The 239,773-nt window shown below is 38.6% G+C and overlaps 1 protein-coding gene and 1 long non-coding RNA gene across 2 annotated transcripts; one reads left to right on the top strand and one right to left on the bottom strand.

Moving 5' to 3' along the window:
- Positions 1-16,733: 16,733 nt before the first annotated feature.
- KCNB2 (potassium voltage-gated channel subfamily B member 2) lies at positions 16,734-211,160 on the bottom strand. Its single transcript, XM_084511015.1, has 3 exons — positions 210,926-211,160; positions 194,843-195,527; positions 16,734-19,164 (listed from the first exon to the last, which is right to left on the bottom strand). The coding sequence occupies exons 2-3, from the start codon at positions 195,419-195,421 to the stop codon at positions 17,005-17,007; spliced, it is 2,739 nt and encodes a 912-aa protein (XP_084367141.1). The 5' UTR covers positions 195,422-195,527; positions 210,926-211,160; the 3' UTR covers positions 16,734-17,004.
- Positions 69,999-78,314, top strand: LOC311432542. The gene is made up of 3 exons (XR_014690123.1): positions 69,999-70,095; positions 75,023-75,115; positions 77,663-78,314. It is a non-coding gene; the product is annotated as an uncharacterized lncRNA (long non-coding RNA).
- Positions 211,161-239,773: the final 28,613 nt, after the last annotated feature.

Here is a 239,773-nt window from a genome sequence, read left to right as displayed (position 1 = left end):
CCCAGAGATGCTGGTGAAATGTCCTGGGAAAAAGGCAGGAAGGGGGGCTGTAAGGGACGGATCTGGGTGTGCGAGTGCATTTATGTCTTTAAGAGCACTTTTATTGTTTTAAGGCATTTTTGCCATTATTTCCTGGATCTTAGGAGGAAATAAATATGCAGAAAGGGTATAGGATATAGGTAGCCTGAACTTGACTTTCTTTTATTATTATTATTATTATTTTATTTATTTTTTTTTTTTTTAAAGTGGGCCTGACAGACTTCTCTGACAGAATGCAGATGTCACCAGTTGGTCCAAGTTTATAAAGTTTATAAGTTTCAAGAGTGTTAGATTAAGCTTATTTTTTGTTGTTGTTGTTCTGTTTTGTTGTTGTGTATTTGTTTGTTTCTTGGAAAATACCTTGAGATCCAGCGGCAAACTATTGTTTTCATTGCTAATCAGTAATATATTCTGACACTTCTGACGTTTTAGAGTCCCTGAAAAATATTCTTTCCCCTCCCCCCCCCCCCCAAAAAAAAAAAAAAAAATAATTAGTGGTTTCCATGTTCTGAAGGCCTTCCTTTTGTAGATCTCTGTATAAATTGATCTTACATATATTTTACCTTACCTCAAGCAGACTCAAGAGTCCTAATCAAAAATAGCAGACAAGCTAGTGAGGTGAACAAAAAATAGGTTGCGCGCTGAAAACTCCAAGGTCCCCTTTGCCTACAGAAGTCTTTGTAGTGTTAATCCAGTTTATCCCCTTAGCTGTCTTTTCTTCCTAAAAGGTGCACTTTCAAAGGTGCTGAGCTTTTTCAGGAGTGTTGTAGTACAAGGTTTGATGGTGTGACAAAGCTGCTTCTTGGTTCACGCACCATAATTTCTCCTGGATGTTACCTCACGGTTTCTTGTTTTGTCTCACCAGTTGTGCTGAACCATGAGAGGAATTGAGTCAGTAGACTTTAGAATAATGCACATATAAATCCTCACGACCATGTACCATACCTTTAGTTATAATAGTGTTTATATAGTATTAAATGCTGTTATTTTGGAACAAAGGTGAAAGAGAAGGTTTTTATACTTGATAGACATTTAATCAACCCAAATGCTGCTCTATTGTAATATACCTCATTGAATTAGTTCAAAGGCAGTAGTTATTCAATATAGAGCAATGAAAAAATCAAAATAACAGAGCCTCAAAAGTTCACTTAAAAGAATATTACTGAAGTTATTCACTATATATAGAAAAAAAGGATCAGACCAGAGTTCTGATGTAATGCTGTCAAAAATAACAGAGGCTGGAAAATCACCTCTGCCTAGAAATTACTGGCAGTAACTTTCCATTCAGTGAAGGACTTTATGATTATGCTAAGACTATGAAAGGATAATGTCACAGAAATTTCGCAGATGAATTGATATCGTTGTTCAGGCAATTGTACAGAAGGAAGGAGATGCAGTGAATTTCTCAGAGGAGAAAAATACGATGGGTGAGGTCTGCGATACAAAATAGTTACAGCTCTGCAAATGTATTCTGTCTTTCCTTGGTCCTCTGGTTACATGTCCACAGTGCCTGCAAATGCTTTGGGCTTTGCAGACAAATATGGTTTAGTGGAGGACTTGTTAGTGTTAGGTCAGAGGTTGGACTTGACGATCTTGAGATCTCTTCCAACCTAGATAATTCTGTGATTCTGTGAAAAGTGACAAGGCTGAACCAATGACTAGCTTGTCTAGAGTCACAGGCTGAGTACTGGGAAATTCCTGGGGTGCCATCTAAAAGCAAGATTCCTGTATGAGTACCTATTTGGAAGATCTGGAAATCACTACAAAAGCAGCTTTGTGGCTCGATATTGTTGCTTCCAGGGGAACAGATTCCTTGTGTGACTCTAATCGGAGGGAGGGAAGAGCTTTCTGGTTAATAAAACAGAAGAAGTGTAAGAGAAAATGAGTGGAATCTTCCGGGACCTGATCAGGACAAGAGTATTGTTATCCAGTATACAGGTTCACATTTTGCCTTTCCTAACTTAGGTTACTTCATTCCAAATTACAGATTTCTCCTGCTTTATTTGTAAATAGGTGTATTCTATGGATAGAATGAAAGGGGAAATAAAAGTAAATGAGCGACTAGATTTCCTGTGTTGTGAGTACTATTAACACATGCTAACACATTTGATTTCTGAAGCTTAAGCTATAGATCTCACAGTATGCTTCAAATACTAAACATCTTAATGGCTCATTAAGCTAATATATGTATGAAATAAAAAAGGCTGCATTCTTCTCAGTTAATGTATTCTTCTCAGTTATTATGATGCAATTTTAGAGACAAATGTATTAAACTATTCAATATAATGAACTCAGCAGGGTCTCCTCCCCGTTGCTGAGATCCATTCAAAAGCAGAGAAGGCATCTCTAAGTATTTATTCTGCCCCAGCTGAAGGTCGATGTTAGATGGTCAAATGGGTTAAAGGCAAGGAAGCTGACTACACTGTCACCACCAACCATGTCCACTAGCACATTTGCCTCACTGAGTATCAAAACAAAACAACAACAATAAAAAAACACACAACCTTTTCATGCTGCAGGGCACTGACCAGTCTGTCTTGCTACCAGAAGCAAATACTTGCTACATTTTGGCTTTGCTATCTGTCATTTGTTTTAAGCAGGGGCATGTTTTCACAGCCCATATGCCAAACTCCTGATAAAGTTGTATGGAATTCTCCTTGACTGAGATTCAGGGCCAGGCACTTAAATCAATTAAACAAATTCATGGTGCTTAAATGCTTTAATGAATTTAAGTGATCTTTATAGATTATATTTTCTCTAAATGAAGACTGCCTGGTAAAGATATGCAGAATGAGGCCCTGCGTTACTGGTCAAGTACTGATCTCTGTGATGTACTGAGTAGTGGCTGACATTCTGCACTGTTTTCTTCACAGAAAACATTATCTCTGGGCTGCACAATTTGAGCTTAGGAAACTACATTTCCATGGAGTGATTGTTAGGAACCTTTTGGAAACTGCTTATTTATAAGTAATAATTTATTTATGTGTTTATTTATTTTGCTTACCATGCCAACCAGTAGGAACTAATAGCTTTGAAACTGTTCCCACTGTGAGAAAAAGGTCTTGGAAATGTGATTCTCTGGCTCTGCTGATTAGTTGAACATTGTTAAGTGTTTAGCAGACTTGGAGAACAGAGAATGGAGTTACAACATCATGATATTGAGAAAATATGAAAAAGAGACATAACATGTATCTGTAAAACTGACAGAGATGAGTTATAGATAATACCAGAAAAACAGAAAATCTGAGATTGAGCTGAATGAAACTGAATCTGGTGCTGTCATCAACCTAAGCTTCCAAATCAAATGGAACATTTACATTTCCAAATAAAAGTAAACAACATTTACTGTTGTTTAAAATGTAAAAGTGTGAGGTTGCAGACTTGTTCTGATTTTTAACAGTTTGTAGCTAAATGGCTATTGTGACGGGCAATGCTTCTGAACATGTACATGATAACAAAGTAGTTTGTAACAATGCACTCCTGAAATGACAATTTTATTCATTCAGGGCTCTGGATACATTCCCGACAATTTCTGTGATTCAGTTCTGCAGAAGTCATGATTAGAAACTAAGGAAAACAAGACACACTGATTATTCAAAGATCAGCGTGAACTGTGGGTATGTACTGAAGTGAAAGGAGGCAGAAGTAGCTGCAAGTGCATGTGATGGTGCCTCTTTTTCTTTTCCTTTTTTTCTTTTTTTTTCCTCCTGTGTGAGAATGAAGGTTCAGAGATATGAAAAAAAGTCCATATGTAGTTACTCTCTTCTGGTACTTTTTAGCTCTGTAGAATTCATGTTTGTATTTACTATGTTCTTTATTTGTTCTGATTATCGGGTATCTTATTCTGTAGAACGCTTTCACCAGTCCACGCTAAGGTAAACATACTGGTGGAATGTGTCTGAAGTGATCACAGAGGGCTTGCTCACGTGGTCCTGATGAGAAGAGGGTTCAGGTAAGCAAGAGCAGGGAAGAATTAAGGCAGTAGCTCCACTGCTGCTGCAATAAGGAACTTCTGACTTAGGAGGTGTAACGTTTCATGCCCGAATGAAAATATTCCATGTGTGCTTTCATTTACTACCCTACACATAAGCCTCAGAGCTTCTGTCATACAGCTTCTTTCAGTTCATTTATGAATTAGAGCTGTGAGAAGTGTGAGATCCTCTTATCTGCTGTGCCTTGGGGCATGCAAAATGCCTGTACGTTGTGGCCACAGTGTACCACAGGAGAGAGGTACTGAACAGCTCTGGCTTGCAGACCGCTGTGCTGATACTGTGCCAGGCTGTGTATGTGCCCTGTGTGGGTATGGGTATACATACATGGGAGGATATGGAGGCACTTGCTCCAGTTGTCATCAGACTTGCTGCTGGAAGATGAGTCACAAATATAAGATGTTTCTATCATGCAGCTTCCTGCTGAGGGACCGAAGAACTGGAGACAATGTACCTAAGAATGGTACGATTATGCTTGCTTTTCACTTGGCTTTAATAAATCATTAAACCGACAGCATTAAAACATTAAAAAGGAAAAGGTGGTAAATGCAAGTAGTTCCTTGAGTGGCTGAGCTAATGAATCCTACTTCTTTATGGGTCTGTGGTTTGTGCTTGGATTCCTTCGTGTTTAATAAGCTGCAAACGCTGAAACATTTCCTTCAGTTGGGGCATTCAGGATGGCTTCATTCATTGTGGACTTCTGGAGTCTAATCGGAGTGAAGTTCACTTTGAGCCCTTTTCCTTAATGAATGCACTAAGTTGGAACAATCTCTTAAGAGGCTTTTTAACTTTAATAGTGGGGACATAGATATTGTACTGATACTTCACAGTCTACAGCTCACATCATGCCACTGAGTAGAAACAAATGGACATGAAAAGAGAATATGAAGAATAACTTCACTTTTTATGTCATCTGAAAAAACATAACGTAAGAGAGCAAATTATAAAAATAAGTAGATTTCTTTTGTGAACAAACCCAATAATTTCATTGCTAGTTTAAATAGCTGCAAACATTAACATTACCCAACTTTTTAATATATGTATTTTTTATTTTTTTCTTTTCAGTAGGAATACTTAAATGGTAGTTTAATAGTGGTTAGCAATGAATTGTTGCTGTGCTGATTTCCAGCATGGGACGGATGAAAATCTGTAGAAAATATGAGGATGAAGAGTGAGAAATATTAAAGAAATCATGCTTTTTATTATAATTTTAAAAATTGTTCCTTTTGGCAGTATTCATGTTTGGCTTATCTTTACTTTCTGCAAGTAAGATGCATTTTAGAGTTGTAATAGTTCTAAATGATTAAATACTTTTTAGGATACAGATTAATGCATTTGAAGGCACATTGGTGATTAACAAATATTTTTGTCTCTCTGACCCTGCTTCTGGTGGTCTTGACTTCATTAAGGAGAAAAAAAAGTATGTGTTTAACTACATCTTGATTTACCTGTGGCAACTAATACCTGCTAAAATCCTCATTAAGACAAAGTCAGTCAGTAGTTTTAAACCATGTTAACAGCTTTCAGTAAACTCTTCTTCTTTTGGGGCCCTGTTATGTTGTCTAACAAAACCACAGACCATTTTCCTCTCCATCTGCTTAATTTCACTCTGTCAAGCATCAATAACTTTGGGTGTCTAAACAGCGAAAGTCCTCTGATGAATTAGTCACTATGAGTCAATAATGCATTTAGTTATTTATTTATGGTGGGGATTATGTGATCTTCTTGTTTGAGCAGTACTTTTTCAAACCAAGCTAAAAAGAAAGAATTTTGTAAATGATTCAACACTGAATCATTTAGGTACTTTTATAAAAAAAAAAACTTCCATTGAAGCAGGTTCTCAGGCTTCATTGGACTCATAGTGTTCAGCAGGGCCCTTGTTCAGCGGTAGGGTTTTGTTAACACAAAACAACAAAATATGAAGAATCCTAGGGTGGTAAGGCAGCGATAGTTTTCGTAGATGTTGACTTGTTTTGGTTGGATTTCAGGTCAGTCCTGTACAATGCTGAGTATCTATAGATGACGGATTTGGGAGAAGTGAGTAAAATTCAGTCTGGTTTTAAAAGCAAACATTAGAAGCTGCACAAATGTCTGTGCTTTATATGCTGGAGGTCAGGCTTTGCTTCCCTCTGGCTGAGGCCCCATGCTGCAGATATTTAGTTAATAGGACCCAGAGTCGCACATCCCCTACGTACTCCTTGCGGCTGAGGACATGGAATAAGTTCAGTCGCTTCCAACCCCAGCTGACCATCAGTTTAGCCCTGGAATGAGGGGCATTAATTGACGGAAGCCTTTGATTCCTGATCTATGGGCAGTGAAGGTAATGCCATGTCTAAGTTCCCATTTTCATTCTAGCAGAGAACAAAAATTTGAGTCAAAACCCCTGTGTTTCTTGCAAGATGCAGTTATGATTCTAATTTGTGTTTTCATTATGAACTAATGAAAAAAAAGCAAAGTTATGTTTTGTAATGCTGGTATCATTACACTGTGTGACTGAGGAGAAAATAATGCTGAAATACTGAAAGCTAGCTGCTTACTTATTTTAAATTGATTTAGAAATTTAATAGCTGTTTATGAAAATAATAACTTCAGGCATGGAATCTGTGGTGCCCATAGATGTCTGCTTGTATTTCAGTTTTTGGATGAAAACCTGTAAATAGTGACAAATGCTATTTGAGAAGTAATTTAAGTTATTTTACTGGGGGAGTTTATTGTCTGACAGTCTAAAAACGAGTCAGCTCTGTTAACAACCTGTCTTGGATACATCCATTAGAAGTAGGTTTTTCATTTGGAGAAAGCTACAATTTAGGCAGTTAAGAATCCTATATCTTTTCAGAAAAACAAAACGAAACAAAACATTTTTTTGTGTGTGTGTGTGGCCTGGAAAATGTCTTGCTGTCACCACAGACAGGTAATGAAGATCTTTGTAGACTCTTTCTCCATTTGCTTATGGAGGTAATTGGGACTTGTGATTCATGAGGTGCTGTGAAACCTTTAAAAACGTCCAACCTACTACATAATACAATATAGCCTTTTGTTTGTTTTTCCATTTCTATCATTCATAAAGATAGAAGAATGGACATGGGTTTGTAGAGACTAAAAACAGAAGGCCTGAACAGACGTTACTCAGTTTTTGATTCTTTTTTTTTTTCTTTTCTTTTTTTTCTACATTCAATGAAAATTTGCATTAATGGAGTCAGCAGAAACACGGTATAAGCCTCTACAGTAAATTAAGGTTTAATGTAATGATATCCTGAGTAGGTTGATTTCTTTCCTAATATTTATATTAGAATAGCTTGAAATTTGTCTCCTGAATACATCAGAGTGGTGTACTTTTACCCTAGCCTGCTGGCATCTTAGTACATTGTGAATGAGATCTCCACCACCTGCTCAATTACAAGTCTGCTAGTACTTCTTCCTTTAGGACCTAAGTCCTACTGCATGCTGCCTTTGCATCTTAGCATAAAATGGTTTGACTGCTTTCTCTCTGTGCTTGTGTTCAGCCACAGGTCAGACTGCACCAGTAGAATGGTGCATTTTCTGTACTTGTCTTTTTCTTGCTATGGAGTTGGAATGAGATGCTAGGGTGCTAGATATAAACTTATATATTATTATACATGTTTACATGAGCTCCATAAACAAGAAATGAGAGAGAGGAGGAAACAGGAAAAGGTAAATAACCTAGAATGTGAAAGATTGCATAATCTCACAGCATGACCGCTGAGATTTTTAGCTGTGTCTAAACTACCGTGGTGTATCCTGCTCCCTTGACTGCCCAGACTCAGTGACTATGGGAAAATGCACCCACTCCATTACTCCTGTATGGCTCAGTTTCCTTTCCATGCAGTCAAAATTTGGAGAGGAAGACTTGCGCAACCCTAAAGATGTGCTGTGGTGTGGGATTATAATGGAGCTGGAATGTGAACTTTTATCAGTTTTTTTGGTGATAACTTCATGTACTATGGATAGGGGTGTGGGCTGCAGAGAGCTTGTATATTGAATAATATATTGAATAATATACAAAAATCAAAGTCCTCTCCTTAAAATGCAATTATTCTGATCAATGGTAAGAAGGAGAGACTGGGAAAAGCAATTAGAAGGATGTGGGTTTTGTTTTTAAAGGAAAGAGGAAGCTAGGAATGTGTTTAAGGTAGAACAGGAAGATGGAACAAATTTAGATTTATGGGCAGTACTACACATTCGGAAAAAGAACCAGAGAAAGAATATTTGTAAATAAAAATTATAATCCTTACTTTTTGAACCATACAGATACTCTAAAAAAGTTGCATTTGCAGCAAAACTTTGCCTGTAAAAAAGATTACTTATTTCCATGATTCATTTTGAAGGAAAAATGAAATAAAACAAAACAAAAAATGCTTAATTCCCAATACAAATTATACTTTCTCACAGTTTTGGGGCTATAAAAAGGTGGTCCACTTGCAGGTCCAAGTTAGGCTTACTAACTTACTTTGTTGCTTACTAGCAAGGTGAACAAGATAGTGGTTTATCCACCACTTCCAAATGTTAGGCTGAGGTACCTTGGTTTGAATATCCAGAACAAGCTACTAGGTATTTCCACACTTATGCAGTAATGTTTACTCACCCTTGTAAAGCAATTTGAGGTCTTATATCTCTGACAGTGCAAGTAGTAATTAGCAGTAATGCTGAAGAGAGAGGAAAAAAAGGCTTAGAAGCACTGTATTTTTTTAATAAACAATGGATTCTGACTTTATTTGCATAGCCAAATGAGTTATTTCTGTACACATTGTCTGCCAGAGATCCCTGTATAATAAAGTCAAGTAATGAAATCTAAGGACACTATGGATTATTGTTTTGGTATATATGCAATGCTCAATGTAAAGTGGTTTCATGCAGAGAACTGAAATGAGACACAGATGATTCATTTACACATTTATTTACTATCCTGCTTATACTATCAGACTGAAATGGAGAACAATGCATTTATTTTACAGACATTTGACATAAATTAAACAGATATTTTGATGTTGAACAATTGTACAGACTACAACATGCATATTAATATGTAGATTGGTGCAGAAATATTTAGTTGATCAGCAAAACCTAGTATGACAAAAATAATAACCACATTTCCTTTTTTATGAAGTTAAAATGCAGCTGATATGAAGACATTGATACGAAAACCACTAAATGTGAGAAGTTATTATTCTAATGGAATCAGATGGTTAGCTGGAAAAATAACGCTATTGTCAAACAGTCTTAGCTACAAAAAGAAATTAAATCAAAATGTTTCTAACAAATACAACAATAATGAAAAAAGCATGTTTGATGCAATTACCATTGCAAAATGCCCTATTATTTCCCTGCCCCACCCCCAAATGCGAAGCAAAAGCAGCATATTCTCCCACAAAATGTCTGGGGCATTTTGTAAAGGCAGATGAATGAGATTAGACAAGACTTATCACATAAGCTTTTATCTCCTAGTGACAGTTCTTTGAAAGAAAGATATGTTGTTAATAGAGCAGTTTATGATGAAATGTTGCTAATTCTGTAAAATTGACCAATAGTGAAGACACTGCTATCGCGCCAAGAGAACTTGAAAAATACTGTTGTGCTTTTTTGTTTGCAGCATTCAGAGCATTCACAGAGGAATACAAAGTAAAGTTCATTAAATCAATAGAACTAATAGTAGTCATGCTACTGTACCTATGAAACTAACACAGTAATAACTTATAAACATGAATCAGTACATATTCTTAGTTGATATTTACAGTGATCTTAAAGCAATAGGCTATGTATTCAACTCTCAGGTTCTTTGTACTCTAATCCCTCCATGTTTCAGCTTATCAGCATGGCTCCTTTGACATTTGAGAGTTACATAGGTAAAACTCTGCATAACTCTGAAAATTTAGAGGTATAAATCCAGAACTCTGCATCCTAGCAGAAGTACCCATGATTGTCCCCAACTGTGTTTTTTCTTTTTTTTTTTTTCTTTCTTTTTTTTTTTTTTTCTTTTTGCAATGTGTGTTAGAAACTTTTCCTTTTGACTAAAGCTATAATATATTGCTCCATCCTTCAGTTTTATATAGGCAGAATTCCCATCGGCTTTCTGCTTAAGGACTTCAAGAACAGGCATAAATGTTTTGTATTTGTATCTCCACTGAGAGATGCTATCTGAGCAAAACTTAGAGCCAAAACATCAATATAGAACATATGTCCTTAACCTTGCAATCATTAAAAAAGTAAAAATAATAATAATAAAAAAAGAATAGGCTTTTTGTTTCTTGCATTCCCTTTTACAAGATATGCCCTAGAGATCAGAGCAACTAAGCACACCATCAAACCCCCCTAACCATGCAACATAAATCAATTCCAACTGATGACCCACATGGAAAGATACCTAGGCATAGTAGTTGGGCACAAAATAGTTCTGATCTTCCATCACTGCTTAGCCATTTGCACAGACATTCACTTTTATTCATACCAGTATAAAGAATTACTATTAAGTTAGAATTACTTGCAGTCAGTTTTATCATTCTGCTGATTTAACAGTTTTGGAGTGAGAGTCAAACTAGGGCTGTCAGTACTGCTTTAGTCAAACATAACACCAACTTTGGAGTAAATTGACTGTAGAAATATGCAATATTCAAGTGTGCAGCCCAAATTGCAAACCACAACTATTCCAATGTTCTGAAGAATATCAGACTGGTTGGTTGAATATTTCCACCTGGGATAAGTGGGAGAATAGACTGGGAACAATTTAATCTTTGGCTGTATATTACTGTTTTCATACATCACCATGGATGACAATAGCAAAATTTGCTTGAGTAAGAGATTTAGCCTGATTTCTGCAAAAATGTCAGTGTAAACATAACCACATAATTCTAGATTTAGAAACACACAGATACATATGCCTGAAGAATCCAGCCCCTTAATTAATGAATTACTTTTGCTGCACAAGTCATAGCCCCTCAATAGAAAATACTTAAAAAACAGTACTTCAACTTCATTTTGGTACAATAAATTTCTAAGATAATGTAATGCAAGACACAGCCTTTAGGTCTTTCTTATGTACCAAAATTTTTCTTTTGGTAAGTGTACTCTGTTACTCCTGCTGAAGTTAAGAATGAATTTATATATTTGAGATAAAAAAATTACTAATGAAAATAATAAAATGAAATTAATCACCCAGACTGCTCTTACATTCAGGATTTGCATTAAACACAGGACTACAATCAATGTCTAATGTAATGACATGTCACCATTCTGTTTGGTTCATGGGTATAATTAGGATAATCATATAGGGTAATAATATCTTTTGAATTAAATATTAGCTAATAGAATGTTCTTCACCTCCTCCTCATTAGAGGCACCAATAATATTTGTGTGCTACTTCCTTCTTCTATGATGGGATCCGTATGGGCTTGTGTTAGGTGTCATAAAAGAAAATTAAATGGCAATTAGTAGTAATATAGGACTATGATACCACTGCTGTTTTGAAAGAAATATCCATTATGGCTAAAAGGTAATACTTCTTAAATATTATAACACAATGTTTCCAAAATATATTATTTAACCCTGCAATGGAAGAAATACAAGGACAAGTATGTTACTCCATCTGTAATGTCACATGCTGTATGATTTCCGAACAAGAAACCATTGCATGGTTCAAACAATTTTGCATATGTCTGCCAGTCATCTAACCTTTCTTTGCTGATGGAACTGATATGGTGGCTGTGAAGGATTTTACTCCCAGAACACTCGATCTGCTTTACAATATGAAAACATTTCATACGGAGTTTAAACTGAGTACCATTATGCTGGACAACAGACAAATTTTCATATTGGTACTGATGGCTATCTTATTAGCATGTAGCAGTGAGTTAGAAACTGCAAAGCTCTTGCAAAAGCACTGAACAAATGCATTGAAACATCTTGCAGGATGAGGAAGATACCAGAGGAGACAGAGCATTTTAAAGCCAGAAAACTTATGAAGTTGTGTGATGGCATGGCTGCAACAATAACAGAAAGAAAGGTCACTCAGTACTTGTTCCTCAGTTCAAATGCAATAGAGCCCCAGAGTTAATATCTATCTGGCCATTTGCACCTGACTACAAAAATATTTTTCTGATAAATAAGACACATCTTATTTGTTGGGTTATCTTCTGACTAATCCCAAGCAGAGGAGAATGTTGGTGTTTGGAGGGAAAAGATCAACAATGATGAGAATGCAGACTATCTTCTTTTTCAGGAAAGTCTTTTGGAAAACAGTTACAGATCAGATGTCCATATTAGATAAGTATTATCTAACAACATTACTGAAAATCTCAGTAGAGATCTGTTGGTTCTTGGATAAAAATTAAGATGGGCTAGGACTGTAATTAATCTTTTGTTACTGACATTTTTGCCTCATTAAGTGTGACCAAGGGCTATGTAATATATGTTTTATTATATCTCTAGTTTATATAGTATATTAAAACATGCCTTGTCTACTTACGGTTTTCTGCCTTGTCCATTTGCAACAGGACTTGAAAAAGACAAGTGGTATTTGTACTGAACTGTGCCTCAGAAATGAGGTTGAAGTAGTTAATTAAACAAATTGAAGACAAAACTTGTTTCAAACAGATGTAAGGAAACAGAAACAAGCTCAGGCTACATGTAGGGGAAGAGATCTAGTTTTAAGTGAACAAGTTGTTTTTCACTTAGAGATGAGTATAAGACTCAAGAAGTCAATTGCCATTTTGATTTATGTATGTGTTATAGGCAAAAATACAGTTTTCTGCATGCACGTTTGGTTACATAATCTTGTGCTAAAAAGAAATGGCTCTTTAAGTCAGTTGCTCTAGTATTTGGATCAGATATCACCTCTTTTACATCGCTAATGGTTGAATTTTGAGACCAATTTTGAAGTGAGGACACAGTGCATTAGATTTCTGCATTAGCACAGAAGCTCCTATATTCTATACAATGAAGCATTAAAAGGCCTTTTGTGTTTTTGTTTAAAAAAGTGTATTTTATAGAAATTCTCTAGTGCAATAACTTCCTACACCATGTTACATTCTTATTTGCTTCCCCTGTAAACAACTTTCCTGCATGAACTTACTTTGCAGTTTGTGCGATATATTATTCCCCCCACCCTGGATTTGGATTAATGTGACTATTTACCCCAAAATTGTTCTGATTACTCTGTGAGCATCCTTTAAATGTGTACATTTGGTTTCATCATTGAAAATTAATTAAAACTTTGAATAAGGATTTTGCAGTTAGTACAAAATATAAAAAATAGGTTGATTGCAAAGCTATCTCCCTGAACAATCTTCATTTTCCAGCAATACAAAGATTCAGACTCCTTTCAGGTGCACAGGGGAGGAACTTAATCTCAAGACTCCTTAAGCTGTTTTGAAATTCCACAACTTTTGGAGACTGACTACAGAACTCCCCTTACTGTGGTGGATGGGCAATAGGTCTGAAATGGCTTTGAAATTTTAGAACAGCAGAAAATATACTCAGGTAGTTTTGCATAATTCGCTACATGGCAATTCAAATTCACGATGAATGAAGAGATCCTGGACTGCGTTTCTTATACATGCTGTGCTAAAATAAAAGCTAGGTCCAGCCCTGCAAGTACTCAAGTAAATACTTGGATCAGAAGTTAGCCATGAGCTAGGTATTCAGGAGTGGATCACATGCATGCGGCCAAGACTGGAAATACCAAATGTCTAAACCTGTGATTCTGGAAATAATATTCAGCATAGTCAAAAGCATATAACGAATCAATGAAATTTTAACAAAAGCACTTCTAAAGCTTGACCTTTTTCCCTTCAAAATTAGAAAAGAAAAACAACAAACCACATCTGTTAATAAAGAGAATTGCATTTCTTTTGCTTGTACAATTTCAAAATAACTTCTCTGAAAACATTTGAAATATGACAGTGAATAAAGGCCTGGTCTTTTCATCTGGCTTATACAGTTAAAGCTCCTGTTGATTTTACTCAAGAGTCTTGCTGTCCTCATTTACTTTCAGTCATTCCCTTTTTCTGGCAGACTTACATTGGTTTCAGGGGGAATTCATATGCACAAGGATTGAGGTTTTAATTTTACCACTATTGAATTTTTAGTGATTTTCATAGGGCAGAATCGGGTTTGCATCAAGTACTGTTTTAGCTCAGGAGAGCTTAGAGCTCAAATTTCTGCTCCTGCAAAAGAGTTCCCTATGGCTGGACTTCTCCCTTTCCAAAAAGTGGCACAGATCTGAGGGGGCTTTCTGAAAGTGTAAGGGTCAGCTGAGAGAAAAAGCACACAGTAGGAACAGGACACAGACCTCAGTCTTGCCAGAACACCATTATATTGAATGGGATTTTTCTGTGGATCCAGAGCATGGGATCAAGTCCTGTTTGGACTTAATTTGGTCTTCATTAGTCCGCTAGGATGTAAAGGCAGATAGAACAGGCCTGTGTGATTTCATTAAAACTGCACATAGAAAATACAAACCAACACTTTAGGCATATAAAAATTGACCGGCATTTAGTGTTTGTCACTGAAAATATCTAGCAAGAAAAAAAAAAAAAAAGATTAATGACTATAAAGTACTCGAGAGCTAAGTTTTGGAACAGTGAGACAATATGATCAAAATGTTAAGCAGGATGCCATATAAATAGGTAAAATTGAATGCAGCAACAAGTTGCAATGAACTGCAACTAAGGACAAAAACTAGTTATTATTATTATTATGTTTTTAATTTTGAGAATTAATGACCAGATATTGTTCTGAAGAAATAATATTATATTCCCAGTGTTTTGAATGACTGAAGATATACCTTGATGTTTACCTTGTTGTGGAAATCTACCCTTACATATATATATATATATATATATATATATATATTTTTTAATAAAGGAACTGTTCTGTGCTCATTATTTGGTCCAGCCACCAGAGTCCATGTTTCAGAACTTTTCAAACTTGCCTCTTTTCCGTGTGGCAGGCTTGAGTGATGTCTGTGGCATCAGCCCAGTTGTCTCAAGAAGAGGGCAATGTTGCAATAAAATGCTTGTTCTTTTACATTAAATGTACTAGGTGCTATTTTTTACACATTTAAATGACAGAAAATGACACATGAGTAAAAAGTAATCAAGTTCCACTATGGGAAATAGAAGCCTGTTGTTTTCAACCTGGATGAAAACAATCAAACCTCCTGACCTGGATTATCTCCCTTTTGTGCTTAGGGAAGTGAGAGGCTCAGTCTCAGGCAACAGGCCCATGGAGGGAACTCATGCTCATCAGACTTAACTGCTGGACCCTCTGACTGTGAGACTGGACTTACTGCTCTTACAAAACTTACAGCTTTGTAAGAAATTGGTTGAGGAAGCATCCAAATTCAGCAGAAATCAGAGGACAGAAAAAAAAAAAAGACATATTCTGTTTTCAAAAAAATAAAAATAAATAAATAAATAAAAAAGGACATTTCATAGGGCATGTATGTGTAGCTGCATAGTTTTGCTTATGATTAGGATTTTTTGATTTAGGAAATTCAAGCAATCTATAGTTATTTTATTATTATTATTATAGCACAGGAAGGTACTGGTGCTGGATAAATTAATAGCTTTTTTCAGACAGTGGTTAAGTTCATACTTTGTAATGAAGGCTTTGGTTCAACATCTTTTACAGAATGGATACATAGCTGAAGAATATCAGGGAAAACAAAGATGCTTTGGCAGGTGTCTATGGAACTACTGACATTTCCCTTTGTAAGGAAAAACCTATGCTCAGCTTTTGCAACAGCCATTGGAGTATGGGTTGAGGCAAAGCTGGTGAGTCAGGTGATACCTCCTGTCAGTTTAAGCTTGTCTCTTACGACCTTACCCCGTAATGACTTTAGTAGCACTGCCATTACTGAAGTGTGGGCGCTGATTTGGAGCTAGAAGGGAAGGAGAGCTGTCAAGAGTTCTCAAAGATCACATAGAAGCAAATATTTTTAAATCAAAGGAAAAAAAAGAACATGGGTTATATTTCTGTTAAGATCAAATATACTATGATTGAGAACTTTTGAATATGTCTATATAGCCTTTGGCACAATTTATTGCCACAGAAATAATTCTATGTTGTTTGTTTTTTATTTTATTAATTTTAAAATGGAACATTTTTTTTTTCTTAGTTATGAAATGTTGGCAGTATTCTATAAAAGTATCAAATGCTTCAAGTTCTGGTCATTAAATCTTTGCTTTTCCTCGCAGGATCATTAATTAAAATGACAAATGCAATAACAAAAATTATGCAAATTAAAAAAAAAAAAAAAAAAAAAAAAACAGCTACAATTTACAGCACAGGTAAACTAAAATACTGTAGTCCCTTAATTAACAGATATATCATGAGCTTTTTAACAGAAAGCAAGATATGTGAGATGCTTTAAGTAGAAGTTGCAATTTTGCAACATAAGTCTGTACAAAACCTCCAGGCAGCACGCTGTGAAGGAAGTACCTGTGTCCCAGGAAATTCTTTTTCCATAAATCCTTGTTAACAGTAGCTTTCCCCCCAACCCCAAACTATTTACATATATATGCATTTTGCAAGCTCGAAGCACCTTGTTTCACATCATTATGAATGCATGCATTGACATTTCATCCTTTCATGTGCAAATTCTAAAATTCGTTGTAACCAAGAAAACAAAAAAGTTAAAAGAGTTCAAAACCTGTCTACAATCATAAGTGAAAGGATCAAAAATGTCAGATGTTGCAGAACACTGGCTCCTAACAGAGCTCTCTTTATTTTATTCACTGTTCTTGAGTCAATTTTTTTCCTTTTTTTTTTTTTTTTTTTTTGTTTTCAATTTGTTACAAAAAGCAGTCTTATTTTTTTTAATTAAACAGTATTTAAACTAAACAATTCTTCATGCCATGCAAAAATAACATTTTATGCACTTTTTGAGGCTTTCCATGTTTTAGTTCATAGGCATTACTAACTGTGGCTTAAGAAACAGTATTTTTATTGCTCTTGTAACTAGTCACATGCTAGTTTCACGTGTGGGACAGTAACCAGTTTCTCCTGGACTTGAATGAATTTCTGGGGCAAATAAATGGTTTTCCATTTTGTGACCTTCTTGGTTACTGTCTTTCTTTACCTCACCCACAGCATGGTAAATGTCTTGAGTACAGTTGTGACTCATGCTTTTGGGTGAAGAGCTGACCTGTGGCTCCTCTCTTAAATGGTTGCCATCACCATGTTTATCCCCACAGCAATTTGTCTTGATATCCTGTTGTTTCTCATGTTTTATACCGTGTAACTCCATAAACTCTTCTTCTTCTCCAGTGTCTATTTCGGTGAAGCTTCTCCTTTCTTTTGAAGGGAAAGTGAAAATTTTTTGTTTGGGAAACAGAGGGGATGATTTTTTGGAAGATCCCTGACAAAGTCCTGGTGCGTCAGCACCAAGTAAAGGTCGTTCACCTTGGGGTGAATTTTCTTCCAGGAGAATGGTGCTGATGTGCTGAGGGGTAGCCTGGGTAAAGTCTGCTCCTGCCGTCACTGGCAGTGGCCTTGCAGTGCTAGGTGGCGTTTGTGGAGCACCACCTCTATTGTCTTTAAAATTAACCTTAAGGGATCTGGATTTTAATGGATTGCTACCTTTCAGAGAACTTTTGGGGCTTTCCATGGCAGTGTCAAAATGTAAGTGACCATGCAAAACAGCTTGGGATCCACTGCCATCACTAAGAGCTCTGTCAATTGGATTATAGTCAAAGGTGATATCTGTTGGAGAAAACATTCTGTCTTTTGTGAATGGTATAAACTGAGAACTCCTTACTCTTTGGTTGTCTTCTGGGTTAACAGAATCGGTTGGGAATCTCATTTGCAAGTGAGAGCTAGGAAACAAAGAAAGGGGAGACCTCTCCGTTTCTGTGAAGTCAGTGGCACAGCTGGCAAAGCTGTCAATACTGGATGTGCTTCTCATATCCGTTATGATGTCTGTAGGTCCGGGTGGCAACGGATCTCTCTGGCCTGTAACTTCTTCCATCTCTATTTCTTCTTCATACATGGGTGGCTTTGCTGACTGGTCTTGGTAACTGGCATTCAGATTAGGCTGAGACTGAGTTTTAGTAATTTCATTATATAGCATTTCCAATTTCTGGGCACTGAGGTGCTGTGGGCTGGAGGACGCTGCAGCATTGTTTAATTGCTCGTGGGAGTCTTGTTGACTAACTTCTTGGTATTTGTTGTCATAAGACTTGTTTGAACTTGTTTCAGACATTGTCCTTCTGGCCCATTTCCACCGGCTTGGGGAGAGGTGGTTGTCATCGACTGTCTCCTTCGGGTTAGCTGCTTCTCCAGGCTTACTTGGATCTACTGCTACATCTATCATTTCCATACTGCGAGCAAAGGCATCTTTCAGGTTCATGGAGACAATGCTGCCATTTCTTTTAGCTCGCTCAAGTGCTTCTCTCCTCTTAATTGCCTTCTCTTGTCTTTTCTGCTCCTTGTAAAACTCTGAGAAATTGTTCACAATAATTGGTATGGGCAGGGCTATGACCAGCACTCCAGCAATACAGCAAAGTCCTCCAACTATTTTACCTAACAAAGTCTTAGGATAAATGTCGCCGTATCCTACAGTAGTCATAGTAATTGTTGCCCACCAGAATGATGCAGGAATACTGGTAAATTTTGTAGCATCCTCATCCTTTTCAGCAAAGAATACAAGACTTGAAAATATCATTATTCCCATGGCTAAAAACAATATCAACAAGCCCAATTCATTGTAACTCCGCCTGAGAGTAAAACCTAAAGACTGAAGGCCTGTTGAATGTCTGGCAAGTTTAAGAATCCTTAAGATCCTCATAATACGAAATATCTGAACCACACGTCTGACGTTTTGGAACTGCAGTACACTTTTATTGGACTCTGTGAGGAAAATAGTGACATAGTATGGCAAGATAGCCAGTAAGTCAATGACATTTAATGGGCCTTTGAAGAATTTCCACTTATTTGGTGAGGACAGAAAACGCAAAAGGTACTCCATGGTAAACCAAGCAATACACACAGCTTCAACGTGTGCTAGCTGAGGGTTGTCATTTGGCTGCCCAAATTCATCTATTTCTTGAAGCTCTGGCAGTGTGTTAAGAGACAAAGCAATAGTGGACAGTACGATGAACAGAATGGACACAATGGCCAAAATCTGTAAAACAAAATAAACAATGTTTTGGTTAGACTGATGCAAGTGTATTTGTCAGGGTCTGTTTGTGTCAAATAAACTCAGAATGATGGAAGCTGTTTTGACTCTTGCATTCATTATTTGGTTTTAACGTTTTGATTTTTCCACAGAGAGAAAACATTAAAATCATCTAGACATGGTCAAAATCCTACTGTTTTACTGTCTGTGGTAAGCCAGTTCATTTCAGAAAGGCAAGCCATACCTCCTCTTACTATTTCTTAAATTACAAATGAAAGTAATATGTAGTGTTGCGAATTATCAAGTGAAGAATATAAAGTTCCTATCAATGTGCAGAACATTAATCTATTAGTTTTCTGCATGAAGTGTAATTATGTAAAACTGTATCCAATGCAGAGAAATGATTGGGTAATACAGTGTGTAAGCTGTCAGTTTAGTATGTGCATACCTTCCTAGTCATGCATTAATTTATGAGTCAAAAGCCAAAACTAAGAAAACAAGAGGTATTTTTCAGGGGACTAGGCCTGTCTAATTGCAATATCTGGACAAATTTTAGGTGTTACAAGAACTGAAGATATTGACTCTGAATTAGGTAGAGAGGATTAACACATTAGAAAGTACACAGTAGGAAGAGAGTAAACCCAGTTTCTCATAATCACTAAAATATGGAAGTAGATGAATATTTTATATTAATAATGCTTTGATTTCAGTCTCAGGAGATGGGTTCTATGAAATATGTTATCATTCATTTTGGTGAGTTTCAGGCATCTCATGCCTGATGCCCTGTCATGTTGCCCAGAATTGCTGGTCATCCTCATTTACAGAACCAATATTATGAAAACAAATAGATTTATCAGAGAACATAATGTTTTTATCACAAAGTTTGCTTATTCATATTCAAGGTAATATACATATAGACAACTTTGAGATGGTGTGCAAAGTGTTAAAGTGACGAGAAAACTATTATAACATTTTACTTGGATAAAAATACATTATTGCTTTGGTTAGGAGTCCTAAGTAAATCCAGGTTTTCATTAGAAATAATGAAATATTTTCTGTTTTAAAGCTCAGTTTAAGCTCATTCTTAAAAGCATTTGCTTTCATTTCTCAGAAATGATGCTGTTAAATCCATTTGGTGATGTTTTGTGTACTTCCAAGGACACACTAGGTCTGATAAAATTGCTGTGATACCCAACCAGAATGAGATGCAGCTGGGCAGACTGCAGGTGTCATTAGCATAAGGGAAGCGATTGGCCACAGCAGTGATAACAGTTCTAGAGATGGAAATGCCACCTCATTGTATCTGTGAGAAAAATAGCAGTAAGCCTGTTTCAGATGTGGGTTAATAAACACAAAGTTGGCTTTCTAAGCACAAACCAAAATTACTCATGAGGGTTCATATTTAGCGTCATGTACTTATGTGCTGTATTTATCCCTCTTCAGCTAAAAATAGTACAGAACAGGTAACACCTTTTATATTTTGAAGTGTTTCAGAAAGTTTTGCATTCCTCCCTTCCAGTGCTGCTTCTGCCATTTTTCTTTTGAGTCGTATTTATTAGGGGAATAAGATTCATTTATTCCTCCTGTCAGGTGAGGTGTGAACAAACTGTCTTCGTTCTTCAAACAGCCCATCCAGAAGACATATTCTGGTTCATCTGTGCTGTTTAGGGGGTCATACATCCTTTTAAAGCTTCTGCTACCCACAACAGAAAAAGAGGCCAATCTTAGTAAAGATTTTGTTAACATGATAAATAAAATGTGGGCAATAACACTGAACACATAGGCAAGGCTGAATAATGGAATTTGTGATGGCCTGTAGCCAGGGCAGAGGCAGACAAAAGGAAACACTATTGTGGAGCAACAACTGCCATCCAGACTGTGAAAGTTGGCTGTATCACATTTCACTGTGAAAAGGTTTGATGCTTAAATAAAGTATAGTAGGTTCTCCACTTCAATGAAATTACTGTGAAATAAATAGTGCATGCTTGAGTTCTCTAACCTACTCAATAATATAATTATGCTTTCAAAATTCAAAGAACAAATAAACACATACTAAGCATGGCACAGATCTGAATTGTTGAGCTTGCAGTTTCTGTCAGTCAAACTGATGGCTTCCTCATTTTGGCCTGCATCAGCATGTTAATAATAGTATGGAAAAAAAAAAGTTGTAGAATACAAGGACAATTATTTGACATGCATTGTTCTTAGAAAATAAAATCATGAGAACACAGCAATCTGATTGTCATCACATTGATTTTAATTAGGAAACACTGGTCTTTCAAAGTCTCTCATATGGAATTTATTTTATGCCTAAATATTCACCAGCATACAAAAGATCCTAGGAAAGAGGTGAGTCACTTTATAGCACCCCTTCTTTCACTGTGTGACAGTGTTAAAATTGCATACAAGACAGGTTATTGCATAGGTCTTGAATATATAATTTGCATGTCCAGAGTTGCTACCCAGAGTATTTCATTGACAATAACTAGCTATTTGTTCAAGCCATGCATTCAGATGGTGGCAGCATGCAAATCTGAACTCTGCCAGCTCTTCTAATAAAATATACACAATAACAAGCCTGAGATTTTTAGTGTTTTATATATATAGAAGCCCAGAATGGTTTGGGTTGGAATGAACCTTAAAAATCACCTAGTTCCAACTCCCTGCCATGGGCAGAGACACCTCCCACCAGACCAGGCTTCTCCAAGCCCCATCCAGCCTGGCCTTGAACACCTCCAGGGATGGGGTATCCACAGCTTCTCTGGGCAATCTGTTCCAGTGCCTCACCACCCTCTGAGTGATGAATTTCCTCCTAACATCTAATCTAAATCACCCCTCATTTAGTTTAAAGTCATTCCACTTTGTCCTATCACTACATTCCCTGATTCAGACTCCCTCCCCAGCTTTCCTGCAGGCCCCCTTTAGGTACTGGAAGACCACTGTAAGGTGAGCCTTCTCCAGAGCCTTCTCCAGGCTGAACAAACCTAACTCCCTCAGCCTGTCTTCGTAAGAGAGGTGCTCCAGCCCTCTGATCATCCTTGTGATCCTCCTCTGGACTTTCTCAAAAGATGTTGAAGTCTTTATACTTGGAGTGCCCAAACCTGAACACAAGGTGACTACAGCATGAGGTCTTACAAGAGTGGAGTAGAGGGAGAGAATCAGTCCCTTGATATTATCTGTAAGTATGATGTAAGTACCATTGGGGAAAACATACAGCAAAGGAAAGTGCATTGGTTTATTCTGCTTCTAGAATCTCAAACTTTCATTTGTCTGAGACTTTGTTCTGTAATTAAAGTTCTGCATGAATCACACACAGCATGTTTTAATTATTGCAATTGATTAAATTTTCTAAGTCATTAGACAAAGAGTGACAGAGAATCAGTACAAAGAACAATAGCAACTATGAGAAGAAGAGGAAGTGGTTCTCTTTTCTGAGTCTACACTGCAGATTGCATTTTCCTGGTAAATCCCCATTGAACAGATGTAGTTTATACCAACAGAAGCACTGAGTTTATAAGAAAGGTCTGTAGCAATCTGCTAGGCTAGCTATGCTGATACAGAATAATAATAATATAATAATAATAATAATATTAATAAAAACAATCCTCTGATTAGATCTTTGTTAGCAAAACTTCCTGTCTGCTAGGACATGTTTCTGGAACTGTATTCTGGACTGAAATGCCTTGAAAATTTTGTGCACTTCAGGTAATCAATCCATGATAACAGCTTAGCAATTCTTGACAAGTTATTTCTAATTTGCACTTCAGAAAATAAACAATATTCTGCTTAAGTAAGTTATTCTGGCATCTTATGTCATTTAGCTATGGTTCTACAAAAACACATTAAAAATTCAACTCTTATTAAACTTTAAAAATATTTCCTTATAAATTGCAAAAAGTTTCCAGAAGAATGGACATGCTGAAAGTCCTTCCTTATGAGCTGAGTATAAGGCATTTGAATCTACTGCTGATTAAATGAGTAAAACATCCCTTAACAGGCTTCTCCAGATAATGTTGTTTCTCTTTTTTGGGTGTCAGGGAGTGGTAACAGTCTTCTGAAAACTGAGTGGTTTTCCAATATTAAATTGTGACTAAAACTCAGCTTTTTTTTGTGTGCATCCAAGCAATATACTTTCTCATCTCATCACTCAGTATTGCAAGCACTGTGAGGACTTCTGCATAGAAAGAGCATACAAACTGAGGCAGAAGATAAAGATAATAATAGAACAGGCTTCAAATTGCTCCTTGCAGTTCCGCAACAACTAACACTATGAAAAGGCTTCTGACATAATCAAGACACCAGTGCAATTGTTATATAAAGCAGAGAAAAAGTATACATTAAGTTCACACTTGGGGAAAATTCACTTGAGCCATATCTAACAGCCAAGGCAGTATATTTGATTAATACAGGTTTCAAACTGTAATTAAGTTAAAACAGCATTAGCAATGTTTCCTAAATTTTTATTCCAGGGTAGGATCTAGACCATTTAAGTAACAGATGACAATAAAGTTTCATTACTTTTCAGATCTGAGTTTGCATAGGCACTGAAGTTTATCAAGCCATTACATATTCTTCTCCTTCTGCATCTAAATTTATGACATTATCTTCTTTTAAAGCATTCTGGCAGTATCTTTAGCTCTGGCTTTAGAAAAGCAGAAAAGACAAAGAGTCATTGTTCAGCTCCTTAAAGACTTATAAGCAAACTGTTATTTTTGGAGAACTAATCAAGTTTCCTGGGCACTTAGCTATAGTTGCCTATATATTCTCAGAAGTGTTTGCTCTTGGGATAAGTGTGTTTAGATCTCAATTTGGGCAGATAGATAGATGAAGCTGGTTTAGGTTCTTCAGAGAAACCCGTAGCCAGAAAACCATGCTGTATCTTGTACAAAATTGTCCTTAGCCAGTCACAGGGCTCCCAGCTTCCTTTGCAGTTCTGTTACAGTTATATTACAATTATGTTTGTAGTTATGCAAACCATCACTACAAATGGAAAATTTCCACTATTTATGCATATCTACCCTTTCGGAGTACACCTTTCATCTCTTTCTACTTCTATAGCATAACCTCTGGTTTCAGATGCCAGGAACAGGTCTAACAGTCCACATAGACTACAGTGTTTAATTCTTGAAAAATATGATGGAGGAGAGGGGAATAATTTAACAGAACAACATGAATTTAATTCATCTTACAGCTCAATCACAATTGCCCTTTCAAGAACATATCAGATAATGGCTCTGACAACATGTGTAATCACTGAACAGCTTCTCTCTGCTACTCTTGATCTCTTTCCTTGATGACATTATTTAGAATTCTGACCTTTCATTTCCTCTTTTCCATGGATCATTATTATTAATATTTTTAAGGACTCCATCTGAATGATCTGCATTGATCTTTCGGGGATATTCATTAAGCCTGACATTAGCTCTTCTTGTTGTACTCATCTGGGGACTAAGTGATGCGCAGTCTTTTCTTTTGTCTCTTTGCACTGGGATGAATGTCACCTTAAAAGCTTAGGGTAGAAATGCTCATCTGGGAGATTTTCACTGAAGATTTCTTGTCTAGCTCCATGTATACTCCCTATCATATCCTCAGCTATGAGAAGTGACTGCTATTTCACCAGTAGATGAGCCGCCACTCATCTGTCTTCAGCTCAGCCTGACAGAAGCAAGTTCTCAATAAGCTAGTGAATTCAAGTACTTCTAGACGCTTATTCATGGTTCGATGAAGTTCAATGGTGGCTCCACCTGAGTAGTCACTTCTTAAGTGGCATGTGTTCAGGGATGGGCTGTACTGCACAGACTAGGAACCAACACCTGTTGTAATGAAGATGAGGGCAGGTAGTCAACAGGACAGCCACTTCTGCAAAATGACCTGACCTTCAGGTCCCGCAGGTCTGAGGAGTAGCTGTTTGCTGCATACTAATTTCAGTATGTATGGGAGACTAATGATGATAAAACAATCATGATCTCAATGATGATAATAAGTCTAGCAGAAGAAAGAGTAATCAGTTTTAGGTGAGATTTTACCATTAGGTCATTGAAACCTCTTAGCACAGTTATATTTGAGCTAGGTATTTTAAAACCAGCTTATACTACTAGCTCAGGTCTACCTGAGCTGGAAGAATACTACTGCCTTGGCATAATTTTTCCTTCAGAATTTCAATCATGAAGCCTTTCTGTGTAACTGATATCCTTTCCTGCTTGAGAGCCCTGCATGAACTCATTTTTCTTTCCACAAAGTCTTACCATGTCTACTGGTCTTCCACGTTGTGTTGAACTTTCCATTCCATAGACTAGTATTTGCCTTAGAAGACCTAGATCCTCAGAGAGGATAAATCTGCTTAGGGAACGTTCCCATTTTACGTAGCCTGGTGTACTTCTGGTTTAAACTAACAGTAACAAAAATGCATTTCTCCTGCATTCTGTCACAGGTAAATTACTGCTTTTTGCATTAATGCTATTCAGATAACAGTAACAGAATATGTCTTTCCTGCACTCTGTGGTGGCCAAACTGAATTTACTTACAGACTTAATTATTCTTTTAAGGAAGAAAGACTTTAGGGTTTGCACCACCTAGAATTTCAGCATCAAGATTTAGTAAAATGTGGCTTTGTCCACTTGATTGTGGCTGAATACAGAGGTCGTTTGGTATAAGCCAATCTTCCCATGGATAACATGGGAAAATGAGGGCCCAGGGAGTATGAACTGAGCCTGTGTGCATCTGAATATGGAGACCATTAAAGTTCACTAGAACACTAGTGGCGTATTAGGTACATAGTAGAAAATCAAGTACATATCCTTAAAATTTACTGAATATATTTATGTGCTGGTTTTACTCAGCTGGACAGCCAAGCTCCACCACAATCAGTGGCAACACAGGCCTGAAGAAACCTGCTGTAAGTGATTATGAGCATGACATGAGGATGATACTTGAGGGACCTGTTTGGCAAATATCAGAGACCTTAAGTAGTCACAGATGAAGGCTCTCTACACAGCCTGGGAAGAAGCGTATTTATTCAGTTCAGCGTGAATGGAGACAACCCTGAGTACTGTTTATTTAACGCAATGCCACTCAGAATTTCTTGGATTTGCTAACAAAGATTAAGAGCCATATTGAGTCAGTTCTAATATTTTTTGTAGAATAGCAAAAGGCCATCTCAGCTGGATGCTTGAAATCAATTATGTCACGATAAATAGCATTTTTCCCACTACTTCTTAATGCTTCTTAATGTAGAAGAGCTAGCAGATCCAGAGCTGGTGGAAGTTAATGGGAATTGCTGCTACTGCTTTTCTTTTTTTCTTTTTTTATTTTTTTTTTGTAGGATTTGCATAAATCCATGAATTTTTCAGTCATTATTGAAAGCAGTGGAGCTAGTACTTGCTCATAATTATTATGCAACTATTTTAATCAATTCGTTGATTTTGTATAGGTGAAAATATAAAGTATATCTAGCAAAAGTTTTATTTGCTTTATAAGAGTGGGAGGGATTTAATTCCACATTACAGATAAACACACAAAAAATAACTTCAGGAGTCATGCTAAAGGCTTTATAAAATAATTTCATGTCTGCAGAGCTTTTTGCCAGTTTCATTTGACCTCCCTAAATTTCGTTTAGGGTTTCAAAACTTTTTCAAAAGCAAAGCAAAGCAAACCAAGCCAAACCTCCCCCCTCCCTCCCCTAACAAACTGAAGAGGCAGGATGCTCCGCGACTCTGCTCTCCATCCAGCAGCTGGGCTGACGGTCAGCTCCAGGGAAGCGAGGGGAGGTTGGAAGAGGAGCCGCGGGGCGCGGGCAGGGGCGGGGAGCTGTCCCCTGCCGCAGTGCTGAATGCGGGCAGAGGCAAGAATCATCGAATGGCTCAGGTTGGAAGGGACCTTAAAGGTCATCTAACTCCAACCCCCTGCCATAGACAGGGACCCGAACCACTAGATCAGGTTGCCCAAAGCCCCATCCAACCTGGCCTTGAACACCTCCAAGGATGGGACATCCACAGCTTCTCTGGGCAACCTGTTCCAGTGCCTCACCATCTTCTGAGTGAAGAATTCCAAGAGTGAGCTATTGTGATGCACCCACTTACACTGCAGAACCATTTTATGCTATCACCTCAAATAGAGGAAAGTATGGAAAATAAAACATTTACAAAGATGATACTGGAATAAAACAAACCAAACCAAAACAACAACAACAACCAAACAAAATAAAAAACAAACAGATAATGCTGGCACAATATTTCTCAGACAAAATACCGTTGAAGTAGGTTGTGAAATGTCTCCAGGGGTAAGAGATGTCTTTTTACTATGTGTTAATAAATAGGCTATTAATAAGCTGGCAAAACTGTAATTGTTTTGCTCCAAATGTGGTGGAGCTAAACAAACATGAGCAATGAAAAATAAAACAAAATGAATAGCTTAGCTCTAAGAACTTTTGGTTCAATCTCCATATTGGGAGGAATCCTCAGATCTGGTGTACTCAGATCTGCTTATTTTGATATTATTAATTTTGATGTTAACATATACCTTAAAACATAAAGTTGTATGTAACTGTTTTCAAAAAGAGATACTATGAAAACTGAAAATTCATTTTCTTGGTTGTCACTGTTTGTATTTATCATTTAGTTTTAATGAAATTTGTCTCCAGTTGAGACCTCATATTATTAACCTGGAGTGTACGCTCAAATCTAATTTGCTGACAACCATGTTATGATTATTGCTAAAATATCCTCCTTCTATTATCTTTCTACCATTGTCTGAAACTGTCTTTTAGCAATTTAATACAGTGAGCAGGGATGACCTCCCACCTGAAGACTGCTGTTATCTATCAAAGAGATTTGCTAGTCAGCCGTATTTGAAATTATGACAGGCACAGAAGCCAGACGTAATCTTTACTCACACTTTTAAAATAGTTTTTCTATCTTGGCTTCATGTCAACTTCTATATATATGTCAGAACTGCAGCTCTATATAAAATGTCTACATCAATCTATAGTTTTATATAAAGAGTATGCCAATATTTCCCCACGCTTGTGTTATCAGAGAAATTGTTAGGGAAATGAATATAGTGTGTTGCTGTCTCCTTTGCGATATAGTCATGTGTAGTTAAAGGCCTACAAATTTTATCTATCTTCTTCTACTTTTTTTTTTTTTTTTTTTCTCCTAACTGTAAGGTGCCTCTCCTTTCTTTCTCTCTTTTCCATACGAACATTTTAGACTTCTACACGAAATATACACTATATGATACATCTTCTCATTAGAATAGAATAGAATAGAACAGAACAGAACAGAACAGAACAGAACAGAACAGAACAGAATAGTTCAGTTGGAAGAGACCTTCAAAGATCATCTAGTCCAACTGCCTGACCTCTTCAGGGCTAAGCTCATTTTTATGATATTAAAAATATTAGCTATAGCTTCAACAGAAATATATTAATCTTTCATATAATATCATATGTTTGAGGATACCATCACATTCCAGCACATGTTGCTTTATTAGTTACATATATTTCATGCCTCTAAGACTTTGCCCATAACAATGGGGACTATGGACTTATAATAATTAAACAAACAAAATAAATAAATAAATAAAGTGGATGTTAATAAATAGATCTGTTTATTAGCCTTTCATTTTTGTATTTCCTGGAAAGAATAAATTCTATCCTACAGAGAGAAATTGCCATATATATATTTTCCACTCACAACCTAAAGGACTTAATTCACTGTGGGGTTTTCAGCTCTCTGAATTAATACAATTTGCAAATTGTAAATACAAATTTGCAAATACAAATATATCTAAAAGGAACTTTGATTTAACTTAAGAGTCAAGTCCTGATATATAATATTTTTGTTTTATGTCTATCTTTTTACAAATCTTTAAAGAATATTATACTGCAGGTAATTGATATCTTTTCAGTATATTTTATTAAAATATATTTAGTATGATTTAATTTGTTTTACAGTATGTTTCTAAGTATACAACAATCTTACCAAAGCATACTGATAGCACAGTCATCAAATAACGCGATTACTTGATAATTCCTTTCTAACTTCCCTATGATAGAAGGAACTTCTTAACCATTCAATCTCATGCTGACATTTTAAAGATTTTTTTTTCCTCCTGTCTCTGGTTCACTGCATTATGATTTTCATTAAGTTTTAAAGCCTAGAATCTCTTTTCTTAAATAAAACCCTAAAAGTTAAATACACTATTAAGGAAAATTAATTCTAAGAGATGAGAAAATATGCATCAGATTAAATAAGATTCTAGTCTTAATCCAACCATTAAAGAAACAAAATTGATTTAGTCATATGTAGATGTACTGTGAAAATTTCCTACCACATTCAGCACCAGAAAAATAAATTACTGCGAAGCAAAATTGACCACTTGGGAAACGAGAATAAACCAAGCAGTTAGTAAAGCCAAAGTATTATGTAAACATAAAACAAAAGGTAGCATTCAGAGCATTCTACATTGCACACTGAGGCAGAACATAAGCCTGTTTAGACTAGTTCTAAACAAACCATCAAGGACAGCAAAAACAATGAAGTTGTCACAGAACAGAATCTGTGTTTCTTGCATAAAATATTAAGCAGCTTAAGTATCAGCATCATCAAAAATCAGATGGCAAACTTGAGTAAGTGCTGTTGGAGTAACATTACAACACACAGCAGTCTGCTGAATACATTCATGGAACTCAATCTCTGATATTCCCTACCACAAATCATTTAAGGAACCTGAATGTTGGATCTTTTGTAACTGTTTGCATTATTCTTGTTGCTGTTTGAAAGGATGTAACTCAGGAAGCATGGGTTTTACCACTATTAAGTAAAATTGCACTCTGAAGCTTTAAGCACCTTAGTGGAAACAGGATACTTAAAATAAGGCCTAAGACAGCCATAGATTCAGAGAGCCTCTGAAGGTGTAGTAAATATTTGAGTACCCTATCAAATGATGTAAATGAGGTATAATCAGATCTAATTGCTGATAACTGGTAGTGAATTTAGTGTTAATCGTCTTCTAATCATTCAACTTCAGCAGCTATGGAATTCCAAACATTTAGGAAAAGATACAGTCAGAATCTTTATAAATTCATGCAGAGTTTAGCCAACCTTTATTCCAAATGAGGAGCTTGACATTGTTGTGCTGCTTTGGTCTTCTTTTTAACCACGGAGAAACAGTCCTGGTAGAGCTATCATGAAAAGACTCATGGGATGAATCTGGGAACAGTGCTAGGTATTTTGAGTAGAATTCCTTGCCTTCTTTTTCAAGTTTGTCATTGATGTGGTTAAGAATGTTAAAGCTGTGCTGCCAGGAGTTTCATCTCCCACTGTGGCTACGCAGACAAGATGTGCAAGGATAGGCATAGATTAAGAACAGTTCTTTGGCTGAGTTAGACATTAAGCAAAGGGCTAAGTATTTCAACCTCAGGAAAGATTTACAAAGCCATGCCAAGATAGCCATTACAGCAAACAGGATGACAGATAGGCATGGTAGAGACCGACACCCCAAGTGACATCTGATAGCACAAGAGGGACTGAATTATGCCCTAAACTGTTCAGATTCTTTCTCTATATAGTCAGAATTTAACTGAAGCTGCAGAAAGTTAGTATGAAGTCATAACTATGCATTTGTGATTCTTTTGTAGGGTATGTACAATCTTTATTGGATAATCATGCTCTATTCCTACATAAGCCAACATTCTGATTTTGTTCATTGTATGATCATGTTTTAAATTAGAAAATTTATTTAAGCCATTTGGAATATGGTATTTTGAAAATGCATAATAAACATTCCCCAGATAAAATGACCTAGAGGAGGTATAAAATGCAAATGTTGGTTCTACCGTTTCAAGCCTTTTTAAACCATTTTCAAGCCTTTATTATTTATTTATTTATTTATTTCAAGCCTTATGTATTCTGATGTATCCTGTAGCACGTTCACAGTGTACCAATGCTCTTTAAACAAATATATAGAAGTCCTCACATCACGTTTTGAAAGGTGAAGTGGTAATGTTATGAAGATCTGATTCACAAAATATATTATCTATTATTAAATTATTATTATAAGGTACTGCTCATGCTGCTGTGAGCTCAGACTAGCTACATACTAGATAGAAAAATGCCTACAAGTTACATGAACAAGTTTAGGGCCATAATTTAGACTCAGATTTTAGCAGGCATAATCTGGGCAGGTGCTGAATAGGGTGTTCTAGGAATGTCCATTTTTTCCTATGAGGTAGGCCAGAAACTGGCTGAATATTCACTGTTCTGCAGAGAAGGCAAGTTTTGTCTAGTTTCGTATAAATCTCTATTCAAACACTCATATATAATCTCTCTTCAAACACTCATATTCTACCTGTGCCATGGAGCCTGGTTTTGTTCTCAGGAAATCAAAGGAAATTTTGCTATTGCCTTCAACCAGAGTACTCAAATGGAATTTGGATACCTTGATAAGAGTTATTTGGAATGTGTTGATCCCCAAGGGAAGAAGGCTGCCTATTTAAAGGAAAACATATTTTGGACATCAGTAGTGGAGCGAGGAGGCAAAGGAAGTCTGACAAGCCTTAATCTAGCATTCCACAAAAGGTATTTTGGTGTTTTTCCTATTTTGTGTTTTAGCCAGTAGATGTCTCTGTTTTATCATGCAGCTATTGACAAGGACACAGTATTCCTGTTGTCACAACATATATTTAGTAAAAAACATTTTTTTTTTCCTATGGAATGAATATAGACGAATGTAAAAATACTTATTTAATGCTCTTGGCATAGCCTGCTGATTTTCTGACCGACCAAAGCCCCTGGAAGCTTAGGCAAGAGCTCTGTCTGCTAAGCAACTTTGAAAATCATCCTTATGGAAATGTCCCATAGGATTTTAAAAGGACAAAAGATGAATTGAAGGGATTATATGGACATTCATCTAAAAAATTAATAACTTTATTACAGCATTCTTTATCACATGGGAAGGCTCTCTCAAGCAGCGTATAGAACAGTATAGAGTATTCTATTTCTACTCAATGCCTCAGGAAAATTCCAAGATGTGATAGATGAATTATCTTCTCTGCTTCATGAATGTGTAAGATAATATTATTTCAGTATCTGTAACTATCAAGAATAATAATGTAGATGATTTGAAACATTCACACACAAATTGAATATCAGGGATGCAATTCTGTTCAGACATTTATGCTTTCCTCATCATTGAGAAACAATTAAGATATACATATATAGTCATTTTAAAGTCTTTACAGAAGGGATCACTAGTTTTAAAATTATATTTAATTTAATTTTAAGCATATATAAAAATTAGATATAATTTCAGAAAGTATTACTTCTTGAATTTCATGAATTTCAGCAAGCTGTTGGGATTTGTGATTGTGCCACTTACTAATTATATTGCATAAGTATATTACCCTGGAGGAGAAAAAACATTGCTTAGTTTAGGTGGTAGATGTGCCCTCATGAATCAAGACGTTCTCTCCAGCTGGAGGGAGCACTGCATCAAGGAAATACAATGCATTACAGAGTTCTCCCACATGTTCACACTTTCACACCCTGTGGCTGTTTCTTCACCTGTTAAGTGGAGCCTAAGGAGAGCTAGTTTTCAGTCTACATTTATACTCTGAATGCACTGTGATGAGAGCTGTGGAAAGCCAATCTCTAAATGCCATTAGTCCTGTGCTACTGGTTCGGCCTCCTCACAATGTGACCATTTCTGGGAGCCAAGCAGAATATGAAGTGGTAGAGAGAAATATAAGGTCTTAACCTGAAATGAGTTACTGTTAGAAACCAGTGTTCCCCAGATGTATGGACAATAAGGAGCTGATTGCAGAAGGGGAAATAAGTGTTGAATAGCAGCAAAAGGAGGTCCCAAATGTCTGCCGAATCTTCCTGATTGTCAAACTGACTTCCAGGCCACAGAAACCCCAGCAGTTTCCATGGCTGCATGTATACAGCAAAGTTTCTACAGTTCACTCAAACTTAAGAAATAAACCTGAAAATAAATTTGTCAGGTATTAACTGTTACAATACAGCTACTTGCAGCATGACTATGGACAATAAAAGTCATCCTCAAAGAACCCTTGAGCAGGGCACAAATACATAATACTCTAGGTGTTCCCAAGGAAATAACTTTCCTAGGTGACAATTTCATAATACACACATATTCTTTCTTTTAACTGCCAGCACCTGCCAATTTATGATAAAGACTTGGAATGGAGGCTTTGGAGTATTTACAACTGCTTGTATCTACACAGAAATTATGCAGAGGCCTATTTCCACTTCCTGAAAGCCATATAACAAAGACTACCACCAACAAAAAATCAAGAATTTACTGTAAGGGCAATGATACTCTACATTTTGCATGTCTTTATGATAAGGGGTAGCATTGCATGAGGAAGTTATAAAGACAAAAAATTGTGCTATTATTTCATCAGAAGTTCTAATTAAAACAGAGTAAATATTTTCTTATTTATTTATTTACGTATTTATTTATTGACTTCTAGTACTTTATAAAGTCAGTACTGTCAGTACTTGAAAAGGAAAGTATAATTCAGGTAGCAGTAAATTACACCTGGAATAAACAGGATCCACTGTGTATAAAGAATATATGTAATACACTGTACGTGGTGTTACATATGATATCTCTTAGATGCAAACATACACCTATGTTCTTTCAAAAGGATTATTTACTATCGATCTTGCAGATTGAAATTGCTTCTGCTTTACTCTGTGTCCTTCATGTCCAACTATTTTTTATAAAAAGTGTAATGAGAAACATATTTTTTTTAACAGGAAAATACCTTTTTTACTATACCTGTAAGCAAACAGACATTGATATATTTCACTGCTATTAATAGAAATGTGGCAACGGCACCATGGCTGTGGTTTGCTTTTTGCAAAATGATTTATCTTGTAGTCATGGAAGTACATACTCCTATAATTGTCCCATGCTTCTCTGAAGGTTTAGAATTGGGAAGGAGGTGATTTGTTGCCTTCAGTACAATGTTTGACATGACAGAAAAGTTGATGTTAGTCTGAAAGCAAGTAAGTGCCAATACTGCCTTTGCTGTCATATAAGATGCAGAAATTCATGTGATGGGGAGATTACAAACTCAAAGCATAGGAATAATGAGGTGCTCCTCAAAATTTGGGATCTTGAGTTGTGAAATTAATTTTTCAACATCTAAGAAAACATTCCTCATCTTTGAGCTCTTGCTTATCTCACCTCTAACAGATCCTACAATATCTCAACTTCTATCTTAATGGTAATATTTCAAAAGCAATCTCTTTTCAAAAACAATATGGGAATATGGGTTTTTATTAATTTACAGTGATTTGGGGAAATATACCTTCCTCCATTAGCCCCAACATCACAGTCTGAGGATACATACATGTATACGTTCAAATAACTACCTCTCTGTTTTGTTTAGAGGTCTTAGTTCACTTCAAGATTCTTTCTGGAGGCAGGTAATCACTTCCCTCTGAAATGAATCCAATTTTCTTGATAATATACTCAAAAAGAGCAATATGAACAAAACACTGAAGTCTAAAAGCAGGAACATGGACCTTTAGACTAAATTTGGTCATGACATCCATCCCTGCACAGAGCTCTTTTGCTGTAGATGCCCCTACTGGCACCACTAAAAATGACGTATTCTTTCAGGGGATGAGGTTGTCTATATGCTCATGCTGAGCCAAGACAGACATTTTCATCACTGTCAAAAACACATTTTCAAATGTACATGTTATAGCTAGAATCTGGCACTGTATCTGATTTATAAGAGAAAGTACTCATATAGTAACTGTGTGATGTTACTGTGCATATTTAATGCATCTGTTGGGGGAAGCATACTATATGTAACTCAACAAGATAAAAAGCAATTTCTATGGATTTTTATCAGCAGGAGGCTTGTTTCAGAGCAGCATGATTTGGGTAAGAAATTCCCCTAAAGGCATGAGAAATCGTAAAACAGGAATGCAGTTTCCAAATCTCTCTCCATGGAAATCAGAGATCCAAACAGTAAAATGGTGCCAAGCAGAGAAAGCGAGTAACAGATGCACTTCCATTTCCTCATCCTTCTACTTACAGTTAGTCTTGCAATATGATGAACATCAATGTTAACATGAAAACATGCAAAATAAATCACATTAAAAATGTTAAGCATAAACAACATCAGTAGGGTTGCTAGCTGCACACTGAATCTGAAAGCTGAGTTGAAAGAGATTAAGTCAACCATCACATCAAAGGAAAGCATGGCTCATCTAAAATACCCTATCAGCCAGAAAAAGACACAGTTCCCTCCCCAACAGAAAACATTGTTCTTTTATTAAAATTAATATAGTTTCTAACTCTGAGGCTGAAAAGAAAAGCAATATTTATTTTGGAGTTTCCAATTGCTTTTGAACTTGACAAATGAGTTAAATTATTTGCTTATCAGATTTAGTTTAAGAATGAATTGCATATTTTTTTCCAGATGGTGTTACTTTTGATAAACTGTTTCATCAATTTTCCATTAGTGTAAGTCAGTCTTGGTAGTAATTACTAAAGCAGTGGCATCATATTAACCTCCTTGTACTAGAAGTTGGGATTAACATATTATTACTTAAGCAACATGGTCCATTGTTGACAAGAGATTAACCTGTAGAATGCTGTGCCACCTGTGAATGAATCTACTGCATCTGGTCTTGTATATTTTAAGTAGTGCACAAATCCTTATCCAGATCCACAGAACAGAGCTGGCATTCGCTTGCTAACATCATGAGCCAAAGGCCCATGTAAACAAGGTGTCAGGGATCCAAAACACTACTGCAGTTTTCTGTATCTTAAACCAGCTCAAAAGGCTGAACTTTCAGCTGTTTCTTAAGTTTTCTATTTGTGCACTCTCTACAATAATTACTATATTTTTGTATGAGGTGGTAAATTTCAAGTTCTTTTGATTTGTTAAAGCATAGAAATTAGAGATAGATAAGACCTATTAAGACATGGAGATTAATGCTCTGATAACATCACAGAAATTAATTTGCCTTTTGCTGTCCAACAATGCTGGAATTGACAATATATCTAAAACAAGAATATATTTTTGTAGCTGAAACATTATCACTATAATATGTATATTTTTTGATCCATAATTTATGCACCAATATAAGCTTTGAAATCTGATCACCGCAGTAACCCCAGCTGTAATAGTCTCATTGCTTTAAGCTAAAATCTTCTAGAAAGGTTTAAAAAATGGCTTGGTAGAATTATGGTGGCAAGTAGTTCAATTTTAAATTCATTGACTGAAACAGTTTCTGTCTGGTTTAAATTGCTATCTTTTTATTTATTTATTTATTTTTAATTGAACTAGTAGTTAGACATTGCAAGGTAGAAAAGAAGCAGCAAGTATATAAGCATAGACAGCTTATAGAAAATACTGACTTTTCCTTCCTTCCTTCCTTCCTTCCTTCCTTCCTTCCTTCCTTCCTTCCTTCCTTCCTTCCTTCCTTCCTTCCTTCCTTCCTTCCTTCCTTCCTTCCTTCCTTCCTTCCTTCCTTCCTTCCTTCCTTCCTTCCTTCCTTCCTTCCTTCCTTTTAAAGGTAACATGTCAGGAGTATCATGGGAATAAATTCATGAAAATAATTTGTTCTGCATAATTATTGCCTTAAGCTTTGATGGCCCATGGGTTACCAGAATTTACAGTTAGGTTCTGAAATTGAAAACTAGATGTCAAGAGTTAGCCTTTCTAGGTACAAGCTGTTTAATTTTTGAGAGAATCAAATGCAAAGTGCTCCTGGTGGAGGGCCATGGAATATCACGTCTACTGCATCATTTTTCCTAGCTCTAAATTTCCAAATATAAAACTTCTACTTAAAACCTCATGTACAATAGCTCCCAACTTTGCATTGGTCTTATGAGGATCAATTAATTCTGTTTGGCATTCAGTAAACTTTCAGAGATCAATTCCCATTTAAATCAAAGAACCTACACACCATTTAGAACCTTATCCACTCTCTTTCGTACAAAAGAATAAAAGATGGGGTGTTACTGTTAATGTCCTACCATGCAAGCACTCAAATGTGTGTAGGCCACAGTCTAAGTCTCTGCATTGTTGCTATCAGTTTTTGAGTGGTTTGGGGAATGATACCACACTGGACCATTATCATTATCAACTATTATCATTAGCCACAACTCCACCATCTCTCTAAAGTAGTGGTTCACATGACATGATTTTGTAGCATTGGATAATCTCTTTTCTTTATAACTTATTATTTACTACTATTCACATTGCATTGCAGGGAGAATGTAATTCACTTTAAATTGGACTCTTTACAGACAATTGGCAGACTCCTGTCTGGGTCTAAATTAAGCCTGATACAAAATGAACAAAATTAAAAAAATAAAGAAAGATAGAAAGACGGGAACACTACCCTTACTGGTCAAAGCTTAATAACACATATTATATACTTTGTATGGTTTTTGTATGAGTGCCTTTAGATGGAATGAGTTCCTTTATGAGTTCTGAGCACTACGTAATGTTAAGCACTCATGGTTAAAAAATACAATTATTTTCTGTGATCATTATATTTACATATGATTTGTATATGCAAGGCCTGTTTGTAATCATAAGAAAGGTAAAAGTGCTCTTAGATTAAATGAGGTTATTACATTAATAAGAATTTTCTCTTTGTCACAATGAATTAGAGTCCTCAAATACAAGGAAAAGGCTTTAGATGGGTAAACACTGATCCAGAGTTTCCTAAGATCAGCCAGTGAGGGTGTGTTATGTTAATTCTCTTCACTTTCTCCCACACCTCTGACAAATAGCAGATAACATTTCCAACTACTGTTTGACTGTTCATTCCTTCCCTTTTGAAAGGCACTTGTTCGCAGAAGTTTTGCCGAAAACATGAAAACATGAATAATGTATTTATTTTAGGTATCTTTCATGGGAGAAGGGAGCTGTAAGTATCCCATCTGAAGAAAAGCCTCTTAACAAACTGTAAATCATCATTCTCCTCTGCTCCCCAGTAGCCTGCCAAGCTGGAAGACTTACAGTAATAGTTATTCTCACTGAACCATCTTTTCACTACATTTTGTTAGGTCTTTAAAGTTCCACTTTAAAATTGTATAAGCTTTCCCTTCAGAAATCTGTATGAAAAGACAATATTTATAGCATGCACTTGTGTGGGGGTATCTATCTTAACTACAGCATCTACAAAATCGGAAACTTTAATGACCTTAATGTAATCAGGAAAGCAACTTTTGAATCCTTTCAATACAAATGCCTTATTAATGGCTTCTACAGTTGATTTGCAGAAACATGTGAGAATCACTGATTTTATGCTGATAGACAAGAAGTGAAATATCTATAGGGGCACATACATGTATATTACTGCTGAAAGCTTAAGCAATTTCTTGCATGCATGATTACTTATAGTGTTGAACAGTGAAAAAAGGGTATTGGTATTGATCCATATCTCAGATACATAAAGAAAACTGAATGCGAAACAGATGTTCATGAAGCTTGTCTGGTTGACAGATGCCATTTGAATAAACTTTATTAAATATTAATGGCCACTTAAGCGGATTTCCTCTGCTTTTTTTTTTTTTTTTTTTTTTTTTTTTTTTTTCCCTGTGGAAAATTCATCAAATCCCAAGTGATCTGGGATGCACTGCGGTTCATGAAATATGCCTGTACTACTTCAAGGTCATGGCTAAGGCCCTTACACAAAGAACCTTCTTCTTTCTAAATCTCCACAGCTGTGGAAGTGAACCTATCACTTGGAGCAGGAAGACTCACAAGTAGCTGTGGAACAGGAAGTATTGGTTGTAAGAATCAAGACTTCATGTTCAACATAAAACCTGCTCCAGATCATTAGAGGTACCAGCTAGATCAGAAGTTTGAGTTCATGCATTATTGGGACTAGTTTCTCTTTACATACTTTTAGGGATGATTATTCTACTTTTAAAATGTTCTTGGATGCAAGGACATGCTGCATGGTTATGAATAAAACAACAATAAAAATGTTATGTGTAGTTTATGATTAGAAGTATGTAAAATAACTTTTGCTTAAAATGATCCAAGGGTTCTTAAAACTCAGAATGTTTAATTTCCATGAATGTTATGATGAATAAATAGTGCCTGGGAAGCCCACAACTTTCTTTTGAATAGATATATGACCAGGAACTGCTCCTGTTGCTCCTAGCATTACCATAGAAATGACACATGAAAAAAAATAAAGTTGGGGACTTCTGAAAACCTTTGTGTTTTGTAACACACAAAACAATGCAGTTCAGAACAAAGGGCAGCATCTTTTCAGGATACATGAAAAAGGCTAAGCAGTATAGAAGCAGGAACTTTAAATAGAATGAGCCACTTCTCATACCATGCTTTGTAGTAGCCTCTAGTAACAGTAAAATACATTCCCTCAGAGTGAGCTTAATTTTAAGACATCTTCTTAATAGTGTATTAATATTTTGCAGCAGTAGGGAGCATTTGAATCACAAGCAAGAGGTTGAGACTATCTGAATTACCATTTCAACTCTCTCTTACAAAGATTACACTCCAGATCTCCACAGCTGTTCATATATTCATATATTGTACAGATGAGGGGGACAAAGATACCCGCTCAGACTACTTACCTCTTGCTGTCTTTTAGATACTTAGAGTAATCTAAAATGTACAAAATGTAAATCTAAAACATCAGAACATTGTCAACATTGTCTCAAGATTACAAATTCTGCAGCAGTCACCAAATCTCAGATTTACTCTTACACAAAACTGCCATTTACAAATCCCTAGATTTCATGAGAGGAGCAGATGGTGAAAATACATTTCTCTGCTATGCAGTGGGATGAATTCTTTTTGCTCTCCTCATAAGTATCCTTCCAGTATAATTCTAATTTATCTTAAAAGCCGAAACTGGTTATGAGGTTGGTTTTTTTCCTCCATTTAAGGAAAGGAAATACCTGTCAGCATTCATGTACATATTAAAAAATACATGTAAACACACATACACATGGATATATACGTGTATGTATACTTCTACAGAGAGAAAGCCTTGTTAAAGATTTTCAAATCTAAACGGCAAAGGATTAATTTAGGAACAGAGTTTTGGGCTACATTGCTGGCATGGTGCTAAATGCAATTTACTAAGCCCTTTATGCAATGTTTTATTATACAAAAAAAATTGCAGATGTGCCAAAAGTAACAAAGCAGATTGGTTTGGAAGATTTAATGAATTTATGTCAGCTCTAAAAGCCTGAGTCAAACATATTCCTGGAGCTTAATTCAGATTGTTAGTGCTTTCTAAAGTAATTAAGAGCAGAAACTTAGCAGACATTCAAACTAGGCTGGAAATACTGTTGGAAAATACAGTTTTGTTATGTTTTTTTTTGTTGTTTTTTTTTTTTTTTTTCTTCATTGTGTTATGTTGGTTTCCTTTCTTTTTTACTGTATACTGATTTGCCAAAGTATATGCTAGTACTGCTCAGACTTGCACTTCCAGTTACATCAATGTTCTCATCCCCCACTGATTTCTGCAAGAATCTCACCTATGGGAGAACAGCAAGAAAGAATAGCTCAAAAATAACAATAAAAATGCATATGTTCCATGTCAAACATCCACAGACTCTAAGGATTTCATATAATAAATACATGCAATATGATTTTTTGTTCATTCGGTATGATAAAACACCTAGAATACTTCTTCCTGAAGTTCTGTTATGTTTTTCCAAAAAAAATCCAGTCACAATATTTCCTGATTTGGTTCACCAACCTGATTTCATTTCAGCAGTTCTCTTTGTGAGGAAGATGGAATAGACATCTTCTGACAGTCAGTTCAACTCTAAATTCAGTTATACAGAAATGTTTTTAATGTAATATCATACTTTGATTTATGCCCATTTAGAAAGGACAAGCAGTAATCAAATCAAGAGAAAAAAAAAAAAAAAAGAATGAAAATTATTACTAGGTCTCACCACATTCTTTTACAGGAAAAGCAAAATAAAGGGGTCTCAAGACTGACTGCTGCCCACTACAATAGTTATCCAGGTAATATTGATAAGTTAAAATTAGGAGTATCTACAGAATACTGAATGAAGCCTGGAGGTACTTAATTAGTGCTTTGCTATTCATATGTATCATAACCATTGATAACTAGAACACATGAGTAAGCAATTATTGAGGAAAATTTTGGATGAAATGAAATAAATATTTTCTCTATATATTTTCTTCTGTTTGAATGGTAATAGAGAAATATTTTTAGAAACCTTCTCAGCCATTGCAAATGTTAAGATGTTAAGATTTTTATTTAGAGGGAAAAGCTTTTTAAAATGAATTTCAAACAGTAAATTTCTAACTCAACTAGAAAATGAGAATTGAGCTCTGAGTACCCGCACAAAACAATAATATACTCTTGGTGTTACTGCATTACTTCATTGATTCTGGCAATCTGCATCACCAGTTGGAATGGTCAAATTCTATTTTCCCAATTTAGCTACCACTTTGCCTATATTCAGGTGGATGAATCTCAGCACAAATGTTTAACATGTCCATCACAAGGTGATGTGTTTCATTGAACAGCGAAATAATCTTTGAAAGCAAAGGTAGCTCAGTATGTCCTGTACGAGATCATGTTCCTGTCACTTGTACATGTGTAGCTCTGGAGATACCACCACAGGCACAATGGAAGAGTATCTGTCTTCCCTCTATACTGAATTTAAGAGGATACCGTTGTGACAACTCTTTTGAGTCCATAAAAATTAAGGGTGTTAAGTTTAAGTGGAATGAATCTGAATTCTGATATCCATGACATTTCCCGATAGTTCATATAATCATTACTTTGCATATAATCTCTCTCTCTCTCTCTCTCTCGCTCTCGCTCTCTAAAGGTAAGATTGAATAATTACAGTGTATTAACCTTCTCTTAGCTTGTAGATGATATATATGGGAAGAGTAAAATTCATTTATCTAATTGCAAGGGTTTTTGATATTATTCAGTGGGGTATCCTCATGGAAGGTATGTTCAATCACTTCCACCATATCCTTCACAAAACAAAGTAGAAAGCACAGTTCACCAAGCAATGTCATAAATGGGATTTTACAGAATCACTAAGGCTAGAAGGGACCTCTGGACATCACCTAGTCCAACTGTTCACTCAAAGCTGGCCATTGTCAACTAGAGCAAATTTCTCTGGGCTGTGTACAGTCAGATTTTTAGTCAGATTTTGCCTATCTTCAGGGACAGAGACTATACAACATCTCTACTGCTTGACCACTGTCATAGTAAAAAAGATTTTTTCTTTTATATAAATGGATATTTAGATAAAATGGAAATTCCTGTTGATTTATTTATTTTTATTTTTACTAACTTAAATAATCAACCAGCTTTCCTGGACAACTTTTCTCTTCAGGACTGTCTTCCATCCATCATATTTATCCTAACAGATATATGAACAGGGCTGGGTCTGTTTATATATTTATAAAATGTCTATCATGATATCCAGTGTTGTGGTCCCATTATTTACATTGTTCCTTCTTCTCAGGAGCCTGAAATATTCCCAAGTTACTGTGCCAAGGCTGCACCTGATCTTCATATCCCTGACCACTTATTACTTGTTCGTGAGCTTGAGGTCCATGAGAGCACATGCCATTGTTGACATCTTAATCATCTGTGTCAGGAAGTTGTCATGAATGTGCTCCAGAAATTTCCTGTACTGTTTAGGACTTCCCTTGTTTCTAGGGTCAGAGATTCCTGAGGGTTACTCTTAGCAGTGAAGAATGAAGCAAAGAAAGCATTCACTAATTCTGCCTTCTCTGTATCCTTTGTCACCAGGGCACCCACCTCATTAAGTAGTGGGCTCACATTTTCCTTAGTTTGCCATCTGCTATTGATATATTTGAAAAAGCCCTTCTTGTTGTCCTTGACACCCTTTGCCAGATTTAACTCCAAATATCTTCTACTTTTCAAAGTTCCCCCAATAAGCAGATAAAAGGAGAAGAGTAGGTCATAAATAAGTAATGGAACACATGGAAAGCAGTTACCATAATTTTTGTTTATATTAGTGCTGAAAATTTTCCACTCTAAAGAGCAGTTTTATGTTCCATGTAGAAGAACATTTTGTTACTATGAAGTACTGAAAGTCACATCTTATGACTTGTTAGATATGGCAGAAATTGATTTTAGCACAGAAAGTACAAAGCCACAACAAAATGATCATAACTATAAATTATAGCTGAAGACCACCTTTTTTTTTTTTTTTTTGTCAGGTGATTATATATAACACATTATAAATTCAAATGCACTTTTGAATGAAAGAATTTAACAGATAAGATGAATAACTATGGAAAGGATTTCCTGGAACTGAGAAAGGCCAAAGTGAAAATAAGAATGAAACATAATTATAATAAAGATGACTGCTCATGAACTATCTACTGTTTGAAATTTCCTGAGACTCTCTTCCAGCTTCTCTTATGCTGTAATAGGCTGATTTCTAACAAGTTGTTTCTTTGTCTTACTGATACCTTGCTCTCACCTCTGAAAAGTGATAAGAAGGATATATTATACCAGGTAATGAAAAGTGTCTTTACAAAAGAAATATTTTCCAAATATTTCTGATTCTTTCTAAGTTCAAACAGGAGAGAAAAAAAAAAAAAAGGCCTATGATAATAAAAAAAATTTTTGCATGCTCATCTTTTCATTAGTTTTGCTGATACGGTGCAAATAAATCAGTAATAGGCAAACTTCAAAAAGATTTAGAGGCCATAGTCAAAAGGACACTTAGAAGGTCACCACCTACGTGGAGACCAACTGAATGCAAAATTCTCCAGTACATGGAGATGAGACATGTGGCAAGGATCTTGGGGACAGTGCTCAAAGTGCCTGTGCAGTGGGTTGTCTGAGTGGGTAGGCATTAGGGGAAGGAATTGGGTTCACAGTCACACTTTTAGTCCCGCTGTCCAGCAACACTACTTAATGCCTGCAGATAAGAGTCATTTGCATAGCCTGGGATGTGCAGGGGGATTGACTGTATCTGCTGAAGGGTGTAGATGAGTATGAGATGCTGGGGCAGAGACATGGCGTATCTCAAAAAATATGCCATTTCGCCATTTTTCTTTGAGATTCAGGCATAGATAACCTGTTAGAGTACATGTAGTTTGGGGCTTAATTAAAGTACCCTGGGTGTGAAGTGGAACTAAAAGCTACTTACTTGCTTACCACTGTAGTCACAAAACAGCTCCTTTTTGAAACCTCTGGCTTGAAAAATAATTAAATGACATTTCTGAACTGTCATTGGTGGGTTATTGTATTTCCCCACGGACATATATATGAGCTTTCTTGCCTCTGGCCGGAGCATGCACTTCATTTTCTGAACCTTAGAATTTATTTAATATATTTACATTGTAGGACTGTCATTCTATAGCACATACCTAAAGCCTTGAGATCATTAATCATCTAATATGAAAGATATAAAGTTACTTGAATAGAATATTGTCACCAGACAAATTACAGTATATTTCTGACCTTGTACCTTAAATATTTATCATTTCTGTAAGTAGATTTGTGGGACTGCTATTTTTGTAAATATGAAGAAAGTTGCAGTGAAGGGAAGCTTGTCACTTTTTTCTATAGATAAATAGAGCACTTCAAGATCCTTCAATCTGATGCCTTCCCAAAACAATAAATGCATTTTCAAAAGGAAAACCTTACACCTTCATTTTCAGATTTAATCTGTCATCATTGTACATGTATGTTTGAATTGATGATTTAAGAGCAAATCTTAAAATTTGATACAATTTGGTAGTTAAAAACATTAAAAAAATATCTTCACAAGGTATAATGTTGAGCTCACTTTGAATTCTATGTCATTATGCTCAAATCCATTTCCAGACTTTTTTAAGGAGTGTGGTAGGGAAAACTCATTGAATCAATCAGAACTTCTGAAGATAGGTTTGTTACAGTTGTCATTCATACTTCCTGGTTCTGACATGCCCCAGAGAAAACACCCTCACCCTTCCCCTTTTGGTTGTGTCTTTCACAACCAGGAGATATCTCACACCTTCATTCCCTATAGTAAATGAATCTTAGACATGAAATGCAGATATGCCATGAGATAATGCACTGCAGAGTTCAGTTCCCATGGGAAGGGAGTAACAAAAAAAATAGAAAGGATATATATATGTGTATATATGTAAAACTTTTATTTTATATTTATTTTTTATTTTTACTTTTTCCCAAGAGATTGTCCTCAAGAAAGACAAGTCTAAGCTGAGGGAAGTGTCTCATGAATCTTGTGAGATTTTTCTTCCCTCCCTAAGCTGAACAGCAGACACTAATGAAACAGAAAGCTTCCTCATAGGCTTGGTGGCCATTTGGACTGACACTTGAACCACACTGTTAACATTTGGCAAAAGAGATGTTTAGAAAATCGTTATTGCTAGCATTAAAATTTTGAATACAGCTGCACAAGGATGTTATGACAGACACGCAGACAAAGGTTCTGCTCTCTGGAGGCTGCAGCGCAGAATTTATTGGTATTACCAGAAGCAAAACTTGGTGTCTCATAATAATATATACAATAATTTGTAGCTTTGGTTGAATGAGAACTGTACACAGCTCAACACCTATGAAAAATATATGTTCATAATATATGTCCATCAGCTGGAGGCCACAAATACTTGAAATTTTATTTATGTTGGAAGGCTAACAAACTAAAGTTAATTGCTTTTTATTTATTTATTCTTTAATTTTGTTGCCAGTTGTGATTATGAGACAAAATGAGCAGTCCTGATTGAGAATTTATCCTTAAGCTTATGCCTGATGATTGAGTCTCTGTGCATCAGCACTGTGCACGCGCAGCTTGCATCCCTGCAATGGCAGCTAGCTGTTCTGCAAGGAGACCTGTGCAGAGCAGCAGGTGGCACATAATGCCACACCTCACTCCTGTGAAAGTCTGGAACTAAAGCATGACAACACATAACAGAGAAACTGGAATAGCATATTGCTACAGACACCAACAGAGGCATTTTGTGATTTGCATGTAACCGATAGAAGCATATTCTATTATGGCAGGCCAGGCAAATCAAGTGTATCTTCTTATGTCATATAGTATGTGATTCAAAAGCAGATGTGAATAATGTAATATTAACAATACCGAAGTAGTGTTACCGAAAGGATAGACATGTACAGTCAATATAAGACTCTTAGTTTCACAGAATATTTTGCCCCTAAATGGAATGTACATTTGTGGAGATCAGACTTTGTTTCCTCCAGGCTTGCATCAAGCACAACTGCAGCAAGAAATTAGTTGATGAGTTGATAAACTATGTTTTTAACTTACAGAATAAAGTCACGGTCAATTCCCTTGGGAATCAGTTCATGAAACACAGGTCACTGACAAAATTCTTATTGATTTTTGGCCACCATCTCTTCAGCTGGGAGTCTCATTTCAGCAGGATCAGGGCCAGTTTCTTAGATGCCAAAGGGACAATTGTCTAAAATAGAGAGAGGACTCCATGTGTACTGTGGACTGCATTCTGCAAATACTGGCATAACACATTGGGTATTCATGATTTAGTAGACAGTAAGTCAAGGAAGGTGTTTCAGTTCTGGAAATATCATCCTGTATAATACAATACAATGAAAAACTCCCACCCCTAACCTTTTTTGAGTCCTCTTTTTGATGATTCCCTCCAATTCTGAGTATTATTTGCAAGTGTGTTAGTTGATTCAGTTTTGCATGTGTTTGTATTAAAAAACCAGCCAGTAAGTAAGCTATACATGTATATCCTGTGCACTGACATCAGTGAAACTCTTGTCCTCTCCTCTACTCTCATGTGATTGATGGCTTTCAGGTGCTACATTTCATTACAGTTTTAGCCATTTCAGATCAGCAGTTGACCTTTTCATTTGTTGTATAAAACTCCATACATATTCCTGGAGCTACACAAATGTTAAATTAAAAACACCTCGTCCTTAGCTGATGCACAGCAGAAACCCTCCATGCTAAATTTTCCAAAATCACAATCTGCCCCTAGGGGTTCATTATTGTTAACAGCCAATGATTAGGCCATGGCCTAGAAAAGCTTTTTAGAATGATGTATTTTAAGCAGTTGAGAGGAAATACATAAATAACTCAGTTTCCAAGTTTGGTTAATAGAAAAAATAATACATACAGAAATCTTGCTTTACAGCTCTAGCTCTAGTTCTGCCTCTATTCTTTTAGACTTCATTTCTTGAACTTCTTTAATTCATCCTCGTATCTGTGGTCTGTGTTTGTTTTAATGGCCTAGTATCTCATGCATGGCATTCAATTAAGTAATAATCTAATAATGCCTAAAAATGGTTCTCTTCTTGAAGAAATATCAGACAGTTTGTCACCCTGTACTAAGAAAGAATGAGTAAGTGCTAAAAGTGGCTTCACATCCTTACTATATATAGAAATCCTATTACAATTACCCTTAACTGTCCTTTGCCTTTCTGTAGTAGTTTCCTCTCTGTGTCCTCTGTATGTGCATAGGTAAATACTGTAAGATGACAAGGCTAACTTGTGTGTATAGAAAGCAGAGGAAATCCCAATCCATTTTTAGTGTATAGATAATTTCCAAGCAAACATGAACTATCCTCATCATTATCCTCACCTTTGTTTCACAGTAACTGTTCTTTATGCCGTATCTATTTCTACATTTTGTCAACTGAAGTATTCTTCAGAGTAATTTCCACTGACAGATCTCTTATTTGGAGTACAAAGGAATCAGAGTCAGAAAACATTAATATTGTCAGAAAGCAAATCCGTGAAGAATTCATGGTCTGTATAAGAAAAGAAAGTGGATTTTGTTGAGGGAATATTAGCACATGCCACAGATGGATAACAGTTGTAATGACCATCAGTGTATCTAATCACATTCTTAGCAGTTCTTTAAAAGCCTTCTTTGCTGCCAATTTTTTTCTTCCCCTTGCTGTAAGTGCATAGCCTGTTCCTTTGTTTCCAAAGATTAATGGTCAGTAAACTGTTCATGGCTGAGCAATGCTCATTAAAGCAATATTCTCTAATCATCCACAACATTGCCAGTCTCTCCTTATTCTAAGCATATAATTTCGTGGAAACAGGATCAGAGATTAATTCAGTCAATTAGCAGCTAGATTTACAGAGAGTTTGGGAGAACTGAGATTTCCCACTTACTGTATTGATTTGTGTGCAAAATGGCATCTAATTTTCTACACTTCTAGGACTGGCAGGCATCCAGTCTGTTCTCATTCTATTCTAATGGCTAAGAAAACGTCACATGATCTTTACTAATAAATTGCATATATATATATATATATTTTCAATCTTCAATCTGAATCCAGTTATTCCATTTAGGTATTTGGGGGTATTTAATAAATTTTTCAAAAATCAAGATATGTTGCTGAAATACATGCCTGGCCAAGCTTACTTCTAAGACATTAGCTGTAAATCAGCAAATTACATTGGTTTTCCAACTGACAATGGGCCAAATTCTGTACTAAGTGATAACATCTGAACTTCTAGTGAATCATTACTTTTCTCAGAAGAGGATTAGCCAACAGCAAATTCCCCAGAATGCATATATATTTTAAAAGTTCTGGCTTAAATACATCATCCCTTGAATAAAATATCCACTCTTCTCTCTCTTCCCAGATCTGGTCTCTGTTATTTTTTATCTCAAGACAGAGCTGACAAAATTGACAGACATCATTTGGCCATTAACAGGGATCAGGACTTGGGACTGGGTTTTGAGTCCAGAAAAAGAACTGCTACTATTTCCTAGTGTGCTAGACATATGTCAGAACAATTTCATGAAACTAAACACTGCTGCTCAAAGGGTGAAAACTGCATCAGAGAAAGTCCTTCCTATTTAGCCTTTTGTCTTCCATCCTAGTAGTGCTCAAGTACCTCCCAATCATTAACAGTAGAAAGCTCTTATTATGTCTTTACAGGATGTGACAGAAATCAACCATTCAATTTGTAGGCATGTTTGTTAAAATAAATGAGATTTCATGTGGCAGAGTACAGTTTTGTGGCTAGCTCTGAAAGCTGTAAGGCTCTGGCTTCTTTTACGGGGTTGATCCCCCTGGGTGGTGGGGCCTACACCCTCCCACACCTCTTCCTCCCAGCCATTGCTTCCACGGTTGAGTGTGGGCAGTCGCTGCAGGTGAAGGTCAGGGGTTCAGAAGCACAACTTGTCCTTGGTTCACATTAGAAACCAGGTTCTGAAAGTGTTGGTGAGCTGGCACAGCACACTGTTAAACTGCTCCTGCTGAAGTGTGTGGCTTCTTTTGTTGCCTCCTCCCTTTTCCTGCCATCTGAGATGCTCTGCTCTTCCCATCATGCCAGGCATACCCTGATATTTGCTCTCTCTCTGATGGGAATCTATTTTTTTTTTTTTTTTTTTTTTTTTCCTCTTCTGGGATCCTGCTTTTTCTGCTGGAACTTGGGAAATTCTATTCCACCTGACACATAAACCTTCTTAATTCTTACTTTTGGCCTCCACACTGCCCTGTTTTCTCTACTCTCCCATGTGCTTCATGAATGCCCACATTGCCTGTCACCTAATCAGTCACTGCAGGACGTCTGAAGGGCCTTCCTTCAGCTCTCTGTAATCAAACCCCATGCTGTCTCAGGGACCCTATTAATTCTGTTTTGCATAACCTACCAAAAGGCAAAGTGAGAAGACCCAGTCACTGCTGAGGACGACCATGCTGGCAGAACCATATTCTCCACCTGCACAAGTAGATGTATACTTACTGATGAATCTCTCTAGACTTGTTTGACCTGAAGCCTCAAAAATGGTTTTGAACACAACTTTTCCTGTCAGAAGTAGAATACTGTGAATACTGTGAAGAACGTGTGTGGAATACATACAGCTTGTTATGATAATGGGTAAAGAAGTAGGCATTCATATGTTTCTGTAAAGGACTGTAACACTAATCTTTTTATTTCTCTCTTAAAATAGAAGTTAGTGAGGCAAAAACAAAGGTAGGAGGAGAACAACTTCAAAGCCTGATCCAGACAGCATTTAAGTCATTGCGAAGTGTCTGAATTATTTGAGTGGGCTTTCACAAGGATGAAAGAACCTCCATTACAGAATTTAAACATTTTTAAGTTATGGATTGTGATCACCTACTACTCAAATAGGGCTATGCTTCATGAGACAATCAGGCTCCACTGTACCAGGTCACATTCTTTGCCCCCACTATTCCTACTGGCAGGATATTCCTGGTCATTACAGCTCTGATAGAAACATTCTTCTATTTTTCAGTTTACATTAATTGTTAACTAGTGTGTACTGGTTTGTTCTTGTGCCAATATAGTTAAGGTAGCTGTCTTCTGCCCTGGTATTTGCTTCTCTTATTTACCTACAGAAAGTCTTCAGTTTGGAAGGCTAAGCAAGCCTTTTTGAAGCTAGATAAGTCCTTAAGTCTCTTGCAGTAGAACAGGCTCTCTACTGCTCTGATTATAATAGTGACCCTTTCTTGCCCTTGCTTCAATTATCCTTGCTTGAGCAAGGAGTCAGAACTTCAGTGTCCAACATTTTCATCTAGAAGTTTTTTGCTATTCATGTATCTGGAGCCTAAAAAGAAATTCAGAGTTTTAATCTGCTTGTTTAATAAGGTCCTTAACAGCCTTATTATCCACCTCCACAGTTTTCTATTGGCAGGTACTACTACGCAACAGAGTGGAGAAAGAACAGACCTAACTGCCTGAAAGAAAGACAAGACAAATAATGCAAGATTACGTGAGCTGGTTCATTAGTGAGTTTCCTCTTCAAATCCAAAGGGAAATTCAATGCTCTGGGTTGGTTTTGCACATACTTTTTTATTCCTGAATATTATTCAGTGAAGTTGGCGAGAAATGTGTTATTATAAGAAAGCACAGCTTTCATTTGCTTAGTGGGTATAACAGACTCTCAGCTACTTTCTGTAATCAGATTTGCTTCTTTAGCTAAATCATGGTATCATCTTAGCTTTAAAAAGTATGTGAAACCTTGCTTTTAACCCCAGCAGTTTTCAGTCTTTTTCTCATCTGCTAGAAAACGTTACACGCTTGCCATTTTCTTTTCAGGATAGGGAAACAACTCTTGTGCCTTTTTCTTTGAAAGAAGCGTTTGTAACTGGCTTTTTTTTTTTTTTTTTTTTTTTTTTTTTTTTTTGACCCCCATTATCAAGTGCCCTTTTGCTCCATGGCAGGTAGATATTCTTCAAAGTGACAAAGCACTATAGGAGGAACACTGCAGAAATGAGAAACTTGCAGTTGGATGACAGACCCAGAGTCACATACAGCAGAAGTTCTGGTGAAAGTTGACCCCAGAATTTGCCATAGGACAGATAGCTGAGCAGGCAGTTATTAAAAATAGTGTGATTAGCCTCTGACTTCCCAAGAGAGAATCAACAATTGTGTGAAGAAGATACCTGAAGTCTTTACACCATACTGAAGAACAGCAAACCTCTCCAGAATTATGTATCTAGTACTGGAAACGAGTTTCCTACTCGCGGTATGCTGCCATGTCCCTGCTGTATTTTTCAGTACACAGCAAAGTTAAAACTTTTCTGTTCTGTGAAACTGACCATCTTGCACAAGTTTAAGGGCTCTAAGGATAAGGAATACTAAATTATATTTTTTATAATACTGGTGCCACAGTAGACATTCAATATTACAAGCAAAGAGGGGAGGATCCTTTAGGTAAATAGACCTCAATGTATGAATAAAAGTTCCAGACATAGTGCAAGTTCCCCTCTCAACCTTTTTAAGCTACTCAAACCCTACAAAGTTGTAGCAAAGACCATAAGCCTCAGGTTTGTAGCTATCTCTTAAAGCTATCTCTGATGTCTCCGATATCTAAGCTAACCTTTGCTATTGTGCTTCACTGTTAATGAGGCACCAATGCAGTAATACACTTGAGCATGAAGCTGCATAAGCTTCTCTGGAATTGATGGATTGAAAGCATTTTTCTGAAGTGAAATGCATTCAAGAACTTTACTCAGTTGTACTGTGTGTGACAGTGGATAATAATGGTGCTTTAGAGCACATGGCCAGAGCCAAAAAAAAGCATCTGCAACTGGATTTAGATAGACATTAGTCATGGAAGTCTAAAATAATTTTAAAAATACACTGCTTAAAAAACTACTTGGAGGTCTATAAACTCTCTTGGTGTCTTTCCACTTGAAAGTCTCCTTGGAGAGGCTGCACGTGGGCAGAATGACCCCATGTGAACTGCAACCCTAAGCTGTCTCTAAAGAAACTAGGCAGACCAAAGCTTATGAACAGCAAAGCCAGGTTTGAACTTCAGGATAAGAGTGTTGCAATGTGCCCTGCAGTCCTGTGTCTCTGCCAGCGATGACTGAGAGACTGACTGTAATTTTTCTTATGGTGGAAGCCAAAGCACAGGGGACCTGTGACACAGGGAGTGGGAAGGCTGTGGGCACCTCAGTCCCAACCTGATAAATACTCAGGATGTAGCTGGGATGCACAGCCAAGCCTGAGAGCAGGACAGTGCTTTTGCACCCCACAGCTGAGCTGTGGTCTGAGGTCCAGAACTGCCAGGCAGCTTTTCTTTTTTCTAACAAGAGTCATCTCTGATACACAAGCCATATAAAGCAGCAAATGTGTGTCCCCTGTTGAGATCTCTCTTTTTTAATGGTCTCCCATTTACAAGCTGGTGAAATGCACTGGGGTAGCTTTTCATAGCTCTGATTTTCTAAACTCAACCAACCTCTTAGTAACCCAAGGAAAGCAAAATTCAGCTGCATTTATTTGCCCATCTTAAAAAGCATGCTATTAAACACACTGTAATGCGAAGAGAGGACAAATTAGCACATCTGACCACAAACAGTCATTCTTCTAAGAGTGGTATGTTTAGAGAGAAATGATTACTCAGTAATGAAATAGCAGCAGCAGTGATGAACCTATTTCCTCAGTTCTAATTACACGGGCTCCAAAAAGGTGTAAGCTATGTTCTCCGAAAAGCTAATTATTGCAGCAAGAGCACTTTCTGCATTACAAATAACTTAATTCCTGCAGCAATAACTGAGCTGAAGTAAATCTGACAGTGTTTTTCCCACAGGGAAAAACATAGGGAAAACATTTCCCATAGGGAAAAACATTTGCTCCAGAATTGTTAATCTTTCAAATACTGGAAAAGCTTGTTCCACCCCAGCTCCCCACTCTATGCTCTATACCCTCCTCCTCCCCCCAAGTTTTTTTTTTTTTTTTTTTTTTTTTAAGGTTCTTGTCCTCTTTCTATTTAGTTATTCATTACGATGACCATTTTAATCCCTTTCAGATTTTTCAGAAGACATTACCTCTGATTTCCTGTCTAAAGTTAGTTACTCATTATCTTTAAAGCACCTTAATAAATGCTTTAATATGACTTATAAAAGGGATTAAAAAAGATAAAGTCAAATGTGCTAAAACCGCAACAAGTGCTGGACTGAAGAGAAGTTCTTCATATAACCTTAATGCGGTAATAAAAATTAATAAAATAAAAATGATCTAAAGTACATTGCTGCATTATAGCCTATTGCCTAGCAGTAAAGGAGATGCTTACTGAGAGCTCAAAGGCTCCCAGAAGTCAAGACATATAAAGGGGACTTTGGCACTTGTGTTCAAAGCCCTTTGTTTACAGACATACCGCACAAGCCTGGACAAAGCTGTAAGACTGCTGCTTTCCTAATGCTGCTAAAATGCAGGATGCTGCAGCAGAAAAGACTTGTCTGGGGTCATATAGGAGACACTGACAGACCAAAGGCTAGAGAAACTGAAGATGAAGGTTTTTCATCCCAGCTTGCTTCTTTGTTCAATTCTAAAATAAGATATAATTGATTTTATTTATAAAGATATACTCCCTCTTGCAGCTCATATACTCTAGCCCAGGCACTCAGGTGACTGGACAACATGTTATTATGTAAAGAGCCTGAGTACCCTTGGGCTGCATGCTGAGAAACAGCTCAGCAGCCTCTTTTCAACCCTGAGATGAGTTATACACCCCTCACCACCACAACCAAATTTCTTTCTCTTTCTACAAGAAGCGAAGCCTGTCAGGCTATGGAGTGAAGTTACCCATTATCACAGAAAGAAAGAAAAATGTTTTCTTGTGGTGCAGTCTCAGCATGAGAAAGAAAGTATGCTCATCTTTTACAGGAGCTGTCACCAAGCAAAGCGCTTAAGTGTTCTTCTGATCCCCCCTGGCTTTAGCTCTCTGAATTTTGGTAAACCACATAGCCTCTCTGTTCCCCAACCTGTAAAGCACAAAAATACATTCCTTTACCTATACCACAGAGATGATGAGAGGGCTAGTTAATAAAGCTGTTTACCAATCAAATATTTTTAAGGTGAAAAGAACAAGGGACCCTTATTCACCCTCAAAACTAGACATGCGTTTTAGTTGTCTGATCAGCTTATGTTGCAAAATATGAGTAGACAGTATTTAAAAATAAGCAAAATAATTCTTGTTTGCAGCTTTGAAATCTGGGGTACTTGTGACACATTCTTCCTCCTCCTCACCACTTCCTGAGACTAACAGCAACAGAGTTGGAAATTGAGGGAAAGAGCAAAGTCCATGTGGCTTGCAGCACCTCTAATTACTCCCTCCTCTTGCCCTGCTGCTGGGAAGATAAATGCAGTTCATCCCTATGTACCTAAATGCATTGGCCAATACACGCTAGTGGGGACAAAGAGAATTGTCACACTCAGTTCTAGCACCATTTGGGAACTTTTCCACTTTCTATTTCCTATTTATTTTGTTTGCCTGTTTTTTATTTTGAAGAAAACCACCAAATTGAAATAAAGTTTGACATTCACAGATATTTTTCTTGTATATTAAAGCACTAGCTTATCTTAAGCTAAACTTAAGAAATTTCTTGTGAAAAACACCCACTAACCCACCCTGCAGATAAGAAGAAGGGAGTGAGCAAGATGCATTTTTAGTTTGTTAAAGAACACATTCCCATGGAAAAGGAGAGCCATATAAAGTAACACTGTACGGTATTCAATACCCATGAAAAGTGCAATAATATATTTTAATCAGGTAAGTTATAGTATGATCAGAACAGTAACTGGCTTCAAATATTTAAGTTTCAACCAACAGATTGAGAAGGATAGTTTATATTCACTGAATGTTTTATAGTACCTAATTTAAGTACTTAACATTACAAAGAGGATTGATAGAACTAATCCAAAATCTTCATATACAATTAAAGAACATGAAAATGAGAGGACATACAGTTGTAAGCTATGAATAAGGTTAGAGCCTTATGCCTAGAGTAATAAGAATAAAAAGCACTTAATTTTGAACAAATATAACTAAAGGGTATGATGGACACAATAAAATAATAAAAATACTGGGGAAATTACCTCAGTGCTCCTTTGTTCCTCCAACAAATTGTCCTTATGGATCTACATGGGTAATTTGACATAACTGCCCACGATAAAGAAATGAAACAGCAGTTTGTTGAGGGGCTATAGTCTTGTTATAACATTGGGATGCCGCATTATGTTTTTAGTATGGCAATTACATTGAACTGAGATGGATGAGACTTTCATTTAGTTTTCTCTTTTACAATCTGATCCCCTTTATTTAACTGAAAAACAGTAAAAATAAAGAAAAACAGAACAAAGTAATTGCTTTGCAATCCATTAGATGAGGAAACATGTATGTCTTTGGCTAGGTAATAATTTTCTGGGAACTAATGAATACTTGAGATTCAGTCTGGTAATGATGCAGCATAGGAATACGGCAAGGGAAGGAAATACTAAATGCAACGTGGAAATCAAAGGCTTGAGGCAAAAGCAGAGGCAATTTAAAAAACAATGAATATGTTAGAAGAACGACAAATTCAGACCCGTGTAGAAACAAACTTTCACTGTTTAAATGTAAGAGTGTATTTTAAAATTGGTTTACTTAAACAGTGAAAATGTGTGAGTAAAAGTGTACTTTGATGTATTTCAGGCTCAATCCAGCAAGCTGATAAATTGAATCAATGCAAGTATTTGAACAGAACAGGCCTAACACCTGATACCTCCACAATAAGCTTTAGTACTGAAGGATGCCAGCTTGAACAGAGAGAGGAGACCTGTTTTCCTCAGCACTGCAAACTTGACAAGCCTGGCCGCTGTGCTTTACACTGTTCTCTGTACAATGCAGACTTAAGTGAAGGTCATAGTCTTCATTTTCAAGGCATCTCCTGGCTGAAATGGAGTATTTGTAATATTGACTGAAACAAAAGGATGTAGACAAATGACAACTCTTCTCATCTGGTGGAAAGGGATGATGAGGCTAAAGCTTATCTCTACAGAAAATGGGGCTGACACGTTCGAATGCTGAGCTAAAAGAGCATCAGAAACCTTCAGGTACAAACAGAAAGCACATTTCTTTCACCTTGTCTTCTTACATGGGTATTAACATCTCGTGGTTAATGTGTATGTGAGTTTTCAAAACCAAACTCTCAAGTACTCATTTCTATCTCTGTCAAAAGGATAGGAGAACAAACACTGCTTGCGAGATATTTTATACAGCACTTAATGCAAGATAGTAAGGTATTTCAATACAATTTCAAAGGTATTTCATACAATACAGAGAGCCAACAGAGAGGGGGTTAAGATGTAAAACTCTTGGAAGAAAATAATATACAGAGTTGTTAGAGTGTAGGAGGAAGAGGGCAGGGACAGAGGAAAAGAGTGAAGGAAGGGATTAAGACAAGCACTTTTAAATAGCTTCCCTGTCCTGCTCTGACTTTATGCTTTCTCCATTCATTAGCCTTTCTTTTAATTGATGCAAGAAGCATTTGACTTTTGGAATGGGAGGAATAAAGGGAAGTGCCCTTGAAACATACTCAGCTGCAGAAATCACCTATGTTTTTCTTCTGTTTTTCGGTATTAATATCCAAGAACAAGCAGGTATTTTATTTTATTATTATTATTTTTTTTTCAATTTCTCCTATTATAAAGGTCTTATTCCTTTCCTACTGTACAGTCCACTTTCTATAAGAAAGAACCAGATGGCTCTGAACAGTGATTCCATCTAATTCTTGATAGTATTTTGTTACCAGAGAGAGACAGATTGCTAGTCTAGCATTACAGGCAAACGCACCTTTGTTTGACAAAAGAAGTCACAATGACTGTACAACCTCATTTCCATGGCACTTGCAAGGGAACCAGCGTTGATAATTAAGGAGATGGCAACTATTCCCCCATAGAGCTACTGGCAGAATTTTGACAGAGACAAATTCCTTCATAAACCCTGTCTTCTGCATGGCCATCCAACAGCATGCCCTGGGGCTGAGACCTTCTGTGGAACTGAGCTTTTAGCAGATCATAATCTCGTGCTTTGGCACCTTTTGCAATGAGGGCATGTGAGGTGATCTCAGGCTTTAGCCACTGCAGAGTTAGAAACTGATTCTATTATTATCAATAGAGAAATGATAGCAAATGCATGTAAGATTTATTGCATGTCACTAATTCGCTTATATATGACTGTGTAGAAAGGTACTTAATGTTTTCTAGGAAAAGACCAGTATCTCCCCAGTTGGGGAGATCTATGGGATTAGGCTGCATCTCTGAAGATTGGGCAGATGATATCTAAAGTGATTAATATTCCACAACAAGAATTTATCATGTTAGAGCAATAGTTACTGAAGTATGAATGAAGAAAGAGAGGAAATTCTACTGAATCATGAAGCAACTTCTTTGGAGGAACTTGTGGTTCTTCAAAGGTTGAGATCAGTCAAATAACAGATCCTGTAATACCTATATTCCAAGTGCTTATTCTCACCAAATTGTGATAAAAATATGATAGGTAAGAGCTTTCCAGGATGGCCTTAATAGAACAGCCTCTCATCTGATGATCTCACATTTTAAATTCAAGTTCAACATTATACATGACAGAAAAATGCTTATTTCCCAGACTTCAATAAGCTTACATTATACTTTTAGGTTGCATGAGACAAGGGTCTAGTTGTGTCAGATATTGCTGTGGCAGATTTAAATCCATGCTAGCTAACTTTAGTCAGGTTTCCGAAACATTTCCATCCAAGGCTTTCCAGAAAGTAGCAGTACAACTGAGGGTAAACAGGCAGGAGAAATACTTCACTAGCATCACTTCTGAGTATTTTTTTTTTCTTGCATGAGATGCTGGAGATACATGGAAGCTATTTCTGGCATGTGAAAGAAAGGACTGTAGTATATATTGAAAGTTATTCTTTCTGACAACCAAATGTCTTATATTGCCCCCTGCAATTTTAGCACATACATGCCCTCTAATAGAGTAGCCAGTTCCTTGTTTTGATTAATGTCAGCAAAACCAAGGACTTGTCCTCAGATAGCTGAACTTACCATTTCAGAGTGGTATTCATCAGGGCATGTTCTGCTTTTTTTTTTTTTTTTTTTTTTTTTTCCTTCAGGACCAGAAGAGCCAACAAGCCACAGGAACACCAGGGAGCAGCTGCAGTGCAGATGCCCTCAGCCAAATTGCCTGGGCACATTTCTGCTCTGGAGGTGTTCTGGTTCCATCTCTGCTCATTCTGAGCCTCCTCACCAACACTGGAGTCTCCCCAAGAAATTCCCCAACTGTTCTTGCCAGAACCAGCTGCTGGGGAACTGAATATATTCAGGCAATCTGCTTTATTACCAGAGATATGATTCTTTTAAAAGCACAAGGGTGAAAGGTAATTAGTACTCGTGGTGAGACATTAAATTAAAATTCTTCTGGAGAGGGAACACTAGGAGAAAGAAACATTTTTGTCTGATGTTTTTCAGCTACCAAGACTATTTCTAGAAAAAAACTAATAAGTGATTCACTCAGCATTTTTGTCACTATTTATTTAAAAGGAATTATCATGGCTTGGCATTAGTTCTGAGGTATAATTCACAATGTTTATTATAATAAATCTGTAAGTTCTTTTTGGAAAACAGATCAATAGAAAGGGCAGGCAGATGGAGGTCTGCATACTGTTTTATGTCCAGCATTTCTTACATTTGGTAACCACTGAAACCCTTAAGCTTTAAATCTGCTCTTTCTCTTATAAAATACTGTGAGATTAAGAGGCCTGCACTAATCAAATGCCAACATTAAAAACAAGCAAGCAAACAAACAAACAAACAAACAAAAAACCCCCACACCACACACACAAAACACCCAGTGTGAAGCATCTTGTGAAGGCCAAGAGAAAGACTTGCCCCAAGTTCTCAAAGATAGATCTCAAGTATATTTTTCTCAGCTAATATGATTTGCTAAAATTTCAAGGTAAATGCTTATTTCTGTATCTCAGTAATTACTCCACAAGAGAATAATGCACTAGTTAACATAGCAAATAAATAAATAAATTAATTAATTAATTAATTTAAAAAGACCTGTTTCATTTGATCTCTTCAGAGCCTGTGGGATGCATACTGAGATTTTCTCCAATGCATTGTGAAAAGAAATATATATCGATATATTTAAGCTTCTTAATCTTATGGTTGGGGTAGACAAAGTGATCCTAGTGTAGATGCCGAAAGAAGTAGAAAATAGCAGAAGAATCACAAAGGAAATTTTCAAAGGTATCTACTACAGGTACAGCTGTGATTTGGAAACATAACTTGTTCACACATTTTTGTACACACCACAAGGCATTTATTCACACCCTTCTGTGCCTAAATACCTTTGTCTAGTTTCTTATTTGCCAGAAAATGCAGCAACGTGATTCTTTAAATATTCAGATAAGTTGTACTAATTTTGTTAATATTTTTGTAAAAAAAGTTCTGGAAAACTTTCCTTTCTGACATTTTTAAAGAAAATGCTTTAAATTTGAGGTTACATTTTAAAATAATAACAAATACACAAAAAAGAGAATCTTTTTAGGTCAAGCAAAATATCACTTTAATTAAAGATGATTTTTTTTTTCACTTTGCTGTGATATTTTCAAACACGAAACTGAAAAATCTACAGCTACTAAATGTATATCTATCAATCTTATCTAGATATATATATTTACAAAGTCCCAGAGACTGTATTGATATTTTGATTTCTATGTTGCTTGGCTTCATGGAAAATCTATATCCTCTTTCTAAGTTCTCCAGAGATAAAAGAGAATATTAGAGAAGTGCTAATATTAGTTCATTAGAGTCTTGTGATTGAGGGCTGTAAGCTGAATATGTGGCGTATTTTACTCTTGAAAAGATTCCCCCCATATTAATAGAATTTTCTAAACATCCTTTAAGGAATATTCCTTCTATCACTATTATCTTATCTCTTTATTGAAATCAAAGCCCAAGAGTATTTAAAATGAGGCCAATTTTGCTACATTAAGAATAACGATTATCAGCTATATTGAGGACAGGACTATGCTGCCTTATATTAGCTACTCAAGAAGGAATAATAGAATTAACTTAATTAACAAGGCTTCCTCTTCTTCCTTCTAAATTTGTCAATATAATTTGATTTAAAATTCCCACTTTTTTAATCTTATGAGCCAGGGGCTGGCTGAGTGACTGGAATTTGGAAGAAAAATTTTTAGCGTGATGTATGTGTCATAAAGGGGTTGCACTGAAGCCAATAGGAACTGTGTAACAGACTCAACCAAAAGATGCACTTCAACTGTGAAGTTCAAGGTTGTTCAGTGGCCTCTTAACTAGTAAATATGACCTATATTTTGTTGTGTAGCAGGGCTTAATATCAAGAATATTACAGAAATCAGCAAGGAAAAGACGTAAGGCACCAAATCATTAACAAAGTGTTCATTTCAGTTTTGGTTTAAGCATGAGAATGTTTATAATATAATGGTCAAAAAAAAAAAAAAAAAAAAAAGATCTCAATGCCTCTTAACCACTTCCTGCATTCCCCAAAATGTTCTGGGACTGAGGGTCAGCCATAAGCAAAAGTTACAAAACAAGAACTCTATTTTTTCTCCCCCATATGAATGATCATCAAAATATAATGGAAAAATCTCCACCCCTGTAAGACTCATTTCATCCGAATGCCAGAGGGTAATGGAACATGGAAGTGAATGAGTTGGCAAGCCCACTGTGGATTTTCTTCTGTCTTTTATAAAGGTTGAAATTGGACCAGATGATCTTTGATATCTTTTCAAACCTTAATGATTCTATAATCTGAAAGGCTGGCATTTTGATGGCAGGTGTATAGCATTTTAGAACCTGAAAGTATAAAAGCAGGTTCGCAGTCCTCCATATAATCCTCTGATTTTCAGAGGTACAAAACACTTCCATCTTGCCCTTGATCTTAAGAGACCTAAGCAGTTCTGAAACACAGAAGAGGGGACTTTGTCCTGGGCATTCAGAAGCTGAAACATACCAGAAGTGAACATTTGAAATGCATGTTCAGGAAAAAATCTTAGCAGGTCTGGATTTGAAATCTGCCCATTTTAAAACCTAATTCAGAAGCACATCTGTAAAACTGTTCTGTCATTAAAAACAAGGATTTAGAATCAACTGTATGATGTAGATATCATGGGAATAAATACAGAAAGCTTTCCAGAGAGGTCAGCTTTTGGTCATAGCAGTCTTAAAACTGTTACTTTGAACAGCAGGGACTATCAAACATCTCAAAATATTTGATGTAAAGCTGCAGCTCAGCTTTCACTGGCTTTTAACCTTCACAACTGTGAAGAACAGCTTGGAAATGTGACAGTCGGAGTATGATTCAGTGACCTAAACATAGGCATCTGGTGTCATTTTGGATGCCCTACAGGACCCTGACTAGCCTCCAGCTACTGCTCCAGAAGGGCACAGGTCTGCTGCTCCAGTGTCACATCTGCGAGAGTCATGCAGATGCCCAGTATAAGGCCCAGGGCATCTCAAATGATAACAGATGTCTATATTTAGGCAACTGAATGTAGTCCTCTGTGTGAAAAGAATGCAAGCAGTAGGATCCAAAAGAGATTCCTCAGATACATAATTATTTTAAAATTATTATAATTATGGAAAGCTCACCAGTGATTTCAGAATGCTTCAGCTGGCAATACTGGAGTATGCAAAGTAATTTTTTCAGATGTCTGCAATTAATTAGGCACTGGAAGTATTCAGCAAAGTCTTCTCTCTGATGAGCATTTACAGAGAGGATAGTATTTTGGTGCAATTCTTCCACTAACAGGCTGCTTGTGAAACTGCAGTGTTTTGTGAAAAATTTGGACTGACTGCTTCAAAACCTTGACAATATGTTTAGTCTGCATAAATGAGGGAAAACATATTTTGTTTTGTTCAGCATGCTCTGAACTTTCACAGTTACATAATTATCTGCTCAGATGGTCCCCACAGTCTTATTTTGACTGAAAGGGAAATTGGAAATGTTGATAAAATAAACCCAGGCTGGAAGCTTGGCAGCTCTACTATTTGATAGAGACAAAGACGCCCAGGTTCAGGACTTTTTTTAGCGTAAGATATTTATCACTGCAAGCCTTTCACAGACACAGTGAGAGCTAGCAACTGTAAGGAGACATGAAATTGCTGGATTATGCTTTTCTGGCCTTCTCTTGAAGACAGATATTGTGAGAGGGTTGATTTGCATCTTTTTTTTTTTTTTTTTTTTTTTTTTTTTTTTTTGATATACTGGCACTACATATTATCCAGAATCTGAATCAAAGTGACTGATCTGACTTTTGAAATGAAACATTCAAGGGTTTTGTTTCAAAACTTTAAACTCAGAAAGCTGTGTCTTCCCTTTCTGAGTACCACATACGTAAAATGATAATGACAATGGTGTCCTTTGCAAGGCACTTAGATGTTACTAACACTATGGGTTGCTTAAGAGACAGGTATGATAAATGAAAAGAGGCAGGTGTGATTTGAATAATAATAATAGTAAAAAAGGATAAAAATAAAACTGAACCAAAACATTGAGATACATTGCCATCAAATATTTTGACAAGCCCAGTGCATTCTCATGAAATGGATTTCAACAGTAGCCCTCTTTGGAATTTTCTGCTGGGAATTCTCCAAAAACTGTTATCATTTTGTTTCTTCTCAACAAGCACATGCATTCAGGTGCACTTGTATAGGAAAAGAAAGCTCTTGCTCTCCAGCTCTTTGTTTTAAGACTGGGTTACAGCAGAGGTGTCTAATTTCATATTAGCCAAAACAAATATGGCCTGAAAGTACAACTGACCGTATATCTAGTCTACCTTGGCAAAGAGTACAATTTGTCTCTGAAACTCTAGTTGTAAAAACATTAGCTTACATTCCTCATCCTCAGGTATAAACGCCATCACAGTGTTCAAGCCAGCTGAGGCTCACATCATTATTTTCAGTGTGTTCCCCAAATATCTATTCTTGCTTCTTATAATTTCAGTGGGCGTCTTATTTATGGAAAAATCCAAACCGCCTGCTACTGAACCAGCAGTAAATAGATAGTCTTTAGGCAAATCAGGAAGTTATGTCTGCTCAAGATTAATGGCTGCAGGAAGTGCATTTTGATAAAAAAATAAATAACTGCCATCTAGGATTGCTAAAGAAATGCATTGCTTTTGGCTATTTACTTTAGAAGTTTCACAGCAAAACTTTTCTGCTTACTTCAGATTCTGCTGTTTTCATGCTTTCTTTCTTTTCAAAGAAGTTGAATAAGTCTGTCAGGGACCCAAGGGCACCCCGAGCCCTGCCCATCCTGGGGCTCCTCTAACCCTGCCCAGGACCCCATCAGAAAGGCCTAAGCAAGGCCATGGCAGGGTTGGTCTTCAGCTCCCCGCAGCCCATCCCTGTCCTGGCTCATCCTGCCATGTGCCCCACCTAGCTGGGCCTGTCTGTGTGCCATGTCCTGGACTAGTCCCAAGCTGGGGCTGCCCTGGTGCCCCCCAGCTGCCCAGTTCCTGGTTTGGGGCAGTGGGCTGCCTGGCCCAACCCTGCTGCCTGGGGGACCTCCAGGAGCCTCTGGCCCTCACCATGCCCTGACAAAAGCCTCTCAATTTTTATAAATAACTCAACATTTCCATTAATAAACATGGCTATTATATGGGCAGATAGTGATAGAACAAGGGGGAATGGTTGTAAATGAAAAGAGGGGAGATTTAGACGAGATGTTAGGAGGAAATTCTTCACTCATAGGGTGGTTGAGACACGGGCACAGGTTGCTCAGAGAAACTGTGGATACCCCATTCGTGGAGGTGTTCAAGGCCAGGTTGGACGAGGCCCTGGGCAGCCTGATCTGGTGGATGGCATCCACTAGATGGGTGGGGGCTTGCAACAATAATCCTTTAGGTCCCTTCCAACCCAGGCCATTCTATGATACTATAGTTCTATGATTTTATGATTCTATGATTCTATAAAACCATACCAGAGTGGATCAATGCCTTTGGTAGTTATTTGGGAAGTCCTTACCCAGGAAGTGGTTTAACACTTAATTGACCCAGCAGATAACCACTGCAATCATATTACTGGAATACCAAGCTCTTGTACCATGCCTCCACACCAGTTAAATAGAGATCAGGAAATAAAGTTCACCTTCTCAAAAAATCCCGCGTGTGTCAGGACGACACAAAAACTTTGGTGAAAACTGCAAAACCTGACCTCTCCTCAGAGCAGGATAAAGTTAGTTGTAAAAATACAATCTGTTTTCATACTGTATAATGCTCTTGATTAAACATGAACTGCTCAAATTTTTTTGAGCCTAGGGCAGTCACCAAGCACCAGCTGATAAATGTTGCTTAAATGAAAAGACATTTTTGTTGTGCTCCTGGCTATTAAATAATGATGTGGACAAATCTCTGCCAGACCCTGCAGATTTTCAAATATATATATATATATTTTCAAACGGCAAGATAACAATAGAACAAATCACTAATTTTTGGCCCAGAATCAAATCCCACAAGTATAAAGTTAATTTCTTCATAACTCCTCCATGACCCTGAAAAAAATTTTGTTTGATTTTGAAAAAGGTACCAGAAACACACACAAATCCGTGAGCTGAAATACAGAATATATATATAAACCCTTATAAATGGCACAACAGATGAGACATTTTGTTTTCTGATAATGCCTGAGGGCCTCTGAAGGAACCAGGTCCTGTGGTGCTAGGTGCAATAAGCATGTAGTAGTATCATTGCAGAATCTTGAAGATTTTGCAGTCAGAAAAGGAGTTTGCAGCACAAAGCACAATATAATTGCTGTTCCAGGTCTTGAAGTTAGGCCTATAAAATGCCTCAGGTAAGGTAAGAGGGGAATAACTTACCTCATTTTGGTGTAGGCTCTAGTATTACAGTTATATTATAAATGCCATGTCATGACACAGGATGTTATGTAGGCAAGCTCTCTCATATATCCAGTTGCTGAAACTGGGAAAACTCTTCTTGATGAGTAAGTTAAATTCTTTAGCAGTTTAACTTTTAGTATTAATCATAATGTTAATGATAATAAAGTTCATGCTAATAGCAGCATTCTATAATTTAGGGATCTAAATATAGCAATTTATTGAGGCTCTTACAATGTGAGGTATTAGTCTTTCCTGACTGGTATACTGAATGGGACTCTCTGCTGGGAGCAGTATGAATCATGGATTTAATGTATGTAAATTCTTTAGTGTAAAATCTTTCCATGGTTTACAACCAGGCTGCTTAGACTCATAGTCCACATTTGATGTCACTATAAGAAGGAGTTATGCAATATTTTTTTATGGTGGCATACCATAAAGGAAAAGAGTAGTTACATGTTACAGGGGAAAGGTAGAAGTTACAAATTTCTCCTTGTAGTACAATATTAATGAGAATGAAAAAAAAAAATGCAATCTCTACAGCACTAGTGTTTTAAATTTCTGAGTCATTAGCTTTCTAGTACAATAAGCAATAAACATCTTTTAATAGGCAAAGCATAACAAAGAAATCTTGTTGATGCATTTTAAGTGATTAGACAGCAGTGATCAGCAGGTCTTAAAATTAGAAATAATTTAAAATACTAATTTAAATAAACAGAATTACTTCACTTATTAGCTTAAAAATTCCATTCCCAAGAAACTCTCACTTTGTAAAGAAGACACATTTTGAGAAGACCTACATGCTGTTTCTGCCACAGTGAGAAATGGGAAAAAGAAGATGTTCAATGCTCTGCCTTATGTTAAGGATATTGCCTATCCAAACAAGAACAGACTGCTTTTGTTACAGCTACAATATGCTGTTCCCAAGGAGGTGATGGGAACATGTTTGCAGAACATATAGCATGTCTGTGGAAAACAATAATCCCTTTTACTTCTTAGTCTTAGGGAAAAAGTCTAGAGCTAAGAAGTCAGATGTAAATTTAACTTGACTGGGGAATTTAATCAATTTTGGACAAGATTAGGTGTCCTTCCATGCAATCCAGCAGCTGGGTGGTGAGGCAGCAGTCTTATGAAAGAACATGAACCACTCAAGTACTGAGTTTGTGACCACTGCCTGACCTCAAATGCATTCTACACAGGCAACATTCACACTTGGCTGCTGGCTTCCGTAACATGGAGATGAATCCAACAAATCTCATCTCCTGTTGAACCTGCTGACTAATTGAGGCAAGCAGGGGGCTTCTCACCCTGTGGTCCTGGGAACAGGTGCATGTGCCATCAGGGTGCAGTCTACCTGCTGCCACCGAAATCACTCAGAGGCACCTCTGAGATCCATTGCGTGCAGTGAACATTGACTGGTTTCAGGTTCCCAATGAAAAAATCATGGCCATCAGCTCTTGAACTCATGGTCTCTTTCCCTTTCTTCCAAGTAGAGAAGAAGGTTCCATCCTGCTATATCCTTTTTTTCAATAACTTGACCCATCTTCACAGAGTATTTATGGTAGTAATAATAACAGGCCCTGAGAAGCTTTGCCTGGATTCTCTCTGAATAAGAAACAAAGTATGGGACTCCTGCTGGCAGGCTTTTTCATCTTACCTAAGGGAATTTTGTTCACAGTAGTCTGGAGAGAGCAAAGGCTCAACTTTCCTGCTCATAGTTCTAATGCTCACTGAGATTCTTTCAAATCACAGGCCCCACAGCCTGGTCAAGTAGTGGTATATTGGTACCCCCTGCATGAGGCATTAGGACAGAAGAGAGGGGAGAATGTCGCTCTCGTGAATGTATGGGTAAAATCTAGACAATGGTCCCTTATTTACAGGGGAAGGATAGACAATTAATACCAAGAATAACTTTATTACTGTATGCGTATACATGACTGTATCCCAGTGTTCCAGCTGTTTTCCAAGACTCCCAGGGTCTGTGGGGGAGATTACAGTACCCACAGCAGTGTGACCCTAACTACAGGTCCTGTAAATTATTCTGTTGCATAGGTATATTAATATTTCTTTATGTTTTATATATACTATATGTGAAATCATGCATAATATCTTATCTTATACCACCAATTTACTGGTACAAAGAGTAGGAAAAAAATCAACATCAAAAACTTTTTTTTTTCTCCTATTGCTTTTTCCATATTTACCTACTGCCCTACTTAATCTATTAGTTTTCAGTATTTTAACTCATTTGATACTTGAAATAATATAAGAGGGTATTTTTATTGTCAGGAAAACTTCATCTGTTTTATTTTTTTATTCATCTGATATAGTTTTCTCTCATCCATAGTTTAGCTTTCCTGGATAAGCACGTATACTGCACATGTGTACCTGCTCCTTTAGTTCTCTGAAAGTAAGATGACCTTAGCAATGAAATTCAAAATCATTTTTACTTCTGAATAGGGGTGGGCCAACTAAAAAGTTGAAACATTATTTTAGTCTGATCAGAAACTAAATCTAGAGCTGTATTTTTGAAAATGATCAAACCAGAAGAAGTATGATCTATCAAAAATCCTTGTCTAGAGCCTTGTCTTTTTTTTAGTTATGAGCCAATTTCTAGAATTTTCTATTTCTTACCACCATAAGTAAATTACAAATGTCCCCTTCTTTTATAAAGTTATTTTCTTGAGAGAGGGAAAGAAAGAATTGTCATGAAGTACTTTTATTCTTTGTTTCCCACATATTTACCAGAAATTACAGGAACTTTTTAGGTGGAACTATATTAGCATATGAAACTTTTTTTTATCATAATCATTATCCTCCCCAAAAAAATAGTGCTTTGTATCCTTCTAAGTAATGTTATGGGATGTTTGCAGGATGTAATAGTGCTACATCAGTCATAATTTCAACACAAATATAGGAACTCAGTTTGGTCTAAATTTTCTGCTCTAGTAACATAGCCAGTGGCATGTGAGCTACACCAGGAATATATGTTCTTTATGGTTCAATAAAAAACCCTTTTATATTCTCTTCTTTTGTCAGTGCTGGGCTGAAGTACTTGATAAATGGAATAGAAAGTAGTCTCTGAAGTACTTTTGTGATGGGTTTTGATGGATATAGCTGTGGAATAAAGTCAAGATCTAGTGAAGAGTCTATAAATCCAGAGGATTTCCAGCTTTGTATTAAAATCTGTCCATAGATGAGGAAGAAGTAGCACATGTTCAGAAACAGAGAGCCTTTGTGTATAGGCACAAAACATGTGAGAAGCCTGAGTAAGTGCCTGAGAATGTATTCTGGAGAAACAAAGCAAGGTGCAGAAGGTAGGAGGTTTGGGACAACAAAACAGGTGACTTCCTAATTCAGGAATGAACCTCAAAGTACAAATGTTCAGCTTGAAGTCAGTGTCCAAATGCAGCTTTCTGAATGGATTGAACTTTACTGTATTCATTGCTCTGGTTTATGAGAATCCTTGACAAAGTCTTCCGAGCAGCTGTGGGGATCTAAATTGATCAAATGGAGCCAATATTATTGCAATAAGAGTACACGTCTACACTGTGACATAACACATTTTTGAATATGTCACCCTTGACTTTTCCAATGTTGGTATTAAGTTATAACTTAATTCAGTGAGAAGAGTAAATGATGAGTAAACAGTGATTAAAGAAGAAAAAGAGTAAACAATCCTTCCTACAGAGTATCTATGTATCTATGCTATTTCAATCTCATTAATCACTTTTTTTGAGCATATGGGCTTTTATTTCTTGCACGGTGAAAAAATAATAGTTCTTACAGTGTGTTTTCTTATTTTAACTGATTTTTCAACATGTCTCTATATCAGAGCCATCTGACTGCTCAGTGCGTGCCATTAGCCAATGCCAGTATGGAACACTGATCAGTCTCCTTTATTTCAAGTCATGTGTGTGATTAAGAATGGGCTCTGACCATCTTAGGTCCAATGAAAAATCAGAAAATTGCAGGTACTTTTTCTAGTTTGCCTCATAAATACCCATAGGAGCACAAGAGTTTAGTCCACATAGTTGCTGTGAAAGCTACATTCTCTGAAAATATTTTAGGGAGCGTGAAATATGGGAATGCAATTCATACATTTGTTAATACACCTGCTCAATTTATTTATTTATTTATTTATTTATTTATTTTTTTTAAGAAAGCACTCTGCTACCAATGCATGAGCTGAAATGCACAGGAATGTTGGTTAAATGAGTTTTGGCTAGGTCAAAAAGTCTGTGATGTTTTCAGAAAAGACAGATTATTCCTACAGAATCTCCTTGAGTGCTGCCACTACAAGAAACGAGTTAACAAGTCACAGCCCTGCAAAGTAAAAGGCAAGCTTGGGAAGATGAGGCATCTTTGGGCAGGATGGCAGTGCATTTTGCATGCATCCCAGCACTCACAGCTTTTGAAAGGGGGCTTTAGGCTTCTATTAGAAACTTAACACCTGCTTCCTCCAAAGATCAAAAGACAAAACACCCCAATCCAGTGACCCCTTTGGTTCTAACAACAATAACTTTCTCACATTTCATTTAAGGCAAACAAAATGGAAGTTTCAGCTAATGAGCTGTGGCAGGAGCAGCACTGCCTGCTGAGCAGAGCAAATTCAGGGAGCAGTAAGTCCCTCCACCCATTAAATCCAGGTGGTCCTCTACCCAGTAAATGATTTGTGAATTGAATATTATTGCTACTATATTCCTGGTGAAAAAAAAGGACCTCCTGTCTCCAATTCCACACTGCTAAATCTTGGGACAGTTTATCCTGGGGTATTACAGGTATGAAATCATTAATGTATTACATGATGGAGCAGTGGTACTGTTTTAGCTGTAATGGTTTAAAGACACATGGCACAAGATTTGCATGGAGATATGATATATTTTACTAGATTAACCAGCACAGTGTGAAAGAAAGGATAAGCTATTGAGTGAAAAAAATCCTTTTTTTTTTTTTTTTTTTTTTTTTTCTTCTTTTCAATATCTAAGAGCTGCTATAATTGGCAACTATTTGACTAAGGATGATCACCATTTCTTGATATTTGATTATCCTGTCCTGTGGTCATATGATAGTTATTTCTACAGTCTATTTAGCAATTCATCATGTTATAATGACAATGATAAGAACAACCTTTGGATGAAACATTAAATATCAAGGGGAATTTTGCCATTTATTCTGCTATTTCCAAAGCCTGATCCAGTTTTCCACTGTTCTTATTACTTCCAAAGGATTTTTTCAATGTTTCATTATTTTCTTATCTCAGACTGTGGCTCATGATTGAAGGATCGTGAAGAGAATAAAAGAAAAAAAGTGGGAAGATTATCTTTTTTCTTTTTGGAAAAGGAGTCAATTATTTGGGTCAGCTGTCACAACAACTGATGTCATGTATATCTTACTTAGCAACATAATACAAATAATAAATATTGTTCCAGTGAGTTCAAAATACTGTAGATTGTGTAGATAACGAGTTTTTAATGGCCAAGTTCACTTGGTGCAGTCTTAGAGATGTTCCAGTAAATGTTGTTTACATCATGAAAAGTGCACATTAAGTACAGTACAGTTTACCACTCTGTACTCACTGCACTTACTGGAGCACCATTAGAAAAGAAATGTGAAGAGATTCAAATTCTGCTGCAATTACTTCACATGAAAGAGAAGACTTATATCAACAGCCAGTGAAAAGGGATATTTTAGTAACAATATAAAGTTAAAGTACCACAAAGGGGCCTAGAATTTCATAAGTATTTTGTCCTACACTTGAATATAATCGGCTACAATTTAATTCCAGGTTAAATCTAGAATTGTAGCTATACAAAACCCAAAATCTTCTATTTCACTTGACCTTCGATTTGCTATTATAGAGCTATTCGTGAACACTGTAGCTTTTCTTTAAGGAGAAAGGAACATGTATGCAGACATATGCATTTTGTTAAGAGAGAAAAATAATGAATAAAAGACAAATTTCGAACCTCCTCACTATTATAGTACCTTTTAGCTAGTAATGGTTCAGTTAATTACAAAAGTTATGACACCCTGGCTTCCCAGAGTACACACCTGCTTCCTTTGGATATCAGGAGCATTTTAATATGACTTCAAGTGTATTCATGATATCTTCCACCCTGAAAATGCTATGTGCATCCTGAATATGCTGTGCTTTGTATAACTTGAATATGTTGTTTCCAGAGTAGCTGCTGAGGAATTAATTTGAATGTAAAAATCTAGTAATTTCAGCAACAGCAGGGTCAAAGTTCTAATTATACCCTTGACTATTGTAAAGTGGCTTTATAATTGCATGTTGATAAATATAGCAGTATCATTGGAAATGTTTGATTTGGGTAGAATTAAACCATTTTGTTTTCATTTCTACTTAGCTTTACAATTTATTGTGTAAAATTTAAAAATTGAACACATTCACTATGAATAGAAAATGTTCCAAAAGGTTAAAAACAGTTAATTTTGGTTCTGTTCTTTTTTGTTAAATCTATATTTTTCAATGGAAAAATATTCTGTCTGAAATTTCCTAATTAGCTTCAGTGGTAGATGCAGTACATAAAAACTGCGTGGCAATTAGTACTCTTTATCTCAGGAAATTCTGCATGGCATGGCTACTTTGCAGTTCCTAGTATGTAGAAATAAAGCAGATCAAACATTTACTCATATTTCTATTTCTCCCAGTAAATTACCTGAGAATTTACAAATTTATTTGTTTTGGTTCATTATCACAACCTCCATCTTGTATAAATAGTTAAAATTATTTCCAATGTCTTGCCTTTTCTGATCCCGGTTTCCAAAATTTGCTGTTAGTTTATTTTCACATAACCTTGTTATCCAGTGATCACAGATTGCCTTTGCTGTGAGTTTTCTCCATTTCCTTGCCAAACATGCTTACCCTTTGACAACACTTCACCAGTGTTCATTGTCACTTTGTCAGAAATCTGCAAATGCCCATTCAAGCACTAAAAAGAAATCCAGAGATTCTAAAATTTTGTATGAATGTTTCTCGGGTAGCTTAAAATGAGGACTATGATGCCTACCCTGGCTACATACACAAAACTGAGAATTAACTCTTTATTGATCTCTAATTTGTTGATTAAATGTTTGCTAGCTGTCCTTTCACCTCTACTCCATCCTGTTGGCCATGGCTGGTTGCTTACTCATCAACCCTTTGAACCCAATCAGCCACCACAGTAATTATCAGCAGTGTTCATAAACCCCACTGACTTTGTAACAATGAGGTACTGCTGTTTATTATGGACTTCACAGTGATGAGGAATATAGACAGCAGTTTTACCCCACAATTGCGATGTCGCTATTTGGCTGCAGACAATCTGAGCCACAAAAGCAATTTTGCACACAAAATGTCTGTATCACCTCACTTGTGTGGAGAAACACAGCTGTGGCATGAATGTCATCTCTGCACCTCTGGCTGACTTGGAAATCACCACATTCCCGTAACAGCAGACTGAAATGTTGATCTATTTTTTACTGGATGCTATAAAGCCTAGTAGGTTGAGAAATAATAACTTTGTATTGATTTGCTATTCCTTTTAAAAGACTGTGCCAGAAGTATTAGGATTATACCATCTTTAAGTTAATGACATACTAGTTTTTATAGCTTGTTTCTATTGCCACCATAGAGAACAAGACCATAGAAATAGCAAGACAATTTGTTCTACATTACAGAAGAGACTGTAGTCAATATTTTGACTGGGCCTGTGAAGAATAGCACAAATAAGGTTATACGAAAAAAAAAAACCACAAAGATGTCACTTATTAAAAAGGTGGTTTTGTAAAACAATACACAATGGGTCAAACCTGTTAGGAAGAAAAAGAAGTATCAAGAATTGGCTGGGGTGAATGCTTAGCAGCATTCATAAATGAGCTGATGCTTAAAATATTACTTATTATGCTCTATTTATCAGCTTGCAAAGGCTCTCATTTTAATTTATAATAACACTCCTCCTCAGTCATCACCCTTCTGCCTCTTTTCATTAGATTAGAAAATTCAGTATTGCACACCCTCTTCTTCCACAGAGGAGCAGAAATTTGCTTTCCTGTTCAACTTTTGACTACAACATGCATTCTTGCCAAGATCCTCCTGACTTTTACTGGTCAGGAGTAATTTACTGGACAACTCCACAGGTCTCTTGGTGGGTCATCCAAGAATGTGCTCATGCGTAGCACACTGCATCTTGATTTTTCTTCCTGACAGAGTAGAATATTGAAATCAATTCCAAAGATAAAAATGCCATCCAGTTTGATTCATCAAGTGGAATAAAGACCTCTTGCTGAGAAAGCCATTTGAGCACGGGTTAACTGTGACCTGTGCTCCTCTACAGTCCTTGGAACATCTGGCCATATGGGCTGTAAGCAGATTAATCCAGTGCTTTGCACTCTCCTCCTTTAAACAGCTTAAAGGTTGCTGTTTAAATAGCACGGCATGCAATTTTTTTAAAAAAGATCAGCAAATATCTGAAATAACCGAGACCAGATGAATAACCCCTCTCCACAGGGTTTTTTTTCAGAGGACCTGAAGAAGCAAAATGTTTGAAAATTACTTGATTTTATTGTCTTTTTTGTTCTTCTATTTTAACTTGATATATCTAAATTTAATCTTTCCCAAAGTTGTCAAATCCTATCTAGCTTACATGATTGAATGAGACATACAACTTCCACTATCCCTGCTTCTGACAATTCTAATAGACAGTTTTAAGGTCTGGCTAACCAGGGAGCTGTGGGTAAGAAGGACCTGTAGTAGCACCAGCTTGTCTGGATGAAGGCTGTGTGCCCAGAATGCTGGTAGCAATGTACTTGTAACTTCAGCTGTAGCTCTGATAAGCTGTGAAGTACAGCCTCACAGCACTGACCACCCAGCTGGTGCGTGTTAGTGCCCAGGGCTATGTCAGCATCTCACTCCATATGTCCTCTATGGAGCAGGGAGCCCGGGCTCTGGCTATTCCTCGTGCTCGTTTCTGGCTGCAGGAGCAATCACAACTGGATCATACTGATGTGCCAGAGGTCATATGGAAGGCACTGACAGAGATTTTTATTATTTTTTTTTTTTTCTTTCCAACAGCAGTTGAAATACTGTAGCTGCTCAAATAGCTTGTATTTTTTTTTTTTTTCAACTTTCTATAAAGTTTTGTTTTCTTCTTTTTCAACTGAAAATGGCAAACTCCCCACAGATGGGAATTTGATTGTTTTTGAAAACAGAAAAAGAAAAAAAAAAAAAAAAACACAACTTAAAGTCTAAGGTTTTCTAGAGAAATAATTATTTTAAACATGAGTCAGGGTGAGGGCAAGTTCTGAAAAACATGAAGTCAATACCAGAACCCTCTAATCCCCATCACTGCTTCTGGGATTTTATCTAGTAAAAGCAAAAGCTAAACCTCCCGGCACCAAACCTTTGACTTGTTTGACATTGTGCTTTCAGGCTGTGAATTGCATCTGAATTCCTGTTTTGCTGTTGATTTCTTCCAAGAATTTCTTCTCTCAGCTGTTATACCCCATAGTCACTTCACTTTAGCCTCAGATGACTATGCTTTATGTGTGTATAAATGATGAAACCTGGCCAGAAACCCTGACCTTTTTCTATATTGTTTGAAAAAGTTTTCTTCTTCACAGGTGCTTGTGACCATTTCTGATCCAAAGACAGTCTGAAATTTTATTAATTTTGTGTAACTACTAATTTTAATGTTGCCTATCAAGGTTACTTCTGGAAGTAGATCCTGCCAGTTCCCAACCAGTGTGTGTTCAAGAGTGTCTCTCACAATTTTAAGAGGGGAACAACCTTGTATAATGGTAGGTACTGCGAGAAAACTTGGCTGCTAAGCTTTGAAGCAGTAGTGGAAAACAGCTTGTAAAGTTGGAAATCTTATTAACATGCAGAGCAGCACATTGCCTATTACTCTGCATTCCTAGTTAATGGGGAAATTATTAGGAGACAGCACTAAATTAAGAAAAGGAATGATATTTTGATTCAGTTATTGAACTGGCTCTATTAAAGAAGACTCCATCATTGAGCTGACAGTCCCTGGGCCTCATTCTGTTGTGCATCTTCTAGGAGGGGACCTGAATGAGAGCTGAGTGCCAAAGTCTCCACATAAAGCAGATTACGGGAGCATTACCACAGCTAAGGCACTTGTTTTAGGGACTAGATCTCACTTCTTGCTTAGGTTGTCTGCATTGTGCACCCCAAAGGGCCAGTTTGAAAGAGAAAACTGGCAGCAATCCACAAACTTTTGGCCTGATCCTGCCACTGGCAATACTCCATCAGCCAAGTTAGGTCAAAAGAGTGTGTGATACATAATCTTTGTTAGCAATTAACAAAGGACTTTGTGAAACACTGGAGCAGTGAGCAAATATCTCTTTCAACTAAAACACATGCAGCATTGACATAAGAATTCTCTCTTTCCTTGTAATTTCATTATGATTATTCCAAAAGCATGGTGGAAAATAATTTTTCAGTCCTCCAAATGTTTCCGATTTACATATTTCCCATCCCATCTAGGTTGAAAATAAGACCTCTCCAACAAAAGTCCAGATCTCAGGATAAAATAAGAGGTTAGGATTCTCTTCTACAGTGGAAGATAATCCCATCTGAATTTCCTTCAGCTCCCAATTTCTGCCAGACATTTCTATTTTAGCAGCTCAGTTGGGATTCCTGACTACTAGGTTACAGACTCGATATCTCTTGCTGTGCCCTGGTAACTACTCAATAATTTAAACATGGAATAGCTCCAACAGATGCTATTACAAGAAACATACTTCACGACAGAGCCATCAGAGCATTCATGTGGGACACTGGAAATCAAGGGTCAAGTCCTTATACTACAGAATTTTAAAATCTTCATACAAAGAATTAAATTTATGCTAGGAGAACAACAATATCACTAGGTCAGGATATATTGGGGAACATAAGTTCAAATGCTTGTTCTGGGCTATATCCTCTCCTAGCATGGAATTAACTCTGTCTTGTGTTATTGGGAAAATAATTCATCTATTGAATTTTGGAAGAAGTGAGCTGTTGCATCTTGTGTGACTGCATCCTTAGAAGCAACAGAAAACCTCTCAATTCCATAGAGCAAAGGTCTAATTGGCAGTGTTACAGATGCTCTGGTAACTATGGGGTATTTAAAAAAGCTATTTTGTGGAAGTACAGAAGTTTTCTTGAAATGATATGGTATTAAAGCAAAGGGCAAAGGGTCCTATGCAGCATTCAGGAGCTGCCATCCATTGGTTCAGCCCTGACTGCCCTGGCACAACCAGGCTGCACCATGTCTGGGGTTTCTGAAATCGGTATGGGGGGTGGAAAGCACTGGATTAACCTGTAAGAAAAGCAACGATTCACAGCAAACGGTCTTGATTTCTTGTTTCTGAAACTCAATGGTTTTATGCTATGAATAATTCTCTGACTCCTGTTATGATAATGTCTTTGTTCAAAGTGGTATCCTGCAATAATTTATATAAAGACTGTAAATTACATATTTGCACTGTATATCAATTTTACGTTTGTGCCCACTGGCGTCTCTCATAAAACAGACAAAATTTAACACACTTTTCAGATGCATCCCTGGCAGCTTGCCTGATGTCTTAAAAGCAAACAAAAACAGTGTAGGTGACAGTCGAGACCGGCCAACTCAGGCACTCCCAAAACATATTTACCTTTCATCACTGCCTTTTCTTTTCTGATTCATCTATAATGAATATCCTTCTCTTTTTAGTAGATTCAGTTACTGTATCTTTGTATACAGCAACATAATCCACATGGTTTAAAAACACAATTCACCTCCACATGCCTATTCCTTTCCTCTTACCATTAACATAATTATGATGAAACTTTGTGCATGAGACCTACAGATGGAGTTCCCAGTACTGAGAAAGAGGAGGCTAGAAGTGAGACCTTTAAGGATAAAAGAAACATACCACAGTATCTATTTAGTGAACAAGCCTGGGTTTCGTGATGATCTCAGCACCTGCTGCGTTACACAGAGTTACACATCAAGAACTAAATGTGATGCTCAAAGGCAGCATGAGTGTGTCTGACAAGGTGGGATGCTTTCCCCTTGCCATTTGCTTCCAGGCAGAGCAGGAGTGGAGCCAGGTCCTAAAGGCCACCTTGCAGCAGCTTCTCAGTCACTGCTGCTGCTGCCAACGATGTTCAGGAAAGCACCTGGAGGTCTCCTTACGGCTCTCCAAAATATCACTGGAAGGTAATGGGGTGTCACGAGAAAAAATGGAAATGATTTTGACAAGATGCAAATTACAAGACTTCTATACATTGGAAAATAAATCCCTCCCTCCTGCCCTTCCCCCACTAATTTATCTTTTCTGGGATTATTTTTGCAGCCATGGATTTCCCTCACTTCTTCACTAAGTGAATCTTCCAAAGTAAGACTTCAGTTCTAAGAAATATGTAAATCAAACAAATCAAGATGAATATAAGCTGATGTCCTTTGGATAACCTGTCATGTGTGGAAACTGACTTAATCCCCAGGTTTTGGAGCACATCCAGTCTACAGAAGCACGTGGACTCAGAGGAGTGGGCTGGGAATCCGGCAGAGCCATGGGAGGCAGCAGGTGCTGTAGCTGCTCAGCAGTACCCTCAAAAAGGCCCCATCAGAGCACACCCCACCTCCTCCCTGTCCCCCAAATCTGCAGGGGGGTGCTGCTTCTCAGGTGCTGCTTCTATTTGGTTCTACTTGTAATGGAGAATGCGTTGTGAGGTTAGGAGCTGCCACAGCCTATTGAACTGCCTTTAATTAGTGCTAAAGTGCAACCTTCAGGTCTCATCTCTTGACACTGAGGGTTAGAGTTAATGCTGCAGCACATGTGCTGGTATTTGTTTCTGCCAGAAGTGCTCTATTTCACATTGAGGGGGGAAAAGAGCAAGCTTCTAACTGGTGTTTATTTCAGTTCTCTTGCATTTCTAGAACAAAATCCAGCATGAACAGTGAGCATCATTTGGAAAGCATGCATTAGGAACGTTTTACAGTAAAGAACTGAAGTCTTCCCTTGGTGTAATGCTGCCTGCTCTCTGTTGGTGTTTTATAAGTTAGCGGCTGCCCCTGTTCTGCTGCTGCACATGTGCCTGTAACTTACCCTGCTTGCTGCAGATGGAGTGGATGGCACTGCCTCACTGTTAAACCACTGACTGCCAGAATGAACAAAAGTGCTTCAGTGAGCATAAGAGGACCATGCCAGAGATTTCCCAAAGAAATACGTTGTAAAATGGCAGTACGTGAGACTTCTGAATCCACCTTGTGCTGCATGCTGGCAGGGAGGCAGGGTGAGGATTAGTGTTCCCAACCCCAGTGGTGTAGCAGCACCATGCTAGTCCTGCCCGCCAGCTGAGCCCATCGGCACCACGAGTGAGTTTGCTCATTGAGCCATGCCACTGTCCAGTGGGTCTCTCCTAGCCCATGGGCCAGAAATGGGAAGCAGGTGGCAAACTCAGTGTGAGCCAGAGACATGAATCTAAGGGGCTGAAGGATGCACCGGTCCACAGACCAGAAAGGTGGGAAGAAGGAGGCAAGGCTCAGTACTCCTGTCCCCAGGAGGAGCCAGGGCAAGGATCAAGGAGCAGAAATGGGTGTGCTAGGGGAAGGATGAGGAACAAAGGCTCGGTAACAAGAGGGGTGCACAACTATAGCTGAGAGAGGTGGTGAACAGGCAGTGCCAGTCATGGGATTCTCCTCTACCAAACAAGCAGGGCACACATTTTACCTCATTTTAGCAGATTATCTTAGCTGAAGACTTGGGCTGCCAGGCTACTAGCTTGAGCAGAGCCTGACAAAGCCCAACCCAGAGCACATGCTGCATTAGCAGAGGGCCGAGGAGGTGCTGATGGAGGAGGAAAGCAGCTTGAATAACTTATTTCTCCTTGCTAAACCTACCTGTGCTTGTGGATAGCTGGAACTAGAAATGTTTTGGCAGAAAAATGGATTAGATCTATTTATTTATTTATTTATGAATGCTAAAGAATCTTTTCACAAAGAGTAATTGCCTTCTGATCTTAGGAACATGGTGAAAAAACTGGAAGGAGGCTGAAAGGAGAAGCACAAATGGCCGCAGTGTTCTGTAAACAGGCAGGGCTGGCTGGAGGTGGCTGGAGCAGGACAGCCCATGCCACCATGACCTCCTGCTCTGGTCCTCCTTGCTCCACAGCATGGTTAGCTCCACCAGTCCTAAACATTGCTACAGGGTCTTAAAGGAGGCCACAATGCAACAAACTTTCAGAAAAATGTACTGGTGTGCACAGCAGACTCACGGACATTTTTTGCCTCTTGATATTTAACAAAGTTTCCAGACTCCTTTAAGCCCTCATTTGTGGTCTCATAAATAATATTCTCTTGCAGGAGGAGCACAGGAAAGAAAAGGTTCCTTCTAAAGTTCATTACAGAAATACTGCATAAAGCAGTACACTTGAAATGGTCGTTAGGTAAGATATTAATGTAGCTGAAAATGGCTGAATTATATAAGCTCTAGTATAAGATTTTTCACATTTCATGGAAACACAGTACGAAACAGCACATTTGTTATTCATGACATGAATCTCCATAAAACCCCAGTCTTGTAAAATGTAATGTCAGGAAAAATCTGATTAAATGGTGCTGTCCTCCCTCAGGGAAAACCTACTTCAATTAGAAGAAATTGTGTTAAAGTCTGCATTTCCTGCTCCATTTCATCTTATTTATCATTTCAATAACTTTCTTTATGCTAGGCTAAAAAAAATACAAAAATCAGTGAGTGGCAGGTGAACATTAAAAAATATATGCATTTATTATACTTACTCCTTTATACTTAATGTTATTCAGTTTTCTAGTTCCAAAGCTTAAGTACTATCTTTGGGCTTAGTTTTGTCAGTTTGACATTTTTAATGATCTAAATACATAGCTATGTTATTCTCCAGCACAACCGGAGCTAACTGCTCTAACTGGGAGCAATAAACTTGGTCAAGAACAGCCCTTGAACTGGGGTCATCAAGGCTTTTCAAAACTACATTTAAGTTTTCTCAGGTATTAAGTGAAGCATCTAGCTTTTAATCAATTAAGATATTTGGTGGTTCTTTACATTAATTACATCTAACTTTGATTTAGGAAGCCAGTTGCTGTATTTTGAATGATTAGACAATTACTGAGGATATATTTCTGGAGATTATCAACTATAATAGACGTTTTGTCTTTTTCTGCCTCTGATTTGAGTTTATCTACTACACAGCTGTGAATTTCAGTGATTATGTTCTTTTTATTCAAGTGAATATGGTTGCTTCTCTGTTTTGTTAACACACAACCAACTTAAGAAACACTAGCTAAGTTTGTACCTTTGACTACCGATACATATGGCAGAGGTAACGAAAATGAAGCATGGTACATGGTTCCTAAAAAAATACTGATGTTCTTTGTGTATTTTCTATTGCATATGCTAGACTGCAAGAGAATATGTTGCCCTTGCGTGAAGTGCATGACATCTGCTTTGGCTAACAGATATTAATGAGCTTGCACATCTGTTCTCATTTGATTCATTGAGCTTGCTGTAAAACTGTGAAGGCTAATGCAAAGGCAGCTTTCATTGAGCACTTCCTACATGTTGAAGGCAGCTAGGGATAGCTACTAGAGAAGCTCAGGGAAAACTTGGGTGAATTGTCTTGTGATGCGATAGGGGACACTACTCAGACAGCTACCAGTTATCACGTCAGTGCAGCAGTCTCTGCCAGCCTGTCCTTGCCAATTGCATGCTCTCCTCTACTTCAAAGTTCATGCATGTTTTATTGGTGATAATTTTGGTTGCCTTCTACGCTGCCTAATGAATCAGATGTACAGGGACAAGGCCAAGTACTACTTGTGTCTGTGCAAGTAGGACCTGTTTTGCAGCATTAAGTGGTATTGAGAATATTCATTTCAGGACAGTGACTTTTTTAGTAGAAGAAACTTTAGAATTTATGAGCCTTTGGTAGTTTTTTCTTTTCTTTTCTTTTCTTTTCTTTTCTTTTCTTTTCTTTTCTTTTCGTTTCGTTTCGTTTCGTTTCGTTTCGTTTCGTTTCGTTTCGTTTCGTTTCGTTTCGTTTCGTTTCTTTTTTTTTTTTTTTTTTTTTTTTCTTTTCACTACCTTTTCCAGCAGTAGGGAAGGACCATCTGAACATGGACATTCATATAAAAGGCCAAGATGTGGATTATTCAAACTTTTCAACTGATTTTTCAACAGAGAAAAAAACCTACAAACAGAAAAAAGGGACTTACATGACACATCCACTTTTTCTGTCTGTGTATTGATAAACACAGGAGTTCAATAAGAAAGCAAAACAAATGTATCACTCCTCAGTTCTGATTTTTCAGAAATTAACTTTCATCAAGTACAGACCGCATGGTGTTTAGCAGGATATCACAATGCAAAGTGCACAATATTAATCCTTATGCTTTCAGTAAGATAGTTTGCTGATGTACTTGAGGGCAACAAGAACTTTGTCATTCTAATGTTGAGCACTAGGATGTGGCTTAACTGAAACCTTAAGGTTTAGAAAAGGATAATTTTGGCTGAAAGGATGCAGAAATTCAGTGTCAAACTGCAGGTAACACTTGGAATAGAACTTTTAAAAACAATAAACAAGGCAGAAAGGAAAACAAAAATAATCAGTACACCACAAATAGCAGGGACTTGATGGAAGAGTTTGTTATAATATATATATAAAATCTATATGTAAGTAATAAAAAATTATAAAAAAAAGAGGAACAGAATAAATTTAGGACTGTAATAGACTCAGTTGGACATAGATAATGTATAACGATGTGGCAAAGACAGAAGTTTTCACAAAACAGCAGAATGAAGTATTGTAAGAGAAAGATTAAGTACTTAAGGTCACTTTTACAAAGGATGTATCGCACTTTCAAACTGCATGTGCAGGGAATAAGTAATTTTCAAGATGCAGTCCTGAAATACTTGCATCAAGTAGTCCTTGTAGAAATGTTTGAGAGATATAAGCCTAACTGTTGCAATTTTAAAGATAGCCAATGACTGGAAAAAGACTAAATGTTATGCTGGTATTCATTCTAAAAAGGCAGTGGATCTTCTGAACAACAACACAGGTTGTTGGAAAAAATAATATGGACATCAACTGACGTGGAATTAAAAGATAGGGTATAATTCCAGTTAGTCATCATGGCTGTGTACCAGACAAATTGAGCACATGACTGGATGAATACTGAAGCACACTGTCATAGTAAGTAGCAACTAGTAGATGAAATGGTGTAAGAAATAGTTCTTCAGTGCAGAAAGACTTAATTCACTTCATATATAGGAGACAGGAAATACATCGTTCAGCTGTAGGAAAGCAGAACAATCACAAGGATAATGAAATTATTTGAATCTTTGTATTAGGCATCACTGAACAATGCAACCAAGTTATGAAACACTTTCCTGAGGACAGGTTTGCAATAGATCCTTATATCAAGGCCAAGTGCCGGGTCCTGCACCTGGGGCGCAATAACCCCAAGCAGAGCTACAGGCTGGGAGAGGAATGGTTGGAGAGCTGCCAGGCAGAGAAGGACCTGGGAGTGATGGTGGATAGTTGGCTGAATATGAGCCAGCAATGTGCTCAGGTGGCCAAGAAGGCCAACGGCATCCTGGCTTGTATCAGAAACAGTGTGACCAGCAGGGCTAGGGAGGTGATCGTCCCCCTGTACTCAGCTCAGGTGAGGCCGCACCTCGAGTACTGTGTTCAGTTTTGGGCCCCTTGCTACAAGAAGGACATCAAGGTGCTTGAGCGGGTACAGAGAAGGGCGACGAAGCTGGTGAGGGGCCTGGAGAACAAGTCCTACGAGGAGCGGCTGAGGGAGATGGGCTTGTTCAGCCTGGAGAAGAGGAGGCTCAGGGGCGACCTTATCGCTCTTTATAGGTACCTCAAGGGAGGCTGTAGCGAGGTGGGGGTTGGTCTGTTCTCCCACGTGCCTGGTGACAGGACGAGGGGGAACGGGCTTAAGTTGCGCCAGGGGAGTTTTACGTTAGATGTTAGGAAGAACTTCTTTACTGAAAGGGTTGTTAGGCATTGGAACAGGCTGCCCAGGGAAGTGGTGGAGTCACCATCCCTGGAAGTCTTCAAAAGACGTTTAGATGTAGAGCTTAGGGATATGGTTTAGTGGGGACTGCTAGCGTTAGGTCAGAGGTTGGACTAGGTGATCTTGAGGTCTCTTCCAACCTAGAAATTCTGTGATTCTGTGATTCTGTGTGATCTCTGGAACTCACTAGGGCTCTTGAACAGCAGAGAGCTCATGTACCTTTGATTAAAACCTGCATTCAGTTAATACTTAGTGACCTATAGTTTGCTTAAAATGCTAATTCTACAGCTTGTCAATACCTCAACTCCAAACAAACACGGTGTTTATAACTCATTAGCAAATAATTTGGCATGACAGGATATGACCAGTGGATCAAAAGACTCAGTGCTGAGGCTTCTACATAATTTCAGATATAGTTAAAGGATTTTACTTTGAAGTAGAGTTTGCCTGGTTCCTGAGGCTGAAGATCCCCACCTTGTTCCAACTCAAAGCTGCTCAAAGGCCAGTTGTTTTGGACTCTGCTCTCATGCATTAATGACCACCTGATAGGGTTTGTCCAACTTAGCTTCTTCCAAAATAAATTTAAAATTCAAAATTGTTTTGCTAACTAAACCGGAACATATTATACAGAGATGATAAGGGAATTTTCTGAAAACCAACAAAGCCCTGCTAAGCATTCATCTAAAGTAACAGAATAAGGGCAACGATTTCCTTACCCTCCATATCTCATCTGACTGATTCTGCCTAAAATCTTCCCTGTGTTTAAGAGGGATAATTCATAATACAACCAAAGTGTTGCAAGAAAAAAAATATCAAATTACATCACTGTGTGTCTTCTCTAAAGTTCTCTGGAGGATTAACTCTCATTTTGGCAGCTAGACAGTTCTAGTTAGCACCCTGTCAGCTGGTAGGCTGAATAAGCAGTTGTGCGGGTGTCATGTCGCATGTCTTCCTCAGGTAAGCTAGGTGAAGGGGAGAGCAAAAGCCATGAATCAATTTGTAAGGCAAAGACCTACAGCACCAGAATTATGACCACTGCTGGAAAGTTTTACTGCCTGAGGGGAATAAACAAACAAACAAACAAAAAAAAAAACAAAACAGCAGGGCATGAAAGAATGAAAAGCAGAAACTTACACAACTTCTTCAGGGCTAAAATGGTATCTCATATTTAGGAGCTCTTGGCATCAAGTATCCTTAGGTACCCATGGAAACTAGGCCTTGTGTGAGTCAAAAGCATACAGCTGAATAAAAATAAACACAACTGAAAATTTTCATTTGAGTTGATGCAGACAATCATATTTCAATGTGTTTTCTTCACTAAATAGAAAAGAATATCTGAAAACTGTAATAATTTGAGACCATTTACAATGAAACTAAGGAGAGTAAGGAAATTGTGAACTCCTTGCATAACAAGATTCAATTACCTTTCAAACACCAAGGAAGATGTAGCTATGCAACCTGTGCAGATACTATTATATTCTGTAACTCAAGTTAGCCAACAATGAGCAAGGCATTTCCCTGGCACGAGAACCTCCTGCTCAAATAGTCTGACTGATTCAGTGCAGTAACTGGAACTTTGTGGTGGTTTAACACCAGTGTGAGAGCTAGGCATCACCATGTTGCTCTCTCACTCCCCCTCAGAAGAACAGGGGGAGAAAATACGATGGGAAAAAAACTTGTGTATTGGGATAAGGACAGCAGAACCATTCACTAACTACCATTATGGGCAAAATAGACTCAGCATAAGGGAGATGTAAATAATTTATTGCCTATCACTAGCAGACTAGAAGAGTAAGAAACAAAAAGCAAACAACAAATACCTTTCCCCCATCTACCCTCTTCTACCTCCTCCAAGAAAGGGGCACAGGGGAAAGGGGGCTGTGGTCAGTCTCTGACACTTCATCTCCTCAGCCCCTTCACGAGCACTCTCTGCCCCTGCTACACGTGGGGTACTTCCCATGGGATGTCGTCCTTCCCAAACTGAGCCTGCGAGGGCTGCCCACAGGCAGCAGCTCTTCAAGAACTGCTCCCACATGGCTCCATACCACAGGGTCCATCCCCTAGGAGCAAACTGCTCCAGCACGGGGTCCCCCATGGGCAGCAGCTCCCCACAGACTCCCTGCTCCTGCGTGGGCTCCTCTCCATGGGCTGCAGCTCCAGCCTGGGGCCTACTCCACTGGGGGCTGCTCCATGGGCTGCAGTGTGGAGAGCTGCTCCATGTGGGACCCATGGACTGCAGGGGGACAGCCTGCTCCACCAGGGGCCTCTCCACAGGCCACAGGGGAACTGCTGCTGCCTGCCTGGAGCACCTCCTGCCCTCCTTCTGCACTGACCTTGGGGAATGCAGGGCTGGTTCTCTCACATTTCTCACTCCTCTTTCTCCCAGCTGTTTATTTGTTTGTTTGGTTGGTTTTCCTTTCTTCAATCTGCTCTCCCAGAGGCCCAACCAGCATTGCTCCCTGGCTCGGCTCTGGCCAGCAGCAGGTCCCTTTTGGGGCCGGAGCTGTCTCTGACATGTCTCTGTCTCATGGGGCAGCTGCTGGGCTCTGCTCACAGAGGCCAACACTGCAGCCCCCTCACTACCAAAACCTTGCTACATAAACCCAATACAAACTTATCTCTCTACTCTAAACACAGAACTGTAGCCATCAGACTGTATGTATGGTGTAGACAATGAGGAGTCTCCTTCAGTTCCTTATTTTGGCTGAACTACTGCAAATGAAGTTAGAGTCTCAGTTATGGAGAGAATGATGCTGAGCCTGTAGCTACTGCGCTAATAATGAGTGGTTACTACTTTTCAAATTAAAACTAGAAAGTTTTAATTCATTTTCCTGTCAGTTTTTAAAGAAAACATGCTTCCACTGACTATAAAGAAATATTTTTTCTAGAAAAAGTTCATGCTTTCTGCAACATCTTCAGTCTAGTCCATGGTGACATGGATGCTGACTTTTTCATTTGCAGCAGCAGCAAAGTCAGCATCAAGACCATTCTGTGAGTACAGTCATAAGATAGATGTGTACAAAGTAGAAAAGTAGAAGAGGTTACAAATTGAACATTTGGTAAAGATGGTTAGGCTTTTTTTTTTTTTTTTTAATACAAGACTTTTGTTTAACTATTCCGAGCTGCAGTAATTTATATAGAAATGGGCTTTTGAGTGTTAATGTATGTGTGCACATATAAATAGACATACACACACGTCATGGTCTTAGTTCAAACAATGTGAATATGCCAATCTTGTCTCATTATTCATAGTTATGTTAATAAAACCAGAATAAAGAAGCATATGTAATTCTTTGTCTTGCCTACATCTAAGCACAGCGTTTCTTTGAATCCTGGTTTGGAAGGAATACTCGTCCTCTTAAACTTCTACTTGACTTACTTCTTTTCAGGTGAATAACAAGATATGTGGGTTCCCAGAAATGATAAGCCTAGCAGACATTCCAAAATTGTTCAGGATTTGAAACCTCAGAGATGTGAGCAGGAAACCAAAGAAAAACTATCTTTCATATACTTTTGAAACTTCTCGATTCTAAACCTAGCCTTCTGCATATCTTAACTAGTACCAAAATTCAAATGACATTTCACAGCTACATTATTTGCTCCCCAGTGGGAGATACCCTTATGCCCTTCCACTTCAATAGCTCTTATTTCTCCTTCGCACATGACAATCACAATATAAGGGACAACGTGCCAGTCTGTGGGCAAAACATTCTTCTACAAACAAGTCTTCCAAAGGTCTGTTCTGTAATGTGAAGGAAGTTCTTTGGATCAGCAATGAAGATTTCTCGGCTTCTTTTGAATGTCACATTAATGGCTTGATTTGCTAATACGTTCCATTTTAGAGACTGAGAATTTGTTCTTGGTAAGTAGCAAGTCCTAAGTTTTTTTTTTTTTTAATAATTTTTATTTTTTAATTTTAGATATTTGACCTTGTGTATACTATATGTGAAAGAACAATCACCTCAGGTGCAGTGTAGCCTTCATATTTCACACTTAGTTTCATATTCTTTTTATACAGAATGGTCTGGCATATTTTTATTCAACTATATGAAGTTTCATGTTATGACTCCTGCCAAGTTATTTTAAAGAGATTTATAAAGACAGCTCATAACATCTTCAGAGGCTGAAAACCCGTTATGTCAGTAGGAGGGAAGGAAAGAGAATCTGAAAACCGTTTTCTGGAAGGGACTAATGGCTGAAAGCATGAGAAGAACCTGAGAACAATTTCAATGATATTTACAAGAATGCATTTTTCATTTAGCTCTTGGAAGAGGCTCTTACACAGGTCAAATGTGTCTTGGCAATTTGTCAGGAAAATGCAATTTGAGTTTGAGGCACTTTGAATTAAGGTTTCCAGAGTCTCATTTTTGGCTTGAAGAGGAAGGTTTCATTTCAGTAACTGGAAACCTGTTTTTCTACATCTTTCCTGAAACCACTAATGTCACTGACTCAGTGACTACATTCCCAAAGTGATATAAAAATCAGCTCCTGAATGTCAACACTAGGGCAGCTATCACCAGGACAGCATGCACTGGGTTATAAAGGTGGCTGGATTTCTGTCATGTAGATAAGGGAAAGGTCAAAGGCAGAAGTGGAGATAAGAGAAACAGATCTTAGCCACAAACCTTTTTACTCTGTGACCTGTCATTGTGGCCTAGGCCTTTTTTCAGATTAGTCTCTGAAACCAGATGAACTCTGAGGCTGAATAATCTATGCCAGCTGGTCAGAAGAGTTCCCCACTGAACAGGCTGTATGAAATAATGATGAGAAACAGCAACAAATGAAGCTAGTAGGCACCCGGGGTTGGATTAAATCCAGAAATCCAGAAGCATTTAAATGCTGACAGAAAGGAAAACCTTAAAAAAAACCCTACTCACAGAGATGATAAATTTCTTTACAAACTGCATGGCAATTGAGGGCAATCCACTACCCCTGTATACACATTCCTTGTGAAACAGCTGCTTCACAGTCATAGAGAAGTTGTGGTCCATGACCCTCCATACCTCACTTTCCACAGATTTCATATGGAAATTTTAATGTCTAAGTCTTGTTTCTGGTCAAATATAACTTCTATTGAGTTCTAATGCTCAGATACAAAGGAAAGAAATCATAGGAATTTGGGGGAACTCTCCTGAACAACACACCCTGTTGATGTACTTTTATGACAGTAGTTGTAGTTTTCTATTTAAACTCATGCCTGTATTTCACACGCATCCAACCAAACTACAGTGCCATTTTTTTTTCCTAAGTAAAAGGAAATAAAATTTAATCCTGGTTTGAAGAAAGAGCACCTAATAAAAATAAATAAAAATAATTTATCCTCAGAGAGAACAACATTTAATTTTTATTTTATTTTATTTTTGGTTCCAGTCACGAGAAAGAACAATGACACTTCATGAAAAATGTTTCAATTTCCACATAACAATCCTTATCAAATTGCAAATGATTTTGCGTTATCACTGGAAATGATAGTAGGATGCCTACACCTCAGATAGTCCTTTGAAAAAAACAACCAAAACCAAAAACATAACAATGCAGTGAGGAGGACATAGAGGTAAAATATCTGTAAGGATAACACATTAATCTAAAGTAGCAGTATTGTTTAGGATAAAAACTATCATTTTCCAAAAAAACAAAAACAAACAAACAAAAAAGGATGAAAAAATGCCTCTGTTTTTTATTATGCTACTACATAGACACTTGGTGAAGAAACATGCTATTACTCTAAGTCAAGCACCACTAGTAAATACATCGTTACATGGAACACTGCAATTACACAGAACAGTGACTTCCACAAAACTTATCTTAGACTCATCAATTCTAGTAATTTATGCCTTACATCACCATAAGCAAATGAGATGAAGAACTCATTTGTTTTATTGCTAGCTGAAAGAAGATACAAGAGTATAAGAAGTAATGGCCTGGATCAATATTTAATTTTATTTTTATTTTATTTTATTTTATTTTATTTTATTTTATTTTATTTTATTTTAATTTCCTCATTTAAAAAATGGGTCTGCTTGTCATCTGTAAAAACATAAAAAAGGCACAATGTTGTGCATTCACTACGACATTGGCAAATGCTGCATTATAAAAAGAATCTATAAGTGTATATGTATCTCCAAGTAGTTAACTAATGACAATAAGAATACAGAAAGAATAAGAAAACAGTAAGAATAGAAGTGGATTTTTTTGGATTTTGTAAAGTCAATAAAACTTTTGATTGCATACTGTAAATGGGTTCTTTTTTGTAGTCCTCAGTCTGGAACGTATCTCATGTTCTGTATAGAAATGAACGGCTTGTCCAACTCACCCATGATCACACTTAGAAAATAAATGCCTTCTATGGCGTCTTAAAAAATTATTAGCTCAATTTCTAATTGATTTGTGACTTAAAGCCAGGAAATCTTTATTAATTAATTAATAATTAATGTGTAAATATTATTTTTAAGGTTGCTTATAGAATAAAGGAGGATGAAGGCAAGACTCAGAAATATGCATATTTCTCTCTCTCTCTCTAATATATATGTATATTATTTGATAGTACTCCCACATGAGCATCACTTTCCCCAGAATTGAAATATTTCCAGGTCTAATGTAGATAAGGACACCTAGTTTGAACAAAATGACCAATACTGCAGAAATGGTTAGAGAGGAGGAAAGAAAAATATTTTTTCTTTTAGATAAACTCCAGAGGGAATTTCTTAGATAGAATGCATGAAAGCCAGTTAATTAATATCAGATAGTGTTTTCGACAAATTCTACAATATTTTTGAAAAAAAAAAATAAAATACTGTTATATACCCAGTTTAGAGATCTGGCTGAATCACTCACAAATACATTTTTGAATATGTTCTTTGACGTGTTCCATGACATTTTAAGAAAAATGTACAATGAATACATTTGCCCATTTCTCATATAATTCAAACAATTAACCAAAATTGGGATTTGTCCAGGACAAAGGGACTAGCAAACTTAGTCTTATAAAAAATGTCATGGGATTTTTTAATGACTCAAGAATTATAATACAGCTTCCATTGTGTTTTCTGGACTCTTTGGAGAAGGTTAATTAGGTGCAGGAACATGGTCTAGTGAATGAACAGAAATACTGTCTGTGGTTAATTACTGGTAACCTGTATCCAAGCTGCAGTACGACTACCTTAATGTGAGAGAACTAGTAGGGTCTCAGCATGAACCAAAAGCAAGGAATATGGGGCAGGATAGAAAATATGAAATGTAGAAGCTGGGGATGTCTTCACATTCAAAGACCCCATTTCAATTAAAGAATTTCATAAATGTAAAGATATTAAGCACGGGGAGTTTAGGAAATGCTAGAATTAAGAAATACTAGAACAGTTTGTACTCAACATTTGTCCTTAATTTACCCTTCCCCCTCAAGTATTATAATAGTTTTTAATGTGTTGAGCACATATGATTTTTTCCATATGTCTCCTATCTCATTCAGTGCCTGCATTAAATAGCGCATCATGTTCTGTTTTCTTCTTGCTCAACACATTGTGTACACTTCAGCAGAGAAGTTATCTCCTGAATATAATAGATATCCTCCTGGGCTGTTCTGCGGTATGCACATAACCACCATATATTTTGCAAATTAAATATATTTATTTTCTTTACCTGTAAAATGAGGGGAACCGAAGCAAAATTAAAATTAAAAGTATCTACTAGATTTAAGCTGTCATTTTGAGATGCTGTAGGATGGACTTTTTGGCACAGTTTATACAGTGGTTAACATATTCTGAGAACAGCTTGCAAGTTCACCTATGGCTGGCATTGCCCATGCCCCACCAATTAAAAACCATATTGCTCTCTGGATAGGCACAAATATACCAAGAAACAAGGCAGTAATATACCAAGAAATATACAGAGTGACTGCACAAAGTCTGGTTTATGTGACTTGCCCACTAAGGCAAAGGAAGCAGCAGGAACTAAGGAAAGAAGTTTATTTCTGCGGACCAAAATAACCTTAAATATGAAAATATACAATCTCCTCTGGTAGTCCCCTGTCTCATGCATTACACACCTCAGCTTTCACAGTGACAGAACAGCACTCTTCTTAATGATACTTAATGCTTTGACTGAGTAACTGGCAACATAAAGTAGCACTCCCTTATGACAGTGCAAGAGGATCCCCTTCCAAAGATAATGAAATTGTCAGGACTAGCTTGACAAAAATTACAGAAATGTTTTTAATTAAAAATATAAAATAAAAATAATTTGAACAAACTATTCTAATTCTTGTAATAAATACAATTAATACAGGACCTGATTGTATTATTTAGTTCACAGTCTACAGAGAAGGGGAACGGAGTGGCAGTCATCAGGAATGAGCAAGGGATGTGTGGTTTATTTATCTATTTTGACATGTATCTGTAACTTCCCAATATAATCTCCAATATATGCAGAAGCAAGCCTCATCTGAATGGATTCATTAGTTCAGAGAATCTGGACTGCCATATCCACCCCCACATTTATGATGACAGGAACCAGTTGCATTTTGCCACTTACTCCTAGAAATTTCATTATTTCAAATGGAAAATATTTTAACTTTCTAATATAAACTCATTATAATAATAGCTATTTCTTTCATTTTTAAATAACTTAGAGCAGTTGGGGACTGCTGCCAACCTGGTTCCCTGAGTCTCAGAAAGCATTAATAGAATTATTACCTTAGTGTCACCCTTCCCTAGTCTTAACAGCATAAATCAAATTATAAACTCAGGAATCACAATCCCAGTCTTGGTACTGCAGCCTAGCTACTTTTCTGCAATATCTTTCTGAGAACATTGTGTTTTCCTAAATACACCGGTAGCTTATTAGACCTATAAGGTAAATGAGGTTCTATTACCCTACGACATCAATATTGCTGTGGAAGTAAATCAATACAGAGCCTTGTATAGTCAACAGCAAAGACATTAGATGATCGCTCTTTTTCTGCTGCAGAAAAAGCAGAGAAAGAGCATTTTATTCTGAAATCAGTGCAACAGCTTTCCTAGCTAGTGGGCTGTGCTGGTGAGTACTGCTCTGTTGCTGCAAAGATCTGTGCTTAAGTCACTCCAGAGAGGGCTGATGAAAGGACCTCTCATCAGGTGAGGCTTGTCAAAGGTAGCTCATGTTTCAGCTGATATTGTATTCTGGTGCTGAAAGCTGAAGGTTAAAGTTCTGTTTAATCCAGTTTCCTTTCACCATAAACACTTTATTTTTTCCCTGAAGATTCATCAAATTTAGAAAACCAATGGTCCTTGGCAGCACTGGCTATTTTTCTGTAGCCACTAAATATGCAAGAGGGCTTTGACTTGTAACTTCTCTCCAGATTTTCAGATCTCTCTGGATTCTCCTGAATGAGCGAGCAAAAGAACATAGTTTCAGCAAAGCAATCGCTGACATATTTACAGCAATGGACAGTTCTCTCTGAAGTATTTTTTAGTCTCTGCACAGGCAAATAAAGAATTTAAGTGGGAGTTTTGCCTGTGTAATGAATTTAGAAAGGCTTCCAAAATAGGAATAGGATGTGTGGGTAGCGAGAGTGCAATAAATAGCCAACTTCCCCTCCCCCCTCCACCCCCCCAGTTATCTGCAGAGCAGGAATAGAGATAGGACTGAAGAACAGAATTTGTATCCATATTCATGTTTTAAACTACCAGTAAAATGATGGCATTCAGATATAAAATTTATTTCTGACCTATGTACCCCAAAAAAACAGACATGCACATTACGTATAGATACCAAGAGAAAGCTACCATTATTTCCTCTGAGTTTAGAAGCATTTTAAAAAGTATTTGATATTAATTTTAATTATTCACAGCAGGACACATGAAGATAGATTCCTGTTCTGCAAAGGACAGGCCTGTGTGGAGTTTGTAAAAGAAAATTCCAGATGTGCAGCTAAGTCTTCTCTGAGTTATAATCACATTATGTTAATATTTATCGTTTACCAGATTGCTTTTCTGGGTGTTGTTCACTTTGTTTTGCTGCAGAAAAAGAAATAATGTATGCAGTGAAACTGTTTATTAATCCTGAAGACATGTTCTTGAGGAGAATAAATTAGTGTAAATGCTGCTTATTAGATGGACAATCAAAAGTGACATAAATTGGGGCTTGAGACAGAGCAGGGGACAGAACTGTAGTCTTCTACATCCTTTGCAAGGAACATAATTACTGAGCTCTTGGGTAAAATCAGTACTTTTGTCTTGAGACTCCTGTGTCTCCAGCTCGTTTCCCATAGGCTTTTATGACAAGCACAAGAAAGCTCATACTCTGTTTTCTGTTGAAATAATTACTTTCTTCAGCTGGGAGTGAATGGAATTAAGAATTCCATCTGAGTAAGAAAATCTAAAATGTCTATCTGCCATATTGATCTGACTAATATTTGGTTTTGAAGTGGACTCTGAACAACAACAAGAAAAAAAATCTATCATTACATCCCTTTAGTGAAACAGAATTAGACCTAGCAGGAAATTTTTAGGTTGTTTAATGTAACAATATCCATGGTGGTATTGAAGAATTAGGGTAAGAAACCCTAATCAATGCTAACCCTGACCAGTCAGCATTCTCATGCAAATAAACAATGTTAAGATGCAGGGGAAAAGAGCCATGTTAGTACAGGTGGCTGATCCCAGGCCCTGAGTGAAGCTCCACTAAGACAAGTGCTACAAGCTGGATTCTGACACTCAAGTGCACATACCCTTCAGGTGGGCTTTCTTAGCTACCTTGATTTCTCTATAACAAACTTCAGAAGTTACTCCCCAACGTGTGCCAAGCCTGTGCATGCCAGCCTTTCATGAGATGTCTGCCTAAAGCAATAATTTGTTGTTTGGAACAAAGACTTTTGGCACAATATATATGACTCTGTCCATTTACATAATAAAATGTTATGTAAGTCTATTATCTTACCCATTGACCAGTCTTCTATGAAGTATATCATGAGCTAGTTGGTAATGTATTTGAAATAATGATGCTGAAAATAAAGTAGGCTTTAATTTTACACAGGCTGAGGCACAGCTGAAATCTCTCCAAAGTCAATGTGTTACACAAACAAATAATGATTTCAATGTGAATTACGGAAATATAACCTCATGTGAGCCCTTCTAACAGGCTGGAATATTTGGGATCTGAACAGTTGAGGTTTATCTGCCAAAATACAAGTGACAGTGAGAAGAATGGCAAGTGCTAACAAGGAGTTTAGGAAGCCAGAATCCTTTCATCTTTCTCATTTATGTATCCTTGGGCTGGCTGGGCATAGCACTAATGTGCTGTCTAGACATTTATATAGAAGCTGATTTGGTTTGTACAATGATGAATTATATAAATGACTAATTACCCTGTATCTTACATGAGTTGTCTTTGACTGCCATATATTTTATTGAGATGAGCATATTAAGAGGCATAAACTCTATATGGCAAATCTTGAAAAGTCCCATGTAACTTAATTTTCATAGATAAGAAATGCAAAATAGTCTTTCCAGTGTATAGTGATTTTCTTCAGGGAGTAAATCCATTAGAAAAATAAAGCTTCCTAATGCAATGGCAGGGAGCACAGTCTTGTCCTCTGCATATAGGTCTGGGACTCACAAATTATTGTACCAGCTGCCACCAGGCAACTGTCTTTACCAGATCTAATTTACCCATCTTTTATCAAGCTATGTAAGAGACATCTTAGTCAAGAAGGGAGGGATTCATCCTACCAAATGTCAGTTGTCTGAAGTTAGGCAGATGGTACCAGCTAGTCCTCAAGGCTATGCTTACAGTCAGAGGAGAGGGATATCTCTTTTAGATATGTTTGGTTGGAATCAGTGACCCTCTGGAGCGTGCTACCTTTTGCTGCAGACTATCAAAAGACCATAGACATCTGGCTTAGACATTGTTTTTAGCTTGCTGAAGCGAGGTGGGTAGAATCCCATATTTCTTTCACAGAACATTGTCAGAGGTGAACCAAGAGTTTAAAATTCAATTCTGAAGCCTAAGTTTTTCCCCAAATGCAATGCCTTTTATTTATTTATTTATTTATTTAGTTAGTTAGTTAGTTTTCCCCAATCTATTACAGAAAGAAGATCTCACAGGTGTTTAGACTGATACTGAGCTCAGTCAGGATAAACTAAAGGAAATGTCCCCATGAGACATAAAACACCCACCTGATATGACTGCTCGACCCTTAAGGCAGCTGAAGACACAAGAGAACAACACAATTGGTGACATTGCTGTTGCAATAGTTAGTATGTACAAAATGTGACACGAGAACAATGCAAATAACAGATTTTCCTTATTTTCAGCATGAGTATGAATGATAAATATGAGGCATTATGAATATGAATACTTCATGTGATGCTTTGTAGCACAATTCTGAATTTGAATAGACTGAAATAATAATAATATGAAGGTGTTGAGATAGTTGCCTAGATCATGCTGGATATCTCAGTCAGCAGAGATAATGAAGAAATGCTTAGATAAGAACATGAAAAAGATGTTTAATTTGAACATTAGATATGATTTTCCACAAGAACTTGTTGAAAACACATTCTCATCTGCACTTCCTTAAACAGTCTCACACTTGAACTTTGCTGTGCCCTTGAAACAAGCAGGTTGAAAGCTTCTTTAAAACACAAAAAAATCAATAGTGCTCAGAGATGCTGTGGTTAAGATGGAAAGCAGTGCAGGGTCCATAATGTTACATCACTAACCTGAACTGTTAAATCTTCATTAATACCTTAACAAAAACATAAGGTTATGTCCTGTAACACTGGTTAAGATAAATATACTGAGATCAGGTTTTATTATTACCAAATAGAAAACCTTATGTATTAAAATAAGAGTACATGCATACTTTTCACTAAAAAATAATAATAAAAAAAGAATTATACTGACCAGCTTCAGTAAAATTACAGAGATGAACCTTGATGTTAGTCAAGTAATTTCCACAAATATATTTCTTATATTTTCCCTTTTCCTTTCCTGCAAATGAAGTTAATCTATATATAAGCAGTGTAAAATAGAATGAATAACTGCTGTGAGGCCAGAAGTGGTTCAAAGATGGATAAAGACGAACTAATTTGAAGAACAAATACCATCGTATTTCAGATATTCAGGTTTAAAGGTGGAATAACTCTAGAAATCATTAATGCAGTTTGGCTGTTGGTGTGACTGACAACATATTCTGGCAGTCACATTCAGTTTGGTTCTATGGAGTCCACCTGTGTGCAAAACACCACTGAACTGAAAACATGACAAGCTATATGGGAATTGATTTACTGTCATTATCCACAAGAAACACATTAACTCATCCAATTTAATGAATTAGTTTGAATCAGATTCATTGATCTTCCTTAGTTTTCTGGGCTACGTAGTAGTCTCACTTCATTATAATATGCCAGAAAATTGAATCCAAATATCACATAGCTATACAAAGACTAGTGTAATCTAATATTGTTATCCTACTAAAAATGAAACACCTGCTTTTAGTACAGTGAGCATACACACAACTGCTTTTACACATATCAATATCAGGAATTTAATATAATTTAACTACAAAACATTGTCCTAGATACCTGCTGATGAAATACAGTAAAGATAAATTTCATTAGACATAGTCAGAAGTTAGAGATCTTTTTGAAAAAGTTATTGGAGCCCTGTCTACATGGGATAGATCTTCCTCTCAGATTGTTTTAATTTTCTTCCCATTTAGATATCCAGTCTCAGGCCAGCAATTGCAAATACAATGGAACTATAATACTGCTGGAACACTGCTTACGGGGGCGGTGAAGGGGACAAGCCACAGCAGGGTATTTTACTCTAAGCCAATTGGTGCAGATTGATCCTAAGAAAGAACATAAAAGGAAAACTTTAAAAGGCTAAAAATCCAATCTGACGCTCCAGTACACGTCCAAATATCTGTACTTTAATGACTTCAATTATGGAGGAAATGAGTGCATTAGAGATAATGCTGCCCTGGCTAATACAGCCCCTTCTTCCTCAAAAAGGCATTCAATTGACTTTCAGGGCTGTGAGATTTTTTACACTAGTTGATGTACTGTGCTTTACCTCACAAATCATTGTATTGGATAAAATCTTCTACTTCCTCTAATAAGCAGCCACCTTAAGTTTCATGACTATCACAGTAGAATTTCACAAATTTGTCTACTTTTCAATCTTCCTTTGGCATGAACAGCCTGAACTGCAGTCATATTTAAGGCCATATCTGGAGCAAGCAATTTCTTCTGCTTGATTTTAAACCCCTGAATTTAAACCCTTAACCATCTAACTAAAGTTATTGGTAATGGATGATGATAACTGGCTCTGAAAATTAGGCCTCAGATGAGTGGCTTTCAGTACACGTGTACCGTAACTTTATGTGACGGAAGGACTGCTTCAGAGCTGTGTCCTGACTTTATTCCTCAGCTGGCACAGTGCTTTCACACACCTCCAGAATCAGCTATCAGTCAAGAACACTCTTCCTTTTTGCAGCTGAGAATACCCTGTCCATCTGGAAGGTCCATCTAGCACTGAAGGCAAGTAGCCAAGAGTAAAGAATTAGGTGCCATTGTTTGTCCAGAAGGTGAAGACTCAGCATTTTTGTGGTAGAATATGTCCAACAGGGGAGATGCCAATCAGACCCTTCCCAGAGAAGTTTATTATCTTCCCAGCAAAGTTCTCTCAGGCACAACATTGTTCTAAACTGATTTCAGGCCTACTGCTGACTTCTTTCTAGACAGCATGGAGTATGACCTGCAATGTTTTGGTCCATCTGCTTCAATGTGAGTAGCCAGCTCAGTCTCAGCAGGAACAAAGATCACAGAATCATAGAATATTCTGAGTTGGAAGGGACCTACACGGATCATCATGTCCAACTTCTGGATCCTCTGTCCAAGCTGTGAGAAGAAGAAACCAGGATTTTATCAGCAATGTGACATGTTTCAGATTACTGAGCTTGATCCCCAGCTGGCAAAAATCAACATTAGCCAGCTCATATTTTTTGTTCAAATTTTACTAACAAATCCATTGTATTTTGCATCATTGGAATGTCTGAACTAAAATAATTACAGTGTTTACTGTCTTGGTGTTTCAGCAATGTGCTGCGGAGTTCTCACAAAGTTATAGAGAAACTTTTCTATGATCATTAGGTGAGAGAGATAAGAGCATTTTGAAGATGAAATACAAACTATGCAAACAGTTCTGAGAATTTATATAGTGCCACGGAACATTTCTCCTGAATTTTTGTTTAGGAACTAGATTTTGCTACCAGTAAGCAAGCCCAGGTGCACTGGCTGACATCCATTTGAATAATTTAGCTCATACAAAGTTCTCTTTTCAGAGTATTCCCTCTTCATCCTGACACATTGTACTGTGGTGGTGCTTATTTCAAAGCTGTGCCCAGCCTCAGAGACAGCTGCAGTTCAGTGATAGCTGAAACAATCCTTGTACTCGTAGTTTGTATTCTCTTTCAGACTGCCCTGTTTCACAGAACAGACTTCAATATTGCATGTCTTGTGTAAAGGTGCTTACCCTCTTTTGCAAAAAGCTTTGCTCACAGAAGAAGTGAGTCACCTGGATGATATCTAGTGCTGCCATGACTGTGTAAGGAGTGAGAAAACAATGGGGAGGAAAAGAGCTCAAGATCATAATGGCAGGTTCTGTGTTCACAGACATAGAATATATCCCTTTGTAAGCTCACCTCAAAAAGTAGAGAACAGCTCACATCTGCACAGAACATTCAAATATATTGTTTTTCCCAAAGGAAGAAAATTTCCCTCTGTCTTTTTTCATGTCCAGTATCCCACCTCAAGTGGGATGCTAGGGAGCATCCTTATGACTCTGCATTAGGCAAACTGTGTCAGGACGAAGTACTAACTAATGTGTGAGTACATGCAGCAACCGTACCTTTGACTGAAAGTCAAAGGACAAGACAAGTGTTTGGTAAAGAAAGGACCTTACCATTCATCACTATTCTCTTTTTTTCAATCTTCCTCTTTGATTTGCCAATTGCCCTCCCCTTTTCCTTTCCTCAGCTAGGGCTTTCTGTCACAGCGTTATCATTTCTTAATTAGGTTTCACTACCAAGGGAGGTTTGCTTCTAAATCTATTTAATGTCTTAAAATGTTTATCTGTAAGGCATGGAAAAAGACTCTTTGTTTCTCTATGGAAGTAGTAGCTCGGCAACCTGGTATCTGATGCAGTGCCATCTAAGACCATCCTGCCTCTTTCCTTCCTCTTCTTTAAATCAGTGTCTCCCACTTTTCAGTGTTTCCTTTCTCTCTTTTTTTTTTTTCCCTCTCTCTTTTTTTTTTTTTTTTTCTTTTTTCCTATCATCTTAATTCATATCTGAATGTGGTTCAACATCTTTGAAATGATACCAACACAGAGCCAAATGCTGTTCCAGTATGTAAGTGGCTGCTAGTAAATCATGACATACTCAATTTTTGTTACATTAGGAGTTTATTAGGCAAGCTATCATTAACCATGACAGCATCATGGAGCAACAAAGGTGTTTTATGAAGATAGTATACAGGGGAAGTTTTTCCTACACAAAAAGCATTAACAGATATATTTATTTTATTACCAGTCAACATATGGGAGGGAAAAATAAACTCAGTGTTGTACTTGCCAAATGGAAATGAACCAAGTTGGTTAGCAGGGAAAAAATTATTTTCAAACTTCTGAGAAGCTTTTTCATTTAACAGAGAAATGGGAAGTTAAATTAAACAAAATAATATAAAAAAATACATAACTGTGTTATTTATACCACCATTGTTTATTCCTCCTAATAGTCCTGTTTACTCCTTTCCTGCCTCTTTTGATCAGACTCAATTGAGTTGCCACCCCTTTCTCTGGTATTCATTGTAATCTCACACTTGGCCAAAGAACAGAGGAACTGAACAAAGCTGTTGATATGTAAATAACTGCTTTGAAGATAGTACCAGATTGTTCCCCCCCAAAAAAAAAAAATGTAGTCACTTTTTTTTTTTTTTTACCAGATTAAAAAAAAATATATAGCCTGCTGTATAATTCAAATGGTGCCTGAAATCAAAGATTCCATTATCTCTGAAGAATAATCATTTCAGTCAAGCAAGGCATTTCCAGAGAGCTATGGGAATTGTATTAAGAGTGCAAAAAGTTACATTCTAAATGTTGTTGACAAAATTGCTTATTTCAACCCTATTTCAGTTTCCATGTATCATTCAGTTTCATTACAAGTACCTTTCGATAGGACATTTTAAAAGATGGGATGATTTTCCCCTACATAAAAATGACTGAAGCAGGAGACCAGATTCTGATGTCTGGGCTCCCAGTAGGTGGTATTAGAATCCAGGCATAGTCACTGTGATCCTGAGCCTCCTCCCAGAGAACAGAATTTATGATGGACAGGCTCCAAAACTCACCAAAGTCAATGGCTATAAAATTCTAGCTTCTGGCTTTTGAATAGAACCCTGTATAACTAGAAAGATGAAATTATGTCCAACCTCCCGTGGCTGCAGCGTAGTCTAGTGTGCATTATTAAGGGCATAATTCTGTATGAAATCTGTCCATGGAGTCATTTACAGGGATGACAGCTTTCACTTCTCAAAGAGGTGCCTTAATACAAGCATACAGTTAGTGGCAAGCAGATGATATGCAGATTGAGTTGCACTTCCACAAATGCCACAGAATGAGCCTTAGTAATGAAAGGGGGCTTAATCCTAAACAGCTTCAAATGGCATTAATTGCTGCTGATGCATGCTGGCTCCAGATCTAGCCCCAGCAATTCCCAGCTTGCCTGTGAATGCCGTCACTTCTGATGGTGGAATATGTTTAAGGGTAAGAAGGGACCATTTGCAATTATCTCATCTCCAATGAACAAAGAGAACACTTGTGTCATTTCAACATCAGGACCACTTCAGTTTAATGGTAGTGCCTTGATACTGTGCGTTGGGGAGTATTTATGATGCCTAGCAACAGGAACCTGAATCTGGTCCAACACCATGGCTGCCAACCCTTCCTCTACAAAGGGGAGGTCACTGTTTTTGGTGATACTGACTGTTGGACATGGCAGACAGATTGCTGATGCAGATATATGGATCAACTGCAATAAGACTAGTCTTGGATGTATCAAAGTGGGTTCAAATACAGAAAAAATAGCACTTAACACTTTCAGACCAGCTTGTGTTGAGTAGTCATCTTGCATAGACAAGGGACAAAGGCAGGGCTGTCAAGAGGCCTCAAAGACTGGGACTGTACTTCCCACTGATGAAGAATGAGCTTTGGGTATCAAATTTAGCTGGGAATCTATCTATGTTAGGTTCCTTCTTTTTTTTTCTGGCATTGCAAGTATTCCCACACTCCTGTGTCTGGGGCTCCAAGGGTAAAAGTGAGCTCCTACTTTCTTATCTTAACTTGTCAGGTACAACCTGCCAGCGAGATATTTCCACACTAACCTGTGACCCTACTTTACCCTAACCATCTGTATTTGCTTTCTTGCTCATCTCTCATTCAGTGTTTCTTGCTTATGAGTCTTTCTATATTCACCACATATTCTTGAGAAAAACTGCATGCCTTTTCTTTCTGACCCTATATCTTCTTCATCTTTTTGTGCTGTAAGTCTTCAGAAATATCTTAATTATTTTTCTCCTAAGCACAACACTGGGGAAAAAAAAACATTTATTTTTGCTTTCCATGACTAATGTTATGTTTGCTTTCCAGTCTAATGTTACTAAGATAGTATCAAAGAGCAAACAAAAAAAGTAAAACTTTAAACAAAGTACAACTTGTCTTTTCTACATCTGTATCTTAGTAAGCAAATCTAGTTAAAAAGCCTACTTGCCAAGAAAATGTAATCTTATGTCCCTATTAATTCTGAATTGGTGCCAACTTCATCACATTATAAACTTTTTTTTTTTTTTTTTTTTTTTAAACCTTTTAGCTGTTTATCACCAGTGATATTCACCCATCATTTATCATCATACAGAACTATAACCCTTTGGACAGCAGAAGTCACCATCACTTCAACAGTTTTCAGAAAATGGACAGAATCAATAACAAACCAAAATGTCTCCATTAAAGGGTCAGAAGAGAGAAAATGCTCTTTAACAGAGACCAGAACATAATTTGTAGAATACCTGAACTTTGTTTGAGATCCTCCTAAGCTGCCCCATGTTTTTTTCTACAAAACATGAAAATTTAATGTGAAATTTTAATATTGTTCTACCAGAAGATATCAAGACTTTTTTCCTCCCTCTTCTACAAGAGTTCAATGTTTTCTGTCCGGCATACCCTCTAGAGCAGGCATTCTACTAGTAACTGACATCCATGACAGGTGTGCCTCCTTCAGGCAGTGCGAGATATGTAGACTACTGTGGACTTTTTTGTCCCTCTGTGCTCACCCACTGAAGCAGCTCAGATGGACACTCCATTCCAGTAAAGGGGACAAAAGCAAGGTGGAAACTACCATGTGAATATTCTGCAGGAGACTGTTTGGACCAGAGCTTCAGATTACAGTTCTGTCTGAAGCTGCTGCAAAACTACGTGCTCAAGTGCCAGGCTGAATCAGTGCCTGAAATAAATTCTCCATAAGAAGCAATTCAGCAGCTCTCTAGGGGTGTTGGGTTTTCTCATCTTGTCCTTGCACTATAGGAATGCCCTTGGTTATCAGCAAGCAGTTTAGAAAGGAGCAAATGACTTCTCACAGCGTTCATTTGACTGAAATCAGAATTAAATGCTATTCTTCTCATCTCCAAAACCCTCAGTGGTGTCCAAGTCCAGAGAAAGAATAAAGAGCCTGGAGTCCATGTTTTTCAGGATAGCTCATAGTATAAAAAAAAAAAAAAAAGGCAGGTTTGAGAAATTTTATCTTACTTTTTGAAGCATAAGCAGAGTTAGAATAGGTTTAAATCTCTGGACTTTAAACTCATACAGTCCTGGAATATATATATATGTATTTAATGGCATATAATAGTAGTAATCCCATTTACCTCTAAGCAAACTGGAAGATTAAAGCTTCTGCCAATCTACTGAGCAACCAGGCTTTAGCATCATACGTGTCCTCTGAATATTCCAAAGCAAATAGAGTGCACTTTTAAATAAAGCACAATTTGGACAAATATCTGACTGAGCCAGTTATTAGTCAAGTGTTAGGCTGCCCCCAGAAACCCCAGAAACTACAAAAAGTAACCCAGAAATTGTACATTAATTAAACAGAAGCTATAGAAACTCAAGCAGAACATTTTTTTTCTATGGCTGTGGATACATAACACAAAAGAATCTCAATCCTATTGTGACCTTTCATGCTGCTAAGAGGTAAACATTTACTACTACTATTGATATCATTTTATACCTATTTATTTTGACTCATCTCAAAGATATTTTTGTTATGTAGGCTGGAGTTTGGGTAATGAACTATTAGCACCATTGTGATGTTATCATGTAGAGAGTAGATGGTACTTTGCATCAAAAGATCTCAAAATACTTGAAATATATTCATCATAAAACTTTAAAAGTTTTTAACTCTTTTTCTGCAACTGCGCATCTGTAAGATCTTTATCATTGATTTGATGGATTTTCTAGTGTATCTATCAGTCCTAAATGAAAAAAAAAAATTATGCTGGGCATTATCCTAGTGCTTTGAACTTATTTTTTCACAAGGAATTCTTAGAAGGATCAAAAATGTGGTCTTTTCTTATTCATTTAATTTGATTCTAGTAAAATGTGTGCAAGTGCACTAACGCTACTTAACATTTGAAGAGAGCCTTTTGTGAACATTGCTATTAAAATAGCCATGATAGTAGGAAGCAACTATAATTTGGCTGTGAATCACAGAGCTATTCACAGGAAGGCTCTCACCAAAGACAAAGGCCCTACTGTCCATTATAAACCCTTGAATTGCCTTTAGATAAATGCAGCTTGTCCTTCAACATAAAGCTCCTCATCACAATCCACCCAGCAGCCTTCATTGTTCACCCTAATGAAAATGCACTCTTTAATGGAGAAGCTGTCTAATTCATTACAGCAGAGATGATTTTTTTTTTTTACCCAACTGCTTTGTACTGAAAACCATAAAAATCTCCAAAGCAAGTGACAACATATCTTTTTTTTTCTAAACAAAACTTAACTTTCATTTGCCAATGGCACAAACTTCTCTCTCTCTTTTTTTTTTTTTTTTTTAATAACAATTAAATAATAATGGTGTTCATTTTGTGCTTATTTAGCAGAAAGATAAATCTTGAAGAACTTTCCTCTACACCATCTATAAAAGGAATCTCTTCTTTTGGGGTTTTATGTATCTACAGAGACTTTGAACAACAGTTCAAAGACTGCATTTTCTTTCACCACATTAATCTTCCTTCTGTCTCTTTTCAGTTAATATTTATCTAACATTTGTTAATTACTGCTAAAGGTGCTGTATCAGGTAATGTATTTAATTTACCTACTGAGCCTGAAGCCACAGGACAGAAATTGTATCTGTGGATATGCCACTGTAGAGAAGCAACAGTAGCTTTGGGCTACAGATGCTAAAAATAACTTCCTCTGTGCTGCAAATCAGGTATGAGGGATTCAGACCATTCATAAGAACTGCAATTAAAAGCATAAGATGGGACAGAAATATCCTCTTCCATCACTCTAGCAATTCACTTTTGATGAGTCTGTGCAGTTTTTCTCATTTTACTTGTTTCAGTTTTCATGAAAGGCACAATATCTCTTTTGATTTCTTCTCAGCAAACCACTATTATTAAACAGAAGTAGGCATAATTTTAATTCCAGACAGACTGCACAGAAAAAGAAAAGATAATTTTTCTAGGCCAAACAATGCTAGACTGTTGGCATTTTATAACAAGGCAATCAAAACAGTACCCTTATAATAAATACATTCCCTTCAACATTTACATAAAATGTGGCCTCCAGTATACCTTTAATTAGCATATTTTTCTTTGTGTAGTCTCTAGGGCCAAGGTCGATCTGCTCGTACTGTTAGGAAAGTGTACGTGCTGGATAGGTAGTTCCACCGGAGCTGAAAAGATTGATCACACAAGTAAACCTCTTGTCAACTTGGCCTCTTAATAAATGCCACACAGTGACAGTCAGATGAATAGCTCAAGTCCTGCCTGTCGATCTGTCTGGTAAACCAGTCTTTAGGAAGCCATGCGAAGTCAAAAGCTGTAACTCGTGTCACACCATGCAGTGCTGGAGCCAGGGATAGTGGCTTTGAGCAGCACAGACATGGTGTCCCACACAGCGTCATGGTGTCCCAGCCCTGCTTTGCATGGGAACAAGTGGCCTCAGTCAGCCCTGACCTCTCACGAGCTGTTCCTCCAGGTGCTCAGTCTGTTCTTTACCTCTTATACGCATGGTTTGGCTCCATTTCTCTGACTCCTGTGCTGGAGACAGCATCAGCTTGTTGGTGGTGGCAGTCTTTCTACTGTTTTCCTTCTCAGGATATTCAGTGTCTGAAAGAAGAGATGCTCTGCTCCATGCTAAGCAGCAGCAGCACAGAGGCAGGCTCAGTGGTCCTATTAAAAGCGATGATATGAGTGCTGAGAAAAAAAGTATGTTTTTGCTTTCTTCCAGTTAGAACAAACTGAACAATATCTTTTTTTTTTTTTTTCTTTTTTTCTCCCCCCCCCCCCCCCCCCCGCCCTTTGTTCTGCTAAAGTAAAACAAGAAGATTTGCTTATCAGACTATTTTTGTGTCAGAACATCTCTTTAATCTGCCACAAAACATTTTGTTTTGTGTCAGGCTTACAAGAAACAAGAGGGAATGAAGAAATAGCTGCACCTCTATCTATGCATCCTTTTTGCAGAAGAGCCAGTGACCAGGACGCTCCTGGGAGCCGAACTCCAAGTTCAGGTCCCAGCTCTGCCTGAAGGGCTTTGAATTTGCATCTCCTGCAAAATGAGCTAGCCACTGCACAATGCCATTCTCTCACTTGACAGCTGGTGTTTCAGTATTTATAAAAATCAGTTTCAGAGCTGTAAATATTGAGGGAAGCACACACTGGGATTTTTATTTTACCCTGATGGTTAAGGCACTCTGCTGAGGTGAATTATAGTCTAAATCAGCACAGGCAGCAAAAGAATCTGAATGCAGCTTTCCCACATCTTCCTTGACTACATTAATCATGGGACTCTTAAACAGCAGAAAGGACATTATCTGTCCCTCTGTCAAGATATGTTTGCTCCTCGACAGCCTAAACATGTTTGCAGCTGAAACTACTTGGCAAATTTGATTCAAGTCCATGTATATTTTGAGCTGCATTGAGCTGCATTGAAACTATGTTTTGGCAAATTTTCCCTTCTATACTACTTGTAAATTTAAATCCTCTTCTGCTCTACTGTTGTGCAATAACTAACATGGAGTCATTCAAAAATAAACAGTATATTTATTCATACTTTTGAATGCGAAAACTGAGCACATTTTGCATGTGAAATATTTCCTGTGTTAAACACATTCTCACAGTGTTTTCTACCCAAGTTTCTCCATACTAATCAGTACCCACTATATTCAGCATATTCAGGCTGACATATACAGGATGATAGTGATTTAGTACAACTACTAAATTATTCATGCAAAAACATATGTTGCACTAACACTGCCAAAGTGTTTATAAGCAATATGTCTGGAAAGAAAAATAACAAGGGATGAGAGAAGGATGATCCCCAAATTTAAAAAAAAAAAAAAAAAGCTTGTAAAATTGTCATTAATAAATTCTGCACAAGACATAGTAGCGTGCTAATGAAAGCTGATGATTGCACCAAAATAGGACGTGATGTCCACTGGGTAAGGACCAAAACATCACACAGGAACAAAGAAACGAGTATAGTTATAAAAACAGGGACAAAGCAAAATGGTAAAGAGAAGGGTTGTGTATACTGGTTGTTTGTACTGCCAAATAAAAAAGGGGCAGGTACATGGATCTGGGCTTAAAGCCAAATGACAGCTACTTACTCAATCCACAATGCTTAATTCCTCTCTGAATTTGTCTCAGAAGGAGCTTGTGGGTATGGGCCGTACTGGAGGCAGTGAGCCAGGCAGCCACAAAACAATCACTTTACAGAGTGACTTCCTCCCACCCCTCAGCAAAACACAAAGTTTCTGTGGTTTTGTGTGTGATAAGCAACACAACCTAAATTATCTGTCAGTTGTAACACCTCGGTCTGAAATACCCTGGCTTTTTGTTTGTGTTGTAAATGGAGCCCAACGCTTCTGGGCATGATCTAGACAAATGCACAGAGACAGACCCTGTTCAGAAGAGCCTTTTCTGGTGCTCAGCTCACACTGCTATTACAGAGCAAACAGACTCTTGTAGATGGCATGATATAGTCAGGAGCTTCCTGCTCAGGAACTGCTCTCAGATGTGTATTTTCATTAACTTCAAGAGCGAAAGCATTGCTGGGGTCACCTGTTCTTCATACCTATCACGCAGGCAGGGGCCACCATTGAGAATATTTTGTGTCATTTCTAAATTCCTCTCTGATCCATCTTTTTCAAGAACTTTTAAGGTCAGCAAAGAGCAACACGTGCAGCACACAGATTTAGTGGGCAGATTAGCTAAGTGACCTCAGAAAGGGAACAAAGTGTGCTGCTCTTTCAATCAGCATCTTATTAAATCTCTGTTAACTAACATGGAGATATTTGCTTTGACACAAGAGTTTGCTGCAAGAGTTTCCATGGTAATTCTTGGCCTCTCCAAAAGGGGGGCAATTTCAGCTAGCTCCAGCAGGCATAGATGAGTTTAAAGATATCTTCCCCCTGACTCCCGTGGCACTATGTCAAAGATGAACATTTAATATAGAAATTCTCTCTTTGTGTTTAAGTGTCACTACATGGGGAAAGAATCTAGCCCCATGGCTTATGTTTTTTTTCCATCTCCACAGACTATTTGCTGCACATTCCCCGGGATGAGCTACAGCACAGAGGGAAGGGAAAGAGGATGCTCAGCAGAGCTGCAGGGTATAGCTACATGGTGCTCTGCAGTGCTAAAAGGAGGGGGAGCCAATGTCTTCTCCAGCTGGTGAATCTACTTTCAAATTGGATCAAAGGTGGGAGATGCAGGACCCTGGTGGTGGTGAGCTCCTTCTGCAGCCAGAGCACAGATCTCAGCTCAGCAGCTGGTGGCCAGTGCCCACTGTGTGCTTGCAGCCTGGTGTCTACAAGGACCCAGCAAAACCTCTCTTGTTTTTCTGCTCTTGGTCATCTTCTGCCTCAGACAGCACGAGGGTGCCCAGCCAGGTGACCATAAAGCTTTCTTCTCACCACTGACTGCCAGTTGCTCTTACAATGACAGTTTTTATTCACCTTTCTGAACCACATTTACTACTATTGTTCCTCGAAATGGCTCTCCTGTACAGCTCTGTACAAATAACACCTGGTCACTGGGCTGCGCAACCAACCCGATTATATTTTGTACATGTTTTTAGCATTGCAGTGTTTCACTTTGCTGTAATTGGGAAGAATTGTTAATACATAAACAACATGCCTATAAATGTATATAATAGTATTAGAATGTAAATATTTCATCTACTTTACAAAGTATTACTTATGTCATATATTATATGTCAGTAGGCATGCATCTATCTACACTTATAAAGACATATACATAAAAAGATTATGCAACAGGCTATGAATGCAAAACTTGTTGTTTGCTTTAGTTATGAAGCAAGCAAACATCTCCTATACCAACATCTATGATGCAGAGTGGCACAGGAATAAGGATCTTCTGTAATAAGTCTGCAAATTTTAATGATATGAACCATCTCTCTGCACCAAAGAGTGGTTTTGTAGTGATGTGTCATTGAGACATATAACACCTCCAAATTTCTATCAAGCATATTTCATACTGAACTTGCTTATACGTGCATTGGCTTTTGGTGTACAACACTTGCTCTTTCTCTTTTATTCTATTGTTTTGAATTCCATGAAAGAAACCCAGAACAAAAGGCCAGGGTCAATTTCGCACAAATATTGAATGTGTTCTGTGGAGAGCATTTCCATTTTGCTGTTGTCAAAGCTGCTGCCAGTTAGCACAAAAGTGTGCTGCAGGATGCATATAACACCCAGCCCAGGCAGGCTTCCCACGCATGGACTTATATCTCTTGTGCGTTCAAATGGCAGCGTGGTGCCATGGGATGGTTCCTCTGCTGGGTGACTTGAACTCCCCACCCTTCATCAGGTGGGATGCTGAGGAGTGCCACACAGTGGGCAACAGGCAGGAATTCTCACCTGACACCTCCACACCCCAAGGAAAATCTGCCCTGAAGAATTTAAAACATGAGCCGGACTGCAGTGTTGTCAAGCAGAAGATGCTAATTGCTGCAAGGCTAACAAAGCAAACTATATGGCTCCAACAACAAGAGGAGCAAGCATCCCAGCTTGGCTCCTCTGTTGGGCTGCCTGGTGTCAGTCTTCAGGGACACATGGCTCATCCCAGGGAAGGGCACCTGGGGTCTCCATAGGCCCCCATGGGCACCGGGAGCTATTAGGGAAAGGGCGCCGGCCCTGTTCAGGCACCTTCAAACATTTCAAACAAAGGCTATATTTTCTGTTATTTATCTCCAGCCATGAGCTACCATATATTAAACAAATATTCAATCTTAAAGTCTTTTCTGAGACAAATCTTCTGTAGGCTTCAGTACGAGCTTTGTGTAACTCCTACAGAGTCATTAATATACTTGGAGATTGAGTTTTAACCCTTTTTCTTGTCCCCCTATTTAATTTAACTATTTATATGAAATTAAAACAAAACTTGCAAAGATCTTCACCTGAAAGTTTGTAATCTTACCATCATGCCAAGACAGGTTTGTAATATAAAGCTGAAGCAAAAGGAGGAAAAAGGAAAATAAACAAGCCCAACATGCTCTTGAAGGATAATTATACTCATATATAAGGAACAGGATGCGAGGAAAATCAACATAGTTTTTCAGGAATTTATGCACCAAGGAGAGCTATTACAGACAAAATGAGTTGCTCTTGTTTTTATTTCTGCTCAGAAAGAGACAAGAATATTTCTAGTTTTGAGATGTATCAACCTTTCCTAAAAGGACTGTTTTGGCTAACGGCTTTTAAATGCAAATAATTCTTGTTCCTTGCTTTGGAAATATTTTAGTTTAGTTTTGCTTTGCTCTGTTTTATGGTTCTAAGACTACAAAAAAAATAGGACAATTAATTTAGTTAGCCTATCATGTATGGTTTTCTCCATCAATAAATAACAGGCACCAGGAATAAGCACACCAAATGCCATTAATCTCATTGCTTTTAATCCTTTTATTTTACTACTTATTTGCCACCTTTTTAGATTTTGCAAATGTTTAGGACAGAAATATATTTCTTCTTCTATATGTTAGCTTCGTTCTGATGGGCTCTCTGCAGCTGTCATACCAACAGTTATGTTTAATTAGAACTTTCGTATCAAAAGTGGATGATGGGACAGAAACTATTGGCTGGATTTTTCACATAACTTGTTCCTGGTGGAGAGAAGAGAGAATAACAATGAGAGCCTCAGCTCCCTGCTCTAATCATCTCTTCTGTTGTTTACCCCTGAGAAGGATCTCAATAACTAAGACAACCTGTGTCTGGGAGAACACCAGGGTAGCATCGATCTAAGGATGTGCTGAAGGGAGAAGAGGATTTAGACTCTTGTCTACCAGCTTCTCTGGGCTGCTGGTGTGGCTGGCATGTCCTGAGGAGGGGCAGCCATGTTGCAGTGTAGTCTGGGGTACAGAAAGCTGGGTATTCTTGAAGGTGCTAACTTTGTGTCCTCTGAGGGGCACACATCAAAACCAGGCCAAGTCTCTTTATACTGCATTCAATGACATGAATGTTTTTGTTCTTGTGTTGTACTGCATTCCAAAACTACACGATAACACTGGTAATATTGTTTGCTTGAACATATCTGGCACTGTATTGGAAAATCATTTTGCTCGTATTATTTACAGCCTTATGAAGATTGAAATTGATTTTGCATATATGTATTTGTAGCTCTGTGTATCCATGTAGGTTTATATACAGAAGTGATCTCTAATCATTCTATATAAAGAGATAAATAGGTATATGTGCAACTATGCATACAATTGAACATATTTATATTTGAATGTTACACAGTATATAATGTGTTCACAAATAGAAATGAAAGATAGAATTATTTCAAAAAGACAGTACTTGCACCAAATCTTGTCTTTCACCGATCATTTCCATTGTGTTTTATAACTGCTTATTGAGCAGTGAAGAATGGTCATGACACAGGGTGGAAAAATTGCATTTACTTTACAGTTATTTTAATCTGAAAAAGTATCTAATACTGCTGTGGAGGCATGGAACGACTGAGAGAAGGACCATATGGATAGAATAGTTAGAATATGAAACAGGAAAGACTGAGGGGAGGATAACATGAACAGAAAAAGAATCTCTCTTTCTCAGGATCTTTTGTGTTTCTCTGTAAGAAGAAGAGTTCACTGAAATCAGAGATAGCTCCCGGAGAATAAAGAGAAAAGAAAATAAGATGAAAAAGGCCTTGGCAGAAAATAACAAAAAAAGCTGTCGCTCTAAAATAGCCACCCTAAACAGTTCTATGTGTAAATATCATATGTGTACTATTTGTCCAAGATTATTTGAGTTTTCATGAGGGATTTCATCTCTAGGCTTGGTACACTTTTCTGTTCAGATCCCTGAAAGCTCAGTCAACATGGTTTATTAGATGGAGCTTGTTTTTGATTCAGGCACATCTTCCTGGAGATATAAATACTGGGTGTAAACTTTTCATAAAAAAAAAAAATAAATAGTGATAAAAGCAAGCCTTATTTTGATGAAAGTAGGCCTTGTTCAGTTGTGGATTATTTTGCATGCATGGTACCATAAGATACCAGGATACATTTTTTTTTTTTTTTTCCCAAATCTGTAATTTTGGGGCTCTGTTTTGTCTTGAACACAACACATGATTAATCTCTATGTAGGATTTACAAAATCCGCTTTTAGCCATAGGATATACTCAAAAAAGAGGAAGTAAGATGTGACTTGTGCTAAACTTAGCAGTTCTGGCAATTAATCAACTTTATTCATTGTTCTAGTCAAGTGAAATAGTTTGCCAGATAAATACAGGAATTGTTACTGCAATTTTGGATACTAATACATAGCCAGCCAAACCGGCTTTAGAGTAAAGAGGCCAGTGTGATTTATTTGTAATCCCTTTAGTTGCTTTTTTATTTGTTCTTTCACATTGTAGAGACTAAAATAATATGATAACCAAACCCTTGGATTTCTGTGCGGAAGGTTTGACTTTAATGTTCTGTCTGCATAAAATCAGATGGACTCTAGTGGTCCTGGTACAGTCATGCATTCTTATGCCCACTCTTCTCTGCCTGCACATGGTTGGGCCCATGTTAGCTTCTAATAAAGGAGGACATTATGGCAAACTCTGTTTATCCTGGGAGCATGATCAGGTGGAGAGTAAGCTGGTCAGGCTTTACTGACCAGGTCCCTTCACTGCTCTCTGTGTGTCTTAGCTAAGCTGTTATTTCAGCATCTGCCTCTAGACATATTTCAATTAAAATTAAATGAGGAAGGGACCTTAGAATCCCACATTGTATATTCTTCAGCAAGAAGGAACCCAAATTTTGAAATCCTATTGGGAACAGTCTCCAGCCCAATTCTAAGGCTAAATGAGCCTTTGTCTGTTCAGATCCCAACTTCAAGGGCCTTTCCTTTCTCCTGCCATCATTCTGACATTTTAGAGCTCTGAGCTGTAAACCTAAGGAAGAGATCTCTGATGAGACCACATTGAGGAAATGATCTCTCTCAGTAGTTATCAACACTGCTCTCATCTATTTGGTGTGTGTGGAAGGGACCAAGGGAGTATGTGGAGCTCTAAAATGAATTCCATGCAAAACAGCATCTGAGTCTTGAAAAGAAGACAGGGAACAGAAAACAGATGGTTGGAACTAACGTGGAAGGAATGCCATTTATTCTTATATAACATTAAGGATTAGAATTAACATACTATATGAACATGAATATGCACTGATGAGAGACCCTAATAAGATATTTGATTTTAAAACCAAAAAATCTGGTTTGAGTTTTTTTTTTTTTAAAGGATATAAAAAAAAGGAAAGACAGGTGTAACCTACCTGTCTTCTGCACTTGAGAAGCAGCTTTGTGCTGTAGAAACACTTCAATTGTAGAAGTGGTGTTATACAATTTAGAGAACTCTTGCCAGTGGATTTTCAACTGTTTTACAAAGCATGTCAACATCACGGCTCATGTTTCAAAGAGCATATGTGGGACCAGAAAATGAAAAGATTTGCTGAAAGTCACTTCAGGTGGGCCGTGACAAATCAGAACTTCAATGAAGGTCACTTCAGTCTCAGTCCAAGATGCAGTCTCAGTCCAAGATTAAGATAGAAATGAGTCAAATTTCAGCCACAGTCTTGTCGTGGGATGAACCTCTATCATGAGGTAAGTCCCAGTGTATCATTTTTGTCTCAGTTCACCATAGGTGTTTACTATGCAGCAAAGTGCAATACCAAATTACATCTTGAGACACCAGGTATGACCGTATCATAAGAAAACAGGACTGCTGAATACAAGAAGTCTTTCACAATATAAATTACTGCTGAATACACCTGTAATATCTCTGGTTTTTCTTTTAGCTTCATAGTCTGCCTACATCCATACACCAGCTATTCATAAGGACAACAAGGAATAGTAGCACTGCTTTGTTTTTGTACCATTAACTGAAAAATATTGAGATGATAAAGAGACAGAATGGCATACTGAATGGCCTGATCCAATCCATGTCGGAGTCTAGACCTCATGCCAGGACTTTACTGCGTCTCCTCCACTTGTGACATTATGTTAATAGTGACTGCCATTACATCCTGCTGCATGCTGCTGTTCTTGTCATCCTATAATTTAATATGCTGGGATATATGCGCTGAAAAATAAATGAATATATGTTTATATGTGCTGAAAAATAAATGAAATTCTTGGGATCACCTGGCCACAGGGTTGCGTAGCAGGTACTTCGGTGTGAGAATGAAATGAATGTCTATCTTGCAGTACACACAGACTATTCTAGCAGATTACCAGTTGCTCACATTTATTTCTGAATAAGGATATGTCAGAATACCCAGAACAGCTATGGATGCAGGAGCTAATCAAGGGTACCACTGATATCAGCTGCAAGATGAAGACTGTCAACATTTTCTCAAACATTGGAACAGAAATTAAGGAACAAAAATATCTGAAAGAAAACCAAGAAATAATAGGTAACTTTGGGTGAAGTCTTAAAGTCTCAATATACCCGAACAATTCCACCCTAAGTTACTAGATCTTTGCAGAAACATATGTATCACAGGTCTTTTGTTCAAACTTGAATCCTAAATCCTTTTGTTTTCCACTTTGAAATTAAAAGGAGACTTCAAGAGCAGTAATTAGCCAGAACTAAGAAACATGACACTTGAACTGCACTTCTGAAAAATTCCAAGTCAAATCTGAATGTAAGAGTTATACAAATTTATTCTTACTCTTATTCATGTTATATGTGCCTTTGTGTCTGTGCTTTTTTGAATTACACAGTTAAACAATTATACATAGCAATCCTGCACGTAGCACTTTTTTTTTTTTTTTTTTTTTCCACCTCTTGGGTTTGCATTTATATTTTCTTGTAAAGTACTACAGACCTGGATCCTGACTATGTACACTAGTGATGCTAGGGGCATACAGTTTTGTTGCAGATTCTATGCCTCAGATTAGTGCTGTCTTTGTTATAGATAACCCATAAACTCTTTCCAACATTATCTAAAAAGAAATCAGTGTGATCAGTAAGCAATATTTGCTTAGGTAGATAGAAGGAAAGATGCAGATGGACTCTGTAAGAATACAGAAATACCCCAAATTAAGCAGTGTATTCAATATTTTTTATACAGTCTTGAAGTTACCATTATTCTTGCATTTAATTATACATGAAACAGCTGCAGTTTAGATCACTATAAACCTAAGCAAATTGGCAGAGGTCATTTGAGATTAATGGTATAAATATTATTAAGACTTGATACATCAGCAGTACATGGTACTTGCTATTGCTTTAAAGGGGTGCCCTGTTATATTTTATTATCTTGGACTTAATGTTTTTCCAGTCAAGATCTGGGCATCTCCTACAGTTGCTCATTTGTTGTGTAGTACAGTAGTAAATGCACCATGTTAAATAATTCAGCAGTGATCATTTCGCACTGTCAGTTGCAGAGGGCTTTTGCTTGCCTTTTGTTTGTTTGTTTTGTTGTTGTTTTATTTGAATATTATATGATGTTACTGGCCACAGTGGTCAAAGCTAGTCTCAGCAATTTCCCTTAGAAATTGTCCTGGTGTGCCCCAAAGGACTATCAGAAAAATAAATCCAGTTTCCTTCTGTGCAAGTAGATACCCTGAGGTAACGTCACCTTGTTCTCTTCTGAGTGAGAGCAACATATCCTGGTCTGCTTAATCATTGCATGGAGGTGGGGACAGTCACTTTCTTAGACTCTTTTGGAGGTAGAATTGCCAGCCGAGACTCTTTTGAAGCATCACAAGTAAGAGCATAGTTTTTTGGTTTTGGTGCACTTACTGTTAAAATGAGTAAAAAAGTTCATTTTTCATGAAAATTTTCCCAAAATCTGTTATATGCTGTTGGAAGGTGATAACCACATGAGTACCCTAACTGCCTTTTGCTGTGCTGTTATAATTTTGGGATGGTGCCTTGCTGACACATGAGACCATGCAACATTTGTTGTATTGCTTTTGGCACATCTTTTGGATAAAACTCTGTCACACATAAAACTACACAGGCCACATTAGAAGAACTGGAAAACTCAAGGAAAAGGCTATTCATACTCAGCAGGAATATGTCCTCTCCAGCCAATGCTTATGCTAGTCTGTTGTATGAGGTGGTGCTTCACTACACAAATCTAACCTACATAGTTGATTAAAGTTTTTAAGTCATATAATTTTATGAGTTATTAGTTATTATCCAAGCCCCAGGCTTGGGAAAAGGAGGCAACTGTTTCTTCTGAGTTGAGCAGAGAAAACATTTTACTACCTGAAGACAGATCAACAGGTCTCACATAACATAACAAAACAAAACAAAACAGAAAAATCAAACAAACAAAATAAAAACAAACAAACAACAAAAAAATCAAACAACAACAACAAAAACCACCACCACCAACAACAATAAAAGTTACTTTATTGTTGAAGAAGGGCAGCTATTCATTACATGTTGTTAATGTTATTTTTAACAATTTTTATTTTTTAGTCATTATTCACAGAAATAAAGTAAACCTAGAAATTCCAGTATGTTAGTATTCAAATATTCTAAATAAAATTAGTCTGTTCTGTAACTTCACTGACCTCTTGGTGTTTCATCAGAGAATGAAATGGTCCACTGTAATCAATGAAATCTTCTATAATTCAATGGTTACCATCCTTCTTAAATTTTTCCCTAAAGCACCTACAACAAATTCAAGAGGTGAAATTGACCTAGAACAGAACTTCAGGCTATAAAAATAAATCTGCAGTATAATTATTTGGGGGAACAACTAGCAATTAGGAAAAATTACATTCAAGGACACAGTAAGGCATTTTATGACTTTGCTAAAAGTCAGAGGTATGATTTACTTTTTCTCTTTGATTAGGTCATCAGAAAAATAGCATAATTAAGAATAATAATAAAAGCCTTGAATTTCAGAAGAGACACCAGCCAGCTTCCTCTCCACAAAGAGTAAACATATGTGCCTTTGAGCAAGCTGTGATATAAAATATATTTCAGGTGTCATTGCTATCTTTCCTCTCTGAATCCATTGTTGAACCCATATCCTCTTAAAGCTTTTTTTACACCCATGACTGCTTTGCATCAGTCATAATCACACACTTTTACTTGTAAATTTGCATTTTGAACATCATTTCTTGTGAGACATGACAGGGTCATAAAATCAATTCCAATGAGCCATACAAAATTAACAGATGAAATGGTCCGTTAGGTTTGTTTTCACCACCATCATCATTAAGTACAAAGCTGGCTCATTATGGGGAGACAATGTTTAATCATCCTCCAAATTTTGCAGATGGATTTACGTCTGTGCGTATCCTCTTCTGTGATGCTCAATAGCCAGACACAGTCTGTTCCAACAGCCTGTAAACAGGACCCAGTTCAGCAGGCTGTTCTGATTTAGCAAAGCATTTCAGCATGTGTTTGCATCTTGTTGGTTTCAAAGGAGTTTAAACCCATGCTTAAAGATAATAAATCCACAATAAGGCCACATGCTAACAGAGACTGGGCTCATGCTTGTGCATTGATGTTTTTGGGAGCTGGAGTTTACCGCAAGCTGGAGAGGTGAGATAGGGAGGCTACATGTAGATGCATCAGTCCTGGCAACTGCACCTTGATTAGAGAGTGCTGCTACTGCAAAGAAAGGGTGCTATGATTGAAGACTAATCCCTGAGTATCAGAAAGCAGGAGCAAACAGCAAATAGTCATTTTCTTCATACGATTAGAAGAAATCCTAAACAGAATTAAAAGTATGTACCATTTCCTTGTCACATTGCTGGCAAAAACTTGGGGTTAAATTATACTTAAAGGAATCTTATTTTGGTCTAATTTCTCCGCATAATTATTTTCCTCTCAAAGGGATGACATATGTGGGTGGCAGTGCAGAGCTCTAAAGTTCCTCTCCTCAAATGAGATAAATGAGCAATGATACTCAGGATTTGCCGGCGGGACTCTACTCAGCCTTGCCCTTAACCTTATAGACTGAAGAGATCACGAAAAGCATAACCTGGCTCCTCCCAAAGAAGAGCATCTTTGGCATTAAGTCCAGCACTGAAGATAGTTTTCTAGGTTGTCACTTGCTGGTAGCAGATTTAAGTGGTGACTTTAGGAAAACATACATGACTCACTGCAATAAATTTTTGGCTAGTATACTTCTACTAATCCCATTGGGAGAATACCCAGAATGAGGCTAGTTTTCTACATTTGACCATGTTATTTTTTTTCAAATAAAAACATGTTTTTATTTTAATAATCCAGAAAAGTAGAGCATAAAGGTTAAGAAACCTGTACTTGGTATTGATGGGATCTACTGCACAGGTATGAAGGAGAGCACGTCAGTTGCTTAATGTCATGGCAGAAAGAGGACATCTGGTACATGGTTGCTAGAAAGAAGTAACCAGAAATACCAACCCGTCCAGAGAATGGAAGACAAACAATATCGATGAGACAGAAACTCATGTTCAGTCTCAGTCTTCACTGGGACAATTACTTTTCAGGTCAGTGAGGTCTAGACAAAGTTCATATGAGATTTGTGTAACACATCATGCAGCTGATTGCTCAAATGCTTTATTCTGAAGAAGCTATTTACTGAAAGTTAGTGTTTTCTTAAAAACATTAAGATAAGCGATTCTGCAGGTTCAGAAAAAAGAACTAATAAAAGTTGAGCTAATAACAGTGCATGATGATGGAAAAAATTCAAATAGGGAAATACGGCAACTAAAGTTTTCATCTTCTTTCTGAAGACTCACAAATAGCTATTGCAAGACACACAGTGAATCAGATGAAATTCTAAAAGGCCCCCTTTACTGGGGTGTCTACCAAGAGATAGAGATTGAAGTTTAATTTTTATCTGCAAACAGATGTTCACAAAGAGGGCTGCAATCTTTTTGGAGCTTGCTTGAAACCAAGGGTGTAGACCAGGCTGTCGCTAATGGCAGTAAACAGGAAAAATATGAAGAGGTGTGGATCAAAGAATGCAACTTTCTCTAAATGAAAAATGTATGAAAAACATTCAACAGAGAAGATCAAATAAATTATACACTATCACTATTATTTATATCCTCTGAGGATGGCAGATATGGACCATCCCAATGTAAACACAGAAATACTAGACAAATGTCAGTAAGATGATCCAGGTGACCCTGAATCTGGTACTGTTAATTAGCCTTCTTGCCCTCTAACCTTGCATAAATTACTGACAGAGGTATAAGACAAAACAACCTTTTCCTCAAATTTATATTATAACAAAACCAAGTTGTTATTCTTTTATTCCTCTCTCTTTCTCTCTCTCTCTCTTTTTTTTTTTTTTTTTATTATTATTATTATGAAATAAAGGAAACTTTTAATTGGATTATTTTTTAGCATTTCTCAAATTAGCAAGCTTTAGGGACTTTCAATGCTAAGATAAAATTGAATCCTATATTCTTTTGGAATGAACTAATGAACTAGACACATTTAATTCACATTCCAAAACTTAGCAAAATCTACACCTTTTCTTATTTTGCATTTAAGAAACTTGCAAATTCACAGTCATGCTCTAAATACAAATCTGCCAACACATAAATAATGATGCATTATTATTTTATTATCATTAATAAATAATAACAACAACAAGAAATTTTGCCTGAGTCAGAACTCCTCAGTTTGACTCCAAGACCAGAACTTGTTTTTGAGTGAGAAGAGAAAATATGGGATCATGATGGGATGATATGGGCCAGCATCCCAATGAAAAGTATGAGAGGCACCTATTTCATGTTGAAAAGCCCATTTTTCCTAGTGATGCAGTATGTGTAGTGATCTGATTCAGGAAAGGCATAGGCTTATGTGAGTATATCTGTGCTGTAGGTTGACTTTTGTCAACACACAGAAAAGCATGACTACAAGTTATATGGAATTAAACACACTTCTCTCTTTCCAGAAAAAAATAGATGTTCTTTTAAACAGACTTGAAAGAGAGGCTTTTTCATGCTAAGGCAGATTCACAGCAGTCAGAGACTAGTTAATAATGTGGCAGCTGCAAAAAAGGCCTTGTTATTCAGCTACAAATAAAATAGGGGATGGGCAACTTCTGTCTGGTTGTGAGTAAATAACAAAAGAGATTATTGGCCACAGTGCAAGCTAGGAGCTGAAAAGAGGATTAATGTGATGTTTTCCAGCAAGACAGCTTTTTTTTTTTTTTTTTTTTCCAAGCTCTAGAAAAGATACATTAAGAGCAATCTAAGCTTTTATTTCTAACAATGCCAGGAGAAGGTTTCACAGCCAAAAATTCATTTCTTACATCCTAGAGCGTGCCTAAGGAGTTCACTTTGCTTCCATATACAGCACTGCCTGCTGCTTTGAAAAACAAGTACCAGGTTATCAGCTAGGGACAATAACTGGAGTTATTTCTGAACAACCACCATAATTAATCATGGGATTTGGAGGCGTACCTACTGTTGTATCAGGGCAGGAAAGCCCTGCCAAGCCTATGACTACTCCAGCTGGCAGTGGTGCCGTTCAGGGGCGGCACAGGCAGAACTTGCTGTGCATCATGCACTGAGGTACTGTTGAGTTTTGCATACAAACCCCAATGTGAGGTGCTGCTTTGGACTTAGATGGTGATGGTCAGAAGTCAGATGCAGCTGCATCACTGTTTGCCAAGGCAAATGACAAGTGTTTCGAGACAAAACCCTCTCATTCAATTTTGCTTTCTAAAAAGCTATCCTGCATGCTTTGTGTGGGGAGCTTAGATTTCACTCAGGGTGCTTCTTTATCACTAACATTAACAGCTAAGTGGCACATATGGGACAGTCAGCAGGACTGCCAACAAAAGTCAGGCTTCCACCTCAGACCTCTCTCAGCACCGCATGGCTCATCTGGAAAACACCCAATATAAGATGAGCATCAAGAAAGAGGAACCTGTTTCTTCCTGGATGGATGTTTCCTTCCCCGAATCCACCCCAATTTGGTCAGCTTCCATATACAAAATGACCTCTGAAGACCACTGTTTCTTACCCCTAAGCCACACTGCATGGTGTTGAGGCTATTACTAGGGCTGACAGCCCTGATGAAAATGTGCCATGCATACAGGACTCAACAGCGTAAGACTGTGTATCAGGCACCTTCCATGCATGTGCACAGTAAAATGCTTAGAAATGAACAAAATGGAAAAGGACTTAAAATAACACAATTGGGGAAGTCTGAGCTCTGGGAGTTTTGAGCTGATTACAAATTGTCTGAGTTGGGATGTGTTGGTGCAGGGCCATTGTTTGCTGACAAGTAGAGACAATGTACTTGCAGAGAACAAATTTGTTCCCTGCATACAGAGAGCTTTTTCAACAAAAAGAAAGAAAATGGAACACAGTAGGGAGCTTAGGGGGAGCTTAGAGAGGTTTCAGACATCATGTTTGCATTATTATCTCTGTGTAAGTTTATATTAAAGAAATCAAAATAGTTACATCCCATCAGAGCAGTAGAGAAAATCGATGTAGGAAGGAAAGGGAGAGGTAAAGGAGTTCTTATAAAGTTGCATAGTTTCTAAAACTGTACACTAGTTTTGGCGATTACCCACATAATAAGCATGGGTTTCAGGTAATGACATATACTGCAGTAATTTCATGTTGTCCATACAGATCAAAATTTAAGATGCAGATCCAACTCAATGACCAGACTGCTAGTGACATAAAACATAAGTAATAACTTTGTCAACATTAGATGACATGATTTAGCAAAATCAGGTACAAAATTTAATGTAGACCAGTCCTGAAATGTTGATGGGCAACTGAAAAATAGAGCATGGAATCACTTAATTGTACATTTTGTAAGGTTAAATTTCAGTGAATTGTCAATACTTTAAAAACCAACAGCATGGTCTGACCAGAAGTAGAACCCAATTGACAACTGCTGGGCTGCTGTCCTGTAACAGTTTATATAAGCAGATATGCCACCTGTATCCCAAAGGTGCAGATGGGCTTTATTTCACAGTGACAAACAACAACTTTCTTCTGACAGCTTTTTCAATGCTTCCTTGGAGGAAATGGCAGGTCAAGCTTGAAACTGTTCTAAATATAGCAGTACAGAAAAAAAAAAAAAGAAAAAAAAAAAAAGAGGGGGAATAAAAATGTATGTTGGGATGGTCTGCTTTCTATTACATTTTTTGCAGGGTTAGTACCAGCATTAGAGCATTAAGTGGTCCCCAGTGATCTACCTTGGAAGAAACCCTCCTGCACTCTGTGGCTCTGGTACTGTCATGACAACCTGCCACCAAAATGCTGAGGGATGTGTAAGGGAAGGTTTCCTTTCAACCAGCCTTCATGGTTGAACCTTCCTACGCTGTTCTGAATTGTCACCAGAGATGCTCAGATCTGCATCGTTGCACTCATCCAATTTGAAACAGACATTGATAATTAATTTCCACCAAGGGTTATAAAGCCTTTCAAACCTATTTTTAGCCTCTTCATCATAATGTTTTGATAGCCCACATGATCTTTAGGCAGCTGAAATAGCCACGACTCTTCCAACTCAGCTGAACAGTACTCATTTGCCCTGATGAGCAATGCAGCAGGGCAGCTTCCTCCGTGTGCCTTTTACTGCCTCGTGTGTGACTGATGCTGTCAGGCACAGGAATGTTCCTCATGCACTTCAAGTAAAATTAAAGGGCTTTTACAGAGGGTTTCAGCTAACCTCCCACACGAAGCTGAGAATTCTGAAATAAGCTCAACTTCCACAAATTGAGAGAAATCCAGATGGGGAGCTTGTTAAATAAGCACAATCTGAATCTGAGGTGGGTTTGCAGTTTGGAGGTTTTTTTTTTTTTTTTTTTTTTTTTTTTTTTTTTTTGGTAAACAACTTCTATTGGCTATGCAAATAAATTATCACAATAACAGATTAAGTTCTTCTATGAGGAGCAAGCTAGATGTTTGAGGAGTAGACCGATTATTTGTGCATACTGCATTCTGCAACATTCCTTCTGTTTATGAGTTATTAACCTAGTACTTTGAGAGATTTGTCATCCTCTCCTAGAAAAACATTAAAAGATGTTACAAGTAATAACACATTATGCTAACAATTCCAGGGTGGCTGCTTTTCGAGAACAATTTCCTTCTCTAAACATGAACTGAATTTTATAAATGCAGACATTTTCTTCTTTAAAATGCAAAGATCCTGCTGTTTTCAAAGAATATATATTCTAAGTCTCTCAAAGCTTAATGCCACAATTATTCCACCAGGGTTCTATAGTGACTTAACATTACTTAATCATTTCCTGTAGGTTCTGACTTGTCCTTAGCCCAGTTAAAAAAAAAAATAAATAAAAAATCAGGAAATCTCTGAAGTCTCTCTCTCTTTATTTATTTATTTATTTATTTATTTATTTATTTATTTATTTTAATGTGATTTATTTAAAAATTATTGAAGATGGAGGATTAGAAGTACAGGAACAAAATATGCAGGGCCAGATTCTGATCTTTTTGCTATTTAGGAGGGATTCCGTTGATATGAAAGTAACTAACATGGCAAAGTGAATGTTAGATCAGAACCTGGACTGCAATGCTCAGAAAATCTGTGACAGCATCCAGCACTCCCTGTCTCCATTGGACCTTCTCATATTTTGCCTTCCAACATATCTATGAGGTGGTTTTGGCTTACTGAGGCTGTAGGTCTGTACATTTGAAACATAAAATAATTCACATAATTCACTTGTTATTGTCAAAGTGCTAATTTACAACAAGGCTCCAATTACTGATTCTTTGGTGCTGTGGATTTCTGTTTCTCTTTTTGACCCCTGACAGTGTCTAATGGGGCTTCAAACTTTCCTTATACCTTCATCCCTAGAAAGTTCTGTATCATGAGGTCTGTGTGAAAGACTTGCCCTAGATCCTTTAGCTCACATATACTCCTGCTCACATACCTTGGAGCTTGTGTTAGTTCCAACAGCGGTCCAACACATTGCCATTTGATGGATGTCAATACAGGCAAAACATTAATAAGTAGTCAGGAAATGGGAAGCAGGCCCTTATAAATACAGAGCAGAGTTCAAAATTAGCTTCCATCCAGTCTAACCCTTACTTCTTCCACACTCGTCTTCCAAATCCTAGTATGAAGCCTTTCTGCTCAGAGCTCCCAACAGTTTAGTTAAAGAATGAAAAGATCCTTTTTCTGAAATCAGAAATGTCATTCTAAGTCCAACAGTCAGAAATGGTCACCCTGCTTGGACTTCTTTCATATAAAATATATACTTCTGTACATACTGGGTACATGGTCTCCTTAGAGAAGCAGGAGATCATTTTGAGGCTTCTTTTAAAAGGGGACTGCCAACACCTTCCCATGTTTACTGAAATGCTTGGAGGCTTTCCAGTGTGGGTGGCAGCTCGATTGTGCTAACTAGCAAGTCTTTTACAGAACTTGGCAGTGCTGCTACTAACATGCAGTGGTATGGAAGAAACATCAGTTAAATGTAATTCAGAGGCACTGTAAATACTGTGCCAAGTTGTTTGTAAACAAGCCTCAACAGGTAGAAAGTTTGGACTGGGTGTGTGCCACTGGACTGACTGCTCCAGCAAGCCTGAGGAGATTGCTCTGGGAAATTGGTCACCAGTGAGAAGGCCTGGGGAGATAAAATCCCAACTTTCTGAGGGCTTCTTCTCTGCGAATGTGCTTTCCCTTTCAACCTGCAACTCCTCTTGCTCTTGCACCAACCCCCCGATGATTTCCAGTTTGCCAGAATTAACAGGTTTTTTTTCAGCTGTCCTCCATTCTTTCTTCACGTTCTCTCCCTGTTTTTATTCCCTGCTTTCCTCCAGTTCCAGCCTTTTTGATCCCTTTTTCCACCACAAGGATACCTGTCTGCCTTACCACCGTCTGCTCCCCCTGCTCCTGCTCTGCTCCCTCATCTTTGTGGGAGCCCCAGCTGCTTCATCTCACCTGGCCTCTGCTGAGAGATAGGCATCTGACCCAAGCAAGTCCTTCACACATTCTCTGCAAGCAATGTGGGAAACAGGCATTTCCAGAGCATGGGACATTCCATCCTAAAAGATGGATCTATTCCAACTCTCATATTGAAGGCAACTCCCACCCGCAACAGTTACAGTTCTACCACCCTCCTGTTCCACAGCTACCCAGCTGCTATAAACAACAAAGTCTGACATTGAGGTACATCACCCTGTGGCCAGTATCTTGATCTCCTTTATCTAGACATTGATTCTTATGAAGTTCTATGAGCTCCTATTTCCCTGGCGTATTTGTTCAGAATTTCTTTACAGTGAGAGGGAGGATAATTGGACTGACAGAGGGAAAGATGCAGAGAAAGACAAATAGGCTAACTGAGCCTTGTTTAGACAACACATACAAAAAGTATATGATTAAAATTTTCCAAGCTAGTCTTTACTTTAGCTCTGCATTCTTTGATACTTCATCAAAATGAAGAAATCTCTCCTTTATGTTTTCATCAGCTTATGTATCTGTAGTACATATATTTGTTTGGCTTTTTTGACCTTGCAAATCTTTCCTTTCCTGGTAGACATCACAAACTCTACTGGAAAAAAAACACATGCTTTTCTTAACACTTGGAGTATGACTAGTCTGATTTTAACAGCCATTTCCTCACTCTGCATTCTCCAACACATGAAACATAACCTGTTCAGTTTTGTGGCCCTTCCCCATCCGCTACTGATCTTTTCCTATATATGATACAAAAGTTAATGTATGAAGAGCCAGTGATACCTGACACATTTAGTCTGTTTTCAAAGAGGCACCTTAATGTTGCATCTTTGTTGTGAACTTTTCAAAATCTTTCCATTACACTCAGTTCTGCAGAGGCTACAATTTCCTGCACCCTTGGTCAGTGCTCTTATGGCACCCAGTTCTGGATTCCACCACAAACAATTTGAGAGAACCCAGGAGACAGCAAAGCATATGATCAAGTGTCCAAAAACATGATCTATGAGGAAATAAGTATTAGTTGCTTGATTTGAGATAAGGATGACACAATACAATTTATGTCAGATAAATGAAAAAGGACTGCTGCCATCAGCTCTCGACATCTACTGTTGAGACGACAAGATTTAGCAGCCTTCCATTTTAGCAAGAAGCTCAGAGGAAAATCAGAACAGATTGTCCAGGAGGTCTGTGAAGGTGCCATCACTGAAGGTGTTTAAGAAAAGATCAGAAGTCTGTCAGAAGCAAAGCAGGTGTATTTGATTCTAGGCCCAGGGGATGTGCTAAGCACTCTTTGTGTCTCTTCTGCTTTATTACAATATGGCTCAAAGATAAACACCTGCTAAGTAACTTCATTGTGCTTCTTGAAATCTCACTATACAAACCTCATTCATCATAATCAAGGAAAAAAAAAAAAAAGTCCTAGTGCTTATTACATTGAATAAAATTATCCCAGATAAGTTATGCTCACTTCTATCCATTCAGGCATATTAACCCATAGCAATAGGATCGTCTTTCTCTTGTTAGTTCACTGACTATTCTGACCACATTAATAAGTATATATTCCCAGGCCTACACGCTACAGTACAAAGAGCATTCAAGAAAGACATCCATGAATGGGATGGTAATTCACCTTGAAGCCAGTCAAAGTTAGAATTTACAGTGTATGTGGAAGCAGTAAATCAGTTCCAACCCACCCCTCAAATGCTCTCAGAATGCTTGCTGTCCTGCAGGCAGGCATGGATCATGGCAGGAAAGACATTTTTTGTAGTCTCGGAATGACACATTAGAAAAAAAAATACAGACTTAACATGATGTCTGTGTTCAAATTCTGTTGCTGGGCTATTTTTTTTTCTCTATGAGACATCTGGGGGAAGTTCAGGAAAGAGTAATTACGTGTTTTATATTTATCTCTTTATTTATTTATTTATTTATTTATTTATTTATTTTATTTTCCCCTTGAAAACACAGTAGTAATAGTGCTGGATCAGTGAAGGACTTCTGTACCCTCAAGTCTGTCCAGTTTTTCCAACTACCATCATCTAGTCTGATGCAAGATGTTATGTCTCCCTGGAATTTCTGCCTGTTTCTAAAAAAAAATGTATTTTAGTTTTCAAACATGCAACCAAAATACTGCACCAAAAATGGAGTCAAAGGGAAAAAATATTATAATTCACTGAAAGTATTTTACCACTGAGAATATGCTGGACACTGACACTTTAGGACATTTTTCATATTGATATAGATAAAACAAAATGAACCACTGACAAGTAATGATCTTTAATGACATTCTTACAACACTAATAGCTCCAGGACTCCTATGTTGGGTTTCAGGAACAACCAAGGCTTTTTTTGCTTGACAAAGCTCCAGTGAAGGCTGCCAGGTGGGATACACGGATACAGGGAAATAAATCATCCCTCAGCTGCCTTTTCTGTGTGCATGCCAGAGGATGCCACATTCCTTTAGCAATGCAGTAGGCTCCTGCAGTCACTGAGATGCTTGCTGGTGGCAGGGAGGTGGCCAGGACCCTCTGGCATTGCCCCTCTCACCAGAAGTTCTCTGATCACAGACCTAGTATGGAGTTTGTCTTCCTCTACCTCCTCTTGTGGCTCAGCCACGTCTCCCTGTCTCATCTAATCTTCTCCAGATAATAACCAGCCTCCTGGTGTCATTATTATTTCTTCTGCCCCAGCCCTCTTTTGTAATTATAAGAAAAGATGTGGAAGAAGGGTGGCTAAGTCTGCCAACCACCAGTGCAAACTGGGATGAAAAGTGGTTCATCTCATCTCCATAATAGCCAATACATATTTACAGGGGAGAGCTTTCCTTCAGATGTCCTTGGTTTCTTTTTTCTGTCTGTCCATCATCTCTGACAGAGCACCTTGGATGAGTGAAAACTGGAAATGTTCAAGTGACAATTTTACAGGGTAGATAAAATAAGCAGTTCAGATTCTTCTTTGTGAAAACTAGACAGAACAAGAAGACAGCTGGTTTGGCACTAATGCATCTGATACAATTGGGTTACATGAAACAAATTTCTTCAAACACTGTTAATACCATCTTGATGTTAATTCATTTGTTATGGCTTATGAACATACTTTGCATACTTGTGCTTAAGTGAAGTTTTTTCACCACTCATTTTACTTAAAAGCTAGCGTTTAAGTATGTCGTTACAGTGGTTTACTTTGGCATTAAAAATGGGAGCTGGTCACTTGAAGGAAGGCCACAATAAAGAGGGTAATTTTGGTCCTGAAATGCATCACATCTGGGCACAATTATGCACTTGGCTTCCGTGCCTGAGCTCCAGCTGGCCAGAGGGGACCCAGCCAGGCTGGCTGCAGGGCACTGATCTGCTCCCTGCGGTTAACTCTTCTCCACATCAGCAGACCCACATGAGTTCCTCTGGAAGATGAAGATGTCATTGTAAAATAACAACATCAGAAGACCTAGCTGCATGGAATAACCTCATCTATTGACTACTTCATTAAAATGTTGAATGTTTAGATCTGAGGCAGGAGTACTAACTGGAAGATAATGGCTTTGAGCTTGCTGTCATTATGTACAGCCTAGAAAATATAAAGATTGGATTAACATTATCCATAGAAAAACTGTTAAAGGGTGTTTCAGATCAAGTGCTGAGAAGGTGAAAATCAAAAAACAGAGAGCAGAATAGGAATGAAGAGTAGAGGGCGTTGGTAAGGTTGATGAGTTGTGCTGCTTTGACCACAGGGAACAAAAGAGCTAATAAGCAAATCAAGATGTACAAAAACAACAGCTGCAACATTAAAAAAGCTTCATAATTAGAAACAACTGAACACCAAACCTCAGTGTTAAGGGAAGGCTGAGAAAAGTTGTAGCTTTTTCTAGCTTACAGTAGGTGAGAGATATTGAGATCCACTATATTTTGTTTTATTTATTTATTTATTTATTTTTCCCAAACAAATGATTGTGTAGTGTCAGAATCAGTTAAGTTCAGCTGGAATTTGAATTCCAGGTTCAATTTTGTATTTTTCAATATTCCATACTGTTTATTTTATACAGCCAATGCCAGCAAGAGCAGCACAAAGGTAAATAAAAATCAGGCTACTGTGACATGCCCAGAAAATACCAGATATCAGAGTTAACTGTCTTTCTAAAACTGAAGTATGGTCTAGTTTTCTTACAACATTAGGGAAATTCAAATATACCATTGTGTCTCCTAAGAAGTAATACTTTTAAGCAGAAAGGATTGAATATACTATGTGAAGAAGACAAATCTAGGTCTTCTTGACTAATCCTTACATGATTCTAATTTTAAGCCCCCTCACTTTTTCTTACAATTAATATACTCTTATGAGTTTCAAAAATCTAGAAGTTTCTAGAATTAGACTACAGCCTTTTATGTTTGCCTTAGAAATATATCCAAAGTTTAGATGGGTTGAACACATATTTTATTTCTTTCCACAGAATCACAAAACCACTGAGGTTGGAAGGGACTTCCTGAGATCTTTTTGTCCTGCTCAAAGCAGGGTAAGCTACATCAGGTAGCTTGGATCATGTCCATTTGGGTATTGAATATCTCTGGTCTATAACAACTCTTTTGCAACTGTTATTTTTAGCCTTCCTACCTATAATTCTTTAGCTTTCTGGTGACTTGTTGTTGTTTGTTTGTTTTTAATTTCCTTATTTGATATCTAGCGACACGCATGTATCAGCTCCCTGAGAACTAGATTTGTCAGGGGAGGTCCAGAGAAGACTGGGTGGCTGAGATTCTGACCCTGAGATCTCTGAGTGCTTCAGCAAGGGAGCTAGTGGCATGACAAACAGATACATTCTCATGATTTTGAAATATGGGCTTGTTAGACTGAGTTGTTATATAAGCACTTTTATTGTTGCGTGCTTAACTTGCAGAGCTCTACAATCCATCCCCCAAACTACCCTAAGGAGTCATCTTCTTCTTAAATTCCTCTTATTTAATCATAGACTTGAGTATATACTTTACAGTTTAGACATAACATTTCTATATTAAAGACAAGATTTCAAATGGATATTTGGATCAAATTTCTCAATGAATCAAAATATTCAAGGGTGAAGTTAACTTTTACTGTCTGTATTTAGGCACCAGGTAGTCTTATTCATCTGGTATTTAAGAAGAAATATTTCAGCTGGGTACAGAATGTCCACAAACAACTTAATTTTATGTATTAAAAAAAAAAAAAAAAAGAGAAAAAAAAAAAAGAGAGAGAAAGAGAGAGAGAGAAATCACATCTAGTGACTACACTGACATTAAAACACATGTATTGATCTGACCAAAAAGTCCCTGAAGTCCTTGGACATCTTTTATTTGGATTCTATCGATTTGGGAACTAGTGAATCAAAAGAGTTCTTCACGTATTGTTACACTGGTTTCTATCTCTGAACAAGTATTTTCTGCACCACAAATATTACTTGAACAACTCCTTTGATTCTTGTTAAATTAGAGAATAAATCTAGCCACAGCTATAAAGCAAAACCATTTCTCAATATAGTCCCCTCTGAAGGCCTTTACAAAATTATTGTGAATTTAAATTACAAAACAATTCAAAGAACTGTAGGTATTGTTTATAACAATAAATTTTAAAAGAGTAAATAGGGCTCACTTGGCCTTATACAGACTCAGTTATTTCCACTTGCAACCACTTTCATAGGAGAAAAATATTTAATGGGTCTGCTTTCATGATTTTGTGATGTATGTGTGCATATGCTTGCAGGTTTGGATGTCAGGATCTGATCCTTCAGATTTTTAAACAAGTATTCACAATATAATCAGTAGAACTACTTCCTGGTACGTGAGTCGTGAGTCTTCACAAATGTATTCCTTAGGGGGAAAATTGATAACAGCAAACAAATACTGATGGCTTTGTGAACAACAGTGTGGAAGAGGATTTTAAGAGCTCATGACTACAGACCATGAATCATATTTTCTATGCAATAGAACAAACAAACATGTAAGTTGGGATGAAGTTTCACCAAAATTAAGGGGAGCAGTGTGCTCATTTCCCTTACATGATTCTAAATTATATAGCACATCAATTTTACCAACAGCCATGAGGTTTTCTTCTGCTGTTTGTGCCTTTAAAAGCAATGTAACAATTCAGTGCTATGTCAGTCAGTAAGACTGGAATTTTAATGGCAATATAAGAATAAAGATGACTGTTTTTACAAATTGCATGAAGTTCAAAGAAGCCCAACTTGATGAAATGAATGAGAATTTATTTTAGATTGTAGAATCTGAGGGTTAATACCAAGGAACTGCTTAAAATATTTATGTTGAAAAAAATACGAGCATCTATGACATTTGACTGATGCTATGTGAACCTCTATGTTTAGAGATTGAAATAGCATAATTCTGCCATGAACAAACTCTTTTTGAAAAGAAAGCAGTTTTTAAGCAATAAGCTTTTGTTACTCTTCTTCTTCTAATGTCTACTTAATAATAAATGGTAATACTTTTGCCTAAAGTGGAAAAACAAAAAAAGAACAAAAGCTAAATTCTGTTCATGCCAGAACAATGTATATGGAAGTTTTGAAGCCTACATAATGCCTTTTGTTTGACCTCCTATTTTTGACTGCAGAAAATTATGATCCCAACGGAGGCAGAATATACCAACCGAGCAGGCTAAACTGAGAGTTTCTAATGCATGTACAGAAATAGTCTGTATGTATGTAAATAGCACCTACATACATACATAAAGCTTTATTCATAAAGCCTATTCCTGCATCAGTGTTGACTTCATTAAGTCCTAAAAATAGCCTTGCAAAAGCTTTCTTCTTACAGGAACATAAACAATAATACTATGACTGTTCTATTATGGACAGTGGTAGGCTGGTGCACTTGTACTGTCTGAGAGAAACTGATGTGGCCTTTGAAATTTTTGATTCTGAAGAGGTTAAAAACAATCATTAATTTATGAAATGGTTATCTCAAGGAAAATAAAAACTAATTAAAAGGTTATTTAACCCTTTGAGCACAGGAACTCTTAGGGTGCCAGCAAAATCACTGCTTTGGAAAATACATGTTGACATCTATGCTACATACTTACTCTCCAAAGGGTTACTGTGAGCATTATTAAGGAAAACTGTCAGCTTGAATTATTGCAGCATTAACAATCAGGTTCTCCCTGGTAGCTTGGAAGCTTTATATTTTATGCCAAGATGACATCTGCCATTTATAATTGCTTGAAAGAGACAAAGAATCTCCACTACAATCTCAAGTGTAAACTTGTGTCTTTTATCTTTCCTTCTGCACTTTGAGCTTCAGAGCTATTTATTTCTAATATATACAGAAAGAACCAAGTCTAGAAATGGTGAAGATAGACCTCAGCAAGGTGACAGTGACATTTGGTGCTTGCTCTTTTGCTACCCCTTGCTACATTTTTAGGCATGAAAAAACTTTCAAGATTAAACTGTGTAAGGCCTACGGACTTCTGGCCAACAAAACGGCACAACAGACACTGTCTTAATATATTGGCAATATAGCCATGATCTATCAAGCTCTGGCAGTACATGCAATAGTGTCTTGTTTTCTATTTAATTGCTGTTGATCAGAAATAGTTCACAAAAATAAATAATCTGGCCTCAAGCCATTTTAGCAAGAAAATCAAATTAAAAAGAGAAAGATATTTGGAGTCATCCATTAAAAGTAAGTGCTACTCTGGATTGTATCTACAGGAAATAGAATAAAAGGAAAATTCTATTTTAAAATACCTCAGGTATTGATGTCTGTGCTCACGCTATCTTTGGACATTTCTGCTGTATAGGTTGCTCTGCAGTATTTGCTCACCCAAGTAGAAATTAGAGAAGTCTTGTTTGTCTTCTTTCACACTCACATCTGCCATTTAGGTATGATCAAAGCTAACGTATACAGCCACATGCATTCTGCCTTGACATCACCTCCCTGTTCTCAGTGTGTAGCTTTATTGGGTGGAGGAAGACTCAGAAGAATAATTCTGCCAATTTTCTGCCATAAATGGACCTTCCTCAAGCTGCTATACTGCACAGAGCACATTTATTCTAAGGATCACAGCACAACAGTTATCCTGGTTCTCTATATACTATAGAGACATGATAAACTCATGCTATTTGCCCTAAGAAGTGTGAGTATCAGACTGGAACACATAAATATATGTTAGTAATTCATACACAATGCATACTTATGTGCAACTTTGTTCTACAATTGTGCACTGAATGTATCGTTTAATTCTGGATTTCTTAGTAGTTGCTTGGCTGAAGTTCTCTACACATATTTATCTACTCTGCTGTTGTAAGTTTTGTTTTGTTTTGTTTTGTTTTGTTTTGTTTTGTTTTTCCCCTCCCTCTCAGTTAGAAACCCTTCCAGAGTTTATGCAGGAGCTTAGAAGAGTGTGACAGTGTCTTAGAAGAGTCTGCTCCTTTATGCAACAGGTATGGCTGTTTGGCAATGTCATGAAGTCCTTTATGATAAAAGCCCTGCTTGTTGTACCCTAACACTTGGAGGGGCTGTTACAGAAATGTTTTTCTCTACTATTTTGCATTTGTTTTTGATAGGGTTTACTCTGCACCAAGAAAATTAGAATTACAAATTAATGAGTTCAGTATCTATTGTTACTGTGTGTTATTATGTACCTGCCTATCTGAAACAAATGGGTTGCAGGAAGAAGTGATGATGAACTTAGATTCTGGATCCTCTCAAATTCAAATTAGAAGATTGCTTCCAACAGGGGTTTAAGTTTGGGGCTCTCTGTCTGAGAGGTAAAGAGCCACCACAGAGGCAGAAGCAACTGTTTTGTGTTTATTCAATTCAGTGGTTGCTTTTAACAGAAAGTATATGAAATAATTTGCAAAAAGTGGGATAATCTCACTTCCGTGACTGCAATTTTGTTTTGGAATTAGCATAAAAAGCAGCCCCAGCCTGATTTTTTGTCCAGGGTTTTTAATTTAATTATAAGATCTAAGACCTGATGAACTTTTCTGTAGCTTCCACAGATGATAATTCAGTTCTATTCTTACTCGTTCTCCTAACAACACTGGGTGTGTGTGTGAGGGAGAGATCTACAGTTGCTGGAAGCTTGTACACAGACTGAGTTCTCATAAAATAATAACAACAAATGAAAAATGCAATAAAAGACATGACATGGCTTTTACTAGCTAAATCTAATTTATAATCCAAAAGCTTCCTTTAATATAAAATGTCACCACAGTAAAGACATGGTTATAAAGCTAATGGCAAATGCAATGAAAGGAAAGAAAATCCAGAGACATATTGTTTGCATCTTGCCAGTCACTTATTCTTTCCACAGAAATATAGTACAGAATAAAATTAATATTTATCTTATTTTATTTTTCCAATGTTACATGGAAAATTAAAATAAAGGAAAATTTGAAAGGTGGATCATTGGCCCATTTTTTGTGGAAGTTCATATTGGCATTAGTCAGAGGAAGGATTCAATTTAGTGCCAACTCACATCCTGTATAGCTGTCATAGCCCTAGAAACTCAGGAGCCAGGTCTTGAGAAGAATGCAAGTGCCTTAAGTAGGATTTGTACAGGTTTCAGTTATCAAAATCCAAAACTGCAATTCAAGAACTTCCATTTCATGGATGTTACAAGTAATGGCACTTTCTGGGCACCTTCCATTCTCACTCATGTCCAGTACTCCATCATTCTGAGCAATGGCTGGAGTGATGCAGACACAAGGTGACACAGAAACAACAAACCAGCACCTCTGGGCTTCCCTGAGGAAAGCAGATCACCCATCACTGGTAGCACTTGGTTTTCCTCAGCCCAGGTGTGGCTGGCTTGTGCTGAAGTACAGCCAGAAGGGTAGGTTGCTCTCCCTCCTGTACTGATGAATCACAGGTAGAAAACTTGCCCAGCAAGGGGAAGAACTGAGTTTGACACCTTTCTCATGTGAAAAGTGCTCAGATCTGTGTGTCCTACACCACAGAACAACCCAACTCTGGGTTTGACATCCTGCTGAAGGGCTGTTGTGGGTGTATTGCTCTTTGCTCTTTCAAAAGAGAAAATGAGACATGTCTCTGACTACATGACTGTTGACTAGGCTGGGCTACAGTTCAAAGATCCATCTCTTAAGGTGTTTTTTTTTATTTTTATTTTTATTGTAAGGAAAAAATTCCATTTTTATTTTTATTTTTATTTTTATTTTTATTTTTATTTTTATTTTTATTTTTATTTTTATTTATTTTTATTTTTATTTTTATTTATTTTTATTTTTATTTTTATTTATTTTTATTTTTATTTTTATTTTTATTTTTATTTTTATTTTTATTTTTATTTTTATTTTTATTTTTATTTATTTTTATTTTTATTTATTTTTATTTTTATTTATTTTTATTTTCTTCGAAGAGCAGGCACAGACCCCTCTCCTCAGGCCAGGAGAGGAGCCAGACCTTGGAGCCCAGCCTATCTACAGAGAAGCATCCCTGTCTCTGACACTGAAGCTCTGGAGAGGACCACAATGATGCCAGTGTCCAAGATTTACTACTGCTGTGCTCCAGATTTTGGATTCAGATATCTCTCTCCCTCCACCAGCTTTGTATGGACATTGAGATCTAAATTCTTTTGGAATTTAGGAGCTTTAGAATGAAACAAAGATTTATGATTATTGGACTACTGTACTACTACTTATTGGACTAAGCTAAAAATTGGATCTCCTAAAAATGAAGAGTCACAGTATTTGCTACGGAGGCCATCTCCTTGGAGGATTCAAGAGGCTTTGGAGTTTGTGGGTCAGTGTCAGAAATTGTGCAATTGTTCTGTGTCTCATTTTCTCACCTTTGGTAAGAGGTCGGAATTATTTTTCTCCTTCTTGTTGTCTGTTTCATCAATTTTGTGCCACACTGTTACACTTTTGTCCAGAGGAGTGAATTGCGGTACTTTGGTTACCACTGACTGTACAGAAACTCCTAATCAAACTCCTCATCAATGTGATGCAGGGTTACTTACAGTCTACCAGCTCTCTGAACTGAGTGAGTCTGTTCTTATGTGTTTCAATGGTATTTAACAAAATAAACACCTGATTTTAACAAGTTCAATTCCTCTTGTCAAAACACTAACAAACCCTTTGTGTTTGTTACCCCAGTCACTCTATTTATGCCCCATCTATGTATGTGACCAGCCCTTGATAGTTTAGCAGGAGCAGACGATACTCAAAGTCACTTTCTATAGGGTCATTTTATTAATTTAGTTCGTTGGATTAGACTAACAGAGCAGTTCTGCGGAGATGCAGATCTTTGGTTGACTGGATGCACTCTAACAGGTATTTCAAGCTGAAGATGAGAGTATCCTGTCAAATTTATATGTTTATAAGATTTGGGCCTTCTGCCAAATCACTATACAGTTGCAGTTTTAATACAGCTGTCAAATCACTAAGCAGCTGCAGTTTTTATACCATTGGCTTGTGTAGCTCAGAGCTGTCTTCATCAAATTCAGCAGGCACAAAGGTGCTACTGATTGTAATGTTAAGTAATCTGTAACAGTGGGGGATAAATGAGAAATTTTAGCATCGGATGGCAAATATCTCAATCCATAATTTTACATCACATTACAGATTTAGAGTTTTGACTTCCCAGGAAGTTAAATGTAAATTTTGGAGGACTTCCCAAAAGGAAAATACTTTCCCCTTCTTTCACTACGTTGCACCTAAGTAGGAATGTTTTCTAGTTATTGCAGTTACGATCCTCTCAGAGACTGAATGAGAATTAAACAAAAGATCTAGTCCTAAACTATCTCAGACACGAATTATAGGAGAATGAAAAGAAACATTTTAAATCAGAGAGAGGAATATCTTGACTCTGAGGTAAAGACTGGTCTATAATTTTTGCTTTGAACTTCATAATTACCACTGTGAACCGTGACATCCTGCTTCCCCACTGCTTCTGTTAGTTTCATGTCATAAATGTTTTAAGCTGATAGAAGCAGATGTTCCTGCTTGCACAGACAGTATTAGAGGTCATGTGTAGTTTCCCATATAGTTCCTGACTGCAAGACAAAATAATCTGATTTTTATATAAACAGAATTGCTTTTTTTTTTTTTTTTTCCCTGTCACATAACAAAAGCTCAGGTACATATGAAGTTGAATGTTCTCTGTCCAAGACATATTTGGGAATGGGATCAGACTGTTGAAGTCACTATATGACATCAGCTCACACCAGCTCACCTTTTGGAGGCCTCCATAGAATGGGGAAGTTGAAATGAATTTCAGGAAATGCAAAGTATGCTTGCATACAGGTAACATAACCAAGAGAGAACACTGTATTTTAAAACCATTGACTGTCCCTTTTTCTTGGTAAGTTAGCTGCAATAAGCTCAAACAAAAAGAGTCCTGAATAATAAATGTGAAGAATTGGATGGTACATGGAGTATATGTAATAGGGAGGGGGTGGAGATGCAATTACTGATAACTGCTCTGAGACTGTACAGAATGCAGAGCGTAGGCTATTTGGGCGCTTTGCCATGATTCTGAGTTAGCACTAAAGTTTTGCTGGTAAACCATGACAACTGCTGTTTTTATTAAGTTCAGGAATGGAAATGTATCAGTTTGCCACACAGCATTAGGATGCGGAGCACTTGAAAATTTGGGATGTTGTTGCAGCCTGAGGGTAGGATGAAATGGCTGGAGCAAGAAATCAGTGCTACAGGAAAGGAGGCTGTATGTAACACCATCAGGAGGATTTTTAACACACTGGTCAAGTTGCATGGGTGAGAAACACTCATTTGGTCCCAGATTAAGCAACATTGCAACATCTGCAACTGTCATGTTTGCAGTGGATCATCAATATCTCCCTTCTCCTGGAGGCATCTCACAGGCAAGCAGAGCTGACCGGCCCAACTGAAATACTGGTCTGGGGGAGGAGATTCTTGCACCACCACCAGGACACCTGCCCATTGTACAGGGGCTCCATGTTCAGCAGCACCAGCTCCTCTGACTTGTTCCCTGATGCATGACACTGGGACATTGGGAAGTCCTGCCTCTTAAAAATGAAGTCACAGCATCTGCTACAAATGCATGGGTATCTCCACCTCATGTCCTCTGTGTCTCCTCTTCACTCACCTCTTCCAAGGGAACTCATGCAGGTTTACCCCCTTCTGATATATATCTGAAAACACATGCAGAATATCCAGCCAGCTTGAAATACTCATTTCACCATTTTCACTTTTTACATATATGGATTCTTCCTACAGATAAAGCCAGATTTTCAGAAGAAAATCCATTGACAGTAAGTTGCAGAGCTAAATATGTCTCACTGTACTGTGCATAAATTAGAAACTACAGTAGCCAGTCTCGTGAAATACTTAGTAAACCATATCATTATGGGAGTTTAATTAACACAAATCCATCTGACTACTGTACAGGAACAGACCCATTTCAATTAGTGTGTGTTGATGAGGACAAAATCCCACCAATTAAGTGACTGTTCCAATTAGAAGCTGAAGAAAATTAGCCACCAAAAGCAAGCTTATAACCAGGCAACATGAAATTTTGGGGGAGAGTGACCAAAGATGACCTAGTTGTTTCTGAAAGTGATAGTTAATTCACAAGTTTCTGCAAAGCAGGAGTAAACAGTTCACCAGTGACAAAAGATGGAATATTGTTTCTACTCACTCTTTTCCAAAACAACTGATTATTCTTGCAAAGCATTATATTCAACCTATCTTTGCAGCAGGGGATAGCAAAATATTCTTTTTCATATTGAATATGATACTACCCAAGACAAGGAGATAGATACTGTCAATCTGTATGTTTTTGTTCTTTTTAATTTTGTATTTTTTTCTCCATTCAGAGATGTGCCAGATAAGCTGATCTAAGAACTTTCTGTCACCAAAGTGGAGTCCCAGTGCACTCTTTTCCCACCTCTTCTGCTCCTGATTGCAAGCTCCTACTACTGCTCTTATACCAGACCTCACTGCATGCTGATTTCATTCATTATTTTTAGAGGAAACTAAAGTAGTGGGGCAAAAGAAAATTAATAGTTTTCCTCCAAGCTAGATGTTTGAAACAGCTCTCTCTAAGAACTGATGAGGGACAGAACGGAAAGAGCAGGACAGCGTGGCTGAGAGTAGGGATAGGAAAAGCAGGGGATGAGGGTCAGAGAAATGAGATTGCCCCTTTCAGTAGCAGTGAGCCAGCAGGTCTGGCACAAACAAGCATCTAACTACACATTCAGCTTCTCTGCAGCCAACAGCTCTGTTCCTGCAGTGCAGCAACACTAAAAACCTGCAGCAATTACTGGCTTCAAGTATTCACACTGGCCAGGGGACTGCTAACTATCTCTAATTGCTGGCAGTAGTTCAAGTACCAGTAATTCCGGGACATGGGACTGCATGCAAATATTTGAGACAGTAGTTGCAGGTGGCATTCACGGCCCCATTCTGGTGGGGTTTAAAACACTGCTGTCTCAGGTGGTTACACATAGAATCATAGATTGGTTTGGGTTGGAAGGGACCTGAAAGACCATCTATTTCCAGCCCCCCTGCCATGGGCAGGGACACCTCCCACCAGACCAGGCTGTTCAAAGCCCCATGCAACCTGGCCTTGAACACCTCCAGAGATGGGGCATAACTTGGCTGTGAATTGCTTATTTCAAACAAGTAGTTCCAGTCAGTGGGAACTTCACTGGACTGCTGCAACTTCTCAGATATAAGGGAAAGTGATTTAGAAGCTTTATCTATGAATTCCCTTGGGACCTGTGGATGCATTACAGCAGGTCCCATGGACTTATGCACCTCCAGGTTCCTTTGATGGTCTTGAACCTGACCTTCTCCTACAGTGTGCAGTTTTTCATTCTTCCAGTCCCCACCTTTGCCTTCTGGGGCCCGGCTATGTGTTTGGAGCTCTTACGAGTGAAGACTGAGACATAAAAGTCACTGAATACTTCAGCCTTCTTCATACTCTGGGTAACCAAGTCTCCTGTTTCCTTCCAGGGAGGACCCACAGTTTTCCTGGTCTTCCTTTTATCACTGATGTACTTACAGAACCTTTTCTGGTTGCCCTTGACAAATTCAGTTCTATCAGGGCTTTGCCTTTCCTAACCTGATCTCTGGCTGCTCTGACAATTTCTGTTTTTGCTCCCAGGCCACCTGTCCTTGCTTCCACCCTCTGTAGACCTTCTTTCCCTGTTTGTGTTTATCTAGGAGCTCCTTGTTCATCCATGCTGTCATCCTGGCATTTTTCCTGACTTCCTCTTTGTTGGGATGCATCATTCCTGAGTTTGGAAGAGGTGATCCTTGAATATCAACCAGCACATATGCACCAAAAGAGGTTCAAGTTTGGGAAATGTGCTGTATATTGCTCACTCAAACACATATGTCTCTGAGGCAAAGAGGCAAAGTAAGCTCTGGCACTCAACTCTGTCAGTACAGCCACTTTTTATTTCATGACTTGTTTGAAATAAGCAATTCACAGCCAAGCCATGCACACAGTGATAAAGCGTTGTAAAAATGACTTGAAGCACAACCGATTCATTCATTTGCTTTATGGGGCCAGAGAAACTGTATGAGCTATGTCAGAGGTTTATGCCAGAGATGGATGAAAAAACAGAGCTTTGGAAGAACCTGCCATTTAGAGGAATAACCTGTGTCATCTACCTGCCTTCAGGTAGTGAAACAAATGCCATTGACTTTCATTATTTCTCAGGACCCTTGCACTTTTTATTAGAATGCCAGATACATCCATTTTTTTGCACTGTGAGGTGTTCAGGATGGAGTGTTCATAACTGACATTTTGTCAAATAAGGTCTGCGCTGAGACTAATTGAGTATAATCCTTAGTTTACAAAGGAATCCATTTTATCATCTCATATTAGGAAAAGAACAGATACTCAATTTGAAAAGATAACTCCACTGTTTTTCATTTCACAGTTTAATTTGGAAGGTGCAATCAAGAAGTGAATACTTTGCTACATATTGCAAACACTATTAGGCATAAATATGGACACATATTTTGGACTGGAAAGATCTAACAGAGGCCCGATACAACATCCATTGAACAGGGTAATTCCCATTGATTTGTCCATTAACAATGAGGGGATTAATCACTGCAATTAGCTACAACCGAGTAACAATATTTAGATCAAAATTAATTGGTTAAAGATGTGGGTGACATTTTAAAGCATGAAAGCGTGATTTTCACCAAGAGGATAATTCTAGTAGTACAGCTGGGGTCCAAACTCAAAAAGAAGCAAACTATGTATTTTTTAGGGAAAGATAAATCCAGAAACAAGTTCACATAATGAAACACACACACACACATACACACACACACACACACAAAAAAAAAAAAAAAAAAAAGGGCTGCCACAAAGCAAAGTTTCACCAAATCCATGAATGCCTCAAATGTAGCATTAAGTATAAACATACTCTGAAACATAAGATCCTTTCCTCCCAGGAGAGACAAATAAGTGTAATAGAACATGCTTCTCTTAATCAGGATGTGCGTAATCAGGATGGTGCCTTATTAGGATACATCCCCGAGAACCTGTTTAGCTTAATGATAGTGAATGGTAATGACAACTGCTTTACCAGGATAGTATTAGCAAAAATTTCACTTAATGGGATACATGCAAATTGTGTCAGAGGGGTTAAGTGGTTTTTAACTAAGTGTGAAATTCCAAGACCACATCCTTTAATAAATAAATTGATGCACAATAATTAAAAGAAAAAAAAAATTAAATGAACTGTAATGAATAAAATTTGTAGCCTTCTGTTTACAGACAGCAATAGAGTGCTAGCGCTATGTCCACAAAAAATGCACTTCAGAAAAACAATTTTTTTTCTTCCTGAACAGACTGCTATTGTCCAGCTGCTCTCATTATTTGAAGCAATTGATAAACAATTTTTCAAAATAACTTTTTAGCTGAGGTTAACCTGAGGCAGCTTGTTGCAAAGGTTATCTCTTCCCCATGTGAACTGTTTTACCTAGATAAAGAGACCGTGTGGTAAGTTGCTGGTCTTAGGATGGACAGACATAGTGTAGACTGGGGTTAACAATGAGGAAAGCCAAGACCTGAATTTAGAATTCATTGTCTGATAATGCTTTCCAAGATTGGCTTAAAATTTAAAGTTCAGTGAATGTTCTTCAGCTAATCCATTTGCCAAAAAATTTCATGACAAGAAATAAGCAAAGCTGCACTGGCAGGCAAGAGGCATTGTATTTTACAGTTCAGTGGCATTTCACAGGAAACTGCTTCTGATAGCTGAGGGGTCATTGGTAGCTCATGACCAAGGTAATGTTTAAGCTCAATAGCAGGGAGAGCAGATCTAGTGCATGCCTTCCCCCCTCCCTGCATGCCCTGCAGAACAAGGACTTGTGGCTCCTTCAGTTCTCATCATGCCTGGGTGCTGGTTATCATTGCCCTGATATAAAGCCAGTTCCTGAGCATGCCTTTAAGCCAGGTCATCCGCAGAATGGGGAGAAAGTTGGAAAAAAGCAATGAATGCTGTGGTATGGGGTACTGATCCAACGCTCTGCCTCATAAACCGTGATCTCAAGGAAACCGTAATGGAGCTTTTCATGCTAGCTAACATAATATTTATATGACTTAACATCCTTCAGACTACTTCTTTTATGGCTGCTTCAAATCAGGACAGCTTAATGAGGGACAACAAATGGCTGACGGATGCCCTTATTAATGAGAATTTAGTGTACCATTCCTACCGTGATATGCCTCCCTTTGGTATTTTGGAAGAAGCTGGCATTTGAAAATGGCTGCTAAGTTAAAGACTCTTGAGATTACCCAGCAAACTGCTCAGATTAATATTATGGAGCTGGATGAGGGATAGCTTGCAAAGTATGTGGTCCAAATATTTTGTAGCTGATGTTAGCTGTTCAGCCAGTATGACTGCTCCTATCCACAGAAGTGCTTCAGTATCATAACATTAGTTGCATTTATAATATAGAGTCAATTTACACTGGTGGAAGGATGTTTTTGTCAATTTACACTGGTGGAAGGATGTTTTTGGAGACTTTAGCTCCTTATCTGCTAGCTGTTTTGTTTGTTTGTTTGTTTGTTTGTTTTTCTTACTAGTTTGTCCATTATCTGTTAGGTGTTCTTGTGTTCTTTACTTGTGTGTCCACAATGTTTGAGGACAAACACCCTTGAACATCAAAGGGACTCTTGGCAGGGGCTAAGATACAGTCAGTCATCTGTCATGAGAGACTGCTTCTCCTCCTGAATCGAGCAATTACAGAATCACAGAATCACAGAATCACAGAATTTTCTAGGTTGGAAGAGACCTCAAGATCATCGAGTCCAACCTCCAACCTAACGCTAACAGCCCTCCACTAAACCATATCCCTAAGCTCTACATCTAAGCGTCTTTTGAACACTTCCAGGGATGGTGACTCCACCACTTCCCTGGGCAGCCTGTTCCAATGCCTAACAACCCTTTCAGTGAAGAAGTTAAACATATCTGTGCAAGATGAAGGCAAATTTAGCAAATTACATTTAAAATACCAATATATCCACATTTTTTAAGTATTATTCCATGAGCATTCTTTGACAAGTAAACATTTCTAGTAAAAAAGTAAATAAAGAGACTATTAATGCTACTGAAGAAAACAAGGTGGTTGCCTGCTTTTAATTTTTATTTATTTATTTATTTATTTTCTGAAGGAATTTTGAAAGTGTGTTTTCAATATTCTACATGTCTAGTTGTCATCATTTGCAAAATAAATGGTAACATTATTTATTGATTGATAGGGAATACAAGGACATGTCCAAATAGACACAGTTCTTATAATAAAATTCACCTTTCCTAATGAATTTGCATGTTTACCTCAAAATGTGGGTCATTGTGCCTCATTCCTATTTTTCATCCTTAAGAGGATTCAAAAAATACAGATGTGTTAAAACTATTTCATTCCAAATAAAGGAAATTCCAATTATTTTATGAGGATTTTCTGATTCTACCAAAAATATAAACAAATAATGTATCAATGATAAATGATGGATAAATTATAACATATACAATTATAGAAATTTAGTACTGAATACATTTTGGTCATGATAAATCATCAGTATTATTTTGCTTTGGGACTATCATAAAGTCATTTTATATTGCTGTTTTCACACATTTCATTGTTTTAAAGTTTTGTTCAGAAAGAAAATATTTCTGTTGGCCTTTCATTCTGGTTCAGAACTTGAGAAATTACACTTGGTTCATCTGATTGTCTCAGCTGGCTGTATGGGCAGTGGAATTATTTCCAATTTACCAAGTGGAGAACCAAGCTTGGACTTTTAAGAGACTTGATGAAAATATCTGGCTGCGGAACTGCTCCACATGCAGCAGGAATTCTATATGTGGCCCATTCATCACCAACCTTCACCAGGAGCATGCAATCCTTCTGTGCTCTGACACACTGTGGATTTGAGTTTGCTGTAGCCCTGGAAATGCACATATTGAGCCTCAGACACAAAGGCTGTCTCTTTTGTGGGTGGCTGTAAAGACTAAGACTAATAGCTCTGGAGTCTTGAGTCCGACTGTTAGCAAGGATAGCAGACATCAGGAAAGTGGGAGCTCATCCAGGAATGAAATGCATTCACTGTGCAAAAATATGAATTATGCATGAGAAAGGTAATGCAGATAATAGAACTTTATTGCATAAAATAATAATGCACTGCAAATAAACATGTGAATCCATGTGAATCCAATTGTTCCTTCTCCTGTATTTACTATGTTTTATTGGCCCGACTGAGATAGGAGCACTGCCAATTTTATTGGTTTTATTATATGCAGAGCATCTTCAAATCCACGTGAATATTTTCCAACACACTGCTGCAGAAATCCATGTGTCCACTTAACTGAACAAAACATCACACCACCAGCTCCTACAACTGTACATTTCCACGTTGCATTTTGAAGTGCAAAATCTCAGTAAACAGACTCAGTCTGTCTTATTCTCAACTGTATTTTATGAGAACAAGACTCCTTAAGCCTCTGGTGGGGTCAATACAGAAGGTCACAATCAAACTATGGTTAACCTTGATATGGTTAACCTTGAATTCAAGCATCCAGTCCATTTTCCTGCTGTAATAAGCTTCCCCAATGAAGTAAACAAGAAACACGTTTCTTTCTGCATAGGCATTTCGGAGGAGTAATCTTGGAGCATTTCTGGATTGCATAAGGGAAAAAAAAGAAAAAAAAAAAAAAAGAACACTAAGAGGAGACAGGGATGACGGAAAGACATACACATCACAGCTGTGCAAACCCCAAAGCCTCATAATCTAGATGGATTCTCCTCCCCATCAGTAATCTTTGTTATGTGCTGGCTGAGTTGCTCAATCCTTGGATCAGTCAGCCCCAAGAGTGAGCCCAGGACTGCCGCCTGCAGAGGCACTGCTGGGGCTGCAGAGGAAGAAGGGATTGGTTTGACAGCCGACTCATAAAGTCTGATTAAGTGATCCGCTGTTGGTGAAGTCCTTCGGTGACCTGCCTGCTATTTCTGTGCCTAAGTCATTTGTGAAACAGCCCCAGCATGTGATGCCCTTGCTGACGCAGGCACACACCTACTGGGCAAGGTGGCCACTGGCTCTTGTCTTACAGCTAGGAAAAAGCCTACATGCATTCTAATCCAGGTATTGAAAACTTCATGTTGGATGGGAATGGGAGTTTTGTTAACAAACAAACAAACAAAAAAAAAACATAAACAAACAAACACACCCAACCAAACCAAGCAAAAGAAAACAAAACTAAGAAAAAACAAACAAAAGAACAATAACAACAAAACAAAACAACAACAACGAAACAAAACAACAAAAACAAAAAAAAAACAAGGACAAGGAGAAAGAAAATGGAAAAACAAGATTTCATGATAGCTTTTGTGTTCTTTGATTAATTTAAGATCATTTCCTTCCCACAGCAGAACTGTTTAAAAGAATCAAATTAACTTTAAACATTGCATTTGATCTCTCTGATTTTTCACTGCTTTCTTGTGCACATATAATGGAAACAGTCAAAAAATAACCTACAAGAGCATGTACCATGCCCATAAATCCTTGAGGAAGATGTAACGAGAATTAGAATGTTTTAAAAATTCAATTTTTGTCAGTACCATACACAAAAAAATGTCCTTTTATACTGTAAAATGTGATCTATTGCACTCCAGATGATTCAGTAACTTGTACCATTTCATCTTCCCTCTGTGAAGTATTTATCTGTTTCAGTGTCTGAGTTAGAGTTGTATCGGATGCAATTAAACTAAGACGTGTACATGCAGAGTAACTCTTTAATGAAGATTCTCACAGTTGAAAATACTGACACAATTTTTTTTTCCTTCAGAGAAAGGGAAAATGAATGCATTTCTTTAGTGTATTTAATTATGTAATGAGGTTAACAAGATTCACACACACACAAAAAAAAAATGTGCTTTTGCTTGTCTGAGTAAGTCATTAGCATAATCAGAAAGCCTTCCCAACAAAGATGAGCAGGCCTACGTTTACTGTTGAGTTCATTCTTGTGCCTGTTACCCAACTCCATGGCCTGCACAATCCATCAATAACAATACTTCCCATTGCTACCTAGGTTGGGGTATCCTTCTGACAATGATGCCAGTAGCACGTGCTGACTACACTTGAGCCCACCAGAACCACTGCCTGTGATCTGCAGTGATAACAGCAGTGTCAGTGGCTGGAAGTAATGGTGCTTGGCCCGTGCATCCACTGTTACATACTGAAAATCTTTTATCATGGGATTATCTGGTAGGTAAATAAATACCCTTGTGAAACAGCATGCTGGAGAAAACCTGGATCTCTCATGCTGCTTTGTTTTGGCTTTTTTGCGTGTGTGTGTGTGTGCGCGCACGTGTGCGTGTGTGTGTATTCCAGTATAAATCTTGTTTGATACCAGATTTTGGGAAGCCTCTTTTAACCTCTGGGAAGGGTGAAGAGAATCCTTCTGCTAATAACCTGTGTAGACCACAGTGTATCAATCAGGTAGGTATTAGATTTGGTGAATTTCTAGGAACTGCAAAAATGGCAACACACTTAATTTCTTTGTCAGTGATGATGTCAAGGTAGGTCTTACACTGAATCCCCTTTGCTGTGATTTCCAGGCACCATAAGATTGCTAGGGATGCATGTCTAACTCAGAGGTGGTGGAATATTTGACTCTAAAATTTTAACTTCACACACAAACCAGACAAAAAACCTTATGTGTTGCTATTCTTTTGGGGGCAATAAAACACTGCTTTTGTTACCACTCTGCCCCTCATGTAACTACAGACAGGTAGGAACCTCTGTATTATAGAGTATTAAGAAGACTACTCTCGGAGGAATCACGTGCCCAACTTGAAATAAAGGAAATACACTATCAATATTAAATACATATCAGGATGAAAACATCAGTTTAAATCTGACAGAGCATCGTTCAAATCTGCTCTTTCATAGATCAGATATATGCAGCTAGGGTTAGGAGGAACACACCTACAAAACAGACCTGAGCTGCTTCCAGAACTCCTGAAAGCTGGCCCCACTCTGTCTAATGTGGGAATAGTATGAGTATAAAGTAAGGGCTTTTGGAAAATAAAAAAATAAAAAAAATGTTATGGAGCATGTAGTCATTACCCGTGGCCTGGAAATGGATGTCAGGAGATGCTCTCTGGGACACTTTGGCAACTGCTACCCAACACAACTAAAAGGCACCCAAGGACATAACAGGCCATGGACCAGTGCCCTCTGAACTTAAGAGAGTGGTCGTCACTAGCAGGAGGACAGTAAGATATCCCATACACCAGAGCGTGGAAGCTATGTCTTGTCCTGGAGAGTGTTAATGACATTCCTATGAGACTTTTCTTATCATGCATCTATCAATAATTTCATGCTGTGGTAAACTACTGGCATTTTGGAAAGTGAAATGAGAGCTGGGAGACAAGTTCAATAAAGAAAATAACCTATTCAGCCTCTGCTGCTCTGTTTTCATTAACAGAGTGATGTTCAGCAGCTTATTTCAAGCACTGAATGTAAAAATGAGAGGAGATACAACATCAACTACAATACAATGAATTGCTTCTATCTGTCCTTCCAGACAAACAATGTCCTCACTCCTGCAGGGTACGATGGAGTCAGAAGGCACCTGGAGCCAGACTTGATTGTGGATGTTCTGTTTTATAGTGCCTGTGGCTGCAAAATGTCTCTTTCCAAGCAGGGTCCTCTGCAAAGGCAGTTATTGCCCCTGTAAATTTATGTTCAATAACCAGTTCTGATGACAGACCGATACATTAAAAAACAGCATTACCCACAGTGCCAAACACCTGACCGACATGGCAATCCATGACACAATTTAGTCAATTTTGTATAGTGTGCACCCCGAAGAATTAATTAGATACACAAATTCCATTAACAATCTCTCTTAAATGACTTGCATTCCTAATTATCTTCACACAGATAAGAACTCTATTCAATTCATCTTCACAGCATTCATTCCACTTAATGGGGGCATGCAACTGAGAGGCTATAGGAAACATGATGGCAAAGGCAGCCCTGTTTGGAGGAGGTGCAGATTTAAGACACTCCTTTCCATCTTAAACACTAAAAGCACCTGAGACTGAAATGGAATTTGGACTCGTTATGCTATAGCAGACTCCTTTAAGGCATGTTGGCTGTCATCTGGGATTATACTGGATGATTACGCTGGTTGAAGCAAGCGTTACCTGAGAAATGACTCCTTATGCTACTTAAGTCTAGATCAACTGATTGTACATTAGGAGAAGAAGGAAAAAAAAGTCTTTATTTAGAGGTTGATAGAACCTTAAGAAAGACGTAGTATGTGATTATGAAGAAAAAGTCTTTTACAGACCTTATTACTTTATCAGGTAGATTAATAAAAGTAATGTATGAAGGAAGATGCCATTTCAATTTTAGTGATGCATTCTAGAGTCTCTCAAAACAAGTTTTACTTTCCTAATTGATACAAATTACCCTGGAAATAAACACTATCAGGAGGATTGAAAACTGGCTGAAAACATAAACAAAAGATGATGAATGACAACTCTTCAAGCCGTGAGAATGTGCTTACTGAAGATCACAGAAGTCAGAGCAAGGCATGGTTATTGCCGAGTATCTCCATTAGAGGAAGGAAATAGTTATAGAAATGAAATTTGTACATAATGCAGAATAGTGAGGAATATCCAAGTGTTGATGATAAAGTAAAAAAAAAAAAAGAAAAAAAAAAAAAAAAAAAAAAAAAGGGGTCTTCAAATTAGAAACACTACTAACAAAATAATAGTGAAGAATGATTTGCTCTGGTAAAATGCAGAGTCCTACATGAAAAGGAATGTATTTTAAGGCTTGTCTACATATAAAAAGTTAGCCGTGCAGCTGTACAGAATAATCACATTAGTAAGACTACCAGGATATATCCCCTGTGCAGCCGTTCCACTTTTATTCCAGAAAAGCATGTTCCCAAGGGAAATTATGCCAGAGTAACTGGATGCAGATCTGATGTGTGCTGGAGCCGGTGAGCAGGTGAGACAACAGCTCTGCTGTGGCAGAGCACCTCTGTTTGGAAAGCCCCTAAAACCCAGCCAGAGAGAAATTCAGGAATGCTGAGGGGCCTGCAAACTCTCTCGGTGGTAGGTCAGACATGATTTTATGATTCAAAATTGTGTTGGGGGTACAGGGGAATCAGGATGGGTGCAAGGGAGGTGGCCTGGTGCTCCCCATGGTGGTCCTTTTATGCAGCCCCCTTATGTGGCTGTCCCAGGAAGGAGGCACCGAGCTTTGTTTGCTGCCAGAAACACTCAGTGCACCAGAGGGTCATTTGAAAAGAAGCAGTAGAAATAGCTGACTCACGAGGAGAGGCCTGAAGAGTTAAACATGGAGCTGGCTAAAAGCAGGCTGAGTGGGGAACCCTGTAGTACTTTATAAATACATGACTCTGGAGATGAATTTTCTTGGAGTGACACTAGAAATCATAGCACGCAGCTAAGAAAGGAAACATTTAGAGTAAGAGCCAGATAAAACTTCCTGACAAGGAACAACATTAGCCTTGGCAACCCCAAAGGGAAGAGGAGGGGATGAAAACTCACTTAATATGTGGGAGACCATGTAATCTGATTTTCCTGGCTTGAAGGAAAGGTGAATTCACAGCAGGAGTCACACCAAGTGGAAAGCAGAAGCACATAATATTTGACTCTTACTATGAAGAGGTCAAGAAGGTGAGCCATAAAATGGCTCTCAACAGAAAATGGAGCAGAGAAAACAGAAGAGAGGGATTGAAAGACGGCAAAACTAGGAAGTGCCCAAATTAGAGGAAAGTATTTACATAATTGGTTATGTGTCCACAGAAAGCAAAAAGGAAAGCTGAGGTTTTAATCCTTTACCTTTAGCCTCAGAGGGCAATGCAGACACAGCCTGAAGAATTGCTTCCCCAGAAGGGCCATACTTATCTGGCAGTCACCTAGCACAGGGAGCCCTGAGGGAACTGTCCTGGGAAAAAGCACCATCACACGAGCATCATATGAATGCCTATTTAATGTTTAATACCTAGAGCAATTCCATAATGCTTCAATTGAAAATTATCAAAGTTTCGGCACTAGCTGCTATTTCTTAACTGAAAAGCCCTGCTGACCCTTGAGACAGCATTACCACTGCCACGAGATAAACTGTGAGCACAAAATCCTTCTGCTGCTCCTCAGCCTTAACATATGACAGACACATGGGGGGTGGGGAGGGCAGCCCTTGGCTATGACAGACGCAAAACTAGGGGATTACACCCACCTGGATGATAAGGTGGCACTTCGCTCAATTTGTCTGGCTAATATTCCACACTGCAGCATGGAAACTGTTCTCAAAATAGGTTTCTAATTTCTGGAGAGATTAAATGCAACCAAGCTACTTTACTTGCTGATAATTTATCTAATACCTCTTAGCTGTGCCGTCACATTCACTACAATGAGTTGGATGAGGAGATACCAGCTGTTCTGCAGAAATTCAGGGAATTACCAATAAAGGAGCAGTCTGCTTGGATTAGACACACATTAGAACTGCTCTTCCAGGCTGGCACCTCCAAATCCTTATTCCTCTAGCTGTCGCAGGCACATCCTGCCCTGCCTGTCAGCATTCATCTCATGTTTGTTAAATTGCTGTGCCACATCATAGTTCAGTTCCCTCCCAAGAAAAAGGAGGAAAATACAGTGAAAGATAAGGATTTGTGGCACTGTGAAGGAAGGAAAAGCCTAGAAACCAGCCTTCCAAAGGAACTAGCTGTTGTGTTACCAGAAGTTATGCAATGGGGACCACTAGGAAAATTCCCAGAAAAAAAAAAAAAAAAAAAAAAAAAAGAAAAAGAAACAGAAAAGCAGAGAACTAAAACTTTATATGGCCCTTTCAGTAGATCTGTATTCTTATATGACTGAAGTCCCTACTCTTGGGGCAGAGATCAGAAAGGTGCATCTTTTGAAATTCTCACAGAATATCTTTACAGGCACTTCTACAGAGAAGAATCATCTTGTCTTTAGGTTTAAATCCTGCAAAACTCAAATATTTCCTTACTAGTTTATAATCTCACAATATACCCATATAAAGGTGAAGTAGTAATATTTTTACTTCAAAGCTGTTATTCTGAATCTACACAGCTGAAACTGGGCTCAGAACCAAGTAGTAAACAGTTTTAAGTGAAATGAAAGGTGTATGAGACAGAGAGACTCAGTAAGTGTTAAATTGCATTTTGTATTTCAGAAAACAGCATCCCCAAACCAGAAGTATTATCTCAATAGTTCAAGTATGTGTTTCAAATCCCTACCACTGAGAAATATAAACAAGAAAAGAAAACCCAAACAATAAGATAATTTTGGTTTGTTTTGCAAAACGAATGCATCTTGTATGCTTTTAAATGATAAGTTGGCAAATTCTAGAAATCAGGTATCTATACTGAAAAATGCATTAATATGCAAGTTACATTGGTTAGAATTCAGTGTCCAGAAATCAACTATAAGGGTTCTTCCCTGAAAACAAAACAAAAGAAAAAATACACCATGACAAAAGAAAAACAAAACCCCACAGCTAATGATGCTTTTGAGAGACCATCAAAGCAGCATCGTTAGGCTTATCCTGCCCCAGCTCCACAGCTCCTCCACAGCAGGAAAAACTAAAAGCCCAAAGAGAATTCTGCAAAACGTTAAGGAGAGGTGACAAAACTGGCAGGAAAGATTTTTTTTTTTTTTTTTTAAGCACTACGTGAACCCTTTTACTTATTTTTCCTCTGAATCCCTCATGCTCCCCTACTTTATTTGATGGAAATTTTCTGTGTAGTCAGAATGCTACTTTCTGTCAGAAGTGATAAAATTAAACTTGTTTTAGTGTGAGATAAGTAGCTAGGGATGTTTCTACACCTTTTCTGTGTAGGGAAAGGCAGATATAGGCAAAGAGGAGATGAAGACTGCGAGAATTCCATACTGTTTATAATCATCTACCACTTATAAATGTCTGAGCATATTTTTCTATTTATTATCTGCTTTATCCTATTTATTATTGTTGTGTTTATTATTCCAGGCATTTCACAAAATGAGAAAAGGCATTCTCACAGGAAGCATTCCTTGTTTATTAGGAAACAGTGATTATTACAAGTAAAAATGGTGCTATTAGTGATTTAAAGAAAGATGAGTATCATTGGACAAAGCCTGCCTCCGCAGTAATGCCCAGAAGATGTGATGATCTGATGATAAATGCTGCTTGCTGTAGGCCTGTTTGTTTTAGGAATAATAAAAGAAATATTAGAGGGTCCAACATGTGGCTGGAAGCTAACACATGCTATGAACAGATGCTTGCTAGTAAAGACTGGTAGTTCATTCATGTTGAATTAAACTGTAAATCAAGGAACTATGGAAGTGTGGGAGGAGTGGATTAAAAATTTAACAAAAAAGCTTTGGGTTTCTTAATTCTATGCTCTGTCACATCCCTCCATCTGTGCAAAATGCGTGGGTGTTGTAGAAAAAGCCCTGAAAGGGTGGGGTGTTAAAATGGTTTACACTGAGACTCCTGTGCAGTGTGGCTGATTTCTACGCTTCCCAAGCAGCACCATTGCAGAACACCTCTGCCTTTCTACGGGATCAAGCCAGACATATTTATCACCAGTCAGACAAAAAGTGATTTAAATAGCTGGACTGAAAATTGAAATAAAGGCCATATCATGCTTGAAAAATGTCATTTACTTTAAAGTGAGGTTTTCTACTTTGTGAACACTGATTTGAATAATAATAGAAAATAGTATTTGATGTAAGATTCTGCCAGTTTGTATTTAGAGAATCTTAGGCAAAACAGAATTCACTCTTTAAGAAACAACTAGACAGACAGATTACATGAGATATGTCTGAAAGAAAATGATAAATAACTCCAAGGTTTTATTTTTAGTTTTACTGCAAGAATGGAACTCGCTTTTACTGAGCTCTAGCTACCGATTGCTACACGTTTAAAAAGCAGTTGAGGGAGGCTGGTCCCAAGAAGCAGTCCCTGACAAATACAAGTACAGCACTCATAATCTGACAAAATTAACCAAAAAGTGAATATATTTAACAGTCAAATGAATGATTTAAAGTGCAAACTCCTGAAATAATAGCATATAATTCACATATCTTCCTAAGTTGCTGGAGTTGTTACTTATTTTAACTGTCTGCATACTCAAGCATGGAAAAAAAATCAAAAAAATGCTAAGTAGATCATCCCTAACTATAGTGCCAGTCTTTATGCAAGGAAAGACCATTGAAAAGCCACTTGGCTTTGAACACAGAAGGTTTTGGTGCAAAATGACTGGCAGCAACACAGCTGGCTAGAGCAATAAATGCAGTACCAGCAGACTTTGTACTGCAACAGGTTCCTACATGCAGCTCTACTTCTATCAGGTATGATTATGTCCTGAACAACTGCCCGTCTGGACAAAATGAGGGGAGTAAAAATCATTTGGCACAAGTATGGAACCAAACCAAATTGATCCACAAATTCTCCCTATTGTACAGGGATCAAAATATGAAAGATAGGTCAAAGTGTCCTTTCTTCCTTCAGAGCATGTGTTAACTCATCTTTAACAACAACAACAACAAAATATATTATTAATTGTTATATTCCACTAAATCCTAGGTCAGATAATTCAGAATTCCCATCTGGATGGTGTTTGGGAACTTTCATTACAGGCCTTTCATATTTCTGGTGCCTCATTATCTCTGGAGGAGTTTCTCTTACACTATTGGCAACCATTCCAGCTTGTCTCTGACTGTGAGACTACTCACAGCATTACAGAAAGAGAAAAATAAAATAAAAACCCACTCAGCAAAAGTGAATGATGATAACTGTAAGAAGTCTCAGAATCTTTCTTTTCTCTGAAACTATGACAAAAATGAGAAAAAAAAAAAAAAAAAAGAGTCCTTTGAAATGTGGACTGTGTGGGTGAAAGCCTGGTCAGCAGGCTCTAACTGGTTGTCTGGTGGATGGGGAACTGCTAAAGGATACCTACAAAAGAAATACCAAAAGAAAGAAATGGGGAGAGATTGTTCATTAAAAGGGAAAAACAACAGTAAAAGCAGATGATAATTCCATCTCTTCTGCCCCTTTCTCCACCCTGAGTGTTGAAAATGCTGTCTCAACCCTAAAGACGCATTTGCCTTTCCTGTTCTATCAGCTGGATCCATAGCCATTTTAAAAACATTCAACAGTTTCTAGACCCTGATGATCCTTTTTTCTTTTCTTTTCTTTTCTTTTCTTTTCTTTTCTTTTCTTTTCTTTTCTTTTCTTTTCTTTTCTTTTCTTTTCTTTTCTTTTCTTTTCTTTTCTTTTCTTTTCTTTTCTTTTCTTTTCTTTTCTTTTCTTTTCTTTTCTTTTCTTTTCTTTTCTTTTCTTTTCTTTTCTTTTCTTTTCTTTTCTTTTTTTTCCCCCTCAGGAAAAATCCTTTCTGACCTTATAAACTATCAGAAAAGGAGTACCAAAACCAACGAGCCCACCATTCTCTTTCCTCTCTTTCCTCCTGCTCTGTGACTGAGGAAACACATAGTCCCCTTTAGTCCTTCAGATCACAGGATCACAGACTGTCTGAAGCTGGAAGGGACCTCTGGAGATCACTTGGTCTGGTCTAGATCAGGCAGAACCACCTACAGCTGGGGTGGTCCAAGACCATGATCCAGGTCCATGGGACCTGGCTGTGGACCATGGTCAAGGTCCAGGACCTTGTCCAGACAGCTTTTGAAGATCCCCAAGGAGGGAGACTCCACAACCTCTCTGGGCAACCTGTGCCAGTGCTCCATCACCCACACAGTGAAGAAGAGCTTCCTGATGTTCAGAGGGAGCTTCCTCTGTTCCAGGTTGTGTGCATTGTTTATTGTCCTGGCACTGGGCACAAAATGGGCAAAACTTATTCAAGAATGTGGATAAAACTTGGGTACTGAGAATATGATCACTGACTTACTGCATCTTCACTCCTTACAGTTCCTGAACTAGTTAATTCCAAGTTAGTCAAGGCTTGCAATTAACACATTTTAATACTATGCTGGTTTAAGCTCCATAAAGTAATCTACCTTTTATGGTTCCCTTATGCAGCAAGCAAGATCAAAAAAAAACTTTTTCTGATATTTATGGTACTTGAGTGCAGTATTGTAGATAACAGTTTCCCCCAAAGTTACCTTTCAACTGGAGATGTTTTGCTATTAGCCAGGCACAGCCAAAAAGTCTTAGATAATATTATGTGTGAGAAGAATCATATATATTCATATTGCATATCTGTGAAGCAGTGGTTCTTTCAACTATATGTATACCCTTGATCATAAGACTAATAGTTTTAAAAAGTAAAATGTTAGCATTATACTGAATCCATGATTTTGTTTCCCATTATGTTAGCAGTTTTATGCTTGCTGTATCTTATATCCAAAATACTCTTAATAGGAGGAGTGAGAGAATATTTACATTTTAATTAATAAATATGCCAATAAGATGGAGCTTATTATTGGAGAAAAACAGGGAAGGAAGAGTAGGTTACTGCTATTTAATTTAAGGGCACCAATCAGCTTTTTTCACTGTGGCTTTTCTACAAACAATTTATTCAGTAAACGTATTTTTTGTCATGCAAATCACTCTGAACGAATATTATATAAATTTATTCATGAAAGACTGCAAGTACTTTCCAAAACAGTAATAAGCTTTAAGTGGTTTATATCAGAAATGGATTTTCCAAGCCTGGTAACCACTGAAAAGAGAAAAAATTCACAGAAAAACTTCAGTTCAACAAGATCACAATCTGCACAAAATGGATCTAATTCTCATCACTTTTTGCCATTATGCTAGCATTATGAATTCCTTAGCATTACTACAAACTGCATTCTCAGGCACTATGAGGCAGCCTTTCCACACAGATGCCAGGTAAAACAGCCTGGATGTAAATGCAAATCTCTTTCCCATGGTTGCGAATTCCTGGTAAGATCCACTTAATGACAAGGAAAGAAGAAAATGGATGTCCTAGTATGGTGCTTATGAAAATTTCTGTTCCAAAGAAGAAAACGGAGGTAAAATTGGTAGAGCATATGTCAGGCTTGGATGGTGGGAGGAGGGAATGCATCTTGAGAAAAGTCAGCTTCCAGTATCTACTGATAAAAATACCTCACAGGACTCACATTTGATGCCTAACACTGATACACATTTATATGAACACAAAATATATAACCCAAGTCAAGTGTCTTAAACCTAAGACAGAACATAAAGAAGAGGTGAGAAACTCAGAAGGAGTTTCAAACGATGCCAAGGAGTGTCCTTCAGCCAAACAGCTGAAGGAGGCAGTACTTCTCCAGTCCAGAAGAGCAGGCAACTCAGCAAGACCCAAGAGCAGGGAAGGACACCTCCTTTTCTCTACTGCAGGCTTATGTCAGTCTTGCTGTGTGTCACTAAACATAAGCCACTGTACTACCACTGGATCCTAGGCTGAAAGGTTTACAATGAATAAATGAGCTAGGACCTTTAAACCCAAATATTGTCATCACTTCCCAAATAGAAAACAAGAAGGTAAGCAATTATCTTAGCTCACCAAAGGCAGCTTCAACTTGGAAAAAGTGAAAAGTGAGGCTAATATTGGAGGGGAAACCAACTTCCAGAAAAACCCCTCAAGCTTCTTCTAAAATGACTAACTGGAGAAGAATGACTCAAAGAAATTAAGTGGATCTTAAATCACATTTGTTTTATTTACTTCTGTGTTCACTTCACATTATTCCCACAAGAAACTTTAACTGATGTCCCTCAGGTCCTGTTTGGGAAATTGTAAACAGCTCCACCTCTTCACCCTGAGACTTTCCATTTGTTGAGTGTAGCTCAGAAGAAAACTGAAAAACACTGTACAGTAAGAACTGTATATACTAGTGGTTATAATTTCAGGTCCAAGCTCATTTTAGTAGAAAAGGAATCTACCTAAAGGGACAGATATCCTCCCCTCATAATACAGGGATGCAGGACACACACCATGATTTAAACACATCTGGCATCATCTGTATCACATTTTCCTGCTCAGATCTGGGATTAGAAGAGACACTGTTCTCCAGATAATTAAATCAACATGGAAGTCAGCTTCAAACCCTTCCAGAAAATGTAAGATGGGTTTTAAATGTAAATATCATAGTTTAAATAAAATGAATTAGCCTTCTGACTTCTGAGCATTTGAACCAATGCATTTAAGTTTCTTCCCACAAACATGACAGCCAGAAAAACATTTAAAAATTACATCAGAGATTCTAACAATCACTTGTTTCTGAGCTTTTTACATTGAGTATCACAGGGTCTGCAATGAACTGTGAAGATGTGGCATCTCTACATGCAGCACAACTTCTGGACTTCCTTGAGCTGCCCTCGAGGAGTCTATAGATGTTACGGTTAATTCCTTGAGCATACCATATGCAGGAGCTCCTGGCTGTGTGTGTGAGCTACAGCCAGTTACCTACACTTCCCAAAATGCACACTTTCATTTTTAAGTTTCACCTAAGTGCACAGACCAATGCAATCACAGATTGGGAAGAGAGATCCATCCACACCTCCAGCTTGGCACCGCACAATACAATGTGTATTTTCAAAGCATAACTTCAGAAAACAATGCCAATTTGCTGAGGTACATCATTCAGAGATCCAGTTAAATGTTTCAAATCAAAAACTTCATAGGAAATATTTCATACATGTTACTCATATTAGCTGAGAGCATGTGAAGGGTTAAAAGCTCAACTATGAGAAACATGTAGGTAATTTTATATAATGGCTGCGATTTCATACATAGTAATAGTAGCTGGACTATCAAATGATCAGCTATACGTATAACTGGTCATTTGCATTTGGAGTAATTATGACTGGAACATAATCACAGTAACTAGCCTTGCTGTTGGCTCTAGGTGTAGCTGAAAACTTAGCTCTACAGTTTTGTATTTCAAAGCAAACTATGTGAAAACCAGAAGTTTACCCCTCATGACAACAGACTGTGCCTTTCTTTTACAACACCTGATGCTGTTGTTTACACTAAGACAAGGCAAAATGACTTGAAATATTCTTGCCTGCCACAATCAATTTCAAGAAAAAAAAATGAAAGTGTATATTTAGAAGATAATTAAGCTCTTTGTATATACCTGAAGGAGTGCCTTTAACATATATTTGGGGAAACACAGTAGTCACCAAGAACGGAGCTTCAAGGCAGATTGAGTCATATTAGTGCTAAGTTATTAGAGACTGAAATATAACATTAGCATAAGCTCATAGGAGGCCATAGATTTGATTCAACTTCTGCCAGAGCTGAGGGAAACATTGCACCTGGGCTTGAGGAAGCTTTGGATTAATTATCACTACATGCATGCACCAGTCTTCAGTGTCCTGGTCTGAGTGGGAGCACGTGTTCAGTGCACACCGCCACAAGCCTCTGCTTTGGCACTGCAGCAAGGTCAGCACGTGGTGGCGTGGGTGCATGTAGTGTTGCTCTTCTTGTGCTGGGAAGTCCACCTGGCAAGGGACCCACGTGTCCTTCTGGCTGATGTCATCTATATCACACCTCCTCAAGGCACTGGGAAACATGGGGTGGACCATCACTCGAATCTTTGGGGCAAGACTGTCTCTCATATCCCCATTATGGGCTGCAGTGGGGGAAGAAATGTTCTCTGCTCCTCTGATACGGGCTGTCTAGTATCAGCCTTGATACCACCACCTTTTTGCTGGCTGGTTAAATTACTTGTTCCTGATAACTCGCTTCTTTTACAACATTAATAGCTTCCATGCCTGCCTTAAAATATGCCTAAATAGAGCCCAAATAAATTTAAATTTGATGTCCTAATGTCTCAGTGCCTCTGGATTCTGATGTTATGAACCTAGAATAATGACAAAATGGCAGCTGCATGTTGTAATTCAGACTTTTATTGCAAATAAATTTCGAAACAATAGTGTGGTACAGTACATTTCTTTATATCTTCTGTTTTAACTTGGCTTCTAAATGTATGGGTTTTTTGTTTGTTTGTTTGTTTGTTTGTGTTTTGGTTTTTTTTTTTTTTGAATCTACAGCAAAACCAGTTTTACATGGTGTTTTATAGTGGTCACATATACTTTGAGTGGAAGTTGGGAAATAACAAATACATTTGTATATTTGGTTTAATGAGATTTAAAAAGACCTGCTCAGGTTGCAGACCTTTTAAAATGTATATTTGATTATTTTTCCCTAACAGAAAATATCCTTCCAAATTGGATTCCAGTACTCTGTTGCATATAAAGAGAAAATGAGCACATATTTAAAACACGTTGGAGGAAGACTAAGAGAGATGGAGAAGACTGATGATGATTTGATATAGCTTTAGTTTAGCAAGAGAGTTTAGTTGATAGTTACTGAAGAGACATTTTAGTTATGACTGAAGATGTATGTAGTACTTAGAAATGCTGTAAATTGCTATTTTTATATGGGCATTATGTAATTACTGTCCTAAAACACATCCTTCATTTTTACTGCATTGTTTACTAGGCTGGTTGTAAATTCTGAAACATCTTTTCATGTTGATTGTATTTAAAACTTACAAACTTAATTTGTAAGTCACTTTACTAGTGATGCAGATGGAGCTACACCCCTATTTGGAAAATCTTTCTTACTGCCCTTTGGAGCTGGATGGCTTTGGTGTGCACTGAAGTGCCTCCAGCTGGGTACTGAGGTGCCTGAAATCCAGTTTTCTTGCCTCAGGAGGGGGACTGACAGTGCAGAAGTTCAAATCCCTGTCCTGGTGAGATGGGAACCCCCCCAAAAGGCAGGTGGAGAAGAAGGTACCCACAGACGGCCAACAGCATTCATGTTTATCTGCACTGGTGTTGCAGGCAGTGGTCAATTAATTATTCTGTTAGGTTTATAGCATAATGTAAGTCATCTTACAAAAGGAACTGCTGATCTAAGCAAAACTCCCAGGAGCAGTACTGGTATCCATCTTCCTGACAAAAATGGGTTTCAGCTCCCTATCAAGCTCAAGGAGGTGCAAACCCTCAGCTCTGCTCCCTGAAGAGCATGCCCTACATACAGCAAAGAAATAAAGATATCCTGGACTGAGGTCCTCTCCCTCCCAGCCCTGAAGCAGGCTGGAAAGATGAAAAACCCATGCCATGCTCCGAGGGCACCAATAGCCAGACTGGCAAGGAGAGTGCTGTGTCTGCCATAGGGATTACTTCATGAGTCCCAAAGAAGAAATGATGAGCATTTCTGTATGTCTGCATGTTGGATATGTAGTTTCCTGAGTAAAGCCAAAAATATATTTTTATGTTAAATATTTAAATTTAAACATTTAAAATTTATAAATATTTTAAAATATGTAATATAAGGATTTATAAATTAAATACATACATCTATATATACACATTTGTATGGATATATAGATTTTTTTTTCACACTGATTTCCTCTCAAGAGAAAAGGTATTGAATATTTTGCCAGGATTTTTCTAATCTCTAATAAATTCCTGGCAGAACTACTGTATTCTAACTGAACTACAACCTTTGAAGACTCTGAAGTGCTTTAGGCATCACACAAATGTAAGGATTATGAAGTTGGGTAAGAGCTGGCTTCATGCAAGGAATGATGCTATTATTTTTCTTATTTTGACTAAGATTTCTCCTCAGCATTTTTTTTTCCTGAAAGCTTCTAATTTACAATATTTTCAAGTCTAATTACTTCAGATTGTGACCTGTCATATCAAGCATTTATTTACATATAAAACAGACAGTAACGCATCTGCTTAAGAGCAAGAACCCATCACTGTTCCTTAAATGCCAAAAAGCAGCATAGCTTTCTTCCTGAAATCTGTGCATGGGTCACAGCTCAAAAGCTGTCATGTTCAGAACATGCATTTACATAATTTTGATCATGCTTAAACAGACTTAAACAGACTGAACTGTTTTGAAACAGGGCAAAAACCTTTTGTAAAGCACAGAGACAACGGAGTACCCTATGATTGATGAAACCAAAGCAGAAACTCAACTGCCTTCACCAATAGACACAAATTAAGCATGTTTGGGAATGTGAGATGCTTGGAAACCCAGGGCAGAACAGGTCAGGGAAGAACTCATCAGCAGGAAATCTCCCCCCTCCATCCCAGAAGTGGCTGGGAAACATTAGAAAGCTCTAAGGGTCAGATTGCTCACAGCTGATGCTGGCAAGCGTCTACCTGCATAAATAGTGTGGTGACTTCAGTAGCATTACTGGTGTGATCAAGGGCTCATGTGTGACAACAGGGTTACACTGTCTGGCCCTGAAACAAGCAAAATGATATTCTGTCCCTTTTCAGCATCTTCTATCTCAGGTTCTCAGACTCAGGCACTTACAGCACTCCTATTATTATCAACCACTTGGCACCTGGGAATAAAACCACAGCTGATACCTCTTCTCTGCATTTACTGTGAGCAGCCTGTTACTAAATTGTGAGAGTGCGAGCCTGGGAGAAAATTGCAGATACCAAGCATCTGGAACTGAAATATGCTGTTTTGCAGCAAATACTTACAAACCAGAAAACTGAGTCACGGGAGAGTGAAAAATCTGCTAAGGCCAAACAAAGAGTCAAAGAAAGGGTCAGAAAAAGTTTCAGGTGTTGTGAGTATATAATCCTTGAAATAGTAACAGACAGTACTTTGTTGTGATAACGATGGTGACTTATTACAGAGGCAGAAGTTGGCATTTCAGTTTGCAGGCTTGAATTCAGATAAGAATCTTTCATGGTTATGATCAGAATCCCAAACACACCACTTTTTGTTGGTTCTACCGACGCATATATGGTGTAGCAGAACTAGGCCTCAGTGTCTTGTTGCTTCATTTTTTAAAAGCAGGGCTCATTTTGGGGAGTTTGTGGGACTACTGCATGTTCACAGCTCCTGGGTAGCCTGGTTCTAAGAGGTGGGGTCAGAGTCATGCTTAAAACAGATGTGTTGACACTCCATCTCCACCCCACCCAACATTTCACTGAAAAAATATCACAGGTTTCAACAAGAATACACTTTTAGCCTGTGAGACAAGGGGAAGCCAGAGAGGGGAAATCCCACAACAGAGGGACACGTGTGTGCACCGCTCTTTCAGAGGGATGGCACAGTCATCAGAAGCGCTTTTAGGCTGTCAAGTTGAAGGATCTAATGTGTTGTGCCACAATTGGGTTGGTGTTGTCATTATTCTTTTATGTGGCATCTTCCTTCCTCCCTGCGCATTCTTGTCAGCTGTGTGCCTGTACAGGAGCACTGCAAAAGCTGCTCACTCGTATGGGACCAACAGCACTGGGGTCAAGGGGAGGTGGTCAGAGCACTGAGGTTGAACCCACAGCACGGGCAAAGCCTTCACTTGGAGGATGCAATGATGAGACATGACACAGAGATCACCCATTGTGCACTTCTGTGCTGTACAAGTCCATTTGTTCCATCAGACTTGGGCCAGGTTTGGGAAAGATTTGAAATAAAATAGACTGAAAAAAATCACATGCTAATGAGTGAGGACAACTGCATTTAAAAAATGGCTTTTGGATGATATTTGAATCTTTAATCTGTGAAAAGAAAATCTGATATTTATATCTAATAATATATAATATTATCTAATAATAATAAGCCCATTTATAAAGTCTTTTTCTGTTTCTGATTCTGAAAGCTCTTTCTGAAGACAATTAAACACTATGAGAAATGCACAGCACTCCCTTTTTTGGTGTCAAATGAAGTGGCTTCAACTTTGACATCACTTTGATATTTTTATGGTTCCTTTAAACCCAGAAGATGTTGGAGGGCTGACACACTCTAAAAGATCAGAACCACAGGCAGATCTTCCACAGGTCCTTGTGAGGAGGTACTGCAGACTTCACTGCAGTGCTGCTGTTCCCAATTTTAAATACACCTCTCCTCCACGCACTCTTTCTAGGCAAGTATTTTTTAAATTCCTGCTGGAGTGCTGTCAACTGATTAAAAATGTCATGGAGTTGTTTCAGAATTGTATGATGTTGCCAGAGGAATGGCTGCATGATAAGGCAGTAACTTCCTTCATATTAAAGTAAAAATTATCAAGTATCACTGGATAATTTCAGTACTCCCTGAAATTTGAGAGATCGTGCCCTGCATATAAAGACAACCAGCAGAGTCAGGCTGCTCATATATCTGTATGATGAGAACTGGTCACAAAGGGATCCTGTGAAGGACTCCTGTCATACTCATACATCCAGCCAAATACTTCCCCTGCACCAGGGCAATCCAAAGACAGAAACACTGGATAGTCTCTGGCTTTACTTACTGATGCAATAGAGATGCTGTGCAGACAGGAGGAAAGGAAACTAGACAGAGAGAGGGTACAAGATATAAACACCCACAAAACCATGGAAAGAATAAATCCAACTGAGCAAATGATTAGGAAAAAAAAAAGTCATGGAAACTCTTGGAGACGGGCAAAGAGAAGGCGATTTACAATGCTGGAGAAAAGACAAGAGACTAGGCTGGTGAAGGACAGTCAAGCTGAAGAAAGAGAAGGAAGGAAGCATCAGGAGACAGGCGAAGATGGGAAATAAGAAAAGAAAGGGGGAAGACAAATCCCTGCTACTCAGAGTGACTCCGTGACTCCTCAGTGAAGGCAACTGCTTTTTCAGTGTGTGATAGACTTAATTTGCCATGAATGATAGATTGGAGAAGAACTTCACTTTTCAATACATACTGTGAAATGTTCCCTGCTCAGCCGTTCCTGTAGAGTGGGGAAAATGGCAGGAAATCATTGTGAACAACAGAGAGTGTTATTTTGAGGGAGACGTAATGGCTTGTTTGGTTTGACATCCAAAACAGATATAACTGCGACAAAAGCATTTAAATGCTAATCTGTCATTTACAGCGGGTAAACAGAAACTAACGTGCATAAAATCTGTGGTACTTGTGAGCGAGAGCTCTAGAAGCCTGAAATGGTGCTTAATTTAGAGAAGACAGATATCTCTTTGCAGACAGAATTTATACCTGAAATGTATTAATGTCAAGAATAAAATTTAGGTACTCAGACTTCTATTTCCTGATGGCAAATTTGGATCATACAGTTAGGAACACTGAAGGGAGCTATTTTTCATTTGCAGTTTCCATATTTCTTAGAGACAAAAATATGCAGGCAAATATTTCCCTGGAGCAGTTTACACCTGCTAGAGAAAAACAGTGCCTCAGTCCTATCAAAATGTATTTGATATGTGAACAAATTTAATAGATCACAAACAGATCCTAGATTAATCACATGTTCACCTTTTGTACAAGTTCTTTTCCACAAAGCAATACTAACTCTGATCGAGACCCAAGGAAGTAAAACACAACAATTCAGTTGTCTTCTCCTTCTCCTTGTAACATGGTGTGGTTTATCTGCTTATTATCTACTGACATGGCTTCTATCACCCTGATATCCTTATAAATGCTGAGTAGCTTTTACAGAAAAGTTCCATCCATCTGGATCTGACCTTGACATGGAGAGACAATCTATGACAGAACTGATTTTAGTCCTGGGCCTTCACGTCATAACAGTCCTTTGTCTTTCCATTATTTACACTCTTCTGTATCACAAGAAAGAGTGAAGAACTGCATTTGCTTGTGATCGCAACATTTTATAAATACTCATGTCCTGTTTAACAAATACAGGACCTTGCAGTATAAATGTAAAACTTCTCTTGAGATGGCAACTTTCTGAAGATCCTCAGGTGGATGGTTATTTGCCCTATGCCACAGGCAGATGCTGGTTCATGGGAGGTCTCTTTCTAAACATCCTTCATCCAATGTGAAGGAAGGCTATGCTTTTGGTACATTCTTCAAAATGCATGTCAGAATCACCTGCCTAGAAATCTTAGGCATATTCAGAATGAAATCATCTACCGTTTCTCTTGAGATATCTATCCACAGGAGAAAATGTAATCATCATCACCAAAATTTGATGTTCTTTGTGATACTCCGTTTGTGTTTGTGTCCTGCATTTGAAAGCATAGATAGGATAAAGATCTGCAGGAGCACCAAGAAAGTTACCAGATTGATTTAAAGTACCCAGTTTCAAGGTATTCTAGAATGGTCTTAAAACTTCCCTATTGAATAAGCAAACCCAGTATTCAATCTTATTTTTGAAAGTCTGTGAAATAACTATATTGCTTCAAAAATGTTTGACTATGCTTGTGAGGGCTTTGACATTGCTCTTTCAACTGACAAGTATAATCTCATGGTGTGTCTAAGCCTCTCCACATAGATCTTACAAGCTTTACTTGGTTGTCAATATCCTCCCTTGGGTTTCATGACCTAGGTACAGTGAATACTTCAGGACATCCAGCACATGGCATCAGACATCTTGATGACACCAAACCTTGCACACTGCTGTTTAATGACCTCTTGTATTATTTTTGGCTGTTGACTTTCTAAACCCATCAAAGCAGATTACAGCCACTTATAGTGTGCATGTCTTCTGAGTCCTCTGCTCTGCTTAATTCAGCAAGGACCTTATCTGTCAGATATTCACTGTACCCCAAAATCTCTCTAAAATACATCATAATCCTTCAGTTGGTCTAAGAAAGGATCCACTTTCAAAGATAATTACACAAGGTGTTTTAAACTTTTTGTTTTTGTTTTTACATAATGGGACATATTTTATTTTTTAATTCAATTCTGTCATTCAACTCACCACTGTCAATGCAGTCAGATATGAACACAGGTGGCAGAATAGCACTTTTAGCTATATATTTCAGGGCCACACATTTGTAAAGTTACTCCAAACCAATATGACATTATTAACGTACAGAAAACAAGCCCAGGCAATACTGGCATTCATATTTCTCTGATAGACATAATTCTTCATGGTTTTGCATGTTTATATGCATGACATTTGCTGTGATTAATACAGTTGTGTTTGTCTTGCTTTAGACAGTCACTTTTTTTTCTTTTTTCTTCTCCACTGAGAGGGTGATTACAGAAGATTTTCTGAGAGCTGCTGCATCCCCATCCTCTGTTTTTGCCCCTCTTCTCAGGTGAAGAAGAAATAATAGGAATAAATATATACATTACTGTTGTAGCAAAGTCAATGCTCTACCATTGCCCAAGTATTGTTTCAGAGTATGTGACTAGTGCTGAACAGCACAGGCACAAAAATAATTTTGTTCGACCCTTTTGCTTTGACATATCTTTGCTCTGGATGTATTGTCTGTAACCACCAATCAAACCTTGTGAAAAAATGCTGAGCTAAAGAAAAAGAAAACTTTTTTTTTTTTTTTTTTTTTAAAGCATCTGTTAGTGTTTTGCATTAGCAAGGAGGTTAACATAAGTAATATATTTAGTTGTTTTGTTTTCTCCTCAAAGAGAGATGACATGCTGCATTTTTGCAGGAGAATTTACTGGCACCTGACTAAAATTAGGCAACATTTCTGCTTCATGTCATTATCTTGGGAAGGGTGTGGGAGTTTAAACCTATAATCTCTGCATACACAGAGAAAGGATGAAGACTATTCCTAATAAATGCAACAGCTTCAGAAATTCAGGTCTTAGCATTTGACTCTTTTTTTAATGAACTCAAAACATAGGTGCTGGAAAGTAAAAGCCTTGGGGGGAGAGGAAGGAAAAGTAACCAAGTGTATGTACCATATGGGTATTTAATGTATCTGCCAACCTGCTGTTTAACCACTCTGGAGTCTTGTAATACTATTAGCTGAAACAGACGCGTGCACATGGTTATCAGACGTCACTGACAGGCTAAGAGACACACTGTGCTGGTAAGCCCCAGCACTCCAGTTTTCATCGCACACTGCTGCTGAGTGCTGATTTAGCTCTTGCTAGTCATACTATCAGATGGCCAGCTATTTCATAGATAACGAAACACTGCTAGGTGGTTTGATAGATTTTCTGATTTTCCTGAACATCTGAATGCTTCACTGTGTTCCTTCAATATTCTTCAAAGTGAGCTCAGAGCCCAGAGCCTTTGTAGTATGCCACTGGCAAACTTAATTGGGGGAAGAAACAGGAGCTCTGTTTCTAGTAAATAACACCAGTTCTCAACAGGTTTGTGTGGATCTGTCAGTGACAATTTCAATTTCTAGCCCTCAGACCAGTATTTCCATGGTAGCTTTACATGTTGCAGAATATTGCATGCTGTCTCTCCTTCCTATGATAGACAGTAAACTCAGAGAGGCAGGAAGTAACTAGCTAATCCAAACCAGGGTCAATGTCATTTTGTTTGGATCTCACCTCACTGCAGCCAGTTGCCCTGTGTCTTTCCAGAAGCGAGCTCTTACTATGAGCTCATGTTATAAAAATGGGTACAAGGCAATATTAAAATGTGATGAAAAATATCTCAGTTTCCTTCAGATGTCTATTCCCCATCAGCCTGAAAAATTAAGGTGCTTCCTCACCTACCTGACATGTCTGTCTATCTGTAAACTTGATATTCTATGTTCCAGGTCTATCATAGGCATGCAGTTTTTAATCACGACACAAATCCGTGATGTTGATATCCCTTGAATGGCCATAAGAGTCATAATGACTCTTAGGAGCCTACTGAAAGTTATCTGCTCTTTTGATTTGCCTCAAATTCTGTACTAAACTCATAAGAGAGTATTTATCATAGAACAGAATCATAGAATCTTTAAGGTTGGAAAAGACCTTCAGGATCATCTAGTCCAACTGTCCACCTACCACCAATATCGCCAACTAAACTATGTCCCTAAGTACCACATCACCCCTTTCCTTAAACATCTCCAGGGATGGTGATTTATATGGGCAACCCGTTCCAATGCCTAACCACTCTTTCTGAGAAGAATTTTTTCCCAATTTCCAACATGAACCTCCCCTGGAAGAACTTAAGCTTGTCCTATCACTATCTTGTCCTATCACTATCTTCTGGCTTCTTGTGAGAAGAGGCTGACCCCCAGCTTCCTTTCAGGCAGTTGTAGAGAGCAATAAGGTCTCCCCTGAGCCTCCTCTTCCCCAACCTAAACAATCCCAGTTCCCTCAGCTGCTCCTCATAGGACTTCTGTTCCAGGCCCTTCATCAGTTTCATAGCATTTCTCTGGGCATGCTCAATGTCATTTCTGTAATGAGGGACCCAAAGCTGAACACAGTACTCGAGGTGCAGCTTCACCAGAGCAGAGTATAGGGGGGAAATGGATTTAATGGATATGAGAAAGTTTTCAGAAATTCCTAACAGACTGGATCACATCTCACAAAAGTAAAAGCAACTGTGACCCAGAGAGCATATAAACAGAAACCATTCATCTAAAAGCCAGAATACAGCAAAGCTCCATTACGAGACCAATTTTGTATTAGGAAAGCCCTAGTTTCTCCCAAGGCTATGTCATTTCTCTATTATCTTAAAGTCAAGAGCAGGTATATGTAGAACAGGTACAGATGTTCCTCTGTTTCTCCATGAAATTATTAACTAAATAGTCAAGACAACAATTGTGCATCTCTCTGTACACATCTACAATCTTGCGTGTAGATTGTGTACTTGTTTGTTCATGGGTGAATACAAGTGTGTATGCTTATGACAATGGCTTTTCAGTAAAATTAACAGGGCAAGCCCTGCAGGCCTAATTAATTTTTACTGCACAAAACCTTGGAAAAAAGTTCTAATTTCCTCCCATTTAACAGCTTGGAATCGAATGTGCTCCATTTCTGCAAAAGTCAAAATCTAGCTTAATTGTTTTCAGCCATAATAGGAATGTTAGTACACAATGAAGAGTGTTTTTCTTATTCAGACCCATCTTTGACTGTGAGCTTAGTGCAAGATTAGAACAAAGGACTTGAGTTTAGTGGCCTTTATCTTGTCAGAACAGCTGTGAATAAGAGAACTTGTAATATGCAGTGATTTCTAAGTTTTATCCAGTAGAAAAGTAGAAAAAGTAGAAGTAGAAAAATATATTTTAATAATACACACACACATATATATGTATTATATATATATTAATATACATTAATAAATATATTAACTAAAATATATATTAATATATTCTACTTATTAATAAATAAGTAGAAAATATATAATTTCTGGGCTTCTTCTGATGTTAAACCATTTTCCATTCTTTCCTTATGTCAGATGCCCTTTGATCTTGCTAATTGTTTTGCTGCTTCCTTTAAAATAATACTTTTTCTCAGGTTAGGTCTGAACATGAGAAGCAGACCAAGGCTTTCTAGTTGGAGTAGAACTGTTTCTTCCATATGCCTTATGTTGTTAGTTCAATATATGGCATGTTTTAAGTGCTGAGAATACATCTGATCTGAACTATCCCATGGCTAATAAAATAAAGTTACTGCAATGTGATTCATTTGTGAAAAATATAGAACACTGTCTGTTTCTATGTTGCTCAACAGAAACAGTAATAGAAAAGTTTATGCAGACTAGCAAATTATTCTCACAGCAGAAGACATATTTAGAGACTCTGAATTAAAAATGAGCACATATGCTTTTATTCCTGGAAGCATGACATCCACAGTATTGGCAGTTTGGGACCCAGTGTAACAGATTCTTAAGCAGTTTCCACCCTTCTGGAGTACCAGATTAATTCTCCACAGATGAATATGATGTAAATATGAAACAGTTGGCTCGAGCTCGAAGCAGTCAAAGTGATTTGCTGACTATCCCACCAGCATTTCAACAGGCTCTGAGCTACCTTATTATTCCTGTCAGCAAACTCTCAGACGGTCAATGCCAAAAGATTCTGCTCCTTTCTCAACGCTGTGGCAACAGCTAGTGTGATACTCAGGCTACACAAAACTGACCAGAAAAAAAAAAAAAAAAGAAAAAAAAAGGAGAAGTTTAATTTCAGATTCTGCATCACTGAATCAAAGCCAAACATCTGAGGGGATGGAGGACCTGGCTGTAGTCTTGGAGTATTTAAAGTGTGACAAGTAGCTTTGTGAACAGTCATAATCAAAAATAGCGCTGTGCAGGTGTGATGCTTGCATGCTGTATGTGAGAAGCAACTCTTGAGTAATAAAAGAGGCAAAGAAAATAGTATTTTTGTTACTTCCATTGCCAGACCATGCTTTGATCTATATAAATATACTAGTTATTTCTGTGTAAGGCTGATTCATTTCTTAACAGCATATCCCACAATATAAAGCTTGGATACTATACCCCTGATGGAAATCAAGAACCTGGAAAATGACCAGAGGATAATGTAACCAGTCTTACAGAGGATCCAGATCATTCATATAAATGAGGGTGCATCACAGCGTTTTTTGTTGTTTGTTTTTTTTTTTCCCCCCCCCCCTTGCATTATCACATTGTCACAATCTCTATGAATCCATTCTAATTTTCCCCAAAATGTAGTAAAATTTTTTGATGTATTTTGCATTTCTGTACCTGTGACTATATGGAATTCCATTTAACAGTGAATAGTTTAAAATAATTCAGCATGTTTTGAAATTAGTTGACTGAATTTGAAACTTGATGCCAGATGAATTATAAAGTCAATCACTTCTCCATGAAACTATCAACTGAACTGAGTCTTACCTGAGTGATGTTTCAAGGACTTAGAAAAAAAAAAAAAAAGGTTTTGATGAGCGCTGTTTGCTCATTTCACAGGTGGATCATGAGACCAAAAAAGTGCTGTATCTCAGCACTTCTATCTCAGCACATCTCTGTCTCACTAAACCAATCACTTGTACTTAGATGATGAATTTTAATAGAGGAATTGCAGTTAGGTACATGCTAAAGTTCACACCAAATAATATGTACAAAAATACACACAAAAAGCCAAAAGGAACATGATGAAAAGAATAAGATATTCCCTCTTCCTTCTGTAGAAAATATCTTATTTATTTATTTATTTATTTATTTATTTTTAATGTTAACTCTCACAGATTCAGAGACCAGCTATGACAATTTCTGAGAAATGTGGTATGTTGTATTCATGTCACCAAACATACTGTTTTGTTGATATACTGCAGTGGAGCAGCTCTTGGGAAGGAGCACGCCTTTGTGTGACTAGTTGCAACCATGTTCTTCAGAAGCTAAGGACAGTTTAAAAAGAAAAGAAAACAAAAAAGGCATAAGTATAACTTTTGCTGTCTCCCAATATCTGGCTAAGTTTCTCTGGAATGCACTTTGTTTACTGCTGTGCACTTAAGCAAGGCATCGTAGCCCATTAGATGATGGATATTCACTGAGACAAATGTAAGTCATTTATTTCAGCACAAATCAAAGATGCTCTTTCCAAAGGATCCTCAAAGCTTTGTGCCAAATCCAGTTCTTTCCTATCAGTATTTTGGAAAAGCTGCAGCTTTCATCCAGACAGAAGAGGATGGGAGAAGCTATGCAGACAATTGACCCTGTTGCCTAAGGACAAGAAAACTGAATGGTCTCCTGAACACAGTTAATGTGGAGCAGGACACCAAAGACTGCTTTGTCCTCCATTTCTCATACATCTGTTAAAGCCAGGCCTGATGCTGTTAAGCTTTTGTGAGCTGCATTTGGTGATGCAACACTGGAACTTAGCAAATCCCTAAATTCTTACCAGTGCCAGGCAAGTGCTCTGCACGAGGTACCAAGATGCTGAACCAAGACGCATACCTGAACCTTGAGCTCTTTCTGTGGTCTGTGGAGAGGGGCATGTTACCCAAGGCTGTGCTCCTATTTGCCTGGCTGTGGAATAGGCTCAGAGAAAACCTGTCTCCTGACTCAGCCATCTTGGCTTGGGTGCTGAAGATGAGATGAATCCTTAGCTCTCCTGCTGCAGTTCCCTTTGCAGGGCTGGAACTAGAGAGCCAGTTCAGCTCCCAGCAACAGGATTCCTGCTGACATAAAGGAGGGCTGAGTTCTGTCTGCTGCAGATTTTTTCATCAGCAGTGTTGCAAAATAATCCAGCTGAGCCACTGTTTTCAGAAATAAATTAAACATCTCAAAATTAAAGCTGAGAACAAGATTCAGACACCTAAGTAAAATTCAATTAACATAAAACAGTTTGGGGCCAGTTTAAATGGTTCACCTTTACCCTTCCACTCTACAATTTTTGCAAGTCTGAAAACAAACCTTGGAGGAAACACTCCTTCCACAGGTTGTTATTTCAGCAATAACAGAAGCTGCAGTAACAGTAGTTCGGTTTAGAATAACTTTTAGCTACTGAGTACTTAAGGAAAAATATTACAAAACAGGACACCCTGGGATTTATGTCAAAAACATTTCTTAAGGAACTGCTTATGTTTTCTGCTCTTCTCCACAAGTGCTAGAAACTGCTGACAAGGATTGTAGCTGAATATATACATATTTATGCACACAAGCACAAACTTTTATACACATACGTATAAAAATACAGCACTCCAAATCTTTCCAAACAGAATAGACATACTATAGCTATAATTGAAGAAGCTTACAGGGTCTTACTGATACACAATTTTCTAGAATATTTTTCTAGCAATGGATTATAGGATAAGTCTCTTCAAACATAAAAATAAAAAGGAGAGGTCACGGCAAAGAAACAAATGGGAATCAATTCTAAAATACAGAAAGCCCTAGCTCTATGACCTGAGTGCTCTGGATTCAGTTAGAAGTTCAGAGAAAGAAAAAAAAAAGTCATCTAAAGAAAGGGCCTGCTATCTTTGGTGCTCACACCTGTCTAGGGCAGTCCAGTGCTGTAAAAGTCAATGTGAATGTAGGGTGGCATGATGAGTACATACCTGCTATGCCCATGCATTCCGTGTAGTTGAGTTCAGAGCCAGACCTGAGGGGATCATACATCTCGTTCCAGTACAGGGCTGGGGCTTCTGTCCTTGGCTGGGGACCTGGAGGCTTCCTGTGAGATGCTGCTGAGATTGCTGGTCCAGTCACCTACCTCAGCAGCACCACTGCAGGGCAGAGGCTGTGCTGCCACCCTGCTTCTGGGCTCTGTGTAGGGAACCTTTCATGCCTTCTACAGTTCTTTTGTCAACCAAAATTATACATCAGACCTTTTGGCTTTGTACAATGTCTTTAGGCATTGTGCCATTATAAAATGTTGGTGAATGGGATTACTTCCTATCACATGACCTGCTAACACTTCAAATGTTCTTTTGATTTCCCTTTTATTTGCACAAGTTGTTAGCCTAAAGAGCCAGACACCATGTCATTTTCCCTCACACAGATCACCTTATTTTCTATTGTTAGAGAAACCAAACCACCGCATATTATGTCAAGTGACATTTCTTAAATGCCATAAGATATACAAAAAAGCCTGTTCTTTTCTGTTTTAGATTGATACCTCAATTTCTGTTGGATTTCATTGCACTGAAATACTTAAGTCTACTGGGTAATAAATATTCCCTACTAACCCTTTGAAAAATCTCTATATGTAGACTAAAATTTGTTCCAAAGACATTAGATTCTGAAGGACAAACAATTGAGAGATTATTTTTCTTCAGCAGATTTTCCAATCACATACAGCCTGTGCTTCACTACCTGAGTATATAATGAAGTCCTACAAAACCTGTCATATTTCAGTAGCTCTGCACTGCTGGAATGGAATTTTTTATGAAATCAGTGGCAAGAAAGTTTTAAATGCAAGAGTCAATATACAGAAACCACAAGCTACACTCATGGTATTTTAAGCATTGCCATATTTGTACTTACAGAATTTAATCTATTTTAAATCCAATACAAACAATAAAAGTTTCATTGATAAGAGAATTTTGAAAAGTGTGGATTTTGCCTCTTGGAACACAGAGTGAGGGAGGAAATCACTGGACTGTAACATGTTCTGTAGTCTGAACTTATTCTTTGTGGCTGTCAAATTTTATCCAGTCACATATCTGTCTGAGGAACTGCAGGCAAGGAGTAATTGCCTTCCAAATGAATCTTGTTTTTTAGCTAACCTCTAATGAAATCAGCATCATAGGACAGAAGGAGCACTGCTGCACGATATGAGGGGGAAGATTTCCACATCAGCTTTTCCTGAAAGCAGGTCCGACATAAGACACTCCCTAACATGCGCCTGCTCAATATTTGCTTTCCACAAGGACTGTTACGATTAATGAGGGATCATTTCTTTGCTATTTGTCAATGATTCACACTAGCATTCAAAAGAAAAACATTCTCCTCTATTTCTCTACAAATATTTTATTACCCCAAGAAAGCCTAGTAGCTAAATGTTTTCAAGGCACAAAAAAAGTCAAAACCACAACAGCCTCATAAGATCAAAACCTGGCTTTAGCAAAGAAAAGCAATGGTATCTTGTGTAGATTCAATGATGTAGCAAAGATGCTAACCAGCTGTCAGGGAGGAAAGCAGCATTGTCTTCCGCATTGTTAGAAATGGGCCCCAGCTGTGCCTTATCACCGGCCTCCTAACAAACCTAGCTACTGTGATTTGGGGGGGGCGGCATATTTTTCTTGACATTTCCCTTGGGTGTCTTTTTATAACTATGTTTCTGCTAATTAACTTCATCTCTGAGCTGTGGAGAGTAACTGCTTCCCCTTCTGACCAGGGATTGACAAAAAGCCCCTACAGTTGCACTTTGATCAACTGTTTGAGTATGAACAGCACAAGGACATGGATTCAATAAATAAACTTGAACAGATGAAATAGCACTGTTAACAGGAAACAAGCAAACAAAACTCATCTCAGAAGCCATTTGACCTTGAAATATCTCAAACATGCTCAGCAATGCCCTCTCAGTCAGAAAATTCCTAGCAGACCAAGATACCAGGACACAAAAAAGGTGAATGAGCATTCCCATAATAACGTGCATGAAAATGTCCATACTGGGGCAGAGCAAACACTCACAGAGCTTCTTGTCACACATCAGGACGCACTCCTTCATTGTGCAGGTAACAGAACACTGACACAGGTTGCCCAGAGAGGTTGCGGAGTCTCCCTCCTTGGAGACCTTTGAAAGCTGCCTGGACATCGTCGGCGTTGGCAAGCACCTCTGGGTGGCCTTGCTTGAGCAGGGGGGTTGGACCAGATGGCCTCCTGAGGTCCCTTCCAACTTCAGCCATTCTGTGGTTCTGTGATTTCCCCCAACACGTACTCCCAATCCCAGAAACCCAGGACTAGGGACTTCCAGAGCTGGAAGTTAAATCCATCTAATTGCACATAACAGCATTCAAGAGATCCATCCTTTATGTTCTTCTCTATTTTCCTTGCTTGGACATGAGTTTCACTTTCTGAAGGCTTACTTATTTTCAATTAAAAAAAAAAAAAAAAAAAAAAACAAAAGAACTCTTAATTAGCTGTTTTACCATTCTAGCTTGCAATATTATTTTTATGTGTTATTGAAAAGGAAAAGGGGGAAAAATATAATGGAAACGGCTCAAGGGTTGAGATAAGGATGGGGAGATCACTCAACAATTATCCTCATGGACAAAACAGACTCAGCGTAGGGAGATTTATATAATTTATTTCCTTTGACTAGCAGACTAGAGCAGTGAGAAACTAAAAGCAAACCAAAAACACCTGCCCCTCTCCCTCCCCATCCCTCTCCCCCACCCTCTCCCCCCGAGTGGCGCAGGGGAAAGGGGAATGGGAGCTGTGGTCAGTCCCTCACACTGTCTCCACCACTCCTTCACAGTCACTGTTTGCCAAGCTCCAAGCAGGGTCCCTTCCATGGGATGCCATCCTTCCCAAACTGAGCCTGTGGGGGCTGCCCACAGGCAGCAGCTCTTCAGAACTGCTCTCACATGGCTCCATACCATGGGGTCCATTCCCCAGGAGCAAACTGCTCCAGCACGGGTTCCCCACAGGCTGCAGCTCTGGCCTGGGGCCTGCTCCTGCGGGGGCTCTCCATGGGCCGCAGCCTCCTCCAGGCCACTTCCACCTGCTCCACCAGGGGCTCTTCCACAGGCTGCATCATGGAGATCTGCTCCATGTGGGACCCATGGGCTGCAGGGGGACAGCCTGCTCCACCAGGGGCCTCTCCACATGCCACAGGGGAACTGCTGCTGAGTGCCTGGAGCACCTCCTGCCCTCCTGCTGCACTGCCCTGGGGGTCTGCAGGGCTGCTTCTCACTCCTCTCTCTCTCCCAGCTGCTGTTGTGCAGCTTTTTTTTTTTTTTTTTTTTTTTTCCCTTCCTTCAATCTGCTCTCCCAGAGGCCCAACCAGCATCACTCCCCAGCTCTGGTCAGCAGTTGGTCCCTTTTGGAGCCAACTGGAGCTGGCTCTGGTCTGACATGGGGCAGCTGCTGGGCTCTGCTCAGAGTTCAGAGGCCACCCCTATAGCCCCCCTGCTACAAAAACTTTGCCACATAAACCCAATGGAGCAGCTTCCTTGGTTTCCTTCAGTTTTCACAACCAGATGCATTGTACAAAGCAATGCATTGTACAGCTGTAGTTTTTCATTCTGTTTGTATCTGGGATTCTGGGTTAGTCCTCATATAGTGAGCTCTTTACTCCTAATGTGTGCAAGCTTCCCTCCAATGCTGGGACTTAATCTGCCATTCATATATATACTTTGTAGCCTGACATTACAGGTTGATGAGTTTCCTTTAGGTAAGTATCTGGAACTAATTTGGGTAACATCCTTGAATATAGTTAGGCATTTCACTTTACACACTTCATATATATATATAGATAATAAGTTTGCATATCACCCTAACATCTGTTGGTTTATCTGTTTTTACATATCCGGATTAGTAACAACTTTGTCAACACTGTCTTTTTGCTTTTCTTTAAATTCAGTTGACCTTTGAATTAAGGCGAGAGCTTTTTCTACTTCCCATCTACTTGATGGTCATCCATTAGTTTAGTAATTTTTACCCATTCCACTTTAAAATTTCAAAATTTGAAAAAACAAAACAAAACAACAGCAAACAAAACAAAACAAAACAAAACAAACAAACAAACAAAAAAAACTCACAAGCTCACTGCTTGACAAATTTGTTATTGCTATTTTACCGCACCACATCTTGACCTGACATTACATAGGACTTGCTTTCTGTGCATAGTGAAGCTACATCATCCTCTACAGTGAATCTTAAATTGCTTCAACATTTTCTCAACTCACAGCTGTCTTTTGGTTACTAAAAACATTCACAGCAATGCAGAAAATGCATCATGGATCTTGTCTAAACCCCGGAAACTTCCTCTCTTAACAGCAGGTCATATTTTCACTTGCAAAACCAGTAGGCAAGAGACCATCCTGTATGGCTTATGTTTTATTATCACTATCTGTCTCTCTGAGAAAGGAAAATCTGGCAGCTCTGGGCCTTTCTGATGCGTCGTTGTGACAATAACTATACCTTAATTTTCCACTTGAAACCACAGTTGAGGGGAAGCATTGCTGGAAACATCTGGTAAGCAAGGGAAGAAAGAAAAATCTGATATAATCTCACTATTTCTCTCCCTCATCACAATGACATTTCCACAGCTTCAGCTTTGCTACACAAGTATGTCTTTACACTCATAAACAGGCAGTGTCAGGCAGTCAAACCTTAATACTCTGGGCACGTTACAGGTCCATTAGTGTTAGATTATGGTCCAGGGGCTGGAAAGCAATGGGGAGACCTGCCTGCTGGAAATTCTTACATCTCTGACAAGTTTCATGCTTAAAATACACAGTTCATGACACCCTGGAGAGATATTATGATGGGCTCTAACTCCCCTTCAGGAAAGGAGCATCCAAGCTCCCCACACACACCCACAGCCCAGCCTGGGCCCATTAAAATCACTGTCTCTGTACAGAAGAAACTCAAATTGTCATGAATGGAGATCAGACCAACACCAGACACTCCTAAAGACTAGTGTCCTTTTGCAAAGAAGGAGTGAGGAGCTCATGAGGGGAACGGAGGGGCAGGGGCTGAGCTCTGCTTTCTGAGGACAGTGACAGGACCTGAAGGAACGGCATGGAGTTGGGACAGAGGAGGGTCAGGCTGGGTGTTAAGGAAAGGTTCTTCACCCAGAAAGTGGTCAGGCACTGGGACAGGCTGCCCAGGGCAGTGGTCACAGCACCAAGCCTGCTGGAGTTCAAAAAGTGTTTGGACAATGCTCTCAGACACCCTTTTTTTGGGTGGTCCTGTGTGGATCCAGGCGTTGGACTTGATGGTCCCTGTGGGTCTCTTCCAAATTGGGATATTCTATGATATATGAAAGAGTACTTTAGCTAAAAACAAAGTACTTACTTTAATGCAAAAGATAACTAAGTAAGGGTGTGCAAATTTCAAGTAAACTCATGTTCTCCTAGTGGCTCTTTCTGACTGTAAAACAACTCTCTCAGTTTAACAAACATCTGATCCCATCTGATGAGCTGCAAGAGCTTAATAATATAACTGGTCTGAGACTGCTTGAAGGATGGGACTTGCTGCTCTTCTGAATACAAAAGAACCTGACAGCACTCATTATAAGTTCAGCTAATTCAAAGTACACTGGAAAAGTATGCAGGTTGCAGCCTTTTAAAGAAGGTGTTTCACTTCTGCTTGCTGGACATAAAGAATTTTCAAGTTAACAGACCAGAACAGAATGATGGTGGTTATTGATATGGATCTAAAGCAAAATCTGGATGCATCTTTCTTGCCCTTTTATCTTTGCTCTTAACATTCCTTTTTCTTTTCCCACCTACAAAGTCTTTTTTATTGACTTTTTATATTGACTTTAAATTAAATATTAATCCACTTTTCATGCTACACTGTAGAAATCTGATCAAAGGCAAATGGTTGCTATGATAAGCAGCAGTCAAATTCCATAAGTATAATGTAATATATAAATTTTCTTTTAAACAATAGCAGTGGGCTGAGCATGTCAAAAGACTCTAGGATCAATCAGTATGTATGTCATTACACAGACAGACTCCTAACATAATGGCTAAATTATCTTATTTCCCATTAAAATAAATAGAAACAACACATCTGAGTCCCTTAGACCTGTATGCCTGAAAATCTCTGCCAACATTATCAAACAAGGACATTATTTAATTTGTAATGGTACAGGAGGATAAACTCTGCCTGTCTTCTCAAGGCTAACATATGTGCAACCAGATTTCCATTTCCATGGGAAAAAAAAAAAAAAAAAAAAAAAGGCTGTCCAGGTGTGTTGGGGACTGTTGAGGACATAGGACATTAGAGATTTGAGTCCAGCTCCCTGCTTTGTCCTGGACTTGCTGTATGACCTTAAAGTTATGGTACTGTACGTCACTTCCACATTTGTACATTTTGTACTTCTCTGCTCTGCCAAACTACTGTAAATCTTGATTCACTCAATATCACAAGGCACTTTGTACTAAAACAATGACATCAGGGACAGATGAGAGCATACATCCACATGTCCATATTTAATTTGTAAGCAAGGCTCATTAATTTTACTCCCAAATACTCTAAAATGTTGATGCTTTCTTTAATAGATGCCTTTTCACCATAGAGGTGAGCTTGTGACACTTAATCTTTACAAGGAGTGACAAGGAGCACAAAAGAGCTCACAAGATCAAATTAAATTTTTCTCAAGCAAGCTGTATGTGCCTCACTGGGGTACCTTTGGGCTGGAGCAGTGACATGCTTAGGTAACCTCACACAGCTGCAAAGCACCTCACTTTGAGCAGTATTTTTTATAAGCCCATACCCAACACATGAGCTGTCAGTAAACATAAGGGAACACTTGTCCCTTGCTTAGTTTAAAATTCTGTGTTACACAGTTGGAGAAAACACTGATTTGCTTTCACAGAATGAATAAGCTTACTCACAAGCAGGTTAGTTGTCAAACCATCTCTCATATAGCTTTCACTATGCTCTAAATAACTCCAGATAGCTGTCACTATGCTCTGTGGTCTTAAGGTGGCCTACAGGAAAGCTGAAGGAGGACTCTTTGTCAAGCAGTGTAGAGATAGGACAAGGGGGGTGGCTTTAAACTGAAAGAGGGTAGGTTTAGGTTAGTTATAAGAAGGAAATTCTTTATTATGAGGGTGGTGAGGCACTGGCACAAGCTGTCCAGAGGAGCTGTGGATGCCCCATCCCTGGAGGTGTTCAAGACCAGGTTGGATGGGGCCTTGAGCAACCTGGTCTGGTGGGAGGTGTTCCTGCCCATGGTAAGGGGGTTGTAACTGGGTGATCTTTAAGGTACCTTCCAACCCAAACCATTCAGTGATTCTGTTCTGGAATTTTGTGCTAGGAATTAAGACATGGCAAACTGAAGAAACTTTGCATTAAATCATATGGACATTAGCTTTGTTTTCTAACCAAAAGGCCTGACAACAGAACCAGAAAGTTATGTAAGATATCTAGCTAGGGATTTTGGCAATAAATAATATAGCCAGTGCTTTTAGACAAAAAAAAAAAAAAAAAAAAAAAAAAAAAAAAAAAAAAAAGTATGTATTTTCATTTCTTCAGCATACTTAGACATTAGTCACTATTTCTCATTTACTCCCTATCTTATACTTGGTCTTCTTTTCTGCTGATCTCTTATCTCTTCTAGCCTTGTGGAAATTATCCAATGACTTTGACTACCTATTGCATTTTTCTTGAACCCTTACCATATGAAATAATGTCAGCCCTATAGCTCAAAAATAAAGCTACCAAAAAGGATGCAAACATAGCTATACAAATTACATGAGTTATTCCAACTAATATGCATCTTGCTGCAGATACATGTCTCCTCTGTAACATAGGACAGTCCAGTCACTGCACTGATCCCTTGCTCCATCCCCAGGGCAGCTCATCTCTGAAATGGGCTGCAGTTAGGCTGCCTCCAAAGAAAGACCTTAGCTTGTGCAGTGCCCTTCTGCTGCACAGCGGCTGAGCTGAGGCTCTCAGCATCACTCAGGGCACTAGCCTGGGGATTTTTTTTATGGTCATAGGACTAGAGTGGAGATTATATACTGTTGTGCAAACAAAACAGTATTCACTGGCACAACTGCTACCACAGATTTTATGTGGAAAGGGAATAAAAGACTGTCTTTACTGTTCAGGCACAACCTGGCTCTGTGCTTTACTTCTTTTTGATCTATTATCTCACTCCATTTTTTCAGAGTACTGTAAATCTCCTATAACAACAACTGTGTTTCAAAATAGCACCCCTAAGCCTAGGAAATCTACCTTATCTGTGACAACTCACCAAACAATGAAGTATTTAACATCATTGTATAAATTTATCAGGCTTCTTCATCCACTTAAAAATGTATTTTCTTTTTTTTTTTTTTTCTTTAAGTACTGTATCCTGTTACAGCAGTTCCTACCAGAGCCAGTATAAGCACTTCAGCAGACTTAGGTGAACATCTCTCTGGAGGGGAGGTTTCACCTTAGATAAGTTTTGAAACAGCAGTTAAAGTAATATTAAAAATGTATATTTTAGCAAAAATGGTAAAAATATTTTGAGTCTTCTACTTAGACCTTAATAAAACAGAAATACAACACTGTAGCATTTTGCTTGACTCCTTTCTAATTAGCATAGGGAAAAAAATCGTACTTATACAGAAATAGGGGATAAAAAGGGAAAATTCAGATAAAAAACATTATTTTTCTTTTGAGTTTTATTCAGGTACCTCTGTGCAGGCTCAGTGTCATTTCTGTGACCATGTGACCATGTTATCTGCCTATGACAGGACAGTGAAGGAGACAACCTCTGCTTTCATCAGCAGTGCCTCAGCTAGACCAAGCAGTGATTCCTGTATGGTGGTGTGTGTGCACTGACCTGCACAGGGATTTCCCCATTATTGTGTGTCTTTGAAGGGTTTCTCCTCCCAAAAAGAATGCTCTTCAGCTCAGTCCATCTCTCAACAGGTTATGTCCCTCTTTGGATAACTGGAATATGAGCAAAGGTTCAGAGATTTTGTAGGTTTTCTTCCCATCTTCCCCTTTAAAAAGAGAAGGGAGAAGGAATGAAAGAGAATTACAGTTCTGCCTTCTGCTTGCAGTGAGGGAGGTGGGCTCTCCTGCAGCTTGCACGTGTGCTTTCAGCTTGACTTCACAGGCAGAAAGCATCTGTGCCCGCACAGTGCCCAGGGCAGCTGTATGGTCCCTCTCTGGAGCAGCCCAGAGGGATGACACCTCCATGAAAGAAAGGCAGCAAAAACACTCTGTGAGCAACTGTGTTCTGCCAACCACTTCTCTGTCACACACAGCCTCCTTTTCTGGAAGCTGGCCTTAGGTAAGGCTAGTTTTTGTTTCTAAATCAAAACAGGAAGGAAAGAGATGATGCTGGAGTTACAAATGCTGAAGTTAAATTACTGTGAATGAGGAATTTTTGGAAAGTAAGTATCAGACGTGTTAGCAAGAACTCAGTGCAATAATGGATACTTCCAACATTAGGCTTACATTTTCAAACTAAATTTTTTATTTTTAAATACTGACAGAAATCAGCTCAAGAGGAAAGGAGACCTGTGAGTCAGACATGCCAACTCTCTTCAAAGGAGGCTCATTTGCTTTCAGAAATAACAGAGAAACATTTCAGAGAGCTTATCCTCCACACAGATGTTACTAACATCAATGACATAATATTGTAGTAAAAGTTGTCACACTATTCTGTCCCTGCTGGTGTTAGCAAATACTGAGAAAGCTTCCTAAAGAGTACATCTACTCCTCATCTATTTTCTGTATAGCACAATCATCACACAGAAAATCCTCCTCCGTCCAAGACTTCTTATCTCCAATCAGCTACACTACTTAAAATTTTAACATACTTAATGTATCTGAAAGTACACATGCAGGTATGTAAAAAACCACATTGTTTCTTCCTGAATCAAAAGACTGAAAAAGGTTCTGAAAAACTAAGAGGAATTATTCACACCCCAACTATCATTGTAGCAACAACATAATGTTGGGTTAATTTCCTATATGTAGCTTAAAATTTAATCCATGCACACCAACTTCATCATTGGGCAGCAGAATATAACTGCCTAAAATTCTGATTACAATAAACTGAAGCATGTGTAAGGATTGACCTGAGGGTTAAATACTGGCTAAAACACTGATAAAATATAATATTTACCATAAGAAATGACATGCAACTAGCAGTTATGAAATTAATCCTATCTGTATGTCTGTGGTATGAAGTTGAATTTTCCCACTTTAAAATGGCCATCTGAACCGTAACAAATGTAAGTAACTTGACCAAGACCACATCAGAGCAGACTTTGGTCTGGTTGAAATTTGCTACTGTATATTTTTTAGCTAAAGAAGTCATGTTCCATGCAAAGTATCTTTGCCCCTCTATGCCTTCCACAAGTTCCCATTTTTTTTTTTCCTCTGTTTTACTATTTTGAGAAATCCACTTTTTTCTTTTAAGTCAACTTTAAAAAAAAAAAAAAAAAAAAAAAAAAACAGAAGAAAGAAAGAAAGAAAGCATTTCAAAGACCCAAATAAAATCTACTACTTAGCATTCAGCTCATAGGATTTAGCTTGCATACCTTCTAAAATGATTGGCCAACTCTGTTCAGATTTGTTTCCCTTACCATTTATTGACCTTTGAAAGAATAAACAGTAGAAATGTAGGGATTTCTCATTCTATTTCTTGTCAAGAACAACTGGTATTTTTCTCACATAACGTGTTTCATACAGAACTTTGCTCTGGCATAAAAACACACATCATACTTTTCTTCTGTCTTTAAGCCTTCATGTATTATTTGTTAAAATAAAATACCACAAATCTAGATTTCTAATCCTATCTGAAGAAACATTTGCATTCTTCCCAATGCCCAAGGTACTTGTTGAGTTCATCCACAAGACCTTCAACCTCACAGTTTATCTTCAGAAGAACCATCTTTCTCTTGGACTTGGTGTCACTCTCCTGACCTCAGCTCAATCAGACACAGCAAACTACATTGAAAAGAACTGCAGTTATATAACAGGCTGTAAAATGACACAGAAAATCTTGAATCATAACACACACACACACACAATAAAATAAAAAAATAAAAAGCCTTTTAGTTGGAGATCCAGAAGTGGATAGTTATAATTCTAGCCATAATATTGCAAATACTTGCCATTATTGAAGTTACCTTATATGTCGCCAGTAGAGGGACCATGGTGGCCCAAAGGGCTCCTAAGTACAGAATATATTTCTGCTTACCTACATCCCAAACTACTAAATAGCCTCAGTATTAAATTATGTCTAAATCATTTGTTCATCCTGCTTGAATTCTAAGAAAGGCTGCAGGCCAGTCACACAGGACTGGCCATATACCTTGGCACTCTTCATTTTGCCAGCTAAATGTTGGTAGGAATGATTTAAAGGTCTCTGAAGTCAATGCCAGTGTTCCGACAGAGTTCAGATGCGTTGGCCAAGTTTCCATGAGCTATAATGTGACAAAATGTATTGGCATACATACATAGACCAAAGTACTTCTGAAACAATGTTTTCAAATGACATTAAATTCACAGGAGAATTTATACAAAAAAAAAAAAAATAATTAAAAGATAGCATATGACAATATAAAGGTTTTGTTAAAATAATAGAAATGGAAATGAGTTCACAGTTCTCAGAACAAATCTGTAGCACTTTTGAGATGACCTCTTGCAGTCTGCAAAAGAATAATATTCTTTTCCCTGCATTTCTTATCCACTGCAAAAGCAGTGGATATTTAGCAATATCCACTGCTCTCCAGAAAAAAAAAACTTCCCCAAAAGTCAAACACATGCTTCAGTAAAGCAGAACAGACAGCTCACTGGAGGACCCTTCAGTAAGCAATTCAAAAGTAGATTGCAGTGCTTGGGAAATAAGCTACGTGAATGTGAGCTGGAGAACAAAACTTGATGCCATTGCAGTCTGTCACAGAAACGTGACTGACTGAAGAAGTACATAAAGTAGGACCATCTCAGGAGTTCACTGAAAATACTTCTAGCAGTACCATAATTCAAGGCAAGCTGGGCTGACTGTCACAAAGTACTCCAGCATCTAACACTTCCTATGGGGCATTCTGAATGTGGCCGGTGACACCTGAAACTGTCACTGCAATTTGGCTGCCCTTGGGACAGCTCTGGTGTGTGCCATACCTGAGCTATTTAAAGCAGTATCTAGCCCTTAAAGTTGCATCAGGAGGGACCCAATGAAAGATGAGTGAAAACACTGATCCCTCGGTAACATGTGTGGTAACTGTTCTGCAGTGAAGATCATTACTCCTTGAAGAAAAAAAAATCTTCCTTCAAAAGCTGTTTTGTGAAGAACTTCAGTCCTGTTGGGCTTTTATTTAACTTGCCTTTTAGAGGCTAGAACAGAAAAGCTGAGATAATCCTAGAAGGGTTTTTTTATTAGTCCAGTGAAGTGCCAGTTTTTAGGCAGGAGCTTAGTGAAATACAATACCATTTCCCACAAGCATCAGACATAAAATATTCTCAGTGAGGAATGAATCTGAGCCTCAAAGATCAGGCAAGACTTGTCCAACTTCAAGAGTTCACCTTGTCAAATTTCCTTAGGCTTCAGGTTTGCATCTCATGTTCTGGCTACTGCCTTTCTCTATGTTTTAAAAGAAATCTTGTATAACTTTTTAGAGCAAGTAGCTACAAGATGACTTGAAAATTCAGCAAGTATGATTCAGACAGTTTGTAGGTAGAAAACCTGTTTGCCTCCACCATCTCACACATTTTCTCACTGTACAGTATTGAGAGGTAACAAAACATAAATGTTGATGTAGAGTTACACATAAGAATTGCATGACTAAAAGCTCCAGCAACACCCAACACACTTTTTGGAAATAAGGACTAGTACGTTAATATGTAGAGTAACATTTCAGTGTCTAAATGTGTTTTTCAAAGACAACTTTCTCTTCCACTGCTGCTCAAAAACAGTAGAAGACCTGTCTCAGTAAATGGAGTATGAGTATGAATGAGTATTCACGCACTCATACTGCTATAACATTCATGTGGAGAAGGCACTGTACACTTAACAGAACAACTTCAAATGTAGGGCTGTTGTCTGGGTTACAATTGGTGCAAATCAAATAAACTTAAATAGAAATATACGTTTGTATTCTTGCTGAAAACCTGCCCTTATTGTATGCCTCCCCAAAGAGAGAGTTATCCATGCATATAAAGAGCAGACTGTGATGTCTTCCTAAAAAGACTCTACTGGGATACTTTTTTGATCTCAAAGTCACTTTGAAACAGCTGTGCCAGTGATACATGCTTGTTTTCAATATTCCCTCAAAGGACTTGGGGTTCAGCACTAAGCGTCAAAGACTCAAGTATCTTCACCAAACAGAAGACTTCTGATTCTGCCATATGTCATGATAAACACCATGTGTGTTTTTTTTCTTTTCAGAAATAAGTAACATGCAGTAATCTCTGGCTTTCTGGTCACCTGGGAGCTGTTTTTTGCTCTTCTACCTCGTGGAACAAATCAGAGATTCACACAAACAGGGCAGTTTGCAGGATAGCTTATATATTGGTTATGCTCTCAGGTTTACAAAAGGAAGACAGAGCCTGTTCATCCAGTCAGTAGGTGCATCCCTTTGCTTCCAAGAGATTTGGTCTGGATAATCCTCCAAATAACATCACCTTTGCGTCATTTAATTTATGAGTATGTATCACCCTGTTGTCTGTTTCCAAATATCTTACGTGACAAAAGACAATGCACTGCCAGAGGCTTATGAAAACACGGAACGGAAATACAACATTTTTAGGACATATGATCTGCCTCTCAGTGAAGTGAAAGACACAACAGTCTGGTTTGTCCACTCACACATGACACAGCTTAAGTGGCATGTCACAGCTGAAAAGCCAGCTCATGAGATGCTTCTGACTTTAGAGAGGGGCATGGCATAATGCGCAAAATATGACCATCCTAACCAGAAATATTGCAATACATCTTCTAAAAGATATTGATGCTGGACTAGACTCAATGTAGGGTAACAACTATCAGAAATAGGATATGATGAATGGTTAAAATAAACAATTATTGTAGAAGAAAATTGCTCTATTAACTTAAGAAGCACACATAGGGCTGGGGTAAATTGGAATAATGCTTTCTACCCATTACAGGAAAGGGTATACTTTGTAGAGTAGGCTGTTCTCATGAAGATTGTACCTCCCAATAACTCACTGAAACCTTGTATATTTGAAATCCTGGCACATGTTTCTGTGCAAGAGCCAGTGTGCAATTCTGTGAATGGTGACACAAATCCAGACACATTCTAGTCATTACTTTAAAACATCATTTTGTAAAACATTACTAGATCTTAAAACAGAGAATAAATTTTCCAAAGTTTTAATATAACTATTCTTGACTTTTTCTCCCTTTAACAAGACTTATCATAAACCTTCTTTAATTTTCCTTGATGTAACCATTAAACCAGAGTGACTGAAGTGCTTTCTCTTAGATGCAGGTAGGAAAGGTGCTCCTCTGTTCATGCAATTAACAGGGATACTCCCTGGTGCCAGTGTTTGAAGCCAGTGGTAGACTGTCTGAATATGACTCACTGCATCTTTGCCCCTGGCACTGCTTCCATAATTTAAGCAGCTGATTTACTGAGAATTAAGTGTCAATAATAAACAGGTCAGTTCAAAAGACACTTTACTCATTTTACTCTAATAGCAGTTTTTAATAAGTTCTACTTTGCAGCAAGACCTTTCAGCACAGCAGAGATAAGATCATGCAGCCGGAGGGAACCTTGATATAACTGAGGCATTAAACACCTCTGCAGCAAGATGGATCAGACAGGAGCTCCATTCCCGTGACACTTAGGTTGACCAAAAATGCTGAATCATGTGTTACACGATACTGCACAGAAGAGGTAAAGAAGGTAAATAATCTTTTAATGACCATTTCAGCAGTGAGCATACCCAAGCTCTTAAAACAAAATCAATTATCTGCTGCCAGTCTACTGTGTTCCTTGATATGATATCTATTGAAAAAACAATATAATCAGTTATCTTTCAAGATATTAAAACACTTCAGTTATTAAATATGAATGACTAGGATCAAATGTAATCTTTGCCTCACAGTCACATTGACTGACTTTATTGTTTGGCACAAAAAAATTACTTCACCTTAAAAGCAAAGAGAGGTAAGAAGTATCCAGGCCAGAAATAATGGTGAGATGGAGATACATGTTTATTACCAGTGACCATTCTCTGTGCTTTACCGCACCTTAGTTTCAGCAACTGTTTGTCTTTAAAGTATTGGGAGTGACAAAGCAAACTATAACATTCCTGGTAGTACATTCAGATAAAGGCTCATAACAGTTTCGCCGTAAAATAAATTGAAACCAGAGGTCAAATAGAAGTTCAAACTACATATCAGCTAGAAAATAACACTCATCTTAAAAAAAAAAGCTATCATGCCCTGAAGTATACTAAATGCAAATACTTGTGGGAATTAAAGTAATACAAAAGTCATTCCTCGTGCTTAAAAAAAAAAGACAAACTTAATTCTCTGTCATCTTCAAACTCAGTCTAAAATTAGATTAGAAAGCACATAAAATATAAGTTTTGTTGGGAGAAATATAACAAAATCAGGATGATAAAAAACATTTAAACCTAAAGCAAAAAAAAAAAAAAAAAAAAAAAAAAAAAAGACATATGCAGGAAAAGTGTTTTGTTCGTGTAATGTGACAAAGGATGCAAACAGAAGAAAATGTATTTCTTTCACTTGAACAGTTTATCTTAAATATTTAGTGTAAACATTCAGCTGTTGACAGAATCCTTTCTTATCTGTGGTAACTCTTTGCAATGCATGAATTTTTTCCTGAGGTTCTCTAAGCATTTATGATGTGTTTGTCAACCCAAAAGAACCAGGAGCATACCATCAATTATGGTTTGCTCCTGAATGAACTCTGCATGACAATCTAGGATTTAATTTATGAGGAGTTGCAAAGGAATGCAGAAATGTTTTATATGACACTCAGCTCTGTTTTGAAGTCACACATAATAACTCTGCTAATTCACATTTATCCCATGATCACTCTTAAGCTGCTCTAGAAAGTCTGAATAGGAATAAGAGTCAGTGTGCATTATAGGTAAAACACACCCATGGAAAATAAGAATAAAGTCCCAAACATATAATAGGAGTGCCTTTTCTCACCAAGTCAGTGTGACAAGCTGAGCCATAATGCACTCAGTAGCTAAATAAATGTCAGTGGCCTGAATCTCCCCATCATGCTTTCTTTTATTTTTAATAATATTTTTTTCATTGTTATTTTATTTTCATAGAGGGTTAGTTACTGAATGCAAGACACAAACTCCTCACGATTTCCAGTCAGGCTTCGGATAATTATACTTTCTGCAATCCACAATCTGCTAGTTAGCTGATAAATTCTTGTGCTTTTCACAAAGGAAGAACACTTATTACAGCCAGTAATGTAAAGAAAAAAAAAATCAACAAAATAAAAAAAGGAAAAATGAGCCATGCAGTGAGACAAACAGAATTAACTTTCAATCCCATCAGGTTTCACATAACCTTAAAGAAGGTAAACCACATGCTGCAGAGACACAAAGGCCAATAGTTTACCCTTCTGTGTATGTACATCAACAGGGGTTATGAGAAAATAAAGGATAGAATGTGACTGATTAGTAATTTTTTTTAATGACTTAACTTATTTATATTATATTTTATATTTGATCAGTTAATATTCACACTGAGCTTTAAGAAAATATTAATGTGAGAAAGAATTACTTGTACAAGTCATGTAGAGTCAATCCCAAGCAATTACTCTCCAGTTACATTCAAAGGGCCAACCTGTGATACAAGATACTGAAATACCAAAAAAGGAAAATTATATTGACATTTATTGACAACATTACTGCAAGTTATTTAAAATAATCTTGTATATACCAGTGATAGTGAAAGATGATTGAGGCAGTTTAGATATCTCTAAGGAGAAATAGGCTCTGTATTTCTCTTAGATATTCCACTAATTTCTGAACTCATTAACTATGTTTATAGTAGCTCATCTGCACTCGAAACATTCCATATTTGTTTAGGATTTAGTTCAAGTGAGTCTCATTGATGTAAAACAAGTGTGAGAAAAGAATCAGGCTCTTAAATTCTATAAACAAGAATGGCATGAAGAGCTCATGCACTAATACTCTGAAAAAAAAAAATAAAATTAAATATAGGGATTTACTTGATTCACAGTTGTTCCAAAGTAAAGCTCCTCTGATTTTAAGTGTTCTGTACAGAACAGTACAACATATAAGTCATTAAAAAGGCTTCAACTCAGCTAGGTTCATCCTTAATATCCCTATGCAATCCACCTGAAGTCTATTCACGTCCATGGAAATCAATACTCATTCTGGTGTCTCTTGAGGACTTTCAGACTACTGATAGCTTGTTCAGAGTTACTGCTTCTGTAAGGAAGCTGTTTTAGGTGTAAAAACTGTAACTAAACAGCCAAATTATGGTATATTTTATTTCCCAAACAAAATCTCTAAGGTGAACAGGATATTTCTGGAGAAAAATGGATGTACTGTGACCCTACTCTGGAAAAGGTTGATTCCACTTCAAATTTATGTGCCATAATGACTCAAAGTACATTTTTGTTTCAGTTTTTCTTCACTATAAATTGGTAAAATAACTTCTTCAAACAGTTTTCACAAAATACTGGTTACACATAAAATATAATCAAATGGCTGGTCTAAAAACTCAGGTGCTACTCTGGAATTAAAGAATGACAGAATGTCACAAAACTCTCGGGTTTGAGGGCCAGGGTTAGAAATTCCCTGGGATGTAGATTACACAAAATTCCTGCTTTTCCTAATCCCCAGGACTGCTTCTCATTTCATATTACTCTGCATGCATGAAATAGCCAAACCTCTTGAAATTCTTTCTCTTAACCCTACTTGAAAAGTTTTTGAACAAGAATGCAGGCAAATAGAACCAAATCCTTCACTCCTTATTCAAAACCTCAACTGAAATCATGGAGAACTTTGCAGGAGTGAGAGCTAAGCAAGAATTAACATACCTAGGAGAAACCAGTGACTAAGATGAGGTACATCCCTATGTTTGCCAAAATAAAAAACCCACATAGTAAAGAGTATCTGTGTTGCACAACATAATTTGATCTATAATACTACTTTCTTACTATCTAACCATACCTTTAATTCTTTGCCATGCATATCTATCATCCTTTCCTATTTGTTGTCACAGATACTGTACAATACCAGCTGTTCATGCGCTCTGACCTTGCTGTGTCTCACCTTGCTCTAAGTGAAGTCAATGCAAGCCTTCACTGACCTCCAGAGAAGCAGGATTTGTGCTGTGATACATAATCCAAAGCGGGACTCCCCCTTGATTCAATAAGCTTTGGATCAGACCTAGAAGGGATCTTAGCAGAATCAAGAGGCCGCAAGCCACACCCACATATCAAAACCACACCTGAGTGTTTACCTCACTTTCCTAATCTTTTACGTGAAAGAGATTAAAAAGCAATCTGTTCCTTTCAACTGCTTAGGTGCTACACAGTACATGAATGACTACTTGAACAGTATCTGTAGGATAGCTATGTACGTTGCCATGTTTTCATTTGCTTCTTCAGAAGTTAGAAAAGGATGGAGTATTTGAATTCAAAGCTTCACGGTAGTATTTTCTACTTTGGTTCCCAACTTGCCTCTACTTCCCTTCCAAGGAATCATCTCCAGATGAGATGCTCATTGCCAAGCAGATCTCACATCTGTTCAGCACAGCTGCCAGGAGTGGTGGAGATAAACCCCTCATCCCTGGGAAAAAAGCTGGCACCTCAGTGACATGCCCAGTTTCCTCCTGCCTGGGGCTGTGGTCCTGGGCTCACAGCCTGACACAGGATTGCTAGGACAGTGGCTGGTTGGCTTTACTCCTACAGAGGAAAGAAGATGGTTCTGCCCCCTGTTTTGGGAAAAATTAGCAATTTGCCACATAATGAAACAAAAGATGAGAAATCTGAAAATGATGTTATCCAAACATTTCAGATAAGAATCTTGCCATGGAGCCTCACACAGCCTGCGATGGCTTCAGACTGAGAGTACATCTGACTGACTCCAGCATATCTTGTTTTACATGCAGCTCTGCTTGTTTGCTTATGTTCCAGAAGTCTGAATGTGCTGCGACAGGTTTTGCTCTCCTTTATGCTATGCAACCGTGTCATTCAGCCAAGTTTCTACAGCCTTCCTTAGGATGCCATGGGTGTAACGGACTATAATTTTGGCTTATATATATATTTACAGACTGAGTATCACTAAAAAGAGAAACTGAATGCATATAATATGGTGACTTCCAGCTGCTAGAATCACAGGAATCACATGAAATGGCATTAACTTAGACAGAAGGCGATTGAAATAATGCAAACCAGCTATCCATTGCTACATGTACATAAGTGCAATGTGAAACTCCCTGTAGCAAGGAAATGTAGAATGTTAACATTCAATCAAACCAGGAGATGAGGGAAAAGGGAAAAGAAAAATAAACAATACCCATTTAAACATCTTGGGAAATGAAAGAAACAGCCACCTTCATTTGCAAAACCTGCAGAGAAATCTAGTAGTTTAACTGTCTTATGTTTCTGCATTTATCTACCAAGCCAAAGAGCGTTTAAGTGCTAATCAATCACAGGCAAAGAACTGTAGAATCACTGTTTTAGTTTTGCCCTATTCATCTGTTCCATCTTGCTGTGCTGACTCCTAACTTTAAATATTCTTAGGAAAACACTAACTAAACAAGTGTCGCAAGCCCTGTGAGCCTTCCCTATGTTAAAAAGAAATCAAGAAAAGATTCCACAAGCACACAATCCATTTCCACTTCCCCCAAGCCTGCCTGCCAGGCATAGTGTGACATGTAGCTGAGGCAGTGCCCATGGCAGACCATGTCCCAGCTTGGGCACAATGTGTCCTGCCCCCGTGGTTCCTACAGGATCTTAGTCCCTGTCTCCTGCTCACCACTGCATGCCAGGAAGCCAGATCCAGCTGCTGCTGCCTCATTTTTCATGCTTGCAGACAACTGGGAGAAGATAAGGTCTATTACAGGTCACATTGGGAGTGTTTTAAACAGTGAGGGACTGAGAAGCTGGTCCCTGACTCCTGCAAGCCATGTAGCAGCTGTGTCACAAAAATGCTGGGGAGGGGGGCTGATGGAGGCTAACTTGTACCAGGGGATCACAGAGTGCAACATGGCCTCCCTGAACCCTTTCTGGCACACCTTATGCCCATCTGTTTCCCCTCTGCTCCTTCTCCTGGAGAGGAACATATGGCCCAGAATATGAATCTCCAAAGCAGAAAATGTATTCTTCTTGTTTCGTAAAATATCCTAATACCCTCCTTTTTTTCTCCTATCAGCTTTTAGTCCAGTTACAAACCTTATATTTTGGTACCATCAATAAGATTTTGAAAAAGGTCAGCCCCTGCTTAAACAGTTACACAGTCCACAATGAAGAACTAAAATTAAAATAAGAAATCATATATTGCATCTCAGTTTTAAGAAGTTGTTATTACAATAAAAAGTTCTTGACAGGATGCGGGGTTTAGTACATTCCACCATCATATTTTAATACTTACCTTAGTCCAACGGGGTTGCGTTCAACAACAAATTAATGACAGAAAAAAATTAAACCCCAGTTAAGCTTAACATGGACATCTACATGCTGAACATTTTCACTCTGAGTGGTCCAAACTGGAGATAGTTTTTCTCATATTAAATAATACCTCATGTCACAAAAAGAACAATCAAGTTCCTCAAGAAGCAAAGACAATTTTTTTTTCTTAAATTGTAGCATCAAAATCTCACCCTAAGTGTGTGCACTCATGCAAAGGGAAACTTTTCCATGATATCACTGAGACTTTCATCAGTTCGTCTGTTTAAAGACAGCAGAACAGGGTTTCTTTCACGTGAATGCTTCCTTACCTCTATCTGAATATCTATATTATATATAACATGCATATGGTATACATATACATAGATTTGTATATACATAGATTTGTATATACACATAGATGTGCATACATACATATATATGTGTATATATATGCTTTATTGTGTATATACGTACTTTAATACTTTCATATAGAACACTAATTCTTGACCACAAAGCACAGTATAAGAGAGAACATACTGCAACCCTTGCCCAATATAAAACCATGACAGACAGCGGCTGTTGACACTATTCTTTCACTATCACTTATCACACTTTATGAGTCAGTGATATCACATCTGTGCAATGCCTGTAATAGAACAGGTATCAAAACTGTAACAAATAAATGAGGGCTTAATAGAACATGTTTCTCATGAGCAAATGCATTTCTAACAAAAAAGTAAGTAGTGTTCTCTAGATGCATTTTTATCAAAGAGTTTAATGTGAAGTCCATTAACAATCACACGTTTCTGTTTATATACGACAAATGTAAAGTGTAGCACGTATCTAAAATCAACTGAAATCAACGGGATTCCTCTTCTGATTTCAGTGGGTTTTAGAACAGATTTGGGTGTATTCATTTCATGATATGTAGATGTTTAGATTCTTATTTTCTCTAAATATTTTAGTGAAAAATATTGATTCATGCATGTCTGGACATTTAACTCCTGCTTGTGAATTAAACACACTGTTTATCCTACCTTTGCTGCCACAGATGAGTTGGGTTTCTCCAGCAAGTCCCAGAGTTTCTTCCTCTTCTCTGGGCAGCATGTATTATCAAACTCTTCCCCTTCTCTCTCTCGCATTGTCTCTGCCTCTCTCCTCAGCTCTTCATTCATCTGCTCTTTCTTTTGGTGGTATCTTGCCTGGCAGCAAGATTCTAAATATATCTCATCAATCCCCCAGTAATCAAGCTCCTGCCCGAAAGAAAGAGCACACATTTCTTCCATCATATGTAGTTTCCCTGTCCTGTAGAAATTCAAAATGGAAGTAAAAGCCCCTGGGTGTCGATCAAAAAAGTATTCATTTTCATTTAAGTTATAGTCATCACATACTTCCAGCAGAGATTCATGAGTATTACAGTCTCTGAGCTTTCCTAATCGTGTCCTTGGAAGTCTGTCCAAAGTCCTCCACAGCACTTCATGGTTGAGTCCACCAACATTTATTTTAACTCTCCGCGAGCAGGCTTTGCTCCTAATGATCTCCACTGGTTCTGGTGGGAGAGAAAGGGTAGACCTTGAAGACTTTTTGTTGATCCCTGGTGGAGCCTTCTCAGCCATTTTAAAAAGGGTGCAGTTGTAATGCCAGAGTCTTTAGGAGGATGAGCTTGGAGACTATAAATATTTGGATAGAGTCCTTTTCAGATAGACTGACCCATTCCTGAAGCTGAAAAAGACAAAAAAATTAGAATATTGCAATGCAGAATATAATCCCCAAATGCTCATTCCTTCTCCTTCCACAGTTTCATATACAGATGAAAATATAATGATGGTAATTTGCTCTTTCTGCAGTGAGAATCTTTTGTGGTAGTATAAGAACCACTGGAACAACTGGTATGTGTAAGAGAACTATGTTTAAGCAAAAGAAAAAACAAAAAAAAAGCAAAACAAAACAAAACAACAACAATAACAAACTAGAATTTCTACATTAATGAAAATCAAATGTGACAGTTTGTAAGGAGAGCTTGTTTTGTTTTATCAGTTTCTGATACAGCCATGTCACCTAAATCTAATTATTTAATTATTAATTTGTGAGGCAAACTAATAGAAAGATTGTAGGAATATGCATAAGGAAAAAGTGAAATGGGGGCTACCTTCCCTTTACTGAAAATGTCAAATTTGGCAGTTACATTCTGAAATTGAATGAAACTATTAGCACATATAAAAATCTCCTGTGAAACCAAACTGCTTCCCTCATCCTCCCATTCCAAATATCAACTCACTGTATTATTTCATGACCAAAAATTACACACCAAACCATACAATTGTCATCCTAACAAGTCAAATTATCTACTACCAGACACTGCTGATTTCTAGACCAATTTAGTCAAGAGAATCCTAACTCTTTTGAACTCACTGAACAGTAGTAGAGGTATGTAGGCAAGGAAGTTCAACTGTATCCTGGGCTGCATCACAAGAAGTGTGGCCAGCAGACTGAGGGAGGTGATTCTCCCCCTTTGCACTGCACTCATGAGACCCCACCTGGAGTGCTGCATTCAGCTCTGGGGCACCCACCACAAGAAGGACATGCACTTGTTATAGAAAGTCCAGAGGAGGGCCATGATCAGGATGATCAGAGGGCTGGAGCACCTCTCCTATGAAAACAGGCTGAGGCAGTTGGTGTTGTTCAGCCTGGAAAAGAGAAATCTCTGGGGAGACCTTACAGTGGCCTTCCAGTATCTAAAGGTGGCCTATAGGAAAGCTGGGGAGGGACTCTGTGTCATGGAGTCTGTGTCATAGGACAAGGGGGAAACAAGCACTGGAACAGGTTACCCAGAGAAGCTGTGGTTGCCCCATCACTGGAGGTATTCAAGGTCAGATTGGATGGGGCTTTGAGCGACCTGCTCTAGTGGGAGATGTCCCTGCCCATGGCAGGGGGGTTGGAAGTAGATGGTCTTTCAGGTCCTTTCCAAACCAAGCCATTCTGTGATTCTATGATTCTATGACTGTATCCCATTTCCCAGCTCATCAGAAAGGCTCTTTGTCCCACCTCTTAAGCCACTGCAGGGACATGACTTCATGACAGCAATCAGCAATCTCAGTTTTTGTAAAATTTAAGTTCATCCCCATTCACTGTGCACAATGCTGCAATGAATTCAAGCGAAGCTGCTCACCACCAAACTTGGAATATCTGTATGAAACAGGAAGAAAACCCACCCACCACGTCTACTGTGGTTTGTTATCTTACACAGTGCTTAAGTAATAACCTATCAATAGTATCATGTCCCCAAAAGAATAATATTAAGAATGCTTTGATAGGCTTCTTTTACGAAGTAGGAATGTCCTCAGTAATTTCCATGAGTTGATGTCTCCTCCTCCCCTTCTCAGCAAATCAACAATTTGACACTTTGCTCCTTCTTTTGAAAAGAAATAAACTGTAGCTTTAAAAAAGCATTTGATGTGAACAAGAATTTGATCCTCTTTGCAGAGTAAGCAAGAAGGTTGTGATGAGAGGGATTGTTACCTATAAATATATCAGGGGTAAACACCAGGGAGGGAGAAGACTATTTTTACTAAAGGACCATGATGGCACAAGAACAAATGGATACAAACTCACCATGAAAGTAAGATGGAAATCTGAAAGGGAATTAGAAGGTCACAAAGATCGGGTCCTCACTAGAGCAATGAGAATCTAGAATAATCCTCCACCAAAAGTACAGAGCAAAAATCAAAGAATTATTTCAATGTCATATCTGACATACTTATGATGAGGTTGACTATGTTCCTAGTATAAAATTAAAAACATTAGACCTTATTATATACAAACTTTAAAAGGTTTTCTTCACCATCAACTAAACTAATAGTAAGGCTCAGCCCCATATGATATAGGTATTAACAGACTTTCATGTACAAAAACATCAGGGAAAAGGAAAGTTCCCTATAAAATTACCCATCAGATGTTATATTTACATTCATAGATTTTCTATTTCTTTCTTTTTTTTTTTTTTTTTTCTATTTCTATTTCTTCCGAATACATAACACACTGTCTTGTGTGTTTTGGCAGATACATTCTGAAATTGAATGAAACTATTAGCACATATAAAAATCTCCTGTGAAACCAAACTGCTTCCCTCATCCTCCCATTCCAAATATCAACTCACTGTATTATTTCATGACCAAAAATTACACACCAAACCATACAATTGTCATCCTAACAAGTCAAATTATCTACTACCAGACACTGCTACCCCCATACTGGGGACAGCCCCAAACACCTCCCTGTTCTCAGTTTCAGTGTCAAGCTGAACCCACTTCAGACAAGAGCCAAAAGATTCTGCCTCTTCCCATTCTGCCTCCAGCCCTTCACTGTAAATCTATCTCCACATCAACCAGTGCACCTGATTATTTACATAAGGGTTTAAGCCTTTAACATTTACCTTCATTCATTAAAAAGATAATCTGATAACTTCACTTGTAAAGATAAATGTCATATCAAAACCAAAGCCCTGACATCGGTAGGTTTACATAACATATATTCCTTTCTTTTGTGTGGTGGTTTTTTTTTTTTTTTATGTTGTTGTTTTGTTTTGTTTTTATTGTCTTCCCCTAAGGCTCATTTTTCCTTAGATATTACCCTTCTCTTCATTGCCTTAGATGAAAGGGGAAGATGCAGGAGGTGGGGGGTACTTCTGAGATGCAGCACAGGTGGCTTTCTATACTCCAAGAACCGTGCACCATGGGGCCTGCTGCTATTGTACCAAAATACCAGCTGGGCAGCATGAATTAGCACCACAACCCAATCCCACTCAGAATCAAAGCACAGCAACTGCCCTTCTGCACCCCAGTAGATGGGGGGACTCAAGTCTTTGCAAAGTCTCTTCACTTTAGCATCTCCTAGTGGTCTGTGATGCATTTATACATCTTCTAACATACAGACCATCACATAAATACTAAGCAATTGTAAGAGGATATTTCTCCACAAACGAAATATTTATTTTTTTTAAAGAAAAATCTTTTCAGACTTTAATGCACGATGATGTTTCTCCTTTAAAAGATGTCTTACATAACAAAACAAAAGAATTTAAGAAATTCATAGAGAAGTTCTGTCACTCTCCATGAAATCAGTCAAGTCTTCAGGCAATTTCTGCACAGCTTCACTCGTTTATTCACTATTGAATCTCAGGGATTTCTTCTCTTTTCTTATTAATGTATGCTCTTTAATATTAACAATACAGAGTAAAGCAGTAGAAATCAAGCAGTTGATCTGATTAGTCTTATGTTAACCATACTCATTTGCTTTTCTGATTAAAAACATTAAAGATATGCAAGACTAAGCATTGTTTTAGCTTTTATGCAGTATAGTTACCACACACATTTGTTAAACAATGCAAAATTATAGTGTCACTGATACTGGTCTACAGCTGATAAAACATTTTCTGATTTGACAGTATAATTATTGGCTGCATCTCCCTACTTGAGGAACTGTGGCTTTTCTAAAAAGCTTTACCAGTCCTGGTTAACTGTGGTCATACTGAAGTCAGCTGTGAAACACCATTCAGTTAGTGTTTAGAAGATTGTATCCAAGGTGCTATGTACGTATTAAGGTACATGCTAGCAATCACAACATGCAGCACTTCAAAAAAATTAAAAATAATAATAATAATAAAAAAGAATTCTCAAATTAAAAATCTTGAAAATTAAAAGCTGTTATTGCCTTTCCACAGAGCTCCTTTCATTGAGATATATACAAGCCTTGGGCTACATAACTTTTAAGAAAATCCTTTTAGTCTGCTTCCTAAGTCTCTTTCTTCACGTATTTTATTTACTGCGGATAATTTCTTCCTGTGCAGCTTTTTTCCCCAAACCTGGACTACAGAGTGTCTCTAACTGTGTCTTTAATGAAAATATAATCAAAAGCCTCTACTTTAACTACATGACACATTAAACTTTATAATCCAATTTATGAATTTCACATAAGAACACCAGATCTGTCATTATAACAAAATTATGTAATCAAGGTTACCTTTACAATTCATTAAATAGCTATTCTGGCTTTTAGCTACTGCTACTAATTTTTCAGACACTGAAATTTTTCTCCTGTGAAGGTTTAAAATATTTTGGGGTTAAGTTTATTGCCTCTACTTTCTGGTTGTGTACAGATCCACCATACACTTTTTCGACCCTAGGAAAAATAAAAAACACTACTAGTCCTTGGCAGGTGATGCCAGCCTACTGCTTACCAGTGCTGCATAGCCATCAGTAGAGAAGGACATAAATTATAACCACAAATACATACTAAAAACAACACACAACAAAAAAGTTTCCTTTCTTGCCAAAATGAAATGACTTTGCAGGAAAATACCAATAATATTGAATAAAACTCTTCCAATTCAAAGTCAATTCTTTGCATTAAATAAAAGTGAAAATTGCAAGGACTACTACTAAAAAACCTATAGAAACCCAGAATGAAGGTTAAGTTTCTTCCTCCATACCATACGCATGCAGATTTTAATGGTGTAATTTCCCCACCACCAATCCGTTCTGCATTACATGAATGGGTAATTATTTACCATTTCTTTTTATCTTTCTCATTCAGAATTTGGCCTTTGATGTTATTTAGCATGCAAACCTAACACTATAAGCAAAGTGATGAATTTCCCCTAGGGAGTTCTCACTGTCTTACCTGAGTGCTTCCAGGGTACTTGAGAGTTTAGCATCTTAATATCACTATCAGGCTGTTATTACCCTTACTTTATTGGGGAGAATAGCAGGATGCATGAAGTATCCAATAATTTTGGCTGCTCAAATGAGCCAGTTGCTATTTTTCAGTCTTTAGTATTGTTATCACATTTGATGGGCGCATCCACATGAGCAGATAAAACCCTCCGGCAGAGGAACTCAGTTGCCTGTGCTGTTACATTGCTAGGACACTGCCTGGCACAACACAGTCAGGACTCTCCCAAACAGTTTGCAAGGATGGCTGGAGAGTCAGCATGCTTCAAGGTCTGCTCCCAGCAAGTGGTTTGCTTGCAACCATCTGCTTTGGAGCCTGCATGAGTTTAACCACACGGACACAGGTCACCATGCCAGCTGGCCCAAGCAGCACTGGGACCCATCTACCAACTAGCCAAGCTGCACCCCACATGAACAAGACCTTGCTCCAAAGAGATTCACATACAGGCAGAAGAGTGCAGTGTCTCTGGAAACACAGCCTGGCCCCCAGCACAAGGAAATTAAAAAAATGTTAATACTTCTGAAAAGTTTCGTATAATTGAGATGTCAGGTAAAGCTGGTGTCCAGTTCCTTAACCATAAGCTTCCCACATCACAGCTATCACATTTCTGTTCTTTGTTTCAAAATATGAAGAGCTGCAATTTCTCGATGGTGAGCTGAAGGATCTTTATTAATAGTTTTATCTTAACTTCAGTCTAAAAAAAAAAAAAGTGAGATCATAGCTAAAACTCTGAAAAACAAACAAACAATCAAAAAACACTCAGATGAGGTACTCAATATTTTAATTTCCCACCCTGATAGGAGTCACATCTCAAACAGTTAAGAATTGGTAAGCTGAAAGCACAGAAGTGTCAACCTGGTCTAGTGGGAGGTGTCTCTGCCCATGGCAAGGGGGTTGGAAGTAAATGATCTTTAAGGTCCCTTCCAACCCAGACCATTCTGTGATTCTATAAAACATGTCAAAGAGACAGTAATCCTAAGCATCGTATGCATTTCTCAGAAGACACACATCCACATGCAGGAATGCATGCATGCATGCACAGCAGGGAAGCTGAGCTTTGATTGTTCAAACTACCACTGACATGTGTGTCTACACTTAGATTCAAGTCCTCAGAGACAAGGAAATGAAGGGGGAAAGACAGATTCAGCCCATCTCCCCCATGACTGAGCTTCCCTGCAAGCAATGTCTGGCTCAGACCATGACCATGGCCAGGGCCATGGCAGAGGCTGTAAAAGAGCAGGGATGTTTCCTGAACTAAGTCAAAACTGCAGCTGTAGCCTTGTGAGCTTTGTTATGGACAGGTCGGACTGTGGAAAGTAGGATTTTACTTTGAGAATAAATCCTGCAAAACCAGCTCTGTGTTGTTACTATAGCTAACTGGTCTAAGATGATGATTATTTCTATTTCATAACAGACCTCACAGATGATCTACTTCTGGTATCTAAAAAATTAAATATTGGCTGTACGAAGTCTGAGAGATTTACAGGAAACATTCAAAAAAGATGAGGTCTTTTATAGATGAACTTTTCAAACCAATGAAATCAGTCTGTCTGCTAGCTCCCTGTTCTCACCATCTTGAGCACAGAAGTGTCTTTTAGATGGATGAGCTGAACTTAACCAAGAAGCATAATGCTCAGGGGCTTTATATATTCCTTAAGAACCTTGGATAAGAAAAGCCAGACAGAAATAGGTAAGGAGACAGAAGACAGGAAAAGTAGGGAAAGTATAACTGATAAAATGTTTGTAAAATCCAGCAGTCACAGAAGCTTGGTAGTTTTGGTTTATCTGATTTATTTATTTATTTTAAATACCATAATATCATTTCTAATTACTTACTGTAATTACCCTCCAGTAAAGCGTTGTAGTAGGCCCTAGCCTCCACTAAGGGTGATGTGGAAAACTTTAAACCAAAAGGCTGAACACCCTCAACAGCACTCTTTGTAAATTTAACTCAAGATTCTTACAGGATTTTGGCCTTGAGTATTCCTTTCTTGAGTAGTACCTCATAGAAAAGCCAAAGCTGAGAGCTGGATTTGGAGCACAACTCTCAAGAGGATGATGAATGACTTGGCAACCTATCACCCCACTTCAGATGCCTGTCCAGCAAACTCGGACAAGAAGTTATGATGAGCAAAGCATGCAATCTCAGTATGTCCCTAACCCCTTAGGCTGCTCTTCAAATCCCCTGAGCTTTTAGACTATCAGTGATGAAAGGATGCTATCTCCACTACAATATACCACATAGACCAAATGCATGTACAGACATTCAGCACTAACAGACCTCACCTTTTCATGGATTCTTTTGGCTTTGCATTTATACCCCTACTGCATGAAAAATGCTCATGAAGGCAGTGCACAGGAATTCCAGTGCTCTCCTTGTGTTTTGGGGCACCTGATTCGGCACTGTCCCAGTGCTGAATTAAGATCATCACCAGCCTTTATTCCAGGCTAACTCTGCTTCTTTGTCTTTCTGTATCAGTAACACTGCTGTTTGTGCTCCTGACAAGTGTGGCTATATGATCCTTGCAAAACAATGCCAGTGCGTTCATGCTCAGTTTACAGAAACAGTTGCATTTCTATCACAGCCCAGGTTGAAGCATCTTGTTTAGGATGTGGTTGTCTGTGGTGCCTGCACTTCACTATTGGTGTTTACAGCTGGTTGCTAAGTACTGAGTTGCTGCTTTTGCCAAAGGTACCGTCTTTCACTACATATTTAGCCTTCCCTGGAAATTTCAGAGCCGATGAGCTGTCACAGAGAAGTACAAGGCCGAATGGCAGATCATTTTCTTTAATTTTAAACAACCAGATATTACAGAAATGTGATTATGTAAGATCCTCACTCATTTCAGGGCTAAATCAGACTGCATATTTATATCCTGGCTAGCACTCTGGATCCATAGTTTTGATCACTGCTCCCATACAGTTCTATAAGGATGTACAAATACTTTTTGCAGGATATAGTAATAATAGTAAATACATTAATGTTAATAAATTAGAACTTTGAATTGCAACTTATCTAATAGTTGATATAGTTATTTATTTTTTTCAAATTATATTGCAGTGCACTACAATGATGAAGGAGCTTTTAATATGTCCATTGTTCTTCCAGGAGGCACTGTTGCAACCAGTTGACCTAAAACAACAGGTTTTAAGGCTACTCTAAGCAAGTTATCTTATACCACCCCTCAGTCTTCCATTGCTCCCTACCAATAATAGCACTTAAAGCACTGAAGAACTTCACAGATGTCTTTTTGTCCTCCTCAACAAAAGCTTGCATAGTGTGGTACCGAACTATGATTCTGGGTTTCTAGGCAGGAAAATATTATACAGTAGACAATATTACACTATATATACAGAGAATGATATCTGAAGCAATGAGGTAAACTGAGAAGCATCAGATTTTAACCCTTTTTGAATGAAACTGCTTCCAAAACTATAGCCATGGCACTTTACTCAGAATTCTACCACAATGTTTACATTTTATACTAAACATGCAACCCCCCTATCCCATCTGTTATTAAGGAAAGCATGGTCATATGTGACTTCTTTGGAAGTGAAAACATTCGTGTTCAATTTCTGCCTCTAGAAAAATTTCATGTTGAGCCATTTACAAGCGGACAGTTCCCTAATTCAATCAAGCAAAATGGTAGGCCTAGACTCACATGTACAATAGACAGGAAGAGATACATCCAAAGTTTTCACTTAGAGGCGGGCATATTTACTCAAGAGATTCTTGTCTCAATCCAGACCCAACAGGAGTACAGCCTACATTCTTACCTCTGGTGCTTCACGGAAGCACTGAAGCTGGAAAAAAATGATTCAAAGCTTGGATTTCTGGGTGACTCAATTCTGACGAGTGCCTTTGTACACAGCTGGAAATGTCCCCAAGGTCATAGCATCAGCAAGTCTTCACAAAAAGCTTTTATCATTAAAAATTAAGATAAATGTCAGTATAGGCTTGATTCAGAAGAGTCCAACCCTTCAACATTTTGATTTCTTAACCTATGGAATGCCTCAAAACAAACCCAAGCTAGTCACTGAAAGTTGTCACATGAGGCTTGTGACAACCTGTCATCTTATTTTGCCAGGTGTTTATCCGGAAAGCAGAAAACTTTAATTCCTGACCTTATCTAAGGGGCTTTGGTTCTGCTTACAGCACAAATTTTCATAATAATTTTTAATCATGAGTAGAAACAACATAAGTTTTGTTAAGCAGAATGTGAAGCTTAAGGGCAGCAGATACCAGGATGGTATGGATATTTTGATCCCCACATTGACCTAAGAATGGAAAAAAGTGAGCACTCACTATCATGCACAACTGGATGCAACAATGTTAATTGCTGTAATTCTTAAATTAAGACAAGCTAAGAAGAAAATCTGTGTAAAACTGCCAGAATAAATTATTTTATTTACCGCTCTCAAAAATGTATTTTTTTTTCTAAATGCCACAACATCCTCCTAAAGAATGTGCTTGGTAAGTGCCATTAGTTCAGGTTTCTGATATTAAACACGCAAGACCCAAATTTAAAGAAGAGTGTGGGAACCTCTAGGGCAGGATTAACATAGTCAGAAGGAAAAACTGTTAACATTTGTCCACCCTCTGTGCACAGTCTGGATCAAAAGGGAAACAACATACCCTGACGTTCTGTGTCTGGAAGCATCCTCCTATAAACCCAGCCCTTCAGAGGACCAGAACAAAATCCAGTCTATAAAGTGCTCCTGGAGATGGTGGCAACAACCCGGTCACGTAATTGTCTGGTTGTTAGACATTTACCCAGGGACTATGTTAGTCCCTGGGGAGTCAGCCCTGTGGTTCATACAGACTACTGCTGCTACCATTAAGACACAAAATGGCTGCATGGATGGAGACCACCTTCCCTGTTCCTACAGTGTCAGATTGAGGCGGAACAGGTTAGAAGGGGATCAAGCATGATTCTGTATCTGTGGGCTATGAACAACTCTCTGGCCAGAGGAAATCTCAAATTACCAGAGGTGAAACATTTGTTTGCATCATGTTAATCTAAGAAAGGCCTAAAAGCTCATCTTCCCTCTTCTGAGTGAGTAATCTATTCACTGACCACCTTTGCTTCTGCTAGGTGATCAGTGAAGACAAACACCCACCCCTTCTTCAATGGGAGCAGAAGATTCTGAGTGCTGCTAGACCTTCTCTAATTAAATGCTTAACTAGGGACTAAAGTGACAAACTATAGGTAGACAGATGTGTCCTGAATAAAAATTCAAGCAAAAGGCCTACCCAAAATGAAGACGCTTGTTCTATGTCAGCAATAATAAGAGTGGAAAAAACATGAGATGGAAACATTCTAGAAGGCAAGACCTTCTAGATGGCACTACTGTCGAGGCAGATCAACTTTGTGTACTATTAATCTCAGTAACCACTGGATGAGCACGTTCAACAGTGTCATTCATAGCTTTGTTATTTCAAGGCCAATTAGTCCAGTTCACTGTTTTGAGTCTGCTTAAATACATTAGTGGGATTTTTCCAGCTGCTGCGGCCTGCCAACACTTTCTGCTCAAACTGTCCCAGGATCTGTCTGATATATTCAAATTCACACTGAAAGTATGGCTGTAAATTATAGTAGGATTATTCAGTCACCTGAGAATACATCCAGGTGAAATGAGATCATCAGCCTTGCAGGTAAACCAAAAATTCACACTTTAAGAGAGCAGAAGACACAACTGAAACTTCTGCAAGAAGCAGCATTGTGGCCTCATTTTGAGCTGTTGAGCTTGGTTATTATTTTTATCTTCATTTACTTAAAATACAGCTACTTTTCTAAAAGTTAACAATTGATGAGGTACTGTGAAAAACTGTTTTATGAGCTGCCTCAAGATGTCTTATTAATGTTCTGAGGTAAATGTATTCTGTATTTGGACTGTACTGCCATAATTGATTTCTCTTTCTTAACTTGTTAGGCAATCAGGGAGAGAAGCTCATCTCTAGTGTCAAAGAAGATTATGTTTGAGAGCTTTGTTCAGTTAATTATCAGCACAGCTTTGCCTTCACTTCCTCGTTACATTGTTATACCTAAAGAGCTGATGTTCATTTCCTAACTAGGTAATACCCGAATATGACGGCAGCATGAAGAATATGCTGCAATAGCGAGCTTGACCTCCCAGGCCAGCATAGAGGATTCTCCTGCATCACACACCAGTGCTATGAAAACAGGGATGTTTGGCCCCTCTATCTAGACCTGGATCACACCTGCCCTTGTGCAATTTCTCAATAGACTGTGGTCCTACTGTTGAGGTATTATGAGAGGTAAATTGGTAGATTGCCATTTTTCCTTGTAAAGATGACAATTGCTGCTTATCACAGACTACTCCTAGATACTTGGAGCATTATGCATTATGCCAGTATTACATATATTATTTATTATCTAATAGATTGTTGGTTCTGACTCTCTTTCTGCTGCCAGCAGTGATGCTACTAACTACTCTTTATAGTCATCCGGAGGAGGAATAGGGCTGTATAGAAGCCAGATATTTAAGTCAGAGCTGATCTGCCATTATAGCTAAATATAGATTTCCTGCATTAGAAACAAATAAATTAAAAACCTCACATATTTTAGTGGCCTAAGACTTTTCCATTACTGCTTTCATACTGCTCATGTGGTCACCATAATTCATGAACAAAAGCATTCAAAATAGTATTCATTATTTACTGATTGTGCAGCTAACGTCCTCATACAGTGCTAGTGAAAAAGTAGCAATGAAATTGCTCAGCTTACTGCATCCCTCAAGCCTGGGAAGAAATGATGTACTGTACAATAAACAAGTTAACTCTAACTTCGGTAAAATATCGATGTGTGACTTGCACTGAAGTTTTTGTATGTACTGTAACATGCATCAGGAAGGGGAAAAACCAGAATAGACTTTTGCTGTCCTTCCACCTTTAATGGAGAACACAGACAGCTTTAAGCTTAATATTTTAAATATCTTGACTGGTGCATATTATAGTAAAATATTTAATTTAGTGACTTGTAAAGCTAACTGGGCTTGTCTTTATACCTACAGCTACCAAAGATAAGAAACTTCCAAACTCTGTTTAATAATAAAAAAAAATAGTTCCTCAGCTTCTGTTCACTTTTTTTTTTTTTTTTATATACATATTTAATCATATGATTTAATATATTTACATTTTACTTTGATTAAATTCGAGCATCACTAAGCTGTCTATTTATCAGAGCTTCTGATAATATCCAAAATGCATACCCTGGAAAAAAACTAAAAATAACAAAATTCTTTCCAAATCCTTTCTATATAGACAGAGAATTAATAGGCCAAGAAATATACAATGCTATGGGACTGCACAAAAATCTACATTCATGATAGGAAAGAATCCAGTCTATAACATCCCAAAGAATTTTTTTTCACAGTATCCCACAGAACACTGTTGTACATCTTAGAAATGTCTGTAAATAAAAATTATAAAATTTATTTGCATCAACAGTTAAAATTATTGTTAGGAAGTAGGCACTCATTTCTACCTGCTAAAATTGAGTTAAAACCATATGTCCCAAAGATTTATTATAAAATTCAAGAAATTAAATATTCAGTGTTACTATTTCAGCAATAATCACAAGAGGAAGATGTCAGTTACTTTTGGGAAATCAAAAATATTTTCTCACAAGTTGCTCATATCTTGATAAGAATAGAAACAGCACAATCCCCCCAAAGTGAAAAAGAGATAATTTTTATTTTGCATCCAGTTTCATCTTACCCAGACAGCTATTAGGTTAAAAACCTTATTCCCAAAAATGAAAAAATCCCCCTTCATAATAATATAGAAAAGGGAAAAGTCCTTTTAGAGGAGGTCATTATTTAACTTTAAGGGCTGCGAGCATACTGTTGCTGGGTCAGAAGGTATTATGCAACAATGTGATGAGTTAATAGAAATGACCCCAGAAAATGCATTAAAACAAAACACCATTTTTAGAAAATGTGTATGTCTACCCAGCTGAAGCCAAATTGGAGTGGCTCACAACTTTAAGTGTTTCCCTTTCTGGCTCCCAACTTTCCCTCCTGGGTTCTGCCTGTGAAGAGCAGCAGGTCCGTGCTCTGAGCAGCAAACACCTCCAGAGGAGTCTGTAGATGGGTCCCAGCCACTGCCCACTTTACCAGACCCTTCATGTCTCATTCACCAAGATCCTTTTCCCCTAAACCATGCAGACTGGTGACCAGACAGCCTCTCCAGCGTGCTGTTTATGTAAGAACAACATGCGGAGTAAAATACCGACTGAAATGTCCTCCAGCAGGTAGCTTTAAATATAGCGGTGGCTTGGAAAGTACCTGCACATGTACTGACGTGAAGCTCAGGGAAGTCACATAAGATCAAGATTTTCTTCTAAAAGTCACAGTAGCAAGCTGTTTGGCAAAATCCCAAATGCTGGCAAGAAAGCTATTGCGAATCTCGACTCCTCGCTTTGCCTTGAATGGCAAGCCAGAATTTGCCAATTAACTTGCACTTAGAAAAAAAGGCTGAGCATGAATAAATAAATACATATGATGTGGCATTGTTACAGCAACAGTACATTTCAAAATGCTGAAGCCAGTGGAAATGCTAAGAATGAAGCATGCTACTCCAAACATCACTTCTCCCTCATCTTCAGTTGTGGATGTTTTCATTTTCACTCTCTGCATATGTTTGAATGAGGCCAACCTGCTGAGCCCCAATGACAGCATCCAGCTGAGAGAGAAGGAGGCTAGAGAAATTTGAACACTGTTGTGGGAGCTGCATGTGGAAGCATCATAAGAAATAAAAAGCAGCTGCAAGTTCCCGTAAGGCTGAGCTAAGAGACTGTTTATCAGCTCTTGTTTGAATGAAAAAGACAGCGGCATTAAGAACATGCAACAAACATTTTTTTTTTAATTTTTTTTCTTCATCTCCCTGACAAAGATTTCCACAGCTTTGACAGTGCATCTTAGGTGATCACAGAGCAGACAGATCTCATGAGCATCATGTGCTGACTGACCCTGCTACCCTGAAAGCTTCGTCTAGTCAAACTCCCTGGCAGGAGGATCACACCCCAAGCTTGGTAGGACATTGAGGTTTCAGACTTTGCCCAGCCTCTCAGGTTCAGTGCTAGCTCTGCACTAACTTGGATTCAACTTGCCAGCTGAACAAACTTGAAAGCTTATTGTTTTTAAAGCTAAACCTCACTAGACACAGCTTTTCCCACTCCTGAGCCTCTCCAGTCTCGCTGTTACTCTTCCTCTTTTAAACCAGCCCTGGCAGCTCTTCAGGGCTTCAGGATGGAGTTGCTGAAATCTTTCTCTTAAGTGTCCTTTTAGTAGCCAGGTCTGCCTGCCTATGGATTTGCTAAGGAATGTTGCTTCCACCTGATGCTACTGACACTTCCATTTTTATACAAACATTTGAAAAGTGACAATTTTGGCAGGAAGTCTAGAGATGGTCCTCTCTGTGATGAACTAAAATGTCCAAGAAACTGTAAATATACCACTTATTTATATCTTAATCATTATGTAACTTGAATGAAGTCCAAGACTTCATAAATATGGTCTGTACGTAGGTATAAACAACGGTCTACCTCACACAGGCACTGAAATACAGATAGGATGTACTGAATGGTTTGTACAAACCATGCAGTGAATATGCCCATTTCTACAGACGTTTGGGTTTTTAAAGCCAGGGGAATGACAGCATGCTACATATCTACAGAGAGAATTTATGCCAGTATATTTCAGGCTAGCACAATGATACAGTTCTTTCAGCTTTGGTAGCGGGGATTTTTTCATTCGCTGGGTACACGAGGTAATTCAAATGACAGTTATCTTCCGAGCCGCTCAGGGTTTATATCATCAGGTTCCCCCAGCGCTATTAGAGCATCGGAAACAAATGATGAGCCTTTATCTTTAAAGCTCACCCACGGCAGGAGGTAGAATACTACGAAATGTCATCCCCCCCTACCCCCCACCCCTTTTAGCGGCTCCGAAGGAACAAAAACACAAGCCACGGTTTCCAAAGCTCTCCGGCGTGAGGGCTACACGGTTCTCCCTCGCGCTGATCCAAGCAGCCGGGGAGAAAAACACGTTCCCGAGCCTGCCCCCTGAAGCACTCGGGGCCGGGGTCGGGGTCGGGGCCGGGGCTGGGACCACCCTATCGCTCCGGGGGGTCCCCGGGGCTCCCCGGCGGCCCGGGCACCGCATCCCTCCGGGGGCCAGCTGGCAGCTCTCGCTTCCCTTGCAACTCGCATCAGTGCGGGAGGCGTGGATGATTCGGTCTCTCCAAAAAAACAAACAAACAAAAAAAAAAACATAATAATAATAATAATAATGATGGGAAAAAAAAATCAAAATAAACCCAACCCGCATCCCTCGGCGGGAGGAAGGAGAGATGCCCCGCCGCTTACCTTGCTCCGCGGGAGCCCGGGGCACCGCCGGGGGCTGGAGAAGGGATTCCCCGGCTCTGGCAGGGGTTGCTCGGGCTTCCCCGGGCAGTGCGCGGCCGCCAAAGCCCCGGCGAGAGGTTTGTGCCGGTCGCTCCTTCCCGGGGAGGGCTTTGCTCTACATTCCCGGCTCCACATCACCGCCCCCCCCGGCACGGAGAGGGCTGGGGGTGGAAAAACCGCGGCAAAGGCATCTCCCTGCTTCGCCCCCCCCCCCTCCTCCGGAGCTGACAAGCCACCGACCGAGCGGCGCGGCGAGCGGCTGTGCTGGCGGGCGGGGATGGGGGGGCCGGCAGGGAAGCGCTGGTGGAGCTGGGGGGGCGGAGGGGAGGCGGAGGGGGGGGGGATAAAAGCCGAGCCCGCGCTGCCCTCGCCCCGCTGTAATCCCCGGCTGCATGCGAGCTGCCGCCGCGGCCGCCTGGGTCTGCGGCTGTGCGCGGCGGCGGCGGCGCTGGGGAGGGCTGGGGGAGCCGGGGGGGCACGGCCGATCCCGGCCGGGGCAGGCGGGGAGACCCCCGCACCCTCCCTCCCCGCCTGCCCCCACCTGCGCAGGATGCGCGCACCCCCGCGCCGAGCTCCCGTGCCCGGCCCAGGGTGGCGAAGGGGGGACGCGCACACGCTCCCCCCCTCCCCCCCCCCCGCCCCAACACCCCCCTGTTAAGCCTCAGGCGGGTTGTGCACACAAGCTGCAAGACCCCCGGCAGGGGAGGCAGGGGATGCACACGCACACAGGCTCACGCTACTCCCTCCGCAGCAGAATCCCCCCTCTCTCCCCCCCCACCCAGTTACTGAGCCCCCTCTCCCCGCACGTACACCCACGCTGCCATCCCACCCACGGGGGATGCCCCACGGGGAGCACCGAAGCTGCCCCGGCTGGCCACCAGCCGCCTGGCCTCGCTGTTGGGGCGAGGGGGTCCTGCCAGGGGTTGAGCCCCCCGGGCACAGCCTGCAGCCCCCTCGGTCAGGACCCCTCGCAGAGCCTGGGGTCGCTTTTAGCACCGCGTCTTTGATGGGGCAGCTGCCTGCCATCAAGGCTCCTGCTTCTGCCACTGCCTCGCCCGCCTTCCCATCGGGTTTAATAGTTCTTCTTTATTGCTTTTTAATGGGAAGTCCTTTATCATTCCCGATAATGTGAGGAAGTCTGTCTCCCCCATTCAGTGCTGCCCCTCTGTATTTTAGGGATGGGATTAGAAAGCTGCTCTCCTTTTCAAGCTCTCCTGTCTTCCCTGGGTTTCATAACAGTTCCTATGTCACTTTGCCCTCTGCATTGTATTGCTCAGGCTTCATCCCTTCCTATAGCTCTGAGGTCCTGCCCTCAGTATTGCACATATCTCTGCTGGGGTGAAGGCTTTCCAATACAGTGCTTCTCAGCTTCCATTTTCTTTTATTTTCTTTAAGCCAAAGACCTCCTAATTCTTTTGAAAACCCTCCAAGAAACAGATGGGGCAGTATTGCCACTATAATTTCAATTAAAACCAACTAAAAATTGGGTTAAACTTTGAATGCTCATTTATTGTCTTAACTTCCCCTCATTTTATTGGCTTCCTCGACCAACAGCTTAGAAACAAAGCTACGTGATTTCAAAAAAAGGTCAACCACCTTTTGCCAGCCAAGCCCCTGACGTTTTCTGAATGGGTACCACAGCTTGAGACAGGGTATTAATGGTAGTCCTAAGTGGTGCTGATTCCAGGTTTAATTTTCTATGGAGATAATGATTTGTGTTGAAACCTCCAGCAAAATGCACTTTGTCTGAAATCTGGACATTGGTGAGGCAGATGTCTATCTGTGCTTATGAGGGTCACCGCAGTCTACCCCAGGGGAAATTCTCTTCCTGATCTGGTAGCTGGCAAGCAAAGCTCTGCGAGTGTCCATTCCCGCCCCTGCCTACCAATGAGGTCAATCACCAACTAAAATGTAGGTGTCTGTATATTCCATATGTTCTGCCCCTCCTATGTGCCCCTTCTGTCTATGTATTGCTTTACCAATATTTGAACCCACAGATCATCTTCAGCTGAATATGAGAGGTGGGTAAAACTCTCAAAGACAATTAAATTCCTACAAGTTTGAGAAAAAGAAGGCAGTCAGGGGAAGAGGCTCTTTACACATCTTTTTGCGCCCAGAGTGTGGTGAGGGTGTCATCCGGAGCTCAGGTGGTGTTGCATACCTGAAAGTCTGCATGTATATGTCACATCGATGAGAAAGGTTCAGCTGGAGCTTCTGTCTTCTTAGTCACTGCCGTCAGTAAAGCACATGGTGCAGAGCTGTAGGAAAAGTTCATTCATTCGGATGCTCATGAAATACCAGCCTCTCAGGAGCTCCAGTGCTCCACTACTGCTTTTCATGATGCAGTGAGTGGCTTTGAAGGCTGGGCGTGTTTTATAGAAGCAGACAATGTTTTCATAAGATTTTAATAGTTGAGGTTTTGGTAGTTTTATAAAGGGAGATTCTGTTATTTCTCTCTCATACACATACACCCAGACACTAATAGGACTCGCTTGTGGGGAAAACTGTCAGAAAGAGCAGTTGATAGGAGAGTTCCCACAGCTCTGCAGCTATGCTGGTGCACACTGCTCCCAGACAAGCAGCTTATCTGCTTTCAAAATGGAAGAATTATTCTCTAACAAAAAATTATTTATCGAGCTACTGAGTCCACAGTAAAAATACCTTTTCTTCGTGAAAGAATTTTTGCATACAGAAATGTGTTACCACACCACAATATATGTTTATTTCACTGTATCTACATTATTCTATTTTCCTTCATAAACATATGCTAAACATTCTTGGCTCATTACTTTTCTACTTTTGGGGCTTTTTCTGTACACACAGGTTTATCTTCTGTTCTTACAGCAGTGTGTTTGGAAGTTGAAAAGAAGCTTTAGAGATGCCCCTATTTACTAGAAGGGGAAAAAATAAGAAAAAGTATGGCCATGCTGATGACCAGTGACTTCCAGGAGTGAAAGATTTACTCAGAAGAGTTTTGTTTCAATTGGTCAGATAAGGGGAAGAAAGACACAGCTTGAATGAAAGAGAAATCTCTTTCCTACTAAGCTTTCTGTTGCAGAATTTTTATCTCTTGTTACATCTATGGTCTTCAGAGCATCTTTCATCAAAGACTAGGCTCATAAACATGCTGGACCTCTGCCTTCTCACTTCACATCTGGTTTGCACAGATGACCCTACAAGCTCTCAGTGAGGCAGAGCTTCCCAAATGCCTCCCTGGCATTTTTACTCCATTCAAGCCTCCCTACAGGAAGAGGAAGGTGTGAATGGAGAAATGGGCTTGGAAAAATATAGCCAAATGTTGAATTGCAGCAGAAGGAAAATTCAAAATCACAATCTAACTGCTACAAGGTAGTCATCATCTCCACTGTTGACCATCCTGACCACGCTAGTGAACTCATGTGACCCACACATGTGCTTCTTTTTGAAAAAAAAAAAAGAATCATTTTGCATTTGCCAGGGCCATGAAGGCACTACCAGGCCTGCTGGCCATGCCCAACTTCCCCTGCGGTCTCCCCCAGCCCCTGCCCATGGCCAGGTCCCCATTTCAGCTCTGCCTGGCACTGTCAGTCCTTGCCCCAGAGGCAGGAGTGCCAATCCCCAGCCCTCCTTCCAGCCCTGCCTCTTGCTGGGCCTCAAACCTGCCCTGTAGGCAGCTTCCTGGACAGACCCGACAAACATGCTGTAGCTTGTCTCTGGTCCTGTCTCTGTCTCTGTCCTGGGTGGACTTTGGACTCCTGCTGCAACCTTTTCTCCAGACTCATCTCTGGCCCCATTTCTTCTGCTCCTTCCTGGATCCCATGGTTGGACCCTGGAGCTGTTTCTTTGTGTGCTTTGTCTTGGACTGTCAATGGTCTCTGTACTGCTGGCCAAACATGAGATGGAGCTCCATGGGTGAGGACACTGCCTCTGCTTGGGTGCTTAATTTCCCAGCTCGCCTCTCTCTCAGGAGCAGTCAGCCGTCACCCTTCCCCTAACAGCAGACATTTCTGAATGGTTGCAAAGACCTTCCTTATACACAGAAGCTTTCAGAAACAAAATCCGTATCTTTACTGTGGAAAACTAGCAAGGGCGCCTCACTCCATGGAGAAGGGAATGGTCCTCTTATGGCCTGGCTTCATGGCTGTTAGCTGCTTGGAGGAGCAGGAATTACAAAAAGCACCAGCAATAGAAGGGCTGCTGTCATCAGCATGAAGATTGGTCTATCCATACAAATGGCTGATCGTTTTCTTGAATGCAGTCACCATAATTCTTGCAAGGCCAAAATGTAATGGCAGGTGGTCTGGAAATGTCTCCTGATTTCACAGTGGCGAGTCCAACAAATGTCAAAAAGGAAAAGGTTCTGTTCTAGGAGTAGAGCAAACTCCATCCCATTGTACTTTCTATCACCCAAGACCTACAGATAAAAACAAGTAAAACAAAGGCAGATTCTTGGCCAAGTCTAATATTCTCTTAAAATAAATCACATTGGAAATAGCATCTGGCAGTAGCACAGCCCACCACAGTTCAAACCATGTCTGGTCTGGATTAGGGGACTTCCTGAATCATGGGATAGCTTTCCTTGCTTCCTAATGAATGTTGTTTTGTTTTGTTTTGCTTTGCTTTGTTTCGTTTCTCTCTCTCTCTCTCTCTCTTTTTTTTTTTTTGGTTTCATTTTATCAGACTTCTCAAACTCAGAAGAATATGTTCTCTGTTCCTCTTCCCTTGGATCAGACTCCAACATGCTTTCTCCAAATCTCAGGTTCTACAGGGGCTCCTGGAGGGAGCTTCAGCTCTTCCATAGGATGCAGTTTCACTCTGTCTAAAGGTTATTTTTTAGACACATAATAAAGGTATGGTATGCTGCTGGACACAGGAGCAATAGTGGCAGCTTTTACTTCCCCAGCACATTAAGTGGAAACTTACAGGACTGAGTATCATACAGACAGCAGTGGAGCTGAGCAAAAGCATAGCCAGGAAAGACAAATCACGGGCAAGATGCCACTGTCAAATTAGCCACAACTTGAATATTTTTTAGGGTGGTGGTGATTTTTGTTGTTGTTGTTGTCTTGTTTTTCTTTTGTCTGTTTGTAAAAATTGATTCATTGTTCCTTTCTTCTCTGGGTGGAAATTTAATTTTTTTTAATCTTTTTTTATTCTGGACAAAGCTGGACAAGAAAATAGAAATCGCTGTCAGGGATAAAATCAATTTTAGACACAATGCAACAGAAACAGAAAACAAATTTGAACTAAACAAAGGCATATCAATATGATTATAGCTGAATCAGAGTTGTACAAACTGATTTACTTCAAATCTGGGCATCTTCTCATATGTAGAAGTCTAGTAGATAGGACTTACTGACTGGCATTTTTTGTCAAACAGACAGAAAGCCTGCTGAATGGCTGCTGGTGCTCCAGCCTGCAACATTTAGATATAGTGCTGTCCTTTGTGTAACGTAAGGTGGTGATGGTTTCCACAGACTCAGAAGTGCTTTTTTGCTTCTTTAACCTTCTGTAGTGGGTTCCTACAGCTCATGTTTTGATTAAAAAAAAAAAAAAAAAAATTAAAAAAAAAAAAAAAAACATAAAACATATATTTTGTAATGTAATCTTTTTTTTTTCTTTTTTTTTTCTTCTTCTTTTTAACATGAGCCAAATTTTAATCCTCTCTGTCAATTAAAATGTTATCCAGTGTTATTCACAGACATTTAAACTGAGATCCCTTACTTTGGCCCCATTCCAGGCCACAACCTGGGAAATGGTTCAGTTTTGATCATGAGTCCCAGGTAGGGTATATCTCAGCTTTAGACTTGCTCTATGCTTTCTGGAAGTTGCAGTGTCTTGGTCCAAGTTTATGACAAAAGAGCAGCTGAATAAAACCTGATCCTGCCATTCTAAAAACCAGGTGTTTCCTGATTGTATTATATAGGGGTAGCCCCGGCTTGTTCTTCCATCCCAGCAGAGGCAGAACCACAAGAGCAGGGTTCTCCCTTCCCAGGTGACCCACCATGGAGGATGTCCTTCCTGAGCTCCTTTGCATGCTTGTGTTTCCTGTCCTGGGTTTACGGGACAGACAGCCCTTCATCTGCCTTTCCCCAGTCCAAGGAAATAAGAGTAGGAATTTTTAGACTTTTCACTTCAGATTGTTTCTGCTCTGAGTCAAGTGCAATTTAATGATGGATTAATTAAAAGTAATCTGTCGCAATAGTTTAGGCATAAGCAGAAGTCTTTCTGTTGAGGTTGCAGGTGAAAGAAACAGAAGCTGAGGACAGGAGCTAGGCTGAAGCACGTTCATCAGCCACACAGAATTACTGGCTAAATTTCTCTCTTTATTAGCAAGGGAGAATGAAACACCCAGGAGCTGAGGATTTTGCAATGGGAAGAGGCCAATTGCAGAGGGAGGAGGATCAGACTGTGATTAGTTGTGAGATATGAAGCTTCTAATTATACGGGCAATCCCTATGCTCCTCCCCTGCAGCCTGGCAGAAGAGGATAGAGACACAGAGCTGGCAGATGGGGCCCCACATTTGGGAGGAGAGCTCCCTCCATATCACTCACTCTAACAGGCTCTTTAGAGGAACTATAGGGAGATTAGTTTTCCCCAAACACAGGTTGACCCTTTCCCTGGGCTGTTCTGTAGGTATCGGGCACTGAGCTATGTACAAATAGCACAGCCCTCCTCTGACATTGTAATGGGAGCTGAAGAAACAGCGGCAAGGTGAGTGAGCTTCCCCGAGATTAGGCTGAAGCTGTGGTTGACAAATCTGATAAATTTATGCTGCTGAGAAATGTGATAAATTAAAGGTGGATAGTTTGTTTAAAACTTCTTGTATTTGCAAGGGAGGTGTTAGGACTTTGTGCTCTTGTTCACATCCTTATTTTTGTTTTCAACTTGTTCCCTGTGGATCAGATCTCAGGTCTGAGATGCCGAAAACCTGAGGACATTATCTTTCTTAATGAAATGTCTTGATATCTCTGGCAAATCCAGACCCAGAATTAAGCCCTTGTTTCTTCAGTTGTGACTGACACATTCCCTGGAACATCGATCTGCTCCCAGCCTGCTGTACACAACTAACAAGATAAAAGCTTTCAGCTATTTTTCAGGGTTTGTGTGTGCATATATATATATATATATATATATTTTTTTTTTCCCAGTGGGATTGTACACTAATCTGATAGAGTAATAAGGTAACTTAATTGCTTTTTTTTTTTTTTTTTTTTTTTTTTTTTTCCTGTGGCCTTCACCCCAGTGGTTCCTTACAGCATTTTTATCCTTTGTGATGCCTGTAACAGAGTACTGAGTGATGTGTGAATGGGACACTTATCCCAAGTGGAACCTCACTGAAGACAGACAACAATGAAATTGCTACCAGACAATGTTTTCAATCTGTAAAGTCTATTTTGGGAAAGAGGGGAAAGAGACATACTTTTTCTAAAAGCTGTCTGAAAAGCAGAGTTTGCTGTTCATGAGAAGTCTTTCCAACTGGAGTGGCAGCAGCTCAACTGAAAAAAAATGCCAGTTTTCCTTAGAAGCTGCAGAGAAATCCCAGAAATGGTGGTACGGGATGAGCCCCACCTGGACACAGACATGGTGAGCCCAAATGAGGGTTTTCAAGCTTCTAGTCCTTGCTGTGTGACCTTGAAAGCTTGGGGAATGAGGAATTTATCTGGCTTCTACCTCACTGCTGCAAAACTGGAGGAGAGCCCTAATTATGTGGATGGTTCCCAGTTTTCCAGGGATTCTGCAGGGACATCTGAACATAGACCAGGATAATGGGGGTCAGCTCTACTGTCTTGACTACTTGACTCAAAAGACAAGCCATGAAGATTGCTTGTGACCAGGCGAGGCAGGCTCTTAAGCAGATTAGATGATTTTTGGTTGAAGTGGTCCTTGAAGAGCAACATGGCTCCCAGTTCCAAGGCTGTCAGCCAGGAAAAGGAGTTTGTTTGAAGCTGGGCTTTGGGATGATAAAAATTCACTAGACCAAAATAATTTCAGATGAACATTTTGATACTAACATACTGGCTTTGTTGGAACATTTCTAGAAGCCCTATATATATATAACTATCTTCAGAAATAATAAACAGTAAGGGAGTAACATTCTGAAATATTTTCCTAAGAGTTTTAGAGAATCTTATGGTGAAAATATGTGTTGTGGATCTGCTTTACGTTCTGTGAACCTGAAGATGGTGGCTCTGTGGGATATGATTAATATCATAGTGTGTTATTTAAGTCAGTGAAGTCTAACTTTTAAAAATTACATGCCAAGTCCTCAGGTTTCTCTGCAGTATATCAAATATTTCATTAGACATTATTGTAGTTCTCATGGCTGTTTTTTTATTTTATTTATTAAAATTATATATTTGTAGAGTCGGTTAAATGGCATTATGGTTAAGAAACCCTGCATTGGAGGTATAAATTTACATATTCACATTTTCCTAAATTGGCTAGAACGTATTTCTGACTCAAAAAACAACCACCAAAATAGAAAACGCCACACAACAAAAAACACAAACAAACAAACAAATAAAACTACCACCACCAACAAAACCACCCAACTTTTATTCTTAAATTACTTATGTAAGTTATTTGCAAATCAGTGGAAGAATGCAAAAATACTGCATAGGTACCACAGTGAAACAAAGTTTTTTGAGGACTATTAACTTACATGGTGACTTAAATGTGGAGGCTGATTGGGACTGGAAGCAGAGTCACAGAACTTCATGTTCTTACTATTAAGCAGGTCATTTCCAGGGTTGCTCTTTATGCTCTAGTGACCTTTATCTCTTACCACCTTCAATTGTACTTGAAATGTATTCCCAAAGCTCCACTCTCCTGAAACACTCCTTCTCTTGCACAAGTATACTCAGTATGCTCCATTCATTGTTTCCTATACTCTAGCTGCTGGTAACACACTGTGGGTGACTCTGAACTGTATGTACTGAAAGGACAGTGTTTCCACTAAAACAAGCAAATAACATTAAAGGTGTATTGCAGCCTCAGCAGAAACACTAATGTGGGTCCCTCTCCTCCCCTGTCACTATTTTTCAAGAAACTTGATAAGATGTTTGAAATGGGCTAATGGATTTTGAAGTGATGGGAAAGAGATTGTGGGGAGGAAAATGGACCTGAAAGGCAAAGGCATAGATTTTTCCTTAGGTAGCCAAGCTGAGCTGTCATATGCAGAGCTGAGCAGACAGAAGAGTTCAGAAGACCCTCTTGCTCACTGCTATCTGAATAATCATTTATATCACTGCAAAGTCACTTTGAAGAAGGTGGAAAATCCTACAAAATCAAATAAATAAAATCAAAAGTATATTGAAAAATATACTCATTCTACACTATTTGAGATAACAGTTCAGCATACAAGTAGCAGGAAACCAGATTTCATACTTTGCTAGTGACACTCAAAACAGATTTCAGTGATTATTCTTATTTTGCTTATTATTTTAATTTACCTGCAAATGGCTTAGGCAAATATTCCATTTTATGAATTGTTTGCCTGGTGCACAGTTCTTGCTTGAAATGTTCATTATTCTTATTTGCTATTTGCATAGGTGTGGAGGAGAGGTATGGCAAGACAGTTCTATCTTGAGCTGCTCACAGGATGTGTTGCAGAAGGGCAGAAATAAGCCATGGAGGGATATAGTTCTTTTTCTGCTTTTCTGTCATCATGATTTCCTGGCTGTTACAGTGAATACACACTCTTTTACTCTTTAAGACAGATGTTAATGTCAGATGTCTTACTTAAAGTGTAGCTAATCTATCAGAACAAGTTTTTCAACTTGAATCTTTTATTTTGTAAGCAAACAAAATAATTCTGTCAATGAAAAGGATTTGCTATGGATGTGACAAACTGTATATACATCATCTTTGCAATGATGAATACTTGTAACCCTCCAAACAAGAAACCATTAGGTCATTGTACAATCAAGTGAGGGCATCCAGGGTGAGCCCTTCATGTGAACTCTCAAATGACCATTTCTACCTATCAAAGAACCATTTATTTAGAGAATCTTAAAATTATTCAAAGGAATTCCCACCATCCTTTAAAGAAAATATTATCCATTCTGTAAACTGAAGATGAATTGACAATTTTTTCCAGTTCTCTGGTAGGAAAGTTCTTTTAGTCTTTTTCTTTTCACACATAAGAGACTAACTTTCCCTGAGCTAAAGAATAAATCCAGGCAGACTAAAAAACAGAGTGATAAGATCTGTATCTAATTCTGTAAAATAGAGGTAATTTTAAAGTTCATACTTGTTGAAAACAGAGGTGGATTAGATGAAGTCAAAATCTACAAAACTGGACTTCTGTTTCAATTCCTGAATAAATACATGGCCACTTTCCCCTCTAAGTTTCTGGTTATTTAGTACAACTAGGAGAAACATTTGAAATTCTTTATAAGGAGAATGCTTCCCAGAAAATACCTTATTTCTTTCGGTTATTATTATTGAAAATGCTTAATGGTTCTCACCATCTGAATATTTTAAGCAGGTTCACTCAGAGTAATGCCGATCTGCATTATTCTATTTAGCTCCTTTTAGCAGAATAATCCTGTAGTGAGTGAAAAGCCCTAAGGCAGCAGCTGGTTCCAATTTTATAATCTTGTGGTTTTCATCAGGTAGTGGAAAAAAAAATCTGTAACTATGGAAAAAGCTGCACTGTGAGCTATTAGGCACCAGAGAATTCACCCCAGAGAAGCCCTTATAAATATCCCAGTCACAGAAAAGACTTCTCATGAACATTACAGTTTAGATTCAGTACTAACTATCAGACACAGATCTTCAGGAAATTGGCTTTCATTGGTTCTGATGTTTGAAGAATTGTTGTTTGCTAAATTATCTCTAAGTAAAAATGTGTCGAACACCACTCATGCTTTTCTTTCCGACACAAAGCAGAAATGCATCCAATTGTCTGCAGAAGAGCAGTTACATATCTAATTTGGCTTGTGTGCAGTGAGCTGGCATTGAGAGCTACAAGACATCTGGGACTGGGCTGTTGGAAAGGCTGGGTCCAGCATGAGGAAACCTTCACAACCCTCAACACCTCACAGCACCTGCCTTCTCCTGAGATGGGGCTGAATTGTTTTTCCTTCTCTTACTGCACAGATCATTTCATTTCCACTTGGAGCATATCTATATAATGCAGCAAAGTGCAAGGGTCACTGTAGCCACAGTGCTGTTGGCATAATACTCTACTGCTTCTTCACTGTAGATACTGTCACACTGTAACTGAGGCTGCCACCAGTTCTATTCAAATTGGAGGCATCAAGGCATTTATCAGACCATGGCTGAACTCCTAAATAAGAAGTATTACTTGCCTTGCTTCTTTTTTTACCACTGGCTTTGCAAATTAAATGTTTTAAACATGATGAAAATGTCAGTTTCACAAATGGTTTATTGACCAAGCTGTTTGATGTTTAGAAAGAAATGTGCCTATAAGTAAGAACTATATGAGCTGGACAGGGCATATAAACTGAAACAAAAGAATGCCTTGATTAAATGTACTTAAAAGTTCGCCATCATGATTAATGGTTTTCTAAGCTTTCAAGAGTGCCCCAATGACCATATATTAAATCATGAATGCTTTTTTGAATATGCTGTATTGGCAGATGTTCATTAAATGTACCCTTATTACACGTGTATGTATTTCCTTGAGTTCTTTACAGATTAATGTTTACACATACGCATCAGCCTTCTTACAGGAAAAAATAAATAGATAAAAGAAACCACTGCCACCCTCAAAAAAGGTACCTTGTACTACAGTAGTAAATATGCTTTCGGTGTGCTTAATTTTGTAGGCTTCCTGAGCTGGCCCAATCTCATTGCCAGACTTTAACGTACAAAAACTTATTATGCTTACTATATTTAGATAGGCAATTCTGCATAATCTGGCTTTCCTCCTAAATTACATACATTATGACTCTTTTGAGCTTTCTTATTACATTATCAGTCTAATGAACAGTTCCAGTATATTGATTCAGTGACATAAAATCAGTGCAAAAATTTGTTAGTTGGGGCCTGAGCTGTTGGCTACGCTCAGCTTGATTTGCATCATGCCATGCCACTGTGTGAATGAAAGAGGTAGGCACAGCACAGGGACAGCTTCCAGCAAAGGAAAGCTGTCATGCTGCCTCTTAGTACACAGTGACAGGCATTAGAGACACCATCGAAGGACACAGAACGTGTGCGTAGCATGATGAGTCACAGGTGCCTTGAAGTTCTTGATGAGCTACGTAAATGTATGCATCTCTTAGCAACTCTAACTTAGCAGACACTGGAAGCATGGAGGTTTCAGCTGTTAAAGTCATGTTGGCACGCTCACGTATGCCTTTACTAGAGTCATATAGTATACTCCTTGGACATAACTGAGGATTGAGATCGACATGTTTAGCTGGGCATCTGAACAAATATTAAACTGTTTTTGAACAATAATTTAGAAGAAAGTGCCCACTGGTTATCTGGAAATTTTTTTATTATATGTGAAATGGTTGATATATATGAATATGAATGTATGATATATGAAATTATTTATGATATTTGAAATGTTGAGATCACAATTAGGAAATGAATAAAGCCTGTGATCATTCTAAGTGTTTTATATCTCCTAAAGCTTTATGAGAGCTTTAGAACTCTCTCTCTCCCTCCTATTTTTTACTTTTATTTTTGGTTCAGGAAAGAGATACATTGTCACCACTTTTGATTTTTGGACCTCCTTGGAATCAGAATCTTGGTCCTTAATATCTCATTCAAGTAGCTGAAGAATGGATGGTGAATATCATGACAAGGAAAAAAAAGCTTAATTAAAGGGCATTGAATTTGGGAATTAATCTTTCTAGCCTGAAAGCAGAATAATTTAACTAATTCCACTATCAATACTGTGCCCTTACATGTACAATGCACCTATAGGTTCAGCCTGTCAAATTGGAAGGTACTGATAAAAATATCAACTTCATTAGTCAGTTAATCTAAGAGTTCAAGTCTAGTAACAAATCATTTCCATCAACATTCTCATCCACCCCCACAGGATGTGGGGCTGTTCAAGTGGGTCCAGAGGAGAGCCACAAAGTTGATCAGAGGGATGGAGCAGCTCTCCTATGGAGAAAGGCTGAGAGAGCTGGGGATGTTCAGCCTGCAGAAGAGAAGGCTTTGGGGAGACCTCATTGCAGCTTTTCAATACTTAAAGAGGATTTAAAAAAATAAAAAAAGGAAAACAACTTTTTACTTGGGCTGATAATGTCAGGACAAAGAGGAATGGTTTTAAACTAAAAGAAGGTAGATTTAGATGAGAAGTTAGGGGGAAATTCTTCACGCAGGTGGTAAAGCCCTGGCACAATTTGCCCAGAGAAGCTCCATCCCTGGAGGTGTTCAAGGGCAGGTTGGATCAGGACTTGGGCAACCTGTTCTAGTCAACAGCATCCCTACCCATAGCAGGGTGGTTGGAATTACATGATCTTTAAGGTCCCTTCCAACCCAAGCTACTGTATGATTCTATAATTCCATGATCTCTTTGCAATGCCTATCTACCTTTGAGCAAGTCAACAGCTCCTCCTAATGAAGTGTTGTCTGCAAACTCATTTAGTATGCATTCAAGTCCTGCATCCAGGTCATTTGTAAAAAAAAAAAACACTGAAGAGATCTAGCCCTAAAATGGAGCCTTGGGGAACCCCTTTAGTGACTGGCCAACAACCTGATGTAACGCCATTTACTATAACCCTTCAAGCCTGACCTGTCAGCCATCATATTATGTGTTTGTCTTGCTTTATGGTGAATATTTTGTCAAGATGGATCATGTGAGAAACAGCATTGAAAGCTTTGCTTAAATCCAAATCACATCCACTGGCTTCTCTTGGTCAAATAGATGGGTAATCTCGTCATACAAGGAAATTAAATTGGTTAAACAGGACTTTCCCCTCATGAACCTGTGTTAGCTATGACTGATGGATGACTGGAGGGGTGGGAATGTACTGCTGCTTTAACTAAAGCTGAACCTGTTGCACATGTACCCTTCTTCATGCTGTTCTTGTTATTTCTGTGGCTTTTCTTAATGTCTTGGCCACTGTTGCAGAACTAAAGACTTTCCTAACGGTTTTGGGAATGTTTATTTATTTATGTATTTATTTATTCAGCTAATCATTTTGCTGCATATTTGGGGGGAATAATTATGCATATTTGCACTCTCTCTTTCTCATTTTAAAACCCTCAAGTCTAAATGCAGACAGCTGAATTTTCAGACTGGTGTTGGGTACATCTGTGCTCATGGCTTATTTTCTTATCACTTTAGGAGAAGTCCCTTTTAGGTTCACTTTCTAGCAGTCAAGATGATACCTCAGTATAAGACACAAGGAGATAAAAGTGCAAAATGTGTTTACTCCCATCACATTGCAAATGGGGGACAATTATTGTTGCATGCCTGGAAATTAGGTTCTGTGGATAAAAATAATAAAAACAGCAACAACAACAGCAACATTGAAAATCATGTAATTCCTAGAAGGGAGGCTGTGGAAAAGGAGGTATCTTTGACAGGGACATTTCCCCTTTTTCCACTGACAACAGGAAGGTGATTTTCAGATGTATCATAAGCTATACTTTTACCAAGTTACAGTTCGTTTCCAAAGGAAAGAGTTAATATACAGTGAAATTGTGGTTTCAGATTCTAAGATAATGCTGGACTGCTGTCCCTGTAATACAATTCAGTACATCAGGTGAATGGCTTACTCTTTAATCAAACATGGCACAATATTTGTTGAAGCTACCCATTAGGTCAAGATATCAGATGCCCTTGTGACACTACTAGGAATCACTGTTGAAATTGTGAAACTTGCTTGTAATAGCAAATGAGCTCAAGGTAAACACTGTCTTTAAATCATGCCATAATGACATTAGTGGTTCATGATATCACTCAGTGATCAAAGCCTTCCAGGAAGACATAGGCACGGAAGACCAATATTCTTGGTGGTTTGTCTCCATTTCTTATCAAAGAAAATGCACCAGATTTGAAATTAGCTGGGTATTTACTTTACTGTATCTAGAGAAACTGATCTGAGGGCTCTTTTATTGCCTGTAAAAGCTTCACAGAGACCTAGCCAGTGATGACTGTAAACAAGAACCATCAGACCATTTTGTCATTCAACCATTATACCAAGAAAAACAAATAAATACACTTCTATTTAGTACCTTTCATAATGTAAGAGGGTTTTTTTGAACCTACGTTTATGAAAATACATCTTTAAATTCAGATGGTGGTCCAGGCCCTGATCCTGCAGGCCTTGTTTAAGCACTCCTTTACACAAAGTTTCTTCTTCTAGTAAATCTTGTCTGGGTCATTTAGAAGACAAAAATTCAGGGTCAGATTCTGCTCATGAAAATACCAACCAAGTGCCTGTTGTGCCCAAATCCCCCTGCTGTGTTCCTTGGGGGGTTTTCTGACTGCTGATACCACCTTTCCTCTCTTGTCATTTTTGTCAAGAAATATTAGCTTTAAATTCCACTTGGGTTTTGAAGACTTCATATAGGTGCCATGCCTTTCTCCGCATCTGGCTATCAACACCCATCTTCTGGCTGTGCTTGTATCTTGGGAACTTTTTTTCAAACTGGCAAACCCACAGCAGATGTTCCACTCACAACCACCCTCTAAGAATGCTCTCACAATCTTCCAAACCATCTCAAAGGCCTCTCTCCCCTACCAGGTTTTACAGCTGGTAAAAAAGTAACTTTGCCATGGCTCCTGTGGTCATCATACTGAAGTTTTCTGTACTATTTAATGTGTTTCTAATATATATTTCTGGCTGAAATGCTGAATTTGAATGCTGAATTCAGTTCACAATGCTTTTATATCTGTTTTTGCAAGTCTTTTATGCAAATTCAGTACACCTAAAATGACCAGTACATACATACCTTTTGATAACTGTTCTTTCGTTTTGTAAATAAATACTATTTTGAAACTTTAGTCACAGAATCACAGAATCACGGAATTTCTAGGTTGGAAGAGACCTCAAGATCATCAAGTCCAACCTCTGACCTAACGCTAACAGTCCCCACTAAACCATATCCCTAAGCTCTACATCTAAACGTCTTTTGAAGACTTCCAGGGATGGTGACTCCACCACTTCCCTGGGCAGCCTGTTCCAATGCCTAACAACCCTTTCAGTAAAGAAGTTCTTCCTAACATCTAACTTAAAACTCCCCTGGCGCAACTTAAGCCCATTCCCCCTCATAGCCTTCATAAGCTGATTTCCCTCAGGGAAAAGCACTACCATTAAATGTAACTCTGCTTCTTCTTTCTGGAATTTGTAATCCTTCAGGAAAAAGCATATTACAAAACAAAGGAAATAATAAGTCTTTGTACATGAAAGGCATTAAATTACTTCCTTATTGTCACTGAATTCAAAGTTGTTCTAAGTAGGAACTTTTTTTTTTTTTTTTTTTTTTTTTTTATCTGCCAAAATGTTATAGAGGGTCCAAACCTTTCAATAATTAAAATGTGTGATAGATTTAATAAGCCTTAAATTCAGGGGGAGAAATACATGATTCCCTTATTTATACCTTATTTATATATTGCTAAAGATGTATGGAAACAGAACTGTCTTTTATACTTTCATAGAGGTACCACAAGATGTTTCCCAAGTTTGTCTGATGGTATTATAAATAACAGGTTCATGATACCGATGATTTCTAGGGATTTCTAGGGGTCCTCCATATCTAGGATGCTGATCAAGTTATGTCTTTTTTTTTTTTTTTTTTTTTTTCCCACAAACTTGTCATACTTTATCATCAACTCATTTGGAAAACTCACCAACAGTGTTGCTATTTATTAGTATAGTCTGAAAAACACCTTCTTAAGGAAGATAGATGTTAGAGTTCTTCAAAACACTGGATTTCCTCTTGCAAGCTGGAAATGCAAATTTTTGCACAGAAATATTTGTCTGGAAACAAATGCAGTTTCCTAGCACATGCCTTTGATATTACTTCTTTGGTCCTTGGTAATAGTGAAGTACAAGAAGCACCAAGGGAAATACTACAATCTAAATGAACCAATAACAAGAGAAATCTATAGGGAAACAGCACAGTAATTAAGACCCTGCAAATTCTGTTGTTCCCTTGAGCTGTTTGTGAACTGGAATAACCACTCCATTTTCCACAAGCAGCTGAAGAAAGGCCATCAATGAAATCACAGAATGAAAATGTTATTACACCACCCATTCAGAGCAATTTTTCAGTACAGGACCCTGCAGGTTATATGAATGCAATGGAAGGACATTGACAGCTATGGTAGAGTTTGTCTCAAGATGAATGCCTTTCTGCATTTTAACTATGTTTTCTTCACTCTCCCAACCACCACCCCACATGCACACGTTGTGGTTAGTAACAAGTGACTCCATCCTATTGTTACTCAAGCAGACCATGATATAGTAATAATTTATTTACACCTGCTTCTTCTTTTCAAGATTGTCACTTCCACAAATAGCTTTCTTATTTTAACACACAGATGCTTTAATGTACTGAACTGTTTTGAAGGCACAGCCAGGGACCAAATACAAAAGTGAACCCTCACCGAGTAATTTCATCATCACCAGATATCATGGTGGTGGAAAAAAACATCATCAGCCACTCACTGTAGTTTACATTTCTCTAGACCTTATCTGGCTTCTGTTGAAGTTGTTGCAAATATATCCATTAACACTGAGTGAATAAACTGACACTCCAAATTATCATCTGGGAGATGCAAATATTACTTTGGAAGGAAAAAACTCACATCTTGGTTATGCAAAACTTTCTCCAATTGGAACTGGAAGAATAAATGAAAAATTAACATGTTTGGAATACTTCTAATTCTTTGTGATATACAATAAAATCGCAGAAGCAACAATGGAAAGATATTGGGAACAAACATGCTTGAATAGCAAACTGAAGTTATGACCTATGAAATGTATGTAAGACACAGAATTCTTTTACGTAGAATCATATTCCTGAGTGTTTTGTTTAATGCCAACTCTCAAAATTTAAGGCTAAAAACCCCAGAGATTTTAGGAGGTGAAATTCTGCACTGATTGTGTAATAAAAATAATTCCCGGTCTCCTGATTATTGAACAGAACACAGACACGTTCTATTGTGTTACTGGAAACAGGCTCATCTGTGGCTCGTCTAAACTTAAGACAAAAAACAGTTTATCACTATCTCCCTTTAAAATAAATAAGATTTTAATATATGAAATAATACATATATTACTAGGTATTTTCTGCATATTGAATAAATATGAACTTAAGTTGAATAAATACCAACTCAAATACAACCATTTTTTTTTTCTTTTTTTTTAAAGACATTTTCAACATTTTGACATTTCAAAGTCCTTTGATATGGACACAAAATGCTTATTTTTATTTTTATTTATTTTTTATTTTTATTTCTATTTATTTTTATTTATTTATTTTTTCTGTAGAACCATATGGAACTTGCAGTTCTTGTCTACAGTCTCAGGCATTGTGACAAGACTCTCTAGATGGACTCTACTTCACACAAAATCTCTGCAACCTATTTCACTGAATTTAAATGAATTAGTTTTCACAGTGCAGCATGGGAACTGGGTTGCCTTACTTTCCAACAAAACAAGCATATGTGATAACAGAAATACAGTTCTTCATTGCTTTGTTCATTTCTGAAATTTTCTAGTGTTGTCCCAAAGTCATAATCTTCCACTTGAAACTGTGGAGGATGATGTTCAGTAAATAAAATTTTCCCTAAAATTGTAAATTAAAATTTCTAGTTAACTCTAATATTCACATCATCATGGACCATGTTGTATGAGTGAACATAAAGCGTGCTACTTCTACTGTGTTAGGCAATTAATATTATGAGTTAATGAACATAGCACATCTATAAAATACACAAGCTCCATTCCAATAACTTCAAATTTTCACTTGCTGAAACTTGGACTTGGACTTGGCCCATTATTCTTTTCAAGAGGAAAATAATGCCTTATGTTGTGATATGGCATTAGATCAAATTGTTTCTAGCTATCAACACTGAAATCAGCTGCATCCACAGGGATTTGGCCCTATGCTTATTAAACAGTAATATTTTTGTCAACAGATGGATTTTATACTGCTGATATCCTGACAAGTTACCAGAATGAATCTGAAGATTCCCAGCCATAACACAATCCTATTTTAACCTTGGTTATTTTTAAAAACCCAGTTTAAAAAACATGACAAGCATCGATGCTTAATGCAAATGCCTAGCAATGTGTGTTACCTGGTAACCAAATGGATGGTGTGTTGGAGAGGGAAGTGACAATAGCAAGTGAACATATGCCAGATCAGCTTCTAGCAGATACAGAGATGGTCACCATGGATTTTGCCACACTGAAAGAAAAGATCAGTATGACCTGATATCATTTCATGGGAGAGAAAAACAGGATTTTCCTTTTATACACTCCTATAAAAGCAGAGAACATTCATATTCTCTGGTATCAGAAGTTACTAGAATTGTCACTGTTGTCTGTCTATAAAGGAGAAAAGTTCTCACACATAGGAAATAAAATGTACAACATTTCTGCAATGAAACAAGCTTGAAAAAGCAAGCTGTAGCATTGCAGCAAAAGCTGGTCACAGTACAAGGTTCCTGAGCAATGGGCAATGGTCATTCTGCTTGATTGGCCAAAATAGAGAACTATTTCTTGAAGAAATCAAAGTTTCTTTTCTTTCAGCGTTCAGGGTTCAAAGATTCTTATTATTCTTATTTATTTATTTACTTACTTACTTACTTACTTACTTATTTATTTTCCCCTGGCCTTTCCTTATCAAATAATAGGCAACCCTGACTTTCTGGAAATTTGACATGTCAAAGAAAAAAGACATTTCTTTATTTTGGGAAAGGCAACCTGAGAGCTCTGTCACATAAGTTCTAAAGCTAAAATGAAAGTTTAAAGTAATGATCATGGTATCAAAAGTATATAAATATTTTTTTTTCACCTGAAAACAAGAAAACCATGCACTTTTAAAAAGAAACTTTTGCTATAAAATTCTTTAAAAATATTATCAAAATAGCCTACAAAATAAGTAGAAATCAAAAGGATGAATATAGGAACTAAAATATTGGAGCATTATGAAAATATTTCTATTTATGGAAACATTGGTGTATGTTTTTTTATTTCCCACTGATATACAGGACAACCACAGTTTATGCTGCTTTTGAAGTGTTTGGGTTTGCAAAGCAATCTTAAAATAACTTCCAAAAATGGCTGTTTTTCTGAAGCTATTCTTGGCTGCTGCCTTATGTTGCATCATTTTAGACTAATGCTGGGAGTAGAAGTGTCAAAGGCCTAGGTGAAGGAAAGCTGATGAGTGCCAGACAGTCTGCCATACCTTTACAAAAGAGACTTGCAGTTCTGGACTCACATAGTTCAGTTTTTAAGACTGTACCAAGTGTCATAGTTTGCGCTTTCATATGCGTTGAGGAGTCTAGTACTTTTCAATTTCTGTGGTAGATTTCACATTATCTATGCCGCTTGCCAAGGCGATTGGCTCCAGGGCAGACACGTTCTGCAGCGGAGCGGGGGATTGGGCAGGCAGGGCTAATTTTTCCGGCACCGAGCCCACTCAAGGGAGCCGCCAGGACCCAACAACCCTTGTGAGCGAGGTGAACGAGGTGAAAACGAGGCGTAGGCAGAGCCAGCAGCAAAGGCGAAGCCAATAGCGCCTCCACCCCCCGGCTATTCATAAGCTGCCCCTAGGGAGCGTGGTGACCAGGATGGGCAAACAGGGCGTGGCACATCAGAAGGGAGAGGTGCGGCAGTTCGCGGGGCAGTTCGCGCAGGAAGGGCAGAGCGTTCCCCCCCTGCCCATACGAACACCTCCTCTAACAGTGGTCTACCGCTAGCTCATCTACAATGTTGTACACCAGGCACAGTGCGCTCTCCAGGAAGTCTGTATACACCCAGACCGACTGCCCTCTCAAAACTGTGGCAGTTCCGGTCTCCAGGTTCAGGGAGTGCCTGAGCCTGTTGCTACCACCTGCGGGGGGCACAGAGACTGTGTGTGTGAGGTGCGAGCAGGTGGACGACCTGGTCTGCCTCGTGGCAGAACTCGAGGAGGTCGAGAGGTTGAGGAATGTAGTGGGTTTACGTGGCAAGGTTTTAGTAGCAGGGGGCCATAGGGGTGATTTCTGTGAGAAAGATCTAGAAGCTGCCCCATGTTTGGGAAGGGCCCCATTGTTTTCCAGAGCTGAGCCAATAAGCGATGTTGTTTTGCGCCTCTGTGAGAGCATATTTAAGACAGGGAAAAAAAACGCTGTGCCACACAGCAGCCGGGAGAGTGAAGGGAGTGAGAAACAGCGTTGCAGGTGCCAAGGTCAGTGTAGAAGGAGGGGGAGAGGTGCTCCAGGCGCCAGAGCAGAAGTCCCCTGCGGCCTGTGGTGAGGACCATGGTGAAGCAGGATGTCTCCCTGCAGCCCATGGAGTACCACGGTGGAGCAGGGTTCCACGCTGCAGCCTGTGGAGGAGACCACGGTGGAGCAGGTGGCCCTGCACTGACGGAGGCTGCCACCTGTGGAAGACCCCTGCCGGAGCAGATTCCAGGCCAGACCTGTGGCCTGTGGAGAGACCACACAGGAGGAGGTGATCTGGCAGGAACTGCTGCCCGTAGGGGAGCCAGGTTGGAGCAGTTTTCTCCTGAGGGATGGACCCCGTGGTACGGACCCATATCTGGAGCAGTTCTGGAAGAGCTGCTGCCTGTGGGAAGCCCACGCCGGATCAGTTCATCAAGGACTGCATCCCGTGGGTGGGACCCCACAGCACAGGGGACGAGAGTGACCGAGAAGGAGCGGCAGAGAAGAAGTGCTGTAGACTGACCATAACCCCCATTCCCCCGTTCCCCTGTGCCGCTCGGGGGGAGGAGGTGGAAGAGGGTGGATGGGGGGGAAAGGTGCTTTTGTTTTTTTTCCTTTGTTTCTCACTTCTCTAGCTTGTTAGTAATAGGCAATAAATCTTACTATCTTCTTATGCTGAGTCTGTTTTGCCCATTACAATAATTACTGCGTGATTTTCTCGTCCTTATCTCAACCCTTGAGCCCTTTTTACATATTTTCTCCCCATTCCTCTTTGAGGAGGGGGAGTGAGAAAGCAGCTGTGGTGGAGCTCGGCTGCCCACTCGAGCGGAACCACAACATCAGGGAGTGTGAGCGGGAGATAGACTTGTGGAGCAACTCCCTGTGTGGCCTGAAGGACAGGTACCGGGGTGAGACACCCCAAATGGGGGTGGACTCCCTGCCCTGTTGCTGTTGGGCAGAGGAAGGGGACCTAGGAATTAAGGAGGAGTGGAAACAGGTCCCTGCTCGACATCACAGGCCCCCCCCTTCCGGCCCCCCCTTCCCAGGTGCCTTACACAACAGGTTTGAGGCCCTGGAGCTTGAGAGATGGGTAGCTGAGGAAGAGGTATGAAGTCTACCCAGGAGGATACCTACGGCGAGGAAGTCGACTCCATGCCTCAGGACTGCCTCCACCAGGACAGAAAGAAGGGTGATTGTTGTGGGTGACTCCCTTCTCAGGGAAACAGAGGGACCTATTTGTCGGCCTGACCCTATTCATAGAGAAGTCTGTTGCCTCCCTGGGGCCAGGGTCAGGGACATTGCCAGAAAGCTTCCCAACCTTGTTTGCCCCTCTGACTATTACCCTTTTTTAATAGTCCAGGCTGGCAGTGATGACATTGAAGAGAGAAGCCTGAAGACCATCAAACGAGACTTTAAGGGGCTGGGACGGTTAGTGGATGGAGCAGGAGTACAGGTGGTATTTTCGTCCATCCCTACTGTGGCAGGGAGGGGTACAGAGAGGACACGGAAAGTCCACTTAACCACGTGGCTCAGAGGCTGGTGCCAACACAGAAATTTTGTGTTTTTTTTGACCATTGGGCACTTTACTTGGCACCCAGCCTGATGGCTGCAGACGAGTCCCTGTCCCTAAGGGGAAAATGGATCCTAGGCCAGGAGCTGGCAAGGCTCATTGAGAGGGCTTTAAACTAGGTAAGAAGGGGGACAGGGCTGAAACAAGGCTTGTTAGAACTGTGCCAGGGATAACAATGGCAAGGCTGGGAGAGAAGGCAATGGCCCAACTGAAGTGCATCTACACTAATGCACTCAGCATGGATAACAAACAGGAGGAGCTGGAAGCCATCGTGCGGCAGGCAGGCTATGATTTGGTTGCCATCACGGAAACGTGGTGGGACCACTCTCATGACTAGAGTGCTGCAATGTCTGGCTATAGGCTCTTCAGAAGGGACAGGCAGCATGGAAGGGGTGGTGGTGTGGCTCTCTATATCAGAGAGAGTTTTGATGTCATGGAACTTGAGGCTGGGAATTATAAGGTTGAGTCCCTATGGGTTATGATCAACGGGAAGGCCAACAAGGGAAGCATCCTGGTGGGGGTCTGTTATAGACTGCTGAACCAGAATGAGGAGACTGATGAGGAGTTCTACAGGCAGCTGGCAAAAGTTGCAAAATTGTCAGCATTTGTTCTCGTGGGGGACTTCAACTTCCCAGATATATCCTGGAAGCACAACACAGCCCAGAGAAAGTAGTCTAGGAAGTTTCTGGAGAGCGTGGAAGATAGCTTCCTGACACAGCTGGTTAGTGAGCCTACCAGGGGAGGTGCCCCGCTAGACCTTCTGTTCACAAACAGAGAAGGACTGGTGGGAGATGTGGTGGTTGGAAGCTGTCTTGGGCAGAGTGACCATGAAATCACAGAATCACAGAATCACAGAATTTTCTAGGTTGGAAGAGACCTCAAGGTCATCGAGTCCAACCTCCAACCTAACGCTAACAGCCCTCCACTAAACCATATCCCTAAGCTCTACATCTAAGCGTCTTTTGAAGACTTCCAGGGATGGTGACTCCACCACTTCCCTGGGCAGCCTGTTCCAATGCCTCACAACCCTTTCTGTAAAGAAGTTCTTCCTAACATCTAACCTAAAACTCCCCTGGCTCAACTTAAGCCCATTCCCCCTCGTCCTGTCACCAGGCACGTGGGAGAACAGGCCAACCCCCACCTCGCTACAGCCTCCTTTAAGGTATCTGTAAAGAGCAATAAGGTCACCCCTGAGCCTCCTCTTCTCCAGGCTGAACAAGCCCAGCTCCCTCAGCCGCTCCTCGTAGGACTTGTTCTCCAGGCCCCTCACCAGCTTCGTCGCCCTTCTCTGCACCCGCTCAAGCACCTCGATGTCCTTCTTGTAGCGAGGGGCCCAAAACTGAACACAGTACTCGAGGTGCGGCCTCACCAGAGCTGAGTACAGGGGGACGATCACCTCCCTAGCCCTGCTGGTCACGCTGTTCCTAATACAAGCCAGGATGCCGTTGGCCTTCTTGGCCACCTGAGCACACTGCTGGCTCATATTCAGCCGACTGTCCACCATCACTCCCAGGTCCTTCTCTGCCTGGCAGCTTTCCAACCATTCCTCTCCCAGCCTGTAGCTCTGCTTGGGGTTATGTTCTCCATTCTCGGACAAGTCAGGAAGGGGACCAGTAAAACCGCTGTATTGGACTTCCGGAGGGCTGACTTTGAACTGTTCAGGACACTGGTTGGTAGAGTCCCTTGGGAGGCAGTTCTGAAGGGCAGAGGAGTCCAGGGAGGCTGGGCGCTCTTCAAGAAGGAAATCTTAATGGCGCAGGAGCGGTCTGTCCCCATGTGCCCAAAGATGAGACAGCAGGGAAGAAGACCGGCCTGGCTGAACAGAGAACTGTGGCTTGAGCTTAGCAGGAAAAAGAGGGTTTACAATCTTTGGAAAAGAGGACGGGCCACTTGGGAGGACTATAGAGATGTTGCGAGGCAGTGCAGGGACAAAATTAGAAAGGCCAAAGCTCATCTGGAGCTCAATCTGGCTACTGCCGTCAAAGACAACAAAAAATGTTTTTACAAATACATTAATGCAAAATGGAGGAGTAAGGAGAATCTCCAGCCTTTACTGGATGCAGGGGGGAACTTAGTTACAAAAGATGAGGAAAAGGCGGAGGTGCTTAATACCTTCTTTGCCTCAGTCTTTAGCGGCAAAAGCAGTTGCTCTCTGGATACCCAGTACCCTGAACTGGTGGAAGGGGATGAGGAGCAGTATGTGGCCCTTACTATCCAGGAGGAAATGGTTGGAGACCTGCTATGGCACTTGGATGTGCGCAAGTTGATGGGGCCAAATGGGATCCACCCAAGGATACTGAGAGAACTGGTGGAGGAGCTGGCCAAGCCACTTACTATCACTTATCAACAGTCCTGGCTACTGGGGGAGGTCCCAGTTGACTGGCAGCTAGCAAACGTGACACCCATCTACAAGAAGGGCCGGAGGGCAGACCCGGGAAACTATAGGCCTGTCAGTTTGACCTCAGTGCCAGGGAAACTCATGGAACAGATTATCTTGAGTGTCATCACGCGGCACTTGCAGGGCAACCAGGTGATCAGGCCCAGTCAGCATGGGTTTATGAAAGGCAGGTCCTGCTTGACAAACCTGATCTCCTTCTATGATAAAGTGATGCGCTTGGTGGATGAGGGAAAGGCTGTGGATGTGATCTACCTTGACTTCAGTAAGGCATTTGACACCGTTTCCCAAAGCATTCTCCTCAAGAAACTGGCTGCTCATGGCTTGGACTGGCATACGCTTCGTTGGGTTAAAAACTGGCTGGATAGCTGGGCCCAAAGAGTCATGGTAAATGGAGTCAAATCCAGTTGGAGACTGGTCACTAGTGGCGTTCCCCAGGGCTTGGTACTGGGGCCAATATCTTTATCAATGATCTGGATGAGGGGATCGAGTGCACCCTCAGTAAGTTCACAGATGACACCAAGTTAGGTGCGTGTGTCGATCTGCTCAAGGGTAGGAAGGCTCTGCAGGAGGATCTGGATAATCTGGACCAATGGGCTGAGGTCAACTGTATGAAGTTCAACAAGGCCAAGTGCCGGGTCCTGCACCTGGGGCACAACAATCCCAAGCAGAGCTACAGGCTGGGGGATGAGTGGTTGGAAAGCTGCCAGGCAGAGAAGGACCTGGGAGTATTGGTGGATAGTCGGCTGAATATGAGCCAGCAGTGTGCTCAGGTGGCCAAGAAGGCCAACAGCATCCTGGCTTGCATAAGAAGCAGTGTGGTCAGCAGGGCTAGGGGAAGTGGTTGTCCCCCTGTACTCAGCTCTGGTGAGGCCGCACCTCGAGTACTGTGTTCAGTTTTGGGCCCCTCACTACAAGAAGGACATGGAGGTGCTTGAGCGAGTAGAGAAGGATGATGAAGCTGGTGAAGGGTCTGGAGAACAAGTCCTACAAGGAGCGGCTGAGGGAGCTGGGTTTGTTCAGCCTGGAGAAGAGGAGGCTCAGGGGCCACCTTATCGCTCTTTATAAGTACATTAAAGGAGGCTGTAGCGAGGTGGGGGTTGGTCTATTCTCCCACGTGCCTAGTGACAAGATGAGGGGGAATGGCCTAAAGTTGCGCCGGGGTGTTTTAGGTTGGATATTAGGAAGAACTTCTTCACTGAGAGGGTTGTTAGGCATTGGAATGGGCTGCCCAGGGAAGTGGTGGAGTCACCATCCCTGGAGGTCTTTAAAAGACGTTTAGATGTTGAACTTAGCCATATGGTTTAGTGGAGGACTTGTTAGTGTTAGGTCAGAGGTTGGACTCAATGATCTTGAGGTCTCTTTCAACCTAGACAGTTCTGTGAGTCTGTGATCTTGCTTACTGGAGAATGTGTTGCAAATATTGCCAGCTTAGCAATATTTTGATTTCATCTATGAAACTTCAGGCTTCAGAAGGAAGAATGGAATCCAGCTGTTAGCAGAGAAGGCACTCAGATCACTAGCACAATTAGCGATAATTAGAAAAAGGCCAAAGCCTGGTAGAAGGAACAGTACCCCATTCCCCAAGGAGATACTTCTTCACAATGGATGTTTTCTGGATGTCTCTGAAGACCATGGGAGCACAGTTTGTGCTTGTTGAAACCATAGTTGGAGCAGCCTACTTTGTTAAGATCTATATCTATCTGTTATTCAGTTATTTTCCAGATTTGTCAGTCTAGCCCATTTATTAAATATATCCCAAATAACTAATCAAAAAGCTTTTAAGAATGTTTACATGCAAAGACGAGGAATAAATTATTCAGTATCTGAAATCTAATCATACACAGATTTCTGGAAAGTACTTCACTACATGCTTACATCCTTCCCCAGCGAGGCAGCAGGCACTTTCCAAAGAAACGCAAGGCTTGTGCCATCCAGCTCTGCCATACGTACCCAGTTATGGACCTACCCTGACAATGTTTTTTATACTGCTAAACTCCTGATTTCCACATAGATTGTGTAGGAACGTTGCAAAGCTGCTGTTTTTAGGAGCCATTGGATATTGTGCTGCATACAACAGCATAAAGTTAAAAACAAAGAAAGGCGTAAGCCTGAAACAGTCTCTGGCATGAGGTTAAGCATGTGTGTGCCTCAAGGATGAATTGTAGGCTTGTGTCCTCGATTTAGCACTCATGATTAAGGTTATCTCCTTCTGTAGCCTGTTCATGTATTCCACTGCAGATGATTGCTGGATAAAGCTCAGAAAAAAAATCCAGTCAGGAGGGCCTTGGACTTCTGCTACTTCCTTCCCCTGGCCTCTTTCTCTGGGCTTCCCTTCCAGCCTTCTGAATCTGTAAGAGGAACTCCGTCCAGACCACCCTGCAAGAGTTAGTGGTTCCACCACCACGTAAACAGGTTTTTCTTGTATTTAGGGCTGGCTGGCACTTCAGGCACCTAAATAATCGACTAAATGTCTTTCCAAGTATGCGCTTGATAATACTTAAGCACTTGAAATCACTGCTATTTGTACATCAAACAACAGCTTCTGCTTTGTGAGTGGCATTACCAGGAAGTTACAAGTGAAATTCTGTACTTGTATTTTAGAAGGTAGGTCTGACTCATGGACCTACCAAAAGTGGGAGTCTGCCGTGGGAAAAATATATAAAAAACAATCAAAATGAAAAGATAGGTGTTGCTGTTAGTTCAGTGTTTTGAAGATTAGCACTTTTTAATTTTATTTTATTTATGTATTTATGTATGTATGCATTTATTTATTTATTTATTTTATGCTGGGTATGTTCAGCTAATATTGTGATTGCAGGCCTTACAAATGCTTTCAATAACTAGCAGAGAATATGTGTGAAACCACTTTTGAATGGGATCTTTAGGCAGCGATCTTGACCTGGTAACTGTACAGAGAAGATTTATGCTCATGAAGCACAGCAGTTTCTAAACATGTTTCCAATGTTATTTAAGGAAACTATAGTCCTGCTTCACCATGGTTTATTTAATCCCTATATAGATTCCCTATATAGATCTTAACACGGGGAAGTGTTTTGTCATTGCACATTAAATGAATGGAGTTGCTTAATATTTATATTAATGAGGATACCAAACACGGAACTTCCATCAGACACTTTGGCCAGGGGGTTGTTTCTAGCAATGTGTCATCTCCACTTCAGTTCTCAGTTACATTGATGGCATTACTCGAGTGACAAAAATAGCAAGATTATTGCTCATGTATGTATGCATTGGAGTTATTTGCATGAGATTGACAGGGAATGCCTGCATGTCCTTAAAAACAAGCCAAAAAAGGAAAATGTGGTATGATGTTGCAAAATGGCACGCGAATTACCTCACTTTCTCATCTCAGTCTGTCTCTCACTACGACTCATGTTATAGACACAGTGGTATACTCTAAAGTTTGAAATGGATCTACCACTTAGAGCCCGAGGACTCTAATAAGCTTGCTAATCCATTGGAAAAATAGCTCATTCCTTTAACCAGTGGACACTCTCCATTCAAAACAGGCTTAGCACTGA

The sequence above is a fragment of the Aythya ferina genome (genome assembly GCF_964211825.1).
Source record: "Aythya ferina genome assembly, chromosome: 2".
Taxonomy (NCBI): domain Eukaryota; kingdom Metazoa; phylum Chordata; class Aves; order Anseriformes; family Anatidae; genus Aythya; species Aythya ferina.
Note: the sequence above shows the minus strand (reverse complement) of the source record. Positions and strands in the feature narration are given on the sequence as shown.

Excerpts from the sequence above, each read along its gene's own strand:
- KCNB2 (XM_084511015.1), bottom strand. The coding sequence starts at position 195,421 with ATGGCTGAGAAGGCTCCACCAGGGATCAACAAAAAGTCTTCAAGGTCT. Across the intron at positions 19,165-194,842 it reads ACTCATCTGTGGCAGCAAAG|ATTTTGGCCATTGTGTCCAT; the intron begins GTAGGATAAACA and ends TTTGTTTTACAG.